The sequence below is a fragment of the Tachypleus tridentatus genome, chromosome 5 (genome assembly GCF_004210375.1).
Source record: "Tachypleus tridentatus isolate NWPU-2018 chromosome 5, ASM421037v1, whole genome shotgun sequence".
Classification (NCBI taxonomy): Eukaryota; Metazoa; Arthropoda; class Merostomata; order Xiphosura; family Limulidae; genus Tachypleus; species Tachypleus tridentatus.
The window spans coordinates 25,956,235-26,195,177 of record NC_134829.1 but is presented as its reverse complement, the minus strand read 5'-3'; the positions used below and the strand labels follow the sequence as shown (position 1 = coordinate 26,195,177).

Sequence of the window (238,943 nt, the reverse complement as noted above, 5' to 3'; positions counted from 1 at the left end):
TTCAGTTTTTGCATGATAACAAGACTGGAAGCTGCCAAAGTGATACATTCATGTGCTAAAAATTGACAGTGGCTCTATCACCTTGGAATCGAAATGTTTATACAGATGTGAATACTATACAGTGTGTATCGTCCAGAATAAAAAAAACAACAACAATGAAACAAGTTGATGAAGTGTAAACTGTAGGAAAGACTTGATAAATTTCATCTGCAGAGGATAAACCTAGATAGGGCTGGTTCACTACCAGACTCATTCACAAAAGGGTCAGGACTTTCTCTTAGTTGATTCACTGACACAGTTCACAGTTAATGTGTTGGGTGAAGCATAAGATAACCGAAGTTAGAACACCAGAAGAAATACAGATGGATAAGAGAACTAGTTTTAGCAGCTGTGTTGGTTGTGTAAAATGGTAATTGTGGTAAGTGTAATTATTTCAACTCCTTCCAACAGTGCGATCGTTGAATAAATTAGTAATATAAGCTACAAATAATATCACAATTGAACCGATTAGGATTAGTGCTTATCGTATATTATAATGGTACACAGAGCAACTGAACACATGTCTATTACAGGTTTCGATACTCATGGTGGGCAGAGCACAGGTAGCCTATTGTGTAGCTTTGTGCTTCATAATAATAAATCAATGTTATGTTCAGGTAGTAAATCATTTTTCATATTTACGTGTCTTATGATCTTCCTTTGAGAAAGAATGTCCCAAAATGTCAATAGGAAAATGTGGAGTGGTCAAGGTCTGCATTAGTCCTGTCAAATAACACAAACAAACATAAGAGTAGAATATGATGAATATCAATTTCAGACTTATTGTGTTTTTAGCATTTATAAGTAATCTTGTCGCCTTTATGTTAAACTGCCCCCCATTGGCATAGCGGTATGTCTGCCGACTTATACCGCTATAAACCAGGTTTCGATACCCTTAGTGGGCAGAGCACAATTAGCCTTTGCGTAGCTGTGTACTTCAAAACAAACAACAACAACCATTATATTAACGGAAAATACTTTAATATTCCAATATAGCAATATGTTAAAGTCATTTTTTTGTTTTATTCGTGTTTAGGAAACGTTAGAATTTATTGAGCACACTTGTTTATTTGTTTATGATGGAAATAGTATTTTTAATCTTTTGAACAGAGGGCCTGAGATTTGATTACAAGCCAACGAAAATATATGTTACATCGAATACATGTTTTAAAACACCAATCAGAAAATTTAATATATTCGTAAGAAGCAGCACAGAGTTTGCGCATTTACACCTTCCCGCCAGTACTTTTTGTTAGGCTTAAATTAACTGTGAGGGTTGAAAGCAATAGTGATAGATATTGTGAGTACTCTCCGAAGTTAAGAGTTTAACTAATGTAACTTAAAACATCAAAAATGTCTTTAACGGTAGATAAAGATGCTTTCTATCGAAGAATGAGGAGGATATATTCTGCTTGGCGGGTAAGTGTGTTAACTGTTGACATCGGAAGATAATAAATTAGTGCTAAAACTGCAAATAGAAGAAAATAATTCATAGCAAATTAACTTAAAGCTAATAGTAGTAGCATCAATGTTAGGGAAGTATGGTTTATTACTGTTAGGCTTAACGTTAGTAATGATAATGCTACCTTTAAAAACGTGCTCAGTGTCTGTTAATAGTAATAGTGTTATGAGGTATATGTATACTTGTCATCTGTATTTACTAAAAAATGCTTTGCGCGTGAAGTGTGGAACAGTGAAGCACGTAAATGTTAGAAGTCTAGGACTTTGGACTAGCGATCCCTTTAATTGAATTTATGTTTGAGACGGGAGAAGGGTTAAATGCGTAAATTTCTCTTTATTCTTGTAACTGTTCAGAGCTAGCTAAGTGAGAGGTAAGTAGTTTTAAAACGATATGTCGTACTGAATAACATGAAAATATATAACATGTATATGGATACCAATTATCATTATGAAATCTGCAGACCAAAAATTGTTTTTAGCCATACTAAGTGCCGTAGTAGAGTTGAGTTCAACCGATATAATATTAAGCATTGCATTAATTGTCAAAACCTGGCAATGTACAGGGTGGCTCGTAAGTCCCTACCCATCCATATATCTTATGTATCCAGTGTATCTGTGTGCTGTCCCTCATTCTCGCTGCATTATATTATGAAACGCCATGTTCTGTGAGATATTTTTCTCAACGTAGCAAGGGTTATTGTTCCAACTGTCACAGTAACGGTTGCCTTCAACTCGCCATTAGTATTATTGAATATACCATAACATATGGATGGGTAAGGACTTACGGGCCACTCCGTAGAAGTAAACAGTCCTTTTATTTTAGTTTTTACTAAAGAAGTGAAAAAGAGATAATTCAAAATACAAAGTTATGTCCTGTTTGTCAGATATATTTACAACATTAGGTAGTAACATCATTTGTTTGGAGCTTTTTTATTATGCGTTTTCTGTTGGCGAGATGTTATCTCTTTCAGATTGTGTAGTATATTTGGAGGTGTTTAAGTAGGAGATGCTAGAAGACCTTTACGTATGTGTATCTTGGCATACATTTGTGTAGTGTATGTATATGATCAAGAAAAGTGCATCAGTAGGACACTTTCTATAGAGATGTGGATCCCAAGTATAGAAAATTAAAACCCATTTAAAATTTCTGTTTTATAAAAAACATAGTTTAAAGAGAGAAAGTACGTGAAGTTCTTATTTATTAATGTGTTAGATTGTTCAGAAAGAAATGTCATTTTTGAACTGCAAAATCTGGAAAAGCATAAACTAGTGTTGTAAAACATGCTTTAATCAGAGAAAGCACCATTTGCTTCAACAAGTTTTATCAACATGTAATGATGTTTTTGCCCGTGCTGTAGAAATCGGAGTTTCTGTGGTCAATGAACTCCCTGAAAGCTTCTTCTGGAGCTGTCTGGTTTTGAAAGCATTTATTCTTCAGAAAGTTGTTAAAGTGCTTGAAAATATAAAAATCTCTAGGGAAAAGACCTGGCGAATAAGGTAGATGAGGCAAAACCTTGATTTCGAATTTGATCAATTTGTGGAGTGTCATCATGGACAGGTCTCATAATGCTGATTTTGTTGATCTTCAGTAATCTCACTTATCCAATTTTTGTCTTTCCAATTGCACTCAGGTGGTTAGCAATGCTTGATTTGTTTGTACTTAGCTTTTCTGTAAGCTCGCATACTGTTGTGCAAGAGTCTGTCTCAACTGCTTTCCTTCATCTAAGAATGGCTTTCTTCCACGACCTTTGTGGTCTTCAAGACTTTCATCTTGATATCGAAACCTTTGGAACCAACGCTGAACTTTTATGTTCAGCAACAGATCCATGGCTGAATGCCTGGTTGATGTTCCATATAGTTTTGGTAGCTTTTTGTCCAAGTTTGAAGTCATAGAGGAAAACTAGATGAAAGTCCTCCTTGTCCATGCTGCCTTAGGGGTTGCAAAACTTACTCTGAGTAGAGTTGAAACAGCAGACAATTAAGACACTCATTTGAGTGCTGTTTAAAAGCTTGTTTCAATAGTTTCTTCAAAGTGACATATGTAAGATAAATATTTCAGTGCATCTAGAATTTCCAGTTGAGGGTTGTAAGCTTCATAGTGGGAGGAAAGTAGAATGAGGATATTTTTTGAGTAGTGCTGCAACACTACTTTTGGAACTCATCGTAATACTGAATTATCAAAGTAACTGATATTAATATTTGAACTAGTTGTTCATTAGACTTCATATCTATCAAATGAAAAGATAGCTTCATGATGTCATTAACAATACCATCTATGATACCTAGTGCATGTTCCAGTGGAACAAGCTCTATTAACATTACAAGTCATTCTTTCATTGACAACTCTTAATAGTAGAATTTTCCATTCAGTGATGGAATTGTTTGTTGTCCCATTGGCTATGAAACAGATGAACCTTGACTTACTAATTATATTCTTTAAGAACAACGACAATCGATTTATATGATTTGCACAGAAATTTCATGTTTGATAAAGATATAGGAATTGTTAAACAAGATCAGTAATTTTTTTTTATCTCCTTGAACTTATGCATTAGCTGCGTAATAAGGAGTTGTAGAACAGTGAGAATCCACTGTCTTCATTGCAGCACTTTGAATTTATATTTTCCTAATTGTACTATGTGAACTTTACTGGTTTTGTATGCTCTAACTGACTTGGTGTGGAATTGACCACATCTATACAAGAAAGTATTTGTGTTTGATCCAAAATGACTAGCCGCTGTTGTAAGATATTTCAGGCAAATCTCACAAGACTGGTTCTCTCTGAGACTGGCTTTCCATAAGAATCATCATGGTCAAGTGTCCTTCCATATTTGTAACTTTTTGTGGCACAGAACTGGTAGTTACTACTAGTGGTTGCATGATCATCACCAGTAGTTTGTTTATGGGGCTCTTTTTTTTCTTCTTGACTTCCTTTAGTCTTATGTTTTTTTTTGTTGAACCCAAAGTTTAAGACTGAAACATGATTTCCACTTTCCACTCAAGACTGAGCTTTAATGTTCCAAACTCCATTTGTATACTGTTTCCTAGTCTCTCCTGGAATGTGTAATTTGTGTGTCCTGATCCTGACTGGTTTAAACAATCTCCTGCTGGTGAAAGAAACTTTAAATTTTAAACAGTGCTTTCTAAGTAGTGAAGTATGAACAATCATTTTTTTTTTAAATGCAGTTCAGCGAGGGACAGAAAAATATCTGTGCTGTAGTGCAATATGGATGAAATTTTTTTTTCACTATAGCTGTGTATAAAATTACATGTCAGACTAGTTATTTTGTTCACTTGTTGACGTAATCATATATAATTTCATACAGAACTATGCACCATATTCCACTTTGACTTTTTACAAACTATTTTTGTGTACTTGCTCTCACTGTGATTACGGAATGTATGGAATTTGACATGCTGGAATGTATATATAGACATTGCATTTTTAATACAGTACTTGCTAATTTATTTACTGTATAGACAGTACATGCAATTCATTTTTTCCTGGTCAGATGGCTCCCCAGTGGCATAGAGGTATAGCTGTGGACTTAAAACTGCTATAAAGCAGGTTTCAATATCTGCAGTGGACAGAGTACAGATAACACACTGTGTATATGTGCTTCATTCTAAACAAACAATGAACAAACCAGTCAAGTGAATTTAGTCATTTACTTAATTGCTGTAATGGTGCTCACAATAAAGAATAACTGTTTAATTAACTTTAACAAAACCTGTCTCATTGAAACATGCAAACAAACTTGGCCAACAGATCTAGTATTTTTTTTTTTTGTGCCATATGCAAATAAAGGACGTTTGACTTTTATTAATTTCTGAAAAAACTTCTGAGTTTCAACCACCCTAGATCAGCACCTTATACAACATTAAAGTATGGATTTATGCAATTATAAATTGGAAACAACAAAATGTACAAAAGTTAATTTACACTTTGTTATAAGAACAGGTTAACATCAGATGTGTTTTCCACATTTCTCTTAAACATTTCATTACAGTTTGCGTGGAATCCATGCAGCCTGTAGTTATAAAAATAATTAAACTATGATTTTGATAATATATGTAAATCTTTACAAAATTTTGCAAGTTATTGGTAAACCTTACAAGGCATTGGTACACAAAGTATTAGGATTTAATGTTTTTAACTGATTAACTTTCTCACAAAGTTTTTATTTTTGAATGTTGTCAATTTGATTTTAAGATTAAAAATACTTTTATGCATCAGAAAATTGTTAAATTTTCCATGCAAAATTTCTGTTAACCTCCAGATAGTTACCAAATGTTTTTTTATAGTAAAAACTTTATCTGCTGTTTTCACCACTGTATCTCTATGGGTTTGGTTGAATTAACCAACCTCAAAACCACTATAAAAAAAAGGAAATACATATGTTATACATTTTGTTATGGTGTATATGTGTATATATATTTATTTATTTTTTATGATATTGACTTCCCAGTCATGCCTGGCTAGTATTACAATTTAATGATGTGATGCACATGCACTTGTGTTACCATATCTAATAATATAAAACTGGCTTTTACAAAGTGACTTGTCTTGACTATATTTTGGTGGACCAGTATTTTGTAAAATACAGTCACGTTTTTACTGTAATACATTATTGGTATTTACAAATACATTTTTATATTTTAGTTCTTTTCTTAAAATATAGAACAGTAAATAAAAGTGTGGACAACAATTGCTTCTAGTTACGATTTTTTTTTAGGTTTTATATATGCATTTTGAAATAAAGAAAATCATAAATTACTGTATAAGTACTACAGAATTCTACTATAATATATCACACTTAGTAACCAAGCTATATTTGGGTCTAAAAATTTTTTCAAGCTCAATAATGTTTTACTTTATCACTAAGAATATCCCATGAAAAGAAAGGGTTTATCTTGTAAATACTTTACAGAGGGGGACATTGTGAGTTTTTGATGGGTTCTTCACATGTCATAGAAGTAGGAGTGTATTAGCATTTCCAAAATGGAAAGAGGATGGTGGTGCTACTGTGTTCAGTTCACTAAATGTCATGATATTTTACAAATATAAAAGTTAGGATGTTCTTATTTTATGTTCTAGTTTGTCAGTATTGATAATTTGAGTTTTTAATTTCTAAGAAACTATATATTTTGTATTTAGAAATCACAAACATCTAACTTGAACCAATGTTGCTTTCAACATACCAGAATTATTATGTTTTTTACATTTTCTTTTAAGTGTACAGTACTAAAATTTGAATTATAATCTAGAACTTAATATCATACTTAATGACATAAAATTACAAAATGGTAGTTCAATAAAATTTTGAATACGAGTCTGTGATCATGATGACATGGCCTTTGATCCATGACCACACAAAGACCCTATCCAATAATTTATTATTTCTAAGTTAATGTAGGCCTGGTGGTTAAGGCACTCAACTTGTAATCTGAGGGTCACAGGTTCGAATCCCTGTCACACTAAACATGTTTGCCCTTTTAGTCATGGGGCATTTGTTGGTAAAAAATAGTAGTCCAAGAGTTAGTGGTGGGTGGTGATGACAAGCTGTCTACCTTCTAGTCTTACAGTACTAAATTAGGGAGGGCTTGTGCAGGTAGCCCTCATGTAGTTTTGTGTGAAATTCAAAATAAACCAAACCAGTTCTCAGCTAATACAACATGATTGTCAATTGAATGTTGTCATTGTAAATTTCTATACCTTGACATTTTCCAGGCACACTGTGTCTAGACTTTATAAGAGTTGTTTTCATTGAAGTTAGTGTTGTATAGGACCCTTGTAGTTTTTAAAAACTTGTTAAAGAATTGATTTATTTTGTTGAAGGCAAGTGTTTGTGATAAAGATATTTTCCTATTGCTAATATTTCAATTAATTGAAAATAATGTATGTGTTATGATTATATAAGAAACAACTTAAAAAAGAATAAAACAAATATCACATTTGTCAGTGCTGTAAAATATTTTCTTTGAATATAATTATAAATAACTATATCAATTTAATTTAAAAATTTAAGATGTTAGATTTCACTTTCATGTTAATCACCAATTAAGATAAAATCTTTGAAATTGGTTGATTATAACCTGATTTGACTATTTATGTACAGTTATGTAGTTAAGTTAATTTGACTTGCTTTTGTAAGTTGCTTTATGATTATCTGGTCAACATTAATCTCTCTTAAATACTATATAGCATAGTGGAAGTCTTGTTTCAAACAAAATATTCTGAAAATTTATTTGTATTATTCAGCTGACTTAAAGTTGAATTGTATCATACAATCATTGTAAAAATGAAACATTACAGCAACTAGTTTGTAGGAGTTAGATATTACTGTTGAGTAGCTTTTCTCAAGTTCAGAAAGTATTTACATGTAAACACAATAAAAGATAATGTGTGAAATATTTCTAATTGGTTTTCTTCATAGGTGCTCTAGACATTACTGTAGTTCCATGTAATCATATATGTATGATGATTGACTTCTTATACCTTACTTGCATTTGGTATTTAAACCATAAATGTGAATAATGAAGGTTTTTGGTATATAGTGTCTTACAACAATGTGGCACTGCAAGCTTTTTTGATCCAAATGCTTTTGTACCAGATACACCAGATGTTACCTGCTTGACAGCTCATCCATGGTTATGCAGATTTATCCAATAGCACTTTCTCATTTCAGTGAAAGTTGTCTGACTGATGTTTTTGCACTACTAACTGGAAACTACATCATATCCATTTGCTCAGCTATAGCTCACATAGGTCATACCAGTGTGTTATGTATGCTAAATACATGTACCAACACTCATCTCAAAATGTAAACATGTCTCATATAATCAATTACTTCAGTAAGTTTAAGCATTAGAACTATAAAACTGATGGGTTTTGTTTTTTATAAGAGTAAATGCACCTATATAACAATTTTTTGGATCAAAAACTCAGGCTACTGATTGTATATGCATATATATGCACACTTCCATGCTCATATTTCCAAATACAATTGCTCTCTTGAATCGGAAGAATGGAAACTTTAAATCTGTATAAAAATGAACAACTTATTCTCTCACAGTAAAAATAACTGATATGGAAAATATTTTTTTTTATTATCAGTTATTTTAAGAAATTAAAACATCTCTAGTATGATGCTGTAAAAAGTAGTAACAGGATTAGTATTTGAATATGGGATAAATGAAAGCCAGTAGAATTACACTGAGTTATTCCTCACATTAATAATATTTAATTGATCAGTGTTGAAAATCTATAATCTTGAAAGGATGAGCACTGAAAAAGTAAGGCTAAAAAGAAAAACATTCTGTGAAGGTACAACACTGAAAGTATTAATAGGAAAAGGAATGCTGTAATAAAGGGAATAACATTGACAAAAAATATTATAAAATGGAAAAACTTTAAAGGAAATACCAAAGAATGGGATTAATGTCAAAATCTGTTTGACAAATAGATGTAATTTTTGGTGAAGACTGGAAGGCATGACTTATTCTGTCTTGAGTATGTGGTCTTTATAGGACCTCCAAAAAGTTAGTTTATACATTGTACACCCATAGCATACACACACATGTCTGACCTGACTTTTCAACTTGTTTAATTAGGTATATGATCAGCATGCAAATAAAATGAAGTTTCAAATGTATCATTTTGGATGTTACAACCTGTATTATTCACATAAATAATTGTACAGAAAATTAAACTGCCATAAGTAGAACTGAGTGGTAAATGGTATTTCCTAATTGATTAATGGACAGAATCATTAATCAGTTTATGCACGATGCCTTCCATGACCTGTACAGACAAAAATTTAAAAAAGGATATGTGCTACTGTTTTAATCTTTCCAACTACTCCATTATCCTGACAGGGTAGTAATTTTCTTATTTTAGTTTTAAGTGATGATAAAATCTAATACTTTAGTATTTCCATGTTTTATTTAATGGTTTTCTTCATCTATTATTTTTAGATTAATATTTACTACTTCATTAAAATGTATGTTTTTCTAATTAGTTTTCTAAGTCATAAAGAGAGAGTAGATCCTTCCATTGGTTGTTTGAGGCAGTGTGTGAGGCAATAAATCTAATTCATTGTTGCTATGTGTGAATCTGTTCTCATCAGTACATCTTCAATTTGTCCTTAGTCTATAGTTTAGACCTTGCCACTGCATGAAGTTTTTGTAAGTTGCTTTTGTAGAAGGCTGTTAGAGTAAATTAGTTTAACCCTTTTGTACAGGATCATGGATCAAAGGCCATGCCATCTCATTTGTTCACATGCATTCAGAATTGTATTAAACTACCATTTTAGGAATTTATGCCAGTAAGTTTGATATCAAACTGTAGCTTATAATTCATACTTTATTATTATGTATAGGCTAATTTCTTTATTTGGAAGTAAGTATTAAAAGAATACACCTAAATGTCAATTTCTACAAGTTACGTGGTATATTGCAGCAGTGGTTCAAATTAGATATTTATGGTATCGGAGTATAAAGTTGATAGTTTTGTACCAATTACAAATTCAAATGACCAATATTGACAAGCTAAGAATATAAAATAGGAACCTCATATCTCTTTATTTTGCTGAGATACAGCTTATGTACTGAATGAAAAACTGCTCAACTCTTTCCATTTTTGGAAACACTCCCTTGTATACACTTAATGTATTATGATATGAAACAACCAATTGATACCTTAGTGTCCCCATAGTGGTTTTCTCAGCCATTTTAATCCATTAAAAGACTACCACATTCCTTTGAACCAAGATTTTAAACAGGTTGGTTGTGTCTTTAGTTTGCAAAAAGTTTCATGTTTTTTTAAGACCTAAATACAGTTTATTTATGAAGTTCAAATTATGGTATAATTACATGGTATCAGTATGACATTTTACAGTTTTTTGTTATTCCACTATATAAATATGAAACCTAAAATAAATATTTCTGCAATATTTTAAAATGCTTAGCAATCTATGTCCAGTTGCAACCGAGTTCAAAGGTCGTAGTTAGAAAAGATGGTTGTTTACTTTCTTTCTTGTTCAGTATTGTAAGAAAAAAAGATTTAATAACTTATTTCTAAATAGTAATAATCTATATACATTATGTATAATAATTTTAAATCTTGACTGTACACTACAAAATACTTGTAAACTAAAATACAGTCAACAAGGTCAGTTTCATATTATTGGGTGTGGTAACATGAGTGCTCATGTACAGTGTCAGTGTAAGTTACTTATTATCAACCAAGCCTGACTGGAAGGTTAATGTATATAAATATATAATGTTATTATACTTAAGCTACTTAGACTAAAATAAACATTTTTATTTTTGTGTTATGATTTTTTAGTCATTCTAGAATGAAAAACAGCATAATTTATATTTATTTCCTAAATTTTTTTAATGATGGTTAAGAGGTCATTCAAATTGACAGACTTTAAATACTTAAGGTAAAGAAAATAACAGGCAAAATGTGAAGTTTTACTGAAAACAAATATTTGAAATGTGCTTAAGAGGTTTTTTAGATATTACACATAATATTAAGTATGAAGAATAGTTTTTAATTATAACAGGAAAATCTTTTTGTGCTCAGATTTGTGACAAAACAGACAAGATATTTTTACAAACAAAACTTTATTAAAAATCTGATTTTTTGTGCACAGAAACTTTTAATCTTTACAAAAAGTCTACCACATTTTGTGAAGATGCATGTAATGCATCAAAAGTTATAGGTTAAATATATAATATGCAAATATATATATATGAACCCATGTATATTATACTGAGTTTGTTGCAAAAGTGTTATGTGCTGTTCCCTGTTACATCTAGATCACAGGTGTTTTATTTTTAAGTTTAATGACACATACCAGTTGGAATATAGAGAAACTATGCAAACCATTGCAAGTGGAAAAGACAGCTAATCACTGAATGTTTAGAGCATGACCAGATACTTTATTTGGAACTAAAATATAAAAGATAAAAAAAGTTTTGAGTGGGTTTAATGGAGTGTTACATATAACATATCTCTGTTTTAGATTTATTATATGGACAAAGTGCATGATATTTTCAGATTACAGTGACAACCTCTAGTAATTTCTCAAGTATATACTGTTAAACAATATTAATGTAGTATATGTTTGAGATCTTAACTACTACATATTGGAAAATACATATATTTTATATGACAGAATGCTGGCGAGAAAGACAATGGATTCTCCAAGATGGATGCCCTTGTGTCAGCAGTTGGAGTTGATGAAGATGTTGTTTACAGTAAATCTACAGCTCTTCAGGTATGATTAAGTCTTCATCTGTGTGTAGGTTGGTTTAGTGTATCTTTTAATGGCTATGCTCCTCTTTTCTGATTATAGAACTATCTTTTATTTCATTAAATCAGTTAATAGTTTATCTGCTGATTGATTATGATTTTTAATGTGTGCAAGCCAAATAACTTGAACTAAAAATGTGATTTTTTAATTTTATTTTTGTTTAGACTTGGCTCTTTGGTTATGAGCTGACTGATACCATAATGGTCCTCTGTGAGAGTGCAATTTATTTTTTGGCCAGTAAGAAAAAAGTGGAATTTTTAAAACAAATAGAATCTGGTAAAGAAAACGAAAGTGATGTACCACCCATCACTTTGTTGACACGAGACAAGGTAATATTTACTCTCTTAATAGAAAAGAAAAATCTAAACACATAAAGGAAAGAAGGAAATGTTTTTAATACTTTGACTTTATCACTTGTAAGATGTAGATTTGATGTCCTGAGTAACTTCATTTACTTAAGTGAGAAACTGGGAAATTTGGTGACAATATACCTCATTATTTTATCACATCTGTCACACTAAAATAAAGATAGTGTATTAAGAGTAACTGTAGTTTTGTGAATACTGTGTATTTGAACACATTCTGTAGACAAAAAACTAAGTAAACAAATGTAACACCATTTTGTTATGGTATGCAATTTGTTACACATGTTAACAGGTGAGAGAGTACAGTATACAAACATATCTTTTCAGTAAACATATTGGAGAAAATGCAAATTTATTAATCCTATTTACATGGGGGAATCAAAGGATACGTGAGACATATTTTTACAAAGTTCCATTTGACATGGTGTTATGTATGTAACAGAATTATAAGCTATTTATTTTGCCTTATATTGCTGATGTAGTGACAGTTTACAGTAGAGTAAAATAAGTACCAGATACAATACACGTTGGTTCTGGAAAGAACTGTTACTATGCATTCGAGATGTACTAGATATAAGGGATATACAGTATGCAAATTGTACAATGGACAAAACACACAGGAACCTCACCTTGTAACAGTGTGAGTCAGACTGAAATCATAAGTTCTCAGTCACATGCTTAGTACCAAATACTTGTACATTTTATTAAGAACTTACCACATTTTGTGTATATGCAATAGTAAATTTTGAATTATAGTAAACATTTTCCCGTATGGTGTCTGATCACTGGACTGACTGTCATGTACCTCCAGTTAAAAGGCTTGAGGATGGTGATAAAATGAAAATATATTGTATTTTAATACTTTGCTTATCAGGCTGACAAGTAATTAATTACAACATGTTAATAAAAATGGTGCATTAACACATTTTTAACTGTACTTAGACATGTGCAATATGGCACTTCATCTTATATCTCTTAACATAATTGGAGAAAGATAAGGTGTTAACACATTGTTTTTGTATAAATGACAAGACAGTTTATGAATTTGAAAGGTGTTAACAAATCTTATATTAAGTTGATGAGATACATGGTTAATGCATTAGTATGTACCTTTTTATATTGATGAAGGACATAATTTTTGATCTGTCTAGTACTAGTTTGACAAGAAGTATTATATACTAACATATGACCAGTGTGGTAAGGCTCATAAGAAAAAGTATTAACTCATTACATCTGTATTTACCTTTTGATTCATCTATTAACTGGACCATATAATGTGTGAATGTATTCATTTAGTATTAATATCTGAAGAAAAATGCCAGTTTATCCTTCACCATAACGATATATACATGAAATAAATGCATTAATACATTCTTCATCATGATGAAACAAGATAATTTGTCTGTGAACAGATTTGCAGGATGTTTTGTGAACTTGTTCTTTGAATTATTCTTTATTATAATGATAAAGATAAGATAAAATGTCTTGTACCTTTTACCTGTTTGAGGATAAGCAATAAAATGTTAGTATACTACTTAAAATATATATGTTTGCAGATTTCCATGAAATTAGGTAGGCAAAGTAAAACTGTAAAAGAAACCTTTTACTGGACATATCTATATGTTGAAATTATAAGAAAATTTTTTTAAGTAATAAGAGAGGGTATGCTCAGTGTGTATTTGTGTATTAGTAGTGCTTAGTGGCAGTGAAGTTAAATTGCAGCACCTATCTGAATATTGCTAAAATACATACATACATACATACTGTATGAAGAGGCTGTTCTTTTGTTTTATGCAGGCAGACAAAGACAAAGCTAATTTTGATAAACTCATTGATGCTGTCAAGAAGAGTGGAAAGGTATGATTTGTAGTATGGAATAAAATTATTATTATTATTATTATCATAAGATTATTTTATAATTGTCAAATATTATAGTATGAAATTTATAATTTGAAAATGGTTTAATGAATCATCCAATTGTTTCAAAATTAGTAGAATGTTTTCTTTTATTCTTGGTAAACTGCTTTGCTATTAAATGTCACTCATGTTTTTACTGTAACTTTCATTTCTAGCAATTTTTATGCAGCTACCAAATTTTGTAGGTATATAAATATGGTTATTTTGTAAAAATCAAATTATCAGGTATTAGTTAGTAGCCAGAATATAACCTATTTTACCATCCAGGTTAAAGGAGATCTATGAAGTATTTTTGTGAATACAAATATATTTATGATTCATAAGGTATAAAAAATATATTAAATGTTATGATAAAATACCTTGAATTTGTGAAGGTAACATTGAAAATTAACCTGGCATTGTGTATGTGTGTCTACAAAGTGTTTTGCAAAAGTTGTTTCATTTATAACATAGGTTCTTGATCTGTTATTTTACTCTGAAATAAACAGTGATGGAGTTGGTTTTAATTATTTTTGTAAATATTTTCTTTAGTAACAAATATGTAATACTAACTTTACTAAGTGTATAGAAACTTTGCCTCACTCTGTGTGTGTGTATTTATTACATACATACACTTTGAAGCCTAAAATGTCCATAAAACCTTTCTGGATCAAAATTTTATTTTCTGTTGATTTATGTAAGTTTCTGAATAACTGGGAATATCTTAGGTGTATTGCAATTTTTGACAAAAACCTTATTTCTAAGTCTCTTGGATCTATTTTGGGTTTTACTTAAATCTGTTGAGAAGGTACAAGGTGCTTTAATGTTTTTTGTTGTTAAGATAGTGGCCAGAACTTAAATAAGTTTGTCTCGGTTCTATGGCTTCCTGTTTCCATCTCGTATGTAGGTGTGGCCATTGAGAGTAGGTATGCCATTGGTCCATACACAGCTCACAGTAACTAGTTGGCATTAGCAGCAGTTTTCCATCTTGGCCACATGGCTGCACAGTAACCAATCAGTTGCTGCACACTTCATTATTCCAAACATACACATTTTCAGTAATGGTGAGGAGTCTCAACATGTTTACAGCCTTAATGGGTCAGGAAGAGGACAGGCCTGAAGCTCAAATAACCAGTTGGTAGAATGGCAAAGTGATCTACTGATCCAACAGGGTCAGTGGTTTAAACATACCCCTATTAAGAAAAAACAACAAAAAAACTAATAGCACACATCTGCACATTGTCTTGATACTGATGTACATGAAAAAATTTATTCTGCACATGTATTGGAAAAAATGAGAGAAAACATTGATTAGTAGTACACATTTTTTCCAGTTTGGTCATCTTCCTTATGTACACATCACTTATGATGTGGCTATATTCTTAATTGTAAGTAACATTTCAGAACTGTTGTTAAGATGACACAGCCTTATATTTTGTCGGTGGTAGGTTTGAAAACTTGCGAAGAATTTCAACATGTGGAAAGAAGTGTTGAAAAAGCATCAGTGCCATCTTAACAAGAGCTGAAACAAATAGTAGATTTTACTACTTGAATATTTAACAGTAAAGATGATAAAAAATCATGCATCTCTTTGCACATTTCATTTATTAAGACACTAACCTCATAATGGATAAACAGACATGAAGACATCTGTTCATAGTTTGTATTCACGGGTTGTATTGTTGAAATATGTTGTGCCAACAAGCATGTGATGTCCAGGTTGTTTGCAGTATGAGTAAAGTCCTTTAAAACATATTGAAAAGAAACCTAACTGCATATTTGAATATCAAATTTTGGTTGACATATTTTTTGTTATAAAGTAATCTTGTTCAAATATTCATTTAAGCTCTGATTTTAACAAATTTTTAAAATGCACACATGAAATGTATGTTTATATTTGGAAGATGGATTTCTTATTATGGGTAAGCATTCTACATGATATTAAAAGACCATCTTTTCTAGACCTTTTCTTTCTCTCTCTCTCTCACACACACACACACACACACACACACACACACGGATAAGTTGTGAAAACAGAAACCGTGTTTTAAGGTTGTATAAATTACTTCTGTTGATTTGTAGAAGTTTTCTGTATTGGTATGGCTGATTTGATGTTTATTTCTTTATGCTAAAGAATAATAAAATTTTGCCATTTTTCTTGTTATTACTGTTGATGGCAGAGCACAGGTTTACTTCCTATGGATTTTAATGAGTAATATTTATTGGATTTCATCATAGGTATTAGGTTGATGGATCAATATTATTTACACTTTTGGATTTTAATGAGTAATATTTATTGGATTTCATCATAGGTATTAGGTTGATGGATCAATATTATTTACAGCCAGTGTTTGTGACAGGGTTTTTGTTTCCTTTTAATTTTTAGCTGTACTGTGTTCTCATATAAGGAAATCAATCACTCAAATATAAGTCATTGGGCAGTTTAAATGTTTTTATTGTTGGAGATGGGTTTTGAAATTGTCATGGTTTTTTTAAATTCATGTTTGGATTGTGGGATCATCATAGAGGATATTAAGAACTCTGACTTCAGAACTCTGAACAAGGGGCTTACAGTTTGAAAAGAAAACTCTTAAAGACAGTTCCTTCATTCATGTTATAAACTATTTCAGGGTTCTGTGACAGGAGAATTTACAAAAGACAAATTTCCTGGAGAATTCCTAGAATCCTGGAGAGCTGCATTGGCAGTAGCCAAGTTTGACTCTGTGAGTAAAATGTTCAGTTATTTATGATAAAGTGTTATTGAAGTAAGATAACATATTTACAACAAATTTGGAAAGGAAAAACTTAATAGTTATTATGTTTTTGTCATTGCATTGATTAAAAGCAAATTACCTTGTTTGTGTATCCAGAAGTGGTTGGTGAATAGGAAACTCTTAAAGGAACACAAAATGTTTATTTTGTTTTTAGTTAGAGAAACTAAACGTTGAAAACACTTTTCTTTGATTTCATGTCAAGTAATTATTTTATATTGTACCAGCTTAAGATTTATTTAACTTAAAAAAAATTATATTATATATTAGGAGATTTAGTGCATTATTTCTGTCATGAAATTCAGGTTATGCTTATAAAATGTAATCACATTCTTTTTTAACTTTGAGTTACATTTTTGTAGGAAAGAAATAGCTTCAGTAATTTTTTATTGTGTATTACAAGAGTGTAGAGATTTTTTATCAAAGAAGTTTAGTATACTAACGTATTAAGAAGATATTCTAGTATAAAGTTTCTGAAAGAAAAATTGCAGTTTTTTAATGTACATCTTAAATGCTTGTTAAGCAAAAACTAGAATATCAATACACTGGGTACAATTCCAAATTGTAAAATGGTTATTTGTGAGCTGTAACATATTACAGACCATTTGTTTGAATATATCTGAAAATGTTTAATTGCTCTTTTCTTGTTATCAAAAAAGGAAGAAATTAGAAAAACAAAAGTGCTAAACTAAAATCAGATAAATTATCAAGCAAGTTCTATATTCATACTTCATTAGAATGTATAATAGGCTGATTAGCTCATTTGGTGTTTTATATAATTGTACATTGTTTATGTGCTCATTAAAAAATGAACTAAATTTTTTTAACAGATTGATGTTAGCTCAGCTATTGCCTACATTATGGCTCCCAAGGAAGAGTCTGAGTTAGCCACCATCAAGAAAGCCTGCCAAGTAACAGTTGATGTCTATACCAAATACTTAAGGGACCAACTGATGGAGATTATAGATGCAGACAAGGTACTGAGTACAATTTAATGTAACAATATTCATCTAAAGGTAAATATTGGTAAATATTTAAAGGCGAATAATTGATGAGTTGTGTATTGATTTGTGACTGACACTTGGCTCTCTTTAATTAAATAGAATTACGTTTTTATGATTGGTACAGATATGTTTTTTTGAATGCTGTTTTAAGTTTCTCTACTGTTACTATTATTTTCAATGCTACCAGTGGAACAAAACATTAGACTTTTACAACCATGCAGAACTTCCTTTAAAACATAATGGAAGGAAACTAGCAATTCTAAATCTTAAATTTTGTATATGTATATTCTGTTGTTGCATTGGTTATACAAGTATCTTGCCTAGTAAATATATTCACTAGACAGTACCCTTTTACATAATTTGAGCACTTTATGATCCCAAATGTTTTTTCCTATAACTAAAGAATAAAGCATTATGGTGTGTATAAAATACATGTTGATATTTACTTAACTTGTGTAAATCTTAAATTGTTATTTCCTTTCTCAGACATTAATGGTCTGTAATTCTGCTTGAATTGATGCTGAGAAATGAACTTAGTGGGAGTCTTCTGTTGGAAGTATACTTAAATCACCATTCACTTCCTGTATTGCAGTGAATTAACTACATAACTGTTTACTAGCATCTAATGTAAGAGGTGATGTGTATTTTCAAATTTGTTTAGTACATATTGGTATACAGTTATGCAGTTTCTAAATGAAGGTTCTAGTGATGGTTTGCAATTCATTTTGAAAGTTTTAACAAATTACATTTCATTTGGAGATAACGTTTTTTAGATAATATTCTTCAGTACATTTCCTGTTGGAATGTTCTATTTCTGCTGGAAACAGGTAGTTGTACCCTGAACATCTGCTTTTGTTCGTAACCAGTCATTTTGAATACAAGATTTGATTGTTTTATTTGCCATTTTCTGTGTATTGTTTCTATTAATCCTGTTCTGGGCAATGTGTGTGTTTTTAGTTTTGGGTCTGCATCAGATGGAGGGTAATCAGTAAAGTTGTAATTTAAGCTGTAATAGTTGCAATGGTTCACTTAGAACATGTAAAGGTAGGAACAGATATGTATTTGATGGAATTTTTACTCCACAGTAAAATAAAATATAGAACAGTCCTTTATTTTAAACTTTACAATTGGTAAATAAAACTGTGTGAGTGTGTGAAATTACAAATGAGTTATGTGGGTTAAATACCTAGTGTCTCAAAAATTATAATGTTTTATTTGGTAAAACAAATGGGAAGAAAACCAAATGGATGAAATAAATTGGCTTGATTTTGTTTTTCATTTTTCTGTGATTTAAAGTAATATTTGTACAACACACTAACCAGATTTTATTATGTGATTGCTATAGTAAAATTATAAAGCAAATTTTTATTTTTAACAAAATTTTTGGTATATTCCATTAATTTGACTAATAAATTTATCTCCAATTAGTCTTGTGTTATATGCAACTGCAAGTTTTTTCTTTTTTTCAGAAAGTTAAACATTCCAAGTTAGCTGAGGGAGTAGAGCAATCTATAAGTGACAAAAAATATGTTACAGGAGTGGACTTAACTCAAGTGGACTTGTGTTACCCTGCTATTATCCAATCAGGTGGCAACTACAATCTTAAGTTTAGTGTTGTCAGGTAAGATAATGTATTAAAACTGATTTATTAACTTTCAGTCACAGGGTCGGTCTATGTGACTGACCACATGACCTGTTTGTACTCTTTTAAACTCTTTAGATTTAATACTTCTAACTTTCAATATGGTGTGTATATCTTTACAAAATTTGGCAGCATTTAACTTAATATTATAAATCTTTAATGTTCAGAAATCATACAGTGAAGTATTTATAATAAAATAAAGATTTGTCCATGAATATTTGTTTTGAATAGTCTGTAATTTTCATGTTCAAAATAAAAATACTTTTCCTTATCTCAAAAATCTCAAACTTCCTTTTTGTAATCTGTAAGATTTCGTAAATACATTTCAAACTTTTTTGTTTTTTATAGTAAAACTTGATAATTTATATGTTCTTTTCTCTAACCTGACTCAAAATGGGATTGGTCAGTCTGACCAACCTCATAACCATAAAAGAAACAAACTAAAATGTACATTACCCTTTTTTTTTCTATAATGTTTTCATATTGTAATATGAAACCACATTCATTTGTCCTAATTAGCTCAGAGTTCGTAATAGCATACATATTCATAATTAAATTTTATTGTTTTATGCCTATTGATCCATGATTAACTAATGTTTATGTGCTTATAAGTTGTGAATCATTGGGAACTGCAGCTCGCTTTGTGCTAGTAAATTACATTACCCGCGAGCTAATAAAAGCTAGTTCAAGCAGCTCACATGTGTGACTCATGAAATATTTTATTTTATTATTATTTATTTTTACTTAATCTAGTTTTAACTAACCTAAAAATACCCTTATTTTAACAGTGTAGTTGTTTTTATAACTATACATAAATAATAAACATGAAAAACAAGAAATACAATTGTCAAAGGAAATTAACCCTAATTTTTAATACTACTCATAGTATTGCAATTAATAATTTCCATTTAATTAAATAATGCTCCAAACATCGTAAACTTACAACATGCAAAAAGTAGCCATTTCTTTACCACTAAACATTTTTCTGGCTTTTTAAACTCTGCAACAACAATCTTTACAAATTCATCCAGGCTAGTTGTTAACTTTCTCACAGGAATGATGTTTGTACTCTCAATGAAAAGGATATTTAATTGTTCAGAACATAATGTTGTACAATATGCCATTTGATGAACGAAAACCTTGTGAAACTGTTGGTTATAGGTAATATATATTTGAACGTAACAGTGTACTACTGAAGAATTATGAAAGAGACGATATGACAGGTGGGTGTGACAAGAGGGGTCTGATTTTCTATTTGATATGACAACAGTGGGTCTGATTTTCTACTGAAGAATTGACAGGTGGGTGTGACAAGATGGGTCTGATTTTCTATTTGATATGACAGGTGGGTGTGACAAGAGGGGTCTGATTTTCTATTTGATATGACAGGTGGGTGTGACAAGAGGGGTCTGATTTTCTATTTGATATGACAGGTGGGTGTGACAAGATGGGTCTGATTTTCTATTTGATATGACAGGTGGGTGTGACAAGATGGGTCTGATTTTCTATTTGATATGACAGGTGGGTGTGACAAGAGGGGTCTGATTTTCTATTTGATATGACAGGTGGGTGTGACAAGAGGGGTCTGATTTTCTATTTGATATGACAGGTGGGTGTGACAAGAGGGGTCTGATTTTCTATTTGATATGACAGGTGGGTGTGACAAGAGGGGTCTGATTTTCTATTTGATATGACAGGTGGGTGTGACAAGAGGGGTCTGATTTTCTATTTGATATGACAGGTGGGTGTGACAAGAGGGTCTGATTTTCTATTTGATAGGTGGGTGTGACAGGGGTCTGGTGACAGGGGTGTGACAAGAGGGGTCTGATTTTCTATTTGATATGACAGGTGGGTGTGACAAGAGGGGTCTGATTTTCTATTTGATATGACAGGTGGGTGTGACAAGAGGGGTCTGATTTTCTATTTGATAGCTCTGTAACCAGAGTTGAAGATTGTAATAAATATGACCAATGACAATTTTATAATTTGTTTAATTTCCTACTTTTTGAGTGGTTGTGGATAATATAGGGATGATGACATGCTAAGAAATTCAGGATTTTTTAAAAATATTGCCTTATAGAAAATAAAAACTTAAAACTTGTGTACCATTAAAATATGAATTATTAGCTAAGATTTTGTTGTTCTAATTGGTATAACACAAAAAAAAAGTATTTTAATAAAATTTTGAATGTAAGACATGTAAACTTTGTTATGTGCAGTAAAATATACCCAGGTGGATAGGGTTAACTTGTTATTGTATAATTGGGTGTTATAATTACAGCCATTAATTTGATATTTTCTGGTGAAGTGACTGTGTGTGACTGAACATAGACTTGGGAATATAAAGGTTTCTGCTAAATCCACTCATGTTTTACTTTTTCAGCTTTGTATGTATTGTTTCATATAATTATTGGGTTTATAGTAGTAGAAATATTGATAAACAAAATTAAAATCTGATTTTTGTAACTTTGAAAATTTTTTTTATGATATAGTGATAAGAATACTCTCCACTTTGGAGCCATTACCTGTGCTCTTGGTGCACGTTACAAGTCATACTGTTCTAACATAGTGAGAACCTTACTGGTCAACCCTACCCAAGAACAACAGGATATGTACAACTTTGCAGTAACTGTTGAAGAAGAGATTCTTAATAAGCTTCAGCATGGAGTTCCTCTGTGTGATGTTTACAATCATGCGAGGGATTATGTTGAAAAGAAACAGAAGAATCTTGTAGATAAGATGACTAAAAACTTTGGGTGTGTATTTTATTTTAGATATGCTAATATCACAGGTTTAAATCTAAATATACTAAAATGTCACTACAATTATTTAGTTCAACACACCACTGTTGTAATAAATTATATTGTTTTGTTTCAGTAGTTTTAGTTTTTGAATGTATTTTTAACTCATTCACTGTTTCTGGGACACATTTTTCAGTGTTCTCACTGCCTCATGCTGTGACTGGGACAAATGTTTCTCGTTGTTGATGCAAATGAGTCCAGGTTCATCATTTTGACTGTTATCACTAGATGAAGAACTGAAATCATCTTGTCATTGCCTCTTCATCATTACCCATTTGAACACTGTTTGACTCGCTTTTTTCTAAGCTATCTGAATCAAATGCATCAAACATGTTCGCATAGTAATTAGGGTTACCATCTGGTGTTCTAGCAGTGCAGACATGGTTGATACTCTGTTGTTGTACCTTCTGCCATGGCATCTTGTTGAATGCTGAAGCACTGAGTGAAAAATGTTGAGGGAAACCATAAATCAGTATTAGATGGGATACCAGTAGATACTTTCTAACTCCTTTTTATTTCCATGTGTAACATGTTTCAGTTTTGAATGGCAATGGGAAACATTTATTCCAGTGTAGTGAAAGGGTTAAGAATTATTGAATTTTATAACACTAATTATACTTGTATGTCTTTCGAATTAAATGTTTAGTTTTGCACATGCCGTAGGTTTGGTTGAAGACTGAAACATTTTGTGTGGTTCTTTCTTCATGTTGTGCACATTATGGATAATGTAATTTTATATATGTTTCCTCATACTTTACTTCAGGTATGTTTGTAAAATTGTATTTATTTTAGTGTTTATTTTACCAGGTTTGGTATGGGTATTGAATTCAGGGAAAGTTCTTTAGTGATTACATCAAAGACCACTGCAGTTGCAAGAAAAGGTTGGTCATTCTTTGTATGTTAAGATTAATTTGCGTTTTTATCATATACAGAACTTAAGCTGTTGTATTAAAGTATTGGCTTTGTAGATTATCTGGACAGATGGCTTGTGACATATGCATGTCCAGCTATGCTGTTCTTACAGAGTAATCGACTGGTGGATCAGCTGTAAGTTTACGCACTTAAAATGCTAAAACGTGGAGTGCATAATGGACAGGGTGCAGGTAGTCAATTATGTAGCTCTTTACTAAGAAAACGACAACTTATGATGAAAATGCAAAAATACATGTAAAAGTAGTATTTGTTCAGTGCTTTAAAAATATGAATTCATATACTAACGTTTGGCAGTAGTATTTAGTGCATTTGTGTAGATAGTTAAAACCCTATTAACTGTAGTTATTGGCCCAATTGGATTACCATAATACCCTCAGAAATGTTAATTTGTAACATTAAGATTTACTTCAGTGTTTTGCAAAGTTGAGTTCTAAATATCTGTATTAGTTTGAATATGCTAATTATCAGTGAAGTGTATTGGATGAAGATAAGTTTTGTTTTAGAAATCTAAAAATCTAATTCAAACTGCTGTATCATACAGGAAAAGTATTGTTTTTATGAGAAGTAGACAGTTTTAGTTTTCTGTGAAGAAGTTACAGGGTATAATTAGAAGGTTTTTTTTGTTTGAAGGAATGGTGTTTAGTGTGACAATTGGGTTTTCTGGATTAGAAAATAAAGGAACTACAGATGCTCAGTTTAAAACGTACGCTGTCTTTGTGGGGGATACAGTTGTTGTGAATGAGGTATGTTTATTTTGCACATTTTTATATGGTAACATTACTGAAATGTGAATATTTTTGTTGAAAGACCAAATTAAGTATGGTGAATTTATAATTTTAGTTCCCAATATTTTAAATGGATTACATGTTAATTTTATGTATAACCAAATCTTTAGTTTATTTGAGTGAATGTTGATAATTTATTGTTTAAATGGTACTAAAAATTGATGTTTTAACAGGGCCAACCTGCAACAGTGTTAACTAACAGCAAGAAGAAACTGAAAAATATAGCTATATTTTTGAAAGTAAGTTCTTTTTGTGTAATCCATTCAATAGTTTTAGTACTATCCATATGTATGTATATATAAAAGGAACAACTTTTGTTATATATATATATATATATGGTATGTGCATGCATGCATGTATGTGTGTGTGTGTTTGTTTTGTTTTCAGCTCTGGGCACAAGACGGGTAGAACATAGAACATTTTGCCTATCCTGTTTTCTGGTACCCCAACAAATTCTGGGTTTTAGACCAGATCATGGCCCTGATCATGGGACGTTCCACCGATTGATGTGAAGTTTGTCTTCGGCTTGCTTTTTCTCTGCCGTCAGGCTCAGGACTTGTTCACTTCCTTTTTGAGGCCTTTGTCTCGCTCTCTTTTCTCACCTGTCATTTTTATACTGCCCCACCTCACTTCATTGCCTCAAACAATGCCAAACTAAAATATAGGGAAACTCCCTTGTACAGAGAAATAAACTTCCATGAGTGGGAATGAAGAGAAACTATAACGTTCCTGAACACCCCTGATGGGGAGAGAATTCCTCAGACTTCTTTCTCTCTAAACTAAACCCCTGCAAAGGTTTCATTTAGTTTTAAGCAATACTGAATTTAATAGGTATGTTCATGAGTACTTAGCCTGGCAGTGCATTATAATTAGTACTTAACTTGCAACCTTGGGATAGTGGTTAAGGGTTGAAATCTCCTTGACCAAACATGCTTGCCCTTTTAGCTATGTAGGTAGTGTAACATGAAGATCAATCCCACTATTCATTGGAAAAAGCATATTCCAAGAGTTAATGGTGGGTGTTGTTGACCACCTACCTTTCTTCTGTCTGCTAATTTTAGGATGGCTAGTGCATATAGTTTTGTGTGAAACTTAAATCATGCACATGTATACTACTCACTTTCCAACATAGACCTTTTTTTTTCACAATGACTTGTTTGATTTATACCAATTACATAAAGTATCAATCAAATTTTAATTTGTATGCCTCCATAATTGTAACTGTCATTTTGAACTTAAAATATAATTGCCATTGAATATTTCAGTACCTGACTTTATTTATTGGTCAGTTTTATATTTATATAAAAATAAACAGCACTAAATGATGTAGCTATCTTTATATCCTATCCAATATTATATACTTTCATAAATGTTGACCTTACCTAATGTTTTACATGTGCTTATTCTAAAGATGACACATTCTGCAAGTTGTTTTACAATTATTATATTTTTAGACACATATTTGTTTTTGATTTAGTTTTAATAATGACTGACAGAAAAGCTACTGCTGTTTGCAAAACTAAGCCACAATGTTTCATTTTAAATATTAGAAAACTTTTCCATTTTCAGTGATTACTCAGTACCATATACAAACATGAACTCATCTGTGCTGTCATTGATATAATAATTTAAAGTATTTGTCTTTTGATTAGTTATTTTTAAAGATTCAGTGTTGAAAACTTAAACTGTAAACTTTCTTTATAATATTTTCTTTTAACAGTATTATTAAATATTTACTGCATGTTTTATTGTACCTTCTGCAAAATTATTATCTTTTAAATCTGTGTTCTAAATTTTTGTTGCATATAAAACTTAGCAATTATTAGCAAATGTTTTTTTGAAGGTAGAACATTGTGAATTAACTTTTTGAGGTTTTAATACTGATGGTGTAATTTCAAACTCCAAATGTTTGTAATTAAAGAGGTTTTTTTTAATTATTCTTCCTGATATTTATTATAAAATTGTTATCCACCTGTTTAAAAATAATGTTACTGTAAATTAATTTATATATTGTTAAAGGTAATACAGATAAGTAGTATTCATATTTATATACAAATAATTTATATATGTTAAAAATAGTGCTGTTAGTATTACGTACATTATGTTGTTTGAAGCACGTGTGTATTTTTTGAAAATATAATTTCTATCAAACTTGAAAAGATTTTTTTTTCATTTTACAATTCACGCAGCTGACCTGAAGCTGTTACTGTTTAAACATTGTGCAAAGTTTTCATTCACAACAGCACACCATAGTAGTTATTACTTCAAAAGGAGAAACAAAATTGAAGTGTGCTTTTATATAACACTAGTGTGTAACCCAACTAGAGTTGGATTTCCTGAGAATATGACTGAGTGGAGACAGCCTAAAACCTAAAGCATCTAGATTGTAAGAAGCATGATAATCTGTGGTATCACTTCCAGGTTATTATTTTTTTATGTAGTTTTAACTGTTTGGTAATTATCCAACAAAAAAAGTGCAGATAACTCTTCCATTGCAGATTGGGTGGAATCCACTAAGCTTGTAAACATAAAAATAATTATACTATGTTATTTCATGATGTTTGTATTTCTTTACAAAATTTGGCAGGTTGTTGGTAAACGTTACAAGGCTTTCAAACATAAAATATCAGGTTTTTATATTAAGTATATATATATAAAATTAAAAGTCTTCTGGTAACTTTTTTTTTTACAGAATTGACTATCCAACATGCAAAGTATTTAGTGGTATCGAATTAAAAATTATAATTCAAACTTAGTTATTAAGCTTCAAGTTATAGTGGAATTTTATGGTATTAGCATTATAATTTGATTTTTTTGGTTATACAATGTCACGTGTGTGTGTGTGTGTGTATGTATGTATATATATATATATTTTAAATTTTAAAAGGCTCAGTTGGCTTATGTCCAGCAGCCTCTGAGATCAAATGTAACTAGAAGAGATAATTATTTACTTCTTTATTTGTTCTATATTTTGAGAAAATTAAGTTTAACTTTTTTCTAAATAATAATAATCTGTACACATTATGTATAATAATTTTAAATCTGCCTGAATATTACAAAATACTTGTCCACTAAATCACAGCCAAGACAGTATAAATGAGTAAAGACTAAAGGTCAGTTTTATGGTATTAGATATGGTAACATAAGTGCATGTTCACTGTGTCAGTGTAAATGACATTATATTAGCCATACACCACTGGAAGGCCAATATAATAAAAAATAATAAATATATAACATTATGAGGCCTAAGATGCATAAACATTTGTATTTTCATATTTTAATCTGTAGTCATTCTAGCACAAGAAAAAAGCATAAATTGTATTTGTTTATGATAGTTATGAGGTCAGTCAAATTGACAGATTCCAGAAAGGTAGTGTAGAAAAAATAACAATTGAAATATAAAGTCTTGCTTTAAAGAAATGTTTGAAGTGTATTTAGGAATTTTTAACTATTACACAAATAATATCTGAGATTCTTGAGACAAAGAATAGTTTTTAATCACAACATGGAATCACTTTGCACTCAGACTGCCTAATGAAAGATTATTTTCGTAAACAACTTGCAAAAGTATTTCATTAAAAATCTATCAAATTTTGTGAAGATACACATGCTGTGTGAAATGTTATAGTTGAAGACTTAACATATGCAAATGTGTAGATGAACTTGTGTAAATTATACTGAACCCATTGTGAAAGGGTTAAGTACTTTCAAAGGATTAGTATGTGTACCAACCATGATTACATGGTGATTACAAGGTTGTGTAAATATACAAACCCATTGCAGTAAGATTAATAGTGACTGACAGGATGTTAGATGGTGTGAAAACATATAGTAGGCTTTTCACTTCTGATTTTAAACTTTGAACATGTTATTAAAAGAAACTCCAGTTAAATGTTCAATAATGCTATGTTTCTAGGCCATTTAATTTTGTCACTCAATTTCAAATGCCACAAAATATTACAAATTTTATGAGTGCATATGGTACATGCAAGAGAAGTTCTTAAGGTTGGAATTGTTTTCTACATTTTGTGTCATTTGATAGTAATGTTTCCTAGTATGAAACATAGGTTTCTGATGCATATCAAAATTTTGTTGTATTTTGAAGAAAATATATATGACATTAACTACTGTGGCATTTTTGTTACAATTGTCAACACATTAAAAAAACTAAATGTTGTTAAAATATATTTATTGTATCAATGTAGGATGATGAGGAAGAAGAGGAGGAAGAAGAAGAGACAACCATTAATGACAATGATAAGATTTTAGGTCGATCAAGAAGAAATGCCGTTTTGGACTCAAAACTCAGGGTTTGTGAAATTTTATAAAGTCAAATATATAAAAGTGAAGTATTTATAAAGTGATACAAAAGGATGTTTGAAATTATTTAATGATACTGTTCAATTAAATTTTTTTCTGTGCAGAGTGTAGATGACCATTGTTATCTAGCAACTTTGTTTGGGCTATCAGGTTGATATTTGCTAGCTGACTGTATTAGTGTGTGGTTTCTGAACCTATCTTATCATCCAGCAGGTGGACATACTTTTCAACTCTGAGCTTCTTTTGTTTATGTGAATGAATTGTAGCCTTTCTGTTTCAATTTTTGCATATGTTACAACATGCCCATTGCAATTTTAGTGATGGGGTGCAAAGAGGCCATGAAACCTTTTAAGTATAGTGATTGTTAGTATAATTTAAAGAAATTAGCAAATAAACCTAAAGTAAAGACTTTGTGTAAGATAGCCAAGCCTAGAGCCAAGTGCATAAAATTTATCATGAAAATAAAAATATTGATCCAGTATTAAATTTAAGTTGTTTCTTAATTAAGGTATTTTCTTTTATGTTTCTAATGTTTTTAATAAAAACAAACCTCTTTAGAGAATGGAGACTAATAGAGAAATCAACATATGTTTTTCCAGTTTTGCTGTTTGTACATTTTATTTTATACTTTTGGCATGTATACTAACAACAATATTAGTTTATAGTTTTCTTGGGGAGCAACATGAAATAAAAGGTATTGTTGGAACACATTGTTATTAAAATACACTGGCTTTTCTATATATAAAAAGTTGTTGTTGTAACTGATATACTACATAGTCTACTGTGGAGTGGTAGTTCTTGCCTTGCCATTTTTGACAGGCTTTACATCTATAATAAAAGTGTGTGTGTTTGCTTGTTTGTGATTTCTCTTTATAATGTAAGGAACCACTTCTTTTCTGTGTGGTTTTTCACTAACTTGCATCATTAAAAAGATGCATACTTGCATGTACGTGGATAAGCTAGATATTACAACACAGGTGCACACTATTAGGGTCCACTTAGTATGGGTGGAAAATTTCAGGATTGTATATTTACTCTTGGAGCTGTGATGGGTCATAGACACACGTGCACACATCCTTTTATATTATTATTAATAAATATATTGAGTAATGTGTTAATGACTGTCATGGTATAAAAGACTATTTAGTGTAGATATTATTTATTAGTTTATGTTTGAGTAAATATTTTGTTTAGGTTTTCTCATAAGGAAAGTTAAAAGCGACTATTTCAAAGTAAATGCTATAACACATTTAGTTGCATAAATCAGTAAGACTCATTTGTTGTACTTGTAACTCGATGTTGAAATTTAATGATATCTAGGATATAGTGAGCAGATGATTAAATAATAAAATGATAAATGTTATGAGAGTTTGAGTTATGTACATCAGTAAGAGTGATATGCTATGTTTGTAATTCTTTAATGTTGGGGTTGTTGAATGTCACAGAAATTTATTGATGTCTAGGATGTAGGAAGTAGATAATTAAGTATTAAACGTATAAATAGTGTGAGATGAATGTAAAAACGACAAAGACAGAGTAGATGAGAAGTTACAAGAAGGAATTTGTTCAAGGAAAAGTTAAACAAAAGTTAATCATCATAGGAGTAGAAAGTATAGTGATTAATATAGGCCTAATGGCTGATACATTATAGTGAGACAATGTTAAAAGAGATAAGAAGAATAGTTTATTTCATCAAATTGAGTTTTAAAGTAATTGCACTAGCCCAGCTACAATATAGTATAAACTTGCACTGTTAAAAAGTATAAGTAAAAGCCTTTAACTGACAGTTGGCAAATAGAACATCTGACAAAGACTTGTGGGTTTTATATCATAAAGTAAGTTGGAATGTAATATGTTATTATTTATAAATTTATTGTTTGTGTAATGATAGGGGTCATATAAAATGTGCACAGGATTAATTTGTGCTTATGAAATAGCATTGTGGACTTTTCTGAGCTTCTCTTCATGAACATTGTTTATCTTCATCTGTAAAATTGTCTACAAACTAGCTGAACACATATAACTGATGATAGTTGCATGTAATTTATACCCAGTAGCTGATTTTTTAATAAAACTAGACCTTTTTAAATGTAAATGAGATTACATGCCAATTGGCTTAGTTTTAGTCATCTTGTTTTTAAGATAAAGTAAAATAGAATAGCTAATAATGTTAAAAGTTTTAAGATATAGAAATAAAACCTTTTCAGACAGTCTGAAGCAATCAGTTGTGAATGATGGTTTAAGTAGTGTTTATAAGTAGAGATTTGGGTAGGGTTTCTCTTGAACACCAAAACAGTAAGGTGCAAAGTAAGATCTCAGCTTGGCACCCTTTAAACCACTTTAGCTTTACTTTTCAATTCATTTGTGCTTATTAATTTAAAATGTTTAAAACATCATTCCAGAAAGCAACTGTTATTATAAGTTGGAAGCCACAATCTTTAATACTTTTCTTCGTTCAAAACATTTATCGCTTTGTAGAATGATGTGCCAATCAATAGTAACCTTTCGTGCGTGTAAGCCCAAGTTGTGGAAAAACTGGAATTAATACCTTAGTATGGTCATATTAGCTTTCTCAGAATAAAACTTTGAATATTCAAATTGTTTTGTAATTTTATTTATTTTTTGTTACACACTCAGTGATGTGTAAGATTCCTGTTATTTTGTAGTTTTGTAGTTATTTTAAGTTAAATACTTACATCATTAAAATTATTATAATAACTTGGAATTATTTATAAAAAGTCTACATCTGTAATAATAAAAGTGTGCTTATGAGTCTGTGTGTGACTGCCATAACTCCAAGAAGAAAGAATCTATAAACCTGAAATTTTCCATCCATACTAAGTGGACCCTGAGGGTGTGCACCTTGATATTATTACTTATCTACATGTGTTTGCATGCATGCAACATTTTTGGGGGAAAAGTAGAAAAAAAACACAGAAAAGAATATGTAGTTGTCATCTCTATGAGGAGAGAGCCTGGAAACTTGGAATTTTGCACCTAAATTCTAATGATATTAGAATTATGGACTGAAAAAGATTGGTAGAATGGAATATTTTTGTGGATCATGTTATTGATAAATAAACACAACTAATATTTTATTCATTCTCATTTAATAAAACGTTTTTTTTTGTTTTTTGAGATAGTACATAATGCAGATTATTAAGATATTTCTAATTAGTTTCTCCTTCATCCATAAAAGTAGCTGAATTAAAGCATTTAGAACTGATTATAATCACAGCTTGGAATTCATTGAATTACAGACTGAGCAATCTGCGGAGGAAAAGAGGAAACGCCACCAGAAGGAATTAGCTGACATATTAAATGAAAAAGCTAGAGCTCGATTAGCGGAACAACAAGGAGTTCATAAAGAAGAAAAGTATTTTTCTTTCATGTTCTTCATTATTATAGTATGAAACATAACACATGAGTAAGTGTAACTATTCTTAAACTACAAATATCTAAAACAAGGATATCAGTAAATAGCATATACTTCATGAACATGATTAGACCTTGTGAAATGTTTTATTGTCCATTTTCCTGTGTAAAATTTTATTATTTAGGTAGGTTTTAAATGAAGTTTTATCTCCTAGTGTTTCGAAATTAGTTGCTTTATCATAGTTGTTTTTTAGCCATTTTTAACTTTTGTGTAAACATAAAAAATTGCTGTTTTTTAGAACCGTACAACTTCATATTTCTTCGTTTGTTGTTTTATAGATTAAAAAAATCTAACGTATCATACAAGTCAGTAGGACAGATACCTAAAGAACCAGAGATTAAAGAACTTAAAATCTTTGTTGGTATGTATTTTGTGCATTTATGTGTTTTTTAGAAATGTTTGCAAGTTGTGCAAGTATGTTGCCTGTGATGATCTTGATGTTAATATTGTATAAGGCCAAGAATACAAGTTTTAATAACTGCAATATCAATTTATAATTGTACTTTCAACCAGTTACTGGCTTAAGTTAATTTAGTATAGACTGTAAAACAAAACAAATGTTTGTGATGAAACTTTAGAATGGATGGCAACTGACTGTCGTGGAGACACAAGTGTAGAGGATGACCTTTCAGACGAAAGGTGGAAGACTTGAAATGTTGTCCTCTACAGTTGTGTCTCCACGACATGCAGTTGCTGTCCATTTTACAAAGTTTCATCACAAATACTCTGACTAAACAATCTATCAAAAAATGTTTTGTGTATTTTCTTATCTTCCTTAATTTTTGCTTACTAACTAGGTGACAATTATAATGAAGTTTTGTTTCTAAATCAGTTTGTTTTAACTTGGATTGCTCATAGAATTTTATCACAGAAGTGGAGTACAAGGTAAAAACCACAGCAATATCCATATGTTTATGGACAAACTGTGTTTTAGGCAAATCTGTAGGATATTCTTAGGTGGCTGTAATGTGTATTATATTAGGTGTGATTGTACCACAGATGATGAACAGTAATATAAATTATATAAATGGTTATTGTGAATAATTTTTGTGACATCTCTTATTCATAAATGTTTAATCAGTAGCTGCTTTAATTTTTTGTGTAGTGTAATATAAAGCTGTGTACCACTGGAGAAAGATTGATCTTTGTGTAGAATGTTTTTAATTATTGGAGGTTTTTTTTGTTCCAAAGTATCCATTTAAGTGTCATGTCAAACTTAAGTATTGTTATTTTTACTTAAAACAACAGATTATCATCTGAAAGGTCTCAACCCATTCTTTTCATTGTGAAACTAGTATGCACTAAATAATCAGTTTTGATATTGTTCAGATGTAATGAGGGGTGTGTGAGAGAATACTAACATTATTTCAAGCTTAGATGTTTTGCTAAAGCAGAAGTTTTGGAATATACAAGATGTGTATTAGTTATGTCTCGGTTTAGTAGTATCAGCAGTTTTATGCAATGAATATCTTCAAAAATAAAAATAAAGCCTAAAAGAAATTTCCTTTTACTCATCAATTACCATGTGTATATTATATTGATTTTCTTAGGCTAGAATTTTCAGTCTAATATCTGACTTTTTCATCTTTTATTTCTTTATAATCAAGATAATTTTGACACTATCTAAAAACTAGTGTCAAAAGATTTAGAAAAGTTATGGTGTTTCAGATACCTTCTTTTAAAGTGGATTTTGAGCTCAAAAATGTCTCAGGACTACAAAACAATTCACTTGAAAAATAAATTAACTAATGCAATAAAGATTATTTTGAAGAAGTATCAAAGTTCATCTGTTACTGTTCTATTTTATTAGATATTACTTGAATAGAAGTATTAGCCTAAAATTTTGGTTACTCCCTGTAAGATAAAAAATATTTTATACACCACAATATTTAGAAATGAATTAAGCTCATTTTGGCTTTCATTTATCTTTCATCTTACTTAACTTTATCGTGTATTTTTTACGGATGGACAGAAAAGAATGTGTGATACCAGAGAAATAGTAATGCTAACTTTTGCATATTTCTTTTGAGATACAGTAACTTAAATTTTTACTTGTTATTAGGAATTTGAATTGAATGAAGCTGTGAGAGTGTCATAACTTTCGTAATTATTTCACTATCTTATGTTTGTTGAATATATTGAACTGTAGTTGTTAAAGAAACTTGAGTTTCAAAAATTTAATGTCTACTTTATTGTGCTACCATACAAATCAACAAGATCAAATGTAATTCATATATTGATATCAGTGTAAAAGTGGCAAAATATATTGAGGTGTTTGTTGTGTATATAAAGCTGTACATAAGATTATATATTGAACAATATACGTAAAAAAAAACTAAAGTGATGTGTGAACTCTTGTATCATGTTTTTCACAATATTACATGGAAAGTATATACACAGGTAACTGAAAATACTGTGATAGAGTAATCATATATGACTGTTTTTAGTCCAAGCACTGACTTAAGCATCAGTTATGTCTGGAGGTATTGCAGTGTACCTAACACCAGTAATTGCTGCTAGTTGTGTCACCAGCACTGCAACATCTAGTTTAATCATGATATAACTACATGTAGTTTAGTTCTGACTATATTGGTCTGATAGAACTGTGTAGTCAGTTTGACTGATGCATATTGGTTTGACATTATAACTGTTTGTAGTCCAGTTCTGATCTGGTGTATATTTTTTTGCCATAATAACTTTTGTGTAGTCTAGTTCTGGTTTGATGCATATTGGTCTGACATAACTGCCTTTGTTGTCATTCTGAATGATGTGTGTTAATCTGATATAAATAAGAAGTTCAGTTCTGGTTGATGCATGTGTGTATGATGTTACTTTGTGTAGTTCAGTTTCGATTGATGCATGTTGGTCTGACGTTATAATTATGTAGTTCATTTCTGACTTGATGCCCATTGTTCTAGCATATTCATGCTGTTGGGTTCTGACTGATGTACATTGATGTGTTATTACTGATACATATAGATCATGTGTGACTGAATCTCACATTATGGTTGTGTACTTCAGTTCTCTCTGATGCTTAGTAATTTGATATTGTAACTGTGTACTTCTGTACTTTTTTTGTTGATGTTGCTGCATCACTATTGTTTCATGGAGACCATTTCTAGCGTATGAATTTTAATTTATATTTGTAATGTGGTCAAGTTCTTTTGTATATTGGTCTGTGATTATGTTGTAGTTTAGATGGATACAAAGTTTTTTTAGTCTCAAATCATATCACCATAATTCTTGGTTTTTATGTCAGTTTTAGTGTCTGTTATTTTAAACAAAAATATTCTGACAGCCACTATATTAGAGAATTTTCTTATTAATTCTTGCCAAAACACTTGTATTTGTACAAATATATGAAAATACACACAAATTTTATTGTTTTTCAGACAAGAAGTATGAAACAATTATTCTACCAATTTATGGTGTGCCAGTACCATTCCACATTTCTACAGTAAAGGTGAGGAATGAAACAGGAAAACTTTGGTTAATATGTTTATGTTTTTCTGATGTTCATGTTTGAAATTAATGTTTCTGGAATTAGTTGCTATTTCACAGAATTGACACATAAGTGACATCTGCAATGACAAGAAATCCACTTGAAGTAAAAATGTATCTCAAGATGGCTCATATGGGTGTTAACACTTAATAATAAAGCAGAGAACAATGTTTTGACCTTCTTAGGTCATCTTCAGCCGTCCTGAGATTCGTACACAAACACAATATAGGTGGAGTGGGTTAAAGTGCACATTTAATTGAACTACTTTGTTAATAGTATGTCAGTAAAGTTAGCATCAGAATGTAGTTTATAATTGAAATTTTTATATTATCTTAATTTTTAATTTCATAAAGAAACATTTAAATAAATTTTAGCTTATCATTTTCCCTGTGTCCTGCAATCCCTTGTTCTCTGAATTTTCTTTATTACATTTTCTCATTTGTTGTCTGGGTTTTAGTTTCCTTCAGTTAGGTGCATGAACAATAGATATGATCAGACCAGAATATAAAGTGAGAAATTTCCATTTTTGTTATTTTCTGAGATACCATTACATTTGTTAATCCCATCACAGAAACTTCCTGATTTTTAACTATTTATTTGCTTATGCCCTCTTGTTAATAGTACATGTGTATAATCAATAGAAAGTTCATTTTGTGATTTACATGATCCTGATGGTGTTCTGTTCTTTTTCCTGTGAAAACTGCTATTTTGTGAGTGAATCTTTATATGTAGCTTAAAGTTGGTATGTTGAAAACTGATGGACATTTTTAAACCTGTTTACAGCCCAGTCAAACAAACAGACAAGTTAAAATAGTTTTAGGGCACTATGTTTTAATACTTTTTGTACATTTTTGTTCTAAAATATATTTGAAAGCTGCATTAAATATTCTTATTTAATAAGCATAGAAAAAAGAAGGCTTATGAAACTAGGCATCTGAGTACGAACTGGTCTTGGACTAAGATAAATGCTGATTTTCATTATGCATGATTGTTATTTATTGTCATATATTTTTTTTAAACAAAACTAACTGTGTTCTATAAGGGTTAAAACATATTAGGTTGTATGAAAAACTTGTGTGAAAATATTTTAAAGAATTATTTTTTGTTGTAATTTCTTGAGGAAAGTAGGAGAAGTAATGCAATCAGAAATTTTGCTTACCTTTAAACTGTTGCACTTGTGTTGGGCAATGTATTGCTTTTATTGGTAGTTATACTTGGTGCAAAGAGCAGTAAAACAATAAGTGAAAACATTTGGGAAGAGTTGAAGCTTAAAGCCTTAAAAAAAGTTCTGATTGTGTGTTACAATCTGCAGTCATCTAGTAGAAAACAAAAAGGTATTTTTGATCTTATATTTTTACCTGCATCATAGTGGCTTATAGAGTGACTCCAAGTTTTTTTTTTTTTTTCTTTCTTTCAAGCATGAACTTTTAATTTGTAGCTCTGTAATCTCTTGATCGATTTGAAATTCAATTACAGTTTTGGATCCAGAAAGTCAAACCTTTTCGACTGATGTATTTGACCACACCCAAGGTCTTAAAGATTAATTTACTTTAATCCTGCCTAAAAGAATTTAAGTTTGAGTGTAGGCTGTTAGAGATTGTGATGAGTAATAAAACTGAATTGGATGTGATTCCCTCACTTAGTATTACTAAAACACAGCTAATGAAAAAGGGGGGGGGGAAAGGTCTTATAAATTAATATTGAGTGCTGCAGCCATTGTGGATTTTCTCTTGTTTAGCCTTTGTTACAGTTAGAACATAAGTGAAGGCTAAGGTATGAAGTTTTAATGAAGAAACTTTCCATATTCCTTTAGGATGTTCTAGAGGCTGTGAATGTCAAATATGAAAAGAAAAGTATGAAATACACCTTTCACTCATAGTGACCCAGTAAATTCACAAACAAATATTTATGATAATTCCCTAAAAAAAGTGTTTACTACACGATCACATGGCCCAAACCTGTATTCAGAGGGTTAACTGTATTATTTCCTTTGATTATTGTGAAAGAGTGTCACCACTTAATGTGTATTTTATTATTCTGATTTCTATATTTTTATTTGCTTGTGTTATAACTGTTAGCTTATAATGAATTTAATGGGAACAAACTATGATGGTGGAGCTGATGTTTCTACTTTCATACATTTTTAACTGGCTTTAAGTGAACGACCGTAGGTGTGACTTGAGGCTACTGATTTCCCTGGCTTTAAGTGAACGACCGTAGATGTGACTTGAGGCTACTGATTTCCCTGGCTTTAAGTGAACGACCGTAGATGTGACTTGAGGCTACTGATTTCCTTGTTTTATCTTGTAAATCTCAAAAATCAGAATTTGATCAGATCAGCATAAAATTAAATTTCATTACACATGTTATTTTCTGTTTTGAAACTTTAGTCTACAGTTTTCTAATAATCAGGAAAAGGTGTAGTTCTCAAAACTAATAGTGTGTGATAAAATGTGATGATTGTAGTAAACGTAGGAATGTTGGAAGTGGTTAAGTCCCACTGCTGTGTATGAAATGTTTGAGTAGGATAGATTGGTTATTTGTAAACTGAAATGAGTTTATGCATTATTAGCTGTGTATGAACTAGCGTGTAGTTTCAAGTCAGTGATCATGTTTGAAGTATACCATAAATCTGGTAGCCATGTATGATTACTCAACAGTGTTTTGATTTTTTAATATTTACATACAGAAGTTTGTGGTAGTGTTTTGTATACTGGCGGTTACCAAAGTTTATTTTTTGGAGATACACGAGTGACATTGTTTGTTTTTATTTGTAAAATACTGGTGAGTATAATTGGTTATATTTTATGGGATGAGAAGTATATAGATTATTTTGCACATATAAGAGAAATAAATACAAGTAGAGGATCATTCAATATCTGCACGCACACACACATACACACACACAAAACAAAACTGGATGTTAAGACTCAATTTTGAAGGGAACATAAACTTATTTCAGTCAATTCAATTTTAATTGTGAATAGTGTATATGTAAATTGAGTATTAAAATAAATGATCACTTTGTTTGATCATATTTTAGAACATCAGCCAGTCAGTGGAGGGAGACTATACGTACCTTCGTGTGAACTTCTTTCATCCTGGTTCAGCTCTTGGAAGGAATGAAGGAAACGTTTTTCCTAATCCAGATGCCACATTTCTAAAAGAAATGTAAGCTTTCTTATAAATGCAGGAGTGATGATGTAAAACATATGGACAAATAACAGATGTTTATCCATTCAAAATGTTCCGTTTATTAACCCTTTCATGATAAGCTCAGTATAAAATAAGTTCATGTACACATTTCCTCATGTAAAGTATTTATAACATTTAATTCTGTATAGGTATCCTCACAAAATTTCGTGGACTTTTAATAATGATTCCACATTTTTGTACTCAAGAATTCAAGTTTTTTAATGAAGTGTTTTTACAAAAGATTTGTTTCTGAAAATATTGAATTTGTTTTGTTACTAGCCCAAGTGCAAAGTGATTTTTGATGTGATGATTAAAAAAACTAATTTTCATTCCCAAAATCTTGCATATTATTTGTATAATCTATAAATCCTCCAAGATACATTTGAAGTATTTGTTGTCAGTAAAACTTTATATTTTGTCAGTTATTTTCTCTATTCTAATTACATCGGATCTGTCAATCTGACTGATCTTGTATAAAAAAAATTCTAGAATGACTACAAATTATAACATGAAAACACAAATGTTTAGTCTAAATAGCTTAAATCTCATTACATAACACACACGTGCATGCGTGCAGGAGGTGGACAAAAGTGGCCTCCTGAAAATGTTAATTTGTTATATCTTTTATTAGATAAAAAAATATGTAAAACTGTATGCTTTTAACAGGCACTCAACTAGATCTGTTCAAATATAATTTCAAATCCTAATTTTAACACTGGCTTTCATAAATACCTGAACTTCTCACAATTTTAGTAACATATTCTCATAAAAGTTATTGTACACCTGCTGTAGTTTCTTCCACCTTCTTATTCTAACTAGCCTACAAAAAGATCAGACAAGTTTCTTTACAATAATTGAACATAAAAATGAAAATTGAACTGATACAAACCACTTTCACAGTTAGAGTGTAACTGGCATTTCCTTGGGTTTTATTACTAATTCACATTGATGTGACATGTTTTCATTGAGTTTTTGCAGATACTATTGACTGTCATCCTTCTTTGAGTAGTTCAAAGTTTTTATTTTCTGTGTTTGGCATGCGATCTTTTATTAATCAGTATCCAAGAGTATAAAACTAACCTTTAGCCATTACAGATTGATCTATCGTGGCTGTGTTTAAGTGGACTAGTATTTAGTAAAATACAGTCATAATTCAGTTATTACAAAAGATTATTACTATTTACAAACAAGTTATTGAACCTATTTTACTCAAAACATAGAACAGTGAATAAAGAAATAAAACACACATTTATCTCTCCTAGTTAAGATCTTTGTACTCAGTTGCTACTTGTTAATGCTCTTTTGAAAATATGATTTCAGTACTTTAATAAGATGTAATGTGAAGGTGATTTTAAAGCTAAAGGAATAGATACATTTGTGTTTTATTCTTATTTTGTTATAATATACAACAAATTTCTGTTAAACTTAAATATTACAACCATTTTTTAATGTAAGATAAAGGATGTAATATAAGTGTGTGCATGTGTGTGAGAGGTTAAATTGTATTAGAACCCTTACATTTAAACAAGATACAACTGTAACATTTTTTTCACATTTTTAAATGATGTATTGATTCGTGGTTTGTAAAAAGGCAGATGTAAGATGTCTGACAAACTGGTAAAGAAAGATAAATATTTATTTCCAGTTCAAGAAAATAGAAACAACAATAACAATTGTATATAAAATTTGGAGAAGTCTTGAATAGGTGAAAAAGAAAACTTCATTAAATTTAATATGTTATCAAATGTACAAATATAGGAGTAATACACACACACATATGTAGTATGAAACGTAAAGTCAGTAGCTGATGTAGTTGAAGTATCTTGGCACAGCAGTGAGCTGGATTGGAATGGGGTTGTTTTACTTCCAAGCCTTATTAATTTCAAAGTGGGTTCTTATTCATCTAAACTTTTATAGACATTTACACAATTTGTAAAATTTGTCAGAAAGCCTAGTTTCAAGGTCTTCTTGTAAAAATAAATGCATTTAAAAATAATCCACTTATTGAACTTAGTGTTGTAACTACTATCTGAGTATGAAATAGCATCCTGTCATATATTTATTATTTATATTATTGTTTTCTAAAAAGGTGAACTATATTTCTATGCATGTTTGGAGGTTTTAGTGAGTTATGCACAATCATAAAAACATAGCTAATTATCCAAATTTTAATATAAAATAAGTTTTAAGTTCTTAATTTTATAAGGCAATTAAAAAAAATTCAATTTCCCTTGAACAAGATTTGTTCCATTTGCTCTCTTGGTATCTCTTCTTTATTAACTATTCTTTCTAGAGTTATGAAATAGAATATAGGTTTCTCATTATAACATTATTGTTTACTTAAACTTTTTTACTTTTTCATTTTTGTTTTGTTACAGAACCATCAAGTAGAAAATCAGACCCCATTTGCTATCCTCACCTCTAACATCTTACTCAAAAATTGACATTAGTTCTTTCTAAAGTTTAATACTGTGTTGTTTGTAAATAATAGAAAGCCAAAATTTTAATCTATTAAATCACGTATTTTATTACATTGTTTTCAATATGGAACATTATCAATTTCATTGTTTAATTTGAAAATTATTCTCAGGTAAATCACAGAGCTTAGCTAAATGTTCAATGGCTCTTCTTACATAGTTAGAAAGTCAGAAAAATGATTATTGTTATAAGACATTGTTTGCTTTGTGGGTATTGTTATTTTGTGTTTTTAGGTGCATTATTTAATTGAATACAAATTTAGTGTACTAGTACCATAAGTATAGAAAATGGGCTGAAGTTTCATCAATAGTCAATGACAACAAAAAAACAAAAACAAACGAGGTCCAAGTAAGTATAGTGGAACCCCTCAGATTCGGTCACCCCTTGAAAGCAGTCATTCAATCACAGTCCCTTGTTTGTTTACACAATCCCTAATTATGTGCAGTGGAACCCCTTTAATCAGGCCAGTTTGTTTCAGTCGCGAAGGTGGCTGCTTTAGAGGGGATCCACTGTATTGTATTTCTTGCTTTGATGTGTATTATTTATCATTATAAAAGTAACTAAAATGTAGAAGTTATTCACCAAGTTTTCTTGCCAGCAGCTTTTGTATTATGTAATTTAATTCTGTAACACATTCACCAAGTGATTTACAAGTTTGAGATGGGATTATTAGACGGGGTCAGTGATGCTGTAAAACTTGAATACAAACAGATGTGTATAGTTATGAGCTTTAAACTATATTGATAAAAAATTGTAGATTTCTGTTACAATTTCCATTAATTTTATAAAGAAAGAAGTGTAGGTTAGTTATTTCCTAAGTTTTATGGTGGTGTGAGGTTGGCCAAATCAACCAATCCTGTATAGAGTTATGGTAAAAAAAATATTAGAATAAATCAAAGTTTCCTGGAGAAAAAAGTTTGATATTTATTTGAGAGGTTTTGGAGAGTATGTAAATAACATTTGAAAATTTTCAGTAAATTAAGAAGAAAAAGTATTTGAATCGTAACGTGGAAAGTACTTTTTACTCAGAGCAGTAAATGTTCTGACTATCCATTGATGGATACATTTTTAGTAAAAATTCTGAGTTAAAAATTCAGATTGTTGCTTACAAAATAATTTGTAGTATTTACTAAAAGGTAGAAAAAATTTGTGAAGACATACACACATCATATTAAAAAATTATAGTGTTGAAACTCTACAGCAGGAAGGTTAAACCTTTATCTTTTTATTATTTTTAATGATAAAAGTGTAATTGTTCTAAGATGTTAATTTTTTCCTTTGGAATTTATCAAAGAAATTTAAAGCGTACTTGTTTTTTCAGTACTTATCGCAGTACAAATGTCAAGGAACCAGGAGAGATTTCAGCCCCATCATCAAATCTTAATACAGCTTTTAGACTTATCAAAGAAGTACAGAAGAAATTCAAGACAAGAGAAGCAGAAGAAAGAGAGAAAGAAGTGAGTGTGTTTAATTTAGCAGAATAGACATTACCTAGTGGTTAATGCAATCAAAACACAACCTGTTGGTTCTGGGTTCAAATCTTGTCATTGAACATGTTTGCCCTTTCAGCTGTGAGGATGTTATAATGTGATGATCTACCCAACTATTAATTGGTAAAGAATAGCTCAAGAGCTGGAAGAGATAAGCTGTCTTCCCTTTAGTCTGTCAATTCAGAATTAGAGACATTCAGTGCAAGTAGCTTTTAAAGAGATTTATGTGAAATTTTTGAAACAAAAAACAGTTTTCTGGGTTGAATTGTATTGAGCCTTAAGAGAACATTAGCATTGTCCCGAAATAGATATTAAAGATTCATGTCAGAACAGGGAGCTAAATTAAGAATACATGTTTGTAAAAGCTATGTATGGTATGGTTGGAACTGGAAACTAATGAAAACATGACTGTTTTGACTGCATTTGTTTGAATGTTTATAATGGAAGGTTAGAATTTTGAAGAAACATTCAAGTCACACTTTACATGCATGTTCTATAGCCACTCCTCTTTACATTGTAATATATTTTTTTAAGAATCCTGTTGTGGTTACTGTACTTTGAACTGTCATGTTTGTCATACTTTTACAAAAACTGGAGGTTTGTTTTTGTAAATTTTTCTTTTGCAGTTCAATTTAAATGAAAGTTTTATATATATGGTTTTCAAAGTATATCCAGATGTAATTGCAAAACAAGTTTAATCTACAAAAAATAGTAATATTTAGCTCACAAATTGTTTATAGTTTCATATATATATATATATAAGCTTGTGAAAATTTTATTCAAAACTAAGAAGTTTGTGAATTAATGTTTTATCTGTAAAAACAGTACACAAAATGTTTGAGATTATAATGGTGGGAATTTATAAGACTGAGTAGAGTTGATGGAGTTTTGCTTGTATTAGTCATTTTACTTTTCTTCAACAAACATGATATTTCTCTCTTTCATTACTTAACAGGGAATTGTCAAACAAGATACACTCGTATTGAGTTCTACCAAAGGAAATCCAAAGTTAAAAGATTTATACATGAGACCCAATATTTACTCCAAGAGAATATCAGGAACACTTGAAGCACATGTTAATGGTAGGTATGCTAGAACCATATTGGTGAAAATGGAAATTTTATATTATGTATAGAGATATGATGGTAAGTAAAATTAGGTCAATTCTCTGGAAAATACAAAACATCTTAATAGTATTTTTAAAAAAATATCTTAAGAGGCACATGTTTCTAATAAATATAGCACAAACCACTTGGAGATAACAGTGAGACTTACTGTATAAATTGGTCTTCTATAAAACTTGACTTCAAATTAAGTAAGATACTATGGGACTGGATGCTAGTTGTGGAGGTTGCATTTTAACAGACATCTGTTTTAATACACGGGAAATTTAAATAAAATGCAGAAACAATAACAGCAAAGTATTTATAACATACAGATGTACTAAGATCCACTAACTCAATTTTTTTTTTTTTTTTACGTAATACAACAAGCAAAACGTTCCACACTTCAAATATTCTGTGGCTGTAGGCATTAGATAACAAGAAACAAAATAGTCTTTTGTTATGACATGTCACCCAGTTGAAAATTTAAAAACTGTTATTGTCACAATAAAACTGTTTTCTGATTAGACTCTGGATTTTCTTATTGTTTATTTGTTACTGAGTCTTCAATTTTGTAAGGTATAATATTAAAACATTCACATCCCAGTAAAGGTGACATTATTTTAACTTGTTTAGGTTAACTTGTGACTGTGTATTGGACGTTGATGGATCCAAAATACTATATTATTATTGTAGAAATTTCTCTTCTTTCATGTGAAAAATACTGACATTTTGTTACAGCATAACTAACTTTTAGAAGAGTCAGTTGTTATTATGATGTTTTTGGAAAAGTAAAACATTACAGCAATTTTCGCAAGGTTAGGCATGGCCAGGTGGATAGGGCACTCGTAATCTGAGGGTGATGGGTTCAAATCCTCGTCACAACAAACACGCTCGCTCCTTCAGTCACGGGGGCGGTATAAAGTGATGGTCAATCTCACTATTCATTGATAAAAGAGTAACCTAAGAGCTGGTGGTGGGTGGTGATGACTAGCTGCCTTCCCTCTAGACTTGCACTGCTAAATTAGGGATGGCTTGTGCACATAGCCCTCGTGTAGCTTTGTTCGAAATTCCGAACAAACCAAACCAAAACATTCATGAAAAAGTCACAGTTGTTAACCCAGTAATATTGTATTTTCTTAATGAACTTTCTGGTTATTGTTATTCATTCCATAATAATTAAAGCTACAAATATGAAAGTTTTATTTTATCAAATTATTTGGTTTTTATTATTTTTATGTTTCACTTCAATTTTAATTACTTGACTAATCTTCAGAATATTAAGTTTTTACTTTAAGCTTTCATTTCTTAATTAAGTGAAGTGAGTTTTAATTATTTGGTTTTCTTCATTGGTTATAAATTATTTAAATAACTGGATAATTATAACATTTAGTGTCTATCATTGTGAACAGTATTTCTGGAAACAGAAGTTTTGTGATAGATGAGTAATGACTAAATAAATATTTCTTTGTAAACATTCAACATCAATGGATATGTGTGAAGTTTGGGCATTAGGTATTGTAGGTGGTGCATTAGTGTTTGTAATTAAGCTAATCTGAAATAATGGTATACCAAATGTTAACTTTAAAATAATATGAAAAAAAAAGGTGTAAGGGTTGAAAACAGATTTTCTAGAAAGTGTATTTTAATAAAATTAAACTTCAGGTTTTTAGAAAGTGGCTTTACAAAATATGTTTTTCAAAACCATTTGTGACCTTTCTAGTTTGTAATCATGCTGTAGGTATTTTATAGAATGTAAAGTTCAATTTCTAGTTGTTAAACAATAGTTGACTGTTTGCCCTGAATAGATTGTTTTAGGCCAGAAAGAGATTAACTTCAGCAGTTGTTTGTACTTACCCTTAATTTGGATTGTTTCAGTCTATTGAATTGTTAACATAAATACTTTATTGGTTCTTATTTGGATTGAGTGGTACTGGTAAGTGGTTAACACTTGAATTTGTTTTAAATAAATGTTGATGACATCAGTAGTAGATCTTTTGGCTGTATTGAAATATTTTATATATTGGTTAGCACCAACAGATGTGACTGTATTAGTCTTTATGTTAAACTAATGTTGGTGACAGTGTTGGTTGTCTTGGTTTATTTTTAGCTGTAGTGGTTAACACCAACACATGACTGTATTGGTTTTTATATTAACCATGTGATGATGATCTGTATATATTGTAAGTAGGTGACATTGCTTTTGTGAAAATTCTTTACAAAAAAGAAACTAGTGGATAAAATTGTTTGAAATTTGACTTGAATGTTTCTAAATGTATATAGCGTCAGAAAAATAATTTCTTTCTACATTTTTCAGTGAAACATTCTTTATTTCATATAGTTATTTGCACTCTGATTCTGAATAGTACACATGCAGGGTGATTTTCATAATGAGTGTCAAAATACTATTTATTCTCTTACTCGTTTCATATTTCATTTGCATAATCTCTAAAACCTCCTACATGCGTGCCATTTTTCAGCTGAAACGCGGATTTCCGCAGTTTTCAAACAGCCAACGATCACCCATGAGATTCATGTAAATTCGAGGAGAAAATATGAGCGATTTGGGGGCCGGGTAGGTGGTTTTTGAGGAGAAATCGTATTTTTTCAATGTTTATTGCAGAAAAAAAAAATCTGACCGCCATCTTGGAGGCAGTCTCGTTTCGTCTCGTTGCAGGTCTCGTGGTCTGGTATCGTTTGCATACCAGACGATAAAATATTCTCTACGCTCCAAAGAAACAACAGCGATTGAAATGTTTAAAAGGAAAGATGTTTATTTTGATCCTGTAGACAAGAGAATGTGTAAGGACATTAGATCAGCAGCTTCAAAGTATACCTCAAAGCTGAGGGAGAATCAGAAGAAAAGGGCAGAAAAGCTTGAGGCCTATGATTCTGTGAAATCTGGCCCAGTCACCTTGGCTAAAGAAAAAGTCCAGAAAGCTGCAGAGGCACAGAGAGCTGCCCATTCAGAGAAGGAGAGAAAAAAACCTCGGAAGAGAGCACTGGAAACCCTTGTCTCGAAAAAGAGGAAAGTAGCCAAGATTGATTAAAGGAAATTAAGTGATTTGAAATTTGACTGTAATTTATGCAGCAGAGCAGAAGTTGATATCAGTGACTGAAAAACATTTTATTATTATCTGCAGCATACAGTGCCAGTGGTTTATTTTAAAGCATATCATTAATTTTATTTTGAAGCAATGTCAAAGCTTTCCTTGATTTGCTGTTTCAGTTTGTGTTGTGAAAGAATGAAAAATATACTGATATTGAGGTACCAGTAATTTACTGACAAGATTGTATAGATGAACAAGTTTCACTGTAGGTAGTCATGTAGAGTAATTTTAAGTAATTTTAAATTTTAATGGAATACATGCAGCAGAGCAGTAGTTGTTGATGTCAGTGACTGTACAAAATTTAATTTCTGAGGCATATCACTGATATCAGTAGTTTAATATTGAACCATATCAGCAGTTGAATTTTAAAGCAATGTCATAGCTTTCCTTCATATGCTGTTTTAGTTTGTATTGTCAATTTGTGAAAGAATGGAAAATTCACTGATATTAAGGTACCAGTAGTATAATGACAAGATTGCATAGATGAACAATTTGAACTGTAGGTAGTCATGGTTAGTCAAAAGAGTAATTTTATGTGATTTGAAAATTGTATGGAATATATGCAGCAGAGAAGTAGTTATTGGCAATGACTGTAAAACATTTAAAACATCATCACAGTCATTAGCTGTGTTTTGCAGTATGGCCGATCTATTTTTGGGATATATGACAAAATTTTGAGGAATATTATGTCATTCGAAATTGCGTTAGACTTTTCTCAAAAATGAGGCTATTTGTTTTACTGGTAATCAGTCGTCTTTCAGCCATGATACACAATGGACGTGACTCCTAGAAAGCATACAAAGATTGTCACACTGCATGAACGCACCGGCATGACTTACAGGGAAATCGCGGACATTGTTGGTGTTAGCCTATTGACCGTCAGTCGTGTGATCAAGACCAAGGTGAGTACCAGATCTATCAGTCCGAAACGTAAAAGAAGATCTGGCCAAAAAAGAAAAACAATGCCAAGAGACGACGTGTACGTGGTTAGGGAGAGTATGAAAGATCCACGGAAGATAAGTGATGCCATAAAAAGAGATTTGGAGGTCAAAGGAATAAAAGTCAACTCTTAGGGTTCTCATAGGCTTCTTGATGTTGGTCGAAGGACAAGGAGACCAGTCAAAAAACTTATTACCAACTCAGTGAAGAAAATATGGTATCAATGGGGTCTGAAATACAAGAATTGGATGCAAGAACAATGGAGGAAGGTGTTATTCAGTGACGAGACTCATTTCTTCGTACAGGGTCAAAGAAGTCTGCATGTTCGCAGATCTCCATGTAAGAAACTTCAAGAATCTCACATCAATTAATTTGTAAAACATCCCTTGAAGAAGATGTTTTGGGGCTGTTTCAGCTACTATGGTGTCGGAGGCTTACATATCGTAGAAGGTATGATGCGAGGACCACAGTACATTGAAGTTTTGCAATCCATTCTGCTACAAAGTTCTTTACAACTTTATAGATTGGATGTCAACATTGGTTTTATGCAATTTTCTGTTTTTAATTGCTGTTTTGTTTTTACCTTTGTTCACTTTTACAAATTTTACTACATTTACTTTACCTTTACCTTTTTACTGGACATTTGGCTACTCATTATTATGATTTTGCTATATGTCTTTTAAAACTTCTATTATTTTACATTTTGATAATGGTTGCTATGACACATAACCCGGAACCAGGACTGGAAAGGCCAACTTCAGGTGACTGATGGTGGTTCTTGAACTTACCTGTTAGTCTTCCTGGCGGGTTATGATCATTACCATTTTGCTAGAGTAAATATTTTACAACTTCTTTTACTCTGCTTTCTCTCTTAACATTGTAAACTAGGTGTCAACATTGGTTTTATGCTTTTTCTGTTTTTCAATGATGTTTTGTTTTACCTTCATTTCCTTTTCTGTATTTTACTACATTTAATTTATTTTTACATTTCTACCGGACGTTTGGCCCAGATAGCCTAGCTGCTTTGTGCCAAAAAACACTTAAATCAATCAGTCAATCAAGTTTTGCAGAGAAGAGTCATTCCAGAATTGAAAAAGAGATTTCCAGATGGATCTGGCATTTTTCAGCAAGATCTGGCTCTGTGCCACACATTGAAACTTGTGAAGAATGTTATGACTACAACGCGAATTAAGGTGCTGGACTGACCTGGAAACTCTTTGGACTTAAATCCCACTGAAAATCTTTGGGCGATTTGTAAAGAAAGACTTCAGGGAAAAGATTTTACTATGAAAGATAAGCTAATTGAGGCCATAATTGAGGTGTGGTACCTCAATCCAAAAATTAGTAAAGATTGCAGTCAACTCGTGGACTCAATGCCAAAGCGGATTAATGATCTTCTGAAAAATAAAGGCGGTCATATTATGTATTAATGTGTGAGTAATTTTTGGATTCTCACAAATAAAATGCAAAAAATTGAAATAATCATAATTTTCCATCTTGTTTCAATTAATTTGCACAAGGGTGTATGTACATACCTTTAGGTCTTAGAAATGTCCTTAAAAACTTTTTTTATGTGTATAGTTTCACATCTTTTTATTTTTACATACAATTTATTTTTCATTTTCCTTTCAAATTATTTATATTCTGTTATTTATGCCAATAAATCAGCTAATCTCTCTGGGACTATAGATTGACTCCCTTGTCCAAACTCTTGCTAATTCTTGCAGATGAGAATAATGCCATCTTGTTTAGACACTTTCACAATATAAGCTACAACAGGTTAAACTTGAGAATCATTAAACCTTTCACATATGCATTTCAATAGACAAATAATAGATAATTAATTAAGAAATAAGTGTAAAACCTACATGCAATTTATCTTGCAAACTAATACATATAAGGCAAGAAACACTTGCAAAGTGCTACATACATTTTGAGAAAACACTGGGTTAAGTTTCTTTCTCATGGTACAAATCCATTCACTGGTAATGTCTCTGACTATACAATAAATAGCAAGAAATCTGCTCTTCAAACTTTTGTTTTTTACATTATACCAATTAGTATAGCATAAAATGAAAGCAAGTAATTTGTATTTTGGTAATATAAAAAATTAAGTTCATAATTTTATAAAGCAGTATTTTAAATCCTGAATTTTCCTTGATGTGACATATGACACATTTTCTCTAGGGGTTCAGTCTTCTGTATTTTACCCATCACCCCTCCAGTAAGTGCAAAATTTAACATAAATTACTCATTATAAATTTGTCATTACTCATACAAACCATAATGTTTATAGTTTTCAATTTTGTTAGGCTACAGAGCCATCAAATAGAGTGTCAAATCCCCCTTGCTACTCTCACTTGTGACATTTTCTTTCAGGATTTATTAGTAGTTCTCTCTTATGTGTAATTCTCTATTTCTCTGTTATCTATGATTAATAGGAAGCCAAGGTTTTTCATATTATTACATTGTGTTTTGAAAAGAAAATTTTTAATTTCTCTTAGTTTGGATGAATTTCTAATGGCTCTTGTTGCATAGTTAAAAAGCTGGTAAAATTGTGATAATTAAGGGAAGTTTCTGCTTTTTGTGTGTTGTTATTCTGTGCTCTTTGCTGCATTATTTAATTAAATAAAAAATTTAGTGCATTACTATTATTAGTGTAAAGAAAGTTGGGTTAAGTGTCATTGACAGTCAACAACAGTGTAAAAAAAACAAAACAAAGACCAGGTAAGTACTTTATTTCGTTTTTTCCATGTTCATTCTTTTTTATTATTATAAAAGTAACAAGAATATAAAATAGATATATCTTTAGGTTAGATTAGGTAAAACAAACAAATAAAAATATTCTTTCACAAGGTGCATATGGGTAAGGTAAATTGTTAAGTGTAACATGAGTTTCACATTTCACAACTTAGTTTATAATGATGTGAACAGTAGTTAAATTTTGTTAAAAGGGCAGTAAAACAAAATTTAAATATAAGATGTATATTGTTATGAGCTTAAAGTTACTTAGGATAAACAAATGTAGTTTCATGTTATAAAATAAAGTAATTCTAGGAGGACAAAAGGGTAATTTAGATTTGTTTAAGTGGCTATGAGGTTGGTTAAATTGAATAGAGTTGGGTTAGAGAATACAACAAAATATAAAGTTTTACTGAAAACATTTTAAACGTGTTTAGGAAATATTAGAGGTTATAAAAATGGAATTGAGATCTTTGAGATGATTAAAAGTATTTTTAAACTCAACATGAAAATCACCTTGCATGTGGACCACTAAAAAAACTTGATATATTCTCAATCAAATCTTTCTTTTTAGTTTAATGAAATACTCCACTAAAAATATAATTTTTACACATGTAAAATACTTGTAATGTTTACTGAAAGCCTGCCAAATTTTGTGAAGATGTGCATATTACATTAAAGTTAGTAGTATCAAAACTATAAAGACTTTAAATGAGTGCAAAGAGGTGTCATGGTTGATCAAATTGACTAAGCCCATCTTGAGTGAGTTAGTGATATGAGTAGTAGATTTGTTAGTTGTCTTGGATTATGAAGCTACTAGCATCTGTGTGAAAATCCTGAATTACCCATTAGACAATGACAGGATGCAATAACATACATGTCACCTTGGCTGAAACCTAGTTCAAGCCATGTTATTATCTACAAAATTAAGGAAATTGAGGTTTTATAAGGTATGGAAATCATGAAGGTAATTTTTGACAGAATGCACAAAACGTTACAGGTTTAAAGAATTACATTGGTTAACATTAACAGATGACTGTATTAGTCCTTATTTTAAGCTAATGTCTTTGATGACAGTAGTAGCTTTGTTGGGTATTTTGTTTAGGTTTAAATTATTGTCCTCAAAATTAACTGGTAACTGTATTTGTCATTATTTTAAGCCGAATGTTGGTATTATCAGCAGTGAATATTGTCAGCTCTTTGATTATTCTAAGGTTGTGATTAATTAAATACCTGTAATAGATAACACTAATATTCTAGTGACTTTTGTACGAGAACATTAGACCACTATTTAAGTACTCAATAGTTTATCCTTCTGGCTACATTTGCAAACATCAAGATTGGTGCTTGATGGAACTTTACCAGTTGATTCATTCAAAATCATATACTTCACATGCCAATCAGTAAATAACTTAGATTTCAAGATTTTGTTAACAAGACATTATTTTATGAAGGAATACCAATTTTTACTATGTACTGTTTTTGACTTTGCATTTTTTCTTTCTAGGTTTTCGGTTTACATCGATACGTGGAGACAAGGTAGACATATTGTACAACAACATCAAACATGCCTTTTTTCAACCTTGTGATGGAGAAATGATCATTCTTCTTCATTTTACACTCAAAGTAAGGTTTATTCTATTGAAGTTAGTACAACAAGAAAGACATTGTGCAAGTAATAAATTTTGTATATTTGAGTTATTTATAAATATTTTACTCAGTGAGTATCATTTTTATCTTGTATAGTAGATTCAAAGTTGTGCTTTATTATCAAATAATACTTTTATTTGAGGTATTATGGGTGCACTCTCACACTAAATACATTTAATTGGATACCAAATAGTTGTGTTTTCTCTTACATATTTTATTAGTTATATCTTAGTACACTGTACAACAATGATTCTCAACCAGTGTACCATGGCATATTAATGTGCTGTGACATTGACCAAGTTGTGCCATGTATTTTTACTTTTTGTGAGTAATTTTATTACTTAGACTTGTAAGAGTCTTCTTTTCAAAAATAAGGAAAAAAATTCAAGTCTCTTTAAGTAGCAGTAAGCACAATCAAGGTTCCATGTACAGTGAAGCAGGCCCAAATATCCCACTAATTGTATGAATAATACATGTGTAATCTAAAACTTTAAATAAATATATTGCTATACCTTTTGGTGTGCTGTAATATTTTATGCTATATTTAGTGCACCATTGGGTTGAAAAGGTTGAGAGACACTGCTGTACCGTGTAGATATGTAGTTTTTATCATTGCTGTAGTAGTTGCACCAAGAATGTAAAAAGGAACATGTGTTGATATTATTATTTCAGAATGCTATTATGTTTGGAAAGAAAAGAAATAATGATGTACAGTTTTACACTGAAGTGGGAGAGATCACTACAGATTTAGGGAAACATCAACACATGCATGATAGAGATGACTTGGCAGCAGAACAGGTATCTTATTTTTCATTACCAGCTTGTTTGAGTGTTTTTTCTTTCATCAATTAATCCTGTTGCAGCAGGTCACAGGTCATCATGTATTAATTTATTTCAGTATGTTTGGTATCAAATTGTAGATTAAAATTAAAATTTTAATATCATATATTAATTTATTTAAAAGTAAATATTGAAAGAATACACCTAAATATCAATTGTGTTATGTAGCTTGCTGAAGGGTGAGCATTGGCTCAAATTACATCTTTGTGATGTCCAAATACTAATTCTGCAGTTTCTTATGAATTACGAACTCAAATTACCAATATTGACAAGCTAGAATATAAAATATGAACCTTGCATTTTTTCTGTTGGTTAAGGTATGGCTTATATACTGAATCAAGCAGTGGCCCTGCTTATCACTTTCCATTTTTGGAAATGGTCCCTTGTATACATTTCAGAGTATAACATGTGAGCAACCAATTTAAAGCTTAGAAAACCTTATAGTAGATTTGTCAGCCACTCTAAGGTTTTAGGAAGCCACCACATTCTTTCAAACCAAGATTTCAAGCAGGATAGGTTGTGTCTTTATTCTCAAAATTAAATACTTTAGACAAAATAAGCTTTGTTATTAAGCTTGATAAATTACAGTGGATTTCTGTATAGCTATTTATGATATCTTTGGTACATGTAAAAACCTAAAAAAAAACAAACACATTCTCCGTGTGTGAAATTTGAGAAGGTGTAGCAAAATACAGCAAGCAGCAAACAAGTACGAAGGTTGTTGTAATCAGAAGATAATTATTTGCTATATGTACTTATTTGCTGTTCTATATTTATATATAATTTTTAATAATAGAAATGTGACTATATATTACAAAATACTGGTCCACTAAAACACAGCCAAGACAGGAAAGACTAAAGATTAGTTTTATAATATTGGACACAGTAACATGAGTGCATGGGCACCCCATCAGCACAACTCTGTTGATACTCTGAGTAAAACTGACATCTAACCACCCAGAATATAATGTTATACCTTATGTCATTTACTGAATGAAAATCTTTAAGTTCTGTTGGTTAATGTAAGAGAACTGTTAGTGAATTATGAAAGAGAGGAGTGACATGGATGTAGGAGGAGAGGTCTGATTTTCCACACAAAAGCTCTGTAACCAAACAAAATTGAACACTACAATAAATTTGGTTTGTCTGTGCAATGATGATCTTAGAGTAACTTGTGGTTAATATTTTTACTATATCAAGGGGTGGTGGATAAAACATGGATGATGATAAGTTAAGAAAAAATTCCATGTGTGTCACACTCAGGGAAATTCAGAATTTTGTTTAATAGTGCCTTGTAGAATTAAGAACTTAAAACTTGTATGCTATTAAAATATGAATTAATATCAAATATTTTATGTTATTCTAATTGGTATAACACAAATAAAAGTATTTTAATAAAATTTTGAATGTGGTACTCCAAAACTTTTTTATGTGCAGTAAAGGATACCCATGGTGATGGGGTTGTAGTTTACTGGAAGCTTTCCAAATTTCATGAAGATACATTAAGTACTTTCAGTCATAGCAAGTATATCACTATGGTTACAAGGTCATTTAAAATACACAAACCCTTTGCAATAGCATTAAACTGTTACCTGAGCAAGTGAGTTCTGCAAAGTAGGACTAGTTTAATAGTTATGTGACATGACTTTGCTTTGTCAACCTTTTAAGTATTAAAACAAGTTAAAAGAAAGTTTCAATATTTGAAACATTTGGAAGGACACTGATTTTAAAAATTCGGTGTGTAGTAACAGTGGAATAACTTATTTCATAGGCAGAACGTGAACTGAGACAAAAACTGAAGACTGCATTTAAGACATTTTGTGAAAAAGTAGAACAAATGAACAAACAAGAACTTGAATTTGACACACCATTCCGGGAACTTGGGTTCCATGGCGTTCCTTATAGAAGTACAGTTTTATTACAACCTACATCAGGTTGTTTGGTCAACCTTACAGATTGGGTAAGCATACTTTAAAATGTTTAAGTTCTAATTTATAATGTTTTAGTTGTTATAGTTGACATTTGAACTATCTAACATTATTACCTTTTCCTCAATGTATTTGTTATAAAATAAAATTTGTTTCTTGAGAGTAACCTTTCATTTTTTATGTTTCAGCCTCCATTTGTTATTACTCTGGAGGAGGTAGAACTGGTCCATTTTGAGAGAGTACAGTTCCATCTTAAGAATTTTGACATGGTGTTTGTCTTTAAGGACTACAATAGAAAAATAGTTATGGTGAATGCTATCCCTATGAATATGCTTGACCATGTTAAAGAATGGTTAAAGTAAGTGGAACATGATTTTGAAGGGGCTTAAAAAAATGCCAAAACTTTTCTAAAGATTAATTAAAGTAATTAAGAAAATAATTTAAGCACCAGGAAAGGTTTGTAAAGTGTGCATGAGCAACTTTTATATCAGCATAATTTTTTTTTAACAGTGCAAAAACAGTTACAAGGTAAATGCAGAAAAAAGTTCTAGTTCCATGATATCTATTTGACATTTAGAGAAGAATTCTACATTCTAACTGTTTGAATACTGTTTTTACCTACTTAACAGCAGATGAAATGTTTTAATACTGGCTTATGAATATTTAGTTTGCTATTTGCAACAGCTTATGGCAATGTCAAGACATTTTATGAAAAACATCAAGTACAACATAAGAGAATATGTGGTGCTAGGAAAACAATTGTGACTTGTTTCTTCCATTCATTTTTTAATATTTACTGTGAATAACATCAGAAATTAGATTTTATGTAAACATAAAACTGTTGATAAGTTGTTGAGTATTTATTGTTACAGTAACATTTTGAAATATCAGTTTAATTTAATTTAATGAATTGTTGTAAGTTGGTTAAAGACATAAATGTCACATTTGTGAAAGTATGTGTTATAATTTTGAATGTGTAGTCCTGTCTAGTGGTGTAGGAAGAAGTTGTAAGGTGGAGGGTGCTTGGTTAGACCCATAAAGGTTTTACAAGAAGAAAAGTTTAAGCAGCTGCTAAAAGCAGTTCAGTCTAAGGGAGTCTGGGACCCTCTGAAAAGTAATGATTTATAGTTCCTATATGAATCAAGCATGTGAAAGTGGGGGTCACTGATGGTTTTGATACTTCTGCTATGTATCCAGAAGTTTTTGAGTAATTCTTCAAAGTAGTGTTCCTTTTCATAGACTAATTATACACTGGTTTACAAAAAAATAGTTTTTGTCTGAGGCAAGAATGTGAATAGGTGTTTTTTACTAATTTGGGTGTGCTGAATTCAAATTTATAAACAGTTTTGCTCTATCACCTCTAGTTTTCTGGCTTTTAAATAGTCTCATTTTAGTATATACAGAGTATATACGTGCTTATTTCAACAGTTGCAGCAGCTTATTACAGATAAAACAGGATAGATAAAGAACATTGACGGAATAAATATACTTGGATGACACAATGTACACAGTTCATAGTACCGCAGACAGTTAGAAGTGTGTTTTCTTAGATGATCTGGTGTATTTTGCCTCCGGGATGTCACGCAAGAGCATCCAGCAGAAGTCTCCCATCATGCTGGGGTACCACTTGCCTTGGTAGTTGCTCTCCATCTTCTTAATGTCTTGGTGGAATCTTTCTCCGTGCTCATCACTCACTGCTCCAAGGTTTGGAGGGAAGAAGTTGAGGTGGGTATGGAGAAAATGAATTTTGAGTGACATTCGGCATCCCATATCCTCATAAGTCTTTAGCAACTTCTCAATACAGGCTTGGTAATTTGGTACGCGTGTGTTACCAAGGAAGCCACTACAGACTGACTTAAATGCTTCCCATGCTCTCAGTTCCTTTAAGGTAAGAAGCTCCTCAAAATCAGTATCCTTCAGCACTTCTCGGATTTGAGGTCCGACAAAGATGCCCTCTTTGAGCTTAGCAGCACTGAAACCTGGGAACACAGTAGACAAGTGTTGAAAGGCAGCACCATTTTTGTCCATGGCCTTCACGAAATTCTTCATCAAACTAAGCTTGATGTGAAGAGGAGGAAGAAGCACCTTCTTCATGTCAACCAGAGGATTCTCCTTGACGCTGTGTTCGCCAGGAATGAAAGTGCTTCTAGACCCCCAGTCTTTCTGCTTGTAATGCTGGGATACAGCTCGACTATCCCAGAGACAGAGAAAGCAACAGTATTTTGTGAAGCCCGCTTGCATACCCATAAGAAGACCAATGACCTTGAGGTCCCCACACAGACTCCACTGGTACTGGTTGTACTTAACAGCTTCTAAAAGAAGCTCCATATTGTCATAGGACTCCTTTAGATGGACAGAGTGTGCAGTGGGAATGCTGGGATATTTATTCCCGTTGTGCAGAAGCACAGCCTTGAGACTTCGCTTGGAAGAGTCTATGAAAAGACGCCAGTCTGAAGGATTATGTGGCAAACCAAGGAAAGTGAACAAGCCAGGTACATTTGTGCAGTAGCACAACTTGTTTTCCATGTCGAAAAATGAAGCAAGGTCTTTGTTCCGATTCCTGAAACTGGTGATCCTTACATCTTCCTGGACTAGGTTCCACTGTTTAAGCCGAGAAGCCAAGAGCTCTGACTGCTGTTTTGACAGATACAAATCACGAGCAAGGTCATTCAGGTCTTCTTGCGTGATCCAATGTGGTTCATTGCCACTTGTTCCTGAATAAGAAGAGTCAATATCTTCGGAAGAGATTGACTTGGCAGAATCTTCCCTTGGAGGCATTTCTTCATCTGATGAGGAAAGAAGATCCTTATTTACTGGAGGTGTTGGGACAGGAAAATCATCTGAATGGGGAACGGGTCTCATAGCAGATGGAAGGTTGGGATATTTGATCTTTTTTCTAGAAGATGCATTGAAACCAGTTATATTTGTTAGACAAAAATAACAATCATCTGCATGGCTTTGTGACTCTCTCCAAACCATTGGGACTGCAAAGTTGAAAGCCGCTTTCTTGCCATTAAACCAAGCAGTTAGTCCATTGTAGGAGGGTTTACAACAGATGTGTGGAGCCCAAGATTTGTCCTGATCACCAATTTTACAGTCAAAATAATGAAAGTAGGCAGTTCTGAGGAGGGAAGTGATGGTTCGACGCTGTGCAACTGTCGTGAAGTCCCCACACACGTAGCAGAAAGAATTGGCCTTGTTGAGGCATCCTCTGTGTTTTGACGAGCTTGAAGCCATTAGAGAATCTGAAAAAAAACAAAGTAAAATTAAATCATATGTAAGGCAATAATAATTATGTGCGTCATTGGAAATTGTAATACAAATATATACCCAAAAGATTGTGTAACACAATTGTCGAGGGACACCAACCTCCTGCGCTGACTGCCAGTGCACTACTGGCTGTTGATTGAGACGTGTTGGCTACGCTTAACTGCCAAAATCCGTCTTGATATATATATATATATATAATGTAATGCTATCACTTACACTTATTGCATAATAACTAAAAAAGAAGACAAAGTCACACAATATTAGAAATTAACCCTGAATGCATATACGCCTTTATGTACAGTATGTGTACAAAATGTACAGTATGCATATCTAAAAAACTAGAGGTGATGAGTAAAAACGGATTTCAAATCTGAATTCAGCACCCCCAAATTAGGTTAAAACAGTTATTTTTGTGCTTGCCTCAATTTCTTTGTAAACCAGTGTTATTTATTAAAATGCAACTTTTTTTTTCAAGTTAAAATGTGATTCAAACCTGAACACTTGCATTGCATTCTGGCAAAACCATATGTTGTTTGATTTTCTATTGTTGCATGTTTTAATACCTGACAATAAAGTTTTTCACTTTAAATATACAGAAGCTTGAGATATTTTAGCTGTTACATTGTAGAGAATAAATAAAAAATCTGGATCCAGTTTTATGTTATTTGAAAGTATGAGGAATAACAACACTTCAAAACAAAATTATAAGAACTTCTTTTACTGAATTTTTATTAAATTTGATTTGCTGGAAAATGTATGAGTGGAATGTTACAAAGTTGATGCTTGATGTTGAACCTTGACAACTACTTTTTTTTTTTTTCTTTAGTAAAGGTACTTGTATCTTACTTGTAATAAGTGTCTTTATCTTCAGAACATACCATTGCATTTGCTATGATGATGTCTTGATTAATAAGTTAGTGGGTTTTTTTTTGTCCTTATCTGTGGTCTTCATGCCTTAATTTTGAGGACTGGTTGTAATGCATACATTAAAAATGTTTTGTACCATCTTACTTGTTTCATTTCAGATTGAGGGTGTGTAGTGTGGGTGTTTTAATACTGACATGTCAATTTTGTTTTAAATTTTAGGTGCACAGTGTGAGTGTTTTGGTACTGTATTTCATGTTCTTGTGTTATTTTTGTAGTTCTTGTGACATACGCTACACAGAAGGTGTCCAAAGTTTGAACTGGGTCAAGATCATGAAAACAATAACAGATGATCCCGAGGGTTTTTTTGACAATGGGGGGTGGTCATTTCTTGACCCTGATAGTGATGAAGATGGAGAGGATGATGATGATGATGAAGAAGAAGATGAGCAGTACCAACCTAGTGCCTCAGATAATGAAGAAAGTGAAAGTAGTTTCAGTGGTTCTGATTTTTCTGAAGATTATTCAGATTCGGGTAAGAATGTAATATTACTTGTTCTAAATATGGATTATTATACTGCCTAAGGCAATGATTCCCAATTTTTTCACTACCAAGAACCCTTTTACTATTATTATTTTCCCACAAATTTCAGATTTTTGAAGGATACCATGTACTTAATAGACTGTTGTTATTAACTCGCCAACTAATTTTCCAATTTGTCACTATCAAATAAAAGATATATTTGAATGAGTGTGCAACTAAAGAAAAAAAAAAAAGAACCTGTCAAATGAGAGTGTATTACCTTTGTGGATCCCCAGGTTAGGAATCACTAGTGGAATTAAAAGTACAGAATGATTTTTAATTGTTTACAACTGTTGTTTGTTATACATTACTCACCAGACTTTTAAAAGTACTGCTATGTGAGAGAATTGTTTTTGGGAGATGTGTTTTAGTACATTATCAGTGGGTGATCACAAAGATGCCATAAATTGAGGTAAAATGAACACCTGTTGTTAGATTATGTGATTTTTGAAGCTTATGTGGTTTTACATCATGCAAGTTTATATTTACAATTGTGCATTTACTGGAGTTTTTGAAGTACCTACACCTTACTAGTATTGTAATCTTGCAATCAACGTTTTTGTTGAAGATTAGGTATTTATTGTATGAGACCCATTTCAGTAATTCAGTTTAATATTCTTAGACAAGCCTAATCTTGACATAGCTTCACTTTAGTAATTCAGTTACGTGTATTAATATTCTTAAAGAATTCTAATTAAACAAAGGCTGAATTAATGAACTGTAGATAGTTATAGTTCAAAACTATCATTCGAATGCTATATAAGTTTTATATTTCCTACATAACTCTTGTTATGTACATCATTCCAGATAAACATTTCCTTAAATGTTTTTTGTGCTGCATTAATTAACTCTGTTCTTCAGCAGTAAGTGTACAGACTTGTAATGCCAAAATCTGGGGTTTGTTTCCTTGTGGTACAAACAGTAGACAGCTCAATGTGTCTTTCCTCTAAAACAAACAACCATAAAAGCTATAAAAGGTCATGTCTAATTGTAGAATGTTGATTTTGATAAGTGATGTGGTAAGTATCAACACATTGGTTTTGTGTTATTCAGTACAGGATAGAAGATATGTATATACTTATTATTGATCATATTAAAAGTTCAAGAGCTCAGTAGATTTATGCTGTGATGTTTGATTGGATATTATATTTAACAGTGAGACGGGAATTGTAATAGAAGATTTCTACTGTACAGACTATAAATTGTCATGCTTAGAAGTACATTATTGATCTTTGAAATGTAGCTGAAATATTTCTGTGATTCTATTGACCATACACACACTATAAGGGTTACGTAAAATGCAGATAAATTTTTTGTGTGGCTGATATTGTAATTGTGCAGATGTGAACGCTTTAGTGTTCAGAATATTGATGTGCGACATAATTCTGTATAATTACAGTTGATGACGATGATGGCGGAAGCAGTGAGGAAAGTGGTAAAGATTGGTCAGAACTGGAAGAAGAGGCAGCAAGGGGTAAGATTTCTTTATATGGTCATTTTTCACATTAATAATTAAAAATAAATTTTGATATGCTTCAAACCCCAGTGACTTGAAATGTCCCAGAAATATGTTGTGAAGTTAAATAAGGTTCTGGTGCCCCATGTTTTTTGATAAATACATTTGTTTAAATAATAATTCTTTTAACATAACTGAATGGGTGCATTTAATCTGATAATGACAAGATATTTGTTTTTTTCTGTAGCGGACAGAGAAAAATTTGAGGAAGAGAATGATCATGTTAGTAAAAAGTCTGGAAAGAGCAAAAAACCTCCTGGGCGGAATAGAACATCAGAAAAAGTGAATTCTAAACGTTCTTCTAAAACTCCAGTAAAAAATGATGTTAACAAAAAACGACCAAGAGAACGTTCCACAGATTCACCAAAAAAAAAGAAACCTAAGAAATAAGCTTGCGTAAAGGTATGATGCATATACTTTTGACTAACTGCACATGACACAAGAGTTTGTATATTAAGTAAAAGTTAATCGTATAGAAATTCCTGTGGATTAATATTTGCAAGATAGCTTTTATTCACAATTGGAGTTTCCAAAATTTCATCAAAGTATTTTAGAAAAAGTGTAGCAACTATTTAGTTACTAGTAATGCAGAAAAGAATGGAAGTTTACAAAATGTACTGTAGTGTTTTACAAAATGTGAATTTTTTTCTGTTTGTTATTCATTTTGATACATCTGCTTGGAATTGCTTAATAGGAGACTTGAGAAAATTGTTATATCTCATTTCTTAAGTGTTTTAAAATATAACTGTTTATGAAAACAGAATGCCTGGTAAGCACAAAATGAAGTACTTAATAGTCAGGAATTAACTCTTAGTGGTTTGGGGGATATTTCAAAAGTATTTTATCAATATGCCAGTAGAAAATTAATAATCCATTAGTTTTCAGTGTCGGGACTGAAGATGTAAGACCAGGGAAGACAAACTGTGGGCTTCAGTGTGTACATTACATTCAGTTTTACTTTGATTGTGTATTGCTGTTACCACCTATCTTGTATGGTATTTAGTGAATAAATTTTTTTACACTCTAATATGTGTGAATTGTTTGATGAGCTGAATGTTTGGTAATGTGAAGAAGAAGTGCATTTGTTTCAGTATTAACGTGTATGTGCTTTTAAAATATTTGACTATCACATGTAGTAATTAACTTTAAGAAAGATCATGTGATAAGTCTTTTCAAGGTTATTACACTAATAAGCACAGTTTAGCATTGTGTGAAAATATTTCTAACAGTGTAATGTGTTTTGATATATAGAAAAGTCTGTTGATGTAAATAACTATTTACCTACATCTAGTAATGTATAAATGTTCATTTAATGCTCACCACATCAGTGTAACTAGTAGCTTAACAGTACCAAAAGTTTTTCACACTTGTTTATAGTAATACCTGTGTGGTGCATGTTGTGTTGGTTAACTCAGTTAAAGTATCCATATAGTCATATTTTGTACAGTGTCAAAACTTGTTTCTTGTGAAAACACTACATTTAAGTTATATCACTTTTCATAAATGAGGATAAATATTTAATTATGAGAAGTATATCGTGCAACTGTTTTTCAAGGTTTGAAGTCAGAAGCCAGTGACAACCCCTGTCAGTTTAACCATCTGTCCAGTATTTCACTTATTGTTCTGTTTACTGTATGTTCACATCAAGGCTCTACCTATTTCATGAGCAGATTGTACCCAAACAGCTTGTACAGTGTGTTCACAAAATATTCTGTGTACATTTTAGTTGATCTGTATTAAAGAGAAGAGAAATAAAAAATATGTTTACATAAATGATGTTCAGAATTTCTACTGACAGATGTATGAAGCAAATCAGTATTTTTACACATGTACAATGATTACAGACATGGTACTTATCATACATACAGGCATTTGCATGTATTCAGAAGAGTTGTGGACGGAATTTGTAAAAGAATGTATTTCTTTTATTCACGAATTAAAAAGGACTACAGACAATGTGCGAAGTAAATAGATATTCATATATACCACAAGAAATCGTTTTGTTTGTATAGAATAGTGTATTTATGCTAATATATAAGTATATAGGATGATTTCAGCTATGATTACAATGAGTCACTGCATCATTGTGTGTGTGTTTGTGTTATATATATTTATTTATATATAAGTCAAGTCCTGAGCTAAGATACTTGTATTGTTTGGTGGTTTTGATTTTTAATAAATTGTTTATTCTCTTGTAGTTAGAATTACTAAAACAAACTGACTTTCAAAGTTCTTGTGGGAAATACTGCAGTAGCCATGTTGCTTACTCAGTTTCTCTGTCAAGTCCCTTATAACTTAACAGTCATAAAGTGTATATGGAAGCATCTCTTGCAGTTAAATATCAGTGAAAGCAATGTAAATAAGGTTTAATTTGAACATTTGTAAAGAAAAAAGTTGACAAGGAAAATTATCCTTTATTTTTCATTTCTGAGGATACTTGCTTTCATTACTTACCTTTTATTTTACTAGTAATGACTTGGTAGATTATAGGAGCTTTAAAATTCCTGAACTTTGTTGGCTCACTAATATTAAACATAAGTTTAGTACCATCTGATAATTCCTAGTGATTATATTTAAGTGTATTTTCTCTGATTTCAAATTATAATTTCTCATTCAATTTAAGTATTAACTTTTGACAGTGTGGTCTTTCTTGGCCAAAGATGTGAATAAAGATTGGACTACAGACAAGAATTGATGCTGTAGAAGCCATAGCATGTGAAATCTATGTTTTCTGGGTTTGGTTGTGTGCTTATTCCTCTTACCCTTCATTTGTCCTCTGATGTTAACAACAATGTACAATGATCTGCTTGATTTTTTTTGTCTTTATAACGTTCATTTTTAGAATGTATAAATTATTATGCCTGTTTTCCTTAAACTTTTTTTTTTGTGCAGACTGAAGTATTTTAACAATGTTTAATGTGATCTCTACTTTATTAATTTGTAGAATACCTTGATGGTAACACATTAAAAACACACAAATATTTGGAAATGTTAGTTCCCAGTTATACCAGATTTTTTAAAGTGATATACAAATACTTAATATTTATAAAAATGAATATAGACTTTTGTTCTGAATTTAAAAAAAAAGAGGGAAAGTTCTGCTGGTCCAAGCTTAGCCCTTTTAAACAGTTGGAGTTTCAAACTCATTACTCAGGTATTGCAACATTTTGGCAGTAAAACAAAAACTTTGAACTGAAGCACTTTTATACTTTGGTATTTTAAATATGACGGCAGCTTATTTAAGATGGCTAATCAGAGACCACAAGGTTTAGAATAGCTGTCCTTAATTGTGAACTGCTGACCAGAAGGAATGCTGTCAGTAGCACTTACCAGCTATTCTTAATCAAACAGCATGTTGAATGCATCCACCGCTGAAATGGCAGAAAGGTATTGCAGAGTCAACCTTGATCTTTCCAGCATGCAGGTTTGGTCATAATAATATCAAGAAGAAATTTTGGTGCAAATGGTGAATTGCATGTATTTCCCTTGAGACCATTAATTCAGTGAATAAGTTTAAAAAGTGAATATTTCTCCTTATAGTGATTAGGATTTATGGAGTGTGTGGGTGTTTGATATTTTTATATTAATGTAAATAAGTAGTTTTCCATAATTGAAACTAGTAATATTATTAGTTCTCATATTTATAATTGCCATTATTTGTGTTGTTAAGAGAGTAAACAACTATGCTGTGTGCTTATCCATCAGTCATGCAACCAAATTTTCATTTTGAGATTGTTTATAAAAGCACTGATAGAAAATGTAACATTAATCCTCCTCTAGGTAAACATGGGTCCAAAAAATTACCTGCCTATTCAGGAAGGTTGGTGAAACCTCTGTTCTCGTGACTGGAAATCAAATCGGTTTTATTTTTGCCATATTAGGTTAACATTAGTTCTTGAAAAATTGCAAAAAAAAAAAGGGGTGGGTGGGCAGGTGAGCCACTACTCTAGACAGCTATGAAGTGGTACCACTTAAAATGGAACATGTAACTTGCAGGTTATTAACCCATATAAGTAGATTGGCTTTGTCTTGCATTGTTTTGAACTTTTTTTTCCAGGTTAATGAAATATGATAAAAAAAAATAATAGGTTAAGTGAGTGGAAAAATTGCAGTTGCTAAAGTTCATTGAAGTCTAAACCTAGTATGTGCTTAGAAAAGTGCATGTAATATCAAATGACAGTACAGTTAGTTCTCAAGTCAGTGTTATAGAGCCTAATGTGCTCTGTGAGCCTAGCACCATAACAGTTTCAATAATGAACCTTCATAGGTTAGATGGATATATGTTGTTTAACTTTTTATAACTTATTAACAGTAGCAGACTTTTTCAGGACTGTCAGAAATTAAAATGCTAGAATATTTTTTAGTGCTACTAATGCAATTACTATAAAGATCCATCTAATAGTATGGTTCTGAAAACTAGTACATGATGGAAAGTGGAGTTCCCCCCCTCTCTCTATTTCATGTAACGTGATCTTCTGAGCTGTTGGCTATCAACAAGCAAGGGAGGAGAAAACATGCACACATTTTTTAAACTTGAATCTTTACTGATAATAAAATGAACATGCTGTAATGTTAATTTTATTAACAGTGTAAGCAGACTGGCTAGTTATGGATTGGTAACCTGCCATTTTCCCTTACATTCAGTGTAAATACTTATATTTTGAGTTTTGAATAGATCAAAGCTTATGTGCTACTTTATTACACAACTATACAGGTCAGAGAGTGCTATAATTAGATAGCTTAGCCTTTTCTTGCTTGATGCTCAGTGACGCTTGTGGATATGTAGGGGAAGCTAGGTGGCCAAGATTTCTCTCGGGTAAGCAATACTGGTAGATTTTCCTGCCTTTTCGGTAAAAATTTAATAGTCAAACAGTCTTGAATAAGTATTGTACAGGGTGGACAAGTGTCTGAAAATAAATAATCGTACATGTACTATTGTTCGGAACTCTATAGTAATTGCAGAATATGCACAACCACCACTTGACCCATAGACCTAATTTTCCAGAATGATTTCTTAGGTTAGTGGCATTTATTTTACTAGATAAACATTCATCAAGAATATTTTCTAAAGCCTTTAAACTAAAAAGAATGCTATATAAACTAAATTCTAGGGTAAAAATGCAAATTTTAATTTTTAGTTGGGTAATGGTATTTATAATTGAAAGGTGTGTTTTTAAGGTGAAGTAAAAAGTTGCCTCAGTTTAAGGAATGAATTTTGATATGGAAGATTTTGTTTGTTTCAGAATGAAATATGTTGATCTGAAATGACATTTTTAGCATGTGATATTAGAACACAAAAACAACATTCAGTAATAAAAACATCTACTGGACCAGCTGATCTTTGTTTTTCTGGCCTTTAATATATGCTTATAGTTACAATATGTAACTAGTTTCCAACTTCAGGTAGAACAGTGCTTGGAAACTTTATCAGTGAGCTTTAAAGTGTGCCTGATATTATGAAGCTTCACCATATTTTGGTTTATAGTTCAGTGGTCATATGACATGGCAGTAATAACCTTATATGCAGAGCAGTCATTGATTATGTGGTAATACACAAATGCTTCGTATGTGGATGCAGCTGGACACCAAACTCTTGTGTCCTTTGAAGGCAGGAATAAGGTTACTAACAGTGTTATGAAGTTATTCAACTTTTTTTTTCCCCAAAGATGGTTTACTGCTAACTGTAAAAGGGCATGATCATTACCGAGAAGCTGTTATGTATATTTTTGGCAAAAATTTTATAATATTGGTTTTATTTTTGCCTTAGTACACTTTGGCTGTGATTGTCAAAACAGATTGTCATTTACACGACACAAATTATTTATCAGAGAAAGTTAATTTTTTACCTATTCCTATAGAATTATTAATAAATGACCTAAAGCATTAATTTACCCCAAACCAACTGCATGATCTTAAGTTCATTAATTGAATCTTTTCTTTATTTAGTAAATCAACCATTGTGTGTGTGTGTGTGTGTGTGTACATAGCCAATTTTTGCATCTGAAGCATGGACAGACCCTGTACTGAAGTTTAGTAGAAGTGATTTATTAATTATTGAATTGTTACCTTTGAATCATACTTGTATTTCCTGGGCTTAAATGAATACTTAGTTCTACAGGGTGTTTGGAAAGTCACTGTACAGTTTTGTAATCATATTTTATTCAGTCTATTTCAAGCCAGCAATTGATAGCGGTGTTTAGAAACAAAATAAGAAGGATCCAAGCCTGTATTGATGCCAACAGGGGTCACTTTCAACATTATTTATAATTGTCATTCATATTTACCTCCTGTATTCTATATTGAAACATGTCTGTTAATAAATGTACAAGTGCACAGTGACTTTCTGAACACCCTGTATATAAACTTTCAGATTTGTTTTTGCAGCCTTGTTATAATATCTTTAAATTCCATTTCATTAATTTCTTTCACATTGGGTTATCTTTCATGGAATTAAATTTCTCTGTGACATTTGACAAGTGATCTATTCATCTTTCATTTGTACCGTGCTATTCTGTAATTACATCTGATGCAGTCTATTTCACTTTTGCTGTTTTCCTCACAAGCCCACCCTTCAATTTAATTTTCTATATATTTTTAATACTTATCAGTTCTTGAATCTTTAAAAACTTTTTATGTTAATATATCTTTAAATTTTGTTTTAATAATTTTAATCCAAATTAGTTTCTTCAAGTCATTTTGTGTTATTAAACCTAACTCTCATGGTCCTTGATAAATAAAAAACCTGTTACTGTAAAAGTGTATCACCAACATAAAGATTACAACTTATTTAAAGTTCAAACACTTTCTTAAGCACAAAATTCTGACTGTAAATTTATAAGGAACAACTAATGTATAAGTTAAAAATGAGTTACAGTACAATTTAAACTAATTATTTACTATCTTAGTTTCATTTCTATTTCCATTCCATGTTTTAACACAACCACGCTTCTCCTTTGCTGTTCTTATAATCTTATTTCACTTGGTGATGCATATGATAATGCATACCCTTATAAGGGCTTCTACATTAATTTGGAAATGGCATTTCATTTTCTCTGTAGTTTCTTGAGCTCATCTGAGCAAGGCTGCTTTTTATAGACTGTATGTATATATATTTTGTTTTAAAGGCAGGTCTGATAGTGCTGCCTCACTGATCCAACAGATGGAAGGGAATGTTGGTGACTGAATGTGAGATGTTGAGTTGTGTTTTTCACCTCTGCATGTTAATTCACAGGAAAACCACATTAGGTACTACCCTTTCCAGTGAAAGCAAAATTAACATTTGCCCAACACATTTTTCTACTCCATCCAGTCTTGTAAGGAGTATGATCCTACTGATATATTCTTACAACAGAAACACTGAGGAAGCCCTTGAAATGGGACAAAGTAATAAATTTGGCATAATCCCTCTTCTCAACTGTTACTTTCACCTGGATAAAGACAGGTTGAGTTCCTAATGAGGATATATTCAGTTGATATTCTATCAATTTATTCACAGCTTTCATTATAAACACTTTAATACTAAGCATAAAATTCCATGCACCTTTTTCAATGATTTTATCTTGCAACATTTTGATTACCTTTGGAGTACCAAATACACAGTCCCTTGCTCTTGGCTTTTGTCTTTATTGCACTGAGTTTCAACAGCTTGCTGAATGTGATGGTCTCTTGCAACTGTTTTACAAAATAATGCATCATTGTCCACAACACAACATACTCTACATGTGTGTATACATATTTCTGACCAGGAAAGATGGTAGAAGTTTGTAATACTCTTACATAGTTGGGAAGGGATCCAGCTGTTGAGCAATGCACAGGAAGAAGTCCAGCTTAACCCTGTAAAAAGATCCTTGACTACATCAAGGACAGTAGCTCAGACATTGTCTTTAGCACTCTTTCTTTTCTTCTGCTCTTGGCTGCATTTGCTGATATTGTTCAAAATCTTGAAGGCTCTCATTTTGAAGCTTTCAAACTTGCATTGTAAATAGAAGACTGGTGTTTTAACAACCAGTGTGGGCTGGATAACAGCTGGTCAGTGTCCAATTCAGATTCTCGTTCATGGACATGTTAATTATATGGATATCAAAATGGTGTATGGTGCTGTTTTTCAGTCTTCAGCAACTACTCAAAATTCTCATTCAGATGGGGGATGTCCATTAATCCTTTCAGCGTGATTACCATCTGCTCGAGTAGGGAGAAACACTTATGGATCAAAATTATGGCAATATTGCAGGTTCCTCAAAGACTGGTAGGGTTTTGTTGAAGTTTATAATATTCTTGTACACAAATACTCATATTACTTTAATTACATCTTTCTAATAAAAATGTTATCTAGAGTAGTTGTTTGCACTGTAGTATAGTTGGTGTAGTGTAAAATGAGATATTTCTAATGACTTGTACACATGTATGCCTACATATAGCTACAACGTTCAAACATCTGTTGGCAAGTGTCAGAGGTTGAAGAAAAAGTATTTATCTATTGTAGTAAGATAAAGAACTTTTACATGACTGTTTTACTCGTACATTTCAAGCATTGGGATGTCTCTCTGCACAACTACACTTGTATTATTGAAGATACAGCAGGCCAAGGTATGGAATTTTCATAAGTCATGGACAAGAGACTATACATATGAAGTTTTAAATAACCTAGAATTTCAAATCATAGTATATATTATCATGCCAGCATCATGCTGGGGGCTGTGAATGTAACACAGTAACTTGCATCGACAGTGTTCAAAGGAGTAGCCCTTGGAAAAGTGTTAAGGCCTGGTGTAGCATCATGAAAAGGAGTTACTGTTTTGTCTGCTTTGACACGTTCTTCTAGGATGATTGTCAAATTATTGTGTGTGATATCACAAGCATGGATGAAATATGTTCATTTGTTTTGTATATAATCAGTGAAACTTTTGAAATGTGACACAAGTTACCCAAGAACACCAGTATTTGCATCTCCCTTCACTAGACATTTTTTAGTTTTATTAAAAACTTGCCATTTCTTTTAAGTTCTTGACAAAAACAATATTTTGAAACTGAACACATACCTTTGTCTGTCATTTATTTCAAGTTGTTTTCAGACTGAAATTCACCTTTGTGTATATTTATCTGAGAATAAAAATATAATTATCACTGTAGGGCTGAACCCAGTACTGTATATCTGCAACATGGATGCTCAGCACCATCTTGAGTGGGTAGGGTGCATGCTGGCCATATAAAACTCCCAAACTCACCCATAGAACCTTATTTAGAATGTTAACACTACTCAAACATGATAAAACAGTTTAACAATAACTGCTGAAGTTTTGAGGTTACTTCGATGTTGGTTATGAACTCTGTTCACCATTAGGTTGTTTTAACTGAGTATGAACAATGATTTATAGAATAACTATAAATTCATTGTATTTAGAGTGAAATAAAAGGTAGTGCTTGGTTAATTTACTAGAGAAGCTTTGTTTCAAGCAATAGTATTGAATTTACTGTAACCAGGCACTTTAATTGGGGCCAAGTGTTACAGGGTCTCATATGCTGTTTACAATCATAGAAAACTACATTAATTTTAAACTGAGCTAAAAAGTTATTTCACTGTTTGATAACCAATATTTTATATTAACAAAAATCTTTTATCTGTCTTTATATCTCCAAATTATTCATAAATGTTACACATTTGGATTTATATGATACATACAATTAATGACAATATAATAAACAATGGATCTGGGAGAAAAACCCACTAACATAATTCACATTAAATTCAACCCACATACACACAACCAGGCTTTTGTTGTATTAAACAGCACTATTTGTAATACATATTAATATGCATATAAAATTCAGATCAATCATGGAAAGGATTGAAATGTTTACATAATAATAAACAGTATGTAAAATGACATTTGAACATTTTTTTTTTTTTTTTAAAAATAATTATAAGGGTAAGTATGCAGCTTGTTCCTTCATGATGCAACTAGAATTATACTATATTAGCATTTCTTGTATTTAAAGACCAGTGTGGAAAACCTGCAAGGATTAAGTAGAGGGGCACACTGTCCAGCAAATGGCTCCATGCTACAGCATTGATCAATATTTGTTCTCAAAAGTATGTCCATCATTATCAGTGCACAATGAAGAATAATATTCTACATCTATCCACCAAGTTGCATGAAAATCCTATAATCTGATACTGAGTTAGAGAGCACAAAACACATACATAATCAGTCCTAATGTTAATAGAGGGTTTTTTTATTTTTGTAACCTTAACCCCAACCCTCCAAAAACTAATAAATCAAAGTTTGGTTCTAATTAAAATGTATACCAACTTTTATTCCAAGACATTCCACCACTGGAAAAATGTTGCAGCCAAATACATGGGTGAAAAAAATCTCCATCACTTTTTGTGACAGAGGTAACAAGGTTTCACTTACATCTTAATAAAAACCACAAAATACAAGGAATTACACACAAATTAACTTTCAGTAACCTATGTACAAATATTGTAAAGTAACGTATTTCTTCTACATGTTGCTAATACATAATCCTAGGTTTAGTTTCAACATTCCCCCCATCTGATTATTATTTCCAAGCAATGTTTACAACGGCAGTCAGTTTGTGGTAGGATATCAATAAAAAATCTTTATTCATTAAAACTGAAATCCCTACAGACTTGTGGCATTTCCTCTTTCAACTTGTAAAAGTCCACTGATTCTTCCTACCATAAAGACAGTTCCTTTCATTTATTTACAATTTGTTGGAAGGAATCAACGTGTATATATATATATATATATATTTATATCTATCAATCTTTATCAGTATTTTTAAGTTCTACATAAATACATATGCACCCATACACGTGCAGAAATGAATCTAACATTCTCATTAACATCTAAACTTTCAGACCTGTTTACAACCCAAACTTCTAAATATCACTAGGACTGTTTTTGAATTGGGTTTTTTATGGTATTGCTTGTGATCCAGGGGTGCTGCAGAATGCCATCTATTGGAAGTCTGTCAGCTGGGTTGTACTTCAATAGCTGAAAAAATCAGTATTCATTAATTTAACTACAACAACAAAAGGTCTATCTTAACTGACACAAGTTATTATATATATATAAACTACCAGACATTCATGAAAGACTAACATCAAATGAAACCAGTTTGGTAATAGTGTGTAGTCAATATATTCAGTAACAGTAAAGAGCAAAACAACTGAAATAAAGGGATGGCAAGTGTGTAAGACACACATCATAAGCCATAAAAGAACGTTAGTGGTTTGTCCTTTTGAAATTGATTCATGAGTAGCATAATTATTTAAAAATAAGTGAAATACAACATCTGCTATACTGGCAGCCTTTCACAATTGGGAAAATATTGTGTGTGAACTTTTCTTTTTTAAAGAGTATGACTAATATAATGCATCAGATTATTAGACTTGCAAATACACAAAAACCAACAAAATTTGAAGTGAAAGCAAATGGACATATACCCTAGCAATCAAATCTCTAGCTCCCTCTGAAACATGCAATGGGAAGGTGTAATCCACTCGTGCTATTCGTCTATAGGTGTCCTGCACTTTATCTGATTCAAAAGGAGGTTTCCCAACTAGAAATTCATAACATAGTACTCCCAAACTCCATAGGTCAACTTTTTCATCATAAGTCTTGTTTTCAATCATCTCGGGAGGTAGATAGTCCAAAGTTCCACACAGTGTAGCACGTCTAAGGGAAACAAAAATAGCATTTCAGTCAATTCAAAAATTAGTTCATAATGATGTATACTTGCAGAAAATGTGCAACCTTCCTAGGTCATCTTCAGGTTAAGAAAGAATTTGAAATGTTGTTTTCTCCTTATCAATAAAAGTGTTAATGTCCATACCAGCCATTCTGAGATACAATGAAGTTGGCACTGACACCCAGCCAATTGTCTTCTCTATAGCTAGCTGTCCAAAATTAGTGGGAGGTGGCTAGCTTTGTCAAAATAAAGACAGGTGAAGCTGATGTAGTGGCAAAAGATGGAACAATGAAAAATAGTAATCTGAAACCAAAATATCAGTTACAGGATTTTTTTCATAAGTATTAATTTCATCATAATTGCAATTAACTGTTAGAATAAAGGACAATTTTAATTAGTTAATCACAGCCCATAAGTTTGTTTATTTTTTTTGTTTGTTTTTTGGAATTTCGCACAAAGCTACTCGAGGGCTATCTGTGCTAGCTGTCCCTAATTTAACAGTGTAAGACTAGAGGGAAGGCAGCTAGTCATCACCACCACCCCACTGTCAACTCTTTTACCAACGAATAGTGGGATTGACCATCACATATAATGCCCCCACGGCTGGGATGGTGAGCATATTTGGTCCGATGTGGGACCGCGACCCTCAGATTACGAGTCGCATGCCTTAACGTGCTTGGCCATACCGGGCCCAGCCCATAAGTAATAAATCCCATAACTATAAGTTATTAATTAAAAGGAGAAACATTAAACTGGCTTTCACAGACAACAGAAAGAGCACTGAATGTCAAAGAAAGCTGAATATGTTAATGACTTACATCACAGTAAGACATTTAAAATACATTGAAGTACACGTTTCTTTTAACTTCATGAAATATGCATTTGCTCAGTTTGTGTTACTTTCAAACAGATTTCCTTGAACTCAATGAAAGAAGATATTCTAAGACAGCAAGGACGTTTAAGCTATGATTATTTTTCTGTATTACAGATTGAAAAATGAGTGGCAACTTGTGCTTTTTTTAAGTGTAAAGCCTAAAAATGCCAGAGTCTAATATATAACAAATTTTCTGTGAACCAGCCATAATAATCTTATTTATGGTACTTGGTTTGTCAGATGGTATGTGTATTTGAATTTCAAATATCTAATCAAAATGATGACAGAGCAAAAACACTTAGAAATAACATTCCATCTTTATTTTGTGTTAATTCATAACAACTTTACATGAGTTAGAAAGCATTGAATCAAAAGAAAAATTTATCTTTACCCAAAAAAATATTAGGATTGTTTGTGCCACAGATTGGGTATAATAAGTTGCAATGTATTCAGACTGAAGAGTTGGGTGATTAATTTGATTACTTAAGGTAAATCAAAACTGGGATGAAATCAACTGTTGCAAAAGTGATCAACAAATTGAAATTTGGGTTTCCAACTATCTAAGTTCAAGTTTGTTTAGCCTTGGACTAGCATGGCTCACTGGTTAGAGGGATTACCTTGGGATACAAGGTTTTTCATCTATGGGGAGTTTATACGCATGTCAAAGAAATGGTAAATTTACTTTTTTTTTTTACATTGTAATTAATATATAATTTTTATAGTTGCAATCTTTTGTGTAACTTTATTTTTCCTACATTGTTTATGTGTTATGTTTGTAACACCACACCTTTTACTTTCCTTAATGGGTGTTTTGATGAATATTGAAACAGGCACTGATGTCTAAAACCTGCAATTCTCTGATCATGAAGCAGTACTCTCAAAGCAGTATTTTGTACACACTCCAATTTTTTATATATTAGATGTAAATGTACCAAGTTATTTAAAATAAACAATAACAAAATAATACAGCATTAAAATTTGAAAGTACGAATACCTTATTTAACGTAGAAAATAAGTAATTTTATTTCACTAAAAATTTAAAGTTTAGAAGATTAACAATGCTACCTTACCAGTGTGAAATGGAAAAATGAAAACTTATACACTGGAAATCTATAATTGACATATTTAATGTATGGTGTATGTTGATGAATGAACAAATTATTAAAGAATGTTAAAAAGTGAATAGGGTGTAGGGCATCTAAATAAATTACAATAACTATTTCCCTAATATAGTTGAATAGAAAGTCTGTCTGGCCAACTGCATATTAGAAACAAGGAGTTTATAATTAGTTTCATGAAGTGGAATGTGCTGTCATGTTTTAATTGTCTCTTGTTATGGTGTTTTTAGTGTCTATGTGCTTGATCATCTCAGGTTAGTCATATTCATGTAATTTTCTGCAACTACTGATAATTCTATTAAAACTAATGTCACAAGATAAACCATGAAAACAACATAATGATCTTATGAGGATATGTGAATTTGAATATTAGACATTTTGAAAAATAATTTTCTTTCCAATGTTGAAAAATGTAGTTAATTACACATGGCTTGTGGCTGAAAATAGTTGCTTTTTAAAATATTTATATACAATAGGCTATCTAGTGCTGTGTTTACCAGGGATACTGAACCTTTATTACTAGTGGAAAAGCTCACACAGGTATTGATGAGTCACTAGGGCACAAACTCAGTTAACTTCATAAGAAGTTTTGAAAATGTTATAAGTAATAATTATTTTCATCAACAAAAATTCAGTAGTTTTGTAGGAAGAAAGTTAAAGATTGCTATTAATCATATTTTAAACTTTTTTTTTTTTTTTTTAGGCTTTTATAACAAAGCTTTATAACTTTGATATGTCCAACAGTTTCGGATTAACAAAGTAACCAACCTAATCTGAAGATGTTTCAAATTAAACAAAGGGTAATTTAAAAATGTCTTACAAAACTAGGAGTGAGAAGAGTACTTAAATGTAAGAATAATTAATGGGTAAATCAGATGAAGACTGAAATCCTCTGACTGCAGAGTTTAAAATGCTGTAATATAATTTTTTTGTGATTATATTTGACTTCCAATGAGCAAAATGATAAACTAAATTTCTTAATATTTACATATGAAATACAACAATCAAAGCAATAACTTATAAAATTTAATATTTAAATACTCTTTCTCTCACTGTCCAACTGAAATTTTTTGAGTACAAAACCAAACCATTCACATTGTTATCTTTTGTAACCAGGTGTTATGCATTCCTGTGGGAAAATTGGGAAATTTTATATATAGAAAATATAAAAAAAAATCTGTATTTGACTGATTTACCATACAGTTTAAGGAAAAATTCTAAAGAACATGTTTCATCAGTGAGAAAAAAACCCTTATTAAAGTATGCCCATATGATCCCTAGGAAAATATAGTTATATACTATGGTGGAAATATTAAAAACAAGGTAAAAGAAAAAGTTTCTTGAGCAGTCTACATGCATGTACACAGAAAAAACAAAAACCTGTTCATATTTAACATGCTGATTATTGAAATTGTGAAGCAAGTTAAAACTTCAGAGAATCAGTGTTATTCATAACTTTTCACAAGTATTTGCTTTCAAACATTAACCATTTTTCAACTGTTAACCACAAGAGTACTTGAACATACCAAAGAGAAATATTCTTTAAAAACTTAGATGTTAATTATAATATTACCTCCTTATAATCTATTAGTGAAAGAAACATTTGCCAAAATTGGTTCACAAATTCCTTACTCTTGTGTAAAATAAGAGCCACATGATAAAATGAGCATTGGTTTAACCCATTAATAAAAAAAATCAGCAAATGCTTATGATTATCTGAATTATCTAGTAATAAAATAACTGGTTGTAATTTAATTAATTCACAAAACTTGAAATATTGCTGTTAGGATCAAAGCTACATATAATGGGCCCTCTGTACTCTGTTCATTGTGGATACCAAAATTAATTTTTTATCATCGTAAGTTTTTATTTACTCATCCCATGTGAGAGTAATTAATTGGTTTTGTAGTCTCCTCATCACAACAATTCATTAATGAGCCTGATGATTAATCAATTAGCAAGTTAAACTAATTATACCCAACTCTAGTGGAAACACATCAGAACTTTTCACCATGTTCTAAGTATTTCAAATACTTAGAATACCTTAACTCAAAAAATATACAATACACTATATGAAAATAACTTCAAAGATAATTTCTATATGAAGGAAAGGGGATTTTGTAGATCTAGAGGTTTACTGCATTTGACATACAAGGTCTGTTAAAAAAATACGCGGACTGTTTGAATTGCACGGCTCCAGTTGGTTCCAGGGGAATCCGCTTGGTGTCGCTAGGTTCGCACAGATCAGCTGATTATGACACCATTTCCCAATTGCAGATATCTTCATTTGTGTATTAGCTACGCGGTTTTAAGTGCGATTTTTTCGTTTGGTGGATTTCAGAATGAATGACCTGAAGGAGCAACGACTTGCTGTGAAATTGTGTGTTAAACTTGGAAAATCTGCGACTGAAACTTTTGCTATGCTTAACACGGCTTACGGTGATGTTGCTATGAAGCGTACGGCATGTTTCAAGTGGCATGAACGTTTTATGGATGGTTGACAGTCCATTGAAGATGATGAGCGTCCTGGATGTCCTTCCATGTCAACTGACGACCCACACGTCGACAAAATCAACACCCTGGTGCAGGCAACTCGATGTCTGACTGTCAGGGAGCTTGCTGAAGAGTGTGGGATATCAGTTGGATCTTGTTACGAGATTTTGACCGAAAAATTGAAAATGCACAGCGTTGCTGCGAAATTTGTGCCTCAGAACTCGTGCGTTTTTGGCCAAACACTTGATCACTGTTCTCCCCCCCCTACTCACCTGACCTTGCTCCTTGCGATTTTTTCTTGTTTCCCAAACTCAAAAGACCCTTGAAAGGAAGAAGATTTGAGACGATTCCCCAGATTAAGGCAAATGCGACGAAGGAGCTGGAGGACATTACAAAAGAAGCGTATCAGGACTGTTTCAACAAGTGGAAACACCATTGGGATAAGTGTGTGCGTTGGGGAGGAGAGTACTTTGAAGGGGTCCCAGACCTGTAACTTCTAAATAAAGTACATTTTGTTTTATGACGTCAGTCCGCGTATTTTTTGAACAGACCTCGTAAAATTAGTTCTCACTGGTTCCAAACAATGTACTCAACTTCACAAAGCAGGCAAATACATCTAAAACTTGACATAACACACTTTGATATAATGCAGATTTGGATATTGCTTGTTTAGTGTTTTGACCCTCCTTTTAAACAAACAGAGCATAAATGGTGGCAGTTTCTTGCTTCAGTCATACAACAAAAGATTGCTAAAAAACAATATAAGAGACATGTTTCTGCAATCATTTGATTACTTTTAAATAACAAAGTGGCAAATTGAAAGCCAGTGTAAAATTAGCTCATCAGAAATCAATGACAAAGATGTCCAAGAAGAACCACCAGAGTCACTGCTAAAGACCACTGAAAGTCAGATTAAAGTGACCAGAAAGCCAAGATGTGGATTGGGTTAAAAGTTTAAAACTGAAGATATTTATTGAAATTAAGGAAGAGGATAAATGAAAGATGAAAGCAAAAGAATTTATTTTCCAAGTAGCAATGCTCTCATGCTTAATAAGAAAGTTCCACTAAACTATGGTTGTATCATTAACGTGTGTCATTTCATGTTTCCTGAATTTGATAATTAACACATCATACCAGTATACATATAAATGATTTATTCACCTTTTGAGCATCTTATTCCCATGTGTTGGCACAGCCTTGCTGCACAACATGGGGGTAGGATGGAAAGGGGGAGCAGGAGGGGATTTTCATTTATCTTCACATTATGTGGTAGTTTTATTGGACCCAGATGACTGCATTATGCCAAGGTTTAGGTGTAGTAGTTACAGAATTAGTCTTATGTGATAACACATGATATCCAGTCATTCTTAGCAAACCATGAAATTACCTTGAAGAAGGAGCGTGAACTGACCAACCAAAGTCGGCAATCTTAAGATCGCCATTAGCTGCTAAAAGCAGGTTCTCTGGCTTGATGTCTCGGTGAATCACCTTTACTGAATGGCAGTACTTCAATGCATTACTTAGCTGAGAAATGTACTGGAAATAAAGACAGTGAAAATAAATTTAATTCACACAGTACTGAATACTAAAAATTGACAATATACTCATGGCTTGAAGAAAATTAACTTTAAACACTAGCACTATGTACAAAAATAATTAATTATTGTCCTAAAAATCTGATTTTCCAATTATTTAAAGAATCCTTTGCTATCCATAGCCATTGGGAATTAAAACTATCACAGTTTGTCTAACATTATATCAAGCTCAGTTACCATCTTGCTTCCCATTGTGCAGATGGTTTCTGGATTGATACATGACTCAGGTTACTAGACTTATATAAAAGACTTATTTTGTAGCTCTCTCTCGGAGTAATTACATTCTCAGAAGTTTTTCCTGGATTGTAAAAATCTTGAAAACATTTTACTTTTATTACTGAGTTTGGATAACCTCAGTGTACTCTGTTCACATAGTTCTGAATTTTGTAAATAATCTCCCCACATGTGAACCAACTAGGAGTAATACAGATAATGAACAGCTCCCATTACCAGCTTTTCTTTTTTTTGCTCCTGTATTCTCCTGCACACACAAATTTCTTTTGTAACCCTTGGCATTTCTACAGTAATAAGTTGGTAAACTAACAATTTATAAGCATACTATATTTTGTTGAAACATGTAGTATGTTTTCATTATGTTTATAGCTTGTTTTGATGATTTATTAATATATTAGCATAATTTTGATAAGATACAAGCATAAACATCTTGCTTTAACAGGAGAGTTTCATTTTCGTTCCTCCAGTAAAAGGTACACAACTTTAGAGGGAAAAGAAAATATCACAAAAAGGAAATGCTAACTATATAGCCAACCATAACTTTAAAAAAGTTTTACAATTATTATCATGTGCCCATAACTCTGGTCTGTCTTAAATGTTATAACAAAACATAGTCAAATTTTTTCATGTAAATTTTATCATCCCTAACTTATGGTGTTAAAACAGTTTTTCTTTAACCCTGCTGTATTAATTATGCATATAACAAGTATGACTGTTAGAGACTGCATCATCATACTTTGTTTTGTGCTCAAATTGAAGGTTACAAGAAGTTTACCAGTGTTTCCTCAACACGTAAATTTGCCCCGTTTTAAGGGTTAAGTGTAACCTTAAAATGAATATATGTACTGCCAAACATGGTTAATACAAGTCACATAACTTAATATTCCCAAAAATCAAGGGACTTTTATAACAGTTACCTTTTCAATTTATACTAAAAATGCATGTAAAACATTAGATGAGGCAAATGGTATGCAAACTTCTTGGACCAGAATTTCATAAAATACCCAACTACCTCCAAAATCAAACAGGTCGCAACAGAAATCTGTAGCCATATTAGGTGATTTCCCCAAGTATTATGACTGAGCTGAAACTGTTCAGCTGACAGAAAAAAAATGCAAAGTTTCTTGTAGAGAAATCAATCTCAGATGTAAAGTTGGTAGTGGTTTTCTGCCCTGCAAAGGCAATAGTAATTCTGTATAGAGCTACAAAGAAAAATCTCCAAAAGTCATGTAAAAAACCATTTCAGAATTGGTACAAAACAGAAGTCTATATAGCCAATTTCTACCAAATTTTTTTTTATATCAACGACCATTATCAAATATAAGTGTGTGAAGACAACATTCCACATTGAAAGTGCCCTATTCCCTAATTTATAGCATTTATATGTAATTCTGTAAATTGTTTCACAATAGTTGAAGGGCAACGGCCATACTTACTACTGCTGCTCGCCTTTCATCAAACTTTCCCTCCTTCTTTAGCTCCTTGTATAATTCTCCTCTTGGAGCAAACTCTAGGATAAGGTAGACCCTAGTGTCATCATAGAAATAACCATAAAGCCTGAGGATGTTGGGGTGCCTAAAACAGAATAAACATGATTAATCAACTCAGTAAAATAAACAATCAGTTTATCACTTATACCATTCTTCATGTGTACAAGATACAAGTTTCTTGAATATGTTGATGTTTTAGTGTCAAAAGCAAGACACTCTTACAAGTTCAAACCTGTCAGTATAAATTCTAACTTTCATTATTACTTGTTAACTTTGGTTAAATGATAGTTACCACATGATATCAAAGTAATTTCTAACACAAAATACCATTTTACAAACAAATTAGTAGAATAAACTTTCATGTTTCACGAGATTGCAATATGTATTACAAGCTAATGAGAAACTAAGGTTAAAGTGAAAACACCTTAATTCAATCCCTCTCATGTTTTCACAGGACTTGTTTTATTGCACTTATCAAAACTCATGTGAGACAAACTATTAAACAGTGCATAGGTTTAGTGAGAATATTTTTTTGCTTTCTGTTAAAGCATGCATATTTCAAGAACCATCTGTACAGTTGGAACAAGATATAATCAAGAGCTGTCAGAAATTGATAATTACAGGCCCATGATATAATGTTAGAAACACATGATGGCAAATGTTATTCCGTATTTCAAAACCTGTCACAGAAGGCATCCAATATGCTTTCCATCAATCTCAACCAGAGTACAAGCCTACCCATAAATAATACAATTGTGAGCCTTACATTGTGGATAATGCTAACTGTAATCAAAATCCTGTACACTGACAGGATTACACTCAAAGTACCAGTTTGGGTTTGTTAAAGGGGAGAGAAATAGAAGTATTTGGCTGAGCAGTACACCTTGGTTTTGAAATACCCAGATATTCCCAAATAAAACTTGTAATTCCAAATGTACCTCCAATGAAAATTTGTTCACATAGGGCACATTCATTTTAAGATATGATTATTTCCCTGAAAGGGGCCAAAGGATGTCTCAGGGTCACTTGTTTTAACCTTTTGCACTATTATGCAATAGTGTTGTATCTGTCACTCAGCAGACACTAAAATAACATCATATATAAGAGATGCTTAACATAATTTGTACTGTCCCCATATCAGTAAAATGTGCTTTTACCATGAATCATGAGAAGAATTATGCACTGTGCAGGCTAAAACAAAGTATCACATGTGATCTTTAAAAGCATGAAATAAAATTATTTATTACTCTTTATTTTGGCTTTATTTACTCTTGAAACAGAACATTTTCAGGGGTGCTGTGCAAGTATATCTAGTTTTAAATATGAATTTTATACATCATGAATAAGTCATAATAATTTACTAAATATTATCTTCATTAATACTCTCTAATCTTACAAAGATTTCTTTATCAACTTCACAAGAAGTTGTATACTAAGTTTAAAGGTTTGTGTGTGTGTTTTTCTTACAGTAAAGCCACACCAGACTATCTCCTAAGCCCACTGAGGGGAATCAAGCCCCTAATTTTAGCATTGTAAATCCATAGACTTACTGCTGTAATAGTGGGGGGGCAAGTTTAAAGGTATTTCCAGGATTATTTAACATATTTATGCATTTAAGTACATAGTCAAAAGTCTGGATTTGGTTATTGTGAAGCCAAAACTGTACTAAAGACTATTTCTGGTCCACCAGGGGTATCGAAACCCAATTTTTATAGCATTGTGAGTCTACAAAGGACCAGTTGGTAAAAGAAAAACCAACATTTAATGATATACAATAAAAAGTTAGAATAAGACTTTCTCCAATCTCAAAATATAACAGTAAGTTGAACTCCATAATTTACTATAGATATAATACCATGAAACTGGGAAACACATTGTCATTATCATAAGTGCTAAATTTTAGAAGACCTAGCCACACACGCCCATTACTTAAAAACCACATGATTAAATACATTTATAAATCTAAACTTCAAACTATATATTAACAATATTTCTCTCTGGCCCTTCTTCCTTATTTAACACTTTAAAATTGTTTTTATTGAATTTCATTATGTTTGTAGGTTCACAGATATTACTACTAATGCTTGTAAGTTATGTTCAACAGTTTCCTTCCACTTCAGCATGTTGATCTTTTTATTATTATTAGTTTCAAAGAGGAAGATCTAGTTGTTGCCAATCCTCCATATGCTTAGGAATCATAGGCACCCATAACTCTTGGTTGGAACTGACCACTTTCATAACTGCCTGTTTAATAAAAGTGATGGTACATTCACATCCAGAAAGTAAAGATGAAATTATTATTCTTGTGAGGAAAAGAGGAACAACTTACAAAGGAGGTTGGAAATACTTTAAATTATAAAGCCTTTAAGAGCGTACTTATCAGACAGCACAACCCACTAAAGGCCAATAACATTGGCTTTTCACATTTCTTGATGAATTAACTGGCAATATTTAATTTTGAAATATCCTGGGGTTAAGTAAGGTTACATACAGAACTATTAGCATAACAAATATTACAATTAATTAAGCAACATTAATTTCTACAAACCTCAATCTACACATCTGCACTTTTACAAGCAAGATGTTAGCATCACCAAATATGGACTATAATACGGTGTTTGTTCAGTGATTCTTTTTACAGATGTATTTTCTTTTTCCCTCCATTCTCGCACAATAATTTAAGATTTTATTCCATACACTTCATTAAAATAATTCACTTTTAAAATGAGACATAACACAGATAAAGCTTGGCTAAATATACATATATTAAATACAGAATGAATATAATACAAGCATGTTTCTGCTTTGATAAATAAACAACAAGATTAGACATGTTAGAAAATAATCAATATAAATCACTGAACTAACTCATACTAAAGTTATAACATTTTGTTCATACTTGGGATCAACCACATGCAATAAGTATATGTTTTAATATTTACCTTAAATGTGCTTGAATTTCAACTTCCCTCCGCAACTGATGCTCAACACCATAATTTTCCAGTTGAGATTTAAACAAAACCTGAAAAATCAAATTCTTAAACCTGAAGACATTTTATATTTTAGTTATTTTCCAATCTCAACATAAATAAAATTGATACACATTTTCCATGATTTACATATTGATGAAAATGATAAAAGTGTGAATTTTTGCTAATTTTGGAAATATAAAAATCTTAAGCTTTCTACTGTTCTACATTCTTAAACACCTCATAATGGTTTATCAAAATACTTCCAATCCACAATAGGTATCAGCTTATATGTAAATTTTCTTAACTTGTATCTAGTTAAATAGGTGTTGTAGTAACCTAAGTTGTTTAAACATTATTTTCAATTTTTAATACATTTATACTAATTTTTCAATATTACTTCTAAAAAGTGATACAGTAGTTACATTTCTTTCTTAACTTTAACACAAAACTGCCAATTATCATGATTTAGTCTTAAGGACAAAATATAGTAGCACACACGATCTTTATCTTTTGAATGTTTATACACAATAAATAAATCCTTAAGTAAAGCAAGTCATAATAAATAATAGAGGTTTATTTTCTTTATCTACAAAGCTATTACTGAGCATTTATTTTTATTAAATAAATATTGTAAAAATTGTAAACTAGACATAGTAAGAAACCTTTCACTCACCTTCAGAGCTACAATAAATTTACTAGATTTCTCTCTTGCTAGGTATACATTGCCAAACTTCCCTCGACCAAGAGGTCTTCCAATGTCAAAATCTTCCAGTTTCCACTTCTTCCTAGTATATGAAAGTAACCATGTTTCAAATTTTGAGGATGTCTGTATTTCCTATAATGTCTCATCATTAATTAGACAATAGAAGCAAGATGGTGGGTGCCAATAAATTGATAGAAGCAGTATTTTTAAAACTATGCAGACTGTAATGAAGTTTGTAGACACTGTTTAAAATGTTGGAGACCTCATTATCTTAAATACAATCATTTATTGTGATTACATACACACAAAACTAAAGAATAACATTCTGACATTGTCTTAACATTAGGTTTGCAAATTCAAGAACGAATACAAGTACCTTCCATCAATTATTTATAACAATCTTAAGTTAACCACAGAATCATACCTAAAGAGGAACTGCAATAAAAAGGTTTTCTACAGTACATGAAAACTGTAAAATATTTTGAGAAATAAAAAAGCACATTTCGTAATATAATTAGACTACAAGTCAATACATCCACCATATGTGCACAAAGATTCCGTGATGCTGAATGTTGCAGACATATCATAAGCCTACATCATGGTTTCACAAAATCTGCCTAAACCAGCTTACAGTTTTAACATAAAGCAAGCTGAGTTATTGTGGAACATATCTGAAAGTATTTCACAAGTTAGACAGGATTCGCCCCAGAACCTCATCACATTTGAAAGCTGTACAGGCATGGAAAAGAGAGCAACATACAAGCAAAATGAAAATTTTTATAAAATTATACTTATACAAGTTGTTTAAAACAGGGTAAAATACATTTAAGAATTCTGTATTAGAATTGTAGATTTCAGAAAAAGGAATACTTCAATCCTAAGTACTTGTACATTTTATATCCACAATTCCATGTCTATTAGTTTAAGATCTAAAAAAAATCTTTAAAACCATGAAACAATGACACTCATGTTTCTTTCCTATTGCACTAAAGTCCAAAATGGATTTGTAAATTACTTATTAAAAACAAGTGTAAAATAAGGTAGAGGAATCAGAAAAGCACACATTCCTTATGAAAAACAAGTTTCATATTTTTTATTCTTTTAAACAAAAAATACAAGACTTTATACATTTCAGACATTTCATACTGGAAAAAAGTAATAAAGACCTACTGGGTATTCAATTTCACCAGTGAGTTAAATCACATTGTTCAAGATAATTAAGGGTTTTTCTATTCACTAAGTGTGACAAAGAACAACTTGTTTATAAATAGTGACAATAGTATCCTTGTGTTAATTTTCGTACAAAACAAGTATTAGATGAACAGTCATGATAATGGATTTGCAAATCCTTACTACTGGAGACCACCACAAATTAGTGACTCGGTGCTACAAACTTTGCAATCAATAAACGCATATAATCTTTATTGGACAGAATGTATGTATATGTCATAAGAAAATGTTCCAAGTTGTATACGACATATATACATAATCTAATTTTCTAGGTCCAACTCCAAAGTTATGCTCTTTACATATCAACATGTTTCTGCTCTTACTTCTCTTGGGCATTTAGAAATGGCACACAACTTTTATTTTGAAATACACTATGAATTCTCAAGTAATTTGATAAGTGTCAGTGACTACAGCCACTTTTGTGTCCAAACCATGAATAAATATACACTTACTGACTCTCTGAAAGATTGATCTGATGAAATTTATGAAAGTGGGACTGAGTTCTTCATACTTTCTCAACAAGTGATTTGGAGATTAAGTGCAGGAACTGTTTCTGATATTAAGACTAAAACTTTTGATGGTGGCTGGACTTTCAGAAGTACCAAGAACATTTAAGTTTTGTGGCAATAGCTAAGTACAGGTTTCTCTTCAGGCTAAATAAAGTGTTTTCCAATACCAACCTTTTCTTTGGAAACAATTTCCTTCAGGAAATACTACACAAAGGCAAACTATTGGATAAATTACATGAACAAAAAGTCACATTTCACATGAATTCAAATAGATATCTTCAACATAAAGACAATCACTATAATTAAGGAAAGGTAACCACTAATAGGTGGATAATATCCCAAACGTTACCAACTTAATACATATGATTACTTTTAACAGCTGCTGAATGCCATGTCCATGTGGCATGCTTGAAGTGAGAGAATAAGTGAGCACAGTGATGGTGAGGTTATCCCTTAGAATAAAGCTTCAACCAACTGCACCTGTTTATAGCAATACTGATGATTCCATTGCTATATCATATATAATTCATATTGGAATACTTCACTACATAAAGTGCAATGTGTAAACAGAAAAATTGATCAGTGCCACCACCAACATACGTGTGTCTTCCCTCTACAAAACAGGAATTATATACATGGCCCCAATCAATTACAAAATTTGCAAATGTTTCGTCTCTGGCTGCAGTATGAAATGTTTAGCCTATGAACAAGACATTTGCCTACATGTAATATGACAAATCCATGTTCCTTTGTAAAACTTGTAACTTTGCTGCAAGTGACTTGTGCTTGACCTGCTGTTTTACATATCATGAAAAGGTCCAATCACTGAGGTCTTGTTACATCCTATAATCAGTTTGAACCTTTTACATATCACTGTTGTTCACACTGCTAAGTGAGAACATACTGTATTTTCTTTACCTTTAAATGTCACTGAAATGTGTATACAACCAGTTGCACAACTTAATAACAACAGTTGTGCTATGTAGTAGTTATAATAAAAACTGATTATTTCTCACCTGTGTATGCTCTCAAACTGCAATGAATTTTGACACTTCACAGAAAATATATGCCAACAGACACACACACAAGTGGGAAAACAACAGAACTTACATTCCTTTCCCTTTTCCCTTGTCAGAATTGTCTCTACTGTTGGATGTCAGCTTTTTGTCTTTTGTGAGAGGTTCCTGGGAGTCTTGTCTCAAAATGTCTTTTTGTTTCATAGTTTCTGCATTGTGTTTTATCATAAGCTAGAGAAAAAAACAAACAAAATAACTTTGTCATCATAATAAAGCCACCCATCTTGTAGATGACTCATCTATTAGCCATATCTTTACCAAAACCATATAATCTTAAAATATATATATTTCTGATAGTGAAAATGTTAAAGTTCAGGAGATTAATACATTATTTTTGTAATGTTAATATTACTTCACATCTTTTAGAGTTAGATCCAAGTACTACAAATGATTACGTAACACTGTTTAATCAAAATGTGTAGTGTATCAAGTTCACCATAAGTAGAATCTGTTTGAACACCTGTTCCACATAAAAACATTTCTCTACTTTGTGATGTTAATTTTATACTCAGTTGGCAAAAATACATGAATATCCCATTCTTTCTATACAAACTACAAAGCAGCCTCCAAATTACAACTGTCATAAAAATCTATTTATTGAAGTAATTTCTACCAATGAAGTAGACTAACTTTTAAGGGCTCAGTTAAACTGTATTCAATTAGCAGAAACTGCTGCCAAGTATATTCTTTACGTTAAGTGATTAGCTGGTAAGCCTACTGGTACAAGCAAGTTCCAAGTTTAGACTAACACCAAATAATGGAAATCAATCATACATAATTAACCAAGTTGTATTTCACAGTCAAGCATAACAATTAAGTTTCAAAACTACATCATTCACATAATTTTATTTCACCACAAAATAATTAATTCTCCAGTAATATTTTAATTTTGTCAACATTCTCAAATTTCATTGGCTTGCAATCTAAACCTAGTCTGGATCATTATTGATAAAAGTTATTTGTTTTAGCTTATTACACTCTAGTATGATTATTTTTATGCTCTTTCATTATGATAATATATTGTTCAAATACTGGACCTCTTACCTTGTTTGATTAAATGTTATTTTCACTGTGCTGTTTGTAATAAACTGTTATAAATAGATAAACTTTTATATTACTTATATAGTACACCTTATTTGCATGCAATATTTACATAAAGTAGCTTTGTAAAGGAACCATGAGAAGTTCCAAACCGTGCTAGTAACTTTTAGTAAATTTAAATCAGGGTTCGTCCATCAGCCAACAATTATTAACAAAATTTCCCACCTCTACTGGTTACCCTGTAACTAACCTCCTCATGAAAAACAGATTCCAGATTAGATCTAAGAAAGCAGGATTACAGGGTTTTTTGTTTTAGAATTTTTTGGGGGAAAGTAAATGATTTTATTTGTCAATTGACATGGCACTATGTGTTAAGGCACTGATTTTTTTTTTTTTTTTTCCATTTTCAGTTATATTTAAAATGGAACAGTTAAGGTCTAGTAATTTCACACCAAAACTTACAAATAAAAGGGATTTGACCGTAATTGACCAATGTGTCATGAGCCTAATCAATAACTGAAACAGTGAGGGAAAAAGTACCATGATACAAGGAAAGTTTCTTAAAAGAATTATGGTCATGAAAAGTAACGAATTTTTAAAAAATAGAAAATCCTTATATTTGTAAAAAAGCAACTTTAGATATGTATTTGTCTTCAAACGTTCAGGTAGCTAATATATATGATCTTATCTAGGTGTTGTACACTTTTGACTGAATCATCTATGAAGAACTCTCTTACTTAGCTATGCAGTAAGACCTCTAGCCATCATAGCAATTATTTCTTTCAGAAATATCAATATGAGGGAAAAGAACATAAAAATACACAGAACTAAAACTAGTGGGAAAAAAAAAGATGGTCAGTCAACTCATGAGAGAAGACAACTTTTTCTTTAGAAGGTGAGCCCAGGTACCTAACACATGATTATGCAGTTATCCCTATCCTCAACCTAATGGATAATACCTATCACACTAAATTGGCCAAAACATTTTTTGAATAAAAGGAAATGATATAACTGTACAGCCTACATGCTCAGTGGACTTCCATGAAATATATATCACATACTTTTTGGAGTTAATTTGAATTTCTAAAACCACAGATGCTAAATGTCAATGAAAATAGTTTTTAAAAGTAGCATTTAGTGTGAGGTTAACACAAGAAAAACATTAAATAATGTGTCATTCAACCAAAATGTGCAAAACTGTGTTATTAACTGTAGTGATAGTTTAATGATTTTCTGCTTTCTGTAGCTCAGACTGTAGTAACCTAAACTGTCACATATTTTCAGTGATTGTGTTCAACTGGACCCTTATTTCACATAATAAAGTTTAAGGCAATCTACTGAGAAATAAAACCTCCAATTTTGACTTAACCTCTTCCTTTTTGTTTTTTGCACCAACAGTACAGAAACTTTATTTTGATGGAGAAACATACTTGATACCCAAAAAGTTTGTTTATTTAGAATCAAGCACAAAGCTACAAAATGGACTATCTGTGCTCTGCCCATCACAGGTATCGAAACCCAGTTTCTAGCAGCATGAGTCTGCATACGTACTGCTGTGCCACTGGTGTGTTACCCAAAACAGTCAACTGAATAAAAATCAGAGCCCTAATAGACTGAATCACTAATGATATTATTGCCTATGCTACAACATTATTTCTATGAAGGATTCAAAACATCTACCGTATTTACCCAAATACAAAACACGTCCAAATTTGAAAGGTTAAATTGAAAAAAAAATTGAATTTTCTACTCAGCTGTTATACAAAATGTACTAAAGTTTCTAAACACAGTAAACAATTATCAATGTGTTAAAACATTTTGGGAAATCTTTCACTGAAATTTTGTGTATATATAAAAAAGTTTATATATTATATATGGTAATACACTAAGCTAATTATGCATCTTCATCATTGCTAGAATCATTTTAACATTGGACATGTTTACTGGAACCTATTCTTCACCCTTCTCTGATTCCAACATCATGTCATCTCTCCCATTCATTGCATTGGATAACAAAAATTTTTGAAGCTGCTTTACTGATTTGGAACTTTAGTTTCCAGTAAAATACCTCACAAAATTTAATGTGCTCAAATATAAAGTGCAGTCAGTTATTCAGGAGATATTTGTGTTTGTGTAAATACGACAATTAATGAAATGGAAAAGTATAATTGAAAGAGTGCATAGCATATCTCAGTGTTCTCATACACCATTTTAGTTTGTCTGAACTTTTACAGGTCAAGTAAAAGCTTGAAAGATCAAACCAGTAATGAATGGATTACAAATAAAACTTATAGTTACCTGCTTTCTTCCATTTTCATTTTCTTTACCTTCCATAATTTAAAATCTAGAGAACAAAAAAATGCATTTATTATAACTGACCTAATTTTTAATGCACCAAATTAGAATAATAAAAAATAACATACAATGAAGGAAATATAACAGAAAAATTGTAAAGTGCTGTTAGTCAGCTCCATAGTGGACCATTCACAGAAATTAGACTTTTAGCTTTTATATCCAAACTTTCTTATAACAAAAATTCTTGCTTCCCTTCAGTTTCTCTAATAAAAAACACAAAATACAAAAAGTACGGCATTTTGGAAACAGTTTCTAACCAATTTTGGAGAATGTTTATGATAAAAATACAAACACACACTGATGTTGTTTTATCTTTCCTTGAATTAAACGTAGAAAGTAAAGTCACAAGTTTTACATAGAATCAATGTATACCACTTCTCTAATATGTGTAAAATAATAAAACTTAGAGAGCTTGGAAAAATAGAAAGCAAAGAGAGCAAGATATTTAAAGCAAAATAAATTAATTTAGTTAAATACTGTTTAAAAAGCACTGGCAGATTTAAATATAGTAGAACCAAGAATGAGTTCAGTTACTATTACTTCAATTTTAGGACTATTGGAAACAAGATAATATGAAGAAAAACAAGGGTTGTTCTCTAGTTCTTCTACTATTATCATTAAACAGAAAAAGATTTATATATCAACTTCTTAATCCCCTTTATAATTTTTAACACAGACAAATCCCCACTAACAGTACTTAAAATAAATTTCAGGAACCTGACCTATCCTCATATCACACTTCCCAACCTCATGAATCATCCAATAAACCTTTCTTTGAACCTCTTCCAACAACTCTATGATCCTAAGGTAAGAAGTCTAAAACTAAGTACAAAGTTCTAAAAATTAAACCTAACCAGTGATCTAAACACAGGAACAATGACCTCATTCACCTTATACCTAGTATTCCTGTTTATCACACATAACATCCTATTTACACTCCCAATGGGAACAACACACTACCTGGAAGGCTCAAGAGACTGATTCAAAACACAGTAGTATTATGAGAAAAAAAAAGATATTAAGTTAATTTCCACCAAGGTGGATAATCATATTTTAACTTGACGTAGCCTTCTGTGTTCTAGTTGTAAGGAAAGAGTACAATATAATGAGAATTACTGAAACTTGCTTATATATGGACAATACTGATAACAGGAAGTATCTGAAATTTTTTAAGAGGAATACTTCTTAAATTATGAGGTGTGGTGACTCTTTAAATAAGGAATGAAATACAGCCTCTTTGGACTGAAGATTAAAAAAAGGAGGCAGTTAAGAGGTTGAATCTATATGGGTCATAGTACCATTGGATGAAACAGATAAGAGCAATGAGGATATAAGATCAGAATTGTAAAAAATACTGAATCAGTAATCATGGAAGATATTAATCACACTGATTGGAATTGTTTGGAGTTTGTCAAACAGTACCCAAGAAAATTTATTTTAAGTGATTCAGAATGTTTTTTCTACATTGGATGGATAATGAAATGTCAGTTGAGATTTGCAGTTAGCCACTAATGATGGTACAGTTCCAAAACGTAAAGGAGAGTAACGCTGAGGGAAGAGTAATCATTGCATGGTTAGGTTTGATACTTTGCTGCATAATGAAATAATAATAAAAAAAACAACTAAAGTTTGGATCCTAATTTTTAGAAATTTAAGTGCAAAACCATGATACATTTACCATTAATGAATTGGGATAATGAGTAAAAGGTAATGCATGCCAGATTTGGCAAAATATAAAAATATTTTAATCATCACAGACATGTTCCTAAAATGGATAACAGGGAAGATCAAACTCTTAATTGGCTTACTAGAGACAAAGGAGAAAATCAGAGAAAAATATTTTAAATTTACAAGTCTAAACAAGTAACTGGTTTGGACAATTTACAAAGAACTGCAGGAACATTATGGATTCAGTTAGGAAAGAAACTGGAGATTCCTAAGGGCTTATGAGAAACAAATGACTGATACTGTTAAAACTTACCAGCTTTAGTTACTTTAATGTTAAAGGTTAACAAGATGTCAAAATGGGAATTTTATACGTTAAAGATGTCAATATTAATTCCTTGGCAGTAAATGGATATTAAAATAAAAAGATAACCCACCAAAGAAAAAAACCTTTGTTTTTTTTCTGAAATTCTGTATTAGGCCAAGACAAAGTGTAGGAAAGCTTCAGTGGGTAAGTGATTTGGAAATGGAGTTACTTCTGCTACCCCAATGGTTTTGAAGATATTACTTATATGAACATAGGAGGGGGTATGGACTTGTGAACAATCCTAAATAAACGTTTTTAATAAGATGCCACACAAACACTTAGCCAACAAAATCATATCACTACAGACTAAGGAAAGACTAGCTAATCAGACTGTATGCCAGTGGCTATCATTGGAATCCAGTCAATTTGAACCTATGTTAACAGGGGATTGCCTCAAAGTTCACTGTATGGGATTTTGCTTTTTTCAATTGCATTAATAATGTTAATAGGAGTATAATTAATAAATTAGTAGTTTAATGGTGACATTAACTTCTGTATAGTTTTTCTAGCTACTGAGAATGTTGAGGTATTACAGATTGACTTTTATCAATTGACAACTTTGACAAAAGTTTAGCAAATGACTCTTAAGGGCCAGGTTTTCTTAAGTGTCCTTTCTGATGTCACCAATGTTCTGGAGCAAATTTCTACGAGCATGTAACTTACGCAAACATATAATAATTTCTAAATGACAGATGATAGACAGAACTTTCCAAACATACATAATACGTGGAGTGGTTAAGTTTGTTTCAGCAAACCAAGGAAATAAACAATGATGGGGTGTTAGCCAGCAGCAAAATTTAGTTTCAGAGCAATAACACAAACACAAAAATTGTAAGTATGACTCAAGCCTTTATTGTGAGTAAATAAGTATTTATGTTTTGAAAATCTGTTACTGCCCATTTGGAGCTTGTGATGTGTTAAGCATGCGATTTCCTCTACAACTACACATAGTATAGATACTAAAATTATGCCACTGTTTTATATCACCATACATAAGACATTTGTTGTTATTAATAACTGAAAGTGCAAGAATAAATTGCATTCACTAACAATCACTGAACATGTAACTGTGTAAAATGCTTTACGGTTTTGCTTCAGAGGGGAATGTATAGTATGCATCATACTTTTCCTATTACATTTAGTTTCCAACATATGCAGATAAAGTAGAGTGGATTTGAAAGGAATTAGTCTCAGATCAACTCATTTTTTTGCAAGAAGTCCTTGAAAGTGAGATTACATAACAGGTATGTATTTCTTTAACTATATAACTAACAATCAAATGGTGTGAATGTAGTGGTAATTTTATATTTAAATGACTGATAAATATCAAAGCTAAATCTGTGATTGATAATTAGGGGTTTATTTATAAAAACAGATAATTGAAAACATGAGATGCATATAAAAGAGATCACAGAAAGAGTAAAGGAGTTTTTAATCCAGCTCCTTTTATACGCTTTGCACTTCTCAGTATAATGCCACATTATAATAAAAGCTACTGTACAATATGTTGATGTAGTCTAATACACACTAACCATTCTCACTAACTACTACAACTGGATTTACTGTAGAAAAGTAATTTATTGAATTATAGATCCAATATTTAACCAAATAAGACATTGTTAGAACCTTTATACGACTGGCCTCTCCACTTTTGCAGTTCTTTCAACACTTATGATGAACAGTACTATTGATATGACTATGTAGTTCAACTACATAAAAGTTCAAAATCATTGTGCTTATATATATATATAATCAAAATTAAACACTATGTGAACAACTTTATATAGCCTCAGACCTTGGTTTTAATGAGTTCTAGAGCCCATTTAGTTGTAATGTCTTGCCCTCTCATGTTGTTGGTTACATTTAAAGCATTAAACAACAAATAATTTGATATTACTTCATCTTCCATCATCAAGCTTGTTATTTTTGTCATTGTAACTAACTCAGTGTCTGTATACAAAATATTTTAATTCTAAGTTCTTGTGTGATTTTTCCATAAACATTCCAGAGAATTATAATAAAAATTTATAAATATCATGAAATAATTTTAAATTGAGCATTTTAATTAATACGTACAATCACTTTAATAAGAGACATGTCATTCAAATACTAAATTGAGTGAGGCAACTGAAAATTCTTTCAGTCAGATAATAAAGTTAAAACTTCAAAATAGTGGCTGTTAAGCTACTTCGCACCCATCAGCTACAAATTTAATCTGTCAAACCATTATAAATGCAACACACTGGGTGTGGCCCTTTCACCATTTTAAAATTACCAATACAATAATATTTCACATAATCAATGTTACTACTAGTAGAATAATAATGATAAAAACGTTTCTCATTTTGAGCAAGACTACTCAAGCCTATTTACAAATAGCAATAATAATACCATTTGCATCATAATTACTACTTCTAACAAAATTAAGCTTTCAAGTACTAACGTTAGTAGATTTACAAATGCTAACAGTAAAATATCCAGTTATTAAATTTAAGTAAGCAGCTCTAGTATTACTATTAGCATGCAATAAAAACAAAGTGCCTCCAAATTAATTTCCATGGCATACTTACACTTATGTTGTTTTTTGAAGGATAGTTATTGAACTTACTAAAAATAAGAAATTTTGAAACATCTATTCGTTAAATAACAGATTTATTTTTGTTCAACGTTGTATACAATGAAATTCAATATTAATCCATGAATAGTTGTCTCAAAACTTCATATTGTTAGTGTTACTACTTACATTGTCCTAGCCTTCAGTTACACAGTTTACATTTATAAGCTACGGACACATAAACGGAGTGGAGTGCTTGAGTTATGTTGTTTGTTTTAACATTATGAAAAATTATACGTATTAAATACTTTTTCACCCCAAAAAAATATGGAAAGAAACTACCTGATCACTTTTGTCAACGTTTACTTCCACACTAACCTGTACTGTAGTTTAAATTTCCTGTAAAATTTCCTATTGGGTGGCAGCATTAAGAATTGTGATTGGTTTGAACTGAGGATGTACGACGTTACTCTGTTGGCAAAAATGATAAACTTTTTAAGATAAATAAATCTTTTCAAACTTGCATTATGCTTTTTGTTTGATTTTTTATTATTATATCACATACATATTTTTCAGATAAATAAAAAATATGATAAATTTTATTGTATAACAATAGGAACAAAAACATTAGACTAACGCACATAAATTTCTCACCAATGGGTCTTTATTACAGCAAAAGGTAGCATTGTAAGCTAAGTTCTTACACTAGTATGAACCAGAAAAGTAAAATTATTTATCAGATGTTGTACATTATTAAGTTTATTCACATGAATTTCTAAATTTTCGTTCATTTTCGTCCGTGAAAGTTTATGTAATATTTTCAGACGTTTTTGGATATGTTTTCTCTTTTTATTTCAAATTCTTTAACGTTTCTTTCTAAATCTTCGTGTTGCTGATTCAAAATTTGACCAAATATTTTCATTTTTAAAGCAATAGCCAACAAAGTACTTGATCATTTTTAATAAAAAAATCTAAACTCAACACTAAATTATATGTATCAAGTTGTCACTGGATTATTTAAAAATATTTTACAGATGATTCACACAGCTGTCAAATAATACATTCCTGATTTATAACAGAAAGAAAAATAATTCAAGTATTGTACACTAGTGCGTAATCGGTATCTAAAGTATTGATTTGCGGTTATGAAATTACAATGTAGTAAAGCTTATTTATTTGATTAATTTTAACGCAAAGCTACTATGCCCACCACAGGTATCAAAACCTGGTTTATAACATTTTTAGTTCGCAGGCATACCACTGTATCACTGGAAAAGGTGGAGCATTCAAGCTTCCTCGGCAGAACCGTTTAGAGTAATTGGTATAGGCACGATACCAGTTTTAAAATTTAATGTTATTCAGTACTCAGCTGTAATTTAAGGCATAACAAGTGGAACAAGGAACAGGTAATCATATTTCACAGGCAAAGCCTTTTTGTATTTATTTATGTTTTTTTAATGTTATTTTTGTAGTAAACTTGTTCATACAGTGAAAAGGTGAAAGAGTATACTACATCGTTCAGTATTTCCTTTGCAATAGAGTGAATAGACAATACCTTTTCGCTAGAGCAAACACGACAATTATAAATTTAGCTTGTAATATTATGATGACCAAGTGTATAGGCACCTAATGAATTATTTAATGTATATCTTGATAATTCTTTTATAGTGTCTTCATTGGATATACTTTTTGTTTACTCTTATTAGTTTATTTTATGTGTCTGTCGATTACGTTATTTCAGAAGTATTGTTATGTTTTATGAATTTGTGTAGACCGTCTATTTATTGACATGACATGGCCTAGTTGTTAGGAGCATTTGACTCACAAACTGCTTATAGCGGAATCCAAACCTGTCGCTGAACATTCTCACTCTTCCAGCTAACGGAGTTTTATAAAATGATGGTCAATTCCACTAATCGTTTTTCAAGAACAGCAATCTTTGGCAGTCAAAATCATGGACTGTAGCAAATGGCTTTAGCAGCTTTGCTATAAACGAATAACAAAAGATTATCATGTTACATGCATATCACCTTTAAGAAAAAAAAAACGTTTAAATGCGAAAGTGAAACGTCACTCTAGTGTCACGCCGTTAAACAGAGAAACATGGAAATCATTGAAAAGAAGACACTGACGCTTAAACTAATTATCAAAATGTACGAAACAATTTTATTTTGTGGTAATATGTGATTATTTTCAAACGTATTTGTAAAGGTAAATCGTGGTACAATTAGTAGTTTTGTGACTTGAGATATAGATACATATCAGAAATAATACCTAGTTTAACACTTTAAAATGATCAGAATAAATGAAAACAATTTGACTGATATTCACGTGTCTTTATTTACAACCCATTCGAGATATAATAAATATATTAGCAACAAAATTTAATAAATTTCAGACTTCAAAAATCACAAACATGAATTTGTGTACCATTGGTGACGCTGAATTTGACCGCAACAATATGGTGGCTCAATGGACATGCCCAAAATATATAGCTAGTTAAGGCGTGTCGCCTATGTTACTATCAGCATAAAACTCTAAACAGAAACTAATTTATTAGCTTCCTAATGTATATACAAATAATGAAATCTAAAGCGACTCTTTGGACTGTGACACACTCTTTCAGTTTAAAACATTTTTATTTGCTCCGATAGGTACTAACACATGCTGCTTCTTCACTGATTTTCTCGAAAATCCATAGTGTGAGTAGAAAACAGACTATAAATATTAACTAGTAATAAATCAAAAGTCAGCAAACATTAGCATTATTAAATTTGAAATTATTTTTGTTCCAAAACCAAACTGCTATTTTTAAGATTGGCACAAATATTACTTATTTAAGACGATACTGAACTTATTCATTTGGAGACAAATATGGGCATTGAAATATGTTCTTCAGTATAGCATTGTGATGCGGAAGTGAAATCTGTAATGACACGAAATGATACAGAAGTTGGGGAAAAATCTGAATTAGGAATATGATTTCATGTAGTGATATTTAAACTGTATACTTGTAGTACCAGTCGTTCATATTAAATTTAAAATGCTAGGAATGCTTTGAGGTTTTGAACCTAGGAATACTATGGCATTTGAAGATGTTAAGGTAACCAACAGAGTGACACATGGTGATACTGAAATGATTACACTGGTTTATTAGAAAATAAACAAATTGGTTTTAAGTTTTGTAGTAGAGTAGATTTTTCGGTGTTCAGTTTCGATAAAATGTTAGGTGTAGATTATTAAATGGTTTATGTAAAGCACAAAACTACACAATGAGCTGTATTCAATTGTTTGCTTGTTTATAATTAAGCACAGAGATACACAATGGGCTATCTGTGATCTGCTTACCACAGGTATCGAAACCCGGTTTTTAGCGGTGTGAGTCTACAGACATACCGTTGTGCCAAGGGTATTGAAACTAGAATTTTAGTGTCTTAAGCTTGTAGCGTTACCGTTGAGCCATTGGAACATTATTATATCGAATCCATCACTTTGGAGATGAGACTAGACGAATACTGATATGTATTACATGTAAATGATTGGCTTGTGACTTGTGTTGATAAAGAAGAGGTATTTTTTTATGACAATAAAAATAAATACTTTGTTATATCACCTTTTCATGATGATGATGAAAAGAGACGAACGCCATTTTTTTTTGGTTTAGGTAAAGTATTCTGCGACTACGTCTTATGATTTCTTGTTTATAAAAAGTATACTACCATTATTTTTTATTCATGGGCCTCCTAGTGGCACAGCAGCAGGTCTACTGACTTACACTGCTAGAAACCTGGTTTCAATAATCTTGGTGAGAAATGCACAGTTACCCCATTGTTTAGTTTTGTGCTCAGTGCCAAACAAACAAAAGTTATTTATGGAAGGTGACTCTTGAATTTAGTATAGCTAACTAAAAAATAATACTGTCAATATATTTATATAATATTCAAGTAAAGTATCAGAGTTTTTATCGAGTTTGGAAATACTCTTGTGACCCAGTCTTACGGTGATAAATTCTATATCTCTTTCTTGGCACCTTTTGTTTGTTTGTTTTGTGGTTGATAAGAAATGTCTGCTGATGTACTGGTACTGTAGTAACGATCAGAGAAAAATTCAGAATTTTTCATTAAATTCACAAAAAGTATTTTGTAACTTGCTTTTTAGTTTTGAGAGGGCAGGAGTGTAGATATCTATGTTTCCACAAAGAGACATAATATTTTTATAATGTTTCTTATTCTTTTAAACACTTTTTAATCAACCACCATTATTTCGCTTCTCGGTGGATAGACTTGAAACTTGGTAAGGTTATACCTTGATCCAGTACTTTAAAAGACTTTTTTTCTTTTAGGTCTTTTTAAGGATTTATGAGGTCATTGTTGAAACTATCCCAAAAATATATTTTTGGGTTCCTGTATGGTCGTGTTTACAGCAATCAAAATAAAAGTTGGTATACATATAAATGTTTCTGCGCCCAACACATTGACATGCAAAAAATTGGATTTTTTCAATTTTCAGTTTTTTAGGAGACTCAAAGCATAATGCTTGGGCATTTGGTCAATTACACTGCACAACAATTTTTTTTTTTTTAATTTTGCTTCCTGGAAAGTTTTTGCTGATTCTGACAGGTACCTGGTGGGTATGCACAAACATAGTTTTGGTTTTGCTTCATCACGTAGGAACGCTGAGAAATAGACAGTTAACTGTTTACCGGCAATAACGTATTTAATTGCGTTTATGTTTCTAATACGTTATCACGTTCAACATAATTAAAAGTGTTTTGCTCCTGATTTTCGTTTGTATTCAATGTCCGGTGCATCACGTTGCAGTGTCCAACAGTAGTCAGAAAGCATTAACGGATTCCAGTTGCCCTGATATCATTTTTCCATTTTAGCAATGTCCTGGTGAAATCTTTCACCGTGTTCGTCACTGACAGCACCGAGATTTGCGGGGAAGAAGTCCAAGTGTGAGTGGAAGATCCTACGTGATCTTGAGTGACATGTTGCACTTCATTGTTTTGTATGCTTTGATAAGTTTGTCTACCAGCTGAATGTAATGTAAAGCTCTGTAATTGCCAAGAAAATTGTCAACAACGTCTTTGAAGGCTTTCCAGGCAATCGTTTCCGTCTCAACTAACAGATCTTCGAACCGCTAGTCACTCATAACATGTCTGATCTGAGGGCCAACAAAAATGCCCTCTTTGATCTTGGCCTCAGTTATTCTTGGGAACATCTGTCTAAAATAAAGAAAACCTTCGCCTTCTTTGTTCATTGCTTTCACGAAATTCTTTACAAGTCCCAATTTTATGTGAAGAGGAGGCAAAAATATCTTTGCCGGGTCGAGAAGCGGTTCATGCGTCACATTTTTCTGTCCTGGAACTAACTTTTTACGGAGTGGCCAGCTGTGTCTAGAATAATGTGACTTTTTCGCACGACTGTCACATTCACAAATGAAACAACAGTACTTTGTATAGCCGAGCTGCAGTCCCAGTAACAGAGCAACGACTTTCAGATGTCCACAGATATTCAAGTTGTACTTGCTGTACTGGATGTGCTTCAGCAATATTTCCATGTTCTCGTAGGTTTCTTTTATGTGTGCTGTATAGCCAAAAGGTATTGAAGGGTGAACGTTGTCATTGTGTAACAGAACAACTTTGAGGCTTAACATTGATTAATCAATAAAGAGACGCCATTCTTGCGGGTCGTGGTCACAACCCAAAGCAGAGAACAATCCTTCGATGTCAACACAGAAACAGAGACTGTCAACTTGTGCAAAGAATTTGGTTATATCATTTTGGTGGCTTCTAAAAAAGAGAAATTTTCGTACCTGGTGACAGCAAACACCATTCCTGCAGTCTCGACCCAGCAACTCGGCTTTTGCTTTTGACAGACCCAAATCTCTGATCAGATCGTTTAATTCTGACTGTGTTATGAGGTGTGGATTGCCTGAGGAGCACGGTTCAAAATCCTGATCAATGTCACTGCCAGTTCCCTGCATTGCAGTTTCTTCATCTAGTTCGTCTAAAATCCATTCCTCTGGCGGTTTTGGAATTGGAAGACTGTCGTCATGTGGCACGGGTCTCAATGCTGAAGGCAGATTAGGGTATTCAATTGACTTCTTGTTTTTGGCAGAGAAACCAGACATATTAGTCAAACAGAAGTAACGGTCCATCACATGATCTTTCTGTTCTCGCCATATCATCGGGACAGCAAACGGCATTATCTTTCGAGTGCCTCTGAGCCAAGCTCTCAGACAGTATATGTCGCACAACAAATGTGAGGCGCCAATTCCTGGTCTTGATCACCAATTTTACAGCCGAAGTACAGATGATATGCTTTCTTCACAAGAGCAGTCATTGAGCGTCTCTGATGAACAAGCGTATACTCGCCACAAATATAACAGAATGTATCGCGGCTGTTACAACATTGACGAGACATACTGACCGACATCAATTGTCCTGTAAAACATCTATACCATCTAACTTACTTGTTACAGTGCTATTGAGGCAATGCTATATTTTGAAACAATACGTACACACTATATGGTCTATATTAATCCAATGAGCAGCAACTGTGTATGCAAGCCACTTTTATAGCCTGCTGAGACAGTGTTAAGCTGGCTCCGGCCTGCCCAGACATGCTCGGGCTGCATACTTCCACAGAACAGCTTCCAACCTGGCCTGATTTCATGCCTGGACATGCCCAGACTGCACAAAACATTGTTCATAGGTCTCTTACAGAAACGAAAAATTTTGGATACAAATATAAGAAAAAACATGACAAAACTGAAGATTTCGGTACGTGATGGGCAAATTTGGATGTGATTTTCCTAATCAGCAGCCAAAAATATATGAGGAACACTCAACACAACAGTGTTCAAAAAGCAAAAACCTTGTTGTGCAGTGTTATTCGACCATTGTAGTTTGACCATTTTACAAGGGATTTAGTACAAAAGTACTTTTCTACAGATCCCAAACATTGACAAATAAAAATAGTGGGCTCGCCTATTTTTAGTAATTATAAGATGACATAAAAACATTATTTAAGGATTTTTTATAATTACTCCACTGAATTGTGATCAATTAATACGGAATTTACTTTGGTTTGTTCTGAATTTCGTGTTAAGCTACAACAGAGCTCACTGTGCTAACCGTCCTTAATTTAGCAATGATAGACTAGAGGGAAGGTAACTAGTCATCACCACCAACCGTCAATTCTTGGGCTACACTTTTAACAACAAATAGTGGGACTAACCATCACGTCGAAATGCCTTCACAGCTAAAAAGGTGAATATGTTTGGTGGGACGGAGATTCGAACCCGCGACCTTCAGCTTTCGACTCAAGCACCCTAACCCCCCTCCCTAGGGTATTTGGCGCAAATACACACACACACACACACACACACACATATATATATATATATATATATATATATATTTACAGGTCCTAAACAGGAATACAGAAAATTTTGTATTTTTTGTCCGTTTCCTAATTTTTCAGCAAGAAAACACAATTTAAGATTTTCGTAAACTATTCATATATATGTTAACCAACCCCAACACATTCTTCCAGGTCCCAAGTATTAATATAGACTATTTTATATTTTCTGGTGTCAAAACTGGGCAAGTTTGGATTGCGTGGAGGAGACATACTGCATTCGTCCGCGAATGTTGATCTCATTAACTATTGTTGATTTTTTTTGAAAATATATCTGGATTTGGTTATAAGGGCATTAAGAGAGAAGTGCTTTGATAATTGCTAGCTTACATCCCAGTGGAACAGTGGTATATCTGCAGGCTTATACTGCTAAATACCGGGTTTTAATACCCGTAGTGGGCACAGCACAGGTAGCCCTTTGTGTAGCTTTGTGCATGATAAAATAAAATGTGTTAGTTTTTATGATTATATCTGTACGAAGCGACCCAAAATAGAAGCTATGAATGTGGCAATGAAAAATAATATTTACACTAAGGTTAAAATTTAATAATTTCTTTTCTAACTACTTTTCGAAGCATCACCTGTCCTTCGTCGTGATGCGTTCAAATGAAACAAGTAAAATAACTTGAAATAATACAGAAACAAGTTTTATTAGCTATATCATCCTACAGTGCAGAACAGAAACGAACCAACTGATAACTATTAATTTGTTGGCCATTTTATCCATTTTTTTCTATAATGCCATTAATACGTAATTTGAACTACATTGCCTTTATTCTCTTTGTAATCTTTATTAAAATATCGAAGTTTTATGGTTATGTTTACAAATATGTAAATATGTTGTTTATCCACGATATAATACGATATGTGGTTGATTACATTAGCTTTTCTCTACCAATATTAATGTTATTAAAAATAACGTAATTCATTGTAAATTAAAAAAAAAAATCTTTTCGCTTTATGGCTGGATGTATGAAAGAATAAATAGCTTTAAAACCAGTTTACAATATTCATGACCCTTTCTGTCAAGTTACCAAAAAAACTCCATAATTCTTCTGTGATCGAAGCTCACTAGAAGGCGTCTTTCTCAAAAGCTTGTTTTGATCTATTTATACAAAACAAAGCAAAACGAAATAGCAGCGAGAACAAAAAACATGTTTACTATGACGAAAACCATGTTCTTCTTTCATACTATGTTTTACTGAGTACGATGCACCGTTTACGAATAATAAAATGCTTTTTAATGCCGTAGGTAAATTTTAGTTTGAGCGTATTATAGATTTTTTTAACGTTTAGAAATGTAAATTATCTGAGAACTTAAAATTTGAAATTAATGAATAATAAAGTATAATAAATAACTTGAATTATAAAGTATAAAACCTAAGCTGTGGTATATCTCTGCATGACTGGTCCATGAACATTCCTCAGGACTTCTTAAGCGTACAGTATAAATAAGCCTAGAAAATTATTCCCGGGGTCGAACCTGACAAGATGGAGAAAGGTGGTTAGTTCTTGTGACACCCACCCTTTCAACACACGTTGAAGATACTTTCTGAGTCCGATCACAGACAATAATGAACTAGAGATGCATTACGTATAATCGAGTCAGAGTGTATAGAACCACATGGTTCTAACTCTTGATAAGTAAGCACTCTGTATCAATGAACTCTTTGAACCCGGGCACGTGATTAGCTAATGTGGGGTTTATAGCTGAAAACGTTCTATTAGGTTTACCTTTTACATCAACAAAAATAAACAAACTAATAACTATTTTATGACAAGTCTACTCTTTTTCTGTAAATCTGACTGAGATTTGACTAGATGAAGGCTTATCTGATTTATGATTCAGTTACTGAGCTCCGGTCATCATGATTATCGTCCATCATTTCTCACAATTAGCTTAAAGTCTTCTAATGAGAGTAGAATCAGGTTCTTACACCACAGTTTAAGGAGGTAGGATTTGGAGTCTAAGCTTCAAACTAACATACCACATTCTTTATATATTGAGAGGGTTTAGTCAAGAGCTTGTGAACGTTGTTCCACATTCATCTAATTTTAAGGCTTAACGCAGACACTTGAATCCCATAGGAAGGCATGGTATGACATACAGACTCGTAAACCATATTATGTATTAATAAGGAATTACGACTTAACACAGTTTCCTGTAAACAACTTTCGATAATCGGTTTAACTCACAACCTTTTATACTACAATTCATATTCACTGGTGGTAACGCATTTCAACCTATACATATGGATACGATTAGATTCTAAGTGGAAACTACGTCTTATCCCACACATTTGTAAATACTCAAACTAATCTGACTTCTCACATTCATATTCAATAGGTGTTAAACACAGTTTAACTCATAAACATCTTTCTTTAAAACTGTGCAATTTCTTTCTTTTGGTCTTTCCGCTACATCTCTGACCAAACTGTGTAATTTCTAGCTGTTTCTTTTCCAGGTGTTCTATCATTTATAACAGAATCTAAGAATCAGATGCGGTCTCATTTCAAACAGTTTAGTTCATCCAACACCACAAAGCATATCACTTTTTTCCAAAACAGTACACAGTTTGCATTAGGTCACAAAATCGACAACTTTGAGAGGAAAGGTAGATCTCCAACTTGACAGTTTCCACAGGACAGTAAAGGCTTTCCAGGAGATGCCAAGGTGGCACTCTCAAAGGTGGCCAAGCTGACAGTCATGTTAGAGGTTAGGTTAAAAGTTTGAAGAACATAATGGCCAAACTAATGTTGATGAAAAGGACGATCATGACGAGTTGTTGACGAGACAACCAATCCTACAGAGGAAGAGTAAAGATAGATTTGTACCGCATATTACACTGTACCACATTGATAACTGTACCATAAAATATTATGATTAATTAAGATAATTACATAGTTTCAATTTCTCATTCTGCTAATCTGATAAATATTACTTTCAGCTAAATGAGCTTAACTGAGAGAAATCTGTTTTATATTATTATATTTACGTTTTTATCTAATTAACTATTTTAAACGTTAGTAATTTTTTTAAGATTATAAAAATGAAATTATGTCACTGTTAATTTATAGAAATGTATGTTATTATATTTAGATTTTCATTTAATTAATTATTTCGATTCTTAGTAGTTTATTTTGAGGTTACAAAACTGAAATTTATATACCTTTGCAATTAAGACTTACTTTTGATTACTTTATAATTACTATTTTGTTTGGTTTGAATTTCGCACAAAGCTACTCGAGGGCTATCCGCGCTAGCCGTCCCTAATTTAGCAGTGTAAGACTAGAGGGAAGGCAGCTAGTCATCACCACCCACCGCCAACTCTTGGGTTACTCTTTTACCAACGAATTATAATGCCTTCACGGCTGAAAGGGCGTGTATGTTTGGTGTGACAGGGAATCGAACCCACGACCCTCGGATATCGAGTCGAGTGCCTTGACCACCTGGCCATGCCGGGCCTTATTATTACTATTAATTACTTTAATAAACTGAGAAGCAGTCAAGTGACACAGCAAATGTATTATTCATTTTTTTATTTTTAAACTTGAATGAAACAGAAAATTTGCAAGTCGTCTCTTTCTTATTTATTTATTTATTTATGTATCATCACTTGGGTTGTCTTTTAAAGTTTTTTGCTCTATATATATCTGAAACAGTCATAAGTGTTCTACAAATGTTTTATATACTGGTGATTAAGATCTAAGAGGTGAATGTTTGAATTAACTATTAAATGTCTCTTATTAATATAGCCTGGCATGGCTTAGGGATTAGAGCGCTCGGTTCGTAATCTGGGGTCACACGTTTAAATCCCTGTTATCGAGCACGCTCGTGCTTTTAGCCGCCAGAGTTTTATAATGTATCGGCTAATCCAGCTGCTCGTTTTATCGTTCCAGTTTCTCTATTGTATTACTGCTAAATTAGGAATGGGTAACGCAAATAGCCCTCTAGTGGCTTTGTTCTAAAATTCCAAAAAAGAACAACAACAAAAACAAAATTACTAATATAGTAAAAGATGCCAGTAGCAATAAAAGACTGAATCGAACTACACCATTTATTTTAAAGTATGATCATTCTCTGTCAGAATATAAGTGAGGTTTGGTTACTGTTAAGTGTAAACTTACATAATGGGCTATCCGTTCTTTGCTCACTCCAGTTATCGAAATCCTAATTGTCAACGTCGTAAGCCTGCAGACTTACCACTGAGCCACATATATATGCGAGAAATTACAATGTAAGATTTAAATAGGTTCACAGTGGAAGGCTGATAGAGCTCATTTGGCAGCTGTAATAATAATTGAGAATAATTGCTAACTTCTTAAGTGATTAAGGTCATCTTTTGAATCGTATTTATGTCTTGGAAGCTATCCAAGTAAAGAGCATAGGAACCGTTAGATGGCACTATAGTAACTGAACTTTCGCCGTTTTCGTAACTTAACGCAATCGATGTATAACTAACCAGTAAAGTAAGAATTCTCAAGTGGTGTCAGAAACCAGGACGAATTGGATAATGTGTTATATTTTCTGTATAAACGCTGTGGAAATAAAGCTGTTTATATCAATAAAAACCTAGTCCACCCAGCACTTTCAATAGTGTATCAAGGCTGCATTTCTTAACCGATGGCGGTGCTATTACGAGAAAGAAGACTCGTTGTACGTGCTGGCACAAGGCTTAAGAGATGGACTAATTTGGCCAAGATATGTACGTGTTGGGGATCGTATTGCTGGCAACGTATGTACAAGGACTATCTCGTGTTCGTGATATCAGGGTGGGGAACATGTGTGTAGTAAACGCTCTCAGTAGCTATTGGTAACGTTTTGCCGTAGAACCGCGCCAAAAGAGCTTCTAAATCAATACTGCTACACACAATGACGTAAAGCAGAAATACATCTAAGCGCTCTTCCATTACCATAGATTTCTACGTACTGCTTCGAAGATGTGTAATATTAGAAAGAACAATTTGTGATACGGAGCAACATAACATAAAAAGCAAAATAAGATATGAAAGTAAGAATATATAAAAAATGCTTAAGAAAAAACAGTTCCTGTGAACAAAGATGAATAATGTTATAGCTCGATTAAGACTCTCTATCGTAATAATATAACTTTAAATATTAAATCTGAAAGGTAAGAAGTTAAACAGTAAAAAAATACAATTTGAAATATTAGTCGAGAGTTACATCATGAATGGGTAAGGAGAAGCTATTTTTAATTTAAAAACACTTTCGGAAACAGCGTGTAAGAAATCACATCAGATGTAACAGTAGAAATGGTTACACTGGGAGAACAACTACACTGATCTCATTGCGTAGCTGAACACACTTTAGTTAACAATGGAATATTTTGATTGTGGTTCTAGTTGCATCGAAGAGATGGTTGGTTGATTCCATATGTGTGGTCAATTGCAACAAGAACGTATATACATTTGACTGTTTAAGTCATTAAAGTGATGACGTATGACCAACCTATTTTGATTCTGCAGCTAATTATAGTGAGGAAATAGTAAGTAATTTCTCCATTATAATCAATTCTCTTTACAATTGAGAAATGTTTTAAACATACCGGCTTTAAAATCAGTAGCACAAATACAACAATATTTTTCTTTCTCCAATCAGAATATTCTTTCATGAAAATGATAATTTCATTATATATTGAAAAAAAAAGAGGCAAATGGGCTTTGAAAATGTTTATGATTCTGTTCTATATTATTATTATTCTGTGTTTGTTCCCTTTAGGTGCTAGACTGCGTATATAAGAATAATTATATACACGCACAGAGATTATAAAAACTAACTGAGGCAGTGTGCAGAAACTAAAGCTCAAGTGTAGGTTTCACTGAAGACATATTTTACATTAGAAACGACATCTAGATTTTTTATGCTGTTTAATATAATTTCGAGGCAGTGTTTTAAAGGTAGAAAGCTTACCCTCAAATCAGGATTAAACAAGTACAACAGGGGATTTGCTCGGAGCCTTTCAGCTTCTTCTTGGCTTCTACGGATTTCCTCGCGTCGTTGAGAGCTCAATTCGGCCACCTCCTCCCTGGACATAACATAGGTCTTTTCAACGAGAGACTCAACATTAGGCAGGCTTTTCTTCCGTTTGAGAGGTCCAGCATTATTTGGTTGCTGGCCTTCCTCTCCATCACCCTCCGCGAGATATGCTTCCGCTTGGAAGTTTTCGGCATATAGGTTTGGTAGAGTGGAGCGACGAGGCACACGGCCCGGAGACTGTTCCTCACCGTCCATCGTCTCAGACACTCCCGAATCAGGGGTGCAGTCTTGGCGCTGGCGAAGAGGGGCGAGGATTATAGTAGGGGGATTGGTTGTTTTACGGGAATGCTTAGCTCGAGATCGAGAATTGCTGGGATTGGACCGATAATGATCAAAATGTTCGGCAAGGGCGTGCTGGAAGGTATAACTTCTTTCACTATCCGGTGGGTTGGGTTCTTTAGCCCGGCGGAATGACCCCTGAGGAGTACAATTTAGTGGTTCACCACTCGGGGGGTCAAGGAAACTAGAATGTTTCCGTCCCCCTTGGTAAGGCTCAGGTGCTGGGGTTGGGGCTTGAGATCCTTGAGGTGTTTTGGCACTAAATTCATCAATGTTAAGAGTCAAACCCTCGACAGCGGGACTTTCTACACCTTTCTGGATTCCAGGATTATCCGAGATGTTATCACGTGAGGCACTTACTGACGGGCAGTAGAGAGATTTGGACCTCTGGGGTGTATCCTGAAGCGGGTTTCCAGATACTTTGAGCTTGCTGACCTCTGGAAGATTTGTCCTTAACAAGTGAAATCCTGAAAACAAATTGGAATTATTTAAATGATATCCCAAACAAATTACTTATACTTTGAATTACTTATAAATACCTTTTGTAATTTGTTCTTAAAATAAATTATGAAAATTTTGATTGTGTGTCCATTCAGTTGAAACTCCTCTTTTGGGATTTTATTGAAGGAATTTTTCTTGGTTTTATAAACAAAATTAATATTAGATGAAAGTAGTGTTAAACACTAAAAACACAAGTTAGTAGAGGCACTCGTACATTCAAAATAAAACATTAAACACAAGTTAGAAGCACTCGTACATCCAAAATAAAGCACTAAAAACATTGTCATACAAACTGTTTCTTTGTACAGTGAAGCGCCGTTAAGCCGCGGTATTTGGGGGGTCAACCTACTTAACCGCTGCATAAGTGGTCCGCGGCTTAAACCTTTGTGACTGAAAAGCCGAAGTCGCCAACAGCTTTGCCGAGGAGCCTCATCCGGGCCATTGCGAGATCATTATAATATTAATGTATAGACTATTCAGATACAATTGACAAGTGCCGTTTTAACACAAACGACCAATGCATTGCGATGGTTCGCTTTTCCCTGTAAAATTTCGTCTTCCCGTGTTACATGCGGGCCGCCATTTTAAATCTCGTGGTAGCGATATTGCGCAGTTGCATAAATTATTAAATTTTTGTCATGTCAGTGTCAACGACAAGAAGAGTGTGAGAAACTTTAAAAAGCCAGGTAGTAGATTTAATACATCAAAAATTTTGGGACAAGACTTGATACAGCGGCTTAAGCGATTTCGCGGTTTACTGGTCCACGGCTTAATGGCGCTCCACTGTATAATCTTTATTACTTCAAATGATGACATTGAATTGTCTCATTATTGAATTAATCACGTGATAGACTAATTGCTCAAAATTTAATGTTTAAAATATTTTAAGACTGGTCTTATTTAACATGACTGGTGTTATCTAATATGAGAGAACAATGATGTTTGCAACACTGTTGGAATATGACACTCCATATTTATTGTTGTGTTTTGGGTATGGAAACAATAATTTTTACAACACTAATAGAATATTTGACAACAATTAATTTTTTGTTCGTGTTGAACCTGATAAACAAAAACCTGACCCTAAAATGCTTCATTAAAGAACATCGAGATACTTGATATATATCAGAAACAACCAACCAAACAACAACAACAAAAGAGCAGGAGGTACTTGTTGGCACCCAACTAAAATATAAGGCAGACATACGATGTTTTAGAGACATTTGTTATTGTGCTAAACCAAGAAAACTGAGACAAATTAATTATAATAAAGTATGGGGACACTTCTAACCATGCTGTACCAAGTATTTATGTATCAAAGAGAAAACATACGAAATTTCGAGAACTCTTGTCACCGCGTTGCATCAAGAAGAAGCAGACGAACTAAAGCAATGGTTTACGCACACTGCATAAAACAGTTGAAATATGACTGGATTTATAATATCTGTCCTAAGGTAAGGCAAAACTACTATACTAGAGTCATGCCATATATTCCATCCAGTCCAGTTTTGCGCGACTGGATTTTCTGATCTATCATGTCATCTGAATTGCAAATGATTAGTAAATAAACCTTCACTCATAAATGAACCTTTGTAGAACTTTTATATTTCATGAAATTTCACATTAGTATAAAACTGCTTTAAGTGACGTTGCAATGTATCTTTAATCACACTTTCCAAAACCTTTCCAGCTACTGATGTAAGATATAACAAGTGCTCGGACAATATTTATAATCTCCTTTAAATGTTGGACTAACATTAGCTAACTTCCAGTCTTCTAATTTAGAGTAACATGTACAGTTTTAGGTTCTATTCCTCAAGAAGAACATTAATAAAAGAAGGTTAAGAGAAGAGCCATTGGGATGATACCTGAAAAGATGGGATTGTTCTATGAGGAGAGAATAAAATCCATAAACTTGTTTTTTTTGAAGAGGAGAAGAATCATAGTGGATTAGATTGAAGTGTTTAAGATTTTTAAGGGTATTTATTACATGGATCCATCAAACATTTTGTGTTTAGCAGTGGAAAAATACAACAAAGAGTCATAAATTTAAATTTTGGCAGCGTAGAAGTCGTCTGCAGTTTAAACAGTATTACTATTCAAATAGGGTGGTTAGCTTTCGGACTGAGCTGCTTTCAAGGGTGGTGGAGGCAGAAAATTCTGTTTTCAAGAAAACTTTGAACGAATACACGAGTAGTAAGGAGCGTTCATAGATGGAAGATGGAAGGGACATCTTTGATGGGCTAATAAGCTCTTTTTATCCCTTTAAAATTCTATGAATTTGTTCATTTATATAAAGCGTGGTTACTAAAAACATTAAGAGCAGCTAGGTAAGAATATTGCATGGCTAAACTAGAGTTCGACTGCTTCTCGAAAAGTTTTAATATCTACATCTTCTCCCTTTTGGTGTTGGTTCCATGATAAGCTTTTGGTTTCAAACACTGAAATTTGGGGTTCGATTCTTGTAATTAATGTATTAAAGATAACGCATTTGGCAAATGTGCGCTAAATAGAATAAAACTTTAGCATCTGGAGTCATTTGACAAGTTGTAAAAAGTTTCCCCAAAGTATTTCATACACAATTGATGGATCTAGATATCTTGTAGGTCACCTCATTTGTTCAATTCACCTTCTTTCGTGAATGTGTTGAAGGAAATGAAGCACCAATTAGGCTAAAGTCAGGGAAAATTCATCAGTAATGAATAGTAAAATAGTCGTGGGATGCTGTCCCTACGATATGTGGCACTGCATAAACTTCTGCATGTTTATCAATGCTTATTCATGACTACTCCACCGGGGTGACATGTGTCACATGAGCTATATCTGATTCCATATTCCCTCTAATAATTGTATGTCAGTCATTTGGCTATAGGGTAAAGCACGACTCTAATAAAAAGAAAGAATGCCGATGACATGTGTTTGCTTTTCTTAGAAAATGTTTTGTGTCTAACAATTTGTTAGAGAGTCAAGTTGCGACTGTATACATCTGATTCCATCCTATAACAGGTACCTTAAAATACGTAAGCCAGAATATCGACAATCTGGTTGTAGTATTCATATTTTATTAACAACACTTTGAGACACTTATAGCAAAAGGCTGCTATGATTGGCTGGCTTCTACTGACTCAATGACTCTGCACATACTTAAAATATCCATTTGTTATTTTCAGTCTAGGCACATCCATGAACATATTTTGTGACAATTATAGCAGTACGAGCTGTACGAATAATTATTTGCTTTTAATATCACATGGATATTAATTACATTGTGTGTATGGACTCACAGAGGTTATCCATTGTGATAAATAGTGATTACGTATTTAGATCTCTCTCAAATTGGAGTAATTCGCATAACCTACTTCAGAGACGTCTCCAGAATCCCCGTGCAACGCAGAAAGGTGTCAAATCTGCTTTTGTAGATTTAGGATTGCTTGACATACGACAGCATGTCGCTCAAGGTGTTCCAGCAACAAAAAACAAAAACGATGTTATCTTTGCCCAAGAATCACGGACAGGAAAGTCCACCAAACCTGTACAGGATGTGAAAACCACGTCTGGACTGATCACTCCACACCCAGTGTACAGTGTGATGAGTGTTTGTAAAATGACTGGTAAAAGATATGAGAAACACTCTATGTTCACTTAGAATACGTTTTGCTTACATTTTGTCCAAATTTTGGCATTAGTTTAGCTCTGAAATAAAGTTTGATGTTGTTCAATCCCTTGGGTCTGTTCAGACCCCAAGCACATTTTCGTACAATTTGGTGTTTTTTTTACATATTCGAGAAATCTGTTTCTTCATTCAGTATTTTATTAGTTTTAATGCGAGATATCAATCAGAGAAGAAGTGGCTCTGTATTATCGAAATACGTGTTAATGATGACAATTTTTTGTCTAAATATGAGAAAATTGACATAAGTAAGTTTCATAATTTGTAATAAGAAATCACATATTATATACTTATGGTACCCAATCTGTCTTACAGTTTATCTGCACAATGCTATGAGAAGCTAGTATGTTAACTTTACAACATCTAAATCATAGCTTCAACATTATGATCATTAAATATATCCAGGTGTACTGAAAAGTGGATATTTTAACGTATAGTGATGACGATTAAACAAGATATCTGTTTTGATTCTGCAAACTGTTGAGGAATACGGTTCATGGTTATGAATAAAGGTGAACTTATAGTCTTAGAAAGTTTGTGTACCGTACAGCTGAAAATAATTTGAAAAGCTCTTCTTGCGTTATTTGGTATGGTCTGGTGGTTATGGCAATCTGCTTGCCACAGGTTCGAATCCCATCACTGAATATGCTGTGGGAACATTCTAATGTGACGGTCAATCCCACTAGGTGTTGGTAAAAGAACAGTTCAAAAGTTGGTGGTGAGTGGTATTAGGGACGGCAGGTGTATATAGCCCTTGAGTAGTTTTGTGTGAAATTCAATAAACAAAAAAATGCCTACTTTTTTATTGTATAGCTATTCATTAAACGTTTTGCTTTGGATAATACTGAAAAAAATGTCAGTTGTTTTGGCATGCTCTTGTGCTCAGTTAATACAAAATCACTATTATTACGTCCGTACAAGCATAAACGTTAAAGAACTTTGAGACAAAAAACAATATAACAAACGTATAATATAGTCATATGAAAAAGTTGGGACAACCTTATAAAAGCCTGTGTATTTTCGTAACATTTTTGGATATATAGATATTTAATCTCAATTTTAACAATACTGAGGGATTATAGGAATATAACTAAACAATTAAAACTGAAGAAAGGACTTTGCAAGATCTTCTGTAAATGTAATTCTACAAAAATGCATATTCTAACTGAGGAAAAAGTTAGGACACCCTACCCCCTAATAGCTAGTGTTACCCCCTTTGGCTGCAATAACTGCAGTGAGACGCTCTTTGTAGCCATCTACCAGTCTCTGACATCGGTCTGAAGAAAGTTTGCCCCACTCCTAAATGCAGAATTCATTCAGCTGTGAGATGTTTGAGGGGTTTCTTGCATGTACAGCCCGTTTCAAGTCACCCCACAGCATCTCAATGGGATTAAGATCTGGGCTGTGATTCGGCCATTCCAGGACTCTCCATTTCTTAGTTTTCAGCCAGTCCTTGGTGGATTTACTGGCATATTTTGGGTCATTGTCGTGTTGCAGGATCCAGTTCCGCTTCAGCTTTAATTATCGTACAGATGGTCTCACATGATCCTCAAGCACCCTCTGATACACAGTAGAATTCATGTGGATTCTACGATTGTGAGCTGTCCAGATCCTGCTGCAGCAAAGCAGCCCCAGACCATGACACCTCCACCTCCGTGTTTCACAGTTGGTATGAGGTTCTTTCCTGTAATGCTGTATTTGGCTTACGCCAAACATGTCCTCTGTTCTGGTGTCCAAATAATTCAATTTTGGACTCATCTGTCCAAAGAACATTATTCCAGAAGTCCTGGTCTTTGTCTACATTCTCTCTGGCAAACTTCAGCCCGACCTTGATGTTTCTCTTAGAGAGCAAAGGTTTCCTCCTTGCACACCTTCCATACAAGTGAAACTTGTGCAGTCTCTTTCTGATTGTAGAGGCATGCATTTTCACATCAACAGTAGCCAGAGCCTGCTGTAGGTCCCGTGATGACATGTTAGGGTGTTTGGAGACCTCTTTTAGCATCTTGCGGTCTGCTCTCGGGGTGAACTTGCTTGGACGATCAGACCTGGCATGTTGGCAGTTGTTTTGAAAGCCCTCCACTTGTTGACTATTTTCCGGATAGTGGAATGGCTGATTTCAAAATCGTTTGGAATCTTTTAAATCCCTTACCAGACTCATAAGCTGCTGCAATTTTCTTTATGAAGGCCTCAGACAGCTCTTTTACTCTCACCATGGTGCTCACTCTCACTTCAACAGTCAGGAGCACACCAAACTAAATGTCTGAGGTTTAAATAGGGCAAACCTCATTCAAAATGCTGAGTAACGATCCACTAATCATGTGCACCTGGTGTGATACACCTGTGTGTGAGTTGATCCATTTTAAGTGGGAATATATGTGGGGGTGTCCTAACTTTTACCTCTGTTAGAATATACATTTTTGTAGAATTACATTACAGAAGATCTTGAAAAGTCCTTTCTTCAGAGTTATTTGTTTAGTTATATTCCTATAATCCCTCAGTATTGTTGAAATTGAGATTAAATATCTATATGTCCAAAAGTGTAACAAAAATACACATGCTTTCACAGGGTGTCCTAACTTTTCACATGACTGTATGTACATATTGCTCCATGAAGTAATTTACTTTGTATGTTAATTATTAATATCATAACAATGAAAACAATTAAGTTGTTAGAAGATTAGAAATAAAGAAAACCAAGTATTAATATCCCAGTGAAATTACAAATCGAAACTTTGGAAAAACATTTAAAATATTTTGCACGTCGGTCGCAGGCTTATAATGATAGAATCCGGCTTTCAGTACTTGTGGTGGGCAGATCACAGATAGCCCATTGTGTAGCTTTGTGCTTAACTTCAAACAAACAAACACACTGCTTTTTTAAAGTTTCTCAGCTTTAGCGAAACACTTAACAGATAGACATGCATATTTACTTTTGATTGTTTTATGATTTTAGTGCAAAGCTGCATCATTTGGTTTCTTCGATCTTTCCACCAGGGGAAATCGAACTTTGGATTTAAATTTCTAAGTCCGTAATCCTACCATCCCCCTGGAGACTAAATATTAAGTACAGACACCGAATGGATGCTGAATTATACTGGATGCGAAAAAACATAAATTTGTTGTTGCTGATTCAAAACTAGATTCCACATATTTCTCTGTCCATCCAAGGTCATTGATCTTGAATTACAGACGATCATGCTCTCTTTAGAACTGCTTCCTTAAAGGAAGATAAACTTCTCATTATAAAACCCGGATCTAAGACACATCAAATACGTATTAATTGAGTTACTTAAACGTCGGCTTAGCATAGCCAAATGGTTAAGGCACTCGATTCATTATCCGAGAATCACAGGTTCGAATCCCCGTCGCACCAAAGATGTTCACTCTTTAAGCTGAGGGGGAATTATAATGTGGTGGTCTGTCCTACTATTCGTTGGTAAAAGAGTAGCTCAAGAGTTGGCGGTGGGTGGTGATGACTAGTTGTTATATATATACACACACAGTGAATCAAGTGTTTTATAACTATACATATATATGTTAAAGATTTCTTTTCTTTTTCAGTGGAGGTTAAATGGAAAATAGAATCTGTGACGTAGAGACTTAATGGTATTTCTTTGGTTTGCTGACCTTAGCTGTGCTGATGAGACGAATAGGTGAAACTATAGTCCATAGCAAAGGGTGCGATCAGTTACAGAATGCACTGTGTCACAGATTTTATTTTCAATTTTTACCTTTGGTGACCAAGAAAAGAAATATTTAACATACACACACAAAAAATAATAAAACTTGCATTTTATTTTAAAACAAAATATAGTGACGTCAGAAAAATCTAAGGATTCTAAACGTATGAATTTTAATTTTAAGTCAAACAGTTCTGAAGTTTGGATAAATTTCCGAACTTATTTAGAAAACGGATCAACAATAAGTTTGCAGACTTAAACCCCCAAAATATCTCCGAGAGTGAGAGCGACAATACGGGATAAGCACAGAATGTGAATCAGTGATAGACCCTATCTGTAAAAATTAATAACGTTTTACAAGTAAATATAGTCACGTGTTGTGGTCAGAAACAGCTGTGAAAACGAATAGAAGTGTAACACGAATTGATATACGTAAAGCTTGTGTTTTCAAAACACTTCAGAAGAGCTTTTGTGTGGACATGTGATTATAAGAAATTGAAGCAAAATGTGAGAAAAACAAATAAACCCGAGGAATGTGTATAACAATGTGTCTATTTTCTTGCTGCCACATGGGAGCGTTATAGTCAAAACTGATGCTGCTATTTAAAAGGAGTTGTACTAGTATTACACGATTGTTTGTTCTGAATTTCGCGCAAAGCTACACGAGGGCTATCCGCGCTAGCCATCTATAATTTAGCAGTGTAAGACTAGAGGGAATGCAACTAGTCATCACCACCCACCGTGAAGTCTTGGGCTACTATTATAAAAACAAATAGTGGGATTGATCGTACCATTATAACGCTCTACCGTGTTTGGTGTGACGCGGATTCGAACCCGCGACCCTAAGATTACGAGTCGAGCGTCTTAACCAGCTGGCCATGCCGGACCACTAGTATTATAATATTTGGATTAGACCTCTCGCTAGTGCAGCAGTAAGTCTACGGATTTACAACGCTAAAATCAGGGGTTCGATTCCTCTCTGTGGGCTCAGCAAATAGTTTAATGTGGATTTGCTATAATAAAACACACACACACACATTCGGATTAGTCGTACAGTTATCAATAAATGATATTTAATTGGCTTTAACTTCTATTTTCAAAAGATAATGCTCCAAAAGATAGTGTTATACTGAATAACAAATTTTTGAAGAAGGGTGAAAAACCTAATGCTATAAAAGCCATAAAATTACCGTCCAAAATACAGATCCAAATGAACATTTGGTATTAATTCGAAAATAGTGTTGAAAAAGGAAATATTGGCTAATAGTCAGAAAAGTACAATTCATATCTGGTTGTTATGTAGTTCAAAGATCAAAGGAGGACATACTATGTACTGATTATTTAAATTGTTGTCCTATACAATGAACTTATGCGTAATATTAAAATACTGGCACAAAAATAACATGAAAGTAAAACAATATCTGATTTTTCCAGTTGATATTGTACGTACTGGACTTACTAACATAATTATTCCCAAACGAAATGCGCATTCCAGAATGCTGTTTCATTTATTACTTTAGATACATAGGAAAACTTATCACACTTAGCCCTAAACTTTAATGTTTACAACTATATGCACTTCAGAGAGACTTTGGCCACCACGGATCCAGCCTGGATATGAAATTCTTATACTGAACGAAAGATCTACCTGAACACGCACGTATTTGTAATAGAGCAAAAACTGGACTGAAACTAGTTTTAAACCCACAACGTTTGAGTTTTTCACACAAGTTTCGCATGGTGACTTACGCTTGCTTCTCAAGTTCTGTTTAAAAGCAAAAAACTTGAAAACTATAAATATTACAAAAATGTTTTACTAATATAAGTGTTCTGACTTTCATCTTCTTGAAGATAGTCGTGTTGATCAAAAATAATAATAAATGAAGAGAAGAAGCACAGAGTTAAATAACTACATTTCATGAATATGTTAGCTTCCTCTATGATATACACAATTATTATTTGTTATTTTGAATTTCGCGCAAAGGCACTCGAGGGCTATCTGCGCTAGCCACCCACCGCCAACTCTTGAGCTACTCTTTTACCAACTACAAAATTATATGCCATATCAAATACAATAAACAGGTAAATTCTGTACGACATTGTAGCATTTCGAAAGATAAAATTTGTAGCAAAAGTCGGATTCTAGGCCTGTTTATCAGTTCAGGTAAGTCAGGTTTGCCCTCTAAAAATGTACAAAAGAAGAGCAACAATAGCAGGTGCCCTGTTTTCTGGGCTAGTCGTGGCCAAGCGGATAATGTTCCTGCTCTGTGAACCTTATAGTTCCAAGTTAGCGTCCCGCTAGTGAAAAAAAAAGGCGCTCTGTACTTTATGATCGTAGTCGAATTCAGCATTTAGATAAAACAATGTAGGTCAAGAGTTGGCAGTTGGTGTTGTTGATTAGTTGCCTTCCCTTTAGTCTATCAGTTCAAAATTAGGTACGGCTATGCACAGTTAGACCTTGTGTTGCTTTGTTCAAACATTCTTAAAAAAAAACAGCAACAAACACTTACGGCAACATCTGTAGAGATTAATATTAAATGTGAAATATTTTATTATAATGTATAGAATTTCATTTGAAGTATACTTGTTAAATCAGTGTAGGGTTTTCACGTACAGAAAACGTGATTACCACAAAAACTGTTTTAACCTGTACATTTTACTTATAAAATTATCACATGGATTGGCTACAGCTTTAAATTTCCTCAGAGGAATTTCAATCATCACATTTAACAAGTATTCCATTTGAACTTGAATATATATTACTTCATTTAGTAAAATGGAAATACCTGTGTGCACCGAGAACTTCAGGAAAATGAAAAGTATCTGTAACTTTTAAAAATTCTCAGCAAAATCAAATCCTTTCTATTCAACAAAACGTTCTACTAACAATACTTAAAAAAGACGTTACTGGAAGGGATTCATATTTTCATATCCATTAAAAAAAATACACGCGTTATATTTGTTTTTGTTTTGTTTTTTGAATTTCGCGCAAAGCTGCACGAGGGCTATCTGCTCTAACCTTCCCTAATTTAGCAGTGTAAGACTAGAGGGAAGGCAGCTAGTCATCATCAACCACCGCCAACTCTTGGGCTACTCTTTTACCAACGAATAGTGGGACTGCCTGTAACATTATAACGCTCCCACGGCTAGAAGGGTGAGCATGTTTGGTGCGACGGGGATTCGAGCCCGTGACCCTCAGAGTTATATAGAAAACACACAAGACACTTACATAAGAATACAGACACAGAATAAGTGCTTAACGTCATAGCAAAAATATATAAAAGTTCACATAATTTTAGTAGGATGTTCAGAATTGTGCAGTTTTACAAAAACACTTAAAAGACGAATAACTGGAGAACCATTACATCTGGACTGCAATTGCCAAGTGAAATGATTTCGTGGATTTTGAATACAACGTTACAACTATTTCTAGTTTACTCATTTGGATCCTTGAAAGATCACGAAAGTTTCTACAGGATGCAAAATTCTTAGATATTTTGGAGAAATTATTATTTTCGTTTTGGAAGTTCTTTAATGCTACCTATTAATCCTCATTGCGACATCGTGACGTCTTGTCATTTGTTGAACAATACAAGTCTCTGTTGTACGATAACTTTGTTTGGGTTTCTCTGTGACTTACCACCACAACAAAGATATTGATACGATTGGATATTACGTTTTATTCATCTTCAGAAGTACTGCCTGAAAGAAGAACAGCGTACCTAGTGCCAGAAGAAACGTTTCTGATATATTTACGATATTTTGGAAGTTTGGCCATGTGGACTTTACAAGCTGTATAAATCTCTTGGTGTTTTTACAGAACTTAACTTCTTTACTTCATATTCAAGAGTAATGGCTTTCTGTTTCTAAGTAGATCTTGTTCGGCCCAGGGATTCAAATCCACATCAACCATACAACGATACCTTGCCTACACAAATAAGTAAATGAATCCGTGTTTACCTTTAAGTCTACATACCCTACATAACACTAGCTGGTACACACAAAGACGCAAATCAACCCTTGGCTTTCAATTAGCACCCAAACCTCTACTCACTATACAACACTAATTACCACACACAAACACGTAAATCAACTCGTGTTTTTTCATTAGTTTCTTGAAAAAAACGGTGCTCATATCTCACTGAACAGTATTTTCTTAACGAAAAACTAACTCTTTTCCTGAAGACAAAGATGCCAGCCACACGACAAACGTAATTCCAAATCAGGAACAAGCAGAAAACGAATACTGGATCAAACGTTAGTGACAAAACAAATACGTTGCCTCATTTATTCCATTTATTGGCAATGTCGTTACAAAAACAACATTCACGATATCAAGTTTCAACCAAAGATTTCCAAATGGGGAAAACTAAGAAACTTACTGATAAATCATTTCGTGGATTACAGAACATGTTGGTACTGTACGTTATTGTAGAGTAATAATAGTGGACAGAAGAGCAGTATGTTTTCAATCCGAGATACGAGGTCACGTATATACAGTACACAATAAAGATCCTTTGAAATGCAAACCCAGAAAATATGCAGAAAAAAACTAAACATATGAATCGACCACGATTTTTCTAAGTTTCTTTTATTTGATATTTCAATATCAAATCTTATGCCTTTAATCGACTGTTTTATATTTTTTTCTAATTACTTTTGGTAATATAACAGTTTCTATTTTGTATTGTTTTTATTTCAGAATAACTGTCTCACTAACTTATTATGCTTGTACGAATTAACAGCTTATTGTTACGTCACCATTTTGTTTTAACTGTATCATAAACGAGTGCTTTAAAGCCAGGGTGAGCTTAGCATCCAACACAACTAGACATTATTTCAAAACAAACGAAACTAATTTCATAGAGAATTTAGCATTCAACACATTTAAAAATGATTTAAATCAGCTGGTTTTAACGTTAGAATAGCCATGTACTGTGAATTAGTTAATCGCAACTTCAGGATAAAAAAATTATACCGCTAAAAATTGGGATTCGATATGTGGTGGACTCATCTCATATAGCCCATTATATAGCTTGTACTTAAAATGAGATATAGAAGTGAAATTTGTTTTAAAAAAATACTGACAGTAATATTAAAGCAACTTTGTAAATCTGTTTAGTTATAAAGTTAAAACAAGTATTTTTGTGCCGAGAGGGTGTTTTCATCCGCCATTTTTCAGTTTTGAAAGTGATAATGATTTTAATTTCGCGCAAAGCTACACAAGGACTATCTGCGCTAACCGTCTCTAATTTATCAGTGTAAGGCTAGAGGGAAGGCAGCTAGTCAGCACTACCCACCGCCAACTCTTGGGCTACTATTTTAACAACAAATGGTGGGATTGACCGTAACATTATAACGCCCCACGGCTGGGAGAACGAGCATGTTTGGTGCGACGGGGATTCGAACCCACAATTCTCAGATTACGAGTTGAACGCCTTAACCGCCTGGCCATACCGGACCAAGTGGTAATGTCCCAAGGTAACTTCCAAACATATTCCTTTAAAACTATAGAATTAAAAGTGAGAACGACCTCCTAGTACAGCACATTCAAATTCAAAATTATCTTATATAAAATAAATCAATTAATCTTTTAAAAGACACCAAATTAATACAAAAGTAATATATATAGAAACTGATTATTTAAATATAACTCTTAACAGGCAGCAGAGTCAACGAATGAGAAATTTAGTATTTGATGCATCTAAAACACTTTTTGAAGAAGTACTTTGGGTGGCTGAAAGACTTGGAATCCAGCTTACCTAAACATACTTTGAACAAGTACAATAGACAAATGAGATACCTTGAAATCCATCTTATACGTTTTAAGTATACTGGAAGAATGAAAGACTTGGAATTCTGATCAGCTAAACCTGTCTTTTAAATAAGTACACTTAACGAGTGAGAAACCTTGAAATCCAACTTAGCTAAACAGTTTTTAAACAAGTACACTCCACGAATGAGAAACCTTGAAAACCTGTTGATCTAGTTTAAACTTGGACGTTTGACGTAGAAAAGAGACTTAGGAATAGTGGCTGTTTAAATATAATCACCTTAAAAGCTAGTGTAGGTGATGGATGAGAAACCTTGGAATCCAGTTTATCCAAACGGATATTTTAAACTTCTACAATCGACGTAGAAGAGACCTTGGAATTCTGGTTATTTAAATATAATTACCTTAAAAGAATAGTGGATGCTAAAATCCAGTTTATCCAAACGGATATTTTAAACTTCTACAATCGACGTAGAAGAGACCTTGGAATTCTGGTTTTAAATATAATTACTTTAAAAGCTAGTGTAGGTAACGGATGAGAAACCTTAAAATCCAGTTTATCTAGCACATACCTTTCAATTAAATACACCTGACGAAAGAGTAGCCTATATTTTTAGGTTAGTTTTTAATTAAAAATAACTTTAAAACATGGGCATTCCAAGAGAGGGCGCCTAGAATCTAATACACATATCTGAAACAAATGAAACTGAGAATGTTTCGTTTTAAAACGGCTGGTATGAATGGAGAAAGCACTAATAGAGGAGCGAACAACGTTTCGACCTTGTTCGGTCATCGTCAGGTACACAAAGAAAGAAAGGGTTACTGACCGAGAGCTGACCACATGGTTGAAGGCGGTTGTAGGAATTGAGTGTAGTAATGTAGAGGGCGTGCTTAGAAGTTGGATATACTTATTAATACAGGTATAAAGGTATTCCTTTGTATTAGTTTATTTTGGGCTTGAGTTGTTGTATAAGTAAGGCTTCTTTAATTTTGAGGTTGTTTATCTTTGTTTCTTTATTTAGTATTTGGGTGTTTTATCTGGTTATGTTGTGTGTATTCGATTTGCAGTGTTCGAAAACGTGTGAAGGTGGCTTTTTATATTCTTTGAATCTGGTTTCCATTTTTCTACTTGTTTCTCCAAGGCAATTTGTTTGTATATAGTTGTGGTTGTTGTCTAAGCATAGGCACTCCAGTATCACCAGTTCTAGCCAATATTTTTATGACACAAGTTGACATACAAGCAATTAACACAGCATTACATCCACTACTATATTGGTACAGATATGTAGACGACACGATTGCGGGATTCACATCTACAGAACACACAATTTTTTCAATCACATTAACTCTATACATCCCAACATTAACTTCACATTTGGTAAAACTAGCAACAAAATATTACCTTCCAGTTAATACCAAATTTATTCAAAACCCAGGCACAAAACTAAGGTCTATACTATGTAAAAACTACACTGTCAAACACCACACCAACATGATTTATAAAATACAATGTGATAACTGCCACGACTTCTATATTGGAGAAACAAGTAGAAAAATGGAAACCAGATTCAAAGAACATAAAAGGCCACCTTCACACGTTTTCGAACACTGCAAATCGAATACACACAACATAACCAGAGAAAACACCCAAATACTAAATAAAGAAACAAAGATAAACAAACGCAAAATTAAAGAAGCCTTACTTATACAACAACTCAAGCTCAAAATAAACTAATACAAAGGAATACCTTTATACCTGTATTAATAAGTATATCCAACTTCTAAGCACGCCCTCTACATTCCTACACTCAATTACACAACCGCCTTCAACCATATGGTCAGCTATCAGTCAGTAACCCTTTCTTTCTTTGTGTACCTGACGATGACCGAACCATACTATGTTCACTCCTCAACATAGTACTTTCTCTACCCATACCAGCCGTTTTTAAATATATAATTTTCTCTACAAGTGGGTTTTCTCGTCATCACGGATGAGAAATTTTCGAATCACTACTACTCAACAACGCTTCGAAATATGGAGTCTTAAAATCAGGCAGACTTTGCAATCCAGCAAATTCCAAACCTAATCTTAATTTATGTGAACTGAAGGTTGGAATGTTCTCTAAATGTTTCTCACAATTTAACTTTGTGTAAGGATTAATGTTGGTTCCCAATGACGTCAAATAGACAGGAAATGAATAACATCACATTAGCTGCATATAATTAAACTCGACTGCTTATTCCCAATGTTTGTCTCGTGCGATTATATAACGAGAGATGTCCAAACAACCCTGCTGCTGGATTTCCAGCTTCACATAAAGAAGTGAACTGTTTAAGTATCGTTAAATGATATCACGACAGGTAAGGGAGCGCTCTTATTAATTTAATTATATCAGAACCACATTAACTTCTCCTATCTCGTTTCAGTTTGTTTTCACATCACTATAAACTTTCTTACCAACATACTACGCGAAAGTCTCCTAGTAGGATAAATACCAGATTTCCATTATACATAGGTAGCCGCGTACATACGTTAATCACAAGTAAACCCTAAGACAATAATATGTTCCATACTCTTTCATGACCATATTATCTAAAGTCGTACTTCTAAAACACTATAATATGTCCCATACTATTTCATGACCACACTATCTAAAGTGGTACATCTAAAACACTGTAATATGTCCCATACTCTTTCATGACCACTCTATCTAAAGTGGTACTTCTAAAACACTGTAGTATGTCCCATACTATTTTATGACTACACTAATTGAACACTTAACTTCTGCAACACTGTACATCTCACAGTCTTACATGCCTACATTTATTTCAAAACATGTGAGATTCAGTATCAACGCTCTTGCGTACACTAGGCGAAAGCTACCTCTATTATTATTCTAAAACACACGAACGATCAGTACAATCATATCTTAGCCTTTTCATAGTTACACTAATCCACTTCTCCCCTATAACCTCCTTGTTACTTTAACTGTACATTGCATTGCTTTAACTTACGTGAGGTCTCTTTTTTAGACCTTGTAATATTGTCAAAAATGGGTGATACCGAGTGTACACCGTTGAAAAGCAGTTTGTTTCTTAAGCCTCTTTATTCTCTTATCACATTCTTGAGCATTGAAAAGGAACGTTATTAATTAATACTCAAATTCATTAGAGATTTCCCACATACACACATCTCTCTCATTTGTCTGTGAGCCTTGGTACACGCTAGCTACTACGTTTTGTTCGTTACTATGCGAAATAGTCGTCCCTTATTGTGAACTTACATCCTACTAGAGGGTAGTCAACTACTTAAGAGCATCCCCCCTAACATCTATTGAGTTAGCCTTATCGAATAATGATATTAGGCCGTCACTTTTGTAATGCACGAACAGTCTCAAAGTGCGGAGCGTAATTGTATTTTTCTTTTTTTTTTGGTAACGGCATGCGAATCTTGGTCCCTCAGATCCACAACCAGGCACGTTAACAACAGACTCGCTACAGTAGATATGAGCCTTCTTACCTTTACCATCTATTCTTTAGATTGCAGTATTATTAAGACTGCTTGTATAATTCGAAATAATTTATTATTTGTCCATTCAATTTTACAAATCAGAGTTTCATTTCAAATCAGTTGAAAACACAAATGAAGGAAAGAGTAAAGTCCACTGATTTTACATCCGAAAGTAATAAATCTGAGGATTATGAAGCACGACGTTGCGATCGGTGAAATCTGTTCTTAAAATTCTGAAACGTACGTTGAATTTCTCTTCCAATTCAATTATGTGCTCACACTTGATCGCACAAGAACAGATTCGTTTATACACAATAGCCCTGAAAAATACTACGTTGGCTAGTACAACGGCAATCTATATCTTCATACACATATCGAACGTCATGAATAAAAACAACAATATTCAAGCTAATAAATTCTACTTTGTGCTCTCAGTTACGGGTATAAACATTGAATGTTTAATACTACAAAATCTTTACATTACCGTCCGGAACAAGAAGGCGAACTTTTTCAAACATAAGAACTCAGAACCAGAAAATAGGTCGAGACAAAAAATAACTAGCCTTACCGGAGACGGGAGAAGACTTGAACGAACGATTCCCGGAGCAGGAAAGAGAGAACTGGAACCGTACCGCTACACTTCAGGTAGCTCGGAACTTATTTCTAGCTCTAGGGAGTTACGACAGCTAATTTTAGACGATATTTTTCCTTTGGCTGCTCGTACTGAAGGAGACAGGGGGTATGTAGAGCCAAGAACGGAATTTTACAGAAGCGAGATCTGTTGTTACTCAAAGAGATAGAGTACCACACTCGGGTTCAAACACATTTAATGAGGGAGAATAGATCAGCATCTAACTACATACGTATATATAGCAGACAGCTCCGCAAAATCCTTGTTGAAGACTACAAAAGAAAACTAAACAACAGAAACCAGCATTTACATTTACTCAAAACTTCCCCTTCGAAAACTGTTTCATATTTTCTTCAGTTCCTCATAAAGTTTGTACAAATGGTTGTTACGAGAAACTAAGAAACTTTTTTTCTTTTTTTGTGAAATTGTTTGTCTGGTTAAAACAGATTATAATAATCACCGAAAGTAAGAAGAGATATTTAACATCAGAACACTTGACTTTCATTTATAACTGGCGGAATTTTAAATGTTTCAGTGAAAATAACAAGTATTGTCTGATTTATTGCATTTCGCGAAAAGCTTTCCGAGGACTATCTGTGCTAACCGTTCCTAATTTAGAACTGATAGACTAGAGGAAAGGCAGCCGGTAAACACCAGCCACCGCCAACTTTTGAACTATTCTTTTATTAACGAAAAGTGTAATTAATCGTAAGATTAAAACACCCTCAAGCTGAAATTGTGAGCATATTTATTAACAAAGTTAATATTATTACAGCAGGTTTTTGTGTACAATTAATCCAGATATCCAAAATTTCTTACCATGATAAACTTTAAGTGAATATTTTTTTCTTTATTACACATTATTTGTGAAATAAAAGATAGCCAAATGTTTACAACTGTTCAAAATTATAACATGTAAAAACGTACAAGTGTTTCACATTATTCAAGTAGTCCTCTATCACGTGGACACATTTATATGTAATAATACAACCACTAACAGTACTTTATTACATTTTCAATAGTACTTCAACTTTCTTAAAATCACGCATATCCAGCGAATGAAAATACTAATATAAAACCGACTTCCAGCACATAAACATAAGTATATTTGCATCCATGGTCTTCCAGCACGTGAACATAAGTGAAATGTTTATAATCACAGTAATCTGGCATATTAACATGATGGTAAAGCTACCATGGCTATTTGATGTCTTCCCTAATTGTCAACTACTGAACAGACAAAAACAGCCAGTTAGCAACATTCTACCACCCATTATCCGTGGTAAGGAACTGACTTTCCCCCTTATAACGCACCTACAGCTTAAAGTAGAGGGGGGGATTATTTTCTGGTGTTGCATGGATACGAATACGACTCGCTAGCTCCGAGATCAAGGGTTCTACCAAGAGCCAACCTGCTCCTACTTGTTATCATAGGTCTCTAACTCGCGAATATAAGTAAAATACTACCTGAACCCTCCAGGACACGAATATAAGTTTACCACAACTACGTTTCCTAATAGCATAATCATTCGCAAGGTAATATCCTAACAACGCTCTTGAGCACTTGATTAAAAATACAATATTTACAACCAAGGAATTTTCCGGTGGGTAAACGGTAAGTTTACGGAATTACTACGCCAAAATCCGGGGATAGATTTCTCGCCGTAAACATAGCAGAGAGCCCACTGTAGTTTGGCTATAAAATAACCAACCAACCACAGATCTTCAGTGTGATTAATATAAGTTTAAAATATTTACAAACACAGCTACTCAAAAAGTTAATATCAGGTTAATGTGTTTATAACATAATAATCTTCAACCCATAAGCTTAAGATTACAGTACGGAGTAGTTATAAACAAAATAGGCCCGGCATGGCCAAGCGTGTTAAGGCGTGCGATTCGTAATCTGAGGGTCGCGGGTTCGCATCCCCGTCGCGCTAAACGTGCTCGCCCTTCCAGCCGTGGTTTTTAGCGTATAATCATTTGAAATCCGAGTTTTTCTTTATAATAACTACGTCGCCATTCAGCGAGTGAACATTTGTGAAATGCTAATCACCATAATTCTTCGGCACGTTAAGGTAAATAAAATAGGTATTACAACATATCTTCAACTCATTAGTTTAAGTAAAAAATTTACAACCATACGTCTTCAATATGTTAGCATAAATAGAATACTTACAACCATTGATGACAGTAGTAACTCTGAACATTAATGACACTAGCAACTGTGAACGTTACTGACAGTAGTAACTCTGAACATTAATGACACTAGCAAATGACAGTAGAACGTGAAAACTGACAGTAGTAACTACGTGCACACAAATATGAATACATGTACATTTTGTTATAGCTTGAAACAGCGCGTGTAAGGCTCAGCTCCCATCATGTTTTTTCTCTTCTTTTGTGACACGTTTGAACACAGAGAAAGCAGGCGGTGAAACTAATAAATACTGAAAATTAAGGGAGTTAACTTTATCATGTTCCTGTTTCCTGCTAATGATAAGGTGCTTAAATGAACGATAAACATAAGATATTCTACCTGGTTGCTGAAATTCTGGAGCAAACTGTTTTGCGATTATTCTCGCAAAATTAGATTCTTCAATCGCGTTCTTGGCAGCAATGTCCGCTTGTTCTGCTTTGTCTCTTGCAGTGGCTGTCCTGTTAACAATGCAAAAATACCATATCTTCATTAGGTGTTTGGTCTTGATATCCTGTTTATAGTACAAAATTATAAGATATTGCACCAGATGAACTGTCTTTTTAGTATACAAAAAACATAACATTTAAAAACAGATATTTCTATGAACAATGTAAAAATATGACATTATAAACTAGATATTCTGCACTAGATGTTCTGTCTTTTTAATAATACTAAAATAGAACGAATTACGTTAGATTATCTCTCTTTTTAACAATATAAAAGTGTGGCAATATGTTCTAGATGTTCTATTCTTATAACAATATAAAGAGGCCCGGCATGACCAGGTGGCTCGACTTCTAATTTGAGGATCGCGGTTTCGAATCTCAGTCACACCTAACATGCTCGCTTTTTAAGCCGTGAGAGCGTTATAAAGTTACGGTCAGTCACACTATTCGTTGGTAAAAGAGTAGCCCAAGAGCTGGCGGTGAGTGGTGATGACTAGCTGTCTTCTTTCTAGCTTTACAATGTTAAATTAGGGTCGGTTAGCGCAGATAGCCCTCGTGTAACTTTGCGCGAAATTGAAATGAATAAACAATAAAAAACATGGCGTACTGTGTTAAATATTCTGTTTTGTTTAAAATATTGAAATATTAGACATTTCACTGACGTATGCGTCCTATCACGTCATGCAGTTCATATATTTTCATAAAAAATTACATCTGACGTCCCACAAATGTGTTTTTTAATCCATGCTTGTCTTATACGTTGGACGTTTGTACTGGTGAAGTTTGCTACGCTCTTCCGCCGAAGAACAAAAATTATTGTATCATAGCTCATATTTTACGTCCACACATCGTAAAATGCACAGGAGAGTTTTATCAAGCCAAGTATATTGTTTTTATATCATATATCAGACATTTGATCCCCGTGAGAAATATTACATCTTACTATACAAGAGTATTACATCTTAGAGTGACTTAGACCATACATAAAACATTCATTCTTTGTTAAAAACACCACTCCTTTCAAAACACAGTAGGATTTTATCAACAGAAAAAAATATTAAACCTTAGTTCATAAAGCAGATGGTTCTTCATCGCAAAAAATAACAATCATTCGCTGTACAGTTTATAATTATCATAAAAAAATGAACAAAACATCAAGATGACATCATATATCAGGTAATGTACCCTTACAATAAACAATCTTACATGGTTCATTAGAATTTTATGTGGCTTGGAGTTAAGAGTTTCGGGCTGTGGATTGAAGTTTCCGGAGTTCAAATGATTGGTACAAAGCCATGGTCAGTAGTTCAAAGTTATGAACTGTTATACATCATGTCTAGGAGTCTCTAATACTTCCGATTAGCCTGATGTATTTTCAGGTTAAAAACTCCAATTCCAGAATCTTGTAAGCAACTAACGGTGTAGAATTTCTAAGATGGCAAATTATGATCCTTTAGTGAGTAATGTTTGTGGCATTAAATTACAATAAGATTTATAATAAATTTGACACCATTATTCTACCCTGAACCAATACAAGATTCTAGAATAAGGAGTGTATTGATATTAAAATGCATTGTAATTTTAAGTGCTAAAAGTCAAAATTACTTTTTAAATCATCTTGTAACACATTCCAAACCAACCAAGCACGTGCAATATTGTATATTTTGTTGTTGGTAAGGGCAGGAAATGACAAAAGTTATTTAACACATCCTGAGTTTTAATTTATAAAAACTAGTTAAACAATCTATTGTTTTACAATAAAAGACAGAAACAGGACAAATTACAGGATTTGTCTTGTACTATGGTTTCATAAGAGACAAATGAATCCACGTTTGATATGATCCATTAACAATTAAAAATGATCTATCTTGCCTTTTACGTTACAAAAATAGCCAACCTGTCAGCCTACTCCCGAAAATGTACATCGACCATTTTATGACGCCATGTACGCTTAGAGTTATAATTACAGGTACAGCTTGATAGACCACAGAATACAAACAAACGTGTTACAAACGTAATCCAAACAATTAACTGTATCTGCCTGAATGACATGAAGAAAAGTCGTACTCAATGAGAAGTTGGTTCTTTGTTTGTATTAGAATTTGCGCAAAGCTACATGAGGGCTATTTGCGCTAGCTGTCATTAATTTAGTAGTGTAAGACTAGAGAGAAGGCAGATAGTCACCACTACTCTCCGCCACCTATTGGACTAGTCTTTTACCAATAAATAATTGGATTGAACGTCACATAATAACGGCCCACGATTGAGAGGGCGAGCATGTTTGGTGTGACGATGATTCGAGCTTGTGACCTTCGGATTACGAGTCAAACATTCTAATCACCTGGCCACGCCGGGCATCAACGAGAAATAAAAAGGTCTCTTGTAATATTGTTGACCATAGTAAACAGGGTGACATTGTTGTTTCATTCACGTGAAAATTATAGTTTCTGCACAGACCAAGTGGTGAAAACAAAGATAACTGACTTTTTGTGTTGTGAGGAGAAACTTGGAGAATAAATGTCTTCCAACAGCTGCTACTGTTTTACAGAACAAGTATGCTCTGATGTCATCATAAGGTATCTTTATAACATGGGATACAATTGTAGAGTAGCTGGGAGGAAGCTACTCCTCATGCTAGGCAGTATCATAAGTCAAGAACAGTGGACATCACAGACATCGCTATATCCTCCTGCACTAAAGCTCCAATTTGCACAATTTTCTGATAGTGAATGCACCAGTATTTGATGACTATTTCTGCTGAGCCTTCACCACGCGGCGACAGAACTTCTGGAAGAGTATGGGAGCCATTTTGGCAGCTGGTGGTATGCGAAGTGATAATCAACGGTGTTCGATACATTAAAATTCTTAAATAAGATCTACCTTTTTATACTAACGAGCGGATTATCAAACAAGGCAGCGTTTCCATGTAAGATAACACTCATACTCGTTTATCTCGAATTACAAACATTATCATTAATTTGTCACCAGGTCAGTCAGTCATCGTTTTTGGACTCTCTGAAAATTTTGTTGTCCATCTTTGCTTATATTCTAAACAATCCTCACCCATGTTTGTTTTGTGCCAGAAGTGGACCCGGCATGGGCAGGTGGTTAAGGCATTCGACTTATAATCCGAGAGTCGCGGGTTCGAACCCCCGTCACACTATATATGCTTGCCCTTTCAGCCGTAGGGGCGTTATAATGTGACGGTCAATTCGTCGGTAAAAAGTAGCCTAAGAGTTGGCAGTGGATAGTGATGACTAACTGCTGTCCCTCTCATCTTACACTGCTAAATTAGGGACAGCTAGGGCAGATAATCCTCGTGTAGCTTTGCGAGAAATTCAAAACTTTCTCACAATTTTAAATAAAATGAAAAATTTAAGAAACATTTACGATGTGCAACATAATATTAAATACTTTGTATTTCATTGTTCAATAGTTTTATTACTTTCTAATGTTGTGCAAATTGAGTACAAAGTGTTGTTAGTTTAAACAACTTTTAAACAATGTTCTTACTCTCAAATCGATCGAAGTTCAGATGACTTTAAAAATCATCTGAGGTCAAAAATCATTTCAAACATAAACCATGAATTTAGGCAGTTTCATAATCAAAATATATTGAACTGAAAACACTTTTCTACTCGGTTTGTCTGTTTAGGGCTTATCCTTATGTTAGGAATTTACCTTAGTTTGACGTAATCAAATTCACCTTTTATTCGAGTCTCAAGTGAACCGATATCCAATGATAAGCCAGTAGATGCTTACTTTACGTTCTGCCAGTACTTTTTAACTCTACGCACTTAGCTCTAGAATGTAAGATAAAAGTCGCTTAAGCTTCTAACAAATACAATTGCAATAGTTACTCACAGTATGAAGCTTTAAAACGTAGTGTCTTAAGAAGTAATAGTATATGAATAGATACATAAACATTTATCTCTTTGTTTATTTGAAGTTAAGCACAAAGCTACACAATGGGTTACATGTGCTGTGCCCATTTAAAGAAATCTAACCCCGATTTATAGGGTTATAAACTATGCTTCTTGAGGGACTTTACCATTAATGGCTAAATATGTTTCGGGAGAACGTAGAAAATAATTATTAATTACAGGAATTTACAAGCAAAATATAGATAAAGCTTGAAAATATTGAACTTATATGGTGGCTGGCGAGAAAATACTGGAATTATATAGTAATATAAGACAAGTGTTCAATGATAATGTATGCCAAACGTTGTTTCAGTAATAAACGTTTCTAGTGTTTAATGATAACGTATGTAAAAGTTATGTCAGTAATAAACGTTTCTAGTGTTTAATGATAACGTATGTAAAAGTTATGTCAGTAATAAACGTTTCTAGTGTTTAATGATAATGTATGTAAAAGTTATGTCAGTAATAAACGTTTCTAGTGTTTAATGATAACGTATGTAAAAGGTATGTCAGTAATAAATGTTTCTAGTGTTTAATGATAACGTATGTAAAAGTTATGTCAGTAATAAACGTTTCTAGTGTTTAATGATAACGTATGTAAAAGTTATGTCAGTAATAAACGTTTCTAGTGTTTAATGATAATGTACGAGGGCTGTTCAAAAAATACGCGGACTGACGTCATAAAACAAAATGTACTTTATTTAAAAGTTACAGGTCTGGGACCCCTTCAAAGTACTCTCCTCCCCAACGCACACACTTATCCCAACGGTGTTTCCACTTGTTGAAACAGTCCTGGTTCGCTTCTTTTGTAATGTCCTCCAGCTCCTTCGTCGCATTTGCCTTAATCTCGGGAATCGTCTCAAATCTTCTTCCTTTCAAGGGTCTTTTGAGTTTGGGGAACAAGAAAACATCGCAAGGAGCAAGGTCAGGTGAGTAGGGGGGTAAAACAGTGATCGAGTGTTTGGCCAAAAACGCACGAGTTCTGAGGCACAAATTTCGCAGCAACGCGGTGCATCTTCAATTTTTCGGCCAAAATCTCGTAACAAGATCCAACTGATATCCCAAACTCTTCAGCAAGCTCCCTAACAGTTAGACTTCGATTTGCCCGCACCAGGGTGTTGATTTTGTTGACGTGTGGGTCGTCAGTTGACGTGGAAGGACGTCCAGGACGCTCATCATCTTCAATGGACTGTCGTAAGCCATGTTAAGCATAGCAAAAGTTTCAGTCGCAGATTTTCCAAGTTTAACACAAAATTTCACAGCAAGTCGTTGCTCCTTCAGGTCATTCATTCTGAAATCCGCCAAACGAAAAAATCGCACTTCACTTAAAACCGCGTAGCTAATACACAAATGAAGATATCTGCAATCGGGAAATGGCGTCGTAATCAGCTGATCTGTGCGAACCTAGCGACATTAAGCAGATTCCACTGGAACCAACTGGAGCCGCGCAATTCAAACAGTCCGCGTATTTTTTGAACAGACCTCGTATGTCAAAAATTATGTCAGTAATAAACGTTTCAAGTGTTTAATGATAATGTATGTAAAAGTTATGTTAGTAATAAACGTTTCTAGTATTTAATTAAATTCAAGACAAAAGTTATATCAGTACTCTTAGAACTAGTTGTCGTTTATTTACACAATTATGACGTTGAAACTTCATTATAAAACTACTTCCTACTATGCATACAAAATAAGTCCTGCTGTTCTCATGTGTTATTCCAATCCTTTACTTTTTCATTGATTATCTGTTCCAGTAGCGTCACTCGTTTCAAGTGTCGCACGTGGTTGTCTAACTGTCAAGCTATACGAATATTATTGGCACGAGTTGAGACTTGTTTTTTAAGTTTCGATATGATTTCAAATTAGTATATTTTTTATATAATAGGACATGTGTATACGTACTGTAGACCGTCCAGTTAGTCTAGGATATTTTTTTTTGAGTCATATGTCAGTAAACGTTACCTTATGCTGCAACAACGTTTCTTATTTTTAACCTCATATTATGCTGATGTGTAATGAACGTCATCTTAAAACGGCGCGGCGTCTTTCATATTCATCAATATTTTGTTCGTAAGCTCGGGATTATGGCAAGCTTGCCCCTTTCGTGTTAGCTTGTGGTATTTTTGTTTTTCGTAGAACCAACTGTGTATTTGCTTTTGTTGTTTCAGCTGACCTTATCTTGGTAAAAATTAAACTTATCGTGGAATGATTCTTGTTATTAATTCAAGTCACGTGATGTATTATTGAACCCATCTTACAGTGGCATTGCTCATTTCGTATTCATTGATGGTAACATTTTTATTTGATGAATAACAATTAACTGGCTAAGCTTATTGGTGATTTTTAAACAGTTGCCAAGAGCAACCAAGACAAGCGATTGTTTGAAGCTTCATGCTTTGAGGAACCTTGCACTGTGTCGAAAAAATTAAAATATATTTACATATTTATTTTGCAACCTCAGTTGTTTAATCTGTTTAAATAGAATGCAATCAATTTATGTCTTAATATAAAAAATACTGGGTGACAAGTTCCCCTTAACGTTCCAACAAACTGACATCCTATGAGTGGCCAGTGTGATTGTTTTGCTGCTTAGTATCACATATTAGATAAGGCTGGAGCTGACACCTGTTGCGTTTCTTCCATTGATGTGTTAATACCAGTTCTAAATCAATTGTTACATTCCTCACCTTATGTGTCACTATCTACTTATGAATTAGTTGTCCCTAATTTAGCAGTGAAAGACTAGAGGGAAAGCAGCTTGTTATCACCACCCACCTCAACTCTTGGTCTATTGTTTTACCAACGAATAGTTGTATTGATCGCACACTGTAACGTCCTACCCCCCACGACTGAAAGGGCGAGAATGTGTGGTGGGACGGGTTTTGAACCTGCGACCCACAGATTGCAGATTAATCGATCGCTCTAACAACCTGGCCATGCCGGGCCTAATCAATTACTATGTCTCTTAACTTAATGTGTCAACACGAACACGATGTTAGACAAATACGCAGGTTCAAGAAGTCTTGGTAGAAATTAACAAAAAACATACAGTTTGTGTCAGTACATAGTCTTAATAAAACACTATGCCCCTTACCTTGATATGCCAATATCAGCTTTCTGTAGAGCTAGTTGTGAAGCTCTAACCGCGGCGTTAACTGCGGCCCCTACTCTTTCACGGATCCTAGTCGACCTGAGCAAGAACAAGTGTTTTTTCTTGCCTGAGGTCAAAAGAATGTTGTTTTTATACTTGCCCTCTTCTCTGGTCCCATCTTTAAAAGACGTAACACCGTATCCATATTTCTTGTTGTTATACCATTCGCCTTCGTATTTCAGTCCGTCTGAACGTTCTGAAATACCGAAACCACACCTCTTGTCGTTTTTCCACTCGCCCATGTACGCCTCTACGACATTAGTATCCATGACGTCATCCTGACTCACAAAGCTGACACTGGAATCCGTACGGCCGGAGGTTCTGGTCAAGCCGGATGGACTGTACTCGGAACTACCCGAACTTCCTGTCGATCTTGTACTTCGGAAAGATGACGATCCCTCTTTTCGATTAATATCACCTGTACTTCTTTGTTTTCTCAACTTCAAGGTCTATAAACATTTTAAATTTATTAGCGTATTATCGTTAATAGATTAGAATGGTGAAAATGTACAAAGTTAGTCTTGGTTAATATGAAATTTATTTGATAAATGATTTTTGCTATTTTGCAAGACTTGCTAAGCTTCACTACGAAATGACATCGTTAAAAAGAATTAATTTGTAAACATAACGACGTTTAAAAGAAACTATTAAAACAAAGACTTGCTCAATGTCATTGTTAATAAGCTAGTATTTATTTAAAGGATAGTGTTAACATAAAGACTTGCTAAACATTATTGTAAACATAACACAACGTGAATTAGACCCTTAACATAAAGACTTGCTTGAATTTTTTGTAAACAAAACACCAGTTAAATAAGACTAGTAGCATAACAACTTGTTAACTTTACTGTAAACATAATACAGATTAAATGGGCTGTAAACATGATACCAATTAAATGAGATTAGTAGCATAACAACTTGTTAACTTTACTGTAAACATAATACAGTTTAAATAGGCTGATACTAGTTAAATGAGACTAGAATCATAACAACTTGCTAACTTTACTGTAAACATAATACAGTTTAAATGGGCTGTAAACATAACATCATTTGAATGAGACCGTTAACATACAGACTTATGAACTTAACTGTATTCGTTTTACCTCTGTATTTAATATTTATTGAGTATACTGCATGTTAATTGACCGATACCTAGAAAGACCAGGGTTTACATATACATGCACGTGAATAACACGTTTACAAAAATAATACTATATCACCTGCCTTCCAGTATATCACATCGAACAAACGAGAAAGAAATTAAACCTTTTTCTAGAATACCACGTTTAAAAAGACAAGTACATTTAAGTATATTTAAAAAGAGAAATTCAAAGCTTTCTTTGTAAAGTCAAAGTGAACCGAAACACTAGAGGGAAACCAGCTATTTAACACCATCCACCAGCATCTCTTGGCCTACTGTAGCAAATAGTAGGATTTGAATATCACTCTTATAACGCTCCTCTCAGACAGCGGAGAGATGGTGCTTAATGGTTAGTATGCTCGCTCGAACTGTGAAACCGAGTTATTTTAGGTGCGTTGTTGAAAAAAACATTCGCATTTTGCAGTCTGGGGCCTTAGGGGTATTATACGATATAAGGGTGGGTGCTTTTGACTTAGCTACACTTCCTCTAATCTATCAGTACACAATTAGGGGCAGTTAACCCAAATAGTACCTGCTTTGCGCGAATATCTAAAACGAACAGAACTAATCAGTACGGTGATGCTCCAGGAAAAGAATCACTAATGTATCTACCGTCAAACATATACTTGTTTCTGATTGGTGCGGAAAGTTCTTTATCGTGGAGCTTTCCTGACGTGTACACAGTTTCGGTGTTACTTGTAACCATCACAGTGACAGCTGTAATGGCCAGGCGTGGTTGATGGTTAGAATGCCGGACTGTGAATCCACGAGTTCATGGTTTGCGTCCCAGTGCTGTAAGATTGCGCTCCGCAATTTGGGGAGATGAGTACGTTATAAGAGTGACAGCCAAGTACATTTTTTTTTATTTATGAGACAAGAATATATGAGTAACCCAAAACTTGGTTCAGGTGTTACAGACTAGTTTATCAGATGGCCCTTCTGCGGATATCCCCTTCAAAAAATTTCAAATGGGGACGAATCATTTTCAAGAATAAAAATGACAAATAATATCTACAAAGTTAGATGGATTGAGAAATATGGAAAAGACTTGAGATTCTGTGCATTAGACAGAAGTGGGCTGAAAGTTAACTTCGGAGAAACTATTGATTTCAATGCTGAGAAAAATGTCACACAAAAAGTTTTAATTATTGGTAACTGTGGTAATTATTCGATTTCAATCGTTTTAATTCTTTAGTAATTTATCTAAAGATACAATTTCGTGGTAGATGATAAAATTACTAATACTATGAGCCACTGAATAAAGGAAATAATATTACTGTAATGATGGGAAGATAAGACTTGGTGGGTAGAGGTAGGACATACAAGAACATTTTGCCCCAGGGAATTTCAGACTCATGCCATGACACTGCTGGGAAAATAATCCTGATTATAAGTTAGTGATGACAGAACTCCATCCAATAAACAGGTGGATTTAAAAGGTAGCTTTAGAAAAGCGAAAACTGACATCGGACGGAGTAAAGTACCATTGATCTGATGATATTAAAAACACTCTGAATACTTCTTCTAACAGGTCATAATAATCGTATGGTACCAGCTAACCTAGCCCTAATTAATCACATGGAAACTCTCCATTAAATGCCTTTTGCCGTCACAGAAAATAAATCTCCCAATTTATACAAGCATGATAAAGATGAATGAAAAAGTGACCATAGAAAAATCTAAGAACAAGCAAGAGGGGTTGTGTTAGATACGGCGTAATCGATCTCAGCAGATCTGTTTCTAGCTCTGACCAAGTAACTGGGAAGCTGCTGACTGGGGCCACTTGAAAATATACGCTACAAATGTTTTCTATGTCAGATGAGTCTCCTGATTTTAGCTTCTACTGAAATATGTCGTTTTTCAAAGACAGCACTTTCTTTTAGTTTACTGATACCAGTAGTTTCACTGTCTTTTTCTAACACACTTCTGATAGTGACGTTCTAGACAACTTTCCTTTTTGAAAGTACTTTTAATAATTATTCTCCTTTCATTACCGTACAGAACTGCCTTATCTCTCGCGACAGTCATGAATTGCTGGAGATCGTAAAACAGATCCGCATACAAAAGCCTTAATTTCCAGCCTTGATTGAGGGGTCTGTTATCTTCAACTAATATATCATACCAGGTTTCCTATTCTAGAATGACTGACTTCTCTCATCAACTGTAGACGTTGCGTTTCATAGACAAGTATTTTCTTTATGTTCAGATAAAGAGATTTTTTTTATATTGATCAAAAAGAATACCAGGAACGTGTAGTCTTACAGGAACTATCTTTCCCGCACTTTATAATGAAGTTGACAGCTTTGAATAACCAATATCTTGATTCAATAAAGATATGTGGATATCTATCGTAGACACAGTTATTGAAATGGAAAAATCAATATTTGATTTAAAAAAAAAACAATTTGGGAAACAGAACAATAATATTCTGTAACATTATAGAAAGGAATGATTCCCATGTACATCTATCTATGCACACGCCTGTCGGGCATCTAGAAGGAAATTTAAACAACTTCATAGAATTTTACACTTTACTGAATGGCGTTCACCCCTTTACAAAATACATTTTAAACCGTTCTGACTAAACAGAAGCTTTAAACGAATCACGAAAAAATTATTCTGGGAAACTATTTGATTGACTACAGTGAAAAGGCTTGACACGTTAAAACAATGAACTAACTCAGACACACTGGGATACTGAACAAGAAAGCATTAAGATTAAGACACAGAACAAGCTCAGATAGAACACTGAATAGACAAGTATAAAAACTAGAACACTGAACAAACTTAGATACGCTAGAACAATGAATAGACAAGTACAAAAACTAGAACACTGAACAAACTTAGATACGCTAGAACACTGAATAGACAAGCACAAAAACTAGAACACTGAACAAACTTAGATATGCTAGAACAATGAATAGACAAGTACAAAAACTAGAACACTGAACAAACTTAGATACGCTAGAACACTGAATAGACAAGCACAAAAACTAGAACACTGAACAAACTTAGATATGCTAGAACACTGAATAGACAAGTACAAAAACTAGAACACTGAACAAACTTAGATACGCTAGAACACTGAATAGACAAGCACAAAAACTAGAACACTGAACAAACTTAGATACGCTAGAACACTGAATAGACAAGCACAAAAACTAGAACACTGAACAAACTTAGATACGCTAGAACACTGAATAGACAAGTACAAAAACTAGAACACTGAATAGACAAGTACAAAAACTAGAACACTGAACAAACTTAGATACGCTAGAACACTGAATAGACAAGTACAAAAACTAGAACACTGAACAAACTTAGATACGCTAGAACACTGAATAGACAAGCACAAAAACTAGAACACTGAATAGACAAGTAAAAAACTAGAACACTGAATAGACAAGTACAAAATCTAGAACACTGAATAGACAAGTACAAAAACTAGAACACTGAATAGACAAGTACAAAAACTAGAACACTGAACAAATCTGAACACACTTGTACATACACTAAAGCACAAAACACACTAGAACTTTGAACAAACATGTACACGCACTAGAACACCAAAGAAACCTGAACACGCACTGGAAAATGAACAAATGTATACATGCACCGAACTGAACAAATCCGTTCATTAAAAAAACTGAGATACATTATAACAGAATAAAGCCGCGAATTACGTATTGAAATATCATTTTTTACGTGTGCTTATATTATATTCAATATTTTTAAAAACTGTCTTATTTTAAATAAAAACAATTGTTTGTTAGTAAGCTATTAATAACGTTTTCTCCCGCATTTTTTGTTTTTATTTCATTATACAACAGTGTTTAAAATAAAATTATAAATCCATCTCACACTTTCAAACTACTCTTCGGTTTCTAGTCCAATGACTAGAGAAATACAGCTGGTTGAGTACGTTATATCAAAATAATTTTGTTGCAAATCAACAAGTCACCTGACCACCACGGTCGATATAAAGTCGCGCTGGATGTCATGGTTTGGTTTGTTTTAAATTTCGCGCAAAGCTACACGAGAGCTATGTCCACTAGCCGTCCCTAATTCAGCAATGCAAGACCGCCAACTCTTGGGCTACTTTTTAACCAACGAACAGTGGGATTGATCGTAACATTATAACGCCCACTACGGCTGAAAGGAAGAGCATGTTTGGTATGACGAGGATTCGCACTTGCGACCCACGGATTAGGAATCGAGTGCCTTACTTAACCACCTGGCCATGCCGGGCCTCAGAATTACGTTTTGACATTGTTGGACGTATGTGAATAGCATGATGTTATAAAAAAATTGTTCACTCTCGGTAAGAGTACTTAACATTTTTGAAGCAAAATATTCATACAATCAAGTCATAAAAAGCTGTACAGATCGGAAATTAGAATTTACAAGACGGGGTTACCGTTCTACTTAATGATATTGCAATACTAATAAATATGGGTTAACTTGAGTACCAGGACTATCTGGAAAATATATCTAGGAAAAGTCGTGTTTCAGTGTTTGTAAGCCAAGGACAGCTCTCGTATTTGGTAAGGAACCACAATGACAAAGATCAGTGGCAGAAGATGTTCCCGTTTTCTGGGAAACATAACCAAAAATGATATCTAATTGGAAAACCTGCTGGAGGTTCAACGGCAAGTATGAGGGCTTATAACACTAAAAATCAGGTTTGGATACTTTACACCTCGAACAGCCCATTGTGTATTTTTGGGGCGTAATAACATTCTGTTTGGAAAAGCGATTCATCTTCACGACGGAGTCTTGTGCAATGAAAATTGCACTACAACATAATTTATCGTCAAACTGCACGGTTGTCATTTCGAGCATGACTGAACGTGGAGACATGTACTGTTACGACGCAGTGAGGCATCCAAAATAGTTTTAATATCACGTACTCGATTTTGTATATGCTAGTAAAAATTAAATACCATATGAACAAACGAGTATGTTGCTCAAAACCTATAATCTCATCAAAAACAAATAAAAAACAACATAAGACATTTCATTAAAAAGACTTGACCAGTCAAGAAGTGGATATTTAATTAAAATGTTTTTTACGAGAACAACAAATCGAATCCCCATTGAAGCTTGACGGTTAAGTGAAAATTTCATTTCTTTTTATGTCTATACATATTTAACAGGAAAAGACCAAGGACAGCGTTTTTCCGGAATTTGAGCAGCATTTCTATACTGAAAATTATAGCTTTACTTGCTGTAATGTCTTAAACCATAGCCATTTAAACAGTCCCTGAATAGGTAAAATAATTTGAAAACTTATTAATTATTATTATTTTTACAAATCAGAACTTTTGAGTCTGTGCAAAATTTCCCTCTTGTCGTATGGCAAGAATCTGATTGTTACTGTCCTGTACTTTAAGTATTTCTGCCACCGACAAATTTAGAAATATTTTTCACAACTTCTGACAGAGCATGGGCACTGTCATTTGAAACATCTAGGAACAGTTAGAGACCTGAAGTGAAGTGAATACATCTATAATCCTAAAAATATATATACAACCTTCATCTAGTCACACTGTAGTAGCAGCTCACGTACGACCAAATAGTAGTTGTTCAATTCTTAGCAACTAATAGGAGAAAATATATTTAACAAAGTCCTGTCTTTGGTCATGGTTTGAGTGAGATTTCTAAGATTATATCTCCATGATATAATTTAAGTATTACTCGAAAAGAGTATCCTAACAGTATAAGTTACTGCAGCCACTCAAGATCTTTGTGTTTGTTCGTTTTTTGAATTTTACGCAAAGCTACACGAAGACTATCTGTGCTAGCCGTCCCTGATTTAGCAGTGTAAGACTAGAGGGAAGGCAACTAGTCATCACCGCCAACTCTTGGGCTACTCTTTTATCAATGAATAGTTGGATTCACCGTCACATTATAACGCCCCCACGGCTAAAAGGGCGAGCATGTTTGGTGTGACAAGATTCGAACCCGCAACTCGCAGATTACGAGTCTAGGGCCTTAACTACCTAGATGTTTGTGTTAACACTGCTTATACTTCTAAATTGTCAACGGGTTCACGAAGTTATAATTAATGAAATTAAAATTTTCTATGGACTCGAAAGTTTCTTGGCGCTCTAACTTGTTGTCAAAGTCCACTGCAAAATACACACCATGTTTTAACTCACATTGGTAAGTTAAGGGTGGTTTTCTCTTTTGTTTTACATTGTAGAAAATCAGCCTTATGTTTGGCCTTTGCTCTGCGAAATGTTTTGTGATATAGACAGTCAGTACAAGACATCAGTGAAATGTTAAAGAAAACAAAAGTGTGACCACTGTGAATTATCACTAAGATCTTTATGGATTTACACATAATGTTTTGGGCCTTGGTTCTTTTCATATATCTATCTATATCGTCTCGAGTTAACTGTATGTAGGTAAAGCTTTTGCTCATTTTCATTGACCGAAACATGATTTCACATAACATTCATACCAGGCAATTAACAGGCTGCTCACGAGACAGTGAAAGACATGTTCGTTTAAAACAAAAAACATGCAACTTGGTTTCGCTTAATTTGAACTGAATGTTTTGTACATTTTTATTGGCTTAAAGAGAAAATATTTCCCACACTCCTTTAGCGTTGGTAAAAAGTACTTTGAAGTGGTAAGATGACTGAAATTCGCCGACGCATCACAAGCTTAACAGCTAAGCACAACAAGCATGGAAGTCTCCAAATAACATCAAAAATATTCAAGAACCTTTCAGAACCACCTTGGCAGGTATTGTTCAGCAAGCCGAATACAACATTATGTTTTCAAAGTGTTCCTGTCTTCTCATCTTAATGATGACTATCGTGATGGTTCAACCTTCTCTATCAAATCGTAAGCGAAATCGTTCGAATCTCAACTAAAAACTAATTATAAAAAGGTGATAGTTGAAGTCTAAAAGGTTGGTAATTGCTTAATTAATTATGCTGAGAATGTGGCTTTATTGATATATACTTAATTTACTTCCAGTAGGTATACCTTATTACTATGGAGATTCGAAGATGTTTTCTCTTAAAAATTAACAAACGAAATCTTGTCTCGAAAAGATACGTCCAAAACTACTCCCTTTAGGTGTTTCCAGATTGAACGTGCTTTTAATATTCAACAAACTGCAAAGACGCGTCATGGCTCCTAAGGAACGTGTTAAAACAGATTCTGCAAAATAACAATTTTAATCCAAGACTCTCAAATCGCTAGAAACCGGGTTTCGGTACTCGTGATGGGCAGAGCACAGATAGCCCATTGTATAGCTTTGTGCTTAATTCCAAACAATCAATCTTACTTTTTAAAGTGAGTAATATCATAGAAAATCTTTTTAGTGCAATCTAGACTGTACTCAATGTTTCCAGCACAGTAATATTATGGACGATCTTTTCAGAGTATTTCGAGATTACTAGTGTTTCAAATTGAGTTACATCCTCTTAATATCTTAAATAGTTAGTCATAATTTTTCAGATCTTGTGCTACTGCATACAAATAAAGTTAGACTATTTCCACAGTAACTACTAGAAACGTTTGATCTTGTCATAAAGCTTATATTAATGGCATATTAATGCATTAAACTCTAGCATTGATTAAAGGCAGAAGTAAAAGTCCCTTATTATAGTTGTATCTTCTTGTATTTAGGTCAAAATTTCACCTACAATTATATCAGTTTAGTGGATACTATATGGAAATTTTTAAAGATTATATGAATTACTTATTTAAAGCGAAACATCAGGGATAAAAAGTGTGAACCTGTTTGTTTAGAATTAAGCACAAAGTTACACAAAGGGATGTCTGTGTTCTGCCCACCACGGGTATCGAAACCCGACTTTTAACACTGTGAGTTCGCAGACATACCGCTGTGACTCTGAGCAGCTTAAGATAACAAAAGAATGGGTTACAATGCTAAGGACCATCGTTTGAGGTGTTCAAGAAAATCTTCCTATTTGTGGTACAAAGTTTAATATGTGCTTCACTTGTGTGCAGCTGTAAAAAAATGCAGGCACGTTATTTAACAACCAAAGTGTTCCAATTTTGTGCGGGAAATAAATTACGTTTAATATCTGCTTAATTTTGGTGATACCTAGCCTGATTGATATAATAAAGTTGATATTTTCTGATGACTGTAAACACGAGTTTGATTGTGACTTTCGCCAATATATTGAAAACGCGCGAGTACTAAGTTTACAAATAATTCCTATTTTGATAGTTTGATTAATAGAAATCGAGAAAATGGAATAGGTAATTGGTTAAGAAGAAGGGATTAGAAATTTCTCATTTCTTTTGTGTTGAACTATATGGTTAACAACATGTTAAATAGGTTTTGTTCAGGATCCTACGCAAAAATTATTAGCAGAAATTATCCGTTAAAGGTAACCACAATGAAAGAAAAAAAGTTGAAGTGTTATTTTATCAAATAATGTGTGTATTATTAAAGTTTAAGGAACACGTTACATTGTTGAGAGAGTATTCTTCAGAAAACGCACACCAGCCACTTTATTTCAGAAAATACCAATCATTTGTTAGTTTCAGGTATTTAGCTTCCATTTGTAAAGAGAGTGTGTGTATTTTCTTATAGCAAAGTCACATCGGGTTATCTGCTGAATCCACCGAAAGGAATCGAACCCTTGACTTTAGCGTTGTAAATCAGTAGGCTTACCGCCGTACCAGCAGGGAAATTTTTAGAAGTGATTACTTAATCTGTAAATTTGTCGAGATGCTTCTAAATTACACTCTTGTTTGAACATCCACATATATGTCAGTCTAAGGCTTAAGATAACCAAAAAGATTCAAGCGAACATTCATAACAGACACTCTTAAATCTTTCACGTCATTCTCAGGGGAGGGAAAACAAATAAAAACAAAAACAAACATGGTTGTGTGACGACCAGCTCACATGTTTAAAAACGATCATACCGTGTATTTCATTTCTGATTTTCCAACCCGTCATTCTTATTTAATATTACATTATTTTTTCTGTGTTTCAATGTGACCAGTGCAGAGTTTTCACTTTTATTTTTAACATTTCTCTTAGTTCATTTATTTTAAATTTCATAAAGTTTGTCCAATGTATACACAACACATTCACGTTCAATTTCATAAATACCTATTTTCTCTATTAAATTGATTTCATACTTAGTTGTACTTAATATTTGACTAATTTTTTCAGTGATCTATGAATGGCAGTAAGACTTGTGTTTTGCTTTTAAATTTATGAATTTTGCATGAGAAATCTGGAACATAACTGGTTAAAAGGAACATTATTTTTTATATATTTTATCAAATGTTGATTTTAATTTACGTTTTTTATAATCATTTGCTATTTTGTTAAATTTTTTTACAGGTCTATAAACAATACGATGAGAGGAACCTCTATCTAACAACATTTTACTTCCGTAATTTCTGGATTAGAACGTAAGTTTAAAGGCTTGTACACATAAGTGTGAAAAGCTGACATTTTTGGGACTTTGTATGACATGTTTATTGGTGACGGTAGGATAAGAGAAAGAGGCTTATGATAGACTGTAGTTTCTAACTTATTTCTGTTAGTCACAACTAATACATCCAAAAAATGTAAACTGTTATTTTCTGCAACTTCAAGTTTTCTTAGGCCCGGCATGTCCAGGTGGGTTAAGGCGTTCGACTCGTAATCTGAGGGTCGCGAGTTCAAATCCCCGTCGCATCAAACATGCTCACCCTTTCAGCTGTAGGTGCGTTATAATGTGACAGTCAATCCCACTATTCGTTGCTAAAAGAATAGCCCAAGAGTTGGCGGTGGGTGGTGATGACTAGATGTCAACCCTCTAGTCTTACACTGCTAAATTAGGGACGGCTAGTGCAAATAGTCTTCGTGTAGCTTTGTGTTGGAAGACTAAATAATCATACAAGGAGAGTGATTTAGGGTCGTTTGTGACTGTTGGTAGACTAAATAATCAGCATCTCAAGTTTATTCGTTTTTTTAGCTTGTTAGTATTGTTGTTTTTGCAAGAATGTATGGAAATAATTTAGCCAGTAAAAATTATAGAACATATTAAAAGACAAAGTCAAGAGCATATAAGACTTGTCGAAATCAAAGTAACATGAAACATCAACCACTCACTAAAACAACTTACCTGAAATAAAACTATATTTATACTTGACAACACCTCTTTATCTCTAGTTTTTGGAGTACTCTATTCTTAAGTATACATATATCTGAGTGAATAAAGTGACGTTGTCGGATTATTGTGTTTATACCACGTGTTTCTTTGCGTGTTTTTTTAAAGAGATTACACAAAGAAGGTTAAACTTCATATCTGTCTTATGGGCCGATTAATCACGTGAATCAGACTACGATGGTAAAGTTGGTTATTTGTATGCTTGTAGTTTTCTATCATCATGACTAATTTATGTTACGTGGAATTAAACCTGTAGTTACGTTTATGAAATTCAAAAAGAGGTTTTACCTTTTAGAATAACGACAATGAGTTGCAATCTTCTTCTTGAGATGTTTCGTAGGCTTAAAGCGTTTTTTGAACTTCGCGACTAACCCTACGAGATCTGGGCGTGGCTTAGTGAATACGTTCCTAAATTTCGAATGTGAAGATTCATTCTTAGTTACCCATTGTCGCAAAAGTTTGCTTCACGCTGTATGGTTCTGAGTGGCTATAGAAATGAGGTGAAATAAATTTCCACATTTGACCAAACGAGATTAACCCAAGATTCGGCGATTAATGTTGTTTACCAGCTGTCTTCCCTCTCATCTATCAGTTCCAAATTAGAGACAATTATATGTAGGTAGACCGTCTGTAAGTTTGTGCAAAATTCCGAAACCAAGAAACTCTAGTACTTGCTTAATATCTCGTCAAACATTAAATTATCATGCCGTTAGTGATAACTCGAAACGTTATAAAAATAATTGTTATAATATTTGTCGGTCAGCCTTCTTCTAACTTAGCAATGCAATCAATAATTATGCTGTTAACATTTAAGGAAACATGTCGAAGTTTAAACACTGCGAGTGCATTAAGTCAACAGTGGGTGGGATAAAGCTCGCACAGTACAGATATTCAAAAAACAAGTATATCTCGTGGTATAATGAAACCATTATATTACCAGGTTCTACAAGATGAATATAATTTGACAAGTGGACATATAAACTGTATCTTTTGAGTCTGATTCCATGAGTATGACGTACAGGAACTGGCGAATGGGTTAACACGCGTTATATACTTTGAATCTAATCTTATTTGAATGTTATACCATCTTACAAATCTTGTACAAATAGCTTCTTGACGATAACAATGTTGGTTCTTTTTATCTCACAAATAATGAGTCCTATTTATTTTGCTTGAAATGGCAATTTGGGATGGATTCATTGCCGTTTTCGTGTCAAACTACTCTAATGTTTAGATAACTTATACACTAGGCTAAGATGCAGTTTAATAATGCACTTGCATTGAAACAAAAACAAACGTTATGAGTTCTCGATTACAAAAAGGACATGAGGGACAACTTCTCTCGCTTATGCACGATAGAAAGTCTCCCTCGATCAAGAAAAACTATTGGTTAAACAGGACATAAGGGACAACTTCTCTCACCTATATACGATAGGACAACTTATCTATATACGATAGAAAGTCTCTCTCAATCAAGAAAACTATTGGTTAAACGATAGAAAGTCTCACTCAATTAAGAAAAATTATTAATTAAACAGAACATAAGGGACAACTTATCTCACCTATATACGATAGAAAGTCTCAATCAATCAAGAAAAACTATTAATTAAACAGAACATAAGGGACAACTTCTCTCGGATATACACAATAAAAATCCCACTCTATCACGAGAAGCTATTAAATAAACTAGACGAGGTACGTGTGTTCTGATAATTAGAAAATATATATATTATAATCTTAAAAGACTACTTTTTTCCCTCAATTAATTCAACAGAAAATCTGTGAGTTTATAATGTTAAATGGCGGGTTTCGAGACCCGTAATGAGAGCACAGTTAGTCCATTGTGTAGCTTTGTGTTGAACAAACAAGTAATACTGTTTCCTCATGTATGTATGGCCATTACCTTTTTATTTTGATACTTACTGATCCAGTGCCAAAATAATTTTTGCGACTCCGTTAATTTGTTTACTTTAATTGTTTCTGTTACTGAAATTTGTTCTTCTTGTCTATGATAACGTACATATCGTGGCATAAAAATAAATTATATAAATATAAAAATAGTAAAAGCACATAGAATTGAGCAGCTGTTTATTTAATAACTAATTCCTCTCTCCTAATTCATTGATGTCGCCAACCAATGATAGTTTTTCTTTTTGCTGTGACGTGAGACATTCCAAAGGACATTTCATTATTGCAACACTTTGGTTTTAAAGTAACACTTCCTGATGGTGTAGATGTTCAAACAAGTACATTTCTTGCAGTGTTCCTTAGTTAAGTAAAAAGAATCAGAAGAAGATATGGAAAAAAAAATGACGTCACCAGAAAGTATCGCCATCTTGATTTTCTCCACATTGCTTCACTTTTAAGGTCTTTACTTCTTGTACACTGATATCTGCTCAGTTTCCTCGTTTACTGTTGTTTTTCTAATAACATTTCTGAGATGTTAATTTACCTATTTTGCGAGCAATAGTTTTTAACAAGTTATAAAATCGATGTTAAATGAAAATTATATCTTGGGTTGAAGTATCGATAACGTATTTTTATGTATTTTTTCTATCCTTTTGATGTGTTAGAATGCAAATATATATTTCTGAAATGGGAAAAAAATCGTAATAATCTCTGTAAGTTTCTCTCCCACAACAGTACATCAACATTTATACGTATGAGTAAAATAACGTGTATATTTAAAGTAGAACTATTATTATTGTAATACGTGTCACTGGTCCAAAGGTTAGCTTTTTAGTTTACAATACTAAAACTTGAGTTTTGATACCAATGTCTGTCACAGCACAGATAAGCTTTGAAATAGCTTTGCACTTTAACACAAACTAAAAAATATTATTTTTATACTAAGTAACACATGAATAAAATCTACATGTGTATTCTAATACGTAAAGCAACTTTCGTTGTCGTCAAGGCCACTAGGGGACATGTGGCGATGACTACAGGTGAACATCGTAACCACAGTTAATTATCTGTAGAAGTAAGATACCCAACACAGTTTGACATATCGTTGTGTATCTGTACTGTCATGTACCCTGGTACATGTGGATAGTAATAGAAAGGTGTTTTGCTTTGTTTTTACATCATAGCTAAGAAGGACAGCTCTATGTATTTGTTGCATGAAATGGTTAGAATGGTAAAACAGTAAAATTTGTTATACATACATCGCATATTTTTAGTACGTTGTTTTATTACATTTAACATTAGTAGATTTTCATGGATAGTTCAGGCATTATTTTAATTTGTATTTATATGTTATATTTTCATAAACATACAAGGCGATTGATGGGGTTGCTTGCGTTTACTAGAAGACTAAATAATCATACAAGGAGGGTAATGTGGGGTTGCTTATTCTTATAAAGTAATATAATACGATTTATTTTTAGCATAAAACCCATATACCTTGTAGACATAAAGTGACTACAAACCTAGGTAATATAACCAGGTATATTTGTAGACATAATTAATAACTAATACACCTAATTATCAGAACTACCAGTAGACATAAAGTGACTACAAACCTAGGTAATATAACCAGGTATATTTGTAGACATAATTAATAACTAATACACCTAATTATCACAACTACCAGTAGATATAAAGTAACTATAAACCTAGGTAATATAACCAATTGTATTTGTAGACGTAACTAATAACTCAGAAATGTCAACAGAACTACTAGCAGACATGTTGTGACTAACAAACCTAGGTTATATAATACGATTTATTGTTAAGCATTAAAACAACTAACGCCACAATACTTTAACCATGATTATCGGTAAACGGTTAAACAATTTGTACAGACGGAGTACAGTGTCAGTGATAATCAATGGACGTAAAGCGTATGTATTTTCTTATAGCAAAGCCATATCGAGCTGTCTGCTGATTCCACCGAGGGGAATCGAACCGCTGATTTTAGCGTTGCAACTCTGTAGACTCACCGGTGTACTAGCGAGGACGGACGTAAAGTAACCAAAATATCTAGGAAATGCAGCAGTATGTATTGGTAGGCTTACTGCGACACATTGGCAACGAAACCATGCTTATTAATAAAGGTTTGACAGCCTGTGTAACGGTGTATACAGATGGCTTAATGAGATTTCTTTGGTAAAAAGATGCGACAGGGAGTAAGAGACAAGACAAGCATATTAATACTATTTTGAAAATAATATTCTTCGATAATGTTGAAACAGACAGCTAGTGTTAATGTGTTTTCTTTAGGTAAGGTATTATATTATTTATTTATTGTTACTTTGATTAAGAACGTCGGTTATAATAGTTAATATACTGAATGCCATTATTTTTTTATTTTTGTTTACTGTTAGAAACAATGCTTTGCATTGTTAGTTTAGTATACATATAGGATTAACATAAATCTCCTAAGACAGCCAAACCTACTTACTATTGCTAACAGCGAGGATGCCTAAATGGTAAAACTATGCATTTTAATCTTTATAAGTAAAAACATAATAAACGTATATATTTAATTAGCTGTGTTAATTGACAGGCTGATATTTAGTTGCTATCTAAGAACATAGTTTGTTATATTCAAAAGTTAATGTTAATTATTATTAGACGTAAAAGAGGGCTACTTGTACTTCAACAGGGTCTCCGAAAGTCTTGTGTTTCAAGAGGAAAACAAAATTCAGAGTAACAAATAACTTTATTTGATTTCGAAGTTCATGTGCCATGTTGTGATGTAGTCTACAAAGTTCAAAATTATTCTCCTTATTAATGGTATACGCACGTTTTACTCATTTTAATAACTAATGAAAGACCGACAGACAATACACTACTACCTAATGGTGCGAGTGATCAAAACAGGTTGATCTTTCTAGGCGGCTTTCCGACAAATAACTAAGCAGTATAAGTAGGTTCATTTGTAGATTTAAGTAATTACTAATATAATTTGAAAACGTAACCGTGACAATACAATCAAAAGACACAAAGTAACCTGACATGAAGTAAAATACACCTAATAAAATGTCACCAGAACTACTATTAGACATAAAGTAGCTACAAACCTAGGTAATACAACCTGGTATATTGTAGATGTGATTAATAACTAAGAAATGTCACCAGAACTACTATTAGACATAAAGTAGCTACAAACCTAGGTAATACAACCTGGTATATTGTAGATGTGATTAATAACTAAGAAATGTCACCAGAACTACTATTAGACATAAAGTAGCTACAAACCTAGGTAATACAACCTGGTATATTGTAGATGTGATTAATAACTAAGAAATGTCACCAGAACTACTATTAGACATAAAGTAGCTACAAACCTAGGTAATACAACCTGGTATATTGTAGATGTGATTAATAACTAAGAAATGTCACCAGAACTACTATTAGACATAAAGTAGCTACAAACCTAGGTAATACAACCTGGTATATTGTAGATGTGATTAATAACTAAGAAATGTCACCAGAACTACTATTAGACATAAAGTAGCTACAAACCTAGGTAATACAACCTGGTATATTGTAGATGTGATTAATAACTAAGAAATGTCACCAGAACTACTATTAGACATAAAGTAGCTACAAACCTAGGTAATACAACCTGGTATATTGTAGATGTGATTAATAACTAAGAAATGTCACCAGAACTACTAGTAGACATAAAGTAGCTACAAACCTAGGTAATACAACCTGGTATATTGTAGATGTGATTAATAACTAAGAAATGTCACCAGAACTACTATTAGACATAAAGTAGCTACAAACCTAGGTAATACAACCTGGTATATTGTAGATGTGATTAATAACTAAGAAATGTCACCAGAACTACTAGTAGACATAAAGTAGCTACAAACCTAGGTAATACAACCTGGTATATTGTAGATGTGATTAATAACTAAGAAATGTCACCAGAACTACTATTAGACATAAAGTAGCTACAAACCTAGGTAATACAACCTGGTATATTGTAGATGTGATTAATAACTAAGAAATGTCACCAGAACTACTATTAGACATAAAGTAGCTACAAACCTAGGTAATACAACCTGGTATATTGTAGATGTGATTAGTAACTAAGAAATGTCACCAGAACTACTAGTAGACATAAAGTAGCTACAAACCTAGGTAATACAACCTGGTATATTGTAGATGTGATTAGTAACTAAGAAATGTCACCAGAACTACTAGTAGACATAAAGTAGCTACAAACCTAGGTAATACAACCTGGTATATTGTAGATGTGATTAATAACTAAGAAATGTCACCAGAACTACTAGTAGACATAAAGTAGCTACAAACCTAGGTAATACAACCTGGTATATTGTAGATGTGATTAGTAACTAAGAAATGTCACCAGAACTACTAGTAGACATAAAGTAGCTACAAACGTAGGTAATACAACCTGGTATATTGTAGATGTGATTAGTAACTAAGAAATGTCACCAGAACTACTAGTAGACATAAAGTAGCTACAAACCTAGGTAATACAACCTGGTATATTGTAGATGTGATTAATAACTAAGAAATGTCACCAGAACTACTAGTAGACATAAAGTAGCTACAAACCTAGGTAATACAACCTGGTATATTGTAGATGTGATTAATAACTAAGAAATGTCACCAGAACTACTAGTAGACATAAAGTAGCTACAAACCTAGGTAATACAACCTGGTATATTGTAGATGTAATTAATAACTAAGAAATGTCACCAGAACTACTAGAAGACATAAGGTAGCTACAAACCTAGGTAATACAACCTGGTATATTTTAGATGTAATTAATAACTAAGAAATGTCACCAGAACTACCGTGTTTCTCCGAAAATAAGACAGGGCTTATATTAATTTTCACTCCAAAATATGACACAAGGGCTTATTTTCGGGGGATGTCTTATTTTGATATATTAAAAAAATGAAGTTACAAAGTAAAACTATTAAACTAACCATTTAAAATAAACTATTATTAAACTATTAAACTAACTGATTAATACTTAAACAAACTAATTAACTAACTATTAAACTAATTAATAAATTATTATTTTTTATTTCTTTCCTCTTCCTGCCACTCTTAACTAGAGCTTATTTTAAGGGTAGGGCTTATATTAAAACTATCCCCAAAAATCACACTAGGTCTTATTTTATGGGTAGGTCTTATTATCGGAGAAACACGGTACTAGTAGACATAAAGTAGCTACAAATCTAGGTAATACAACCTGGTATATTGTAGATGTGATTAATAACTAAGAAATGTCACCAGAACTACTAGTAGACATAAAGTAGCTACAAACCTAGGTAATACAACCTGGTATATTTTAGATGTAATTAATAAGTAAGAAATGTCACCAGAACTACTAGTAGACATAAAGTAGCTACAAACCTAGGTAATACAACCTGGTATATTGTAGATGTAATTAATAACTAAGAAATGTCACCAGAACTACTATTAGACATAGAGTAGCTACAAACCTAGGTAATACAACCAAGTATCAGTGATGTCGAGAAAACCCATTTGTAGAGAAGTATATATGTAAAAACGGCTCGTTTGGGTTGAGAAAATATTTTACGTAGAAGAGCGAACAACGTTTCGACCTTCTTCGGTCATCGTCAGATTCACAAAGAAAGAAAGAGGTAACTGACCGAAAAACCAGGCACAAAACTGAGGTCTATGTAAAAACTACACTGACAAACACCACACCAACATTATTTATAAAATACAATGTGATAACTGCCACGACTTCTATATTGGAGAAACAAGTAGAAAAATGGAAACCAGATTCAAAGAACATAAAAAGTCACCTTCACACGTTTTCGAACACTGCAAGTCAAATAAACACAACATAACCATAGAAAACACTCAAATACTAAATAAAGAAACAAACATAAACAAACGCAAAATTAAAGAAGCCTTACTTATACAACAACTTAAACCCAAAATAAACCAATATAAAGGAACTCCTTTATACCTATATTAAATATAATAAAATAAATAATATAAAATTATATATTTAAACATCTAACACCACCCTCTACATTCCGACACTAAGTTACACAACCCCTTCCAAACATGTGGTCAGCTTCCGGTCAGTTACCTCTTTCTTTCTTTGTGAACATGACGATGACCGAAGAAGGTCGAAACGTTGTTCGCTCTTCTACGTAAAATATTTTCTCAACCCAAACGAGCCGTTTTTTGCATAAATATAACCAGGTATATTTGTAGATGTAATTAGTAACTTAGATATGTCACTAGAACTACTAGTAGATATAAAGTGTCTAAGAACTCTGGATAATATAATATAATTTCCATATTATTCACAAAGAAAGTGATGATCAGACTCCCCATTACTTACTTATACAATTATGTCAAGGGAGGGTTCATACACTAAAAACACATTTAGGACAACCGTCTATGATAACTGAGCACGTGCATTTGCTAAGTTTAGTCCCGCTACCATCTGGGGAGGGGGCATAAGCACAATCTCCAACACGGTGCCCGAGGGATATCGAGAACTACCAAGAACAAACAATATGACGCTAGATTCGGTTTCAACGACCCCTGAATCCTTCTTCTTGAACCAAAGAGTCTAGGTGACATATCCATGGTACGTGGATACATTATATCAGTAAGAATCCTCAGCTGTCCGGAATCCGTCAACAAAACTTGGTTTGCTTACGAACAAACAAAGTGGATTAATAGATTTCTTCCAGACCTGGCCAGGCCCGTCATGGCCAGGTGGTTAAGACACTCGACTCGTAATCTGAGGGTCATGGGTTCGAATCCCCGTCACACCAAACATGCTCGCCCTTTCAGCCATGGGGCGTTATATATGTGACGGTCAATTCCACTATTCGTTGGTAAAAGAGTAGCCCAAGAGTTGGCGGTGGGTAGTGATGACTAGCTGCCTTCCGTCTAGTCTTATACTGCTAAATTAGGGACGGCTGCCGCAGATAGCCCTCGAGTAGCTTTGCGCGAAATTCAAAAGAAATCCATACTTGCCTGCTGCGCAAAGATAAAATAGATTGGTGGAGCGTTTTATAATACAGTCACCTTTCAGCCTACGTTATTAAGTCTAAAGTGGAACGAAATTCATCAACTGAAGTTGGCTAATCTGTCAGACAATGCAATGTAATACATAATTGAGTTCTACTTACCATTATACACTTTTCGATTTCGAATTCATTTCTGGTTTCAATTCTTGCTTTCTTTACTTATTTATAATATTTTCAATCTAGATATAGAATTATAATATAGTGTCACTCAGTAGATCGAATAGCACACCTCTGTCACGCGCCGTTGATCATATTCGCCCCTGAAAAAATACGAACATGCATCCGTATGTCCGTCGTGATAAAGAGACACGGGACATTTTTGTCTGGACAAAGAGAAATAACATTTTACACATGTCCGCCAAGTTTTATCAAAATCCATTCATTTTTTATAGAATTAATAGAACAAAAATAGTGTAAACATATCGGTCCTCCTGTTAACAGATAGGGATTTTTAAAACTTTCGTGAATTTTCTGTGACCTTGACCTTTGACATTGATACTCCAAAAGCTAATCTTCTTCTCTAAGTTTGGTTATAGTTCATATGTATACCAACTTTCATCTAAATCCATTCAGGATTTAGAGAAATCCTGCTGACATTCCCACTCAGGTGTGAAACATAATCCCCATCAGCCTATGGTGTCGGAGGTGATAGGATAGAAACAACTGTAGCATGGTGAAGCGTACAACCAATTGCTTCATCTGGGATCGTTAGAATGTAAATATGAAGAAATCGGCGTTCTTTTGTTTTTGAACTTTTATTTATTCAGAACAAAGTTACATATTATGTTATCTCAGTTCTGTACAAAACAGAATATCGAGCCTCGGATTTGGGGGTTGTAGGTCCGTAAAGTTACTGCTGGTCCACTGGTCCAAGCACTGACATTTTTATACTTAACGCCAAGAAGTATAACATAGGATATGACAAATTATTTTTTAAAATTCTGAACCTACACACAATGACTTGTCCTATGCTAGATCAACAGTAAGATTAGGACTTTAGAAATCTGGGTTGGATTAGCCATAGTGGACAGAATGAGATAGCGAATGAAACACGCGATTATTTTTATAACTATACGATTTCTATATTTGCGTAGCATATGAGAAAAGATGAAACAGTGTATCTATGGAAATCCTAGACTCATATGCAGTGTTCACTTACGTGAAATATACCTATCTCCTGTTTAATAAATGTAAGATGAAAAAAAAAGTTCCATTTGAAAATCTAAAATATATATATATGCTGACCATTTACTGCTTTATGAGATCTTTTCTTCACCTACAAAAAAGAAAGTCAAAACAAGTCAGGATTTAAAATCTTATAAGTTGAATGTACTGGCTACTTCTCACCTGAAGGATTGTTTTCTTTAAAGTTGAGGATTTATCGACAAGAGATCGTCTTCTGGGAGGAGGTTCGTCACTTTTCGCTTTCAGTACAAAACCTCCCCGGCAGTCATCTATTTTTCGATTTCTTATACTCGCAGGGTCAACGTGGTCATGTTCGAGAGACGAAACAGAAAATCGAGCATTCTTAGGACGACTGTGTGAAGCCAAGCCAAAGGGGGCGCTATTACGTACACCGTAACCATGGCGCAAACCTCTGAGCCACTGCCCTTGGTAAATGCCTGAAATAATTGTAAGTGATGAAGATGACAAGCATTTTCATAATCAGAAAAATTCACACCATTTAAAATTATAACAAAAACAACGACAACAACATAACAAATAAAAAAGCACCAATTTTTCAGACCTTAGATGACCACTCAAAAGTGCCACAATGGTCTGGAAGCGATGTTGATAAATATATTCAAACCTGATAGGTAAACTTTAATTATAAATAACAATAAATGTATAAGAAACATAGGAACATTGCTTCCTAGGCTAAATCTATGCGGAAATTAGTACTAGAAAAGACCTAATAACATTTTTTGTTGTCTTTTATGAAAGTTTCTTGAACTTCCCCCCCCCCATCTGTCCATATTTATAGTTCTACTATACAATGCCACTCTAAACTTCTGTCCATACAGATTGTGAACTTGACAATAATTTGTCTTCCATGTCATCATGCTTTAAAAGTCCTTACTTACCACTGTTAGAATACTTCACAATAAACACATCTGTCCTTACTTACCTTACTTTAACTGTCACAATTTCTGTTCCTACTTATCATTGTTGGAATACTCTACAATAAACACATCTGTCCTTACTTACCTTACTTTAACTGTCACAATTTCTGTCCCTACTTATCATTGTTGGAATACTCTACAATAAACACATCTGTCCTTACTTACCTTACTTTAACTGTCACAATTTCTGTCCCTACTTATCATTGTTGGAATACTCTACAATAAACACATCTGTCCTTACTTACCTTACTTTAACTGTCACAATTTCTGTTCCTACTTATCATTGTTGGAATACTCTACAATAAACACATCTGTCCTTACTTACCTTACTTTAACTGTCACAATTTCTGTCCCTACTTATCATTGTTGGAATACTTCACAATAAACACATCTGTCCTTACTTACCTTACTTTAACTGTCACAATTTCTGTTCCTACTTATCATTGTTGGAATACTTCACAATAAACACATCTGTCCTTACTTACCTTACTTTAACTGTCACAATTTCTGTTCCTACTTATCATTGTTGGAATACTTCACAATAAACACATCTGTCCTTACTTACCTTACTTTAACTGTCACAATTTCTGTTCCTACTTATCATTGTTGGAATACTTCACAATAAACACATCTGTCCTTACTTACCTTACTTTAACTGTCACAATTTCTGTTCCTACTTATCATTGTTGGAATACTTCACAATAAACACATCTGTCCTTACTTACCTTACTTTAACTGTCACAATTTCTGTTCCTACTTATCATTGTTGGAATACTCTACAATAAACACATCTGTCCACTTACCTTTTTAACTGTCACTAATTTCTGTTCCTACTTATCATTGTTGGAATACTTCACCTTATAAACACATGCTCTTCTGTATTTAATTACAACGTTACTTTAAGCTTCTGTCCCACTAAATTAGGGACGGCTGTTCCTACTTATCTTTGCTCGAAATTCAAAATAAATCACATACTTGTCTCCTGCGCAAAATAAAATATATTAACTGTGTTATATAATACAGTCACCTTTCAGCCTACTTATTCAGTCTAAAGTGTTGTTAAAATACTTCACAATAAACACATCTGTCATTATACGTTACCTTACTTTAACTGTCACATAGTTTCTGTTCCTACTTATCATTGTTGGAATAGAAAACAATAAAAACATCTGTATTATATTATCTTACTTTAAAACTGTCAGATTTCTGTTCCTACTTATCATTGTTGGAATACAAAACAAAAAACACATCTGTCATTATATTACCTCTCTTTAAACTGTCACACATATTTCTGTTCCTACTTATCATTGTTGGAATACAAAACAATAAACACATCTGTCATGATATATTACCTTACTTTAACTGTCACACAGCTTATGTTCCTACTTATCATTGTTGGAATACTTCACAATAAACACATCTGTAATTATATTATCTTACTTTAACGTGTCATAGTTTCTGTTCCTATTGATCATTGTTGGAATACAAAACAACAAATACACATCAATATATCTTATTTATCTTTAAAACTGTCACTGCTGTAGTTTTATTGCTGCTGATTACTGTTAGAACACAAAATAATAAATCTGTGAGTGATGTCAAGAAAACGACCTTACAAAAAGACTGCCACAACAAAAACTAGAAAAACTAAATGCAAACAACAGAAAAGATATCAACATGACACATCTTCAAGAACATAAAAGACACTGTCACAATTTTGTCGAGCACTTATCATTGTTGGAATACATAACCATAAACACATCTGTACTAAATAACCTTACTTTAACTGTCAAAATTAAGGAAGCCTACTTATCACAACTTAAACCCAAAATAAACACATCTGTAACGCCTTTATACCTATATTTATACTGTCATAAATTCTTTATATATTCAATCATTCTAACACCGCCTTCTACATTAAACACATCTGTTACTTACCCCCTTTCAAACATGTGGTCAATTTCTGGTCAGTTACCTCTTTCTTTGTGAACCTGACGATGACCAATCTGTCGAAACGTTGTACACTCTTCTACGTAAAATATTTTCTCAACCCAAACTTATCATTGTTGCAGATATAATAAACACATCTGTCATTATACATTTATCTCTTTTTAACTGTCACAATTTCTGTCCCTACTTATCATTGTTGGAATACTTCACAATAAACATCTGTGCCATTACATACCTTCTCTTTAACTGTCACTGCTGTATTTTTGTCCCTATTTATCATTGTTGGAATACAAAACAATAAATACATCTGTCATTATATTTTACCTTACTTTAACTGTCACAATTTCTGTCCCTACTTATCATTGTTGGAATACTTCAGAATAAACAAATCTGTGTTATACTTACCTTACTTTAACTGTCACAATTTCTGTCCCTACTTATCATTGTTGGAATACTTCACAATAAACACATCTCCACTTTCTTTAAAACGTCACCCCTATAATTTCATTCATACTTAATACGAGGAATAAAAGACCTTATAACACAAAAATGCTCTTTTTATTTAATTAGACACCCAACGTTTCGCTTTACAGCTTCTTCCCAACTAAATTAGGGACGTGCTTATATGCAGATACCTCACTCTATAGTAGCTTTGCTCGAAATTCAAAAGAAATCCATACTTGTCTCCTGCGCAAAAATAAAATATATTGGTGGAGTGTTATATAATACAGTCACCTTTCAGCCTACGTTATTCAGTCTAAAGTGGAACGAAATTCATCAACTGTTAAAATACGAAACAATAAATAAATGTGTCATTATACGTTATCTCTCTTTAAAACGTCACTGCTATAGTTTCTGCTCCTACTGATCAGTTAGAACAGAAAACAATAAAAAATGTGTTATTATATGCTATCTCTCTTTAAAACGTCACTGCTAGAGATTCTGTTCCTACTGATCATTGTTAGAACACAAAACAAAAAATTAATGGGTCATTATATGCTATCTCTCTTTAAAATATCACTGCTATAGTTTATGTTTCTAATGATCACTGTTAGAACACAAAAAATAAATACATGTGTCGTTATATGTTATTTGTTTTTTAAAAGTCACTGCTATAGTTCATGTTCCTACAGATCTCTGTTAAAACACAAAACAAATAATAAATGTGTCATTATATCTTATCTTAATTTAAAACGTCACTGCTGTAGTCTCTGTTCCTGCTGATCACTGTTAGAAAAGAAAACAATAAATAAATGAGTTATTATATGTTATCTCTCTTTAAAACGTCAGTGGTATAGTTTTTGTTACTACTGATCACTGTTAGAACACAAAACAATAAATAAATGTGTTATTATATGTTATCTCTCTGTAAAACGTTACTTCTATAGTTTCTGTTCATACTGATCACTGTTAGAACACAAAACAATAAATAAATGTGTCATTATATGTTATCTGTCTTTGAAATGTCACTGCTATAGTTTATGTTCCTATTGATCAGTGTTAGTAGAGAAAAGAATAAATAAATGTGTCATTATATGTTATCTCTCTTTAAAACGTTACTGCTATAGTTTCTGTTCCCATTCATTGGTGTTAGAACAAAAAAAAAAAAATGTGTGATTATATGCTTTCTCTCTTTAAAACGTCACTTCTATAGTTTCTGTTCCTACTGATCACTGTTAGAAGAGAAAAGAATAAATAAATGTGTTGTTACATGTTATCTCTCTTTAAAACGTCACCGTTATTGATTCTCTGCGTACATTAGAATACTCTATAATAAGTACACCTCTCTTCACATATTATATTGTTTTGTAACTTCATTATTATAGCTATTTTTCATATTTATCAGTGTTAGAATAATTCTCAATAAGAATACATGTTTTAACATGTTAATTTTGTTTTCTGTAATTTTCTTATTAAAATATTTCAGAATATTGAAGTATCCTTCATTGTGATAAAAGACATCTGTTATAAATTTATCATATCAATTATTGTCCACTTACCCTATAACACACACGTCTGTCCGTGTATCCATACTCCTATAAAACAGTTGTTATACCTAATGATGTCATGTTCATATCGTTTTCAAAACACAAATCGAAGTCTGAAATAGTTTTTACTTTCGAAACACAGTTGACTGCCTTGACATCGTTTATCAATATATCACAATCATGTAAAATAAATCATTATTTTCATACACTCCAGACATTGTATCACTAGTGTTCATTCTGCAAACACTCTATCAGTAGTTTTCATTCACCAAACACTCCAAACATTCTATCAGTAGTGTTCATTCCCCCAAACACTCCAAACATTCTATCAGTAGCGTTGATTCACCTAACATTCCAAACATTCTATCAGTAGCGTTGATTCACCTAACATTCCAAACATTCTATCAGTAGCGTTGATTCACCTAACACTCCAAACATTCTATCAGTATTGTTCATTCTCCAAACACTCTATCAGTAATGTTCATTCACCAAACATTCTATCAGTGGTGTTCATTCTCCAACATTCCAAACATTCTATCAGTAGCGTTGATTCACCTAACACTCCAAACATTCTATCAGTATTGTTCATTCTCCAAACACTCTATCAGTAGTGTTCCTTCTCCAAACACTCTATCATTAATGTTAATTCACCAAACACTCCAAACATTCTATCGATAGTGTTCATTCACCAAACACTCCAAACATTCTATCAGTAGTGGGCCTGGCATGGCCAAGCGCGTAAGGCGCGCGACTCGTAATCCGCGGGTTCGCGCCCGCGTCGCGCTAAACATGCTCGCCCTCCCAGCCGTGGGGGCGTATAACGTGACGATCAATCCCACTATTCGTTGGTAAAAGAGTAGCCCAAGAGTTGGCGGTGGGTGGTGATGACTAGCTGCCTTCCCTCTAGTCTTACACTGCTAAATTAGGGACGGCTAGCACAGATAGCCCTCGAGTAGCTTTGTGCAAAATTCCAAAACAAACAAACAAACTATCAGTAGTGTTCATTCTTCAAACACTCCAAATATTCTATCAGTAGCGTTCATTCACCAAACACTCCAAACATTCTGTCAGTAGTGTTCATTCTCCAAACACTATTCATCTTTTTATAACCTCTGTTAACATAAACAAATATGTATATATCTACCTCCAAATTAATTTCACTGTTTTAATATTTCCTTTTAAAAATAACAACTGAATACCCAGTTGTTTTCATATGTTCTATTACTACATATCTCTCTCCAAACAATAATTATGACCTTGACATCTGTGCTGACATTAGTATTTCACTGTACGTGTGCTATTCGTGACAATTCCTCTTCACAAGTAATTAATTCTTAGTATTTACTATTCTCATATCATCTAATAAGACAACTTGCTTTCATGTCTACTGTTTACATAGATTCACTATATCCTTTTAAATTTGTTACTAGTATTCTGATCGTACTTTATCTATTACGTATCTTCCCTACTAAAACAGTCACAAGTGTCTCCTTGAAGTATTTTCTTCTAACATCATTTACAGTTCTATCACACCGCTTCGGACAGTAACTTTAAATATGCAATTCTCTTATTGTATTCCATCCAATAACATTAAGTTTTACACTTTATTCTTATATTACATCCAATATCATAAGGTTTTCCACTATAATCTTATACTACATCCAGTGACATTAGATTTTACACTATACTCTTATATTACATCCAATAACATTAAGTTTTACACTATACTCTTATATTATATTTAATATCGTTAGATTTTTACACTTTATTCTTATATTACATTCAGTAACTTCATGGTGTTCAGCTCTATCCATATATATATATATACATACCGCTAATTAATTTTAGGAGTTTAAGCCCTGTCTTTGCATTCCAACCAAAAACTCCACAATGTGCTATTCTAGTTTTATGTAACTCCAGAATATACTGCTCTAAGTTTATTTCTTATCCAATAGTTTTAGAATGTATTAAACTAACTTCACGTTCCATTCAATAATTTCAAGACGTACAGCTGTAGCTGAATATACCACCGAATAACCATTAACATTCAACAACTATGTAGCAGAAAGGTTGAAACGCTACATTCAATAATATGAGAAACTAGTTGATAAAAAATGTTTCAAAATCTATTTATTAAATAATTTATTTGATTACTTTTATTTCTGGTTAAAAAGTTTCTTTTCTGTCAGAAGTGCATTTTGTTTCAGTATTTTTTTTCATTTTACTTTTTGTCTTCTTTTAAAGTACTAGACTGATTAAATATATTATTTACACAAGAAAAGATCACTATTTAGTATGTGAGTAACTTCAAGAAATGTTACTTTTAATATCACATTTATCTTAGAAATCTGAGGCTTTAATACTATATTACAAACCCAAATACCTTCCAGATGTATAGCTTCCATCTTATATATTGATGGTGTACAGCTACATCATACCACACCCAACTAAGTTAAAGATGTATTATTTTACAATTACACTTCGTCTAAGTTGTGTGATGTTCGACCAAATCTTACTTAAAAGATTCCAAAACATATAGATCGCTATATAAATATATTCATAGCCCATTTTATGTATGTATGTATGTATGTACTATAGCTAAAAAAACATTACTTTAACTTCTAGCAAATCTCGCCGTACGTACCACCATCAGCGTATGTTTCAGATCCATATCCGTCTTGCAGTCCGTTAGCCCACGTTCCCTCGTACTTTGCCTCCGATGTCATCGACTGCCGGACACCGTATCGACCTTTTAGCCCCTGGGTCCATTCTCCACGGTACATCCAGCTGCCACGGGTCTCTACCCCTAATCCATGTCTTTTGCCGTTTTGCCACTGACCTTCGTAATTACTGCCGCTGGGCCAAGTATACACTCCTGACACTTCAAACCCATAGTGCCATGAACCGCTATATTCACCCTGCCCCTTGGGGCCTGTGCACACACCATAGCCATGCGCTTTGCCGTCTTCCCACCCACCACAGTATGTACCCCCATCATCAAAGTCGAAGCGGCCGCCACTTGTGGCCGACCGGGACTCCCAATGAGAGCTGCTCATGAGCTGGGGTAGCTAGGATACGTACAGCGACGTTCGTATCCTTGGACAATGTCCTTACACATACAGGATGAGCCTGTGCCTCTGGGGTCCTTCGTTAATGATAGGCCTAGCGAAAGGTCGAAGCGGCTTGGTGATCTCCGCCGCTGTGTCCTAGTCTAGTATCTTGCTCCTGAGCACGGCCCGTGGCGTTCCTCTAGAAGCCAGGTTTTCTTGGCAGTGTCGTCACAAACGAACACTGCGCACAAATCATGCGCAGAGTTCTGTGAAAACGCTAGTAACATCGCCAGTGCTACAATCGGTTAAAACAAGAACGTCACTGTTCAGGGGTATAACGTCACACTTTCTCCATCTTTGCTCTGTGTAAATGTGAATATAGGAACGTCATAAAAATACTAGTAAGCAAAAATTATACACGGGTCAAATTGAGAAACAGGTAGTTTAATCAGAAGAAATGCTTAATGAACCAGTGTAATCCATAATACTGGTCGTGTCTTATGTTAACATTCTGTGGAATTGTGCGCATCTTTCTCTGGATTACCCACCCATCAACCAAGCATCATACACCATCTCTCCTATATAAAGCCAGTGGTATTGGTGTTGTTTTCGTAGATGTATGTGTGTGGGTGTTAGCAATGAAGGTATTAAAATATAAAATATTTGTATCAATATAAGTTATCACAATGGACTTTTGGAAAAGTTTTCTAATGTTACAAAATTTCCACAGATACGAATATTCTGTTATGAGACTATTTCTAAGCGACGGATGAGTTAGTGTATGTTCATAACACCGTGTTTATTGTCTACAGATATACCGTACAAAATGTATTTTCAACATTACTTTAATGTTAGTTTTAGGTGTAACATAAAGTATTATTCGATTGAATCAAATCTGATGTATATTAAAGTTTTATTATTTGTGGTATTTTTATTGTTGGTTGAAGTATTACACATAATAAACTTGTGCTAATGTGTTACTGACAGGTCTGAAAATAGTGTTTAAGAGAACTATTCTAAACTGAAACATACAAAAGGTACCTCTGGGAAGTAATCTCTATTCTTTATATAATCAGTATATAAGACTTTTCTTTTGAAAGCGGTAAAAACCAGACACTCTCTATAGATACTCTTAACATTAGTTCACGTATCAAGTACACCGAGTATACTACACCAAATGTTCTCTAGAGAATACTTTCAGCGTTAGTTCATGTATAAAGTACACAGTGTATTCCAGATGCTCTCTATAGATACTCTTAACGTTAGTTCACGTATCAAGTACACCGAGTATACTATACCAAATGTTCTCTAGAGAATACTTTCAGCGTTAGTTCATGTATAAAGTACACAGTGTATTCCAGATGCTCTCTATAGATACTCTTAACATTAGTTCACGTATCAAGTACACCGAGTATACTATACCAAATGTTCTCTAGAGAATACTTTCAGCGTTAGTTCACGTATAAAGTACACAGTGTATTCCAGATGCTCTCTATAGATACTCTTAACATTAGTTCACGTATCAAGTACACCGAGTATACTACACCAAATGTTCTCTAGAGAATACTTTCAGCGTTAGTTCACGTATAAAATACACAGTGTATTCCAGATGCTCTCTATAGATACTCTTAACGTTAGTTCACGTATCAAGTACACCGAGTATACTATACCAAATGTTCTCTAGAGAATACTTTCAGCGTTAGTTCATGTATAAAGTATACGGTGTATAGCGGATGATCTCTATAGCTACTCTAAGTTACTTGTGATCGAACTATTGCTATGTGTTGAGAGTTTAAAGAACAGAGCAAACAAAAGATAGGACAGCTGATAATATTTCTTGAAAGTAAATCTTCTGCTGTTTTGAACGTATGTAAAGTATTGATTTTACTTTTTCTGTCATGGTTTTAAATTTCTAAAAGTTAGAATGAATATACCAAACATTCGTCTTGGATTCAACCCGTTTGCACGACGTAACAAATCTAATCAGAGTATATTTAGCAACTCTTTGAAGTTATTTTTATTTTAGTTATGAATCAAGTAGCCTTGAGGAAATAAAACCATTGTTTCTTAAAACATTGGTCCGATTTTAGTTGTTTACCTGTTAACCAATATACAGAATATTGTGATGATAGAAGTTACGTAACCGCTTCTCTAACACATTTCTCAAGGAGTTTTCATTACTTACAAAACATAATCCAAACAAATCAAGAAATGTATAATTCCTCCAGTCTTTCTTTGTTAAACAAGGTAAGAAGTGTATCAAACGGTTTGTTCTTGTGTTAAAGTATGAAATATATTTCTTTAGTTAAACATTCTTTGTTTGGTGAAATAAAACAATCTGGTGAATTTAAAATTAATGTCCATCAAACTGTTTAATACTTTCATAATATTTCATAAAAAAACATTGGTTGCCCTTGAAGAAAAAAACAGACAAATATATTAAAAATTCTCTACCAAATGTTTATTGTGTCTTTGTGAATAGATATGTATTAGTTTCAAAACATATGCCCCCCCGCTAGTAAAGCAGTAAGTCTACGGATTTACAACCCTAAAACATGGGCTCAATTCATCTTGGTGGGCTCAGTATACAACCCGATGTGGCTTTGCTATGAGAAAACACAATCAAAACGTATTTCATAAAGTGATAAAAGTTTCACCTAAATTCCTGGCATACGTACGTGAATACCTAAGTAATTCTCAGTTAATTTATAATTTATTTAATTAAAATGTTATATAATCCTTCCAGCCTCAGGCTCGTTAATAAAATATTTATTGAAAAGTTATTAGTAGACTTCTCAATTGTTTCTTTACTTGTCCCGATAAGTTTTAGTTTCAATACTTTGTTGTGTCAATACGTATTATTTCTCCTAACTTTTCTTTTTACTTTTTTCACAAAATAACAAAAGGCATATACATTGTAGTTTTGTTATATTTTACGATAGGGAAACAAAAACAAATAAAGATTAACAACAGTAGAACAGAACAATAATATATTTGAAATATTTAAACTGTAATATTTTATAACTTTAAAATATAGACATACAGAACTCACGAAATAAAATATTGGATAAGATATTAATTATTCTTTCCAGTAATACTGCGTTTTAGTGTCTAATGAAAATACTTACGACCCTTCCCCTCACCAGTGGCAGGATATATATATCCTTTCGTTTAGCTTTGGGTTCAGTATCAAACAACAACAGCAACACGTAATATCATTCACAAGTATACTGGGTTTTGTTACGCACCTTATGATTAGTTTTTCGGACAGTTACAGGCAAATTAAATTATTTTGAAAAAATAATGGTTAAATAGATTTAACGGATAAAAGTGTTAACAGTATAATATGTGTTAGACCCAATTATGCAATATCAATTTTGCTGAATAACACCTAGTTAATTAAATGTTAAAATGTTAATTTCAAAGTTAACCGTGTTTGTTGTCTATTAGAAATAAAATAACGAATCTAAATTTTCCTATATCTCATCATGGCTTATTTCAGTTAGATAAAGTAATATAATAGATCAATTGCTTAAGGCACTTTTCCAGGTATTTGTTTGTTTGTGCTGCCATCTGTTAATAAATAAGGTAAGCATTTCCTATAAACTTGTTACCGTGAGATTTGACAACGTTTATTCGGCAGGGAGTACACACACGTTTTCGTCATTAATTTTTAACAACAAAAGAAAAAGCAAAAACAGAAAATATGAAAAGGTTTATCTCAGTGTGTTTTATTTCAACCAATTCCTGCAAGATAGGCCTTTGATTTTGGCATATATACCATCCTTTATCAATGACCCAACCCCATTTCAGATTGAAATAAAGAAAAAAAAATTATCACTGATTCACATTAAAATATTGAAATAAGGCTGAAAAGTGTCGTTAACGCTTTGGAGACAAACTTTTGGAGAAAGCATCAGTTAATGTTACCCGATAGATGCAAGTGAATATTATAATTACAGAGACATTTTTTGCACAAAACTATAGTATTTATTAGATTTGCAGAAATGAAAGTAAACTGACAAATGATTCTCAAACTGTTACAATTAGACTTGACAAATGGTGTGTTTGTGTGTGTTTTTCATATAGCAAAGCCACAAAGGGCTATCTGCTCAGCCCATCGAGGGGAATCGAACCCCTGATTTTAGCGTTGTAAATCCGGCTGACAAATGGCAATTTTTACCTAAATAGTTATAGTTCAATGACAACCTGAATATAAAGCACCTGTTTGTTTAAAGAAACAAAAAACACAATAAATTATTCCTGAATATATTTTTGTTGGTAGCTGAACAATTCTCAATCTTCATTGTTTATATTAGGTATCTCTAGTTTCATCTAAACTCCTGACAAGTAATTCTCGGTTAATCTATAATCTCTTTAACTTTTATTTAACTAAAATGTTATATAATCCTTCCAGACTCAGGCTTGTTAATAAAATGTTTATTAAAAAGTTATTAGTAGACTTCTCAATGGTTTCTTTACTTGTCCCGATAAGTTTCAGTACTTTGTTGTGTCAATACGTATTAACATTGTATTGTACACTGCTTTATTTCAATGTTACCAACAAGCATTAGTTGTTTATAACGAACTTTTTTTTTCCCTATCTTTTATCACCTTCGACTTAGAACATTTTGGTTTGCTTTTATACTTCTGTAATTATGATATTATTTATTCTCATTAAATCAGCAAAAACAGTGCTAAGTGTTTATTACCACCACTTGCACTAGTTAAGTACAAAGCTGCATAACGAGTTATCTCTACTACGCTTGCGTTATAAGTCCGTAGACTTATCGCTGTGCCACTAGGGGGCCGCTTTGTACAAAAGAAATTGTTTTTGTTTGTTTTTGAATATCGCACAAAGATACTCGAGGGCTATCTGTGCTAGTCGTCCCTAATTTAGCAGTGGGAAGGCAGCTAGTCATCATCACCCGCCACCAACTCTTGGGCTACGCTTTACCAACGAATACTGGGATTGACCGTCACATTATAACGCCCCAGGGCTGGGCGGGCGAGCATGTTTGTCGCGACAGGGATATGAACCCGCGACCCTCAGATTACGAGTTGAACGCCTTAACACGCTTGGCCGTGCCGGGCCTACAAAAGAAATACTTAAAATCAAGCTTTTCTTCTACATTTTCAAGTATTGGTTTGGCCACCAGATTTTACAACATCGTTACATGTAGAATGGTTATAAACTTGTATGCGTATTTTGAACATTCTATGAAGCAAACGTTATAACAAACGGACGATTGCCTTGTTTGTTTTGAAATTCGCGCAAAGCTACACAAGGGTTATCCGCGCTAGTCGTCCCTAATTTAACAGTGTAAGACTAGAGGGAAGGCAAATAGTCATCACCACCCTCCGCCAACTCTTGGGCTACTATTTTACCAACGAATAGTGGGATTGACCGAGAATTATAACGCCCCCACGCCTGAAAAGGCAAGCAAGTTTGGTGTGACAAGGATTCGAACCCGCGACCTTCGGATTACGAGTCGAGTGCTTTAACTACCTGGCCATGCCGGGCTTCTTCAATATAAGTCAATGATAAGTGACAAACAAACAAACTAACGTGGCAGGGGTTTAGTTTAGAGAGAGAGAAATCAGGAGAGTTCTCTCTCCAACTGGGGTGTTCAGGAACGTTGTGGTTCCTCTTCGTCCCCTTTCGTGAATTGTTATTAGGCAAACGATAAGTGAAATACGTATATATATATATATATACTGCTGACCAAAATTTTAAGGCCAATGAAACATAAAGAAAGAATATGCATTTTCCATTGTTAAAATCAACCACTTATTTGAGTAGAGCTTCGAAAGATGATAATAAGAAAAGGAAGAAAAAAAAAAACCTTTTAGCATTTAATAGGGAAAATGTGAACACTATGAAATTAGCCTAAATACTAACTGGTCAAAAGTTTAAGACCATACTGAAACGAAGCATTAATCGGTAAACACGTAACGAAATTTAGTCATTTGTGTTCAAGCATTAGCGTTGTCGACATCTCCCACTGACATCTCCTGTGTTACATTGGGTAAAAACATGGCAAAAGCTAAAAAGTTGATAGAGTTTGAACGTGGCAGAATTGTCGAGCTGCAAAAGCAAGGTTCTCTCTCAACGTGCCATCGCTTGTGAGATTGGGCGTAGAAAAACTGCTGTTGCAAATTTCTTAATAGGCCCTGAGGGATACGGAACGAGAATTTCAAGTGGTCGGCCCAAGAAAATTTCGCCGGCGTTGAGAAGGAGGATTCGACGGGTTGTTGGGCAAGAGACCAGCCGATCGATCGTCGAACCAGATTAGAGACGCAGAATGCAGCTCAAGAACAATAAGACGGCATCTACGAGAGAAAGGCTTTAAAAACTATAAACGTCTTTAAAGGCCACGCCTTCTTCCACACCACGAAACAGCTCGTTTAAACTTTTCTGAGAAGCACCAAACATTGGACGTAGAAAAGTTGATGGTCCAGATGGCTTCCGATGTTACTGGCACGATAAGGATATCCCACCGGAGACATTTTCTACACGACACAGTGGAGGAGGTTCCATCGTGATCTGGGATGCTTTCTCCTTCCATGGAACAATGGAGCTTCAGGTTATACAGGGGCGTCAAACAGCAGCTGGCTACACTGGCATGTCGGAGAGAGCATCCTTATTGACTGAAGGCCCTCGCTTATGTGGGAATGACTGGATCTTTCAGCAAGACAACACTGCAGTCCACAATGCTTGCAGGACAAAGGACTTTTTCATAGCAAATAACGTGATTATTTTGGATCATCCAGCGTGTTCGCCCGAACTGAACCTCATTTAAAATGTTTGGGGGTGGATGGCAAGGGAAGTCTATAAAAATTGACATAAATTTCAAACAGTGCATGATCTTCGTGAAGCCATCTTCACCACTTGGAGTAACATTCCAGCCAGCCTTCTGCAAACGCTTATATCGACCATGCCAAAGCGAATGATTGAAGTTATTCGCAATGACGGCCATGCAACTCACTACTGAGACTTCTTGTTGGGCATTTTCTGCCTTGTTTAGGAGTTCTTTTTGGTATGGTCTTAAACTTTTGACCAGCTAGTATTCAGGCTAATTTCATAGTGTTTACATTTTCCTATTAAATGCTAAAAACGTTTTTTTTTATTTTTGTTTTCCCTTTTTTTATTTTCATCTTTCGAAGCTCAACTCAAATAAGTTGTTGAGTCTAACAACGCAAAATACATATTTTTCATTATGTTCACTTGCCTTAAGATTTTGGCCAGCAGTGTATATTCCCCCCTTTTGATACAATCTTCAAAACTAGCAATATTTATATGTGTCGTGTTTCCTTAAAAATTCAAACTTTCTGTTTATAGACAGGGTAGATACTGCTGTTTATTTATTTAACTAACACTTAAAATGAGCTTCTTTACACAGACCCACATTCAAGACTCTCAGGTGTGAACCGCATACACCATCTCACAAAGTTTATTGATCAAAACGTCAAAAGAAGATTTAATGTAACGATTTATTACGATGGAACTAAATAGGAAAAACAAACAAAACAGGAAGCAAATCCGTACCATCATATCCATGACACGTTTCTACGCCTTTTAAGTTGTTTTTCATGCTATAACGCTTGAGTAAGAACATATCTATGTAAGAAAACAAAAATGATTTAGTAAGAACGATTTTGACCTCGCTCCTGTTTGTTTCCTCTCAACTTTCCACTCTCTTACATCTTTTGTTTGTTTTGTTTTTAAAGAGGCTCTCAAGTGGTGCAGTGATAAAATTGAGGACTTATACTGCTTACATGATTTGTTTGTTTCTGGCCCGTGTTATTTCTTACAATAAGCCCAGCATGGGCAAGTGGGTTAGACGTTCGACTCGTAATCTGAGGGTCGCGGGTTCGAATCCCCGTCGCACTAAACATGCTCGCCCTTTCAGCTGCGGGGGCATTATAATGTGACGGTCAATCCCACTATTCGTTGGTAAAAGAGTAGCCCAAGAGTTGATGGTGGGTGGTGATGACTAGCTGCCTTCACTCTTGTCTTACACTGCTAAATTAGGGATGGCTAGCGCAGATAGCCCTCATGTAGCTTTGTGCGAGATTCTAAAACAAGCAAACAAATTTCTTACAGAACAGATTCATCTCATAACAGAAGGTCAATGTTATTGTTACTTTTTATCGAAAACCGCTACATATAGATTACCTTGTATGACGTTGCTACCATCCCCGAAAAATACACATAGAAATGACAACGGGAAGTAGTAATGGTAATAGTGTTTTTAAAAAAAAATTGAGTTATTGTAAACTGCTACACAAGGAAGACATGTGAACATGCACTCGACAAAATGATATGTTTCGTATCTAATCGAGATACTACAAACTTTATAAAACGATATATCGACGGAGGTGAAAAACCAATCACAATTTCTTTACTTCATCAAGTAATGCACTTTGCACACAAGCTTGTGAAAATAAAACTAACAGAGAAAATCATTGTTTAATGAACTATAACTTCAACATTTCCTGAAAAGAAAATCAGTGAAACCGGTTAAATCATCGAATTTTCAGCATATCATAATTTATTTAGGTTTACATTATAATTTTCAAACGTGTTTACCAAAAGGTGAATTCAGAATATACTATTAAAGGTTTCTATTTTTTTCTCATAATGTTTTTTAAACTTTTATTGATTACTATTTACTTCGGATATGAAAGTTAAAAATTGAAGAAGTACTGTTATTTTCATTTCACCTGATACTCTATAACTGAGCTTATTATTGGTCTGACAGTATTACAGTTATTAATAGAACATTTATTTTTACTGTTTTAATTCACCAATTTTTAAGATACTTCCTATGCTATAATTATTCATTTTGTATTATATTACTATGAAACCTCCGCGTGTATTTCAAGGCCTAATCAATATACACCATGAGAGGGCAGAATATATTGGAACAGTGCGAAAAAAAATATTCTAGAAATTACAATAATAGCTTGTCAATGCAAAACAATAACATTTTCATATGCCGATCGAAAAATAAACATCCTCAGTTTTTTAAACCACTATGTTTTGTTAGGCTTACCTAGCACCAGTAGATAGAAATCTGAAAGTTCCGATCAAATCCCAGGAAAGACTTTTAGATAAAAACAAACAAACTATAACGTACCTGACAGATTAATATTCAATATATTAGACTAATATTATAACTTACATATCTAATAAACCATGTATGTTTATGGTTAGTTTGAAGATACTGTTTCAAGTGTTGTTGGTATATACTTGTTGATTTTAATTATGTTTGGGTGACTAACTGAATATTTTATAACTGCTTGTTTGAATGATGTTATAATATCGAATAACAACTGATCTAGTGGACATGTTCGACTAATATTAACCTCTTATTCAAAATGTTTTTGTTACTGAAACTTCACTTATTTATTTGTTGGTTAGTGAATAGTTGAAGTTACTAAGTACTTCTTGACCGAAATATTGATTCAAAATTGTCAAGAAAGTGGCCAATGCTAGAAAGGTTTTTTGTGTTTCCTTTTGAGGTAGATATACTACAGTAGTTTTTTATCAGCTAAGTTGTTATTGTTTTGAAATTAAAGGACAGGAAGAACTTTTTTTGACGTACACAAAATGTTCGTATTGTGTGTACACAAAAGTCGGGTTATTAGTTTAAAAACGTAACAACAGAGGGAGAGACAAAACAAAATATGTTTGTTAGCTTATGGCGAACTAAATAATCTATACTTATTTTTCACGAAATTCGAGAAAATAAAAAGACAAATAGAAAGCTGATTAATGGCTATAGTGTGATATTAATATCTACTTTTAATGTTTTAAAATTTAACCAGATGTACGTGGGACTTCAGTTGTAGAAATTATGTGACGACTATTAATAGAGGTTTATCGTAAAAGATTCAACTGTATGATGAACTATATATAGCAGCTAAAGATCTCTCAAACTGGTGTTAGAAAATCACTCGGAAACGATGTACTTATAGAAAAAATTTCAATAACGTTTTGTTTTTTGTCTGAAGCTGCTAAATTCATCAACAAGTATCTGTTATGCTAAGAGGGACTAGAATATTAATACTTGTAAATGTGTAAGTTTCATCTTTACCAATCAGTTTGTTTGCTTGCTTGTTTTGAATTTCGCGCAAAGCTACTCGAGGGCTATCTGCGCTAGCCGTCCCTAATTTAGTAGTGTAAGACTAGAGGGAAGGCAGCTAGTCATCACCACCCACCGCCAACTCTTGGGCTACTCTTTTACGAAGGAATAGTGGGATTGACCGTAACATTATAACGCCCCATGGCTGAAAGGGGGAGCACATTTGGTGCGACCGGGATTCGAACACACGACCCTTGGATTATGAGTCGAACGCCTCAACAAATGTCGATCAAACGCATTTTATTAGCTACAATGAATTTTGTATTTTTATCGGTTTTTTTCTCAGTTACTTAAAATTAAAATGTGTTTATTTTGTAATAGTAATCCGTTCTTATCATGGAGAATATCTTTCTTTCATTTTATTGTTGTTTTATTTAGTAAGCGGAAATGTAATGTTTTCATCACCAAAATTGTGGCTAGACTGCCCATTTATGATCTTTATCCTTGAAATGCATTTTCTGTATTGTTGTCATGGGGTTTCTATGGGGCAGATTATAAAAAAAACGATAGTTCACTAATTATTCATCTACTCATCAAAACCATCTTTATAAAGCGCGCGTGAAGATTTAATACCTAAGGTATGAAATTAGTAAGTTCTAATTAAATTCAACTAAGAACCACTAACTGTGCTTAACTTTTAATACCTAAACATACTACTTATTAGGTATTCGAGAAACGTTTCTTTAACAAAATATATACGACTTGTTTTTCTGTGATATTAGCGTTCGACTTTTTTCTTTTGAAAATTCGTTATCATCTCAACAAACTAAACTTCTGCAAGAAGTTTAATAGTGGTGAACATAGACCAATACTGTTTAATTTTTAACTTGACCCATTATCGGTTTGAATCACATTAATAGCTGGCATCCAGAGTTATTTTTATTAGAGCTAGTCTGCAACCCTCTTCTGAAGGAATTCTCAGGCTTAAGACGATTGTATTGTAATTGCAATAAAAGAAAGAAAAAATAAATGCAAAATATCCATTAGTTATAAACTCATATTTATTGAAATACTTTTAATTTTGTTTAATACCATTCGCGTTAAATAAGGATGATTCTTCAGTTTCATTGTATAATATAATATAGTACACATTTTGACACCCTCATTGAGAAGTAGAAACACAGAAATAAACATATTTCAATCACTTAATGATAGCATTTGTGACAAAGAGAGTTTTCCACACTTTCCATATGTACTCATATATAAAAGCACTGATATTAATTTTTTCTACACTTTGCATATCTATGAAACAAATGCCATTAACTTTTTCTATAAAACGAGTGTTATTAATATTTTTACACTTTCGATATACATAAAGGTATTAATATTAATTTTCCACACTTTACACACCTATAAAAGCACTAATATCAGTTTTACACACTTGTCATACCTAAAAATCCAGTAATATCAATTTTTCTACAATTTCTCTCTCTATATAAAATCACTGATATTAATTTTTCTATAATTTCTCTCTCTATATATAAACACTGATATTAATTTTTCTACAATTTCTCTCTATATATAAAATCACTGACGTTAATTTTTCTATAATTTCATAAAATCACTGACGTTAATTTTTCTATAATATCTCTCTCTATATATAAACACTGATATTAATTTTTCTACAATTTCTCTCTATATATAAAATCACTGACGTTAATTTTTCTATAATTTCTCTCTCTATATATAAACACTGATATTAATTTTTCTACAATTTCTCTCTATATATAAACACTGATATTAATTTTTCTACAATTTTTCTCTATATATAATATCATTGATATTAATTTTTCTATAATTTCTCTCTATATATATAAACACTGATATTAATTTTTCTACAATTTCTCTCTCTATATAAAATCACTGACGTTAATTTTTCTATAATTTCTCTCTCTATATATAAAAGCACTGATATTAATTTTTCTACAATTTTTATATATGTAAAAGCACTGATGTTAATTTTTCTATAATTTCTCTATATATATATATAAAAGCACTGATGTTAATTTTTCTATAATTTCTATATATATATATATATAAAAGCACTGATGTTAATTTTTCTATAATTTCTATATATATATATATATATATATAAAAGCACTAATATTACTTTTTCTACAATTTTTCTCTTTTTGTATAAAAGCACTGATATTAATTTTTCTACGCTTTGCACACCAATGAAACAAATGTCATCAACTTTTCCTGTACTTTGCATACCTATTAAACGACTATTAAAATCATTTTGTTACATTTTTCCCATCTGTAAAACAGCTGTTTTCAATATTTTGTACGCTTTGCCTGTCTATAAAATAATAGTTATTAACGTTTTATAAGACTATGTATACCTATGTAACATCTTACATTAACGTTTTCTACATTTTACACGTATTTAAATGTACTGATATTGCTCGTTTTACACTTTTCACATATGTTAAAGAACACATATTAAGTTTGCTATACAATAAATACATATTAAAGTTTATTTTTCTACGCATTTAAAATATACCAAAATAGTGTAATTAATTGTTTCTACACTTTACGTAGATACAAAAGTACGGACGTTAACTTTTTCTGTACTGAAGATACCTTAATATAAAATACATACATTCTGATAGAGTAAACAACTGCATTATTTACGTTAAAGCGAGTAACGAACAAACACGAAAATATTCAAAGAGGTCATGTGCCATGCATGGACTAATCCATAGACAAGCGACAGCATGTGTGTGTGTGTTTGGAATTAAGCACAAAGCTACAAAACGGATTATCTGTACTCTGCGTACCCCGAGTATCGAAACCCCGTTTCTAGCGATGAAAGTATGCAGAAATAAACCTGTGCCACGGGTGGGCAGACCAGCAAGAATCCAGTAAGTGAGTTGTTGAAATCTAGTTTCTTGACTTATCGGACTTGTGCTGATTAGATCAATAAACTTTTCCTATTTATTTTTCACTTACCACTTTATGGAAGTGTTTTAAGAACTCTGAAAGGTGTGGAAGAACATGTTTGGTGAAGCTGGTAGAAAACAAGTTGTTTTGGCATCACGTGACGTAACTGACTCTTCAGGCCGGTGCTGTTTAAATGTTGTCTATTTCTCACACTACCCTTTCTTAAGAAGCTACTGTAGAAATACAACATAACAAGATAAAAAATAATTTATTCAGTGTGGAACTGTCTATACTTGAAAAACAAATTTCTTTTGTTCTGTGTCCTTTAAAGTACAGGCACAGTCAGTGTTGTCCGTCTCAACACTGTGTGTGTGTTTTTTTTTCGTATAGCAAAGCCACAAAGGGCTATCTGCTCAGCCCACTGATGGGAATCGAACCCCTGATTTTAGCGTTGTAAATCCGGAGACATACCGCTGTACTATCGGGGGGCCGGTCTCAACATATAGAACATAATAAATCACACAGGCTCAATAGCATTTCTGGGGACAGAAGGAAATAAAGTGGTATTGCTCGCAAAATAACCCGAATTGTTTACTTTTATAAAGTGTCTGTTTACTTTTTCAACGGTCACAAAATTCGATATTAACTCAATTTCTCTGTGAATAGTTTCGCGTCGGACTGATCTGATGCTTTTCGAACTGCTATTGAATTCAAGCCAACTTTCCGGATAGCAAGTTATATAGTATGATTGATTACTTTATCCACCCCACCTCCAAAATATCACTGGGTGTTATAATGTAGTCTGAAAAATCTTAAAATACCAAATTCTCCATTCTCACATCTCAGATGTAGAAGACAGAGCTCTTCAGTGGAGGTCTGCTCTCCGCACCACTATGTAGGCCTAAATCAAAGATTTAAACTTCCGCCATTTTAGAATTCAAAGTTAAACAACAGTAATTAAAGCTAAACATGCTTATTATTTATTTTGGGCGTTATTAAACTAACGAATATCATCATTTACGAAAGCAGGATGTTTTTATTATTTGTACTGTTGGCGAGAGTAGATCTACACTTAAACCAAGACAGGAAGGATAACTTTATTTACGGGTACACCCATTTTTAACACAAAGAAAAAACGAATAGAAAAAGATGACCACTCTTTAATTTCATAGGTAAACTATACGTTACTTTTTATATCCTTATTTGTTTTTGCGCAAATCTACTAAATAAGCTATCTGCTCTAAGGAAATCGAGTCCCGAATTTTAGAACTATATGTCAGTAAGCTTACCATTGATACGCTTAGAAACATTTTATTTTTTACAGTGGAGATGATGGCCGAACGACTAATTACCTGACGTTATGACCCCCGCTAGTAGCGGTAAGTCTATGGATTTACAACGCTAAAATCAGGAGTTCGATTCCCCTCGGTGGGCTTCGCAGATAGCCCGATGTGGCTTTGCTATTACAAAAAACATACACAACTGATGTTTTGTTATCAGGTGGACTCGTAGGGCAACATTCCAACATACCTTCGTAGATGTTATTACATCTGACCTAAATAATCTGTCTGTTTTTCATGCCTGAAGTATTGCACGTTTTTAATTTTCATTTTTTTTATTTGCATAGTCCTACTCTTTTACATTTTAATTATATTTTAAAATGCTTTTCCAAATATCTGGTAACAATATTCTATTGGTTTTATATGGAAGTCACGTTTTTCTTTGCGTTGTTTACTTTTTAACTTTCATTTTAAATTACTTCTTTTTTGAAAGACGAACTGAATTTCCAGGTAACTTCTCAAATCTATTGCCAAAAATTCCTATTTTTATTTGTATAAAAAACAGGTAATTCCCCTTGACATGATGAGTATTGTGCATTCCTCTGTAGTTTATTTCAGACAGTTAAAAATAAGAAGTCTTTACTGATGTATTTACTCATAATATTCTGTTTTTGTTGTTAAACAAAGAGCTACACAAGGGGCTATTGGTGCTGTGCCTACTGTAAATATCGAAACACGAATTTCAGTGTTATTAGCTTTCAGACCTAACCGCTAAGCCACCCAGGGGAAGAATTTTCTTAAGGTTAAGTTTAACGAGCTGTGGGTAATCAAATTAATCACAAGCAAAACATAAATGTAAATCATGTGACATGAAAAATTTGCCGAGTTGTGTCATCTTAAGACTTGTTTGTAATTAGGGACGGAGCTACACAATGGGCCATCAGTGGTTTACTCACCCTGGGCATCGAAGCCCAGTTTCTAGTGTTCTAAGTCCGTAAACATACTGCTGTATCACTGGAGACGTCATCTCAAGAGTGAAATTAATATATATTTGCATAACAAAACACAACAACCCTGTCTTTGAATATCAAAGAAATGAGATAAAAAATGCCACTATATAAAGCTTCGTAAGAAGCGTAAGAGAACAAGGCTGGAGATACTGTAGACATTAAGTATATAAAGCTTCGTAAGAAACGTAAGAGAACAAGCTTCGTAAGAAACGTAAGAGAACAAGGCTGGAGATACTCTAGACATTATTTACTCAAACCACAAATTCCTATTTTGGCTCAATGCTGTTACCTAGAATTGGATTTGGTTTATTTATTTATTTCCTTACTTTTTAAAGATTTCCTACATCTGCAGGTTTTTAAATTCCCAATTTTTCATGTATCTTGTTTTTTTTTTATGCTCAACAATAGGCAGAAGATTACTTGATATGATAAATTTATCCATTGCAAAGATAATAAACGTAGCTAGTAGCTAGCTGTTACAGTTCATGATGCTTTACTGTAGCTATTGACTGATTGATCGAATTAGTTCAAGATATAAAATGTTAAGTTGCTGCTGAATATTGTCAGGGAGATTTGTTTGAGAATACAGTAGGCACTTATAGTTTCTATTTTATTAAATTATCTCTCTATATAATGCATAGCAATGGAAAATACGCGCTTAGTGGAAATTGTATCTCAGTCTAGGCGTGTATTTTCCATTTACCAAAGGGTAATGATAACATCGTTTACACTAGAATTATGATTTTTTTAATCCGTGATGACGAAAAAAGCCACTTGTAGAGAAAAATATATAGGTAAAAACGGTTGGTATGGGTAGAGAAAGCACTACGTAGAGAAGGTTGTTTTTACATATATATCATTTTTTTTTTGCTTATGTAAAACACAGAAGAAACAAACTGACTATTACGTTATTCAGAATTCTACGAAACGTTTAAGTGCAATATACCAAGCCGTTTGTGTTGTTAATAATTTAACATGTTTTTGTGTATTTTTGGGTGTGTACAGGTCTCAGCAGTTAGTAGCAAAGGTTTTAAAATGTTATTTGAGCTGAATCTTTACTTTTTAAAGTGATTTTTACGAATGTTCTATTAGGGTTTTTGTGCAATTCTTTGCGATCCATATTATGAACCACTATCGTGGTTTATGATAACCACACAGTATATCAAAGCTGGTAACAGACTGTAAAAATTGCAATCACAGATACAGCTGCTAAACACAAATATAACATTTACTATTATCTACATTTTGACATAATTTAATCATCATATTTACTGTTGTTTTTCGAAATTGGGTTTGACTAATTAAAAAATAAAATGTTTTTTATTCACGTCATAAAGTTAAAAAGTTTATCTCATGTAAATTTATTTTTGTTGTTTCCTTCCTGGATGCTAGACAATGATTCGAATATCGGGAGGTAGGAACTTTCTAACCATAATATCTATATCTTTCTCAATTGAGTAAGGTACACCTTTGTCTTTGATGTTGTCGGTTAGATAAGGCACGCCCTCTTTGCCGATGTTATCGTTAAGGTAGAAGTAATTAGGGGCCATTTGACACCGTACAGCCCTCTCTGGTCGCGAACAGGTTAGGCTTAGCTGGTCAAAAACTGTTCCTTTTCCACAAAAGAAACTCCATTGGAACATCTGATGTCTACTCAAGTACATGGCAGATTGACAGACATGAAACACTTTACAATCATTATTTATGTCAGCGTAGTAGCCATCCCCAGGACACACAAATAACTTCTTCACTTCGTCCAAAACGCTGTCAACATCATCTGGCAACAGGTAAGCTTCTCGTTTATCCTGAATAATATTTAATTAATACGGAACTGTATAAAATTTAAAGTTTTATTACAATGGACAAAGGTTTTAGTGTGTTAAGAATAAATGCATTTACTAATTCAAAAAAAAAATGTGTATTCTGTTAAACTCTTAACATCGGCATGGTAAAACTAACTACAGATTCACGACGTAAGTTTCTCAAAATAGACTTAACAGCCTAACTGTGAGACGATTAAAATAAATATTAAAGGATTACTTTCTTATTTACACTCTCACTTTCACATTCGTAAGTTTTTAAACCCAGTAAAGGTAAAAATAATAATTAATCAAACAAACTAGAATTAGCTAGACAATCACATATACGTTGTGTACACCATTTACATTTGTTTGTTTGTTTGTATTTAAGGCAAAGCCATATTGGACAATATGCTGAATCCACCGAGAGGAATCGAACGCTGGATTTTTGCGTTGTAAGCCTAGAATTAACGCTATCCTATAGAGGAATACAATAATTATTCAGATAGAGGCACATTTATTTTATGTTTTGGTAATATTTTAATGATTTTATTTCAGTGCTGCAAAGAAAAAAATAACTTAAATTTAATAATTATGGAAACTTGTAAGTACAATTCTAATGCTTTTTCTCTTGTAATGAACTTCCAAACGCTTACAGTGTGTCCCATGTTATCAATCAATTACAGAGTCAATTTAAATACGTTATTCCGTTAAAAAAGTTGAATAATTGTAAAAATATTAACAATTATTAAAACAACACATTTTCCTTTTGTTCACATGGCATCATTTGTTTTTAATTACTTCACTTTTTAGCCGAGTGAAGTATTAAACTGGAATTCTAGACTCTTTCTCTTTATATATAATCACTCAACTAGTTTCAATATTCATTGATTATTTCATTTTATTATACTCTTATTTACTTACATTTGCATTATTTAACCGCTGCTTGGTCAGTAACTTGTGTCTGGCATGGCATGGCCTGGTGGTTAGAGCCTTGGCTTTCAATCTATGGGTTACAAGTTTGAATTCCATCACTAAACATGCTTGTTCTTTCAGCCATAATGCGTTATGATGTGACGGTCAATCTCCCTGTTCTATTAGAGTAGTCCAAGAGAAGGCGGTAGGTGCTTTTATACAGTTGTCTTTCTTATACTTTAACACTTATTAATTAAAGACGGCTAACGCAGATAATCTTTGAGTAGCTTCGCACGAAATTAAACAAACAAGAATTAATAGATTGAGGTATTTTTGTCACACAACACATCTTTGTATAATTATCTGGTTCGATGTTATTTCATGTTTCATGCAGTTTTCCATCTTTAGATTCAACAGTTTTTCCATCCATCCTAAAGCCCATGTCATTCAGCAAATGTTCTATATGGCTGACGTCTGGTTACAAATGGACCAGGCTCCCAAAATCGACCCATTTTCTTTGCCAACCAGTTTTGGAGAAATTTAGATGTGTTGTTGGATCACGATTTCTTTGGAAAAGAAATATTCTTATATTGAAATTTCTAACTGAGCCATTTAGATTCCCCAGTAGAATATCCTTGTGCACTTTTCCATTCATGTTGTCCACTATTAACACAAACTCACCAGCATCTGAAGCTGCCATATACCTCCAACTTTAATGTTGCCGCCTCCGTGTTTTAGGGTTAAAATTTAATTAAGTTTTTATTTATTCTGATGGCTTTTCCACGACATCACTCACCAATTTGAGTCAAACAAATCAACATTTATCTGACCAACTGAATTTGCTGAAAACATAGCTTTGGCGTATGGGAGTATCTTTTGGTCAACACTTATTTCTTCTTGACCTCGTTGATGAAAGGCTTCTTTTTATCCCATTTGTTCGTATTGCTTACACCTGAACACTATGCTCTTCAACTAGCTCCTGCACAATATAAGTCATTCACTTGTCTATATTTGACGAGGATGCCCAAGAAATTCCCTAAACTTCTGAATTAAAAATCAACTTCTTTCAGGCTAAAAATATACCATCTCATGATTTATTTTCAGTACTTGAGAGAAGTTCAAGTTTTTTCAGAGTATTCACTTGTCTGTTTCATTCGGAAAAAACAACAAATAAATAGTCTTGTCACTCAGTGGCAACACCTTCCTTCCCTCTGCCTTTCAGGTTGCTTACTTTCTTGGATTGTTTGTATTTCTGTAGTAGATAATTTAAAATGTGGGGTAGCATATTCAGTTCTTTTTATATTTCTTTTTGATGTAATCTTCACATGATGAGATTAATACATGAAAGAAAGAGAACAACACCAGAGCACTATACTTTTGAACATTGTGTGATTTTCTTTGCATAATTTCAATTGATATCTGGTAAAAATATTTATAAGAATATTTGAAATCATACTTCTGCCTGATCAATTATTTTGAGACTACCGGATAACTGTTTTAGCACATCTGGCTGTCTTTGTTTGTTGTAAAGCACAAACCTACAAAATGGTTATCTATGCTCTGCCCTTGGCTGATATCGAAATCCAGTTTTTGTTGTTTTAAGTCTTCAGACTTACTTCCGAGTTACCGTTTTATTTTTATTTACAAGTTGTCTGAATATAATTTATTAAATACAAAAATTAATGGTTTTTTCTTTGGATAGTGGTAAGAGAATGGTGAATTTGATATATATATTCAATAAATAAATGTGTCACTAGTTGAATTATTACTGTAGACCCCGTCTCATCCTCAGTTTACCCTGACTTTTCCCAGAGTAGCCTGAAGGTCGCGTATGAAAGGAGGATCCCTCAGATACCATATTTACAGAGTAATGCCAATATTTTATCTACCTTTGACTGAATATTTACATTTATAAGAAAAGACTGGACGCAAGGTTGTGAACAATTACAGTCTTTGTTATGAACAAAAATAAAGCCAAGGTTTACACTTGAACAACTGCTTGTATCTAACTGGAAAGGGAAATATAGACCTTTATTTACACTCTTATCAGTGTTATTCTAGCTCTGTTATAATAAAACAAGGACAATCCTGTTGTCGTACTCTGATTTTTATCTGAAACTTGTTTTGGCGTATGTGTAATGTTTCTTGATGTTTTTAACATAATTTAAGGGTGCTGAATACAGAGAGTTTCACTTCGATATCCTTCGGGATTTTGAGATATTCAAGATGGCGTCGATAAAAGCTACCAAAACTGAAAAATTGCAGTATCTCAACTTTTAAAAGTAAGTGAATGGTGAATTTGATATATAGATCTAGGTTTATGGGATCTACGAACTCGAATTTGACATTAAAAATGAAAATTGTTTACAATAGAATTAAAAATGATATTTAAACTACTCAAGTGATTACTGAGGAAGTCTTGAACCAGTGTGTCCCACATTAACTGTAGGATGAAGAATTGTGCGGATGTCTTTGTCTGAATGTAACTAAACCACAGAATAGAAGCAAATTATTTAATTCAAAATAGTAATAATGAATGTATTATGGATCAAGTAAAGTTAAAAGATACACTCGTATATGTGCTATAAAAAGTGTGTATTTTTACAAATATTGTTGTTCTGATTAAAACCCGGCCATCATGAACTGCAGCCATTTTCCATATTATTATGTAAAACAGTAAGCACTTTAATACTATCCTATTACTAAAAGAAACTATCAATTGGACAAACAAATTCCGTAGCACAAGGAAAACTTAGTAGTCCCTTTTACCAATGTTTTATGCTAAAAATAAGTCTTGAAACATACCAAATATATGAAAAATTTTGTAGCAATCAAAGTGTTAAAAAATCCATCACATGTCTGCGTATCATAGTACTATAGGTATGGAATACAAGGTACATGGTTTCTATAATTAATCTGCACATTGTCTCAGTCCAACTTAGATCTGGTGTATACTTGATTTAATCTGAACAGTCATCGTAATTAAATAAATAAACTTGTGTTCATGTTAGTAATTAAATAAATAAACTTGTGTTCATGTTAGTAATTAAATAAATAAACTTGTGTTCATGTTAGTAATTAAATAAATAAACTTGTGTTCATGTTAGTAATTAAATAAATAAACTTGTGTTCATGTTAATAATTAAATAAATAAACTTGTGTTCATGTTAGTAATTAAATAAATAAACTTGTGTCCATGTTAGTAATTAAATAAATAAACTTGTGTTCATGTTAGTAATTAAATAAATAAACTTGTGTTCATGTTAGTAATTAAATAAATAAACTTGTGTTCATGTTAGTAATTAAATAAATAAACTTGTGTTCATGTTAGTAATTAAATAAATAAACTTGTGTTCATGTTAGTAATTAAATAAATAAACTTGTGTTCATGTTAGTAATTAAATAAATAAACTTGTGTTCATGTTAGTAATTAAATAAATAAACTTGTGTTCATGTTAGTAATTAAATAAATAAACTTGTGTTCATGTTAGTAATTAAATAAATAAACTTGTGTTCATGTTAGTAATTAAATAAATAAACTTGTGTTCATGTTATGTGTTTTGTTTGAATACATTGAAGTCTCGATACTCGTCATTTAATTATTTTAGTTTATTTGTTTCCTCGTAGATTCAATAGATTTCCATACATAGAGTCGTCAAACTTACCCTCAGTAGACTTGATACTAAGGCCGTGTTCACGACAGCTAAAGCACACAAAAATATAATATTGTTAAATTTAAAACACACCAAAATAAAGCATTCTAAACATTAAAACGCACCAAAATTAAACGTTTTAAACATTAAAACGCACAAAAATCAAGCATTCTAAACATTAAAGCACACCAAAATCAAGCATTCTAAAGATTAAAACACATCAAAATCAACCATTCTAAACATTAAAACACACCAAAACCAAGCATTCTAAGCATTAAAACGTACAACAATCAAGAATTCTAAACATTAAAACGTACAACAATCAAGCATTTTAAACATTAAAACGCACAACAATCAAGCATTCTAAACATTAAAACGCACAACAATCAAGAATTCTAAACATTAAAACGCACCAAAATCAAGCCTTCTAAACATTAAAGCATACCAAAATCAAGTCTTCTAAACATTAAAGCATACCAAAATCAAGCATTCTAAACATTAAAACGCACAAATATCAAGCATTCTAAAGATTAAAACGCACAAATATCAAGCATTCTAAACATTAAAACACATCAAAATGAAACGTTATTTTAATTGAACAACACCAAACTAGAGCATTGTTAAAACTATAATTCACTACGTTAAAATACTAACAGTGAAAACATCAGATTTGTCAAAGTAAGACATAGTTACGTATCTCTCTACTGGACCAGAAGTAAGTGTATGGGCTTCCAATCCTAAAAGCTGGAGCTCGATTCCCCTCGTAGGAAAGAGTACAGATGACGTATTATGTAATTTTGTGTTAAAATATTCTTGTCATCACGAACCTACCTAATTAAATCATTTTTCTACACACGTTAAAGCAAATATTACTCAAAAAAATTGTTGTATGTTAAGTAACGCCCATCATTTAGATCAGTAACTTGTTTTGATCAAGTTTTAGTTATATATCAATGTAGTTTTGCAGCATGTAAGTTTTATTTTTACGTTGACACATACCATGTTTAAATGACATTAAATGAATTACACCTTCGCCGACATTAACATTCTGTGTTCGCTTATCCATAAAACAGCTACTTTTATCTATATAACAGCAAATAAATTTTGTCGATGCTGGAGAAGGTCGTGTAAGCTCGATTAAACAAGATATGACTTCAAAGGTAATTAATACTAATTTATGACCAAAGCGAGCTTCCTACTTAGATATAAAGGAAAACGACAACTAATCGTTTATATATATATCGGGGTTATCGCTAACGAAGAGCCATCTATGTTGTGCCTACCACTGGTATAGAAATCCAGTTTTTGCTATTATAAGCCATTGGATTTATCGCTGAGTCGCAGAGGGGTGCGAACTGTTGTCACAAATCAATAAATTTATTCAGAGGGTAATATAAAGTTTATTTCTCTTTGTAAGTGTAGAAAAATGAACTTGTAGCTTTAGTTAACACTGAAATTGTTTTTTTACACAGAAATCAACTGAATTATTTTCACCACGGTGAAATACTATACAACAAAGAATTTGTTGCTTTCATACAAATTTCTAATTTATGTCTAAGTTTTATAGATACTATCATTAAATAAAATATTGTTTAGTGTAGATTCTATTCAGTTATTTATTTATGAGGGAATATTTTATTTTTGTTTGGTAATGAGAAAGTTAGAAACAATTAAAGTAAGTGTTAAGACAAGTTTAGTACCTAACTCGGTGAGAGTCGTACGTTGTGTTGGTAACTCACTGATACAGAGATTATCGAACGTAACGTAAAATCTATTGGCGTCGAGGATATAGCGAGCAGATGATTAAGTAATAAAATATAAATAATGTGAGATGAGTGAGAAAAGTAAATATACAAACAAAGACAAAGTAGACGAGAAGGAATTCAGCTAAAAAAAAGTTAATCGTTGTAGGAGTGGAAAGCCTAACAATTATAGGCCAAACGGTTGATATATTATAGTGAGACTAACTTGTTGAAAGACATAAGAATAATTATTTTGTCAAGGAGAAATTAAAGTAGTTGCATAGCCTCAGTGTATTTTGACAAATAGAGAGACGATTCTCGGAAATATAAAGAGAGAACAAGGAACAGACGATTTTAGAAGTACATGATATAACCTAGTGACTTGACGAAAACAAGGGAACTATACTTGAATAGTTTGGCAACAGTAATAAAGAAAAATAGTTCAGCTTGTCAACTGAAATTTTAAAGCAATTGAATAGGCCTAAGTGGACTTTGACAAAAAGAAAATTATAGCGTATTTATGGTATGCCTGTGATCTCTATAGTGTAAAGAGTTTGTTGTACATGCGTTTACCTACTTCCGAATATATATATGTAACTTAGAAATTGTAATATATGTATATATGAAAATACTTAGAGTGATTTTTGAATTTTTCACCAACAAATCATACACACCTACTGCGGAAGAACACACTCATATATTTACTTAATACATACTACTTATAAAGTAAGTTCATGTCAGATACCAAAATGTTTAAACTTATTTCAGAAGAGGACAATATTTTTTAAACAAATTGTTACCATTTTTATATTTTTATGTTAATATAATATAATTAGGTTTAAGAATGCCAGTGAAAGTTGTAAAATTGGTCAAAAGTAAAGTTCTGTCAAGTTTATGATGACGCAACGATTACAACCAGTCATAAAGTCTTGAAGTTTTGAAAATACGAGCAAAACGATTTTACAAAACAAGTAATATTAACAGTATTTCAACTCTCATACCTATCATCTGGTCAACTAATAAAAGTGAATAGAAGATAGAGTGTGATTAATTAATGTATCTAAAATGATAATAATTTCTTAAACTAGTTATTTACATTTCGACGGATACATATCGTGAAGAAAAAGCTTTATTCATGAAAGTTTGGTAAGTTTCTAACATTGTCACAGAGTATTAAACAAGTCATCAAGCGAAGCTGCAGCACGCACCATCCGTTCTAGACAACGTCCATCGTTTCTCGCAATCTAACCCCTAACGACTGTATCGTTTTGTGAGGTATTCTTAACTTGGATACCTTTTATTTGAGGAAAAAAATAACCAATAATAATTGGCAGGAGTTGCTAAAGTCAAAATGCCATTAATTTGACATCACAGTCGAACAATAGTGGCACAGTTTTACACAATGTTACACATTTTATTTCAATTACTAATTTCATATTGTTGAAACAGAGAGGGAAAATGAAACTCAGACCAGTTTGTAAGAAATCAAGATTAGGCATGCTGTTTAATATTACTTTAGAACATAGTGTGCAATGTTCGAATAGTGGGGTATGCTGTTTATTATTGCTTTAGAACATAGTGTACAATGTTCGAACAGTGGGGTATGCTGTTTAATATTGCCTTAAAGCATAGTGTACAATGTTCGAACAGTGGGGTATGCTGTTTAATATTGCTTTAGAGCATAGTGTACAATGTTCGAACAGTGGGGTATGCTGTTTAATATTGCTTTAGAACATAGTGTACAATGTTCGAACAGTGGGGTATGCTCTTCAATATTGCTTTAGAGCATAGTGTACAATGTTCGAACAGTGGGGTATGCTTTTTAATATTGCTTTAGAACATGGTGTACAATGTTCGAACAGTGGGGTATGCTGTTTAATATTGCTTTAGAACATAGTGTACAATGTTCGAACAGTGGTGAATAAAACCTATGATCCTCAATGCGAAAGCAGTGAAATTTTGTTTCCTTAGGTCGTATATCTTTTAAGATATAATCACTTCAAATATGGGTTTTGTGTATAATCTTGCGCAACTTTTGTGATAGAAGCCCAAAATCAATTAAAACGAAATAAAAATGCAACAACTTTTTGTGTATCATTAGTCCAGACAAGACATATTCTAAAATGTATAATAAACGCAATTAAACATATTTATTGAGAAGAAATTGTATTTTGTACAATGATGCTGTACTAATATGCAAATGCATCATTAACTGGTATTGTATTTTTGGACACTTCTATTTTACTAATACATTGATGCCAAATATCTGGTATTATATTTATGTACTAATATATAATGCATCATTAATTTTGTTTTACTAATACATAAGTGCATTTTATCTGGAATTATATTTCCGTAAAATTCTGTTGTACTAATATACAAATGCATTGGTTTTGTGTTTTTGATGGCAGGTCAGGTTGGAAACTTAGCACTGAAATTTAGAACAGGATGAAAAATGGTATACAATGTTTTTCCGAAACTCTACAGATATTTAAAATAATTAATTATTAAATAAATTTAACATAAAAAATGTAGCCACCATACTTACCAAGGAAAAACGTTGTCTTCATTGTTGTCTGTAAAAAACAACAGATTTTACTGATAATGTAACCTTACCTATAAAGATACATAAAGTAAACGGTGTGATTTTTACATATAGACTGCTGTTACAAGTCGTGTGAATGAACTTGGCTTAGTGCATTCTGGGATATTTGTATCTGCTTTCTGAACATGTTACTGCGCTCAGTGTTTCGTTTACTAACTTTTCCATAAATTTAACACCGTAAGTTTTCAATGATGTTTGTTCACGAAATCGCGTGATCTAAGTTTTTCATAGTTCTGCTCTTTTATTCGTTAATTATAAAATTCTGTTGTGGTCTGAAGCCTCGAGAAATGCTTAAAATGATAAGTCAAGATTAACCAATTACTATGAATAAGATTTGTACGCATATATAATGCTATGGTGAAGGTGGGAAGGAAGAAAATGTTGTACCATAATGTATTTTGTAAGATTAAACTTACAATAGAGAAATTATAACAATTAATTCTAGAGAAGTAATAGTAATGGCTGTCTTCCTTGCAACACTAGCAGTAAGTCTACGGATTTACATTGCTATGTTCCGGGTCTCGACTCCTGTCGGTGGTTACACCTTTGCTTTGAGGCAAAGAAATATACATACATACAGACACATATTAAACTCATGAACTTCTTGTATCACACGTATTAGATGAAAAAAAGGTAGCGCGAACGATACAGAATTTAGATCCTTGACGTTGTGGATTCTGAGACGAGCGCATTAACCATCTACTATACAGATACGTTGGGTTATAACGAGGTGTTATTAAACCTACAGATATGTTAAAAGTGTACAACAAGCAAGCGGCGAAGGTAATTGCTTGGAAATGTGATTTTTCATTCAGAAGAAATCTCAAGAAAATAGTTAGAGACACTATTCTTTCAATGACTTTTTATTTACTACAAACTCTATAATATGCGAAACGATGAAAGCTTAAACTCATTGAATATAAAAAATTAAGAATTGTATCCAGTCAAGTGTTTATACACTGGCGGTTGATTATATTTTAATATATTATATAGAAATTTAAAGGCGCATTATTAAGAGTGACAATTATATTAACAACTTGTAAGCTAGAAATAAACACAACATAATTTATTTGAAAAAAACAAAACAATTTGCAATCCTACTAAAACTACAGAATGTATATCACAAGGACATCTAAAACTTAAGAAAGATAAGCACAGAATATGTTCCTCCATGGGTTAGTGGAAAGTTTCCGAAATACATTCTCTAAAATACGGGGTTTGATCCCTCATCGCAGTGAATATTCAGCATAAAGTATCAACAGACTTTTAAATTGCATGAGAAGATTATTTTGTTAAATAAACCAATTATACACATGTTCACATAGCTTGCACGCTATTTTGGTAATTTGTAAGTGTTTTTACATTCTGAGATTTTCTGACCGCTCACTAGAAATAATGCTTGAACATTTATTACTAGAGTTTACTGTGTCTGTTTGTTTGTTTGTTTTTGAATTTCGCACAAAGCTACTCGAGGGCTATCCGTGCTAGCCGTCCCTAATTTAGCAGTGTAAGACTAGAGGGAAGGCAGCTAGTCATCACCACGCACCGCTAACTATTGGGCTACTCTTTTACCAACGAATAGTGGGATTGACCGTCACTTATAACGCCCCATGGCTGAAAGGGGCGAACATATTTGATGTGACGGAGATGCGAACCCGCGACCCTCAGATTACGAGTCGCACGCCTTAACACGCTTGGCCATGCCGGGCCTTACTGTGTCAGTTTTGATAAAATCTTACTATACTAATCTCTCGCATAGACAACCTATGGCTAACTATTTTTCTCTTGTAGAGCCCCTAGAGCTAATCAATATTTACTTTCTAGATACCCTACGATTAATCAGTGTTTCCTTCTTTCACATGGAGACCGTAAGTTCACTCAATCTTCTTTTATATAGATCATGGAGGTTAATAAATATCACTCTTAAATAGGATCTAGGATTATTCAATTTATTTAGTAGAGTTTTACTTAGCTTCTTTTTAAAGTACAAAGTCACATAATAGCTATCTTTATCCTGCCAATCGCAGGTATCGAAATTTCAATTTTAGCGTTTTAAGCTGTGAGAGTTGCTGCTGAGCTCTTGAGGAGCCCTCTGGAGTGTCTATCATCTTTTCTATCATGGATTTACATTTTTATTTTCATAATCTTATGTGATTAAATTGATTAAAGGCCTTAGAATTTAGATTACCTCTTTCCCTGACTAACTCGTTTCTTTGTTTATGAATGAAAAGCATTTGTTAAAAATTGTCCCACGTCTGCTGATTGTTCTTTTATTATTCTGAAAGGTTCTGCGAATGTGTATCATCAGTAAATGTGATAGGCTTAGCTTTACTGTAAAATATCACCGGAATCGTCTACTTGATTTTTAGTTACACGGAGTGAAGTGTATGAAACTGGAAAATTTTAAGTAAAGCTTTATACCTATTGTCTGTAGCATTATGATGAATTAGAAATTTAAGCCTTTTTCGTAACGTACCAATTGTGTAAACGTATTAAAAAAAACAACTGACCTATACCTTAAATCAAGATGATCTTTAAAACCTGGAAGATTGCCTTCATTGTACACAATAAGCAATAACTATACATTTACGTGTCTTTTCTATTTTCAACTAAGCACAAGGCGATGTCGATTCTGCTACACGTAGCTTTTGATTCGATTGGGTGATCATACAAGTAAGAAGTCGGAAATGAGGTTGAAAATTATTTAGCTGCGAATAATAAGCTCATAAAAACCAGTTGTTGTTGTTTCAAAAGCAATCTAAAAAAATCAGTTGAGTTGCGAAGTGCTTTGCTTTAGCGTAATATTAATTGTTGAATCGGTTCCAATACAATATTAACAGGAAAAATAGATAAACTAACTTGAATAATTTCCGTAAGTTTCACTTTAAATGCTTCGATCTCGTTATCGACCGTAAAATAACATTACATTTAACATTGTGAGGTTTTGTCCAAAACTATCACTGAATAAGATAATGCTTATGTAGCTAGATGGTTTGATTAGTATTCTGATTGTCTTCTTTTGTGTTGGGCCCGGCATGGCCAAGCGTGTTAAGGCGTGCGACCTCGTAATCTGAGGGTCGCGGGTTCGCATACCCAAATTCCAAAAAACAAACAAAACAAACTATACTATGTAAAAACTACACTGACAAACCCCACACCAACATTATTTATAAAGTACAATGTGATAACTGCCACGACTTCTGTATTGGAGAAACAAGTAGAAAAATGGAAACCAGATTCAAAGAACATAAAAGTCACCTTCACACGTTTTCGAACACTGCAAGTCAAATGAACACAACATAACCATAGAAAATACTCAAATACTAAATAAAGAAACAAACATAAACAAACGCAAAATTAAAAAAGCCTTACTTATATAACAACTTAAAACCAAAATAAACCAATACAAAAGAGCATCTTTATACCTATATTAAAATAATCTAATAAATAATATAAAATTATATATTCAAACATCTAACACCGCCCTCTACATTCCGAGATTCAGTTACACAACCCCTTTCAAACATGTGGTCAGCTTCCGGTCAGTTACTTCTTTCTTTCTTTGTGAACCTGATGATGACCGAAGAAGGTCGAAACGTTGTTCGCTCCTCTACGTAAAATATTTTCTCAACCCAAACGAGTCGTTTTTACATAAACTGAGTAACACAAGGAGATAAGTAAATTATGTAACACAAGGAAATAAATAAACTATGTCTGCATCAAAGTATACAACATGAAAATAGAAGTCATAAAAAGTAGTCAAATTCCCAGGCATCACATAACACGCTATAATTTAGGACAAACGCATTACAAAAATCACTGCCAAAGCCATATCTCGACTTGATATCCTTAAAGTTTTAAACAAACTAAAAGTCAAAATAAAACCAACAGTATACAAATCACTAGTACTATTTAGCTACACACACACTAAAGAACTGCGAGCAAAGCGCAGAATCCAATTAACGTCTTCTTTCCATTTATTTAACAATACTCTTTTTGGCGACAAAGAATCCTATCTTCAAATGACCTGATCCATCAAAAACAGTGTCTACAGTAAACCTTGTTTGTTTGTTTTTTAAGTGATAAATTCAGCCTGGGTTCAGTGTTTTCTTTTTCAGGCGCAGTATGATAGCTATGCTAGAGCAGAATCTATTAGGGGAGACCACAATTCTACTGTAGATAGGGGTATTGCCTATGAAGGGTACTACTATCCTCAGCCTGGATTATAAATTTCATCAGGTATCATAAACACAGAAGAAGACTCGCTCCACCTTAAGAAAAAAAACCACAAAGTGAAGAAAGAAGATAATCGTTAAATAATTGAGAAAAAAAAAAAAATATTAATTGAAAAGAATCTTCACCACGTGAAGAGTTACTTAAGTTAACCCTAACTCTCTCCTCCTAACTACAGCTCACAACCTGCTCTGACTTTCTTATCTATGGCATTCCCTCTATACTCTAACTAGCTTCTCGGCTTACAAGTAAAAACATTTTCCTACAGGTCCCTGATAACCCTACTTTTACTTTCTTAAGCGACCTAAAATCCTTACTCCATTCCCTTCACAAAAACTTCTAGAGTGAATGAAGAGAGATACTGATCCCTGAGCATCCTTGAGGGAATCTTTCAACCTAATTCCTCGACTTTTTTTAACTTTGACCTAAACTCATTTGACGAGCAGTTTTTAAACCTACTACGCCTGCTTTAAATTCCACAGAAACACATTACACTCTGACTGTTATTTAAAACAAATAAACTAGAACAGATTAATTCTATTAACAAACTAGTAGGTTCACAGACAAGTTATACGCTAAACTATTACTAAAACAAATATACTGCAATAAATCCGGTTTGTTAACTAACTAGTATCCTTACAGACGAATTAAAACAACTAGACTTGAACGACTATACCTTGTGCACGTTGAACGAGAATTTGCTTTTAAAGTTGTATAACAATAAGATCAGAGAAACGTACTTACATGGTAGGCATATGTATATGTTTACTGGTAAGTTAAATGTTAACTCCTTTTTGAAAATACTTGTATGTTATTTCTTACCTGATAGGTTTAATTAATGTTGTTACTGGACCTATGTTAGTAACTGTTGTTTCTTCGTAATGTTTCACCTAGAAAGTGAATATAAAATAGATTTCAGGAAAAGTAACACCCAGTTTTTTTCCAGGTAAAGTAGCAAGATAGATTGTAGTCACGTGACGTCCCAAGGATTACACACTAACACAGGTAAAAGAACTGGCCACCTTTATTTTTATCATTTCTTGACCTAAATCTACTAATAAAACTTTTTTCGCCTGGGTGTAATATCTAAAAGTGATTGTTTTACTAAAACAGGATCACGTGAAAAAGTTCTCTTGAAGTTTTGAATTGAAATTGAAATGACGATTATAATATAAACCGTGATATTGTTTGGTAACAGATAACAAGATTACTGTTTCTGTCCTGATAATAAGATCACTGCTTCTGTTCTGATAATAACGTCATTGCTTCTGTACTGATAATGAGATCGCTGCTGCTGTCTTGATAACAACGTCATGCTTATGCTCTGATAATAAAATCACGGCTTCTGTCTTGATAATGACGTCATTGCTTCTGTCCTATTAACAACGTCACTGCTTCCATCCTGCTAATAAGATCAGTTTCTGTTCTAATAATAATATTACTGCTTCCGTCCTGATAATAAGATCAATACTTCTATCCTGATAATAAAATCAGTTTCTGTTCTAATAATAAATCATTCCTTCTGTCCTGATAATAAGATCACTGCTTCTGTCCTGATAACAAGATCACTGCTTCTGTCCTGATAACAAGATCACTGTTTCTGTCATGATAATAAGATCAGTGCTTTATCTGAATATAACGTCATTCCTTCTGTCCTGATAACAACGTCATTGCTTGTGTCCTGAGAGCAACGTCATTTCTTTTGTCCTGATAATAAAGCCATTGCTTCTGTCCTGATAATACGATCACTATTTCTGTCCTGATAATTAGATTAGTTTCTGTTCTAATAATAACGTAAATTTCTGTACTAATAATAAGATCACTGCTTCTGTCCTGATAATTAGATCACTACTTTTGTCCTGATAACAACGTCATTGCTTCCGTCCTATTAATACGATCACTGTTTCTGTCCTCATAATTAGATCAGTTTCATTTCTAATGATAAGATCACTGCTTCCGTCTTGATAATAAAATCACTGTTTCTCTTCTGATTATAACGTCATTGCTTCTGTCGTAATAATAAGATCAATGCTTATGTCCTAATAACAACGTCACTGCTTTTATCCTGATAATAGCGTCATTACTTCTGTCCTGATAATTGCGTCATTGCTTTTGTCCTGATAATAACGTCATTGCTTCTGTCCTAGTAATAAGATCACTGTTTACGTCTTGATAATAAGATTATTGTTTCTGTCCTAATAATAAAATCACTATTTCTGTCCTGACAATAAGATCATTGCTTTTGTTAGGGTTTAAGAGAATGAAAATGAGTGCTGCCTCGAAATCACGTGACCGCGATTTAAGGCCTAGAACAAAAAAATCATACAGAAAAAAATATTCTTATGTTCAGCTAGAAATTATCAACGATGCTGATTCAGGATTTAAAAAATTATGAGGATGCAGCCGCTCAAGGAACTAATTTTATAGATTCTTATAGATTCAGTGATTAAAAGATGTCGTAGATGGAGTATGTTATTAACGATCTATGATTATATCTAACTAAGAAGCGTGGATTTTTGACGGCTAACGATTTAGAATATGACGACTGTGTATAATATGAAACTACCAGTAAAAATGTTATGAAACTGAAGTTGTTGACGAAGGTACTTTAACATTACTAATTCATGTTGTAAGTGAATGATTAAAAGGTTTAAAGTTTTGTACATCTTTCCTCTCTTACTATCATAGTATATAACAAAAAATTATTAATACATATCGATATATGAAGTTACATCAGTGATAGAGGGTTACACACAACACAATTAAAATGATGGATAATTTGAAGATGTCGTACTCGGAGGTGTCAAAATATAAAACCAAAACTGTTTATACCCATATGATGTTACTTTCGCATTATCTAACATTAGAATACGTGTACGCAGATAAACCTGCTGTCGAATGGTTCATAATGTAAAGCTGGTGTGTATATAAAGGACGTTGTAGGCGAAACAGTGAGAATGAATGTCTTCGAATATGTATACGTGAAAGATGTTAACAGTTGATAGTTTAACTTTTGTGAGTAATTAATATGTGCACTTAGAGGATGATACTAATAATTAAATATCCTTTATAAGAATCACGTTGATGTGTATTTAGATGTTGCAGGTGAAAAGGGTTAAGGGTTAAGCCTTTAAATTTAAAAATAAATCAACTTGACAACATATAGTTAGGTGACATTCCTAGTGGAGAGTCCATCATAAAAAAGTTAATATATTGTATGGTTACGTCGTATGGTTAAGATGTGTTGTTGAACTTTTAATCGGAAAATGTATCTCGCTATTCGCACAGTAATAGAAAACGTTGCAATAAAACAATTTTGCAGCATCGCCACGTGCGATTATGCTTTATCTGACCATCATGCACCTTGACAATAGCCCTGCATCGTAATTTCCACTACAATAGACTCTATCAAATGGCTGTCATATTCAAAGCACACCACTCTCCCGAAATGTTTTCCATAGTTCATCTAGCATACAAGAATTATAATATTTTAGTGCCCTTTCAACAGTTCTATTTTACAGAAATCCATAGGTTTTGCATTCGGCGAGTTGTCATGACTGTGTTGCATACTATTATCTGGGATACAATGAACGTCTTTCGTCAATTAACTTTATACATCTCGATTTTTACCTGTTACAAGACGTTACACTTGTCTTAATATGGCTGAGGTATTATTAGCCGCAGGTTGTTTTATGATGGTGCTGTCACCATGAATTGATCCATGTTCCTTTCTTTTCCGGTGTTATTAAATACAAGTGATATCCAAGTCTCTGAATATCTGACTGTTCGATATGAACACACTGAATGTATGAATGTTTGCATCGGAAAGGGCTGTTACTTATATTTCCCAAAAGTTATAAATTTGTGATGGCATGATACTACCTAGTGCAATGAAAATGCAGTTCTGATACATTCCGTCCCACAATTACTATGTATTACCTGTGGCTGTCACATGTCTTGCTGATTTGGCTATTCAGTTCCGTTTTCATCTATATTGGAAGAAAAAAAAGGAAAATCCATACATAAATCACAAAATCACTTAGATCAAAATATACAAAGAATACTTCAAATGATAATTTCTTAAAGTTTATAGAGAAAAAATGCTGTATCAGCTACAGTGAAGAGTGAATTATTTTTATTAATTGTTAAGTACAACATATAGAGTCAATGAAAGTCATTGTCAAACTTCCATTCACTGAACATAACTTACAATTTGATATAGTAAATAGATTTCCCAATTTTTCTAAAGAGAGAAAGCCAGGGTTTTATTATTTAAGAGTCAAATCATTTCTAATTATCATGGAGAAATCATGTATCACATATGATGGAAAATCTGATCGAACGAAATGGCATTGCGTTGCACAAAAAGTAATTGAAATGGGCATTTCTTAAAATATGGTGGGTGTTAAAGATAGTGGTTGTATACGCAACATTGAGTATTCGTTTCAATACAACTCCTTAGATATATATAGCATATGGAAAGGATTGCCATTGATAAAGCGTTCTCTGCCTATTTAGGTCATTCATTGCTTTCATTTACTTTCAGTTGTTAAAATAAGTAAAACATCAGAAGAATCCGAATTAGTTTGCTTGTCGTGAACCTCTTGTGGCCATGTTTAAATCTGATTTCACAAACTGGCTTTGATAAAATATAATGAAAATTGGTTTAGATTGCGTATAATATTTTATTTATTAAGACACCTTAAACCTTGCAAGGTGCGATCGAAACAGTTATATGCATGGAACTGTTAGAACTTTATATAGATATTATGTATCTTACTGAATAAAAGAGTGGTGCCAATCCGTCTTTGCGAATGTCATCTGCAAACTCCGTCAACGTAGCAAGTGCTCCACGCTACTTAACCAGTTTTAGGTGTAATCATAGATAAAAATCAAGCTATCGGACGTACCGTTGACATATTTCTCTAATATACAGCTAAGTTCAGCTGCTTATAATATCATTTCAATGACACAGGTCATTTATGAGATGAAAGGTGGCCAGACCAGGTCGTGTTTCTCATTATCTTATTTGTATATCAAACAAGAATTATTGTTCTATGATTAATAGTGATTGTTTTATTCATGTCCAAACACACCAGAAAACTTTATGAGAACCATGAAGATGGATAATGGGTAAATAAGATAAGATACAGTACTCACGTTTGTTAGCCTTCTTGTGTAAGTGAGTGACAAATTAATTCAACAATATTTGTTTTTCAGCTTCTGTTAAATTATCATGGCATTGTTATTTGTTCTGTTATTTAATACTGTATGTTCTGTTATTTCAATAAACAGACGTTATTTGGTAAACTTGTTGACGTCGAGGTTGTTTCTGAAATACTGATGCATAACCGTATTTACAATGGTTTTTATATGTAAATACGTCGATTTTAAAATACAGTTTTACTGGAGCGATTACGTTTTTATCGTACTCATGTATGATAATAATAATAGATTATTTTAATTAAAATTAATTGTTGTATAATCTATTGAATGCTGCAGCAAGTAGCCATATTTCAAAAATTAACTCAATTTGAACTCTAGAAATACCGTTTGTTTTACTAACAGTTAGACTTACGCCTTCTGAGTAAATCTTTCCATAGCATCGTTGTTACTGACGAGGCTTAGTAGCTAGAAAAATGTCTAATCGAAAATGAATATTTATACAATACAGTTTCATACACGTATTCATGTTGAAAACTTGTAAAACGCTGACCTCAGTAGTTTTGTTTTCCATTACGGAAATTCGTGCAAGATCTTATATGCTCGCTCGTCGTTCATACTAAAGGGAAAGCAACTTGTAACCATGAATTCTTAGGCTCTTCTGTAATCGATTAATGAAATATGGCGAATCATTCTTATAACACACCCACGATCGCAAAGTGTAGAGTGTGCTTTTACGGCAACGAGGCTCGAATCATTAGACGTACCTGTTTATCATTTAACGTTCGTAAAATAACGTTTTCAGACTTCAAGTCGGTTCTTTTTTTCACTTATAAAATAATGTATCATACCATACTTACCGTATTTCACGACGTTGAAGATGCACCCCCATTTTGATTAGCCAAATTTTGAATAAAAGATAAACATAAGAATAAGGTCACAGCATTTCCACCAATCTTAACAAGGTGTTTCATGGATTGTTTAGTGACTTGTGGAACATAAATTCTCTTGTCCACTTCTCGTTTTATGTGAGCTGTATGCTTATATTAACTACCTTTGAAAGTGTATACCTTATTTTACCACTGGAATATCTGTATTATTACTAGTGGCGCAGATAGCCTAGTTACTTTGCGCCGTAAAACACCAAACCAGCTAACCAATCAATTATTACCAGTAATAACGTTATTCTAAGCCTATTCTAGGAGTGCCTTTTCTTTGTTGAAGCCATAATATGGGCTGTGTTAAAAGAAAAAAAAAAGATTCAGCTGAACTGTTGCAGAGAACTCTTACAGAGAACAGGTCTGTGTTTAAAATCGTTACACAACTGTACAGAATAGTCTGAACAGAACCAAAACAAAGACGATATTTTGACTGCTGTTACTTGGTAGTGTTTCCACAATTTTACTTTTCATATGTTCTTATAATGTTGCTTTAATATCAAGATCGTTTTAGGTGAGTAAAAAATTCATTATTTGATGGAAAATAGACAAAGTAGACCACCGCCTGGTTTACCTTAGTCTTCTGCAGAAGTATCAATGAATTTGGTAATCATTTATGATTGTCTTTTTTATTTATTTGTAATTATTTTGTTTATTTAGTTGTACATTATGGGTTATATAGAAGGGCTTGGATTACTGTCTTGTATCGAAACACTTTCTCTAGTCTTAGGTTTAGGCCCATGAGCAACGTAGCCCTCGGCCTGGATGACGCAGGGTAAATTTTTAAGACTTATTTTGGGGAAACAATGGCGTCTTCGACGCCGGAAAATACGGTACCTACTGCACTGCCTCCCAGTTTCTCAGGAGTAAGTTTGTGAATTTTTAGCGCTAAAAACCAGGTTTTGATACCCATGGTGAGCAGAGCACAGATAATCTATTGTGTTTCTATGTGCTAAACAACGACCAATCCAGTTGTATTTCGTGACAATAGACAAAGTTTATTTATCCAAATATACCTTATAGCAGTGGTTCCACTACAGCTGAAACAACTTCTAGAGAAAGCATCAATATTGGTCAGCAGTTTGTAAACCGGATTCCCATCTCACACACTCTTGATTTCCCACCAGAAGCATAATGTATTTATAAAGGTTTAGTTACAACGCTTTGCTTTACTTTTCTTCTGCTGTTGTAACGTTTTAAGTTTCAACTTCTAAACGATATATTTATCATGCGTTAATCTGGTAAGAGACGTCTTGCACCTTTGGTGGCATAAATAATTGAGTCGTAGAAATTCTAAATGCTCGAAAAATAATTTTTATGACCTGAAACCATAAATATTTGCATCGGAGAGGGATGTTACATACCCTTTCCACAAGTGATCATCTAGTGAGCCCATCATACTATCTCATGCTGTGGAAATGCTGTTCTGATACATTCTATCTATATAAACTGTTGTTGTCACATGACTTGCTGATTATAGTCTTCATCCCCTTCCCCTGAACAATAATATATTTGTAAAAGTTTCACTTTCATGCTTTCGTTAAATTTGGTGTTCATGACATTATAACGGTATTGGAAATTCTAATTGCTTGATGTGAACATATTTTTATGAACTGAGTGCATGATTATTTTCCACTAGAAAGGATTATAATTGCATACCCACTTTGTGGTTTCATCGCGTTACTTAAGATACGTTACAACAATATCGAACTCTTCTTCTGATAGATGTCGCTTCACCGAGATCTGATATCACCTATGATCCTCACGTGACTTGCTGATTTGCGTATTAAAACTTGTGTTAATTCTCGGCATCACTATTTAGAGCTACTGGTTCTTAAATACTCCAGCGTTGTATTAAATAGGATAGATTTAGTATTTCACTAAATCATTGTAAATAGTATATTATCTTTCTGAGTGAACTAGGTTTCACCTCTACTTTTGTTCATTTATCATCATAACTTCGTTTTCTATTTACCACTATTTTCATGTCCTTGGTTTCGTTTATGATATACTAACTTTACCGTGCGTTAATATGTTTTATAACTTTGTATCTCAAGATGACCTAAGAAGGTCGAAATGATGTTCTCTACTTTATATTCATATCGGCCGTCTTGAGATACTTTTTACTTCAAGTGTGTTTCCTGTCGTCACGAATTTTTGTGGTTTTGTAACAACTGCAAAAATATCTCACGCTCAGTAAATCGTTATGAATAAAGAAGTTTATTCACAATTTGTACAAGAATATGTAGCCAAATGTCGCACACATGATGACAGAACACAAAAATAAGCCACATGTAATACATATTTCATGTTCTGTTGTTGCTGTTCTATCTACCGCTCTTCACCCTTTTCTCTTGCGTCACATCCGATGGTGCTTCTACGCCTTCCGGTGCTTTCTTCGTAACTAGTTCAATTGGATTAAACGCAATAATACGTATATCTGGAGGAAGAGCAGCTGCAACAGGAAGTTCTATTTCAAACTTCCTGTTGATCAGAGGAAGTCTTCCTCCTAGTAACGGACCTGTTTTTTCTGTACCTTGTTCTGTCAGATTGTCTTCAAGACCAATGTTATCATTAAGGTTCAAAACATCTTTACTACACGGTGGAACATCCTCTGGAGAACTGCAGGTTAAGGTTAACTGGTTAAAAACTGTTAGATTCCCACACATGAAACTCCACTGTTGTACCTCTGATTTAGCATTAGCATGAGTGACTGTGTGACAAAGGTGGTATACCTTACAGTCGTTGTCCACGTCAGCATAATAGCCATCTCCAGGGCACGAAAACGTAGTTTGAATGTTTCCAACAAGTAAATCGGCTCCAGCTGGAAGTTCGTATGCTCGCCGCTTGTACTGCAGAGGAAAAAAAAAATATTTATAAATATTACCTGAGCAATTCTGAATACGACAAATACGCCAGTGTATCAAATATATAGCAAAGGTAAAAATTCAATAATTTATACAATTGAATACAAGCTAGAAATGTTTATTATATAGATATTTCAACAAACAAGGAACTACAAACAGCTAGCGATAGTACAAACTGATCAAGAAAACTATAATATACAGATGAACAACCACCATGGAATGTGTGGTGTAACTGAGATCGTGAATAAAATATTAGTGATGCAAACAGCTCAACATGGGGCTAGTTATACCACAAATGCTTCAACAAGGGGCTAGTTATACCACAAATGCTTCAACAAGGGGCTAGTTATACTACAAATGCTTCAACATGGGGCTAGTAATACTACAAACACTCAACAAGGGGCTAGTTATACTACAAATACTTTAACAAAGGGCTACTTGTACTATAAACACTTCAACAGGGGGCTAATAGTGCTACAAACACTTTAACAAATAGCTAGTGTCACTACAAACAATTCAACAAGGGGCTAAAAGTTTAAGAAATAAGCCCATGAGAGGCTAGCGGAAAGTTGGATACATCGTATAAATTAAGAAGTAACAGAAATTTAGCCCTTGTTGAAAGCAGATAGAGGTAACAGTACTGTCATTCTTAATATAGAACATTATTATCAAAAAGTCTATAATATTTTAAGAGATAACATCAAGTTTAAAAATACCGTAGAAGTAGTGCGGAGCTGTTAAGATGAAATGATATTTTAGGTTTAATTGTAAAATCTAGAACCACACTAAAGGAGACTGTACAGTAACAGAAACAACTTGTATGTATTTGAAGCAACAATAGTTATGTTAATGACATCTTTTTCATTGTTAAATAAGAAAGTAATGTTTATTTATTGCTGAATCAACAATGAAATAAATAGAGATTTGAAAGAAAATTAAATTTTAAAGTTTATTAAAATTTTCAAAATTAGAATATTTGTTTGTTATTTGTTTTTGAATTTGGCGCAAAGGTACACGAGGGCTATTTACACTAGCTGCCTCTAATTTATCAGTGTAAGACTGGAAGGAAGGCAGCTTGTCATCACCACCCACTGCCAACTCTTTTACTACTGAATAGTGTGATTGACCGTAACATTATAAAGCCCTAACGGTTGAAAGGGCGAGCATGTCTGTTGTAACGGAGATTTGAATTCCATTAATCACATTATTTGTATTCAAAAGAGTTGCCTGTGGGTGATGATGACTACCTGCCTTCTCTCTAGTCTTACACTGCTAAATTAGAAATGGCCAGCGCAAATAGCCCTCGAGTAGCTTTGCGCGAAATTCAAAACAAACCAAATTGATTTCCAACCATAATATACTATCATTGAATCTGATTACCCCTGCGTTACTATATGATTAAAAACATGGGGTATAGTTAAAGTCAAATTCGTTAATCGGAAAGTAATTGGATATAAGTATTATATACAATTACAATAAAAACGTATTCAAACAACTAATTAACATAAACGTTTCGTAAAGTTGACGTGTTGAAAAGTAAGCGTTCATTTCTTATTTATAAACTTAAATTATGTAGACTTCATGTGTTTCTGTATTTGTGTAAATAACCTGTTGAGTATCTATAGTTTGCGTCAGTTCTTTTCGTGATATAAAATGATTAATTCCAACCAGTTTAACAATGAAAAAAACTTAGAGAGAGTAAAAACTTAGAATAACGGAAAGTGTTCTAACAGTTGATTAAAATCCTAGACCGGATTTAGTTATAGTTTTATTATTATTTCAATTGCACACATAAATCAACAAAGACAGTGAAGCTACAAACACCTAACTAAGAAACTGGTGGTGATTTTAATAGATTGTCAAATATCTCCCCAATGATATGATGGAGATTTCAACAGGTTGATAATAAACTAATTGGAATTCGAACATATCAGGAATATACAAATGATAAAAACATCTACCATGGATGTTATTTAAAAGATTGACTAGAAGCTAGTGGTGATAACAACAGCTCAACAAGGAATTTTGATAAAAATAAACCAGTAAGAAGACTTGTTCCACTATTATCCTTATAGAACATACAAATTAGCTTATGAGTATTGTCCAATACATCTGAAATACTTGAGCCTCAAAAAATTTGATTTAAAATATATAACATTATGTAAAAGAGACAATATTTCTTTTTCTAAACATCTATTAATGTGTAAATTGATGCAGCTTAGTAGCACAGGGCGCTTATGATAACAGATGGGTCTTTAGTAAACCGATCAATCACATTACAGTAAAACTTACCCGAGGTAAGGCGGTCACAGCTGCTATACTGCATGCTACTGTAAAACATACATTATGTATTACTACATCACTAAGAAGTATTATTTAACTACTACAATCTCACTCATATGTAATTATTACTATGTCGTTCACAGGTAATTATTACTATCTTACTCAGATGCAATTATTATTTTATCATTCGGATGTAATTTTTAGTATTTCATTCAGATATAATTATTACAAACTCAATGAGGTATAATTATTACTATCTTATTCAAGTGTATCTGGTGAATGTATAAATACATATATTTCTTTTCCTTTAAACTATAATTTTCGATGAAGTGATGCCCTCGGTGCTACAGCGGTACATCTTCAGAGTTACAACACTAGAAACCAGATTTTGATACCCGTGCTGGGCAGACCACAGACAGCCCATTGTGTAGTTTTACGCTTAACCACAAACAAACAAACAACTGGAATGATAAGTCAAGTTTTAACCAATGTTATTTCGCTTTGAATAAGAAATTAGTAACTATTATTTGAAACATAAAAATCTATGCCCCTGAAAAAGCTGTAGTCCGTTGTCCCTTGCACTAAATTTGATTTTACTTGTATTGAATGTTTAGATTGCTTCTACTATATTTATACAATAACTTTTCTTTTAAAATGGTGATGTATTTTCATTAGGAATATCGTTTTCGTTATCTGCTCCATGTTTGTCTCCAGTTTGGTTGATAAATATACACAAACTAAACCGTGTTAAATAAAAGCATCCAGAAGATAAACTACATCTTATGACTAAAAAGTAAATCAGTGTAAAGAACGATAGTAGTGATTTAACTTACCCAGGATGATCCACGTTCCCATTTTGTGATTTAGTCAATACCTACGAATAAAAGAATTGCTAATGAATTTTATAAATGTTAATTGGTTTAGAAACGTATAGGTACATTCTTTTAATTAGGGTAGGTCCAATTAAGGTTGTTTAGGAACGTTTATAAAATATTTTCCCTCATAATATTTAAGTTTATAGGACACATTAAAATACCTCAAAACACAAAATATCAACATTCACATTTGTTTATGATAACTGTGTTGTTAATTAAACTTATTAACACAATAACTGATATCTGTTTTATTCATATATTTATTGTAGAATTTTCTCTAGTCTTTCGAATAGATTAGCTATAAATCTGATTTCGATACTCATGTTGGGCACAGCACAGATAGCCTATTATGTAGTTCAGCGATTAACAATAACCAAATTAACCGATCGAATACATTATTCGTTACGTTACTATATAGAATACAATACAGAAACAAAACAATAAATAAATATATAATCATCGGGATAGGACCAATTGAAATAATAAAAATAAACTAATTTTATTCCTGCAATGGTTGTTACAAAAATGATATCTGTTACATGTTACATGATTAGTTTAATTTTCTCTTATGCCATTTGATTTACATATTCATATGCACATCATAAGTTTAAGTATGTAATTAAATTTACTATATCAGTCTGTTATGTTTAACAACAGTATTAATTCAAATAGTTCGTAATGTGCAAAACCGATATTTGTAAAGAAAACGTAACACGAGTTAAAACGTAGAGATGGGAAAACATGATATTGGTGTGGAATCAGTTAACACAGCGTGGAAGACTATGAACAATAGGTTCCACATTGGAAGTTCGATCTCTTTCAGGGATGAACGATTGCTTTAAAAACCACGAGTCCACACGAGGAGTCAAAATCTTTACTTTTTATCAGAAAGTTTGTTACATTGACATAAGACGAAAATTTGGTATATATATATATTTGTAGAATACAAGTATAAAGAAAACTATTTGTATAAAGTAAATAATAGTAATAATAAAAGGTTTGAGGGATCATATCAGACTAATGGTTAGCATACTCTGACTCTGAATCCGATGGTTTGAGATTTGTAAACCGTTCACGTTAAAATGCACTCTGTATTTTAGAGCCTTGTAGTGCTAGAACAGTGAGTAAGTTTTACATCTCTCTACTTAGTCAGACAAGAGTTGGCGGTGGATGTTGTTGACTAGCTGCCTTACCAGTAGTTCACAATTAAGAACGGCTATGCGCAAGAAGTCCCGCGTAAAGTTTCTAAACCAAACAAACTTCTGTAGTTATGATAGACAAACTGTTCTGGTGACAGTCATATCCCTTTTAATAACAGACGTCACATTCTACTCACAAGCAAAAATCTCAGCTGAGATATAAACCTATTTTAGTTGTTGTTAATGTTTTGTATATGGATAGATAAGCTGTATTGATAACATATGTGTCAGAAAACGTTTTGACTTACCTAGGCTAGTTCAGCGGTATGTCTTCGAATTTACAACGCTAAAATCAGGAGTGCGATTCCCGTCGGTGGGCTCAGTAGATAGCCCGATATGGCTTTGTTATAAGAAAACACAAACACAGACTTACCTAGGTTAAGGTGCTCTCATTTCAGCGTGCACGTGGATCAACCAGTGCCAAACACTGCCGTATTAATTTTGTTTGTTTGTTTTGGAATTTCGCACAAAGCTACTCGAGGGCTATCTGTGCTAGCCGTCCCTAATTTAGCAGTGTAAGACTAAAGGGAAGGCAGCTAGTCATCACCACCCATCGCCAACTCTTGGGCTACTCTTTTACCAACGAAAAGTGGGATTGACTGTCACATTATAACGCCCCCACGGCTGGGAGGGCGAGCATGTTTTGGCACGACTCGGGCGCGAACCCGCGACCCTCAGATTACGAAGTGCACGCCTTAACGCGCTAGGCCATGCCAGGCCTCACCCGTATTAATTAAACATGATATATTAATACACTGTTGATACACAACCAGGAATGATCTGCTATTTTCAGTTCCATACCTTTTCGACTATATTTTGGTGAAAAAGTTTAGAAACAACGACCTTCACACTCCAGATACATATGTTTAAAAAGATTAAACACGTTTCAACTTTGCGGCTTCCTCACAACTGTTTGACATTAGAATAGTCTTTAAGTGGATACAACAGACAATGGACCATAGAAACATTAAATATTTACTAACATAGCTCAAGCTGTGTGGTTCAAACTACATCTCTAAGATGTTTGTTTTATTTGTTTGTTTTTTTAATTTCGCGCAAAGCTACTCGAGGGCTATCTGCGCTCTGGCTATGCCGGGCCCATCTCTGAGATAAGGCTAACTAAACTTATATCAATAGATACAACAGATATTTACTTACGTATCACAAGTCATAGGGTTAAAATAAAAGGTCTGGGATAACGTTAACTGAAAATATAGTTAAACAAATAATCAAATATCTACTTACGTATCACATTTTGCGGAGTTGAAGCCAATGTCTGGGATAGCATTAACTAATCTTATACCAGTAGGTACAACAAATATCTACTTACGTTTCTCAATCATGTGACTAGGATTAAAACTCATGTTCTGAGGAAACTGATTAACGTTCCCTATCACGTGTTGTTCATAGCGGAACTCAGCTTAATATGACGTCAAGACGTATTGTGTCAGTAATGTATTGTGCTACCAAACTCGAAGAAGCAACACTACTGTTATCCAAGCATTACGTTAGAAACGTTTTCCTCCTTGACCTGGGTCAACCGGGTTCATCTCATTTGGTGGAGCCACCATTTGGCACTTGCCACCAAATATTTCACGTACTTCTAATGTTACTGACCTTTAACCAAACAAACCTCCAGTTGAGACGAAAAGCTAAATAACATTAAACATTTTAACCTATAACTGGTAAATTTCAAGCCAAGTTTGGCCCGGCATGGCTAAGTGGGTTAAGGCGTTCGACTCGTAATTTGAGGGTCGCGGGTTCGCATTCCCGTTGCTTCAAACATGCTCGCCTTACCGGTCGTGGGAGCGTTATAATGTGACGGTCAATCCCACTATTCATTGGTAAAAGAGTAGCCCGAGAGTTAGCGGTGGTTGATGATGACTAGCTGCCTTCCCTCTAGTCTTACACTGCTAAATTAGGGAAGGTTAGAGCAGATACCCCTCGAGTAGCTTTGCACAAAATTCAAAAAACAAAACAAAAACAAATATAACGCGTGTATTTTTTTAATGGATATGAAAATATGAATCCCTTCCAGTAACTTCTTTTTTAAGTATTGTTAGTAGAACGTTTTGTTGAATAGAAAGGATTTGATTTTGCTGAGAATTTTTAAAAGTTACAGATACTTTTCATTTTCCTGAAGTTCTCGATGCACACAGGTATTTCCATTTTACTAAATGAAGTAATATATATTCAAGTTCAAATGGAATACTTGTTAAATGTGATGATTGAAATTCCTCTGAGGAAATTTAAAGCTGTAGCCAATCCATGTGATAATGTTATAAGTAAAATGTACAGGTTAAAACAGTTTTTGTGGTAATCACGTTTTCTGTACGTGAAAACCCTACACTGATTTAACAAGTATACTTCAAATGAAATTCATTCATTGGTAAAAGAGTAGCCCAAGAGTTGGCGGTGGGTGGTGATGACTAGCTGCCTTCCTTCTAGTCTTACACTGCTAAATTATGGAGGCTAGCGCAGATAGCCCTAGAGTAGCTTTGCGCGAAATTCAAAAACAAACAAGCAAGCCAAGTTTACGCCTTCTAAAGATTTGGATATGATTTTATGACACTTCGAAAACTTCGGTACACGACTTTGAGTGCAAACCCCCACTTTTTTGTTTGTTAATTGTGATATCACGCAAAGTTAGGCTAGAGAATAGAAGTAGAAAAATGTCAAAAATATGCTTCGGATTCGTAGAACTTTTATCATATGAGTAAACAAGTCACATAACAACCTTGAAGAACCGTGAGTCTAGAAGTTGATGTCCCTAAACTCTCCATTTTGTGAAACTAGATCGAAAAATCTTAACCTGTTGTAATTTTCACTTTGTTCGGACAGCAGAGCTAAGAAAACGACGTGAATGTAAAGTGTTTAAATAATATTATGACTCGAAGAACCTTCGATGTATTGACTTAATATGATCAACCCGACCTGACTTAATCACACACTGGAAAGTTAGCGTGTTGATTAAACAAAAAATATTAATACAATGTTTACACCAAACTCAGAATACTCTTGAATTTTTATTTGTATATTTGCCCAATTAATGAGATAAAACTGGCTATTATTGTTCGAAAAATAATGGCAGACTTTTATATTGACATTTTAGTGATTTATAGAGATAAGAAACCTGTTTTTATTACTTCATATATACCACAGGAAAACTAAAACTTTCTTCTATTCGCTTTTATTATTTTCTAAAACTTTATTTCCAATATTTCATCCCCTTGCAATTAATGAAAAAAAAGTTGCTCATCATTTTTGGCATGAGTTTGCTCTTAGTCACAATACATTACAAACAGCTCTTAATATTAACCAAGCATGGGGGCAAAGGAACCACCTCCGAACCTACACACACGTTGGTTTCAAAAGTTTCGTAATGGAGATGGGAGTTTTGAAGATAAGGAGAGCAGAGGACGCTCTTATAATGTTGCAAACGATGAACTAAGAGCGTAAGTGAAAAGAAATTCGCGTTAAACAGTTCGAGAAATGGCACAATAATTGGCTATTGGCATTTCCACAATTTCGGATCATCTTTAGCCAATTGGAAAAGTGAAAAACTTCGACAAATGGATTCCGCACTAACTCAGTGAGAATCAGAAAAATCACTGTTTTTAACTGCGCTCTATACTGATTTTGCGCAACAGAAATGACCTATTTCTTGATCGAATTGACACCTGCGACGAAAAGTAGAACCTTTACAACAACAGAAAGCGATCTGCGCAAAGGCTCAGACGTGACGAGGCTCCAAAACACTTCCCAAAGTCAAAGTTGCATCAACAGAAGATTAAGGTAACTGTTGTGGTTTGCGGCCGGTATTATCAATTACAGGCCAACCAGGGCCACAACATCACAGCGGAGGTTTACTGTTGAGAACTGAAAGAAATCCATAGAAAGTGTCGTGAAAAAATGCCAGCGTTAGTAAACCAGAGAAGACCAATATCGCTTAATAATAATGTTCGGCCACATGTTGCTCAAATGACGCTCCAAAAGCTCAGTGAAATGGGCCATGAAACGTTCTTTTGTCCTCCTTGCTCTCCAGACCTGTCGCCTGCCGACTACCACTTTTTCAAGCATCTCGACGCTTTTTTCAGAACAAAAGATTCAATAGCAAAGTAGCAACAGAGAATGGCTTTAAAGAATTTTTTAGGTCTAGGACTTCAGAGTTTTATCGTCATGGCATAAATAATATTGTTTCTCGTTGACAACTATGTGTAGATTCACTAGGTTCCTTTTAATTTTTTTATTTCCTATTAAAGCTATAATTTAAAATCCGCCATAATTTTTCGAACAACCTGATATTATACAAGAATATACATTAAGATAAAATATCTGTTTACGTATCTCAAGCCGTAGAGTTAAAAAAAACTTTGGGACAACTCTATCTAATATTATACCAATAGATTCACTAAATATCAACTCAAGCTGCAGAGTTAAAATCAGAACTATTATAAGCTGCTTCTGCTCTGTGCAAACTGGTTAAAGTTTTTCATCGCATGTCTTATTTATACTTAACTCAGCCTAAGAAGACGTCAAGATGTATTGTGTCAAAGAAAAACTATAAAATATGTTACTAAACTTGAGATAAAACGTTATGCACTATGTGAGTATTACATAGGGATACTTTTATCATTGATATAGGCCAACCGCGCTCACGATATTTGATGACACCGTCTTTGTACTCTTGCCACCAGGTGTTTTATGTAGTGCCAATATAGCTGGCCTTTAACCTAACGAAACTAACTAAAACCAAAAAGTAATTACGTCGGACATTGTAACTTATAACAGGTAAGTTCCAAGTCAAGTGTGTATCTACTAAAGATTTATCTATGATGTCACTTCAAAACCCTTAAGACAGTAAAACCTCCCTTCTTTGTTACTTGTGATTTAACAATGATAATGTCATAGTGTGCTAAACATTTGTAGAACATTAACCATGTGTCACTTCCATTGTCATAAAAACAAATAACAACGAACTTGGTAACTTTGATCAAACGTAAGTCTAGGATTTGGTGTCCAAAAATTATTTTGTAATACACTATGCCGAGAAGCAAGGAATGTTTAGATATCTTCAGAATATATAAAGATACAAGAAAAATATAATAAACAAATAAGATTTTTTCCGTGTGTTTTAAATTTGGACCAGCCTGTTCCAGTTACGATAACAACCTTTACATACAACACTTACACGTCAGACGTAATCAAATTGTATAAATCAAAAGGTAAGTAACATTCAATTGACACAATCTAAGTCGTCTATGTTGCAAGTGTCACATATAACAGTCTTAATAATATAGCCCCCAAGAAGTTGCAGTGGTGAAACGTTGGCTTTTACATATAGTTTTTTTTTCTTTTTGATCAGTTTTGAATTTCGCACAAAGCTACACGAGGGCTATCTTCTCTAGCCGTCCCAAATCCAGCAGTGAAAAACTGTAAGGAAGACTGTTCGTCATTACCACTTACCGCCAACTCTTGGGTTACAATTTTATAGTGAGACTGATCGTTACATTATGACATTTCCATTGCTGAAAGACCAAACATTTTTGGTGGGACAGGAATTCGAATCCTCGATCCTTAAATTGCAAACCAAGTGCTCTGACTGACGGGTCCTTTATTATTATCTCGAGAGTATAGGTGTCGTTGTTTTTGTTTTTTTTAATTTTACGTATATTTTTTGCAGAGCAGATCTAATACACTTGTGTGGATTGAGGGTAAGTAACAATATTTATATATAACTTTCCAAAATAACGTGATTGTATGAAGTGAAAGTTTATTTACAACCATCATGTATCAAACAGTCGAAATATGTAACTAACACCATTACGTTAGCTAAAACATAAATAAGAATTTTATGCCAGTGATTGTGAACCAGGTTTTACAAAAAGTGTTGACCAAAAGTTAACCTAAAAATAAAATTAATACGTGGAACAGCTAAACACTAAATCTATCACAAAGCGATCAACTGAGTAAAAAGCTAAGACCATTAAACAGTACAGAAACTGTATTCAGATACTTTGTAGATTATTCAATATTGTGAAAACAAGACCTTTACATGTGACAGCTGTAATATAGGCTTAACCATTCTGTGACGTTTAACCACTGAATTGAGAAGTTCATAAATAACCCTTAGAGTCTAAATTCAGACAATTAAGCATCGTCTGTCTTTTTCAACATACTGTAAGTCTACATTTATAGTATCTCAACTGATCACGTGACCTTCTTTCAATCTTTTTGTTTCTTTGTCTACTTGCTATTTCATTTACGACATCATTTGTAGATCTGTTCTATACTATGTCTTACCAACTACATGGTGAACTTTGTCATTGAATCTTATTCCTCTGTGACCTGAATACTGATCTTTATCAGATGAGACTCTTAACAATTTGACTTTTTCTTTTGAGAAAACTTGTTATTGTAGTTGTTTTTTTTTTATTTCGCTAGCCGTCACTATTTTAGCAGTGTAAGACAAGAGGGAAAGCAACTAATTATTACCTCACATCGCCAACTCTTGGCATACTCTTTTACCAACGAATAGTGGGATTGACTATCACATTATAACGACCCCACAGTTGAAAGGATGTACATGTTTAGTGTGACGGGAATTCGAAACCGCGACCATCATATTGCGAGTTGAACGCTCTAACCGCTTGACCATTCCGGGCCACAAGAAAACCAGTCTTCATCCTTGTGATGAGGTCCATGATCTTATGATCCTCACTATGACAAGTCAGTTAAACTGAATGCTTCACATTCTACTGTGAACAAACTCGTTCATCCAGTTTTGGCCACTGGCCATTAAACATTAGATGTCTGTGTCTTCATATGGCTCCAACTACTGCATCACCTTTTTTCTTTCATCTGTTGCTATTTTCTCTTCTCGTTTATTCATCTCTGACTTTGTGTACATCACTTCTGACGTCTCCTCCCCACATACCTTGTATTTTGTCTAAAATTGTCATACGGTTTAGAAATTGAATCTTTCGTACTTCACGAGTACTTTGTGTATTGTTGAAGACAATCATCACATTATATTTATTCTTCACTCAACTTTCTCTATACGATGAATACGGTTGACAATTTTTTGGTATTTTTATTGCACTCGTGGGAAAAAATGTTTGATGTATCGCTATTGTAATTCCAAACCTGTTGTAACGAAGAATAGATTGAAATGTGTGTTTTATTTGTATTCACTCACGATGTTGGAACTGAAGTATGAACAAAAAATTATTGTTGCTTCGTTTTCCTCGTGTTTGATATATTAAAATCCCCAATAGTAAAAACACAGTGAAGTGTCCTTCACTACTCGTTTCATTATTGTACTTATAATAAAAACATGCCATCGCTTTCAGTTGATCCAAGTTTTCATAAACATGAAATAAATGTAAAACTATCAATACCATACCTTCTCATTCGCTCGTGCTAATTAAGTTAGAGTTAAGCACCGGATCTATTGTGTTATCATTTAATGTAAAAACTGGAGCTGGAGCCATTAAAAATCGGTTCTACTAGCTTTTTAGTGATTGGGTTATTTTTAGCTTTCAAGCAGAATTGTATCACGTTATTATATGACACAAATGGTTATTCAGTATGTCGGTGTGAATATGTAATAATATTGTTTAGCAAGAATCTTATAAATTATACATATTCTTTCTTATAACCATAACAGTCTGTTACTGGCAGTGACTGTTTTCATAACTTCCTCGTAAAATTTTGTAATATTGGTGCTCGAGAATAATTTTTGATAAATCCCTGTTGATAATATCACTTGAAGATCATATTTCTTGGTTTTCTCGTAACATTATACTGTGATATAAGCATCAATAAGTATTCCCTACCTTTTGGATAATGGTATCTACCATATTACCTTTTTCATAAATGTATATACCATATTACCTTTGTGATAAAAATATATATACCATGTTAACTTTTTGGTAAATCTATATACCATATTACCTTTTTGATGAATGTATGTACCATATTACCTTTTTGATAAATGTATTAGGTTGAGGAATAATTCGTGAGCGTTTTTAAATAATTTCATTCAAGCATTACATGTAAGACTATACAATACTTCAATGCATGAACACATTACACCCAAAACATTTATTATGATACTTTATTTCATGTAATACCAAGGTATATAGTATGCATTGTTTTAAACGAAATTGCAAGAAATTAAATGCGAAAAGCAGATGGTGTCGAAAATGCTCGATTTTGTCCACTTGACATTCCATTTAATGAGCTGAAAATGAAAGCAAAAATTAAAGACATATGAAAATCAAACACACCATCTATTAGAGCAAAAAATTATCTACCAAATGACATGAAATATTTTGCGAAAGCGTTTCATTTATGAACATATTTTTTTAACTTGAAAAACCGCTCACGAATTATTCCTCAACCCAATATATACCATATTACCTCTTTGATAAATGTATATACCATACTTGGTTTTATACCAAGATGTTATCCGATAAAAATCTTTCTTTGTTTTTTTTGATGGAATTCTTTGATGACATTTCATAACTTTCTAATTTTTATCTTTTCAGGAAATATTTGCAATGCGATCTCTTGATAGTTATTATTTCATGTATCATGGTATAATTATAACGTTCTATCCTTTTACACTCATTACTTTCTGTATTATAGTAAAATTATTCCATTTTATCTCCTTACACTCATTATTTCTTACAGTATCATATAATTACATCATTTTATCTCCTGACACTCATTATTTCTTACAGTATCATATAATTATATCATTTTATCTCCTGACACTCATTATTTCCTACAGTATTATATAATTATATCATTTTATCTCCTTACACTCATTATTTCCTGTAGTATCATATACTTACATCATTTTATCTCCTGACACTCATTATTTCTTACAGTATCATATAATTACATCATTTTATCTCCTGACACTCATTATTTCCTACAGTATCATATAATTATATCATTTTATCTCCTTACACTCATTATTTCCTACAGTATCATATAATTATATCATTTTATCTCCTGACACTCATTATTTCTTACAGTATCATATAATTACATCATTTTATTTCCTGACACTCATTATTTCTTACAGTATCATATAATTACATCATTTTATCTCCTTACACTCATTATTTCTTACAGTATCATATAATTACATCATTTTATCTCCTGACACTCATTATTTCCTGTAGTATCATATAATTATATCATTTTATCTCCTGACACTCATTATTTCCTGTAGTATCATATAATTACATCATTTTATCTCCTGACACTCATTATTTCTTACAGTATCATATAATTACATCATTTTATCTCCTGACACTCATTATTTCTTACAGTATCATATAATTACATCATTTTATCTCCTGACACTCATTATTTCTTACAGTATCATATAATTACATCATTTTATCTCCTGACACTCATTATTTCCTGTAGTATCATATAATTATATCATTTTATCTCCTGACACTCATTATTTCTTACAGTATCATATAATTATGCCATTTTATCTCCTGACACTCATTATTTCTTACAGTATCATATAATTATATCATTTTATCTCCTGACACTCATTATTTCCTATAGTATCATATAATTATATCATTTTATCTCCTGACACTCATTATTTCTTACAGTATCATATAATTATATCATTTTATCTCCTGACACTCATTATTTCCTAGTAGTATCATATAATTATGCCATTTTATCTCCTGACACTCATTATTTCTTACAGTATCATATAATTATATCATTTTATCTCCTGACACTCATTATTTCTTACAGTATCATATAATTACATCATTTTATCTCCTGACACTCATTATTTCCTATAGTATCATATAATTACATCATTTTATCTCCTGACACTCATTATTTCCTGTAGTATCATATAATTATATCATTTTATCTCCTGACACTCATTATTTCTTACAGTATCATATAATTATGCCATTTTATCTCCTGACACTCATTATTTCTTACAGTATCATATAATTATGCCATTTTATCTCCTGACACTCATTATTTCCTATAGTATCATATAATTATACCATTTTATCTCCTGACACTCATTATTTCTTACAGTATCATATAATTATGCCATTTTATCTCCTGACACTCATTATTTCCTACAGTATCATATAATTATGCCATTTTATCTCCTGACACTCATTATTTCTTACAGTATCATATAATTATATCATTTTATCTCCTGACACTCATTATTTCTTACAGTATCATATAATTACATCATTTTATCTCCTGACACTCATTATTTCCTATAGTATCATATAATTATATCATTTTATCTCCTTACACTCATTATTTCTTACAGTATCATATAATTATATCATTTTATCTCCTTACACTCATTATTTCCTATGTTATGGTATAATTATGCCATGTTATCACCTGATACCTATTTCCTGTATTTTCCTTATTCTGTTGTGGTTATATATTTAAATTGTTTGTTTTTTGGCGTTACATAATAATTATATGATAGGATAATCTTACAGTAAGTATTTTTAGTGTTATTTTTTAATAAATATAAGGTGGTAAAATCTGAGAGTGATTGTTTCTGAGTCCATTAAAGTATTATATTTTAGTTTTTATACAGGGTGTTCGGAAAGTCACTGTGTGCTTATATATTTATTAACAGGTATGTTTCAATATAGAATATAAACAATGTTGAAAGTGGCCCCCGTTGGCATCAATACAGATCTGGATCCTTCTGAATTTGTTTCGAAACACCGCTATTAGTTGCTGGTTTGAAGTAAATTGTTTGTGTTTTGGAATTTCGCACAAAGCTACTCGAGGGCTATCTGCGCTAGCCGTCCCTAATTTAGCAGTGCAAGACTAGAGGGAAGGCAGCTAGTCATCACCACCCACCGCCAACTCTTGGACTACTCTTTTACCAACGAAAAGTGGGATTGACCGTCAAATTATAACGCCCTCAAGGCTGGGAGGGCGAGCATGTTTAGCGCGACTCGGGCGCGAACCCGCGACCCTCACATTACAAACCGCACGCCTTAACGCAAAGTGATTTTCCGAACACCCTGTACCTTTCGAGCAAACCTATACAAATGGTATGTGCACACAGCCGTCCATAATTTTAATCTCGAGATTTCTTTCTTCTTTTTCTCAAAATGTTTGTTTACAACAGAATGGAGAATATATACATTATCATTTCCCCTTCCAGTGGCACAGTGTTATATCTGTGGACTTACAACTCTGGAAGTCGGGTTTAGATACACGGGGTGGGCACAGCACAGACAGCCCATTGTATAGGTTTGTGCTTAACTATGAAGAAAAAAACAAATTATTAGAAGCTGAATAACTAGACAAAAGACCTTCTACCATCATGCAACGATATTGTTAACTAAAAACTGTTTGAAAAATGTGTAAATTTGAGTTTTAAAGATTTTCAATAAGTAAACTCTCCTTAACGTCTGTGATTAGTGGCTTAATCAGATAACAGCTTAACGTTACAGTATTTGTTTGTTGGCTTTCTTGTGATTAGTGGTTTAATCAGGTAACAGCTTAACGTTACAGTATTTGTTTGTTGGCTTTCTTGTGTAATTGGGTGAAGTAAATTACAGTAGTTATTTGTTAGCGACAGTTTCACCTGCTAATATTTACTTTTTAGCTTCTGTTAGATGAATATAGCATTGTTGTTTGTTCTTAATTAGTTTCGAACCTTCTGCTAATTTTGATGGACAGGCGTTCTTTGGTAGATGTGTATCAAAATCTAGGTTGTTTCCAAAACGTTTATGCATAATCGTATTTACAAAAGCAAACACATTGATTTTAAAATACTATTTTACTGGAGTAATTATTTTACTGCTGTATTGGCTTACACCAAATCACAGCATCGCTAAGAACGACAATCTTTAGTAGGAAGAACAACCGTCAGCTCAGAGATAAAGATTTTTACAATATTTTATGAAATACAGTATTATTGCAAAAATACGCAAACACACGAAGGTGTTGTAAATCTCTTTTCCAAGAAACGTGTTTGTTTTAGAAATTTGTATGGAGCTATAGACCACACTGCGAATTATGTTATCGAATAGCGGAATTTGATTACCACTCTAATAACGCACCTGGGCCACGAAGTATGGAGTGTGTTTTTGCAGGAAAAGGACGCCAGTAATGACCCAGAGATTTACATTTCTTCACGCTAATCATTAGGCCACGCCCGGTTATTACACAGAAGAATACAGGAAGTGCAACGTAAGTAAAATAAGGAGTTTGGGAGAGTTCAAGTCATTTTTCATTTTACTGTATCATTCCATTGCTATTGTTGAGTAAAAGTTCTATCATGTTAAAAAAAAACAAGCATGCGTTTTATATATAAATAGATAGATGCAGTAAACTAGTTTTTATTAATTAAAATCATTAACACCATTCACTTGTATTATTTATTGATTTAAGTGTATGTTAATGTTACAAAAGGGCCTGGCATGCGACTCGTAATCCGAGGGTCGCGGGTTCGCGCCCGCGTCGCGCCAAACATGTTTGCCCTCCCAGCCGTGGGGGCGTTATAATGTGACGGTCAATCCTACTATTCGTTGGTAAAAGAGTAGCTTAAAGGTTGGCGGTGGGTGGTGATGACTAGCTGCCTTCCCTCTAGTCTTACACTGCTAAATTAGGGACGGCTAGCACAGATAGCCCTCGAGTAGCTTTGTGCGAAATTCAAAACAAACAAACAAACAAACAAACAAAGAAACGTCTTAATTTTATTTGATAGCGTACTTTGCGATTAGCTGGTTTTACTGAGCAACATGCGATTTCATTGATTGATATTAAGGATATACATGTGATAAGATAAGTGTAGACTTGTTCTTTAGTCATTTATCTGCAAGTATTTGCAAAATACTAGGAGTAAATTCTTCAAAACACGGCGAAAGACAGATAAAGTAAATAAAAGTTTTATGGTAAAACAGCCAATGGGATCTTTGCACAACATCGTCTTTTAAACTTTGTCACGTTTTCTAGTGGTAAACAATATACAGAAATAAAAGGTGGATACAAAGTACGAAAAAATAAACTGAGCAAACTTGCATAATTAGTTCTACATACAGTTCGATTCACGTGGGTAAAATAAGATTGTGTCAAAAGAAAAATGTTTATTTCCCCAAGTATTTCGTAGAGTAGGTTGTTCCATCGCAGGCGAAACACCCTCTCAATAAATAGTAATTTTCTGGCTGTCACTTACAAGAAGATTCCCATTTTTATACTTTCCACCACCCCTGAACAATAACGTATTTGAAAATGTTTTTGCTTTCACGGTTTCGTTAAATTTTGTATTCGTGCCGTTATAAAGTTTTATATGTTTTAAGTTTGACTTCTCAAATACATTTCTATCGTGCATTTTCCAGTAATGTTTGCTGGTCTGACCGATGGTGACATCATCAATCAAGTCTTTAAAATTCTAAATTCCTCATCTAAATATATTTCTATGATCTGAGGCATAAGTATTTTGCATTAGAAAGTGTTGTTACATGCACGCGCAAGTATGATCAATTTCTCGTTCATCACGCCACTTACGACGTGCTAAATAATATCAAAATGCTGTTCTGATACATTTTGTTCCTCCGGCTTTTAATATTAGCAGTGATCCTCACCTGACTCTCTGGTCTCCAATACTTAACCCTCGTTGATTTATAGTAATTCTATGCTCTAGAATTTAATTAAACTCTGACACCAGTGGTAAGTCAGCAGACTTACGACAATAAACCTCGAGTTTCGCTACCCGTGGTGAACAGAGCACAGATAACCCATTGTGTAAGTTTGTGTTTAACAATAGCCAACTAAACAATTCAATAATCTAGCATTCCATTAAACTGTAAATCCTATTTTAAATTGCTGTTTGAACTCTGCGTGTTAATTGACTTATTGTTTTATGAATGTAGCCTCGTTCTATAGTTCTTTTCACTTTCTTGGTTTCAGTTTTCTTAAATAATAGAGACATTATAACAACTACAAAGAACATTCTTTCCTCAGTTAGCCGTTATGAATAAAGTAGATTTATTCAGAAGTTACATACAAGCATATCGCCAAATGTACTGAATATGAGAACAATGACAACGGGATCTCCTAACAGTAATTGAAATATTAAAACTTATTTCTTCATGTTAACAAGTTTTCCAATCCAAGGCAGGGAAAAAAAATCTGTTGTATACGATATGTATTTGATGTTCCGTTCCTTTTTTTCAGTTTAACGTTATTTCTTAACATCTTTGAATGTTTACACGGCTATAGGTGCTTTCTTTAAAACAGTTTGAGTGGCAAGAATACGTAAATCTGGAGGAAGATTAGAAAGCCTCGATTGGATCAACGGAACTGCCTTTTCTGTGTCCTTCTCTGTCAAGAAGAGAGCGTCTTCAACACCGATGTTATTGTTGACGTAAAAAAAGTCTTTAGAGTTAGCGCACGGTATCACTTCATATGGAAAACCGCAGGTTAGGGTTAACTGGTTAAAAATCGTAAGGTTTCCACACACGAAACTCCACTGTTGAGCCTCCGATTTACCATTAGCATGAGTGACGGTCTGGCAAACGTGAAATATCTTACAACCATTGTCCACGTCAGCATAATAGCCATTCCCTGGGCACGAAAACGTAGTTTGAATGTTTCCAACAAGCAAATCGGCTCCAGCTGGAAGTTCGTATGCTCGCCGCTTGTACTGCAGAGGAAAAAATATATTTAGAAAAACAAATATCTAAATAATTTTAAATATACCAAATACACATATGGGTGAAATATGGAGCAAAGTTAACATTCAATAACTTACGGTCGAAATAAAAAGTAGCAGAATTATTTTCTGTATTGAATATATTTATATGTACTAAGAAAGCTACACAGTACCTTACAAGAAGCTAAAAATTCTCAAAGAAAATTGTTCAACAAAAAACTACGACAAACAATCCAACAATCGATCACTGGTGTTAGAAACTGATCAACAAAGAGCAAGTGATCGAATAAGCCAATAAGAAATGAGTTGTGTGACAAAAACAAGTCTAAAGGAAGTCAGCAGTGCTTGAAAAGCCAACAAGGAACTTTGATGTTACAAACAGATAAAGCAGAATCACTTATTGATACAAATAGGCCAACGAAGTGATACTACGAAGTCAGTAAGTGCAGATGGGGCTGCTGTGGTATTCTCAGGTGAATCGATTTTCTCCCAGATATTAGATATGTAACAATAGGATCGAACAGGAAATTTAGAGTAACCTGAATATGAAAACTCGAATGAGTTTTAAATTGCACGAGAAATAAACAAACTGGACAAGTGAAAAATGTTAAAACAATCATTATTGACAACACAACAACAAAACAAAAGCTGTGTGTACACATATTAAAAGAGAATACCACAATAGCAGACTCTTTCTTTTTTCTTTTTGACAGGACGCAAGATCAAATCTTTATTGTTACTTTACAATCGACTAGTTCCAGCAACACAGTTACCATCGTCAGAGTTAGCATCTATATTGTTAGATGTGCATCATTTAGTTAACACTGTAGATAAGATCCTTGATAATGGTAACTGCATTACAGAAACTAGTTAGCTGTAAATAATACAAAGATTTTACCTCTTATTCTGTCATAAATGCTCGGTTTTACGTTTTCTAATCCTAATATTGGAGCACAGTGTACTTGTTTGTATTAGTGAACAATCGCCTCTACTGGATCAGCTTTTGAATTGGCTACTTTATATATTTCATCACAGGTTTCTTTTTGTCCATCCAAGAATGGTGATAACCAAGTAGAAGGTATAGAACTAAACTCAAACTGATACAGGAAACCTTGGTTCCTTTTTGTTGTAATAGGATCACTGGCTGACTGGTCATTCTCTTACAGCATTCGTCAACTGTAACACACAGACGGCCAGGTGATTATGCCAAAACTACATCAAAACTGGCAAAATCAAACGAAAGATCCTATATTTATAAAAATAGGTAGAAAACATATGATATGCCTGCCTATCACACTTTTCCTTCGTCCTCTCAGACTTTTTCTCAAGCCGAAAATTAAATTTCACTTTAAAAGGAATAAACTTTAAAATTTTGACCAGTTATCTTTCCTTTCTTCCTAGAAACACGTACACGCCATGTGGTTGACACAACTCTTTAAGAAAGACCTAGAGCTAATTACAAGCTAGAACCCCACAAAAAGAATTACAGTTTAATACGATAAAGGTAGTCTTTAACTGAGACTTAAATTAAATGCATTAGAGTTCAAGATGTAACGAAACAGCACCTTTTAACACTAATTTAAAAAAAATATTACAATATAATACTTTAAAGTAAAACCGTTTATATGAAAATTACAAAAAACACATTTTAATAAAAGAAAACATCTTAAACATACACTGCTGGCCTAAATCTTAAGGCCAATGAACATAAAGAAAAAATGTGCATTTTTGTGTTGTTAGACTCAACCACTTATTTGAGTAGAGCTTTGAAAGATGAAAATAAGAAAAGGGAAAATAAAAATAAAAAACTTTTAGCATTTAATAGGGAAAATGCGAACATTATGAAATTAGCCTAACTATTAGCTGGTCAAAAGTTTAAGACCATACCAAAAAGAAGTCCTATACAAAGTAGGAAATGCCCAACAAGAGGTCTTAGTAGTGAGTTGCACAGCCGTCATTGTGAATAACTGCAAACATTCGCTTTGGCATGGTCGATATAAGCGTTTGCAGAAGGCTGGCTGGAATGTTATTCCAAGTGGTGAAGATGGCTTCACGAAGATCGTGCACTGTTTGGAATTAACGTCCATTTATACAGACTTTCCTTGCCATCCACCCCCAAAATTTTCAATAAGACCAGTCAATAAGAATGCTCTCTAAAACATGTCAATGTAGCCAGCTGCTGTTTGACGCTCCTGTATAACCTGAAGCTCCATTGTTCCAGGGAAGGAGAAAGCACCCCAGATCGTGATGGAATCTCCTCCCCTGTGTCGTGTAGAAAATGTCTCCGGTGGGATATTCTTATCGTGCCAATAACGTTGGAAGCCATCTGGACCATCCAGGCTAGATTTGTTTCTTATCAGAGAACAAAACCTTCGTCCACTTTCTACGTCCCATGTTTGGTGCTTCCCAACAACGTTTTACCGAGCTGTTCGTAGTGTTAAAGGAGGCGTGGCCTTTGAAGACGTTTGCGATTTTTAAAGCCTTTTTCTCTTCTTGTTGTTGAGCTGCATTTTGCGCCTGTAAGGGCCTTAATCTGGTTCGACGATCGGCTGGTGTCTTGCCGGACAACCCGTCGATCCTCCTTCCCAACGCCGACGACATTTTATTGGGCAAACCACTTGAAATTCTCGTTCCCTCAGAGTCTTTTAATAAATTTGCAACAGCAGTTTTACTACGCCCAATCTAACCAGCGATAGCAGGTTGAGAGAGGCCTTGTTTTTGGATCTCGACAATTATGCCACGTTCAAACTCTGTCAACTTTTTAGCCTTTGCCAAATCTTTACCCAATATAACACAGGCGGTGTCAGTTAACACAAATGACTAAATTTCGTTACGTGTTTACCGATTAACGCTTCGTTTCAGTATGGTCTTAAACTTTTGACCATGTTTTGATTTTGAATTTCGCACAAAGCTACTCGAGGGCTATCTGTACTAGCCGTCCCTAATTTAGCAGTGTAAGACTAGAGGGAAGGCAGCTAGTCATCACCACCCAACGCCAATTCTTGGGCTACTCTTTTACCAACGAATAGTGGGATTGAGCGTCATATTATAACGCCCCCACGGCTGAAGAGGCGAGCATGTTTGACGCGACGGGGATGCGAACCCGCGACCCTCAGATTACGAGGTCGCACGCCTTAACACGCTTGGCCATGCCGGGCCCAACTTTTGACCAACTAGTGTTTAGGCTAATTTCATAGTGTTCACATTTTCCCTATTAAATGCTAAAAAAAAAAAAATTCCCTTTTCTTATTTTCATCTTTTGAAGCTCTACTCAAATAAGTGGTTGAGTCTAACAACGCAAAATGCATATCTTTTCTTTATGTTCATTGGCCTTAAGATTTTGGCCAGCAGTGTATTTGAACATATAATACAAATCATTTCACAATAGCAAAATAGCTTAAACCTGTTTAACTTTAGTGAAAACTAATAATATGAAATTACAGACAATCATATGAACTAAGTCAAAGAAAAAACCCGATAATGCTATTCAATGTAATACTACACCAGGAAAACTTTCAACACAGAAGTATACAGAATATATTCTAATACAGGACATATAAAAAAGCTTTAAAATAAAGCCAATATGCATGAATACAAACTCTTTAACGTTGAAATAATATGATAAAATATTTAAGAACTATTACCTTTTAAAAGAGAGTAGTCTGATAAACAACCTAAAACTGCATATAAAAATGAATACGAAAATCCTTTAGTTATTATAATAAAATGATGCAAAACCTTTTAATGATTAAACAATACATAAAATAATATCCTGAAAGGATGAGGCAAGCAGATATAATAAAAATTCTCCTATTCCCAAAAAAGTTGTAAAAAAAGCTCACAGTTATTATACGAAGTAATAAAACATGCAATGAATTAGTGAAAACACTATAAACTATAAGCCAAACATTTTACGTTACTCTAAATATAATAAGGAAAAGATAATTAAACGAAACCGTTCATAATAAAAACGTAAATATGATCCAATAGGAGAAGATAATTGAACGAAAACGTTCATAATAAAAACATAAATATGATCCAATAGGAGAAGATAATTAAATTGTTTGCTTTTTTGGAATTTCGCACAAAGATACTTGAGGGCTATCTGCGTTAGCCGTCCCTAATTTAGCAGTGTAAGACTAGAGGGAAGGCAGCTAGTCATCACCACCCAACTCTTTACCAACAAATAGTGGGATTTACCGTCACATTATAACGCCCCCACGGTTGGGAGGGTGAGCATGTTTGGTGCGACTCGGGCGCGAACCCGCGACCCTTAGATTACGAAGCGCACGCCTTAACGCGTTAGGCCATGCCAGGACCAGATAATTAAACGAAAACGTTCATAATAAAAACATAAATATGATCCAATAGGAGAAGATAATTAAACGAAAACGTTCGTAATAAAAACATAAATATGATCCTTTGCATATATATATATAATAGAATGTTCTAGTAAATCATGTAAATACTTTAGAAGAAGTAGAAAATATTAAATAAATAAAAATAAAGCATTTTTCAATATATAAAATACGCGCTGATAAATTGTGTTGTAATCTCCAGTGATGGAGCGTTGGTGCGGGAACCATTCTTATTTTTCGGACCTTGAAATCAAAGTGCAGCAGCTTCATCGTTCGAGTGATTTGGGGGCTGACCATTAGCTGAGCTAGTTTGACTGGCATCTTCTCATGGTAGTTTTCAATTGTACTGGTACTTCATCAAGCAGTGGAAAACTATGTGAACGCTCAGCTGAAAAGGGCCGGAGAAACTTTCAGTTAGTTTGGGAACGTGATAACTGGATACATCTGGAATTAGATCTGTTATATAAAATCCACATTCAAATGTGACATCAGACAAATTCTGTTTTTCAAAAGCTCAGTCAGGTATGTAGGTTAATTGGTTTGTAACACCTGGTTACACCCATAATTGTGGTGACCTGTATTGGCAGAGCAGCATATCCGTGAGCTTTGCAGGTGTTCATGCCCTTTCTAACTCAGAGAATATATATCTTGAGAACCTGAGGACTTTCCAATCTCCAGGTTACTAATTAACCAGCTACATGTGGCCACACTGTTCTCTGTTGTTCCTTCTTCACTACTGAAACATATCTCATATTTCCTAATCTCTAATTATTCTTCCAATTACCTTTCAGCGTCTGTTTCCAGTAGAAAAAAAAAGGTCGAGGCTGCAACTACGCGTTGCAACATATTGAGTTGACTGACGTAAGTAGGCAATAGTCACCAATACCATCAACTGTTTACTTTTTGCCAATGCTTTTATCATCTTCCATTGGAAATATCCAATGAATTACAAAATAAAATTTCAGCACACTAGTGTTTCTTACAACCTCCTCTAGTACTCATAAAGCTTGCATTTTAATAGTTGAATAATATATCTTTAATGAAACAATGTTACAAAACTGTTTGCTTATTGAAACTATTCTAGCTAGGCAACTAAATATATTATCACAACAAATAAAGCACTGGGTACATCACATGTATACACTTCCTACAATAGCTAAGATGACGTTTGTGAATTCTATACACCACTGATAAGTTCACTTATTTCAACTTGACCTAGTTAAAATAATTTCTGGGCGACCCTTTATGAGAAACCCTAGATAAAACTGTAGTTTCCTCTTTTCTCAGACACAGTATGAGCCTCTTAGTTATTTTTATCCATAATATGAGTGTCACAATGTGACGAATAATGGAATGTCGAAACTGAAACATTCTCTTATCAACATTTCTGAAAATAACACGTACAATACGTTTTTCAGTAACATTTTTAGGTCTGTTATCACAGTTGACCTCATAATAATCAGTTATTAATCAAATACTTTGTCTGCATGCCTTTACTAAGTTATATCGTTATTATATTTGTGAAATTCATTAATTAATGATATACAACGTTTCTTGATGACTTCATGTAATGTTCATAGATGCATATGAATGATTGAGTGATAATCATACCTTAGTGTGCAAACATTTGATATTTTGGAAAGTAATGCGTCAAAAGCCTTTTACATTCTTGGTTTCAGAATAATCAAGTGAAAATCATACAATGTAGTGCATACACTATATAGTACCCCACAGTGTGACAATGGTATGTCTGACTAGATGCTAGAAACCGGACTTCGATGCTCATTGAGTCGATTTGTACTTAGCTTTAAACAAATGTTATATCGTGTACTTCACCTGATAGCTTGTTAGGTAAGGAATACTACTTCCTTTGCTGTTATGATCTTGCAACTTAGTAAATGACCTAGTTACTGGTAATCAATGAGTCCCATCCATATTGGTCAGGAACACGACATTTGTGTTTTAACCTATTTTCTGTTGTTTCTAACTCTAACATGACACCACCTTCAACACAATACATTCATCATGGACCACCAGAAACTCTTTTTAATTTCATTCACTCATTGGATGAGTTAGAATGAATTGAAATGGTGTTCTCATACTCCTTGACTCACCAGCCTCGTCAGCCGCTAATACAGCGGTAAGTCTACGGATTTACAACGCCAAAATTAGGAGTTTGATTCCCCTCGGTAGACTCAGCATATAGCCCGATGTGGCTTTGCTATATGAAAACACACACACACTCATCAACCTCATCACCAGAATTCTGATCAATCGAGTACACCAAAGACTCGTCTGAAACACGTGGACATGGCTTATTAACATGCTCCATGTGCTTTCACGTGTCTTACATCTTCTGCAACCCGTGCATTAATAGACCCGTTTCTCAGGGTATCAGGCGCGAGCCAGTTCAGTCAAATCCAAATTGCTTCTGTGCTGGTGAAATGCATCGCAACCACATCCAGTCTTCAAATGGGATAATCTGCTCTTTTACCATTTCATAATAACACTTCTGTCATCAAACAGCATTTCCTAGTTGTTGTAAGGTGCACTTGAGCTTGTTAATCGTCATATACCTCAACCATCCACACATTCCTGAGGAACGTGTAGGATATCTTCTTGTGGGAAATGACCGCCTCTTAGGAAGCACACACTACATAGCATTTACACTTTTTCTGAAAATTTATATTTTAATGTGATCAAACAAACTACCAATGGATGTTAGCAAAAGTACAGGTAATACATTTGTACTCTATAGCTCTTTTGTAATGCATAATTTCAAGAATTTCTTGTTGTACAGCTCTGGAGCCCACTAGATCTGCCACAGGTTATATGTATCTGTGCTATGTGGTTCTATTATTGCAACTCAGGATTCACCTTCCTGCACAGCCAGCAGTATCCATGCTAGGTTGGGGTCCTTCAACTTTTCTTTATGGGAAATCTCCTACATCATAATGTGTATCTGTTTTGGTAGAAATGGCTATAGTTTCAACTCCCACAATAGATAGGATCTCACTGTGTGGTGAAAAACTCCACTTGTTTCCGTGTTGTTAGCACTGATGATGAAATATCATCCTGGATCAGTGTTTATACCAGTAGATCTCTTTCCCTAGGAACAGGTCTCTGTTGAACCAAGCCTAATGATAACTAAGTAAAAATACACAGAACAAAGAGTCCACACTGATACAGGAAACATTATTTTTCTTTTTCTGTGTTAGTATTACCACAGGACTGCTAATTTCTCCCGCAGCATTCGCTCTCCAGTGGCACAATGGTATGTTTGTGGATTTACGACACTAGAAACCGGGTTTCGATACCCCGTGGTGGACAGAGCCCTTAGTGTAGCTTTGTGCTTAATTACAAATAAACAAATTCATAGCATTCATCGACTGTGACATAAATACATCATCTACTGAGCCAGCAAAGCATGTTGCAGTCATGGTCTTTTCAATACAGATGTACTGCAATATCTTCTTAGATAGAATAGATACTAATTTGAAATAGAGAAGAAAGACACAAATGCATCTTGAACAAGGTATCTTCAATGGCTTTATCCATTATGTGCTTATGACAAAATTGCAAAACAATTTTTGTAAAAAATCCAAGATCAATAAAAGCAGGTAGAAAATACATATGTCTTCATATCACATGACAAAAAGATGACTATTACTACAAAGCTAACAAGGAGCCAGACGCACTATACAAGGAGCCCGTAGTGTTACAAATTGGTCAACCAAGTGCTATTGGTGCAATAAAACGATCAAAACGATGTATTAGTTCTACTAATAGACTACCAAGGTGCAAGCAATAGGCTACCAAGAAGGAACGACTAATGCTACAAATACACCACAGAAGGTCTAGTGATGATAAAAACAGATAAACAATGAACTTGTGGGCTAAAATACTCAGAAGGAAGCTGGGAGTTCAATGAAGAGGCTATCATGGGGCTAGATGTTCTAGATCTACAAAAAACCAACAAGGATCTTGAGAAAAGTTGGATGAATCTAACGAGTCAAGAATTAAAAAGTAACAAACTCTAGTCGTTATTAAACCAGGGTAAATATTAAAATACTGTCACTCTTAATATAAAATAGTTTAGGAGATAATAGCAAGCTGATTGTTATACCACAAGCTCACTTAGAAGATATGAGCGATAGAAATCTCCATCAAAGAACTATTGATGGTTTTAACGCTTTGGCTAGAAGCTAATAGTGATGACAACAAGTACACTCTTGTGCAAATTAATTGAAACAAATGGTCATTTTACAATATTTTCAGCATGGCGCCCGGTGTAGGCTCGCTGGATCCGCTGATTTCCTTTAATAGCGATTTTTTTACACAGACGGCATTATTAATTGTGTTTTGCAGTACGGTCGATCTATATTTGGAATATATGACGAAATTTTGAAGAATTTTACGTCATTCGAAATAGTGTTAGAAGGGCAAAGAGACCAGTCAAAAACCAACTTCTTACCAACTCAATGAAGAATAAACGGTATAAATGAGGTCTGAAATACACGAACTGGACGCAAAAACAATGGCGGAAGGTGTTATTTAGTGACGAGACTCATTTCTTCGTACAGGGTCAAAGAAGACTGCATGTTCGCAGATCTCCAGGTGAGAAACTTCGAGAATCTCACATCAATCAGTTCGTAAAACATCCCTTGAAAAAGATGTTTTGGGGCTTTTTCAGCTACTATGGCGTCGGAGGCTTACATATCGCAGAAGGTATGATGCAAGGATCACAGTACATCGAAGTTTTGCAGAGAAGAGTCGTTCCAGAATTGAAAAAAAGATTTCCAGATGGATCTGGAATTTTTCAGCAAGATCTGGCTCCGTGCCACACATCGAAACTTGTGAAGAATTTTATGAAAACAACGCGAATAAAGGTGCTGGACTGGCCTGGAAACTCTCCGGACTTAAATCCTATTAAAAATCTTTAGGCGATTTGTAAAGAAAGACCTCGAGGAAAAGATTGTACTACGAAAGATAAGCTAATTGAGGCCATAATTGAGGTGTGGTACCGCGATCCAAAAATTAGTAAAGATTGCAGTCAACTCGTGGACTCAATGCCAACGCAGATTAATGATCTTCTGAAAAATAAAGTCGGTCATATCATGCATTAATTTGTGAGTAATTTTTGGATTATCAGAAATAAAACGTAAAATATTGAAAAAATCGCAATTTTCCGTCTTGTTTCAATTAATTTGCACAAGGGTGTAGTTAATGATACTGCAAACAGACCGAGTCTAAACTGATAGCTGTGCAAAATCAATAGGAAGATGGATTCAGTTGTACTCAATACAAACAACGCATTTTATGAGTCTCCAAATGTCCGTGAAAGTTTTAAACGAACATAACTGAGTCTAATAAATTAATAACATTATATGCAATATTTCAATTTCTAAGAAGTTTTTGACGTAAGGAATCATTAGAAAATTAATCAATCACATTACAATAAATGAAAAACAAAATAAAAATTGATGTAACACTTACCCGAGGTAAGGCGGTCACAACGGCTACTATACTACACGTTACTGTAAAATAAAATAATTATTAACACCTCATTAAGATGTAATTATTAAAGTCTCTTTCAAATGTAACTATTAGTATCCTGTCTAGATGTAATTATTATTGTCTCACTCAATTGTAATTATTACTACCTCGCTAAGATATAACCTTTATTATCTCATTCATAGAGGCCCAACATGGCCAGGTGGGTTTAAAGTGTGCGACTCGTAATCTGATGGTCGCGAGTTCGCATCCCATCACATCAAATATGCTCGCCCTTTCAGCCGTGGGGGCGTTATAATGTTACGGTCAATCCCACTATTCGTTGGTAAAAGAGCAGCCCAAGAGTTGGCGGTGTGTGGTGATAACTAGCTGCTTTCCCTCTAGTCTTACACTGCAAAATTAGGGATGGCTAGCACAGATATCCCTCGAGTAACTTTGCACGAAATTCAAAACAAACAAACAAACATTCATACAAGTATGTCTGCTGCCTTACAATGCTAAAAGCCGGGTTTCGACACCAGTGGTAATCAGAACAGAGACAGTCCATTGTGCAGCTCTGTGCTTAACTCTAACCAAAGTCATTTTAATGTAATTATTACTGTATCGCTCAGATAGTTATCACCACCTTATTCAGTCGTAATTATTACTACATCATTGATTTCTAATTTTTACTACCACGCTAAACTTTAATTGTTACTAACCTCACTTATATTTAATTATAATAATTTTATTGAATTGTTGTTAGTACTACCTCACTCAGATATAAGTTTTACTGTTTAATTAAGCTGTAATTATTACTACCTCACTTTAATTAGTTTAATGTAATTGTTGATACCTAATTCAAATGCAGATTGCTTGTTTTTGAATTTCGCACAAAGCTACTCGAGGGCTATCTGCGCTAGCCGTCCCCAATTCAGCAGTGTAAGACTAGAGGGAAAGCAACTAGTTATCACCACCCACCGCCAATTCTTGGGCTACTCTTTTACCAGCGAATAGTGAGATTGACCGTCACATTATAACGCTCCCTGCAGCTGAAAGGGCGAGCACGTTATTTGCGACCGGGATTCGAACCCGTGACCCTCAGAGTAGGAGGTTGAATATTTACTTATACAATCAGCAAATTTCAATTTATATAATTTTTCTTTGCAGGATTTGCAGACGTTCGACCTCTTTCACACACAACAGTGTTAAGTTTGATCTTTAGAGGTTTGAATAAAAGCAAGTTTGTTAAAAAAAACTGTTTACATTACATGTATTTCATCAAAATGTGACATTAATGGTAGAAAGTGAATACTTTCGCAAGGCACTGTAACAGTCTAGAGGATGAACAGAAGCTGATAAATGAAACAACATATCAGATAGAATACAGAAAGATAATACTGTATTAACTTACCCAGGATAATCCACGTTCTCATCTCGTGTTAATTATAGTTAACGCCTGTGAATAAAATAATTGCTAATAATCCTTTTTTAAATAATTAAACATTTATACATTGATTCAGTCAGTAATCATAGTTAGAGTTAAGTTACTCTAGAAATATCTGAAATTTTTTTATTATAACAGTTACATTCATAGGACACATCAAAATTCCTGAAAACACTAAATATCTACATTCAAGAAAACATTGTTTTACCCACCATCATCCCCCAATGTTTAGTAAATTAAAAGAAAAAGAAATCCGTAAAGTTTAAGGGTATTTTTTTATCAAATAAAGGAACTGTGCTTTTGGTTAGGATAAAAGAAGTATAAAGAAACTCAAAGTTGGAGATGTTATATTTCAGGTTGGAGTCTCGTGAAATTTGGTATATATAAAGTCCAGTGGAGCACATCTCTGAAAATGGTTGATAGTTTGGATTACCACAGTTCGAGCTTCATAAAGTGGAAAATCACTGAACTGTCACTCCTGTTCGTGACACACAGTGTAGCCTGCAGCACGTTATTTTGACCGCGCGACACATTAGCATGTTTTTTGATATACACGAGTTTGATATTTTTCTTATGTCATGTGATATATTGATTTATATGAATACAGTAAATTAAACAGAGAATCATTTTACATATTATGTTTAAAGATAGTATTAATTCTAACAATTCATAACGTGTAAAAATCGATTTGTAAAGAAAACTTAATGCGAGATGGACTAAGAAAATACATTAGGATAGGAAAAAGTGAGATCTTAGTTTAACTCAGACTGTTCAGAGTGGGAGACAAAACAAATTTCAGGTAGGGTGCCCTATCTTTAAACAAATTTCAGGTAGGGTGCCCTATCTTTCTTCAAGGATGAGAGGCTGTTTTGAAAATCACAAGCCACTAGATGAGTCAAAATCTTTAAGTCGTCCAGTTTTTATCAAGAAAATTTGATAGACTAATCAACTAATCAAAAGTCTGTGTATATATATACAAGGACAATATAAGTACAGGAATAAGCAACATTGTTATTATCTACTTTTTAAACAATTTCTAAGGCACAAATGCAGGATAGTGGTTAGAATTATCTGTGAATCCAAGGTTTCATTATTCGCAGTCTGTTTTCATGAAGCAAGCTTCGTACTTTGGGATCAAGGTGTGTTAAAAGAGTTACAGTCAACTTCCACTAATATGCCAACCAAAAGTGACTTAAGAGTTGGCGGTGGATGTAGTTGACTGGCTGCCTTACCACTAGTTCACAGCTAGGGACGGTTATGCGCAAGAAGTCTTGCGCAAAGTTTCTAAACCAAACAAACTTCTGAAGTTATGATATGTCATGGACAAACTGTTCTCGTGACAATCATATTCCTTTTAATTATAAACGTCACATTTTTTTCGTTTGTACAAATCTTAACTGAAATCTTAACCTATCTCAACTGTCGCTATTGTTTGGTCAATACAGCTGCTAAAACTACGTAAAGTGTTTAGATAAAATCAGGAATTGAGAAACATTCGATGTTTTGACCAACCTAATCTGATTTGACCACACACGTAGGTCAAACAGTGCGGAAAGTTAGCGTATTGTTGAAATAGAGAATATATTAATGTAATGTTTATATACACCAAACTCAAAATACTTAAATATACTTGTATATCTGCTCAAGAGATAAAACTACCTATTATTATACAAGTATATACATAAGATAAAATGTATATTCACGTATCTCCAAGCCATGGGGTTAAAACTAAAAACTGTGGGACAGCTCTATCTGATATAAAACCAATAGATACACCAAATATCAACTTACGTAATTTAAGCTGTAGAGTTAAAATCAGAACTTATTATAAGCTGCTTCTGCTCTGTGCAAACTGGTTAAAGTTCTTCATCGCATGTCTTATTTATACTGAACTTAGCCTAAGATGACGTCAAGATGTATTGTGTCAGAGAAAACTAGAAAATAGGTTACTAAACTTGAAATAAAACGTTATTCACTCTGAAACTATTACACCAGGGACGTTTTTTTTATCACTGACCTAGGCCGACCGTGCTCACGATATTTGATGACACCGTCTTTGTACTCGTGCCACCAGGTGTTTCATGAAGTATTACTATTTCTGACCTTTAACCTAACGAAACTCTAGCCGAGACCAAAAACTAATAACGTCGGACATTGTAACTTATAACAGGTAAGTTCCAAGTCAAGTGTGTGTCTACTAAAGATTTATCTATGATGTCACTTTAAAACCGTTAAGACAGTAAAACCTCCCTCCTTTGTTACTTGGGATTTAACAATAATAATGTCATAGTGTGCTAAACATTTGTAGAACATTAACCATGTGTCACTTCCATTGTCGTGAAAACAAATAACAACGAACTTGGTAACTTTGATCAAACGTAAGTCTAGGATTTGGTGTCGTCCAAACAAATTTCCAATAATGTAAAACACTGAGAAGCAAGTAATGTTTAACAAAGAATGTTTAAATATCTTCAGAATATATAAAGAGACAAATATAACAAAATAAATAAATACAATTTCTTCCCCGTATATTTTTAATTTTCATTAACCAGTTTCCTTTACGGTAACTGCCTTTATATATCTAACACTTATATAGCACATCTAATCAAATTACATCAATTTTACACGTTTATCACATTCCGGAAATCATAAAATTGTATGAAGAGAAAGGTAAATTACAGCCATGGTATATGCATATATACATATTTATACGTAAGTTGAATACTAGACCTAACATCATTGTAAGAACTGAAAGTTCGCATTTTATTCCAGTAATTGTGTGGTATATTTAACGGAACTGTACTGATTGAAAGTTACGGAACAAATGACAATATATGTAACAGTAATGCACTTCATCTGTCATAAAACGATCAGCTAAGTAACAAACGAGGACCTTTAAACATTACAGAAACTGTATACAGATAACTTATGTATTGAATATAATACTGTGTAAGCCAAACCGTTTTTATACGACAGTTAAAACATATGAATTATACTTTTGCAAAATCTAAACACTAATTTGATACGTTTGTAATAAAATAGTAACAGTTTAAATCTGAAATTGTTGTGATAGTCAAACATCAAATTCTAGCTCAGAACATCTTGTGACGGTTAAACACTAAATTCAGAACAACAAGTAAACAACATCTGTCCTATTGACATACAATCATGTTACCTCCGCACCCACACTTACACCATTTTTCCTCCAGTCTTCCAGTTGACCAGCGTGGCCTCTGTTCCATTTTCCTTCTTTATGCGCTAAGTCTACGTACTATTTTTTACGACTTTCATTTTAAATCTTGCCAGGTTACCCAGGGGCTAACCCTTGTCAACTACTTTGCCATTGAATGACGTTCCTCTGTTACCAGAATATTGGTCATTATCAGATGTGCCTTCAAATCCATCATAGGTTTTTGGCCTATTTACTTTGAACATCTTGTGATGACGTTTAGGATGTCCGTCATCATGATCTTCATTAGTACTGTTTGTTTGTTTTGAATTTCGCGCAAAGTTACTTAAGGGCTATCTGCGCTATCCGTCCCTAATTTAACAGTGTAAGACTAGAGGGAAGGCAGCTAGTCATAACCACCCACCGCCAACTCTCGGGCTACTCTTTTACCAACGAATAGTGGGATTTACCATCACATTATAACGCCCCCATGGCTAAAA

At 33.2% G+C, this 238,943-nt stretch overlaps 6 protein-coding genes across 13 annotated transcripts; 1 reads left to right on the top strand and 5 right to left on the bottom strand.

Annotated features, from left to right (window-relative positions):
• The first annotated feature begins 1,187 nt into the window (after positions 1 to 1,187).
• dre4 (SPT16 homolog, facilitates chromatin remodeling subunit dre4) lies at positions 1,188 to 62,761 on the top strand. Of its 3 annotated transcripts, none has more exons than XM_076501738.1 (26): positions 1,188 to 1,458; positions 11,688 to 11,789; positions 11,990 to 12,154; positions 13,988 to 14,047; positions 16,717 to 16,809; positions 17,688 to 17,834; positions 19,331 to 19,482; positions 21,996 to 22,259; positions 23,112 to 23,185; positions 23,868 to 23,980; positions 24,196 to 24,261; positions 28,228 to 28,332; positions 31,603 to 31,718; positions 32,057 to 32,139; positions 35,171 to 35,241; positions 38,324 to 38,451; positions 42,275 to 42,410; positions 43,399 to 43,525; positions 51,845 to 51,963; positions 52,660 to 52,785; positions 54,599 to 54,787; positions 54,944 to 55,113; positions 59,168 to 59,424; positions 60,872 to 60,946; positions 61,176 to 61,390; positions 62,544 to 62,761. In XM_076501738.1, exons 1-25 carry the CDS (start codon positions 1,393 to 1,395, stop codon positions 61,376 to 61,378), a joined length of 3,207 nt encoding a protein of 1,068 aa, XP_076357853.1. In that variant the 5' UTR covers positions 1,188 to 1,392; the 3' UTR covers positions 61,379 to 61,390; positions 62,544 to 62,761. The 3 variants fall into 3 exon arrangements, with proteins under 3 accessions (XP_076357853.1, XP_076357854.1, XP_076357852.1); XM_076501739.1 differs by lacking the exon at positions 62,544 to 62,761 and adding an exon at positions 61,874 to 62,015; XM_076501737.1 differs by lacking the exon at positions 62,544 to 62,761 and adding an exon at positions 61,867 to 62,015.
• Positions 62,762 to 70,450: 7,689 nt separating this feature from the next.
• On the bottom strand, positions 70,451 to 96,916 carry LOC143250769 (aurora kinase C-like). Of its 3 annotated transcripts, XM_076501735.1 has the most exons (10): positions 96,808 to 96,916; positions 95,361 to 95,453; positions 90,340 to 90,385; positions 87,035 to 87,171; positions 84,156 to 84,267; positions 83,453 to 83,532; positions 80,457 to 80,595; positions 78,579 to 78,727; positions 72,462 to 72,693; positions 70,451 to 72,009 (listed from the first exon to the last, which is right to left on the bottom strand). In XM_076501735.1, the coding sequence occupies exons 3-10, from the start codon at positions 90,373 to 90,375 to the stop codon at positions 71,905 to 71,907; spliced, it is 990 nt and encodes a 329-aa protein (XP_076357850.1). In that variant the 5' UTR covers positions 90,376 to 90,385; positions 95,361 to 95,453; positions 96,808 to 96,916; the 3' UTR covers positions 70,451 to 71,904. The 3 variants fall into 3 exon arrangements, with proteins under 3 accessions (XP_076357850.1, XP_076357849.1, XP_076357851.1); XM_076501734.1 differs by lacking the exon at positions 96,808 to 96,916 and having other exon boundaries at positions 95,325 to 95,433; XM_076501736.1 differs by lacking the exons at positions 95,361 to 95,453; positions 96,808 to 96,916 and adding an exon at positions 95,172 to 95,306.
• A 6,124-nt stretch (positions 96,917 to 103,040) lies between these two features.
• On the bottom strand, positions 103,041 to 166,250 carry LOC143250768 (junctophilin-1-like). Its single transcript, XM_076501732.1, has 6 exons — positions 165,262 to 166,250; positions 157,904 to 158,178; positions 136,176 to 136,681; positions 129,052 to 129,170; positions 108,342 to 109,213; positions 103,041 to 105,213 (listed from the first exon to the last, which is right to left on the bottom strand). The coding sequence occupies exons 1-6, from the start codon at positions 165,671 to 165,673 to the stop codon at positions 105,127 to 105,129; spliced, it is 2,271 nt and encodes a 756-aa protein (XP_076357847.1). The 5' UTR covers positions 165,674 to 166,250; the 3' UTR covers positions 103,041 to 105,126.
• Positions 166,251 to 181,195: 14,945 nt separating this feature from the next.
• On the bottom strand, positions 181,196 to 204,092 carry LOC143250767 (uncharacterized). Its single transcript, XM_076501731.1, has 6 exons — positions 203,059 to 204,092; positions 199,881 to 199,930; positions 196,764 to 196,831; positions 191,652 to 191,679; positions 187,374 to 187,411; positions 181,196 to 182,799 (listed from the first exon to the last, which is right to left on the bottom strand). Exons 4-6 carry the CDS (start codon positions 191,671 to 191,673, stop codon positions 182,383 to 182,385), a joined length of 477 nt encoding a protein of 158 aa, XP_076357846.1. The 5' UTR covers positions 191,674 to 191,679; positions 196,764 to 196,831; positions 199,881 to 199,930; positions 203,059 to 204,092; the 3' UTR covers positions 181,196 to 182,382.
• A 147-nt stretch (positions 204,093 to 204,239) lies between these two features.
• Positions 204,240 to 210,700, bottom strand: LOC143250766 (uncharacterized). Of its 4 annotated transcripts, none has more exons than XM_076501728.1 (4): positions 210,597 to 210,700; positions 208,026 to 208,066; positions 207,202 to 207,239; positions 204,240 to 204,894 (listed from the first exon to the last, which is right to left on the bottom strand). In XM_076501728.1, exons 2-4 carry the CDS (start codon positions 208,045 to 208,047, stop codon positions 204,370 to 204,372), a joined length of 585 nt encoding a protein of 194 aa, XP_076357843.1. In that variant the 5' UTR covers positions 208,048 to 208,066; positions 210,597 to 210,700; the 3' UTR covers positions 204,240 to 204,369. The 4 variants fall into 4 exon arrangements, with proteins under 4 accessions (XP_076357843.1, XP_076357845.1, XP_076357842.1 ...); XM_076501730.1 differs by having other exon boundaries at positions 207,202 to 207,236; positions 210,597 to 210,685; XM_076501727.1 differs by having other exon boundaries at positions 210,512 to 210,669.
• Positions 210,701 to 223,285: 12,585 nt separating this feature from the next.
• On the bottom strand, positions 223,286 to 237,202 carry LOC143250764 (uncharacterized). Its single transcript, XM_076501726.1, has 4 exons — positions 237,066 to 237,202; positions 235,242 to 235,286; positions 233,831 to 233,871; positions 223,286 to 223,967 (listed from the first exon to the last, which is right to left on the bottom strand). The coding sequence occupies exons 2-4, from the start codon at positions 235,261 to 235,263 to the stop codon at positions 223,530 to 223,532; spliced, it is 501 nt and encodes a 166-aa protein (XP_076357841.1). The 5' UTR covers positions 235,264 to 235,286; positions 237,066 to 237,202; the 3' UTR covers positions 223,286 to 223,529.
• Between the last annotated feature and the right edge of the window lie 1,741 nt (positions 237,203 to 238,943).

What these genes read in the sequence shown, in the direction of transcription:
- LOC143250767 (XM_076501731.1), bottom strand. Translation starts at nt 191,673, where the DNA reads ATGAAGACAACGTTTTTCCTTG. An exon ending in GAAGACAACGTTTTTCCTTG is followed by an intron (nt 187,412 to 191,651) that starts GTAAGTATGGTG and finishes TGTGTGCTTTAG; the next exon opens with CTGTCGTGAACACGGCCTTA. An exon ending in TAGTATCAAGTCTACTGAGG is followed by an intron (nt 182,800 to 187,373) that starts GTAAGTTTGACG and finishes AATATTATTCAG; the next exon opens with GATAAACGAGAAGCTTACCT.
- LOC143250764 (XM_076501726.1), bottom strand. Translation starts at nt 235,263, where the DNA reads ATGAGAACGTGGATTATCCTGG. An exon ending in GAGAACGTGGATTATCCTGG is followed by an intron (nt 233,872 to 235,241) that starts GTAAGTTAATAC and finishes TTTATTTTACAG; the next exon opens with TAACGTGTAGTATAGTAGCC. An exon ending in TTGTGACCGCCTTACCTCGG is followed by an intron (nt 223,968 to 233,830) that starts GTAAGTGTTACA and finishes TTTCCTCTGCAG; the next exon opens with TACAAGCGGCGAGCATACGA.
- LOC143250769 (XM_076501735.1), bottom strand. Translation starts at nt 90,375, where the DNA reads ATGGAAGGTAAAGAAAATGAAAATGGAAGAAAGCAG. An exon ending in AAGGGAAAAGGGAAAGGAAT is followed by an intron (nt 84,268 to 87,034) that starts GTAAGTTCTGTT and finishes TTCATATACTAG; the next exon opens with GAAGAAGTGGAAACTGGAAG. An exon ending in GAAATTCAAGCACATTTAAG is followed by an intron (nt 80,596 to 83,452) that starts GTAAATATTAAA and finishes ATTCTGTTTTAG; the next exon opens with GCACCCCAACATCCTCAGGC.
- LOC143250768 (XM_076501732.1), bottom strand. Translation starts at nt 165,673, where the DNA reads ATGAGCAGCTCTCATTGGGAGTCCCGGTCGGCCACAAGTGGCGGCCGC. An exon ending in TGAAACATACGCTGATGGTG is followed by an intron (nt 158,179 to 165,261) that starts GTACGTACGGCG and finishes CAATTATTTCAG; the next exon opens with GCATTTACCAAGGGCAGTGG. An exon ending in TCCAGAATTTCAGCAACCAG is followed by an intron (nt 109,214 to 129,051) that starts GTAGAATATCTT and finishes ATTTGTTTTCAG; the next exon opens with GATTTCACTTGTTAAGGACA.
- dre4 (XM_076501738.1), top strand. Translation starts at nt 1,393, where the DNA reads ATGTCTTTAACGGTAGATAAAGATGCTTTCTATCGAAGAATGAGGAGG. An exon ending in ATATAGCTATATTTTTGAAA is followed by an intron (nt 24,262 to 28,227) that starts GTAAGTTCTTTT and finishes GTATCAATGTAG; the next exon opens with GATGATGAGGAAGAAGAGGA. An exon ending in TCCACATTTCTACAGTAAAG is followed by an intron (nt 35,242 to 38,323) that starts GTGAGGAATGAA and finishes ATCATATTTTAG; the next exon opens with AACATCAGCCAGTCAGTGGA.
- LOC143250766 (XM_076501728.1), bottom strand. Translation starts at nt 208,047, where the DNA reads ATGGGAACGTGGATCATCCTGG. An exon ending in GGGAACGTGGATCATCCTGG is followed by an intron (nt 207,240 to 208,025) that starts GTAAGTTAAATC and finishes TATGTTTTACAG; the next exon opens with TAGCATGCAGTATAGCAGCT. An exon ending in CTGTGACCGCCTTACCTCGG is followed by an intron (nt 204,895 to 207,201) that starts GTAAGTTTTACT and finishes TTTCCTCTGCAG; the next exon opens with TACAAGCGGCGAGCATACGA.